Source organism: Schistocerca cancellata, chromosome 9 (assembly GCF_023864275.1).
Source record: "Schistocerca cancellata isolate TAMUIC-IGC-003103 chromosome 9, iqSchCanc2.1, whole genome shotgun sequence".
Classification (NCBI taxonomy): domain Eukaryota; kingdom Metazoa; phylum Arthropoda; class Insecta; order Orthoptera; family Acrididae; genus Schistocerca; species Schistocerca cancellata.
In genome coordinates this window covers 363276969-363540899 of record NC_064634.1, presented here as the reverse complement: position 1 = coordinate 363540899, position 263931 = coordinate 363276969, and the positions used below count along the sequence as shown (strand labels likewise).

At 43.9% G+C, this 263931-nt stretch overlaps 1 protein-coding gene and 5 non-coding genes across 6 annotated transcripts; 3 read left to right on the top strand and 3 right to left on the bottom strand.

The window, feature by feature from the left end:
- Positions 1-41367: 41367 nt before the first annotated feature.
- On the top strand, positions 41368-253543 carry LOC126101418 (chondroadherin-like protein; the record flags this gene model as incomplete). Its single annotated transcript, XM_049912079.1, has 8 exons — positions 41368-41492; positions 116708-116938; positions 163355-163493; positions 165910-166130; positions 170100-170238; positions 228226-228467; positions 241086-241246; positions 253447-253543. Coding segments are annotated over exons 1-8 (1263 nt in total), but the record flags the coding sequence as incomplete, so codon positions are not given.
- Trnak-cuu (transfer RNA lysine (anticodon CUU)) lies at positions 131447-131519 on the top strand. Its single transcript has one exon. It is a non-coding gene; the product is annotated as a tRNA-Lys (tRNA).
- Trnah-gug (transfer RNA histidin (anticodon GUG)) lies at positions 151948-152019 on the bottom strand. The gene has a single exon. It is a non-coding gene; the product is annotated as a tRNA-His (tRNA).
- On the bottom strand, positions 158782-158853 carry Trnah-gug (transfer RNA histidin (anticodon GUG)). The gene has a single exon. It is a non-coding gene; the product is annotated as a tRNA-His (tRNA).
- On the bottom strand, positions 204397-204469 carry Trnar-acg (transfer RNA arginine (anticodon ACG)). Its single transcript has one exon. It is a non-coding gene; the product is annotated as a tRNA-Arg (tRNA).
- Trnai-uau (transfer RNA isoleucine (anticodon UAU)) lies at positions 204879-204970 on the top strand. Its single transcript is given in 2 exon segments — positions 204879-204916; positions 204935-204970. It is a non-coding gene; the product is annotated as a tRNA-Ile (tRNA).
- Positions 253544-263931: the final 10388 nt, after the last annotated feature.

Here is a 263931-nt window from a genome sequence, read left to right as displayed (position 1 = left end):
TTGCAACAAAATAAAGAAAACACAGAGAAATCGATCCGCGAGCTAGGGGAACAAATGACGCAGAAATCAGAAAAATCGTTTGAACAAATGACGCAGAAATCAGAAAAATCGTTCCGAGAACAAAAAGAATCATCCGAAAAATCGATCCGCGAGCTAGGCGAACAAATGACGCAGAAATCAGAAAAATCATTCCGAGAACAAAAAGAATCATCCGAAAAATCGATCCGCGAGCTAGGCGAACAAATGACGCAGAAATCTGAAAAATCGATCCGAGAGCTAGGCGAACAAATAGACGAAAAACTAATCCAGCAGACAAATAAAGTCGACAAGTCGATGCAGAGAGTATCCGATGATATCTCACAAAGAATAAACAATCTGGCAAGTGAGATAAAAAGTGATATTATGAAAGAATTAGGCCGTACATTTGAACAAATCGATGATCGTCTGCAAGCCTGAGAACAGAGCAAGCGGAGGGGCGATGCCGAATCTAAAGAAAGCGAAGAACGGCTACTTAGGAATTTCCAAGAGCTGAGGGAAGAATGCCAAAGGGAGCACCAGCAGGTACTTTCGAGGGTCCAAGAGGCGGAAACGCATTGTCCCACGTCCGTTAGCAACACAATAGCGGACAACGGTTTAGCGATCCACGCGTTGGAACAGCAAGTAGAACAATTGAAGCAGACTGGGGTGGAGGACAAGAGACAAATTGATGATAAGATTGTGGCATTAGCGGACACTGTAGGCACGATGAAGCTGACGGAAAGCGAGAACAATACTACACCGGTAGCGGCCGCAGAGACCGAAGAAGTGCGTTCGCTTCTTAGATTTCAGAAGGGACAGTTTGAAGTGAACAGACAACACAAAGCTGTAACAGGCGAATTACAAGAACGCGTGGCGCATCTGGAAAACCGCATGGCGTGTGATTCCGAACTCGCCAATAGCACTAAAAATAGCCGTACGAACAGTGCAGAGAGGGACTCCGGCCACGAGGGAGATTTTGACGACAGGGAAGAATGTAATTTAAGGGGCAGACATGAGAGAAACAGAAACATTCAAGGGCCTCGCCAGGAGGAAATGCGGGGATTTGATTTCAAACATTTCCTTACGGTAAGAAAGTTTGAGATATTCCGAAATTCGCAAAAAGGAATACATCCACGTGCATGGCTCGAGCAATTTGAATTTTGTCTTCCCCCCGACTGGGCAAGTTCACATAAGATAGAATATATGTGTGGCTATTTGGAAGGCGAACCGGCGATTCGCATGAGGTCGGCAGCGCGTCACTGCAATTCCACTCGGGAGTTTCGACAAGCCTTTCTGTCCGCCTATTGGTCGGAAGCGGCACAAGATAGGGTCAAACATGGCATAATTATGCTGCCAAATTTGAACCAGTCTGGTTTCGGCAGCCCTGCACGCCTATTCGACCACATGCTGCAGGCAAATCAATTCCTATACGACCCATACGGGCCTGCGGAACTAATTAGGATATGCATCACCAAATTGCCGATGCACTTGCGGCACGTAATTCTTGCGGGACAATGCAAAGAGGACGTGGAAACGTTTAAGACGCTTCTCCAAGAGTTGGAATACAATACAGGAGAATGCCCGCCTAATCAGGCACAAAGTTATTACGGGGCACAGCAGCGCGACCGCAGTCGTGGCCGTATTACTAATCAACGGCGTGACTGGTCGTCGCGACGCGAACGGAACAATAATCGGGACCGGCCGTATAGAAACTGGGGTGACAGTCGCGAACACAGGTGGAACTACAGAAATGATCGAGGGCGTAGACAGGATCGTGAACGCTACAGGTACGGCAACCAGAATCGATACTACAATGAATACGGTGGGAATAGGACTGTAGGCGGAGCACCTCATGATGTCGAAATTCGGCCGGCCAACCCTAGAAATAATCCGGCAAATGGAAGTGAACAAAACCGGCAATGACAAAAGATCAGCGCAGAAGGCACCCAATCGCAACAAATCAGCGACATGGCAAATGACTAGAAAGGACAGTGAGAAGTAGAGAGGACGGTGAGGAGAAACAATTGATTAGTTTACATTTGTGATAAATGCATTTTGAATAATATGTTGATAAAAATTAATGATAAAGATGTTTCTATGTGATGGATTGAAGTGATGTTTTAATTTTTTTCTCTCCTTGTGCAATTAGGATTTAGTTTGATTCAAACGTGAAGATAAAAGGTTTCTTTGTGAACGAGTAAAATGCTGTTTATGTTTTTTTTGTGTGTAAATTGAAAAGAGTCGCTCCTGAGAGAAGCAATGTCGGTGCTGAATTAGTGCAAAAAAAAAAAAAACTCAGGGGAATATCCGATCTGTGGGTATTATGGGTCTGGCAAACCCAGGTCCCCAGCTGTTAGTAGCCTTGTTTCCGATTTTCTGCTTTCAGTGCTACTATCTATCTATTACTATTCTATATCTGTCAGTATAAATGAGGATCTCTTACTATAGTATGCGTGCTGTATGAACATTTTAAGATAGGAGAACTCTGAGAAAGGAATGAGTAAGTTTGGAATCTTGAAAACAGGATGCGATAATACGATTGTTGAACCATTGGCTTCCAATATGCGATGATATGTTAATATTGATGATATATGTCTTTTTTGTTCTTTATAGCTGAGTATGTAAAGTGCTGTCTGTGGATTTCGTAAGTATATTGATTCCCTTCAAGGTGAAAGAAGAATTGTGGTTTGTGTAATTTACGTGGCTCTGAAATATTATTGTGGTAGTCAAATACGAGCAGCTTTTCAGCAAATGGAGAATGGAACGGAAATATGGATCCTTTTTGTAGTCTTGATTGATGTTGAGCCAAAGCCTAAAAAATTATTCTGCGTTAATACTTGTCCTAGAAAAGCGACGTTTAAGTGTTTTGCTGATGCTGTGAGCATTACAGCTTACTGTTTTCGCTGGTGCAGGATGCACTGCAGCCTATATGATTTGTACTGAGGAAATTTCCCTCTTGAAGGTAGAGGATGATTAAATAATTTTGATTATGGGAACGAAGGAAAGCTTGGTTTAAGGTAATAAGGATAAAGCAAAACATTTGTCATTTAAACTACAGGAGGATTCGGATCTTTTGTGTCTGTTGTAAGTTCAATATGTTAAGATGATACTGTTTTACAGAATAGAGGTGACCACAATTTTGCCATTCATGAGAAATGAATCCAGAATAACCACCACAGGCGAAATAACTGATTTGGAAGCGAAAGGTAACGTAAAGAAGGAACGAAATCGCAGCAAAATGGGTAAGAAAATGTAATATAACCTGTATAATGCAAATATTTTTAACCTTCTCAGAGTCATCTGCGTGATTAATTGTTGTGATAACGTAATTTTAGGTGAAATTTTCTTACTGTTTTATGTGTGAATATATGAGTATGATAAATGTATAATTGCGAGTCTCTTTTCAGGTGTGCGAACTGGTATAAATGTTTTGGCGTGTAAATAACCATTGTTCTTTTTAATGTGTATGTTTAAGGAAAGTTCTCCATATTTATCATGTGACAAGACGTATGCCGCGAGCGTCAAGAAGAGGACGAATTAGAACAATGTTGTAGTGGTATATACACGGTGTTGAAATAGCATTGAAGTAGCTTATTGGCCTAACTAGTAGTGGATAGAAGTAGAATATTGAGTAATGCATGTTTATGGGTAGTTAGTTTGTAGAATAGACAACAGGTGTGCATGTATGTGTGTGTAAATAACATGTGAACCCTATGCTGTCCTGACCTATACTTGCACAAGGCATAATCCTATTCATTTTAGTGAATTAATAAATAGCATTTGATTTATTAAAACGTAAGTGAACCACATTAGTGATGTGGATTTAAATATTATATTGTCAGATCATTTAAATTTCTATTTTTTATATGTCAAGTCATTTCACTTTTATTTTTTTTACATTGTCAAGTCATTTAAATTTTATTTTATATTGTCGATTCATCTAATTTTTTTATTAAAAAAAATATTAAGTCTCACTTTGTTCTTAAAAATTGTGAAAGACAATACTAAGTGGTATTATGTATGACATTGTGTAATCACATAAGGATGATGAAAAATTTCTGTGAATGGAGTTGAGAACCTGAAAGCGAACCGGCAAAACTCTTAAGAGACAGCGGGAGCAGCCGGACTAGTTGTAAACTGGCGGGTTTCCCAGCAGGACACGCTGTCAGCCAGGCCACTTTGGGAGCGCGGCCGACAACAAAAGAAGGTACGCGGCAAACACTTTCCCTTGTACCTGGAGCTAATGGGAGGCCGCCCCGGGCGACCCTTCCTCGAGGCGATGACCTGAGATGGGCGAGCGGTCCACCGCGCGGAAATCCATCTGCTGGCAACACACCACACGCACGCGACCGTGACGAGACGGCCGCGGTGAAACAACACAAGGGGCGTGGAGCCTTTTGACAGGTACTGCCCAGAGAAACTTGCAGACGTCAACGACGCCTATCGACATTTCCTGATGGATGCCTACAGTCAAGCGACAGTAAATCATGGTTCGATGTTCTCTGGTCGCTAAGGGTGGCACAAAAGAAGAGCCATTAAGTGTCATCCTTGCCCAGGAATATCAAACCGGCGAGCCAATTGAGGATAACCCAAGAATGTAACAACACAAAGGGCGTGGAGCCTTTTGACACATACTGTCCAGAGTAACTGGCAGACTTCAATGACGCCTATCAACATCTCCTGACGGATGCCCACTGTCAAGCGACAGTAAATCATGGTTCGCTGTTCTCTGGTCGTTAAGGGTGGCACAAAAGAAGAGCCATTAAGTGTCATCCTTGCCCAGGATTATCAACCTGGTGTGTCAAACGAGGATACCGCACGAATTTGACAACACAAACATGGAACCAAATCGAGATGACGTGACACGGGAGAAACTTCATGAGAGGGCAGAGACGGCGGGATCGCACGCAACAGATGGACAAAAAAATCCCTACTGACAGCTGCGGCGACGAACCCCCCCTCTTTCCCCTATATTGTGCCTCGGAACAGTGGAAGTACTGAGTGTGTCAGTGAACAGTGATTATACGGTTCTTAGTCCAGTGCATATACGTGTGTTTCTGTCAGAGAAACTCTGACTCGTGTGTTTTGCAGGAGTTCGATTTATTGGTGTTTATTAGACTGACTCTTGTATTTTGCAGGTGTTCTATTTATCTTTTTTAGACTTTGACTCTTGTATTTTGCAGGTGTTTTATTTATAGGTGTTTTTTTTGTTTTTTTGTTTTAGATGTTGACTATTGTACTGTTTTATTTATCAATGTTTGTTTTTGTGTGATGTATTAGATTTGTGATATTTTGTTTCGTAAATTCATTGCTGTGGCATTGCTTCGTTTATCAGTCAGATAGCTTTTTATTCTCATTGAACTGTGATCGATTAGCCTTTGCATGGGGCATATTTACTGTGAGGAACCCCTTAAGGGTAACAATCACATAAGTATTGTAGTTTCAGTATAATGACACAGTGCTCATTGTTTGCTAGCTAATTGAAATATAGTAGAGTGATTAAATGAGTGCCACATAGTTATTTTAATTCTACAAATTATTAGTTTTATACGATATAGAATTTTTTTGCGATAACCACTTTGTAAAACATGTTTCTTCTCTTATCATTTTGTTGCTTTTGCAGACTGTGCATTATGTTCTGCTTTTTAATACCGATGTTATTTGATGTTCTTTTTTTAATTGCTGTGGCACCTTTGCTATTTTCATAAATTTTGCTTGTTAATAAACAGTCATAAATTTTCCTGTGATCAGTTGGCTCTTGCAATGAGCAAATACTGGTGAACTCCATAAGGGTGACAACCAGAAATTGTTTTCATATTAATGACACAGGAACCATTGTTTTTACTTGCTGACCGAATTAGGTCTACACTACCTTTTAAATAGGTGTCACAGATTGTGTTCTTTTTTTTCTGTTTGAAATTGGTAGATTCTAAAGATGTGTTGAAATTATTGTGTTTTAGCAAGTAGCTGGTGTCCTTTTGCCTTTTCTTTTACACTTTTGGTTTAAGTAGGGTGTGAGAAGCCTGCTTGGGAATGTCCTAGCATGGCCAGAAAATTCCCTGCACAGTCTTTTCCCGGAGCGTTGGGGTTATGAAAGGTCTCTGTTGGATTCCTTTCATGTTTAATTTCTTAAATCTGTTGCCATTTATGGAATAAATTCCTCTTCTAAATGTACTGTGGCGTTTCTGACTATCTGGGAGGAGACTGAGCAGTGGAACGTGTTACTTTTACACATAAACAAGAACGAGCTGTCACACTACTACACTTTAAAGCACAGTTTATATGTAATTCTTATATGTAATTCATGTCACACAGTCTCATACGGAACCTACATCCGCTTTCTTTTATATACTGTATATGATAAGATACTGTCATCCCCCTTCCCTTTTGTGTGAGAGGATGAATGAGCATATGTATTTCTAGTTGCATGCTTGAGGGTAGCAGACAAGGCTGTCTGCTAGAGAACAGTAGGACCAACGTCGGAACAGGTAGCTACGCTTCCTAAAAGCAAAGAGGTTTCTATCCGTAGTATGGTCCTGTCCGTCTGTTGTCATGTTGGTATAGGAAGCTGCCCCTCTGGCCACTTCCGTTGGTCTTTGTGAGCCACCCTCAGGAAGCACGCTCGGCAATAGGGAATTGCAGGGTGGCCGTGGCGAGCGTCTGAAGTGGTAAGATCTCCGGCTAAGCGCGTGTCTGTTAAGTCTGTAGGACAATGGATTTCTTAAGTTCAGCCAAACTGAAAATTTAATCACCTTTATTTTGGGTTTAGGTCTAAAATATCCGATGTTATCTTAAATTGCAGCGCAGAGTAATTATCGTGTGAAGTCCAGATTATTTTCCGGTAGTTGCTTTGTTACTACTTTGTGAGTAAAGTGGAACCACGTGTTGATCAGTAACTCTAACTAAGTTCATCAATCTTAAATCCGAATGTGCGTGAGATTATAACGTCTCGTCTTGAGAATATTTTTTTAATATAGCAACTTTTCTTTATGCTTTTCTTTATGTTCAACCCACGTGGGGTGTACTTTGCGAGACCACTACCACGTGCTTATATAACTGTTTGACCCATCAGGTTAATAGTAAGACGTTAGTAACCAGTTCAAGGTTTTTCTTTTGTCAATTGCTTTTCGATCTAATGTATTTTAATTATCAAAATTATTGTGGAGTTGTACGCTTTGTGTAAACCAAGTTGACCACGTGAAGCATGTGGTGTAATCATCAAAGTAGCCCTCAGCTATTCTTTTTGCGAAGACTTCACAAAGAGTTAATATGAATTTAGTATACCAGTGTGTGGTAATTACATGACGGACAGGATTGTGGTATGAACGTAATTTCTTTGGGTAAAAACTGAATCTGTTGGTTGTGGTTAATTTCTCCTCGCTTATGTTTCAATGTTCTTCGTGTGTGATTTTATGAATGCAGTGTTGTATACAGTCTCCCAATCTTGGCTCCATATTTTATGTGTTCCGTAAGATTACAATCTCACATTTTTTCAATCGTAAATAAGGCACCAGCTCAGTTATAACTCACGTATAATATGCTGAAATTTCAATGAACAATCTTAAAATAAATTTCCAAATATAAACTGATTTCTTTCTTTTTATTTAAATTCTCCTTTTTTATATATATATTACCGGTTTTGTATGACTATCAAAAGATTATCATTAATGTTAGTCTGCTTGGTAAACCTAGACTAAATATCTGATGAAACAGTTGCCCAGTAATCCACGGTTAACGTCCCCAGACACATCACGGCTTTTAACCCACTTTCATTGGCAATTAGCACCGATTTCAGCATACCAAAATAAGAGTTACAACATTACACATCAGCTAAGAAAATTAAAGTTGCAATATTACAATATGACACAATTTATTTGTCCTTGACCAACATCCTCTTCAGTATAATACTTATAGAGGGTAGTTAATTTATTTCAAGAGCCAGGATCTTTATGCCTTCTTGTGACAGCTGTTCATACAATTAGCCTAAATACTATTTATACCAGACAGACAAAATATTTGGATTTCATATCTACATCTACATTTATACTCCGCAAGCCACCCAACGGTGTGTGGCGGAGGGCACTTTACGTGCCACTGTCATTACCTCCCTTTTCTGTTCCAGTCGCGTATGGTTCGCGGGAAGAACGACTGTCTGAAAGCCTCCGTGCGCGCTCGAATCTCTCTAATTTTACATTCGTGATCTTCTCGGGAGGTATAAGTTGGGGGAAGCAATATATTCGATACCTCATCCAGAAACGCACCCTCTCGAAACCTGGACAGCAAGCTACACCGCGATGCAGAGCGCCTCTCTTGCAGAGTCTGCCACTTGAGTTTGCTAAACATCTCCGTAACGCTATCACGGTTACCAAATAACCCTGTGACGAAACGCGCCGCTCTTCTTTGGATCTTCTCTATCTCCTCCGTCAACCCGATCTGGTACGGATCCCACACTGATGAGCAATACTCAATTATAGGTCGAACGAGTGTTTTGTAAGCCACCTCCTTTGTTGATGGACTACATTTTCTAAGGACTCTCCCAACGAATCTCAACCTGGTACCCGCCTTACCAACAATTAATTTTATGTGGTCATTCCACTTCAAATCGTTCCGCACGCATACTCCCAGATATTTTACAGAAGTAACTGCTACCAGTGTTTGTTCCGCTATCATATAATCATACACTAAAGGATCCTTCTTTCTATATATTCGCAATATATTACATTTATCTATGTTAAGGGTCAGTTGCCACTCCCTGCACCAAATGCCTATCCGCTGCAGATCTTCCTGCATTTCGCTACAATTTTCTAATGCTGCAACTTCTCTGTATACTACAGCATCATCCGCGAAAAGCCGCATGGAACTTCCGACGCTATCTACTAGGTCATTTATATATATTGTGAAAAGCAATGGTCCCATAACACTCCCCTGTGGCACGCCAGAGGTTACCTTAACGTCTGTAGACGTCTCTCCATTGATAACATGCTGTGTTCTGTTTGCTAAAAACTCTTCAATCCAGCCACACAGCTGGTCTGATATTCCGTAGGCTCTTACTTTGTTTATCAGGCGACAGTGCGGAACTGTATCGAACGCCTTCCGGAAGTCAAGAAAAATAGCATCTACCTGGGAGCCTGTATCTAATATTTTCTGGGTCTCATGAACAAATAAAGCGAGTTGGGTCTCACACGATCGCTGTTTCCGGAATCCATGTTGATTCCTACATAGTAGATTCTGAGTTTCCAAAAACGACATGATACTCGAGCAAAAAACATGTTCTAAAATTCTACAACAGATCGACGTCAGAGATATAGGTCTATAGTTTTGCGCATCTGCTCGACGACCCTTCTTGAAGACTGGGACTACCTGTGCTCTTTTCCAATCATTTGGAACCTTCCGTTCCTCTAGAGACTTACGGTACACGGCTGTTAGAAGGGGGGCAAGTTCTTTCGCGTACTCTGTGTAGAATCGAATTGGTATCCCGTCAGGTCCAGTGGACTTTCCTTTGTTGAGTGATTCCAGTTGCTTTTCTATTCCTTGGACACTTATTTCGATGTCAGCCATTTTTTTGTTTGTGCGAGGATTTAGAGAAGGAACTGCAGTGCGGCCTTCCTCTGTGAAACAGCTTTGGAAAAAGGTGTTTAGTATTTCAGCTTTACGCGTGTAATTCTCTGTTTCAATGCCATCATCATCCCGGAGTGTCTGAATATGCTGTTTCGAGTCGCTTACTGATTTAACGCAAGACCAGTACTTCCTAGGATTTTCTGTCAAGTCGGTACATAGAATTTTACTTTCGAATTCACTGAACGCTTCACGCATAGCCCTCCTTACGCTAACTTTGGCATCGTTTAGCTTGTGTTTGTCTGAGAGGTTTTGGCTGCGTTTAAACTTGGAGTGAAGCTCTCTTTGCTTTCGCAGTAGTTTCCTAACTTTGTTGTTGAACCACGGTGGGTTTTTCCCGTCCTTCGCAGTTTTACTCGGCACGTACCTGTCTAAAACGCATTTTACGATTGCCTTGAACTTTTTCCATAAACACTCAACATTGTCAGTGCCGGAACAGAAATTTTCGTTTTGATCTGTTAGGTAGTCTGAAATCTGCCTTCTATTACTCTTGCTAAACAGATAAACCTTCCACCCTTTTTTTATATTCCTATTAACTTCCATATTCAGGGATGCTGCAACGGCCTTATGATCACTGATTCCCTGTTCTGCACTCACAGAGTCGAAAAGTTCGGGCCTGTTTTTTTATCAGCAGGTCCAAGATGTTATCTCCACGAGTCGGTTCTCTGTTTAATTGCTCGAGGTAATTTTCGGATGTGCACTCAGTATAATGTCACTAAATGCTCTGTCCCTACCACCCGTCCTAAACATCTGAGTGTCCCAGTCTATATCTGGTAAATTGAAATCTCCACCTAACACTGTAACATGCTGAGAAAATTTATGTGAAATGTATTCCAAATTTTCTCTCAGTTGTTCTGCCACTAATGCTGCTGAATCGGGAGGTCGGTAAAAGGAGCTAACTATTAACCTAGCTTGGTTGTTGAGTGTAACCTCCACCCATAATAATTCACAGGAACTATCCACTTCTGCTTCACTACAGGATAAACTACTACTAACAGCGACAAACACGCCACCACCGGTTGCACGAAATCTATCCCGTCTAAACACCGTCTGTGCCTTTGTAAAAATTTCGGCAGAATTTATCTCTGGCTTCAGCCAGCTTTCTGTACCTATAACGATTTCAGCTTCGGTGCTTTCTATCAGCGATTGAAGTTCCGGTACTTTACCAATGCAGCTTCGACATTTTACAATTACAATACCGATTGCTGTTTGGTCCCTGCATGTCCTGACTTTGCCCCGCACCCTTTGAGGCCCTTTCTGTACTTGCCTGAGGCCATCTAACCTAAAAAACCGCCCAGTCCACGCCACACAACCCCTGCTACCCGCGTAGCCGCTTGCTGCGTGTAGTGGACTCCTGACCTATCTAGCGGAACCCGAAACCCTACCACCCTATGGCGCAAGTCGAGGAATCTGCTGCCCACACGGTCGCAGAACCGTCTCAGCCTCTGATTCAGACCCTCCACTCGGCTCTGTACCAAAGGTCCGCAGTCAGTCCTGTTGACGACGCTGCAGATGGTGAGCTCTGCTTTCGTCCCACTAGCGAGACTGGCAGTCTTCACCAAATCAGATAGCCGCCTGAAGCCAGAGAGGATTTCCTCCGATCCATAGCGACACACATCATTGGTGTCGACATGAGCGACCACCTGCAGATGGGTGCACCCTGTACCCTTCATGGCATCTGGAAGGACCCTTTCCACATCTGGAATGACTCCCCCCAGTATGCACACGGAGTGCACATTGGTGTTCTTCCCCTCTCTTGCTGCCATATCCCTAAGGGGCCCCATTACGCGCCTGACGTTGGAGCTCCCAACTACCAGTAAGCCCACCCTCTGCGACTGCCCGGATCTTGCAGACTGAGGGGAAACCTCTACAACAGGACAAGCAGCCATGTCCGGCCGAAGATCAGTATCAGCCTGGGACAGAGCCTGAAACCGGTTCGTCAGCCCTCCAGAATGTCTTTCGCCCCCTGTCACACCTCGAGGCGACCTCCCACTCTACCACAGGTGAGGGATCAGCCTCAATGTGGGCAGTATCCCGGGCAGCCACAGTCGTAGTCCGATCGGGGGATGCGTGGGACGAGCTGGCCATCTCCGACAAACCCCCATCCGGACCCCCACAGTGATGCCCATCGGCAACAGCCTCAAGCTGTGTGACCGAAGCCAACACTGCCTGAAGCTGGGAGCGAAGGGATGCCAGCCTGCATCTGAACACAGCAGTTGCAGTTCCTATCCATGCTAAAAACTGTTGTGCAAAGAACGTCTGAACTAATCTACAGAGAGCACAAACAATTCGACACAAAATTTAAACGGTTATTAAAATACAAGATTGCCTAATAGATGCAGTAATGCTGCTACTTACGCACTGCTGACACACTGCTCGGCGGCGGAAGGAGGCTACGCGATTTTACACTATTCAGGTACTAAAACGCGATGCTACACTGTCAAATACTATAATACCCCCGAAATTTATGAATTAAACAATACAAGTACCAAAAACTCGCAAAGAAATTAAGAATTAAACTATGTAACAAATAAGTGAGCTAAGAGTACACGACTTGCTGCTGCAGCTGCTTATCCGACGGCGGCAGGGAGCACACTGGCTGTGACCAACCGACACTGGCCGTTCAAAACAAAAACAGAAGACAGACGACTACGCGGTTTTAGACTATTCAGGTACTAAAACGTGATGCTACACTCTCAAATACTATAATACACCCGAAATTTATGAATTAAACAACGCAAGTACCAAAAACTCTCAAAGAAATTAAGAATTAAACTATGTAACAAATAAGTGAGCTAAGAGTATACGACTTGCTGCTGCAGCTGCTTATCCAACGGCGGCAGGGAGCACACTGGCTGTGAAAACGCGATGCTACACTCTCAAATACTATAATACGCCCGAAATTTATGAATTAAACAATGCAAGTACCAAAGTTCCGCTAAAGTCTGTGACAAACTTTTGCTGTGAGGATGTCCAATGCCTGTTTATAATGTCAGGTGGAACTTTATGTCCAGAAAATTGTTTTTAAATATTAAATATTGTTCTTAAGTACGAAGTACTTCAAGTTGCCTTACTTATATACTGATGAGACAAAACATAATGACCACTGGCTACCGCGACGTTAAATGCCGCCTGGTGATCATGTGGGCACGTGAAGTAGCAAGGAAAGTGTGTGAGCGGAACAGAAACGAATGGGGAATCACCTGTCGGTGATACGGGCCGCAAGTGGAAGAGTCCACGGACATAAGCGACTTTGACAAAGGGCGGATTGTTATGGCCCACTGCCTCGGAATGAGCATCTCGGAAGTGGAGAAACAAGTCGGCTGTTTGAGTGCTAATGTCGTGAACATCTAAGTAAATTTGCTGAAGGAGAAGTAGGCGTTGGATGTTCACGCTTCATCACAGAACATGGAGGTCTGAGGCTTGCCCGGTCTAGGTGACGATGTGTCATATCTGACGACAGAGTGTAATGCTGGCGCAGGTCAAGTGGTCCGGAGCGCACCATTCAGAGCGCGCTGTTGGACCTGGGCGTCCTCGGCAGATAACCCCTACATGTCTTCACGTTGATTCGCGACATCGTCACTTACGGTTACTGTGTCCAGGTTATCACCGAGAGTGGAAACGAGTCGCCTGGTAACATGAATGACGTTTCTTGTTACACCAGGTCGATGGACGTGTCCAGCCAGATACGCAGTCATCCTGGCCGCTTGGTGCAATATTATGCTATGGGGCCATCCGCCTGGCCTCCCGTGAGACCTGAGCTGTAGCAATCGAAGGCATTTTGACAATTGTACACTACGTGAACCGTTACTGCGGGGAAAGTGTGTCCCTTCATGCATGATGTTTTCTTTGACGGCAGTGGCATCTTCCAGCAGGATAACAGTTCCTGTCACTACATCTACTTCTACGTGAATGCTCTACAAATCACATTTAAGTGCCTGGCAGGCGGTTCATCGAACCACCTTCACAATTCTCTATTACTCAATCTCGCATAGCACGCGGAAAGAACGAATATCTATATATTTCCGTACGAGCTCTGATTTCCCTTATTTTATCATGGTGATCGTGTCTCCCTATGTAGGTCGGCGCCAATAAAATATTTTCGCATTCGGAGGAGAAAGTTGGTGGTTGAAATTTAGTGACAAAATTCCTCCACTACGAAAAACGCCTTGTTTTAATGGTGTCCATCCCATTCCTGTATCGCGTCCAAGACACTCTCTATTTCGCGATAATACAAAACGTGCTGACCTTATTTGTACTTTTTCGATGGACTCCGTCAATCCTATCTGGTACGAATCCCACATCGCGCAGCAGTATTCTAAAAGAGGACGAACAATCGTAGAGTAGGCAGTCTCCTTAGTACGTCTGTTACATTTTCTAAGTGTCCTGCAATAAAACGCAGTCTTTGGTTAGCCTTCCCCACAACATTTTCTATGTATTCCTTCCAATTTAAGTTGTTCATAATTGTAATTCCTAGGCGTTGAATTTACGGCCTTTAGGTTTGAATGATTTATCGTGTAACCGAAGTCTAACGGATTCCTTTCAGCGCTCATGTGGATGATCTCACACGTTTCCTAATTTAATGTCAATTGCTAATTTTCGCACCATATAGGTACCTTATAAATCATTTTTCAATTTGTTTTGATCTTCTGATGACTTTATAAGTCGATAAACGACAGCGTCATCAGCAAACAACCTAAGACGGCTGCTCAGATTGTTTCCTAAATCGTTTATATAGATAAGGAACAACAAAGGGCCTTTAACACTACTTGGGGAACGCCAGAAATCACTTCTGTTTTACTCAAAATGGCTCTGAGCACTATGGGACTTAACTACTGAGGTCATCAGTCCCCTAGAACTTAGAAATACTTAAACCTAACTAACCTAAGGACATCACACACATCCATGCCCGAGGCAGGATTCGAACCTGCGACCGTAGCGGTCACGCGGTTCCAAACTGACGCGCTTAGAACCGCACGGCCACACCGGCCGGCATTCTGTTTTACTCGATGACTTTCCGTCGATTACTACGAACTGTGACCTCTCTGACAGGAAATCACGAATCCAGTCACATGTCTGAAATTCCTCGTCAATAGCATTCAACACTTCATGCGAGTAAAGAGCTAGTTGTGTACACAAGAACGATATGTTCTAAATCGATGTTGACTTGTGTGTCAACGGAACGTTTTCTTCGAGGTAATTCATAATGTTCGAACACAATATATGTACCAAGAATCCTGCTGCATATCGACGTTAATAATATGGGCCTGTAATTTAGTGGATTACCCCTACTACCTATCTTGAATATTGGTGTGACCTATGTAACTTTCCAGTCTTGGGTACGGATCTTTCGTCGAGCGAACGGTTGTATGTGATTGTTAAGTATGGAACTATTGCATCAGCATACTCTGAAACGAACCTAATTAGTATACAGTCTGGATCAAAAGACTTGCTTTTATTGATTTAAGTTGCTTCACTAGTACGAGGATATATACTTGTACGTCACTCATGTTGGCAGCTGTTCTTCATTCGAATTCTGGAATATTTACTTCGTCTTCTTTTGTAAAGACATTTTGGAAGGCTGTGTTTATTAACTCTGCTTTGGCAGCACTGTCTTCGATAGTATCTTCATTGGTATCGCGCAGAGAATGCACTGTTCTGTCTTGCTGCTCGCATACTTCATATACGACCAGAATCTCTCTGGATTTTCTGCCACGTTTCGAGACAATGTTTCGCTGTGGAAACTATTACAAGCTTCTCGCATTGAAGTCCGCGCTAAATTTCGAGCTTCTGTAGAAGATCGCCGATCTAGGAGATTTTGCGTCTGTTTAAATTTGACATGTTTGTTTCTGCAACTGCCGACACCATCAGAACCCTGCTTTGGAAGTTGGAAGAGCGTGATAGTGAACTCGCGTCGATGTATTGGCAACTAATTCGCCAGATCTGAACTAGGTGGAAAACATCTGGGACGCTATCGGGCGCCAGGTTTGCGTACGCAAGTCACTAGCTCGTAATTTACGGGAACTACGTGACCTGTGCGTAGACGTCTTGGGTCACATACTTCCTGGAACATACCAAAGGCCCTGTCGAACCCATGCCACGCCGAATCGCTTCCGTATTGCGTTCCAAAAGTAGACCAACGAGATCGTAAGCAAGTTGTCATGATGTTTAGGCTAAGCAGTGTGTAGCTGTTACTATCGATAGTCCTGTAGGATGTGTCTCATTCCAAGGCTTGCAAGTCGTAGTTGTAACAGTGTTCTGTGTAGTTGTGAGTGCGTTATGTCGCAGCTAAGTAACATCGAACGTGGGCAAATTATATGTGCTCCTATCGTGGGTGCTTTCCGTAACCAAGGTACCCGAAGTGTCTGATGTTTCAAGAGGCATCGTATCGAAAATTTATATCCACATACAGGGAAAGCGAAAAACATTATCCTCCACGTGACAAAACGGACGAAAATGTGTGCTGAATTATCTTACCACACGTTCACTAAAGAGGATTGTGACGAAAAATAAGAGGACGATAGCTGCGAACTCCCGAAACCTTTCACTACCAAAACAGCATGGAGGGAGCTCCATAAGCGGGGAAATGCAGCAACGCGAACTGTAATTCCAAAACCACTTATCAGTAATGCAAATCTTCTTAACAGAGAACCGTAGTTCCGGCTGTGAAGCAATGGAAGTACACTCCTGGAAATTGAAATAAGAACACCGTGAATTCATTGTCCCAGGAAGGGGAAACTTTATTGACACATTCCTGGGGTCAGATACATCACATGATCACACTGACAGAACCACAGGCACATAGACACAGGCAACAGAGCATACACAATGTCGGCACTAGTACAGTGTATATCCACCTTTCGCAGCAATGCAGGCTGCTATTCTCCCATGGAGACGATCGTAGAGATGCTGGATGTAGTCCTGTGGAACGGCTTGCCATGCCATTTCCACCTGGCGCCTCAGTTGGACCAGCGTTCGTGCTGGACGTGCAGACCGCGTGAGACGACGCTTCATCCAGTCCCAAACATGCTCAATGGGGGACAGATCCGGAGATCTTGCTGGCCAGGGTAGTTGACTTACACCTTCTAGAGCACGTTGGGTGGCACGGGATACATGCGGACGTGCATTGTCCTGTTGGAACAGCAAGTTCCCTTGCCGGTCTAGGAATGGTAGAACGATGGGTTCGATGACGGTTTGGATGTACCGCGCACTATTCAGTGTCCCCTCGACGATCACCAGTGGTGTACGGCCAGTGTAGGAGATCGCTCCCCACACCATGATGCCGGGTGTTGGCCCTGTGTGCCTCGGTCGTATGCAGTCCTGATTGTGGCGCTCACCTGCACGGCGCCAAACACGCATACGACCATCATTGGCACCAAGGCAGAAGCGACTCTCATCGCTGAAGACGACACGTCTCCATTCGTCCCTCCATTCACGCCTGTCGCGACACCACCGGAGGCGGGCTGCACGATGGTGGGGCGTGAGCGGAAGACGGCCTAACGGTGTGCGGGACCGTAGCCCAGCTTCATGGAGACGGTTGCGAATGGTCCTCGCCGATACCCCAGGAGCAACAGTGTCCCTAATTTGCTGGAAGTGGCGCTGCGGTCCCCTACGGCACTGCGCAGGATCCTACGGTCTTGGCGTACATCCGTGCGTCGCTGCGGTGCGGTCCCAGGTCGACGGGCACGTGCACCTTCCGCCGACCACTGGCGACAACATCGATGTACTGTGGAGACCTCACGCCCCACGTGTTGAGGAATTCGGCGGTACGTCCACCCGGCCTCCCGCATGCCCCCTATACGCCCTCGCTCAAAGTCCGTCAACTGCACATACGGTTCACGTCCACGCTGTCGCGGCATGCTACCAGTGTTAAAGACTGCGATGGAGCTCCGTATGCCACGGCAAACTGGCTGACACTGACGACGGCGGTGCACAAATGCTGCGCAGCCAGCGCCATTCGATGGCCAACACCGCGGTTCCTGGTGTGTCCGCTGTGCCGTGCGTGTGATCATTGCTTGTACAGCTCTCTCGCAGTATCCGGAGCAAGTATGGTGGGTCTGACACACCGGTGTCAATGTGTTCTTTTTTCCATTTCCAGGAGTGTATATCGTTTGGTCTGATGGGTCTTGTTTGACACTGTTTCCAACTTCTGGCCGAGTTTACCTCCCAAGAGTGAAACACGGCGGGGTTTTCGGTGGTGTTTTGGACAGCCACATCGTGGTATTACATGAGCTTCAAGGTTCCTCTGCATTGTTGCATTAGTGCGAAGGATTGTAGAATCAGTTTGGCTGACCAGGTCCATCCCAAGATACAACGTTTCTTCCCCAATCGTGATGCTTTGTTCCAAGACGACAGAGCCTCTGTTCAGACAGGTCGCATAGTTTGTCAGCACGAATATGAAGCGTCGTATCTACCCTGCCCGGCTCGGTTACCACATCTCAATATTAATATTATTATTGAGCCTCTGCAAGTATTTTTCAGGAAGAATGGTATAAGATTCCTCTGAAAACCATACACAGCCTGTATTGATCCTTCTGGAACTACTGGAAGCTGTTTTGAATGCCAACGGCTTTTCTGCACCGCATTATGCCTGGTAATAAGTTGTGCTTTTGCTGTTTCCGTATTTTTAGTCACCCCCTGTACAATGTCACAAAAATATTTATAGTTTAAATTCTTTGTTACATGCTCCTGTTATACTTCGTGTAAAGTGTATTGACTCTTACCCTTGTGAGGAGGCGATCTTACGTGTCTGCACTGACATAGGACCACGTGTTAAACTAACATAGATGCGCAGAAACAAATGAACACGTCAAAAAATTTTACAGGAAGAATTCAGTCGTAGTTGCAATAAAGAAGGATTTATTAGTTCTACATCTACAATCCATACTCCGCAAGCCACCTGACGGTGTATGGCGGAGGGTACCTTGAGTACCTCTATCGGTTATCCGCTCTATTCCAGTCTAGTACTGTTCGTGGAAAGCCTCTTTGTGGGCTCTAATCTCTCTAATTTAATCCCCATGGTCTCTTCGTGAGATATACGTAGGAGGGAGCAATATACTGCTTGATCCCTCGGTGAAGGTATGTTCTCGAAACTAACAAAAGCCCGTGGCGACCTACTGAGCGTCTCTCTTGCAGAGTCTTCCACTGGAGTCTATTTATCATCTCCGTAACGCATTCGCAATTACTAAATGACCCTGTAACGAAGCGCGCTGCTCGCCGTTGGATCTTCTACATCTCTTCTACCAACCCTATCTGGTACGGGTCCCACACTGCTGAGCAGTATTCAAGAAGTGGGCGAACAAGTGTACTGTAACCTAATTCCTTTGTTTTCGGACTGCATTTCCTTAGGATTCTTCCAATGAATCTCAGTCTGGCATCTGCTTTACCGACGATCAACTTTATATGGTCATTCCATTTTAAATCACTCCTAATGCCTACTCCCAGATAATTTATGGAATTAACTGCTTCCAGTTGCTGACCTGCTATATTGTAGCTAAATGATAAAGGATCTTTCTTCCTATGTATTCGCAGCACATTACACTTGTCTACATTGAGATTCAATTGCCATTCCCTGCACCATGCGTCGATTCGTTGCTGATCCTCCTTGTTACAATCTCTCAATATACAATAGCACCATCCGCAAAACGCTTCAGTGAACTTCCGGTGTTATCCGCAAGGTCATTTATATATATTCTGAATAGCAACAGTCCTACGACACTCCCCTGCGGCACACCTGAAATCACTCTTACTTCGGAAGACTTCTCTCCATTGAGAATGACATGCTGCGTTCTGTTATCTAGGAACTCTTCAATCCAGTCACACAATTAGTCTGATAGTCCATATGCTCCTACTTTGTTCGTTAAACGACTGTGGGGAACTGTATCAAACGCCTTGCGGAAGTCAAGAAACACAGCATCTACCTGGGGACCCGTGTCTATGGCCCTCTGAGATTCGTGGACGAATAGCGCGAGCTGGGTTTCACACGACCGTCTTTTTCGAAACCCATGCTGATTCCTACAGAGTAGACTTCTAGTCTCCAGAAAAGTCATTATACTCGAACATAATACGTGCTCCAAAATTCTACAACTGATCGACGATAGAGATTTAGGTCTACAGTTCTGCACATATGTTCGACGTCCCTTCTTTAAAGCGGGATGACCTGAGCCCTTATCCAATCTTTTGGAACGCTACGCTCTTCTAGAGACCTACGGTACACCGCTGCAAGAAGGGGGGACAAGTTCCTTCGCGTACTCTGTGTAAAATCGAACTGGTATCCTATCATGTCCAGCGGCCTTTCCTCTTTTGAGCGTTTTCAATTGTTTTTCTATCCCTCAGTCATCTATTTCGATATCTACCATTTTGTCATCTGTGCGACAATCTAGAGAAGGAACTACAGTGCAATCTTCCCTTGTGAAACAGCTTTGGGAAAAGACATTTAGTACTTCGGCCTTTAGTCTTTCTTCATTTGCGACCCGTTGCGCCTGTATTGGAAGGCGTCTTCAGAAAATCGAGGTATGGCTAAATAATCATCTCATGGAATGAAAAATCGAACGCAAAAAATTACAACCAGGAAAGAATGGTCCAAGTTCGTTGCTTACATGCACAAATCAAATGTCAAAACTGTCAAAGCATTAATAACAGTTGCATTTTCTAAATCGATGAGATTGGAGACATATATTGTGGACACGCTGCCAGTTTAGACATTTGGAAGATTTAGAGTTGAGTGGACTAAATTCGCAGTTGCTATGGTGCGCCTGCGATTACCGATGATTTTCTATGCTGCGTTTTTAAAAAAAGGTACTTTTGATCTTACCCTATGAGAGTGCTCCTTTATTACCATTACTGGGCTTGTCTTGTGTTACCACATTACCGTAAACTTTCACAAGGTACAATCTGCGACCATCGGCTTCTTTCCCTATTTCAACGTTACACATGCACTTGTCCCATTCTTTACTGGGTGTGATGATTATTTACCCATAGTTCATTGTCTGAAGATGCCTTTCAACACAGGCGAAACGCGTCGCTAATGAACTAATAAAGGCATCTTTATTGCAACCACGATGGAATTCTCTACAACATTACCACGGTTGCTGTACCAATGCCACAGAGTTTGAGAATGGAGTGGAATGACTTTCATCAACAAATTCGTTATTCAGGCTGCATTATAAAAACAAATAATCCGTTTCAAGACTATTACGCTAGACAAATGCAATGAGGTAAACGTATTACATACACAGAACTTCAGGATGTTGAACGGACAATTTGGCAAATGCCTTACTATTTTCAACTGATGCGAGTTTCGAACAGCCTCGGAATAAAGTCTTGAAAAAGCATTGCACCATTTAACACTTCAGATTACTGTGTCAATAGCATCTTCTCACAGAGATGTTTATAACTGAAAACGTATGAAACAGCGGTAGTGCGTCGACTGACCAATCCAGATTCTCTTGCTCGACGTTTGCACGGCAATTGGTGCTTCCAGTCTGTGCACGTTGGTAATCTCCTTTTTTCGATCACGCGTGGCTGTGTTTATCAGCCTGCATGAACCCAGGTAACAATCTAATTTCAATTACCGCTTTCACCAGATGACGGTATATTGGACGTGAATGGTGGTGAGTGGCTACAGGGCAATGTTCAACGTTACCATGTTATAAACAGCATATATTGCCTGAGGATGCACCGATAAGTGGTGCGAAACCGGTCGCAGTTTTAATAAAAATCATTGATACAGCCAGTGCAGAATTTTCTCTGGAAAAATGTCGAAGTTTGGCTGTGGTTTCCCGCCCTACAAAACAACAAGTAACAATCTAGTTCTGAAAATGCCCATCAGCTACATGCAGAGCCTGTGCATGGTGCAGAAACAGGAATGTGGTGTGCAGTTATTGCTGGATGAATAATTGTTGGACCGATATTTTCCCGTCAAACCACTACCTCTGTCCAAATGTGTGTGAATTCCTAACGGACCAAACTGCCGAGGTCGTCGGTCCCTAGATTTCCACAATACTTAAATTAACATAAACCAACCCATGCCCGAAGGAGGACTCTAATCTCCGGCACAAGGGACCGCGCAATCCTTGACACGGCGCCTCAAACCGCGCGGCCACTAATTCTTTTAGGCACATTGGCGTGAGAAACTTATGGACGAAAGTAACTTTTGTATGATGTGTCACTGCCAGGTAAAATAGCGAGACATTTTTTCCGCTAGTTCAACATCTTTGACTGGCGATCGAGTTAAATTCCAAACACGCTCTCGAGCGTAGTTCAGACATAGCTGTAGTGGTTTTGGTTCTACTCTCTAACTATTAGAAATTATAACAGGCATAACCGCCATTTTAAGATCCCCACTTCTGCGACAGATTTTGTTAAGCTCTGAATCGGCAGAAGTCTGTCGACTTCGGCCCGCTCTTGTTGTGTGTCCATCCGTTGCCAACCTCAGAGATCTAATCCAGAACTTTGCATCTGCGGCCACTGCAAATTGATTGTTGAGCCGTGTTGTGTTGTGTTGTGTCGCACATTAACGAATCTATCGATGAATTACAAAGCGGTTCCTGGCTCATCACAGCCAGCGCCACATACTCTTTCCACTCGTCGGAATAGGGCAAGGCGGTTATACTTGTAAAACATGTACCAGTCGAAAATTCACGAAAATAATAAAGATCGTACTCACTGCAAATAATAAACCTGTAAAATTACAGGTGATACTATTGGAACAGCTGCCAATTTCAGTTACAGAGAGATAAAAGCTCGAAAGGTAAATGTACAATAATTAAAATATTCTCAGCTTTGGGTACCGTAGCAATAAATTGCCTGGATTTGTGATAATTGCACTGAGTACAATCCAACACCTTCTTTTTAAGTTACTTTTCATTTATTGCAGAAGGTAAAGAAATACACTGCTATACACATTTCTGGCAACGACTAACACAGACTGTCTGCCTTTAATATGACTAAAACTGCACTTACTTGGCGGGTGCTTCAGTCGCGGTATAAATAACACGAAAACAAGCATATTTCACAGTAAGATTACATAACTGGTATTATAACTAAAAATTACAAATCTCTGACAGTTTGAACACGAGAGAAGTTACTAAAAAATGTGGGACATAAGCAGAATGTAGATAGTAAAACATTTTTGGATAGAAAATCAATGCAATACATTTTGTAAACAATTAGTACAGATAAAAGTTAATTTATATTTTAATTACTTAGTAATTTTTTCTACAACCATTATCCCTGACTTTCTGACACAATATTAACAAATTTATGAAGACAAAATTTGCCACAATATGTTCTGGACAGTAGTTTACATAGAATAAAGATAATTTGATGTTTAACGGCGTGGTATTCCGTATAAGTAGAATTTCAAGCAGATGACACATTGAAATTAGAGAATGAACACATTTTATAACAAGCCCAAAAGTTTACGTTATTCCGATCTATGTTCTATACTCAAGGTAGAGGTCAGGTGTCAATGGCCTTGCCGCAGTGGTAACACTGGCTCCCGTCAGATCACCGAAGCTGTCGGCCTGGGCTAGCACTTGGATGGGTGACCATCCTGTCTGCCGAGCGCTGTTGGCAAGCGGGGTGCACTCAGCCCTTGTGAGGCAAACTGAGGAGCTACTTGATTGAGAAGTAGCGGCTCCGGTCTCGGAAACTGACATACGGCCGGGAGAGCAGTGTGCTGACCACATGCCAGCCATATCCGCACCCAGCGACGCCTGTGGTCTGAGGATGACACGGCGGTCGGTCGGTACCGTTGGGCCTTCATGACCTGTGCGGGAGGAGTTTTTAGTCTTTTAGGAGGTCAGATTGTATCTGTCTCTGCACTATAGACCCGTTTCATTACATACTTTACGGAGTGGAGTAAGAAAAATAATATCAGCGAATGACGTGAGCAGGAGAGTATAAATAAAAGAGTTGCTCCACTCTCTCTCGTTCAGCCAATGAGACAAACAGTGACGTACACAGAAGCAAGCTCCAGCACAGTGAGAAGATTTCGGAAATTTTGCAAAGACAATCCTAGGAAATCACACAGGGTTGCCACAAGTTTCCCCCCAGCGAAATTCCCTGATTTCTAGACAAGTTTTAGCATTTTTCCCTGACAAATTTTGAGATCTCAAGGCTGAGTATAGACATAAGTTGACAAAAAATGTAAGGTCTTGCGTATTTCTCCCCCGTTCTGTTTTGTTTTGTTTTAGGGCACAAAAACAACTAGGAGCATACGCGTCCATGTCAAAATATCTTTCTGAATAATAAACGGATTTACCATTGCGAAGGACTGCTGTCTTCAGTATGTAAAACAACGAGGAACTGTGGCGCAACTGGGCGGGTCTTTGAGTCAAATGGTTCAAATGGCTCTGAGCACTATGGGACTTTTCTGTGGTCATCAGTCCCCTAGAACTTAGAACTACTTAAACCTAACTAACCTAAGGACATCACACACATCCATGCCCGAGGCAGGATTCGAACCTGCGACCGTAGCAGTCCCGCGGTTCCCGACTGCGCGCCTAGAATCGCTAGACCACCGCGGCCGGCTAGTCTTTGAGTCGTTAGCCTCATTCTGTTTATGTTTTGTAGACATTAATTATGAAGATGATTGGCTCATTGCGAGAAAATCCCCCATGATTGCCAGCATCTACGATGGCACACTCCTTCCAACTGGGGTCCCCCTTCACAAGGGGATCCACCCGCCTTGCGTAACTGTTCACACCTCAGGTCATGCCGCCGAAACACCTGACAGAGGGACCAATTGGCAATTGCGAAGGTAGCAGCTCAGGCAATCACCCCTCTCTGGACCTGGCCTGTACCAGGGGGTACGTGCGAACCCTACCTGTCGACCTGGGGCTGGGAATTACATGTTACACAGTCACCTGTTACGTGCCAGACGCATAGGGCTGCCTTCAGGAACGCACAGGAAGGAAGAAGAAAAAAGGGGAGCCTGAAACGCTGGAACGGAGGAAGGATTGGAGACGGTGAACGAAGAAAGGAAAAAAGAATGAAAAACAGTGATGAGACTGTTATGTCAGCTATGGACAACGCAGAACATTCCCAAAGGCACCTCAGACATGTTCCCGAAGGAAGGGGAAAAAGAACAGGATAGATATCCAGCACGGAAGGGAAAAGATGCTGCAAAGGCTGGGGCCCCGTGGTAGATTTCTCCTCCGTGTGAGCAAAAATCTTAGGAACTAACATCAACATCTTTTGTAATGAACTGGTTTTAGACGGAGAAAGCAAGGCAAATGGTACGTGTGTTCCATTAACGCCACTGTTGCAATTTTATTTCAATAAAATGAAACACATTTGTGACAAAAATACCCATTGCCTTGGAGGCTCAAGACCGATTTAAAATACCTTCACTGATTTCAGAAATAACCTCACAAAAATGTAGGCCTCTTGAAAGAAGTGTGTAAAGCAGGGAAGAGTTGTGTAAACTAACACTATGGGTCACCACCGATAAAATGTTGGCTGTCCTATGTTCATTATTGTTGGTTATTAGTCACTGTGTTATGTCTATTATTTTAGAGGTATTGTAGGATTTATCTTTCGAGAAATATATGAGTACATAGCGTAAAAATCGCCAGCGACTGCCACAATTTTCTTCTTATCATCCATACTTCCTAAATGTAAATTATTCTTAAAGTGCCAAAATGTACTTCAATAAATAAAATATCTATAAAACGCCGAACTGTACAATATACTCGCGGCGAGACAGTCGCAGTTTCGGAAATCCATAGCCAGCGGCCTCTGGCCTGCCGAGGAGCTCCGTAGTCCTGGGTCCTTGGATAAACAGCGAACACCTGCCGCATTACGCCACACAAACAGACCCAGACTGCAGGCAGATCCGTGAGACCAGATCTGATGGGCGGGGCTTACACGTTAGTGGGAAATGACGGCCTTCAGATCGGCAGGCCCGATCCGGTAGAGATACACACAGAAATGGCTTGCGGTTTTGGCCCATCCAATTGTGTGGGCAGATATTCACGTGTCGCAGCCACCATGTTGATGAAATGAGACCAATGAGATTTTTCCACTTTTTTTTCAAATTTCCCTGATATTTCCCTGACTCATTTGAAATTCCCTGATATTCCCAGATTTCCAGAACTAGTGGCAACCCTGTCACCGTAAATTCATGGAAAGAAAATTTCAATCAAATTATTCAGTTCTACAGTGCTTTGAAACCGCCGTCCCCTTTGTCTGAATTATTTGAAAGTGGTAGTTTTGTTTGTGTGTGTAAAATCTCCGTCATTGATAGCAGGAATGCCTGGTACTGTTTCCTTTATGAGGAGTTTGTTTTGAAAGCACATACACTCCTGGAAATGGAAAAAAGAACACATTGACACCGGTGTGTCAGACCCACCATACTTGCTCCGGACACTGCGAGAGGGCTGTACAAGCAATGATCACACGCACGGCACAGCGGACACACCAGGAACCGCGGTGTTGGCCGTCGAATGGCGCTAGCTGCGCAGCATTTGTGCACCGCCGCCGTCAGTGTCAGCCAGTTTGCCGTGGCATACGGAGCTCCATCGCAGTCTTTAACACTGGTAGCATGCCGCGACAGCGTGGACGTGAACCGTATGTGCAGTTGACGGACTTTGAGCGAGGGCGTATAGTGGGCATGCGGGAGGCCGGGTGGACGTACCGCCGAATTGCTCAACACGTGGGGCGTGAGGTCTCCACAGTACATCGATGTTGTCGCCAGTGGTCGGCGGAAGGTGCACGTGCCCGTCGACCTGGGACCGGACCGCAGCGACGCACGGATGCACGCCAAGACCGTAGGATCCTACGCAGTGCCGTAGGGGACCGCACCGCCACTTCCCAGCAAATTAGGGACACTGTTGCTCCTGGGGTATCGGCGAGGACCATTCGCAACCGTCTCCATGAAGCTGGGCTACGGTCCCGCACACCGTTAGGCCGTCTTCCGCTCACGCCCCAACATCGTGCAGCCCGCCTCCAGTGGTGTCGCGACAGGCGTGAATGGAGGGACGAATGGAGACGTGTCGTCTTCAGCGATGAGAGTCGCTTCTGCCTTCGTGCCAATGATGGTCGTATGCGTGTTTGGCGCCGTGCAGGTGAGCGCCACAATCAGGACTGCATACGACCGAGGCACACAGGACCAACACCCGGCATCATGGTGTGGGGAGCGATCTCCTACACTGGCCGTACACCACTGGTGATCGTCGAGGGGTCACTGAATAGTGGTCGGTACATCCAAACCGTCATCGAACCCATCGTTCTACCATTCCTAGACCGGCAAGGGAACTTGCTGTTCCAACAGGACAATGCACGTCCGCATGTATCCCGTGCCACCCAACGTGCTCTAGAAGGTGTAAGTCAACTACCCTGGCCAGCAAGATCTCCGGATCTGTCCCCCATTGAGCATGTTTGGGACTGGATGAAGCGTCGTCTCACGCGGTCTGCACGTCCAGCACGAACGCTGGTCCAACTGAGGCGCCAGGTGGAAATGGCATGGCAAGCCGTTCCACAGGACTACATCCAGCATCTCTACGATCGTCTCCATGGGAGAATAGCAGCCTGCATTGCTGCGAAAGGTGGATATACACTGTACTAGTGCCGACATTGTGCATGCTCTGTTGCCTGTGTCTATGTGCCTGTGGTTCTGTCAGTGTGATCATGTGATGTATCTGACCCCAGGAATGTGTCAATAAAGTTTCCCCTTCCTGGGACAATGAATTCACGGTGTTCTTATTTCAATTTTCAGGAGTGTATGTAGTTGTGTAGGTTAGGTCCCAGGTATTATTGCACCATGCAATCGTTTACCTTGGCGGGCAGTCGTTTACGAGTGATGAACAAAAAAACGAATTTCCTATGATACACTAAATGACTAAAGCCGCATTAACAATGGCTATTATTGCCACAGTGTAAGTATTACTACTGGATGTTTTTAATTTCGAAATGTCTATGAGAACTGATACAGGATTAGTAACACCAAGCACTGTTATTCAGTACCAAACTATCAGTTTCGATATCACGAATCCAGTACACAGTTGTTACACCCCTGTTTCAATTTTTACTTTCGTAGACATGCAACTGGTACGGTGGCCAATAGGTGGCACTGCCAACGCTTCTCGGGGGCACAAACCGACATGTGAGCTGCGGCGGGGCGACGTGCACATATTATTCCTTCACTGTACGAGAATGTTGGAAACTATTTCAACAATACTAACTGGGTAGACACCGTCGTCGTCTCTTCCGAAGAAATACTTCATCCTAGCACGTTTTAGTTTAATAGGACTTGCGGGCGTTAATTGTGCAGCTGTGGTAAATAAACCTGCCTATAATCTCAAGTTATGCTGTATTTTTCGGAGCTCAACATATACATACTTGTCGTCATCCTTTGCTACAACCAGCGATATTAAAAAATGGCTCTAAGCACTATGAGACTTAACATCTGAGGTCATCAGTCCCATAGACTTAGAACTACCTCGAGGCAGGATTCGAATCTACGACCGTACCAGCAGCGCGGTTCGGGACTGAAGCGCCTAGAACCGCTCGGACACAGCGGCCGGCCAAGCGATATTAGAGACATTCAATTAATCAGTCATGAGTGGAACTATGTAACGTATATCTCTGAGATAACGTTACGTCTGTGTCAAAAATTATGGCACCTTTTCACTTTTGAAAACTGTAGATCACTAGAACATGTAATAGCCCTTCAGAACTGACTATGGATGTTAGTACTCTCTCTAACACCCAGAGTCACTCCACCGACAACCAGTCTCTAAGATAGTCCACTTACCTTTCTCTCAACCTTATTCAATTCATGATTCAACTTCCGTTTAATAACATGAACTAAATTAAGATTCAAGACGGTAAGCATTTAGCATAAACACTGTTGCAACAAATAACTTTTCAACACAGGTTTTATATTTCCATTAATAATTACTTCCGTTCAGTTTTTATTCGTCCTTCATAACACATATGTATTGTCAAAGCAGTAACAGAAACTCTGGTCGCTCTCACATGTGAGTGCGACTGAATGCTGTGAAGACAACCAAGCAAAAAATGATTCATGAATTAAGATCATACAACGCTTTTTCATCTTTTTATTCTTTCTACAGTACAATACCCTATCTTCTTCAATAAGACCGCTGTTCCAAAGACGATGTCTTTCAGCTTGCCAACGCAGTCGGCTTCACGCGTGTGGTGACCAGCTTTCAATGACGCCGCACCTTGTTGTGGCAAGTCCGCCGCCGTTGCTCCAGCGTCCTCGAACCCATGTAACAGAAGGAAACAGCAACGCACAGTAAACACTGTTTCTGACATAAAAGTGTACACATCACAAATGTACTTGTTTTTGATAGTATGGCCCGATGCAGTTTAACTACGTTTCCTTTGATATGAATATTACATATTATGTATATATTCGTATTACGTATATACAGGGTGAAGCGAAATTCGCGCACTCGGGCTTCGCAGCTAGCGATAAAGTCTCTCGCAAAATTTCGTCCAGTGAGTACACTTGGCAGAAAAAGGATGTTAAAGAGTGCCGTAACTAGTTCTGTACCCAGCAATGTTCGTGCTGTATGGTTGGTGCAGTGGTTAGAGTTTTGGGTTAGCGTGCAGGATGTCGAGTGTTCGATGCTGGCTTCGGGAGCATTTTTCTTTTTTTTTTTTTTTTTTTTTGCTAATTTCATTCTGACATTTCATACTGTAATATATACCGTTTCTTAGGTCACATGTATCCTAAATTTACAATATTTTGTAACGCTGAACATAACAAATACGTGGTTAGACAAATAAGAACTAGACAGTTGGGGACCTGTCATAGGACGGAATAAGTAGGAAAACAATATTAATTTCGAAATGCTAAAAATGATAGCACAGTATAATAACACAACATCTACTTGTCATTTATACTACATATAATATTAGCGCTCAGATGTCACACATTAACAACAAGTGACAATAATAATGTCCACATTAATGACCCCGTAACCTTCACAACACAATACGTTGTCCTCAGAACAACAGATGCTCAAAGCGACCTCCCTGCACGTCCAAACATTGCGCAACCCGCCGGATCATACAGCTCTGGACCCTTCGCAGCAAAGCTTTGTCCACAGTAACATGATCAGCATGAACACGCGCTACCAATTCTTCCACATTCGTCGGCAGAGTAGAGTACACATGCAGGTGTCCCCACAGGAAGAAATCCAGCCGGCCGGTGTGGCCGTGCGGTTAAAGGCGGTTCAGTCTGGAACCGCGTGACCGCTACGGTCGCAGGTCCGAATCCTGCCTCGGGCATGGATGTGTGTGATGTCCTTAGGTTAGTTAGGTTTAATTAGTTCTAAGTTCTAGACGGCTCATGACCTCAGAAGTTAAGTCGCATAGCGCTCAGAACCATTTGAACCATTTTTTGAAGAAATCCAGGGGATTTAGGTGAGGTGAAAGCGGTGGCCATACAACTGGACATCTATAGTCCGTGAGACGAGTGATTGGTACTGACAGTTCCGGCGGGCAGACGGCGCTGTTGCCGAACGTGGCTCACAGCACGCGGCGCCCTGTCTGCTACGCGCATTCTCTAGCAGCAGAAATAAAAGCGAGACAAAATACAATTCGTATTGGTACGCGTGAATTTATTCAAAGTTGATGCTTGAAATATATTAACTCGAAAACTGATAAGAGCTATTTAGTACAAGTATCTAAGATGCTGAAACATAATAAAGTTATTTGTTAAACTTCACAACTGAAATGAAAACTATTTTCGCAAGTTGTTGAACATTAGCAGTTTTGGTTTCCATTGTTAAGTATTAGCATTATTAATTTGTTCTACTACAAGCTACAGAATAAGTGGTCAGTGTATTAAGAGTTATAATCTGAAGAAAGTACTCACAATATGATGATCTGGTTGTAGATCGATAGCAAACTCCCTCTTTACATTCCTGAATACGTTGTAGTTACTGTAATGGAAAAACACCACTCACATCACTGTCGGAATCTGATTTGACATTGTCTGCCTCAGCACTACTCGAACTATCACTGCTCTCTCCCAGATGTATAATTAAATTTTCGATGCATTCTTCCACAACCCCTTCGGATTTGGCCGCCTCTCTGATGGCACTTTCAGTGCTGTTTACAATTTTAGCCCACGTCTCGCTTGTCACTTTATTGATAGCTCCTGGAAGGAGAGTTTCCACTTCAGAGATCGTGAATATTTTATTGTTTGCAGCAATGTAATTTTTTATCTGCGCCCACACTCCTTCAATTGCATTGAAGTGACAGTGGTATGGAGGAAGCCGAACGATTTCATGCCCGTGCCTTTTAGCAATCTCGTCATTTACATATGTTGGAAATTGGGGTTTCTTTTGTGCCACAATTTCGAGCAGTTCCGTCTTCCTTAAATCTTCTCTGAAATCTACTTTTCGCCGTTTCAACCACTAAATGATATCGTCTTTTTTTGTTGCCAAGGTTGGTGCCTTATCGTGAACAACGGAATGATAAGGCGCATTGTCCATAACAATCACTGATGGACTTGTCAGATTCGTCATAAGCGATGTCTCGAACCATTCTTGAAATACTACACTGTTCATTTCTTCATGGTAATCTCCTGTCTTTTTTGACCGAAACATTTTCAAGCTGTTTGGCACAAAACCTTTCGATGTTCCTGCATGTAAGACAATAATACGCCCTCCTTTGCCAACAGGCACTGCCATTGTCCCCTCGGGCGTTCCAGCATTCCAGCCTCTACGTAAAGAATGGCTGGCATTGACCCAAGTTTCATCTAACCACACTATACTTTCGAATTCCACACCCATGGTCCTGCGCGGAAATCTGTACCGCCATGCAACTACATCTGTCCTTTCCATTAATATTTTGCGTCCGTTAAACAGTGAATAGCTGAAGCCTATGTCTTTCAACACTGTACGCAATGAAAATTTGCTCCCTTTAAAAAGATCGTCTTTCTGAAGCGACACCAGTAATTTAGATAGAGTGGGATGTTCCCTTCTCTTATAATAGCTGTATATATGACGACGAATAGCGTCTTTCTGAAAATCGTCCAAAGCTGTCACCTGCTTATTTCTCGGTCGCTTCTTTCCTGGTGTGTGCAGCTTTGTTATGCCACTCTCGTCACAATCTACACTATACTGTTCTTTCCCTAACTTTACAACAATGCTGCTGCAGTTCTCTTCGAAACCTGAACAACAGGAATTAAGGGACCACCTTTGTCCTTTTCTTTCTCAAAGTAATCCCTTACAGAGCACATGAATCACGGGCCTGGGTGTGTAGCACACTTTTCTTCCTCCGTTTCACTTCTTGTGTTGGGCTGGTACTACCCGCCGCACTAGACATTGTTTACAACGAAACATAAACAAAGAAACTCTAAAAACAACAAAAACGAAATAAACTGCGAATTCAACTTCAGACAAACGACGAACGACCGCACCGCCTGCACGCGAGACACTGGTAGGTTTCATAAGCGCGCGCGACCGGGTTTCAGAGCGGCAACGTGGCCCTTGCTACCCGCTCAAAGTCAGGCCGCCATTGGCTGCCTGCCTGCGGTCGCTAGGCAACGGAAAGACGCTAACGAGCTGTCAATACCAAAGACTCGTCTCCCAGACTATACGTCCGAGCCATTTACCTTGAAATGTTCTGTCCAAATATTGTCGCACATTAATACCAGATTGTGGAGGTGCACCATAATGTTGGAACCATAGCGAACTTGATATTCATGTTAACATCAGACCAATGTTGGGCATTGTGTAATGAAGACAGCCTCATGAGTGAATGCTGCTTCATCCGACCATATTATGATATTCACGAAGTCATCGTTGGCTTCCTGTTGCTGTTGGAACCATTCACAGAATTGCATCCGCTGATGGCGATCTGCAGGATGCAGGTGTTGCGAGAAAGCATAATGATAGGGGTGCAGCCCATACTTGTGCAGCACGTTAACGACCGTGTGTGGCAAGACATACAGCTGCCTTGCTACGCTACGTGTACGTCGCTGAGGTTCTTGGTCTATGACCTCCACAATAGCTTCCACAGTAGTTGGATTACGGCGAGTGGAAGGAGAGAACCGGACTCCCGAAGGTGCAGTTCCAGACGATGAAACCCATTTTTATCTGGATGGCGTCGACGAGGATGTCCAGCAGCATATTCACGGGTGGAACACCAGCCCGGTTGTCAGATGCACCACGGACCAGAAGCATATCCATATACTCATCGTTTGTATATGTCATATGTCTGCCACACTAGTTTAGAGGTTTACAATCAGAAATCGATACATGCACGCATGTACATTGGAGTCCGTCAAGGGTGCGTTACTCTGCTCGCAACTAGTCCCTGTCTGGTGGACAGCACATACAGTATAAACACGCCGTCAGTCCTGCGTGCTGTTCCACCTAATGCGCATTATCCCTCAGACAGATACTGTTCTGCATGATCCATCCCGACACCGGTAACTGTGAAACGTTCGGTTTCGAAATACACTGTTTCCCTATCCCATCGATAGAATAATAATAATAATAATAATAATAAGGCCCGGGAAAAGAATAGGCCTCCGGTATGTTCTGCCAGTCGTAAAAGGCGACGAAAAGAACAAACCACTAATAGGGCTAACCCCCCTTTTAGTGTGATTACTTGGTTCAGGACAGAACTAAAGAAGCCTCGGACAAGCGCCGTCATGGTCGGGGACGACGCTTGAACCCTATGCCCGCCCACAATGGTAACGACACTGCTAGCCAACTGGAAAATGATTTAAATCCAAATAGAGGTGTTTTGCAGGATATGCTTCCTGCAACCACCCTAGAAGGAAAACAAAGACAGAGGATGAGATGGTCAGATGAAGTTAATCGACACCTCATGTTCTGTTATTACCAAGCAACAAACCTAGGAACCAACACAACTGGATACAGATCACAAGTATACACAACATTTATTACCAGATACCCGGAATTAAAATTTTTAACAGAACAACGACTAGCTGATCAGATCCGTGTAAAAATAAAAAATAACAGGATACCCCAGTCAGAATTAGAAAACATCAAACAACAAGTACAACAAATACTGGAACAAAATAATGTGCAATCAGAAGAAGAAGAAAATACAGTAATGGACTCAAACATCCCAGAGCAAACAAACAAAGACCAACACGCATCAATTAAACAATCAGAGGAAAACGAAATCTTAAGACAGCCACCAGAACAAGCACAAATAGAACACGAAGTGACACACGTGTTAGATATAGAAGAGAAATTTCAGCTGACATATATAGAATACAAAGACACAAATACAGACATTAGACCATTCTTGCATAGACCGCCAAATAACCCACAAGTCGAAACAACAATAAAAACTATCAACACAATCATACACAACAAAATAAATGAAAACACAACTATGGAAGAGTTACAACTACTGGTTTATATAGGAGCACTCACTACACTAAATATACACACTAGGCAGAGATCAGAACAAACCAACACACAGAAGAAACCCACAAAACCAGCATGGCAACACAGGCTACAGATCAGAATAGAAAAACTGAGAAAAGACATCGGACAGCTAACACAATTTATAAGAAATGAAATATCAGACAAAAAACGAAAAAGGTTAGGTAAAATCTCACAACAAGAAGCAATAGAGCAATTAGATGAAAAAAGCAGAAATTGCAAGCATTGGCCAAACGACTTAGAAGATACAAAAAAAGTGAAAATAGAAGGAAACAAAACCAAACATTCAACACAAACCAAAAGAGATTTTACCAAACAATGGATAACACACACATTAAAGTAGACAATCCACCAAACATAACAGACATGGAACACTTCTGGAGCAACATATGGTCAAACCCGGTACAACATAACAGGCATGCACGGTGGATACAAGCAGAAGCAGACACATACAAGATGATACCACAAATGCCTGAAGTGATAATTTTGCAACATGAGGTCACCCAAGCAATTAATTCTACACACAATTGGAAAGCCCCTGGAAATGATAAAATAGCAAATTACTGGCTAAAGAAGTTCACCTCAACACATTCACATCTAACTAAATTATTTAACAGTTACATTGCAGACCCATACACATTCCCTGATACACTTGCACATGGAATAACCTATCTGAAACCTAAAGATCAAGCAGACACAGCAAACCCAGCTAAATATCGCCCCATAACATGCCTACCAACAATATACAAAATATTAACTTCAGTCATCACACAGAAATTAATGACACATACAACACAGAACGAAATTATAAATGAAGAACAAAAAGGCTGCTGCAAAGGAGCACGAGGATGTAAAGAGCAACTGATAATAGATACAGAGGTGACATATCAAGCTAAAACTAAACAAAGGTCCCTACACTACGCATACATTGGTTACCAAAAAGCCTTTGATAGTGTACCCCACTCATGGTTACTACAGATATTGGAAATATACAAAGTAGATCCTAAATTGATACAGTTTCTAAACATAGTAATGAAAAACTGGAAAACCACACTTAATATCCAAACAAATTCAGATAACATCACATCACAGCCAATACAGATTAAGCGTGGAATATACCAAGGAGACTCATTAAGTCCTTTCTGGTTCTGTCTTGCTCTGAACCCACTATCCAACATGCTAAATAATACAAATTATGGATACAATATTACTGGAACATACCCACACAAAATCACACATTTGCTATACATGGATGATCTAAAACTACTGGCAGCAACAAATCAACAACTCAACCAATTACTAAAGATAACAGAAGTATTCAGCAATGATATAAAAATGGCTTTTGGAGCAGACAAATGTAAGAAAAATAGCATAGTTAAGGGAAAACACACTAAACAAGAAGATTACATATTGGATAACCACAGCGACTGCATAGAAGCGATGGAAAAAACAGATGCCTATAAATATCTAGGATACAGACAAAAAATAGGAATAGATAATACAAATATTAAAGAAGAACTAAAAGAAAAATATAGACAAAGACTAACAAAAATACTGAAAACAGAATTGACAGCAAGAAACAAGGCAAAAGCTATAAATACTTATGCTATACCAGTATTGACCTACTCATTTGGAGTAGTGAAATGGAGTGACACAGACCTAGAAGCACTCAATACACTTACACGATCACAATGCCACAAATATAGAATACATCACATACATTCAGCAACAGAAACGATTCACATTAAGCAGAAAGGAAGGTGGAAGGGGATTTATAGATATAAAAAACCTACATTATGGACAGGTAGACAATTTAAGAAAATTCTTTCTAGAATGAGCAGAAACTAGCAAAATACACAAAGCAATCACTCACATAAATACATCAGCTACACCATTGCAATTTCATAACCACTTCTACAACCCTTTAGATCACATAACATCAACAGATACAAAGAAAGTAAATTGGAAAAAGAAAACACTACATGGCAAGCACCCATATCATCTAACACAGCCACACATAGATCAAGACGCATCCAACACATGGCTAAGAAAAGGCAATATATACAGTGAGACGGAAGGATTCATGATTGCAATACAGTATCAAACAATAAACACCAGATATTACAGCAAGCATATTATTAAAGATCCCAATACCACAACAGATAAATGCAGACTTTTCAAACAACAAATAGAAACAGTACATCACATCACAAGCGGATGTACAATACTAGCAAATACAGCATACCCCAGAAGACATGACAATGTAGCAAAAATAATACATCAACAACTTGCCATAAAACATAAACTAATAAAACAACACGTTCCCACATACAAGTGCACACCACAATATGTACTGGAGAATGATGAATACAAATTATACTGGAACAGAACCATTATAACAGATAAAACAACACCACATAACAAACCTGACATCATACTCACCAATAAAAAGAAGAAATTAACACAACTAATTGAAATATCCATACCCAACACAACAAATATACAGAAGAAAACAGGAGAAAAAATTGAAAAATACATCCAACTGGCTGAGGAAGTCAAGGACATGTGGCATCAGGATAAAGTCGACATTATAGAAATTATACTATCAACTACAGGAGTCATACCTCACAATATCCACCAGTACATCAATGCAATACAGCTCCATCCAAACATATATATACAACTACAAAAATCTGTAATTATTGATACATGTTCAATGACCCGAAAGTTCCTAAATGCAATATAACATATATCATACAGTTAAAAGGAAGTCACGTTTGATCGAGGTCCGCGTCACTGTCCATTTTTGACCAGACATAACGTCTGAGAATAGAAAGAATAGTAATAGTACAGAAGAAAACGGGAGAAACAATTGAAAAATACATCCAACTGGCTGAGGAAGTCAAGGACATGTGGCATCAGGATAAAGTTGACATTATACCAATTATACTATCAACTACAGGAGTCATACCACACAATATCCACCAGTACATCAACGCAATACAGCTACATCCAAACGTATATATACAACTACAAAAATCTGTAATTATTGATACATGCTCAATTACCCGAAACTTCCTAAATGCAATTTAACATATACTGTACAATTAAAAGGAAGTCATGCTTGATCAAGGTCTGCTCACTTTCCATTTTTGACCACACATAACGTCTGAGAAAAGAAAGAATACTAATAGTAATAATAATGCGTTGAGATATGTACTAAACTGCATGGAGTTAACGGACTCAATGTTGAAAGGCATAATTAGTGGGACCATGGTGATAACACATACAAATATAGTACTGGCCATTAAAATTGCTACACCACGAAGATGACGTGCTACAGACGAGAAATTTAACCAACAGAAAGAAGATGCTGTGATATGCAAATGATTAGATTTTCAGAGCATTCACGGAAAGTTGGCGCCAGTGGCGACACCTACAACGTGCTGAAATGAGGAAAGTTTCCAACCGATTTCTCATACACAAGCAGCAGTTGACCGGCGTTGCCTGGTGAAACGTTGTTGTGATGCCTCGTGTAAGGAGGAGAAATGCGTACCATCACGTTTCCGACTTTGATAAAGGACGGATTGTAGCCTATCGCGATTGCGGTTTATCGTATCGCGACATTGCTGCTCGTGTTGGTCGAGATCCAATGACTGTTAGCAGAATATGAAATCGTTGGGTTCAGAAGGGTAATACGGAACGTCGTGCTGGATCCCAACGGCCTCGTACCACTAGCAGTCGACATGACAGGCATCTTATCCGCATGGCTGTAACGGATCGTGCAGCCACGTTTCGATACCTGAGTCAACAGATGGGGACGTTTGCAAGACAACAACCATCTGCACGAAAAGTTGGACGACGTTTGCAGCAGCATGGACTATCAGCTCGGAGACCATGGATGCGGTTACCCTTGACGCTGCATCACAGACAGGAGCGCCTGCGATGGTGTACTCAACGACGAACCTGGGCGCACGAATGGGAAAATGTCATTTTTTCGGATGAATCCAGGTTCTGTTTACAGCATCATGATGGTCGCATCCGTGTTTGGCGACATCGCGGTTAACGCACATTGGAAGCGTGTGTTCGTCATCGCCATACTGGCGTATCCCCCGGCGTGATGGTATGGGGTGCCATTGGCTACACGGCTCCGTCACCTCTTGTTCTCCTTGACGGCACTTTGAACAGTGGACGTTACATTTTGGATGTGGTACGATCCCTGCGAAACCCTACATATCAGCAGGATAATGCACGACCGCATGTTGCAGGTCCTGTACGGGACTTTCTGGATACAGAAAATGTTCGACTGCTGCCCTGGCCAGCACATTCTACAGATCTCTCACCAATTGAAAACGTCTGGTCAATGGTGGCCGAGCAACTGGCTCGTCACAATACGCCAGTCACTACTCTTGATGAACATGTGGTATCGTCTTGAAGCTGCATGGGCAGCTGTACCTGTACACGCCATCCAAGCTCTGTTTGACTCAATGCCCAGGCGTGTCAAGGCCATTATTACGGCCAGAGGTGGTTATTCTGGGTACTGATTTCTCAGGATCTACGCACCGAAATTGGGTGAAAATGTAATCACATGTCTGTTCTAGTATAATATATCTGTCCAATTAATACCCGTTTATCACCTGCATTTCTTCTTGGTGTAGCAATTTTAATGGCCAGTAGTAAATCAGTTTGGACATTATTCGCTAAGCACGTTGCTTGTCCTACTGGTTAGATGAGGTCCTAACAAAATAAAATGGACCTTCACGTGGTTTCGCATCTAGTAGATGCCGTGCAGAGGGCTTCTTTCAAAGCTAACCAATCTTCCATTTCTACGATTGTAGTATGTAAATGCAAATGTTTTCTGGAGGACCCTCTGCAATTAGTGTTAACGATTAAGATGCGAGATACCGTACCACCTGGACTACAATTACCAAATAAAAAACACATTCCTCAACACAGGATCTAACTATCGACCTCCTGCATGCTAACCCACAACTATACCCACTGCACCAAGTGTACAGCATGGCTAATATGTGCTGACCGAGGTAGTTGCCATACATATGGTTACAGTGTTGCCAGACTGCCACTCTTTAACGTTCTTTCTTTGCTTGATGCACTCACCAGACGAAATTTTGTGAGACATTTTTTTATCGCTGGCATGTGTGGAGTCGCGCTGCGAAGCCCAAGTGCGTGAATTTCGCTTCACCCTGTATACATATTATGTATATCAATAGTTCTTACCACAAACGTTGCATCGAACAGCGTCACTGAAAGAAGGTAGTGCTGGCCAAGGATAAGATACACTACTGGCCATTAAAATTGCTACACCAAGAAGAAATGCAGATGATAAACGGATATTCATTGGATAAATATATTATACTAGAACTGGTATGTGATTAGAATTTTCACGCAGTTTGGGTGCATAGATCCTGAGAAATCAGTACCCAGAACAACTTCCTGTAGCCGTAATAATGGCCTTCATACGACTGGGCATTGAGTCAAACAGAGCTTGGATGGCGTGTACAGGTACAGCTGCCCATGCAGCTTCAACACGATGCCACAGTTCATCAAGAGTAGTGACTGGCGTATTGTGACGAGCCAGTTGGTCGGCCACCATTGACCAGACGTTTTCAATTGGTGAGAGATCTGGAGAATGTACTGGCCAGGGCAGCAGTCGAACATTTTCTGTATCCAGAAAGCCCAGTACCATACCTGCAAAATGCGGTCGTGCATTATCCTGCTGAAATGTAGCGTTTCGCGGGGATCGAATGAAGCGTAGAGCCACGGGTCGTAACACATCTGAAATGTAACGTCCACTGTTCAAAGTGTCGTCAGTGCGAACAAGATGTGACCGAGACGTGTAACCAACGGCACCCCATACCATCAAGCCCGTGATACGCCAGTATGGCGATGACGAATACACGCTTCCAATGTGCGTGCACCACGATGTCGCCAAACACGGATGCGAGCATCATGATGCTGTAAACAGAACCTGGATTCATCCGAAAAAATGACGTTTTGCCATTCGTGCACCCAGGTTCGTCGTTGAGTACATCATCGCAGGCGCTCCTGTCTGTGATGCAGTGTCAAGGGCAACTGCAGCCATGGTCTCAGACTTGATAGTCCATGTTGCTGCAAACGTCGTCGAACTGTTCGTGCAGATAGTTGTCTTGCAAACGTCCCCATCTGTTGACTCAGGGATTGAGACGTGACTGCACGATCCGTTACAGCCATGCGGATAAGATGTCTGTCATCTCGACTGCGAGTGATACGACGCCGTTGGGATCCAGCACGGCGTTCCGTATTACCCTCTTGAACCCACCGATTCCACATTCTGCTAACAGTCATTGTATCTTGACCAACGCGAGCAGCAATGTCGCGATAAGATAAACTGCAATAGCGATAGACTTCAATCCCACCTTTATCAAATTCGGAAACGTGATGGTACGGATTTCTCCTCCTTACACGAGGCATCACAACACCGTTTCACCAGGCAACGCCGGTCAACTGCTGTTTGTGTATGAGAAATCGGTTGCAAACTTTTCTCATGTCAGCATATTGTAGGTGTCGCCACCGGTGCCAACCTTGTGTGAATGCTCTGAAAGGCTAATCATTTGCATATCAAAGGATCTTCTTCCTGTCGGTTAAATTTCGCGACTGTAGCACGTCAGCTTCGTGGTGTAGCAATTTTAATGGCCAGTAGTGTATTTTCTCTCACGGATATCAGCAGTGCTTGACGTTAGCGGGAATTGTTCCTCCCTGCACTGCCCTTCGCGTTTCGGTGGGTTCAGATTGCTTCCCGCACCTCCCTCAGAAATCATTCTTATGAACAATGTGCGCCGAACACCTGCGGCTTAGCATTATACCTTGTCGACAGATCTGCCACATCGTCACCTACCCTACTTTGGTTTCACTGCCCTTCAACAAACTTTCCGTAGCACGCGAACGGTGCAATAGTCCAGCTTCTCCGTTCCCGAGATGTTCCCTCCCAGGAGGCGGACTACAACAAGGTCGCTTATGTCAGCGGACTTCCGCATTTTCGGCCCGTATCGTTTCTGCTCCGCTTACGTACTTTCCTTAGCGCATGAAGTGCCCAGAGCGATGGGCGGTGGTGACAATGTTTTGATCACCACTGTGTGATGGTTCCTTGTCAGTTCTTAAGCAGTTTAGGCCTAGGCAGCACGACCAGATGCGCCGCGGGGCACGTGCCAGAGCGTGTGTAGAGGCGGCGTTTATCAGCGGCCTAGGCGGCTGTGATTGGCGGCTGGCGGAGCCACCAGACCGCGGCTGATGGTCGCGGGCAGCTATCGGCTTCAGACGCCGGTTTATCTGCTGACTGGACGGGCCGCTGCTGGGCTGTGCGCTCGCCGCTGATAACTGCGCTGATAGCCGTTGCTGATAGCTGGCTCCCCCATGGACCGACCGCGCGCTACACTCCTGCTCCAGGTACGTGAGCCGCTGAAGACATGTCTGTCACCCACACCCAAACTGCGTCAGTACGCTGCCGGTCGCCGGGGTCTTCCGTCACGAGATAACCCCCAGGCGGGGCTGCAAAGCCGCAGCATTAGCAGCCAGTCGGTCGGCCGATAAACCTGGAATACATGAATTTCAGACGGAAGTAATGTCAACAGTTCAAAACAGTGTTAATTTATGGATTACATCCAACGCTTCTTTGCACTGGTTCCGATTTGCTGAGCATTCGTGATAGATAAAGCTGGATTCCAGCACGCTTGTTAGACAGTACTGAAAGGAGACGTGTGAGTAAAGAAGAGCCTAAATTACAGTCGTAACTAGACACTTTCATGTCCAGTTCCCGGTCTTTAGGGCTCTTGTTAAAGCTGAGATTGTAATCTAGGCATAAATATCAGCATTTCGTGCAAAGTCACGGTTCAAAACTGGATGAGTTTGATTTGTATGCGTCTTGCAAGCCACGTCTACCCAAGTGCTAGGCCTTTTTTTTACGAATTAAACTGGATTACAGGCTGAAATACAGGCATCTAAGGCACTTATGAACACAGATTCGTGGTTAAAAGGCATGCAGGATGTGGTGCTGTGTGAAATATGTCAAACATTTGCCCGGGACTCCTTGTTAGACCACCAGTACAGATGCTGGAAAGAAGCAGCAAGGAATATGGTCATTATGCTCGAAATAAACAGGAAGGAACATTAATGTTTAACACCCCATCGATTGAAATAAGTAGAGTATTGCTATTTTAAAACTGACTATATTTGTTTTGTGTGTGGAATTCTCCAGATTTTGAGGGCTAGCGATTACATGATAACACAACTGCATCTCAGATAGTGACGCAGATACCTCTGCGACGTGCTAAGGTTAATGCGGTAGTACCACAATAAATCTCGAGCTGTGTTATGTAATTTGTCAGCACAAATCGTTATAATGCACAGATTTCTGTTTCTCTGCCAGAAAGTGCATTTTATTTCTAGTAAAAGGGTGTCAATTTTTAGTTCACATTTCTGTTGCTCTGGCTTCTGTGATGCATAAAACTCGATCCTTGAGAGGGCTATATCAATGACGGTTTTTCTTTTCCTACATTAGACGTTCAGTAACATGATAACAGTCTCATGGGCAACTGGCTAATCCTCAGTGGTGACACACATAATTTAGGCAGAAACAAACCTACGTTCACACTGCGTTTTGATCTTTAAACATTTATCAGTAGAAACACAAACTATACGTGTCCTTAACTCTTTATATAACTTGTGAAACGGTTTCAGTTTCACAGGATCGTGAAAGAATACTGTTAGCAATCTGCATTGTCTTGCGATGCCATTGCAAGCTGAAAATTGCTTCGCGGTATAAATGCTATAGAACATTCGCAGACTGTGTTTTAACTGACAGATACGAAATTGTTCCAGCAAGTAGCTACGGGAGACTCCATCAACATGTTAACATGTTTTGTATCCCACCACAGACGTGAAATGCGGTAAGGACTGAGCAGAATGATGCCTGCTTTAAAAATAATGTGTGAAATATGACAGCATAAATGAATATGTGATATGGTACTATTATTGTTTATCTGTAGCATACGGCTGCTACGGCTCCGTGATGTGAGCTGTCGAAATATTTCAGAAATATCGTTTTGCATCCAATCTCCTCAAGTAACTGTATTGATAAACCTGCGTCCGCATGTTGATCACATATCAGCGCTTTCCATTTCCTTTATGTGGCAGTTTAGTTAAGCTGCTCTTGACGCAATTGGTAGCTGGTCACACAAGAATTTTTACATTTGACAGTTGTCGCCACATGAATAGTACGAAAACATGTACGGGAAAAGATATTATACTCACATGTAACATTTTATTGTTATAAAGGCTGTTTCAGAATTCCTATTACAGACTTCTAGGAGTGGCGCAGGGACCTGCTGCATGATGTTCTGGGAAGGAGCACATGTCGGGAGGGGTACCGTTTGGATATAAAATACATCTGCAGATGGGTTCACTTTCAGATCTCCCGTTTCACGGTATGCACTTAGAGGATAGCGCGGTCGTCGGTCCCCGTTATAATAAGGGCATGACGTATAATTTTCATTCGACTGCAACAACGGCTGCAAGAAGCCAGCGCGTTCGCAACTGGTGTGAGTTGGCTGCTTCTGTGTTGGCAGCGCTGTGTAGCGCTTTGCATTGGATCTCTGACTGCGCTTTCTTTGTAAGAAATTCTGTGGCTGGTTGGACTCGTTGTTGGAAGTTAATCGCCTGTAGTGTTGGGCAGTTGGAAGTTGGTCGCCAGCAGTGATGGAAGTACTGTTTGGCAGTTGGATGTGAACAGCCAGCAGTGATGGATGTCAGATGTGAGAAGTTAGCATTGATGGAGATCCGAAGCGTTAGCGTAGGCTAACGATCTGTACATGTTCGACTTGGAGACTGAATATTATTCATGATTGTATACGTTTGTACTAGATGCCAATGACGATTTATATTCGTGTCTGAACTGGATGTCTCATTATCAAGGTAAAAAAAAATATATATTATTTGGTTTGCAACAAAATCTTTTCTTTGCTAACCACATGCCTATTAGTAGTTAGTGGCTTTAGTAGTTAGAATCTTTTATTTAGCTGGCAGTATTGACGCTCGCTGTATTGCAGTAGTTCGCGTAATGAAGATTTTTGTGAGAGCCGGCCGGAGTGGCCAGGCGGTTCTAGGCGCTACAGTCTGGAGCCGAGCGACCGCTAGGGTCGCAGGTTCGAATCCTGCCTCAGGCATGGATGTGTGTGATGTCCTTGGGTTAGTTAAGTTTAATTAGTTCTAAGTTCTAGGCGACTGATGACCTCAGAAGTTGTCGCATAGTGCTCAGAGCCATTTGAACCATTTTGAACCATTTTCTGAGGTAAGTGCTCAATGAAATGTATAGGTTATTGTTAGGATTTCTTTTTAGTTAGGGCCATTGTTTTGAGTTGGTATTGGTAGCAGTCGGATTGAATTACCGTTGTATATTGAGAATAATTAATGAATACGAAAAGTTTGAGTTCTGTTTGCCAGGGCAAAGTCAGTAGGTCAGTGTTGTAAGGACAAAGACCAGAAAAGTGACCCATTCAATTTCATTCTGCAATTTAGGTGCAGACACACTCATTTAAACAAAGAAGTTTCACTGGGAACAATGATTGTGGTGCATTCTTGACTTTCAAAAGGACTTCCTTCGTCTCGCAGAAGAGAACCATACCACGAGTGTACTAGAAACACTGTCCATGCCATTGGCTCTTGTAGGCGCACAGCTCAGAGCACATTGTCTCCGCTGTACGCGGAGCGTGAGAAGGAAGAACTGAAAGTGAACCGATCTTCAGCCTTATTTTACGCCCAAACGAGACAATTCTGGCTATTGGCTCTTTATCAAAATTTTATCTATTAGGTATGTTCTACAGCCCCTAAAACCTGTAGTAGGACCTGTCGAACACATTGCGTAGTTAGAGATGTCGCTTTTAGGTACTGAATTCGCCATGCTGTTTGTAACAGGTAAAAATTGAGAGTGCCTGTGTTTTATTACAGTGATGTTATATGCATCGCATCAAATTGTTAGCAGATGGTTACATGACGCAAATCTCCAATCCCGATAACAGCGGCGAGCACCACTTCGTACGTAACACCACATTGAACTCCGTTGCAGATGGGCAAGAAATCATGCCGAATCGACGCCCCACGATTGACGTCGGCTGTTGTTTATGGACGGAACTCAGATCGGTTTGTACCCTGATAATCGCAGACAACGTGTTTAGGTGACAACCCGAAAGTATCGGAAGCACCAAACACTATGCTGCCCCATATGTGCAACACGATGGTGGTGGAGTGATGTTCTCGGGGTGCCACTGTACAGCTCTTAGTTTTTGAGGGCAATTTTAGTGCACTGCCGTACAGGAACAAGAGTCTGCAACCGGTAGTGGGACCATGTCATCAACATTTTCGTGACATAATTCTGGTGGATGATAACTCGCGTGGTTGGGATCGCCCTAATGGAGTGCACTGTCTGTCCCCCTATCGAATATGCTCGAGATCGATTGGAACTACCAGTTTGTGGACTTTCACAGCGACCACGTACTCTGCGCAACCTACGCAGAATCGCCTTTGAAGAGTGGGACAGTTTGGATCATGGGTGACGTGATGATCTCATCGATAGTGTGAGAAAAGGGATTCAAGTCTGCATCCGAACAAGGGTGCGTTCCGCCATATATGAAGGTCGCGCAACAATGCTGTGAAAAACCATTCAAGCGAAACAGAGACTTTATTGTAACGGAAATGTTTCTTTGAAATGGTGATCTGGACACACTGCGAATGAATATATAGGCATCCCTATGACCCAATTTTTGTTTTCTGTGCCACGAATTTAGAAAAAAAGGGGGGAGGGGGGGGGTGATGCACAATTCTTGTTGATGTTTATGTAGAGAAATGAGGTTTTTTTTTAAATGCTTTCGTGGAAAATGTTACGATTTTTACAAAATCATGTTATAATAAATGATGTTTCTAAAATAACGCTTCGCTGGACTTCATTTTGATTTTCAAACTTTATTAATGCTTCCATATTACTATTAAAATATAATCACTGATGATAATGTGAATGATTTCCGGTAGCAGTCGATTCTTACGGTATGTAGATGCAAGGGAAATGTAATTTGGATGTAGTGGGGTAGCAGGGTACTTGGAGTGGGATACTGGGTGCCTGGACTCGCTTTCGCGGCTGATGTATCAAATTCGAAGGTGCTCTAGGAAGAGGAGGTGGTGTGGTAAGTGGTTGAGATGGTATAGATGCGAGATGCGGAAGGTAGGAGGATATCAAAGGATATGTAGAATGTAGGGGTGGAGAATGTAGGAGATGTCGAAAGGCATCGTCGCATTCACTTGCAGAAGACTATTTTCCCATGCTTTTTCGGGGAAGCGGAGTTAGTAGGTACAAATCTTACGGCTGCTACAGGTAGACCGTCGTCATTGGACAAATTCTGAAAGCGGATAACAGGGTGGGGATGGGGGGGAGGAATCCAAATTATTATCAATGTTATGTCAGCTCAGTTGTTTCCTGGTAGCTGCTTATGTTCCTCACTTGTCGTGACTTGATATTTACTTAACTGACAGCGCGTAGCCAGGAAAAAGGAAGTCTGCTGTTGTTATCTGTATTGAAACTGTACTTATTCTTCGATATTTCGACAGCCTCTCTGACGTTCCTTCTGTAAATATTGCTTTCTCTACCTATACCGCGTTAGGTTCTTAAAATCCATAGCCTGGTCACATTCTATTTTTAGACAACATAGTTGTGTGGAGATAACAGCGATTCGTTTACTTATAATCAATTATTCAAAATGACAGTCACAATCGCATTATTTATTTTGCCGCCAACCGGTTTCAACTCGCGATGGGGTATCTTCAAGGCAATTTACACCAGGCAGTTGACTCCAGCGAGCGACAAAATGGTGTAAATTGCCCTGAAGATGACCCCATCGCAGGTTGAAACCGGTTGGCGGCAAAATAAATAATGCGATTGTGACTGTCATTTTGAATAATTGGTCACATTCTTCTTGGTGCTCCACTGCCGCTGATTTTACATTTTGTCTTAAACGTGTGTGGCCTTCGTGCTCTTTAACGCCGAGCAGTGAAATAGTTTGATAAGGAATATTGTGGAATCGTACTTTCGATACAACCACAGGAGGATATTTAACTCATCACCACCATCAACAGTTTATAGTGCATTGAGGGAAATACTAAGAGGAGAACAAGGAGAACGCAGAACCCCGATAATGATTGGTGACAGGAACGTAGAAATTTAATGACGAGAAGTAAACTTTGTACAAATCGGCTCAGGCATCAGATCCTGAACTACTATTCCAGAAGCTAAGGCTGCATAGTAAACAGTTCTTGTCCCACTAGAATGTTCACTGAAGATGGGCTGGTGTGGACTCGCTAGAAGCAGACGATCGGCGCGAAGTACCCAAGTAGAAGGTGGTCTTCTTGGTAGTCGAGCTGACTTGGAACTGTCCGCTCTGCTGTGACGCCGGGGCATTTCTCTGACGGCGCCACCGCTGCAACTTCTTGGTGTGGCAGTCGCTGGGCTATATGGAGTGGGTTGTCAACCTATCGATATCTGTGGTGCTGTCTGATGGTTTGCGTGCTGTGCTTGCGACACCACATCCAGGCCCCCAAATCTCTTGGTCGTGGTCGCACGTGGTTGCGGGGCGACCTGACGGCGAGGGGGACGTCTGGGTGCAGATGCAGCAGATTGGACGAGAACCGGGATTGAAGTCGGCGACCAGCTCCAGAGCCCCCATGGGAACATCTGGAAGACTGCAGGAAGGGTGCACGCCTACATCCAGGGTCGGAGTCTCGAGTGCTGGAGGATCCCTTCGGAGAGGAAGGTGGCAGGGCGCAGGCGCGTCGCCCACGGCTGCATGGGCTGCTGTGATGATGGCATCGGGCATGATGGCATGTCCACCTCCACTGGAAGCGCCTCGGGCTGAGATGTCATCCGGTCCGCGGCAGACACCTGCGACTCTGGCTGCTAGGAATGTGCTGATCTGTAATACGAAACGCAGCGGCAGGAGCACGGAGCCTCACAGGGTAAAGCTAGTTCCAGGGTCTACAGAGCAGCAACCCTGTACAAAAAGAAACCCAAACATGTTGTATCCAACGGCATGCGAAATGGTCCCCTGTTGCCATCGCTGTCTGGGCTGGAAGGTCCTGAAGAGAACTGTGTCCTGGATGTGAAAATGAGGCCAATAGGAGAGCCATCGGCCGCTGATACCATTGGTTTAGGCGGGTTAAATGTGTGAGGCACGTGTTACTAAGTAGCGCCCGTTTCAATTGAGCAAAAGCCCATTGACATTCCTTGATCCACGCAAACGCAACGTCCTTACGCCGTAATTTGTGAAGCGGAGCTTCTATCTGAGATGCGCGAGGAATGAATTTGTAGTTCAGTTTGACTAACGCTGCTTGCAGTTACTTTAGCTTTTTGGGAGCCGACTAATCTCTGAAGGCTCGCAAATGAGTCTGGGCGGGGATGAAACCATGCACATTGGTCCCATATACACTACTGGCCATTAAAATTGCTACACCACGAAGATGACGTGCTACAGACGCGAAATTTAACCGGCAGGAAGAAGATGCTGTGCTATGCAAATGATTAGCTTTTCAGAGCATTCACACAAGGTTGGGGCCGGTGGCGACACCTACAACGTGCTGACATGAGGAAAGTTTCCAACCGATTTCTCATACACAAACAGCAGTTGACCGCCGTTGCCTGGTGAAACGTTGTTGTGATGCCTCGTGTAAGGAAGAGAAATGCGCACCATCACGTTTCCGACTTTGATAAAGGTCGGATTGCGGTTTATCGTATTGCGACATTTCTGCTCGCATTGGTCGAGATCCAATGACTGTTAGCAGAAAATGGAATCGGTGGGTTCAGGAGGGTAATACGGAACGCCGTGCTGGATCCCAACGGCCTCATATCACTAGCAGTCGAGATGACAGGCCTCTTATCCGCATGGCCGTAACGCATCGTGCAGCCACGTCTCGATACCTGAGTCAACAGATGGGGACGTTTGCAAGACCACAACCATCTGCACGAACAGTTCGACGACGTTGGCAGCAGCATGGACTATCAGCTCGGAGACCACGGCTGCGGCTACCCTTGACGCTGCATCACAGACAGGAGCGCCTGCGATGGTATACTCAACGACGACACTGGGTGCACGAATGGCAAAACATCATTTATCCGGATGAATCCAGCTTCTGTTTACAGCATCAGGAGGGTCGCATCCGTGTTTGGCGACATCGCGGTGAACGCCCATTGGAAGCGTGTATTCGTCGTCGCCATACTGGCGTATCACCCGGCGTGATGGTATGGGGTGCCATTCGTTACACGTCTCGGTCACCTCTTGTTCGCATTGACGGAACTTTGAACAGTGGACGTTACATTTCAGATGTGTTACGACCCGTGGCTCTACCCTTCATTCGATCCCTGCGAAACCCTACATTTCAGCAGGATAATGCACGACCGCATATTGCAGGTCCTGTACGGGCCATTCTGCATACAGAAAATGTTCGACTGCTGCCCTGGCCAGCACATTTTCCAGATCTCTCACCAATTGAAAACGTTGGTCAATGGTGGCCGAACAACTGGCTCGTCACAATACGCCAGTCACTACTCTTGATGAACTGTGGTACCGTGTTGAAGCTGCATGGGCAACTGTAGCTGTACGTGCCATCCAAGCTCTGTTTGACTCCATGCCCAGGCGTATAGAGGCCGTTATAACGGCCAGAGGTGGTTGTTCTGGGTACTGATATCTCAGGATCTATGCACCCAAATTGCGTGAAAATGTAATCACATGTCAGTTCTAGTCAGTTCTAGTATTATACATTTGTCCAATGAATACCCGTTTATCATCTGCATTTCTTCTTGGTGTAGTAATTTTAATGGCCAGTAGTGTATTTTATTTCCGTCTGGAAAAAAGAGCCCTTGTGTTTGCGACACTTGAGACCTGCCGATAATGGTACTTGAGAAAAACACTCGATATTGGCTAAACGTTGTTCTGGAGAACGTCATGACTACTTAATCCAGGTAATTTGAGCAAGAAGGCTCCTTGGCAGTCACTTGTTATAAAAAGCGTTGAAAGATCAGCGGTGCTGGGGCGCTATCGAACGGCAGGCTTTGAAATTCAAATAACCCGAGATAAGTGTCAATAACCCAAAATTTCTTTAAATGATCATCCAGAGGCAATCGGATGTAACCATAGGCCAAGTCTGTCTTGGGAAAAATAACGAGCCTCGCCTAATCTGTCCATCAGTTCCTCTGGGCGGGAGAAAGGGTACTTGTCAATCACTGTCAGAGTTCGTAGTCGACTTAAAATCAACACACAGTCGAAGATGTTCTAAATATTTGCGAAGAATCACTGATGGGGAAGATGACTGACTTATAATGATTGGCGTGATCACACCAGCAGCTTGCCATTGCCGTAATTGTTCAGCGACCTGTTCCCTACTTGCCCATCTCGAGGGAACTTTGGTTGTGCATTGTCTTTGAGTGACACAAAGGCTACAAGATTGTTCGTACAACCGAAACCGTCGCTAAAAAGTTCACTAAATTTGTCACACATAGTTTGAAGCTTGTCTGTAGGTACATCAGTTGAAATTTGCAACATTGACCTGTCGATTGACAGTCCGAAAATGTCAGAAGAATCTAAGCCAAAAATATGCTGCGAAGATTTGGCAGAAAGCACTGGGAATACAACTGCCTTTGTTACACCCTGAAAAGTAGCTGGCATACTGAAAGTTTCTAAAACTGGAATTTCCTGTCCGTTACAAGCTAACAAAACATGCGTAGCTGGACTCAGTATTGGTGAACCTAATTTTTCATAATTAAGTTTGTTCAGAAGTGTAACTGAAGCATCAGTGTACAATTGCAATTTGACGTCTTTCTTAACTACTGTCAAGTACGAGGGTAATCCTGAAAGTATGGTCTCCTATTTCTTTATAAGTACACAGACCTGTTTATTTCTACAATGGGTTACGTCAGTTTACAGCTTGAACATTTAGCTATTTTTCGACATAATCACAATTTCTGTCGATGCATTTTTGTAGACGCCGTGGCAGTTTTCGTATGCCCATGTCATACCAGCTCGCCGCCATGCTGTTCAGAAAGTTATGAACTTCTTCTTTCATTTCGTCGTCGGAGCTGAATCGCTTTCCGGCCAAATGTTCTTTTAACCTAGGAAACAGGTGATAGTCACTGGGTGCCAAGTAAGGACTATAGGATGTGTGTGTGATTATGTTCCACTGAAACTGTTGCAGGAGAGCAACGGTTTGCCGCCGAACGATGTGTGGATGAGCGTTGTCATGGAGAATGTGTACCCCGTTGCTCAACATTCCTCTTCTCCGGTTCTGAATTGCCCGTTTCAGTTTTTTCAGAGTCACAGTACCTGTCAGCGTTAATTGTGGTCCCAGTGGGCATAAAGTCGACCAACATACCCCTTTCCGATCCCAAAAAACGGTGGTCATGACTTTACCGGCAGACTGTTTGAATTTCCGCGGCTTTGGCGAAGAAGGATGCCGCCACTGACATGATTGTTGCTTGGTCTCAGGTGTAAAGTGGTATGCCCAGGTTTCGTCATCCGTGACAACTGAGTCCAGAAAGTTGTCCTGTTCGGCAGCAAGGCGGTGAAGAAATGCGCGGGAAGCATCAACTCGTTGCCGCATGTGGTCCTCAGTCAGCATGCGTGGCACCCGTCTTGCGCACACCATCCGGTAGTTCAATGTTTCCGTTAAAATTCTGTGAGTGGTGCTTCGGGAAACCTCAGGAACCAACGTGCAGGGATCATCCAGGGTGATCCACCGATCTTCACGCATGCTTTGCTCAACCTTCAACACTGTCTCCTCAGAACTTGACGCTCTCCCGCTCCTTTGTTCGTCCTGAATTTCGATCCGACCAGCTGCAAACTCTCTACACCACTTACGAACATTTTTGACATCCATGCACGACTCACCATACACTTCCGTTAATTGGCGATGGGTTTCAATCAGCGCAGTGGCCTCTGCGTTCAAAAACAGAATAACTGGGCGCAATTCGCACTTGGCAGTAACATCCAACGGGAGGTCCGTTCTCAACGGCTGCCAAGCCAAGACTGAGCGCCTCAGCGCGGCTTGTGCATGTTTACACACAGCGCGTGAAGCACCCTTCATAACAGTGTGACCAACTGCCACACCAACAGAGTTCTGTATTTATAACAAAATAGGAGACCCTACTTCTGGGATTACCCTCGTTACAAACACCTTGTCCCGAATACGTTCCACATCTAAGAGAGAACTATCACTTCAAACCCGTTACTGTCAGCTACTACAATGCGTGACAGGCGAAGTGGGCAAAGATTTATTTATTTTTATTTAAATGTCAAGTTCCGTAGGACCAAATTGAGGAGCAAATCTCCAAGGTCATGGAACGTGTCAATACATGAACTTACAACATAAAAAGTAATAACAGATAAAAATAAATGTTCATGAACCTGAAAGAAAATCAGTCCGTAAGTTTAAGCAAACGCTATCAGCAACACAATGAGAATCATCCTAATTTTTCAAGGTACTCCACGACAGAATAGAAGGAGTGACCCATGAGGAAACTCTTCAGTTTCGATTTGAAAGCGCGTGGATTACTGCTAAGATTTTTGAATTCGAGTGGCAGCTTATTGAAAATGGATGCAGCAGTACACTGCACACCTTTTTGCACAAGAGTTAAGGAAGTCTGATCCAAATGGAGGTTTGATTTCTGCCGAGTATTAACCGAGTGAAAGCTGCTTATTCTTGGAAATAAACTAATATTTGTAACAAGAAACGACAATAAGGAACATACATATTGAGAGGCCAATGTCAAAATACCCAGACTCGTGAAAAGAGGTCGACAAGAGGTTCGTGAACTCACACCACTTATTGCCCGAACCGCCCGTTTCTGAGCCAAAACTATCCTTCTAGAGTGGGAAGAGTTACCCCAAAACATAATACCATACGACATAAGTGAATGAAAATAATCAAAGTAGACTAATTTACGTGTCGAAATATCACTCACTTTCGATACCGTTCGAATAGTGAAAATGGCACTATTAAGTCTTTGAACAAGATCCTGAACGTGGGCTTTCCACGACAGCTTACTATCTATCTGAACACCTAGGAATTTGAACTGTTCAGTTTCACTAATCATATGCCCGTTCTGTGAGATTAAAACGTCAGGTTTTGTTGAATTGTGTTTTAGGAACTGTAAAAACTGAGTCTTACTGTGATTTAACGTTAGTTTATTTTCTACACGCCATGAACTGAGGTCATGTACTGCTCTACTTGAAACTGAGTCAATGTTGCACACAACATCCTTTACTACCAAGCTAGTGTCATCAGCAAACAGAAATATTTTAGAGTTACACATAGTACTAGAGGGCATATCATTTATATAAATAAGGAACAGGAGCAGCCCCAACACTGATCCCTGGGGCACCCCCCACTTGACAGTGCCCCACTCAGATCCCACATCACAGCCATTATCAACATTGTGAATAATGACCTTTTGCTGCCTGTTGCTAAAGTAAGAGGTGAACCAATTGTGAGCTACTCCGTAATGGTCCAACTTCTGGAGCAATACTGTGTGATCAACAGAGTCAAATGCCTTTGTTAAATCAAAAAATACGCCAAGCGTTCGAAACTTTTTGTTTAGCCCATCCAGTACCTCACAGAGAAAAGAGAATATAGCATTTTCAGTTGTCAACCGACTTCTAAAGCCGAACTGTACATTTGATAGCAAATCGTGTGATATAAAATGATCAATTAACCTTACATACACAGCCTTTTCGATAACTTTTGCAAACACTGATGGCATAGAAATAGGTCTAAAATTATCTACCTTATCCCTTTCTCCCTTTTTATAAAGCAGCTTTACTACTGAGTACTTTAATCGCTCAGGAAACTGACCATTCCTAAAGGAAAAATTACAAATATGGCTAAATACAGGGCTAACATGTGCAGCACAGTACTTTAATATTCTACTAGACACTGCATCATAACCATGAGAGTCCTTAGTCTTCAGTGATTTGATTATTGTCTCACTATCCCTCTTGTCTGTATCACAGAGGAGTATTTCAGACGTCAATCTCGAAAAGGCATTTGCTAAGAAATTTATATGATTTCCTGTAGATACTAAATTTGTATTCAATTCATCAGCAATGCTCAGAAAATGGTTGTTAAATACTGTACATATATCTGATTTATCAGCAACAGAAATATTATTACTGCAAACTGACTTCATATCGTCAAGCTTGTGCTGCTGACCTGACACTTCCTTCACAACTGACCATATGGCTTTAATTTTATCCTGTGAATTAGCTATTCTATTTGCATACCACATACTTTTTGCCTTGCTAATAACATTTTTAAGCACCTTACAATACTGTTCGTAATGGGCTACTATAGCTTGATTGTAACTACTTCTAACATTTTGATATAATTCCCGCTTTGTTCTACATGATATCCTTATCCCACTAGTCAGCCAACCGGGCTGTCCATTACTGCTAGTACCCCGTATAGAATGTTCTAATGGAAAGCAACTCTCAAAGAGCATGAGAAATGTGTTATGGAAAGCATTGTATTTATCATCTATATTATCGGCACTATAAACATCTTGCCACTATTGTTCCTTTACAAGTTTTGAAAAACTCTCTATTGCTGTTGAATTAACTTTCCTACGTAGTTTGTAATTAAATACGACATTGGTTAGAGTACAAAAACCTTTTAGTGTTAAAAGATTTGGTGGTGGACCTCTGTTTGCACCGGCGTGACTTGGTCGGCACATGAAAATGACCCGACTGGTGGTTACTGTTCGGCAGCAAGGCGGTGACCTTTCACAAAATTTACTGCAGCCACTGGGTGGTACTGTTGCGCGGCTGCCTGTGTCATGACGAGATTAATGATCTGAATTGGTTTAGTGGCATGTCGCTTGGGAACTTGGTGTCCATGCAGCTTTTTCATGCACACTGACTGAACATGACCTTTTGTGTTGCAGAAACAACAAATATCGTCGCGACTTCGGCACTGAGCACGCGTATTACGACTAAATCACTTTGGGCAAGGCTCTGCTATGTTTTCCTGTCTACGGGCGTTCTGCCGGCGTGGCATGGTACTTACTGTTTGTCTCTGTATGTGACGTCACATGCTGCTTGTCAAGAGCTGCGCGGAGACGGGACTGTTTGCGTTCTACAGCACTACTAACACCGTCACTAAGCAATTCGTTGATATTTGACACTTGCATCTCATACTTCGCTGAATAATATGTGTCCTGAGCCTCAATTAATTCTAACACTGGGTATCTAAAGACGGATAACGTTAAATGAAACAACAAGTTTACTGTTATCAATCGCTGTTTCTTTATCTCCACGACGCGTTTCAAAGGTTTAAACCTCCATAATCAGGCAGAGTTACATTTGTTAGTATGATATTTGTGTGTGTGTGTGTTCCGATTTTTTGGAGGAACTTGTGGCACGGTCTATTGGAGAGGCAAGTGTACAAAGTTCCTCCAAAAAACCCTAACACACACACACACACACACACACACACACACACACACACACACACACACAAATGTTATACTAATAAATGTAAATCCACCTGATGATGAAGGTTTAAACCTTTGAAACGCGTCGTGGAGATAAATAAACAGTGACTGGTAACCGTAAACTTGTTTCATTTAATGTCAATAACAGTCACGGTAAAGCCTAACCTAAAATGGCAGCACGAATTCTATCGTCACAAATATTTTGAGTTACAATGTCATGCAGAATGACATCACTATATGTCATGGCAGAGGACTCTGAAGAGCAGTTGAGCGGAAAGGGCAGCATCTTTAAAGGTGTGTACAACATGAATATCAATCAGGCCTGCGCGCAGGGGCCGGGGTGGGAAGGGGGGGGGATGCAAGGGGCCCGTGCGTCCGCTCCCTCCCCCCACCCATCCCGAAATGTTTGGGACTTATACTAAACACAATGGAAATTTTCTAGCACCAAAATTCTGACTTAATGTTATTCATTCTTGATTACGACTGAAAGTCAAATGAAAGGATTTTCAGGTGTAAAGAGGTCGATGAAAAACGGCAAAAGATGATTAACAAAACGGTATGGGGGTTTCAGTTCTTGTAAGGCAGATATCACCAGGTATGTATTCAGGTGAAGGTTTCTGTGTAGTTGAAAATAGATCGCCCAGAGTCAGTTGAAGATACACTCCTGGAAATTGAAATAAGAACACCGTGAATTCATTGTCCCAGGAAGGGGAAACTTTATTGACACATTCCTGGGGTCAGATACATCACATGATCACACTGACAGAACCACAGGCACATAGACACAGGCAACAGAGCATGCACAATGTCGGCACTAGTACAGCGTATATCCACCTTTCGCAGCAATGCAGGCTGCTATTCTCCCATGGAGACGATCGTAGAGATGCTGGATGTAGTCCTGTGGAACGGCTTGCCATGCCATTTCCACGTGGCGCCTCAGTTGGACCAGCGTTCGTGCTGGACGTGCAGACCGCGTGAGACGACGCTTCATCCAGTCCCAAACATGCTCAATGGGGGACAGATACGGAGATCTTGCTGGCCAGGGTAGTTGACTTACACCTTCTAGAGCACGTTGGGTGGCACGGGATACATGCGGACGTGCATTGTCCTGTTGGAACAGCAAGTTCCCTTGCCGGTCTAGGAATGGTAGAACGATGGGTTCGATGACGGTTTGGATGTACCGTGCACTATTCAGTGTCCCCTCGACGATCACCAGTGGTGTACCGCCAGTGTAGGAGATCGCTCCCCACACCATGATGCCGGGTGTTGGCCCTGTGTGCCTCGGTCGTATGCATTCCTGATTGTGGCGCTCACCTGCACGGCGCCAAACACGCATACGACCATCATTGGCACCAAGGCAGAAGCGACTCTCATCGCTGAAGACGACACGTCTCCATTCGTCTCTCCATTCACGCCTGTCGCGACACCACTGGAGGCGGGCTGCACGATGTTGGGGCGTGAGCGGAAGACGGCCTAACGGTGTGCGGGACCGTAGCCCAGCTTCATGGAGACGGTTGCGAATGGTCCTCGCCGATACCCCAGGAGCAACAGTGTCCCTAATTTGCTGGGAAGTGGCGGTGCGGTCCCCTACGGCACTGCGTAGGATCCTACGGTCTTGGCGTGCATCCGTGCGTCGCTGCGGTCCGGTCCCAGGTCGACGGGCACGTGCACCTTCCGCCGACCACTGGCGACAACCTCGATGTACTGTGGAGACCTCACGCCCCACGTGTTGAGCAATTCGGCGGTACGTCCACCCGGCCTCCCGCATGCCCACTATACGCCCTCGCTCAAAGTCCGTCAACTGCACATACGGTTCACGTCCACGCTGTCGCGGCATGCTACCAGTGTTAAAGACTGCGATGGAGCTCCGTATGCCACGGCAAACTGGCTGACACTGACGGCGGCGGTGCACAAATGCTGCGCAGCTAGCGCCATTCGACGGCCAACACCGCGGTTCCTGGTGTGTCCGCTGTGCCGTGCGTGTGATCATTGCTTGTACAGCCCTCTCGCAGTGTCCGGAGCAAGTATGGTGGGTCTGACACACCGGTGTCAATGTGTTCTTTTTTCCATTTCCAGGAGTGTAGTTTCCTTTGTCTCCAGTCTCGTTGTCACAAGCAGCAACAGAAGTAAAAGTTTAGGTGCAACATGGTTGCGCGGGCCTTTTTCGGAACGGAGCAGAATAGACTCAAGTTTAGTATTTCCGTTCGGAAACTTGTGTGAAGTAAATACATGATTTTCAGATAGAAGTAAAATAGCGAATGAATCTGATTTTTCTTTGTAACCTTCTGTTCGTTTCTTTGGATTTTTCTAGGAATTTGCGTTGGGTACTACACTAAAGCGCCAAAGAAACTGGTATAGGCATGCGTATACAAATACAGAGATGTGTGAACAGGCAGGATACGGCGCTGCGGTCGGCAACGTCTATATAAGACAACAAGTGTCTCGCGCAGTTGTTAGATCGGTTATGTTGCTACAGTGGCAGGTTATCAAGATTTAAATGCGTTTGAACGTGGTGTTATAGTCGGGTACCGTGAATATCAGGAATCAAATCTCCGAAATTGCTGCGGCCGGAAAAAGACACTGCAAGAACGGGACCAACGAAAATTGAAGAGAATCTTTCAATGTGACAGAAGTGCAACCCTTCCGCAAACTGTTGCAGATTTTAATGCTGGGCCATCAAGAAGTGTCAGCGTGCGAACCATTCAACGAAACGTCATCGATAAGGGCTTTCGGAGCCGAAGGCCCACTCGTGTACCCTTGATGACTGCACGACACAAAGCTTTACGTCTCGCCTGCGCACCTCAACACCGACATTGGACTGTTGATGACTGGAAACATGTTGCCTGGTCGGACGAGTCTCGTTTAAAATTGTATCGAGCGGATGGACGTGTACGGGTATGGAGACAACCTAATCAGTCCATGGACCCTGCATGTCATCAGGGGACTGTTCAAGCTGGTGTGGGGCGTGTGCAGCTGGAGTGATGTGGGGCCCCTGATACATCTAGAGACGACTCTAACAGGTGACACGTAAGTAAGCATCATGTCTGATCACCTTCATCCGTTCATGTCCATTGTGCATTCCGTTCAGACTTAGGCAGTTCCAACAACACAATGTAACATCCCACACGTCCCGAATTGCTACAGTGCGGCTCCAGGAAAACCCTTCTGAGCTTAGACACCTCCGCTGGCCAACAAACTCCCCAGACACAAACATTATTGAGCGTATCTGGGATGCCTTGCAACGTGCTGTTCAGAAGAGATCTCCACCCCGTCATACTTTTACGGATTTATGGGCAGCCCTGCAGGATTCATGGTGTCAGTTCCCTCCTGTACTACTTCAGACAGTCCATACCAAGTCGTGTTGCGGCATTTCTGCGTACTCGCGGGAGGCCTACTCGATATTAGGCTGGTGTACCAGTTTCTTTGGCTCTTCAGTATATGCGAGACTGATACTTCAGTAGCACTTCTGTACATTAAATACATATTTATTTAGTAGTCTTGCGGAAATCTGAGCTGTTAACACATTTCTTGGTCATTTTAGGCGATTTATGAAAAATAATCTGTCGGTGGGCTTGATATCAACCGAAGTACAATTTTTTTTTTTTTCCCATCAGCCTTCTAACTGCGGCCCGCCACGAATTCCTCTCCTGTGCCAACCTCTTCACCTTAGAGTAGCAACCTACGCTCTAAATTATTTGCCGGATGTATTCCAATCTGTCTTCCTCTACAGTTATTGCCCTTTAAGGCTCCCTCTAGTACCATGGAAGTCATGTCTAAACAGATGTCCTATCATCCTGTCCCTTCTCCTTATCAGTGTTTTCCACATATTCCTTTCCTCTCCGATTCTGCATAGAACCTCCTCATTCCTTATTTATCAGTCCACCTAATTTTCAACATTCGTCTGTAGCACCACATCTCAAATGCTTCGATTCTCTTCTGTCCCGGTTTTCCCACAGTCCATGTTTCACTATTGTACAATGCTGTACTCCAGACGTACATTCTCAGAATTTTCTTCCTCAAATTAAGGTCGATATTTGATATTAGTAGACTTCTCTTGACCAGGAATGCCTTTTCTGCCATAGCTAGTCTGCTTTTGATGTCGTCCTTGATCCGACCGTCATTGGTTATTTTACTGCCTAGCTAGCAGAATTCCTTAACTTCATCTACTTCGTGACCGTCAATCCAGATGTTAAATTTCTCGCTGTTCTCATTTCTACTACTTCTCATTACCTTCACGTTTCTTCGATTTACTCTCAATCCATACTGTGTACTCGTTAGATTGTTCATTCCGTTCAGCAGATCACGTAATTGTTTACTTTCGCTCATGATAGTAATGTCATCAGCGTTACGTATCATTGATGTCCTTTCACCTTGAATTTTAATTCCACTGCTAAACTTTTCTTTCATTTCCATCATTGCTTCCTCAATGTACAGATTGAACAGTAGTGGCAAAAGGCTACATCCTTGTGTTGCACCCTTTTTAATACGAGAACTCCGTTCTTGGTCGTCCACTTGGCTGTATTGTGTATGACCCGTCTCTCTTATAACTTAGCCCTAATTTTTTCAGAATTTCGAATATCTTGCACCATTTTACATTGCCGCACGCTTTTTTCAGCTCGACAAATCCCATGAACGTGCCTTGATTTTTCTTTAGTCTTGCTTCAATTATTAAGTGCAACTTCAGAATTGCCTCTCTCGAGCCCTCACTTTTCCTACAGCCAAACTGATCGTCATTAGCGCACCCTCAATTTTCTTTTGCGTTCTTCTGTGTATTACTCTTGTAAGCAACTTAGATGCATGAGCTGTTAACCTGATTGTGCGATAATGTTCGCACCTGTCAGCTCTTGCCGTCTTCGGAATTGTGTGGATGATGCTTTTCCGAAAGTGAGATGGTATGTCGCCAGACTCATACATTTTGCACACTAACGTGATTAGTCGTTTTGTTGCCACTTCCCCAAAGATTTCAGAAATTCTGATGGAATGTTATCTATCCCTTCTGCCTTATCTGACCTTAAGTCCTCCAAAGCTCTTTTAAGTTCTAATTCTAACGCTGGATCCCCTCTCTCTTCTAAATCGACTCCTGTTTCTTCTTCTATCACATCAGACAAATCTTCCCCCTCATAGAGGCTTTCAGTGTGTTCTTTCCACCTATCCGCTCTCTTCTCTACATTTAACAGTGGAATACCCATTGCACTCTTAATGTTACCACACTTGCTTTTAATGTCACCGAACGTTGTTTTGACTTTCCTGTATGCTGAGTCTGTCCTTCCGACTATCATTTCTTTGTCGATGTCTTCCTTTTTTCCTGCAGCCATTTCGTCTTAGCTTCCATACATTTCCTATTTATTTCACTCCTCAGCGACTTTTATTTCTCTATTCCTGAGTTTCCCGGGACGTTTTTGTACTTCCTCCTTTCATCAATCAACTGAAATATTTCTTCTGATACCCATGGTTTCTTCGCAGTTACCTTATTTGTACCTATGTTTTGCTTCCCAACTTCTGTGATGGACGTCTTTAGAGATGTCCATTCCTCTTCAAATTGTACTGCCTACTGAGCTATTCCTTTTTGCTTTGTTTATAGCCTTAGAGGACTTCAAGCGTATCTCGTCATTCCTTAGTACTTCCGTAACCCACTTCTTCGCATATTGATTCTCCCTGGCTAATGTCTTTAACTTCAGCCTACTCTTCAACACTACTATATTGTGGTCTGAGTCTATATCTGTTCCTGGATACGCCTTACAATCCACTATCTGATTTCGGAATCTCTGTCTGACCATGATGTAATCTAACTGAAATCTTCCCGTATCACCCGGCCTTTTCCAAGTATACCTCCTCCTCTTGTGATTCTTGAACAGGGTATTCGCTATTACTAGCTGAAACTTGTTACAGAACTCAATTAGTCTTTCTCCTCTTTCATTCCTTGTCCCAAGCCCATATTCTCCTGTAACCCTTTCTTCTACCCCTTCCCCTACAACTGCATTCCAGTCCTCCCCCGCAGTGGTTAGACACTGGACTCGCATTCGGGAGGACGACGGTTCAATCTCGCGTCCGGCCATCCTGATTTAGGTTTTCCGTGATTTCCCTAAATCACTCCAGGAAAATGCCGGGATGGTTCCTCTGAAAGGGCACGGCCGACTTCCTTCCCAATCCTTCCCTAATCCGATGAGACCGATGACCACGCTGTCTGGTCTCCTTCCCCAAACCAACCAACCAACCAACCACCCAGTCCTCCCCCGTGACTATTAGATTTTCACCCCTCTTTACGTACTATATTATCCTTTCAATATCCTCACACACTTACTCTATCTTTTCATCTTCAGCTTGCGACGTTGGCATGTATACATGAACTATCGTTGTTGGTGTTGGTTTGCTGTCGATTCTGATAAGAACGACCCTGTCACTGAACTTTTCACAGAAACACACTCTCTGCCCTACCTTCGATTCATAACTAATCCTACTCCCGTTACAACATTTTCTGTCTTGTCTTCTTTCCACTTCACTTCACTTCACTGACCCCTACTGTATCTAGATAGAGCCTTTGCATTTCCCTTTTGAGATTTTCTAGTTTCCGAACCACGTTCAAGCTTCTGACATTAAACGCCCCGACTCGTAGAACGTTATCCTTCCCTTGATTATTCAATTTTTTTCTCATGCTAACCTCCCCCTTGGCAGTCCCCTCCCGGAGATCCGAACTGGGAGCTATTCTGGAATCTTTTGCCAATGGAGAGATCATCATGACACTTCTTCAATTACAGGCCACATGTTCTGTGGATAAATGTTATTTGTCTTTAATGCAGTGGTTTCCATTGCCTTCTGCATTCTCATATGTTGGTCCTTGCTGATTCCTCCTCCTCTGGGGCAGTTTCCCCATCCCTAGGACAAGAGAATGCCCTGAACCTCTGTCCGCACCTCCACCCTCTTTGACAAGGCCGTTGGCAGAATGAGGGTGACGTCTTATGCCGGAAGTCTTCGGACGCCAATGCTGATTATGAATCAAAATTTCAGCAGCTGTGGAATTCGAACCCGGGACCGAAGACGTTAAAGACGCTACTCCTAGAACACGGGTGCATTTCTGTAGAACGTGTATTTGTTAACATCCAATATCTGTTTAATTGTTACGAAGTTTTTCTTACGGTACTTGTGTGAAGTTCAGCCTTGTACGGAAGTTAAATCTGGACGATAAATAGTTCAGACAAGAAGAGACTAGAAGCCTTTGAAATGTGGTACAGAGATAACATTGAAGATTGGATGGCTGTATCGAGTAACTAATGGCACGACTTGATTAAATAAGATATCAATTGCCAGAACACATCCTGCGGAATCAAGGAATTGTCAGTTTGGTGATGGAGTAAAGAGTGTTTGAGGGAGGAGGGGAGCAAAATTTGTAAGAAAAGGTCATGGGATAAACATAATAAGCAGTTTGAAACTGATATACATTAGCCAAGTTAATCGGACATGAAGAGGCTTACACAGGAGACAGTGGTGTGGAGAACAGAATGAAACCACTCTTTGGACTGAGGACCATGCCAACAAACAACTGTTATGAAAACTATCTTTGTTGATGTCTATATTCACAGGTGTTGGACATCAACTAGAAACAATATTCTGGCTCCTTATACGCTTTTTTCCGTTACTGCTACACTTCAGGTAGTACAGTTTTTTTTACAGCTTCAACTAATCTGTAGGTAATTAAACCATCTCCATTTATCTTGGCTTATATTACTTCACTACTTCCTCCTGCTTCCATGAGGACTTTATTGTTACAGCGTGGAAGTGCTGTAACAAGCATATGAGAAGGCCACACGCACAGTCACAGTTTTTTGAGCCAGGAACATGAGGTAGAAAGTTTTTTGGTTTAGCCCAGACTAGCGACCATTTTTAGAGCCATTACTGCAGTCATGTTACAGTATATTAAGCAAGGTTTGAACGATGGACCAGAGTTGGCGCCCAGGCAAATTGTGCGAATCAGTTAATTCCTTTTGCATAAGAATGTAATTGGGCTGAAATTAACGTTCAGCAATGGCACCATTTTTATGTACACCATTCGGATTTTACTTGCAAATACAGTCGCCTTCGTTCGGGTTTCACGTGCAGAAACCGCCACCCTTTGTATGCAGTCCACCTGCAAGCCTCTGGTCCTGTGCTGCTACATTTAAGTCTGCAGTGCGTAGTATGTCAGGACTCTGCTTATTTCCACTCCCCAGTAAAAATATTCCGTTCTAGGTTGCAAGTGAACAAAGTGATATTCAGTAATACATCGCAAGCTGCCCGCGAGCCTCTTGGGCGGTCGCGAAATACATCTGCTCGCTGCAGTATCTCCACGCTATCTGAGGCGTCAGCTCTCAGCGGATTCTCGGCATTAACCTGCCCAAACAACGGACCTGGAAAGTCCAAGCTAACCTGTCCAGTTTGCAAAATGTCACTAGATGGCACTTAGAGTGGTACGTGAGGTACAGAACTCAGCACCCTTAAATAACTCCGGACTGGAGCGAGACTGATGGTTCAAATTTGGTACACCAGTGTATCGGACCTGGGTGTAAGAAAAGTTTTAATCGTCAGAAAAAAATCTTACTTCGTTTGTATTTTACGAGCAAAAAAAAAAAAAAACACATTTTTCTGGGAGTTTTTCTATTTGTGCCAGTACTGTGTATCAAACTTGTTCGAATCGGACCAAGTTTTGTACGAAAGCACACAAATACATGTAATTAATGATTGTCCTGTTATTTCGTAAAAACTTTACCTTTCGTCACGATATAAGCACCATGGATCCAAAGATAATAAAAAAGTCTTTACCTGATAAGTCGTCACCTGAGTCAACAAATATCTACATCGGGTACCAGGCTATCGCCGTCTAATGTCAAAATTGTGGTAGAGTAAATGTCGCGAAACGGAATAAAAAATGTTCCTATCATAGCGCAAAAAAAAGGCGAGTAAGTCCTAGGCACAGTAAGGGATGTAACAGAAGGGGAGAAACTTTCCGACTTACCTGGCAGCTTTAAAGAGATTTAAATTGAAACACCATGTCATATTAGAGCTTTTTATGCGATAACCCCACTACCCTAGTGCAATGAGCTCTCTTAGCTGTAAGGTGTTGACACACCTGCATCTTGTAGTTTATACGCTAACGTCCTTGATCCTGTGCCTAAAATCCAGAAGATTCACCAGGCATAGTAAACAATATATGTAATATGGTGCGTCTGAAGAGCATACATGTAAGTTTTTCCTAGGATGATAAAATTTCTGGGGGTGGATATGTTACTAGGAGGACGCCAAAACAACTTTTGATTTCTGGACGAGGTTGATTCTTTCCCCACAGTTACCATTTCTCCCCAAAACCCACCCCCTGTTACATATACGGTGAGAGGTATAGTAAATAGACACAAATTAAGTGCTTCTAGAGAATGAGACGCACCTATAACAAAATGTATCCGAGAGTGGGGATGCATCTATGGTAAGAAGTATCCCAGAGTGGGTATGCATGGATCCTAAACTTTAATGACACGCATGGTACTGCAAAACACGACAAAGGCCATGTTCGATGAGTTGACACGATGCGTTATATTACATGACAAGGTTACTAATACTAAAAAGTAAAAATGAGCGAACATGTCAAGATGTTTTAATTTAAATGTCTTTGAAGCTGCTGGATAAGTCGAAAAGCTGCTTCCCTTCTTATACATTCCTAACTCTGCCCAGGACATATTCGCCTTTTTTGTGTTATGAGAGCACTCCGTCTTCAGGCCGCAAGTGACCCATCGGGGCCATCCGACCGCCGTGCCATCCTCAGTAAGGATGCAGATAGGAGGGTGTGTGGTCAGCACACCACTCTCACGGTCGTTACGATGGTTTTCTTCGACCGGAGCCGCTACTATTCGGTCGAGTAGCTCTTCAATTGGCATCACAAGGCTGAGTGCACCCCGAAAAATGGCAACAGCGCATGGTGGCCTGGATGGTCACCCATCCAAGTGCCGGCCACGCCCGACAGCGCTTAACTTTGGTGGTGTGACGGGAACCGGTGTATCCACTGCGGAAAGGCCGTTGCCTTTCTTGTGCTATGATATGATCATTTCTTCATTTCGAGTATAAATTCTTGAAATTAGAACGCAACTGATGCTCACGCACAAGTAATAAAACTCCCTGAACGTGTTGTAAGATGTATGTTAAACACATTCTCTCTTCGCGGTTTTCCTTCTGTGCCATTTCTGTTCATTGGTATCGCACGACAAGCTAACATTTCCCCATGTGTGCGATTTTTGGTGTTAAAGCAAGATAGATACTTTCGACACATTCCTTAATTTCTCGCGGACCACCTGCTTTTATTTTATTTCACTGCACTGCCGATCCAAGTCAATTTGTGTTACTCGTATTCATTCTTCATTTATTTGAGCATGCCATCTACAGTTTCACTGAGTTAAAGTAACTGAATAACAAGATTTTATATACTGCAACATTTCTCAAAGGCATCTGACTGTGCAAATCGTAACATTCTTCTGGAGAGGCTTTACTTTTATGGCTTACTTTTATGGCTTACAATGAGTGTAAGTGGTTGACTTCATACTGAACTGAAAGGAAGCGAAGGGGATATTACACGGTTCATGTAACAGTCGAGAAGAATCTTCTTCTGACTGAATATAAACTGCTACTAGTGTTCAGTAGGGCTTACTCCTGAGACCACTCCTGTTCTGGCTACAGCTTAGTGACTTGTTTTGCACCGATAAAGCAGAAATATCGCCCAATAATGCGGCAACAACAGGTGGAGCAATACATGATATGTTTACATCATCATCAATAACACCACAGCACAGCGGAAAGGAAATATGTAAAATGCATAGTTCAAAATTCCTGGGTGTCCATATTGATCAGAACTTGAACTTGAAATTACATATTACAGAGCTTCTGAAACGCTTCATTCAGCTCAACATTTGCTGTACTTGTTATTGCTGACGTACGTTATTAATACATTAGTTTACTTTGATGTCACATGAAATAACTTTGAAGCAATTGCACACATAGGTACAAAGTATTCATTGCACTGAAACATGAAATAAGAGTAACGTCTCGTGTCCATCCTCAAACTTCATGAAGGCAGCAACTCAGATGCTGACTGACATACTAACAACATCCCCACAAAACATTTACTTTCTTCTAAACTTTGCTGTGGAGAATCAGACCTTATTTACAAATAAGAGTAACATTAATGAATAGACCACTTAATCTTACACTTGCACAGAAACGGTAAACTATGCAGCGATAAAAATATTTAACCACCTCCTTTACGAATTAAAGGTGTGGGTAGACGACAAAAGCTTTAAAAACAAATTGAAACCTTAGTTACTTGACAACTTCTTCTATTCGCTGGATGAATTTCTAACTGGAGAGTATCTGTATGTGGTTGGATAACATTTATCAAATTTTATTATAGAAATTACCAGCAAGTGGTCATGTTTTCACAGATCATATGTAACTTATTTGTAAACCTCCTGAGACGTCCCATGTCATGGCGAATCTAGTCATCGAAATATCAAAAAGATTAAATATTCTTTATTTTCTGTGGACCGAATTTCTCAGTCATGGACAGGACCGAATTTCTCAGTCATGGACAGCAAAACAGATGGCATTCTTTCCTTTGGTAATTTAGCTGAATTACATTTGTCTGTAAATTTTCTTGAAGGGGAAAAAGACAACCTCGTTTCTTGTTAAATTTATGCCTATAAACGTAGCTCCTGACGCTTTATTCTGGCTGTGGCAACGTTCCGGTCCTAATGTGCTAATACATTTGCAAGAGGTAACTGCTTTATAAAAAGAAAGAGTATGTTAGAGAGGAGGAAGATTAAGGTTTATGTCTCGTCGACGACAAGGTCATGGCCGAACGGGGGTTTAAAACCAGTTCTTTCCGAACGTGAGTCCAGTGTTACAATGATGGTTAATGTTACAACAGTGTAACGATCCAACGACAACGAGAACTCCGCTATCTTTTAGTCAAATAAGTGAGAAAGGATAACTAAGCAAAAAAGGACTTCTTTTTCTCTTTTTTCTGTTGCTCAGCTGTCGGCATATTACTATTGCAAATATTGTTTCTGTTGCACTAACGAAACAACTGTGGGTCTGTTTCTATAGCATTGCACTGTTCTTGATTGTTTGAAATTAGCCGTTCTTGTTAATAAAAGAGGAATATAGCTGTTAGACTGAAAACACCACAGGTTCTGCGAAAGTGACTCACCACTGAATTGCGCCAACAGCTGTAGTTCGACATCCCGGTCGAATATCTGTGTAGCGCGCTTTCTAGATAACCTCTGCGATCTGTTTGCTTAGTGAGCACCGATAAAGGATCAGTTGCTATCAAACGCGCAAATAGTTTGGAACATAAAACGTGACAAATTTCTATTCGCGCACAATTAGATCCTGTTCGTAGATAAATATTGGATGCATTGGTATGTGTGATTTATATACGTGACATCTTAACAAAAATCTATTGTACTTACGACAAACATTTTCACAACCCAGAACTGTTCTCCTAAGAACTATTTACATTACCAAAAAGCTATCGCGGAACCCGGTACCAGCTGCAGCGTAGAGCCAACAAAAATCTGATTTTCAGTATTTCCTGTAATTATTGACCGAACTTAAAAACTCAAAATGCCATCGTAATATACCCATTAAGAGATAAAAACTCATTTTAAAAGTTTGACACAATAAAACACGTATTAGAGTTAGGAACTTTGTCTTGAGGCAGACCGGCCGCTGTGGACGAGCGGTTCTAGGCGCTTCAGTCTGGAACCGCGCGACTGCTACGGTCGCAGGTTCGAATCCTGCCTCGGGCATGGATGTGTGTGATGTCCTTAGGTTAGTCAGGTTTAAGTAGTTCTAAGTTCTAGGGGACTGATGACCTCAGATTGTAAGTCCCATAGTGCTCAGGGCCATTTGAACCATTTTTTCTTTAGGCATCGTAAGTGACGGCGAGAAAATACACGGACTACATTCATCCAGTATTTGTCAATAAGAGCACGCAGTGACTTCCAACAAAGTTTACATATGACCCTTACGAAACTTTTTCTCGCTGATAACCCCCACTAAATGGTGAAAAGAAAATAGTACATCGCGTACTAAATTTTTCACAGTTCATGCAGTCAAACTTTATTATCAGGCAAGACGTTTTAATTTATTACCTCTTTACTAGCAACTCTAGTCCCAACACACTTTTCAGACAGGAGCTACACGTATCACTGAAGGTCCCTGCAAAATTGTATCACTGTGCGACACGTAAGTCAGAAGATATGACGGCATAAACAGTCAGATACGTGAAATCCTAGCTTTTGCTTAAAATGGCTCGCAAGTTATCCAATTTACATTCATCCACTTAGCGACTTCCAACAAACTAAGCATAATTTCAAACCGTTTCTAAACTGGTGTATCGTGCCTACTCGTCAAATATGGGGTGCCTAGGATATCTGCTTTCTAGGATCGCTAGACAACGATTCAAGCAAATCGTATTAAAGAGTTATTACGAAATGAATCAATGCCAAAATTTTGACAATAACATAGAAGTGTCACAAGGAAACGGCGACATGCAAATAAGAAATCCAGTACTTTTTTTCTAAGAAAAGTTTGAGGGTACTCCGACATGGGATATAATGCAGCGAAAATTAGTTATAACTGAAGCATGGGATACCACCTGTCTGCTTTTAGCCATGACGTCATCAACATGTTGAACTAAAAAAAAGGTATCGCACTCATCAGTTGACTGCTCAATTGAAGCAGGCGATACCGACACACACACCAGCATACAAGAGAATGTGGTATCGAACACTTCAGTTCATATCACCTCAAATGAAGCATGCGATTTGAGCGTATGCATATCCGTTTAGTACTACCATCGACCACTAGCGAGGGCACTACATGCTTGTTGAGCTGGCTGCCAGCGATTCAGTTGTCGAGAACGCTTGCCGCAGCTTCGAAGTGCTTGAAACAGTCAATGACATCGATTTTCCCACCAAAAACTGCACTGGTATCGTTCGTATTGCAATTACCAATATGAAAAAATGAAATAAAAAATGTACGTCCATGAAATAAATCTTTGGCACTCTTCCACGTTCTCAACATCGTAAAAAATTACTTTGTCGACGAAAAAGTTTAGGGGTACGCATCCCCCAGCGTTCCCCCAGAAAAAACAGCACTGAAGAAACCTCTTCAGCATATACAATTCCTATAGAAGTGAAGTAATACAGTGGATGCTTCTATCCAGTTCGCTGGTCTTTGTGTTTCTGTAGAAATCGTACAACTCGCTGCGGCCAGTTGCATGCAGCATATCTACTCTCTTCGCGTAGAGGGCGCTGCTGTAGCGTTGTCGTCCTAGAGAGTGGTCGGTCCGCGTGCCATAGGCTGACGTCTTTTTCACGGCTAGCTCTGCTGTGACGTTCCCAAGCGGCGTGCTGGCGCTTGACTTTACGCCGGACAATAAACCTTTGTCGCTTACATGCTTAAAGGCAAATAATGAACATGCTAATTCATTTGTAAAGTAATCAGACGTTTGAAGCCGTTTTATATATAGGAGTACCATTATTTAAAGTATCGGGGTTTTACTGGTATGGTACTGTTCTTCAGAGGCTAAGAAGCCATCTCGCTGCTAATATCACGAAGTTTTTTTCTTGTCACTCCTTAACGTCACAATGAAACTGAACAACATTTCGCAACCAGTAGGATGACGCTGTGTCTGCTTTACCATGAAAGAATTATCAGACATCTATTTGTAGCAGAATTCTACTGGTACGGAGTCACTTAACAGCTGTTTTGTTTAACCTTTAAATCTAAAGGAGGTGGGAGGCTGACCCAATAAACTGAACAAAATGGCTCTGAGCACTATGGGACAACTTCTGAGATCATCGTTCCCCTAGAACTTAGAACTACTTAAACCTAACTAACCTAAGGACATCACACACATCCATCTCCGAGGCAGGATTCGAACCTACGACCGCAGCGGTCGCGCGGTTCCAGACTGAAGCGCCTAGAACCGCTCGCCCAACCCGGCCGGCAACAAAGTGAACATTTCAATTCCAATGGGTTTATTAATTAATCAAAGCAATCTCACTTAAAATCTGACAAGTGCCACTCAGGCAAGATTATTTAAGAGACATTCATTACACAAATCATGAGCAAGTTAATAAATAACTTTAACAAACTATTCTAGTTAAGACATTATTTAGGACCCTTTCAATTAACATTACACGTAGCCCACGATTTCCCACCAAAACAGACAGAAGCCACTGAGGCTGAATTTAACCATAACTTTAACAAACAGTTCTAGTAAAGACACTTTATTTAAGACCCTTTTCATTAAAACCTTACATTACATGCAAAATAACATTTGACACACAGCTTCAACTTTAACACGAAAACTTAAAACATATTTATAGCTTGGTCAATCTTACAGAGCGACCCCGAAATTATTCAAATGCCCATTGACTTGTAGGATGGACTTTTAGGGCATAGAAAGTTACAACTTTGTACAATGATAAATGTGTAACAACGGAAGCAAGGTCCAAGCTTGGAAGGACGAAGTTTAACCACGAACGGTGGAACCGACTGAGAGAAGTAATACTTAACTTCGAACCAGGACGTGGTTCCGTTTGCAACCCCACGTCGAGTAGGCCACCAAAATGTGAAGCAAGCAAACGCTACTGAAGAGGAACACACGAGCTCAGGAGAAGTCAACCGCCCGTAAGCCAAACTTCTACACCTACATCTACATACATACTCCGCAATCCACCATACGGTGCGTGGCGGAGGGTACCTCGTACCACAACTAGCATCTTCTCTCCTTGGTCCACTCCCAAACAGAACAAGGGAAAAATGACTGCCTATATGACTCTGTACGAGCCCTAATCTCTCTTATCTTTTGTGGTCTTTCCGCGAAATGTAAGTTGGCGACAGTAAAATTGTACTGCAGTCAGCCTCAAATGCTGGTTCTCCAAACTTCCTCAGCAGCGATTCACGAAAAGAACGCCTCCTTTCCTCTAGAGACTCCCGTCCGAGTTCCTGAAGCATTTCCGTAACACTCGCGTGTTACGGAACCACCTCTGAATTGCTTCTATGTCCTCCCTCAATCCGACCTGATAGGGATCCCAAACGCTCGAGCAGTACTCAAGAATAGGTCGCATTAGTGTTTTATAAGCGGTCTCCTTTACAGATGAACCATATCTTCCCACAATTCTACCAATGAACCGAAGACGACTATCCGCCTTCCACAAACTGCCATTACATGCTTGTCCCACTTCATATCGCTCTGCAATGTTACGCTGAAATATTTAATCGACGTGACTGTGTCAAGCGCTACACTACTAATGGAGTACTCAAACATTACAGGATTCTTTTTCCTATTCATCTGCATTAATTTACATTTATCTATATTTAGAGTTAGCTGCCATTCTTTACACCAATCACAAATCCTGTCCAAGTCATCTTGTATCCTCCTACAGTCACTCAACGACGACACCTTCCTGTACACCACAGCATCATCAGCAAACAGCCGCACATAGCTATCCACCCCATCCAAAAGATCATGTATGTAGATGGAAAACAACAGCGGACCTACCACACTTCCCTGGGGCGCTCTAGATGATACCCTCACTTCCAATGAACACTCACCATCGAGGACAACGTAATCTGAAGGAAGCCCTGCGCTTCGGTTGCCCTCTGCCTCAGCTCACTGAAACACAGACCACACCCGACAACAAAAGGCAGAGAAACCTTTCTTAACCTTAACATTTAAGATTGACCAGTAAATGAACTCTGTAAAATCAAGGATAACAACAACTAATTTCACCAGGAAGTGCTTCCTTTAGCTGAAACAGTACTTGATGAACAAACTGTAGGAGTGGAAAATGAAATAACTCAGGAGAACCGGCGCTCACTAGAACTTACTGACACACATCTGCAAATACATCAGTATTATGCGGAAGCAGAGCACACGCTTAGTAGGAGGCCTCAAATGAAAACGAACAAGCATAACGTCACACGTCGTGCAACGTCTTACTGTACCAGGAGCGATCACAATCAGAGTTAACTAAGCGCTCTTAGTAATTAGCGTACTTAACTGGGTCTCTTGATGTTGGAGCAATTTTGCGAAGATGCCAGACCATCACTTCGCAACACCTTAACAGCGTGTACCTCGAAGGAAGCGGGCACATGCACAGCTCACGAGGTTGCCGGAGAATGCACAGCGCCGGCCAACTCCCGCCGCCTCCAGTACAACCACGTGATAACCACCGCCCGGCCTCGGGCACGCCGTCTTCGCTTGAGTCCGCCCGCCAATCGCCGACTCGCGCACCGCCGCGTTCCGTTCTCACAGCGTTGTGTCCTCTCTCCCCTACTCGCGGTCGGCACTTCATTATACGAGGGAGGTTCAGAAAGTAACCTCCGATCGGTCACAGTGCGGGTTGTGGGGGGAGTAGCGACGCCATCTGTGCGTTCACGCACTCAACAGGTCAGTCGGCATCAAGCCGTGGTCGAGTGAACGTCGTACCTGCGCTAGTTTAGTTTTTGTGGCAGTTTGAAATGTGTGCTGCAATAGAAAACCCCGCCAAATGTGAAGTGCGTGCTGTCATAAGGTTTTTAAAAGCCAAAGGATATTCTGCAGCAGCTATTCATCGTGAGCTTTGTTCCGTGTACGGACCAAGAGTTATGAGTGAAGGAGTTGTCCGTGAATGGGTACGTTTATTTAAAAGTGGACGAGAAAACGTTCATGATGAAGAGAGGAGTGGTAGACCATCATTGGTGACTGACGAACTCGTTCAGACAGTTGATGCAAAAGTTCGTGAAAATCGACGTTTCTCAATGTCGGAGTTGTCTACTGGTTTTCCACAGATTTCTAAGACTCTCTTGTACGAGATAGTGACAGCAAGATTGGGTTACCGTAAGTTCTGTGCACGATGGGTGCCCAAAATTCTTACCGACCACCACAAAACTCAAAGAATGGCCTCTGCATTAGACTTTCTGTCACGTTATGAGCACGAAGGAGAACCATTGTTAAACAGAATCGTGACCGGTGACGAAACCTGGATTAAGTACGTGAACCCTGAGACAAAAGAACAATCAAAGATGTGGGCACATTCAAATTCGCCTACCAAACCAAGAAAAGCCTCGCAAGATTTTTCTGCCAGAAAACTGATGGCAACGGTGTTTTGGGATGCCAAAGGGGTGTTGTTGGTTGAATTCATGGAACGTGGTACGACCATTAATCAAGACGTGTTCTGTGAAACAATAAAAAAGTTACGACGGGCTATACAGAACAAACGCCGTGGTATGCTGACTTCCGGTATCGTTTTTTTGCACGATAACGCCCGTCCTCACTCTGCTCGCAGAACAACGGCCCTTCTTGAGTCCTTGAAGTGGGACGTTATCAACCATCCACCTTACAGCCCAGACCTGGCGCCAAGTGATTATCACCTCTTCATGCATTTGAAGAAATGGCTCGGGTCACAGCGGTTTGATGACGACGAAGAGCTCAAAGATGCGGTCACAGGCTGGCTCCAGGCACAAGCGGGTGATTTTTATGCAGAAGGAATTTCAAAGCTTGTGAAGAGATACGATAAGTGCCTCAATCGCTATGGAGACTATGTAGAAAAATAGTGCAAAGATGTAGTTCTAAAATGTATATATTAAAATATTTTTATTTAACTTGGTGTATTTTTTTAAATCAACCGGAGGTTACTTTCTGAACGGCCCTCGTATTTCAAGCCGGCCCAAGCCCAAAGACCATGCACTAGGAAATCGATCGTACTCATAAATACTACTCGCGCCAGTCACGCCACGGCTCACCCACGAGTTGCTCGTAGAAGCCAAGTGTCGGGAAATATCGTGGTCATGTGCCTAGTATGAACCATGGACCTTGCCGTTGGTGGGGAGGCTTGCGTGCTTCAACGACACAGATAGCCGTACCGTAGGTGCAACTACAACGCAGGGGTATCTCTTGAGAGGCCAGACAAACGTGTGGTTCCTGAAGAGGGTTCAAAAAATGGTTCAAATGGCTCTGAGCACTATGGGACTCAACTGCTGAGGTCATTAGTCCCCTAGAACTTAGAACTAGGTAAACCTAACTAATCTAAGAACATCACAAACATCCATGTCCGAGGCAGGATTCGAACCTGCGACCGTAGCGGTCTTGCGGTTCCAGACTGCAGCGCCTTTAACCGCACGGCCACTTCGGCCCGCCCTGAAGAGGGGCAGCAGCCTTTTCAGTAGTTGCAGGGGCAACAGTCTGGATGATTGACTGATCTGGCCCTGTAACACTAACCAAAACGGCCTTGCTGTTATGGTACTGCGAACGGCTGAAAGCAAGGGGAAACTACAGCCGTAATTTTTTCCCGAGGGCATGCAGCTTTACTGTATGATTAAATGATGATGGCGTCCTCTTGGGTAAAATATTCCGGAGGTAAAATAGTCCCCCATTCGGATCTCCGGGCGGGGACTACTCAAGTGGACGTCGTTATCAGGAGAAAGAAAACTGGCGTTCTACGGATCGGAGCGTGGAATGTCAGATCACTTAATCGGGCAGGTAGGTTAGAAAATGTAAAAAGGGAAATGGATAGGTTAAAGTTAGATATAGTGGGAATTAGTGAAGTTCGGTGGCAGGTGAATACAGGGTTATAAATACAAAATCAAATAGGGGTAATGCAGCAGTAGGTTTAATAATGAATAAAAAAAATAGGAGTGCGGGTAAGCTACTACAAACAGCATAGTGAACGCATTATTGTGGCCAAGAAAGACATGAAGCCCACGCCTACTACAGTAGTACAAGTTTATATGCCAACTAGCTCAGCAGACGATGAAGAAATTGATGAAATGTATGATGAGATAAAAGAAATTATCCAGGTAGTCAAGGGAGACGAAAATTTAATAGTCATGGGTGACTGGAGTTCGACAGTAGGAAAAGGAAGAGAAGGAAACACAGTAGGTGAATATGGATTGGGGGAGAGAAATGAAAGAGGAAGCCGCCTGGTAGAATTTTGCACAGAGCACAACTTAATCATAGCTAACACTTGGTTCAAGAATCATGAAAGAAGGTTGTATACATGGAAGAAGGAGATACTAGAAGGTATCAGATTAGATAATAGTAAGACAGAGATTTAGGAACCAGGTTTTAAATTGTAAGACATTTCCAGGCGCAGATGTGGACTCTGACCACAATCTATTGGTTATTAACTGTAGATTAAAACTGGAGAAACTGCAAAAAGGTGGGAATTTAAGGAGATGGGACCTGGATAAACTGAAAGAACCAGAAGTTGTACAGAGTTTCAGGGAGAGCATAAGGGAACAATCGACAGGAATGGGGGAAAGAAATACAGTAGAAGAAGAATGGGTAGCTTTGAGGAATGAAATAGTGAAGGCAGCAGAGGATCAAGTAGGTAAAAAAACGAGGGCTACTAGAAATCCTTGGGTAACAGAAGAGATACTGAATTTAATCGGTGAAAGGAGAAAATACAAAAATGCAGTAAGTGAAGCAGGCAAAAAGGAATACAAACGACCTAAAAATGAGATCGACAGTAAGTGCAAAATGGCTAAGAAGGGATGGTTAGAGGGCAAATGTAAGGATGTAGAGGCTTATCTCACTAGGGGTAAGATAGATACTGCCTACAGGAAAATTAAAGAGACCCTTGGAGAAAAGAGAACCACTTGCATGAATATCAAGCGCTCAGATGGAAACCCAGTTCTAAGTAAAGAAGGGGAAGCAAAAAGGAGGAAGGAGTATATAGAGGGTCTATACAGGGGCGATGTTCTTGAGGACAATATTATGGAAATGGAAGAGGATGTAGATGAAAATGAAATGGGAGATACGATACTGCGTGAAGAGTCTGACAGAGCACTGAAAGACCTGAGTCGAAACAAGGCCCCGGGAGTAGACAACATTCCATTGGAACTACTGACGGCCTTGGAAGAGACAGAGACGTATGAGACAGGGGAAATTCCCTCAGACTTCAAGAGGAATATAATAATTCCAATCTCAAAGAAAGCAGGTGTTGACAGATGTGAAAATTACCGAACTATCAGTTTAATAAGTCACGGTTACAAAATATTAACGCGATTTATTTACAGAAGAATGGAAAAACTGGTAGCAGCCGACCTCGGGGAAGATCAGTTTCGATTCCGTAGAAATGTTGGAACACGTGAGGCAATACTGGCCCTACGACTTATCTAAGAAGAAAGATTAAGGAAAGGCAAACCTACGTTTCTAGCATTTGTAGACTTAGAGAAATGCTTTTGACAATGTTGACTGGAATACTCTCTTTCAAATTCTGAAGGTGGCAGGGGTAAAATACAGGGAGCGAAAGGCTATTTACAATTTGTACAGAAAGCAGATGGCAGTTATAAGAGTCGAAGGACATGAAAGGGAAGCAGTGGTTAGGAAGGGAGACAGGGTTGTAGCTTCTCCCCGATGCAATTCAAACTCTATACTGAGCAAGCAGTAAAGGAAACAAAAGAAAAGTTCGGAGTAGGTACTAAAATCCACGGAGAAGAAATAAAAACTTTGAGGTTCGCCGATGACATTGTAATTCTGTCAGAGACAGCAAAGGACTTGGAAGAGCTATTGAACGGAATGGATAATGTCTTGAAGGGAGGATACAAGATGAACATCAACAAAAGCAAAACGAGGATAATGGAATGTAGTCGAATTACGTCGGGTGATGCTGAGGGATTTAGATTAGGAAACGAGACACTTAAAGTGGTAAATGAATTTTGCTATTTGGGGAGCAAAATAACTGATGATGGTCGAAGTAGAGAGGATATAAAATGTAGACTGGCGATGGGAAGGAAAGCGTTTGTGAAGAAGAGAAATTTGTTAACATCGAGTATTGATTTAAGTGTCAGGAAGTCGTTTCTGAAAGTATTTGTATGGGGTGTAGCCATGTATGGAAGTGAAACATGGACGATAAATAGTTTAGACAAGAAGAGAATAGAAGCTTTTGAAATGTGGTGCTACAGAAGAATGCTGAAGATTAGATGGGTAGATCACATAACTAATGAGGAGGTATTGAATAGAATTGGGGAGAAGAGGAGTTTGTGGCACAACTTGACTAGAAGAAGGGATCGGTTGCTAGGACATGTTCTGAGGCATCAAGGGATCACCAATTTAGTACTGGAGGGCAGCGTGGAGGGTAAAAATCGTAGAGGGAGACCAAGAGATGAATACACTAAGCAGATTCAGAAGGATGTAGGCTGCTGTAGGTACTGGGAGATGAAGAAGCTTGCACAAGATAAAGTAGCATGGAGAGCTGCATCAAACCAGTCTCAGGACTGAAGACCACAACAATAACAACATGCCTAGTAAGTGGATAAAGGATGGAAAAGACCCGCTATGGTTTAATAATGAAATTCGGACACTGAGGAGGCAATGGCTGTTGCATTCTTGGTTCAAAAGGGAACTCTGAAATGACCAGCCTAGGTTAGTAGAGATTCGGGCGTCTGTGAAAATGTCTATGCGCGAAACACACAACTACCACAGCTGCACCTTAGCAAAAGATCTGGCAGAGATCCTGAGGGAATTCTGGTCTTACGTAAAATAGCTACGCGGGTCTAAGGCTTCCATTCAGTTCCTTGTTGACCGATCTGGTGTAGCAGTTGAAGACAGCAAAACGAAAACCGAAGTTTTAGATTTCATGTTCAAGAAATCGTTCACACAGGAGAATCGACAAACATACCGCCATTTGACCATCGTACAGAATCCCACATGGACGACATAGTAATAAGCATCCTTGGCGTAGAGAAAGAACTGAAAGATTTGAAAGTAAATAAATCACCAGATCCGGATGGAATCCCAGTTCTGTTTTACAAAGACTACTCTACGGCAGTGACTCCTTACCTAGCTCGCATTTATCGAGTATCTCTCGCCCCGCACAATGTCCCAAGCGACTAGAAAAAGGCGCAGGTGACTCCAGTATATAATAAGGACAAAAGAATGGATTCGCAACATTACAGACCAATATCTCTAACTTCTATTTGCTGCACAAACCCTGAACATATTATCAGTTCAAATATACTAAAACTTTGTTGAGACTGAGAACCTTGTGTCCACGAATCGGCATCGTTTTAGAAACCATCGCTTGTGCAAAACTCAGCTTGCCCTTTTATCACTTGATATACTGCGAAATATGGATGAAGGGCAACAGGCAGGTTCCATATTTCTTGATTTCCGCAAATCATGTGACACCTTGCCCCATTGCAGACTGTTAAAACTACGAGTATATGAAATAAATTCACAAATATGTGAGTGGCTCGAAGACTTCTTAAGCAATAGAAACCAGTGTGTTGTCCTCGACGGCGACTATTCATCAGAGCCAAGGATATCGTCAGGAGTGCGCCAAGGAAGTGTGATAGGAACACTGTTGTTCTCTGTGTACACAAATGATTTGGCGGACGGGGTTGTTTGCTAATGATGCCGTGCTGTATGGTAAGGTGTCGAAGTTGAGTGATTGTAGGAACTTATAAGACGACTTAGACAAAATTGCTAGTTGGTCTGATGAATGGCATCTAGCTGTTAATGTGGAAAAATGTAAGTTAATGCTGGTGAGTAGGAAGAACAAAATTGTGTTGTTGAGGTAAGTATTACTAGTGTACTGTTTGATACAATCAAGTCGTTTAAATATCAGGGCGTAACGTTGCAAAGCGATATGAGATGGAACGAGTATGTGAGAACTGTGGTAGGAAAGGTGAATTGTCGACTTCGGTTTATTGGGAGAATTTTGGGAAAGTGTGGTTCACCTGTACAGGAGACAGCATATAGGACGCTGGTGCGACCTATTCTTTAGTACTGCTCGAGTGTTTGGGACCCGTACCAGCTCGGATTGAAGGAAGAAATCGAACCAGTTCAGAGGCGGCCTGCTAGATTTGTTACTGGTAGGTTCGAGATACACGTTAACTATTGCGGAATTGCTTCGGAAACTTTAAATAGGAATCTCTGGAGGGAAGGCGACGTTTTTTTCTAGGAACAACACGGAGAAAATTTAGAGAACTGCCATTTGAAGCTGAGTGCAGAACGATCCTACTTCCCCCAACATACGTTTCGCGTAATGACCACGAAGGTAAGGTACGAGATATTAGTGCTCATACGGAGTCATGTAGACAGTGGCTTTTTCCTCGCTCTGTCTGCGAGTAGAACAAGAAAAGGAAACGACTAGTAATGGTAGAAGGTACCCTCCGCCACGCACCGTACGATGGCCTGCTGAGTATGTATGTATATAGATGTAAATGTAGGTGTAGGTGTAAAATACAGGATAGAAGGATGTCAGTGATAAGGTACGATGAGTACATTTCGATCGTGAGTTAAGTCTGGGAGAAGTACAGAACCTGTTGAACGGAAGATGGAGTATACTTAGCACAGACTATGAATTGAAGGTAAGCCAACGAAAGCGGAAAGTATTGAGCAGTAGCAGAAGTGAGATTAGCGATAAACGTATGGAAACTGCGGGCTAGGTAATAGGTGAAGGAATCTGTTACCTAGGCGAGAAAATAACCCACGACGGAGGAATTGAGGAGCACACAACAATGAAACTAGTACAGTCAAAGAAAGTGTTCCTTGCTAAAAGAATTGTTCTAGTGCCAAGGATACGTCCTAACTTGAAAGAGAAAGTTTTGAGAAAGTTATTTCAATTCATAATAAGCTGCTTTTCACAGAAACCATTTTTCATGACTGTGATGACATTGGCGATTTTACGATTTCCATGTGGATCTAGTCCAGCAGAAACGTCATTTAAATAGTTTATTCACCATCAGTTCTGACCAACCGCCATACCAGCAGGTGATATGAAACACACATGATGACTTTACGTAAAATCCGATGAAGCATTAACCAGGCGTTAGACGTTACTTGTAATAATAACTCTGCAATTGAGACTGTTTCTTTATTCAGAAATTTTTTGAGACTGTGCGTCTGCAACACAGTACTGTATGAGTTATGGACATTGAGAAAACTGGAAAGCAAAAGAATCGCGGGTTTTGCTTTGTAGTGTTACTATCAACTTGTGAAGCTGTGTCTTCTGAATAGATCATCCAGTTGTTCTGAAATTTTACTCGTTTGTTTCTCTGTACATGTACATCATATCTACCGATATCCGTCCCATTCGGATAATTACTTCTTGGTGGGTCGTTTTTATGTCGTAGAAGGTATCTCAAAAACTGCGCATCGGTTTAAAAACGGAAAAATACGTGCTCAGTGTTTTTGTAAATGCTATATCGCGATCCGATGTTGACGCCCGCCGGCCCGTCGACCCACCGCCATGGTGTGGCGCGGTGAACAACTCTGACTTCTTACTTACCAACATCCAATTTTTACTGTAAAATCTGATTCTGTGCGGCAGAATACGTAACTTTTGTATTGGGCATTTTTGTCGTTGCGGGACAGATGGCGCAGAAATTAACAAATATCACCATTTATTTCCAAAGCCGTGTCATCTCGAGAAAAATGCTTTAGATCAATAAAACAAAAACGATCTTGTGTGGCAAATGACTCAGTGTTTTGCAGATTCTTCCGTGTAGCTGTTTTGAAACATTCATTCATGTATTCGTTCGTTCATTATTTGACTTGATTTCATCGCATGCAAAAGTCGTCTCTCATTTCTTAAATGCGTTCCTTCATAACCTGATCGCGTTATTAATTAGACTGCAGGCTATTTACGATAGAAGGGAAAATTAAAATGGTTTGTGAGAAAGTGGCAGGAACGCCGATAATGCCGTAACCCTTTATGGTTAACATTTTTCAAACAGGGTGCGATCACAGGCTTCTTTTTGTTGTGTTCTTCGACAGTTCTCCTCCACAGGAACTGTACAGCCAAGGAAAAGGAAGCATCGAAGAAAAATTACTGGAGAGAATTATGAAACTGCGAATTGGCTACAGTGAATCATAGCCCTCACATTGGAACTCGGCAGTAAATCGTGAATCGGAAATAGAGCATGATACTACTGTGTAGCGAATTTTGAAACGTGGAAAACAACATCCGTTTCGTACATCCCTCCGTCAGGAACTTCATAGCAATGATTTACGGAACCGAGTAACAGTTTGCCAGTGGTAGTGCGAGGTGCCGGGGCAAGCAGTGTATTTAACACTAAATTCTTCTAGAATCTACATATGTAAATGCTGCTCTAAGCCCCCCCCCCCCCTATTCTAACTCCGACTTTTGCTGTTGCACAAGGATTAAAAAAAATACGCGAACTGACTCTAATCAGCCCTGCCAGTGGAGTAGAAGAGAGTTTGGCACCTGCAATAATTTAATTTGATAAATAAGTTAAATAAACGAAGGTTTCATTAACATAGTGAGGAATGATAGGGTTGCTCTACCGATTAACAGAATGAAAGTTCTGTCCAAAATAACAATATGATTTATTAAGACTAAACACAAAATAATAAACAAAAACACATGAAACATTTACAATACATCAAATTGACTCAAATTGGATACTCAAACAAACGCTGTGAATGTGAAGTTGTCCCTAAACTAGATTGTGAGGATTATGACGAAGTGGTATGTGCAGCCAATTCCTTGCAACTCAAATCTTAGAGAAAACACATAGCCAACCCAACATAAATTGTTACTACCCAAGACAGAACAAAGTTAGAAAAAGACGAACAGGCGCGCTCTGCTGAGCTCTGATTATCACCTAGGAAAATCCCTGTCTGCCGGTGCTGCGGACATACCTTACCAAACTGTCTTCTTAACTGCCAGAACACGATCTGGCGTACCGGAGGCGGGAATTTCCCGCCACAGCTGCCTGGGTACACAAGTCATTCCCACGCCTCGCTGGTAGCCCGCCAGAAAGTGTTTTCGCTAAGTTTCTGCGAAGTAACGGAACCTCTAGCCCAGCCGCTACTTCAGGCCCTGCGGGCGTGCCTCTTGACAATGTCGGCGTCTGGAAAGCATTCACTCGACTCCCTCACACCTGTCGGCTTACCCTTTCAAAGTCAACAGAGCCCGCCTGTTACTGGACCACCCGGGTGACGAGAGACGCTGCGTGGGAAGTCCGCATGTGAAGGAATAGCAACTTTCCACCGCATGCAATTAGAGAGGAGATCGTAAGATAGAAATATGAGAGGGGGCTCATGCCACCTCTCAGTAGCTTTAGCAAATACAGAGACACCCCAATTTCTTTGCCCGACTATTGTTCTCTAGCGAGTCGACCTTCTCAAACCACGGTACGATTGACACAAAATGCATCATTGGAATATGGAAACACACATTGGTTGCGCCAAGATTAACATCTTCCGCTGAATGTGAATGTTTGGGATGGAATAATTGGTGAGAAACTCATTGGTTCATTCTTTATCGATGGCCCCTTTAATGATGATAAATATTTAACATACTTGGAAGATGATCTCCTAGTATTGCTCGAAGACCTTCCTTCGGAACTGTGACAAACAACGTGGTTTCAACATGAAGATGTCCAGCTCATTAGTCTGTAGCAAAACGGTACTAAGTTCCGTGTGCCATCAGCGGTGGATCGGAAGAAGCGGTCCAGTGCTCTGGCTTGCAAGATCGCCAGATTTTACTTCGACTGACTTTTGTTCATGAGTTTACCAGGAGGGTGAAAATTATAATGGAGTGCCAACAACGCGCAGTAACTTGATTCAGGGTGTCACCTGGCACCGGAGGCACTTCTCAGATGTCTCGAATTACTTCCTGCACGGATAAATAAGTGCATCGAAATTGGCCGCGATATTTTTGGTGCACTTACTGTGAAATAGGCACCGCGTTGGTGAGAGCACACATCTCAAACCAGCACCCCGTTGGTGAGAGATGAAGACGCACTTCTAACAAGCTATTTTCATAATTGCTGAACACGTGTGGCTTTCCGTTTTTTGGTCCAGTGTTATTTGCTGGAGATAATAACGTTTTGGAACTCACTTTGTGGTTTGTCGAATACAGCACCATCTATCGCCCAACGATAAAACTGTTAAATACAAAGGTTAGAATTTTTTTTTGCGCAGAACCTGAATCTACAATAAAAATAGAATGTTCTTATTTAAGATTTCACAGTTGATTTTCCGCTGCATCCTTGGGGGGTGAGGCACGGTGATATCACCGGATAGCATTTTTAAAAACATAGAACACGTATTTTTCAATTTTGTAATCCGACGCCCCCCCCCCCCCCGCCCCATGAACCATGGACCTTGCCGTTGGTGGGGAGGCTTGCGTGCCTCAGCGATACAGATGGCCGTACCGTAGGTGCAACCACAACGGAGGGGTATCTGTTGAGAGGCCAGACAAACATGTGGTTCCTGAAGAGGGGCAGCAGCCTTTTCAGTAGTTGCAGGGGCAACAGTCTGGATGATTGACTGATCTGGCCTTGTAACATTAACCAAAACGGCCTTGCTGTGCTGGTACTGCGAACGGCTGAAAGCAAGGGGAAACTACAGCCGTAATTTTTCCCGAGGACATGCAGCTCTACTGTGTGATTAAATGATGATGGCGTCCTCTTGGGTAAAATATTCCGGAGGTAAAATAGTCCCCCATTCGGATCTCCGGGCGGGGACTACTTAGGAGGACGTCGTTATCAGGAGAAAGGAAACTGGCGTTCTACGGATCGGAGCGTGGAATGTCAGATACCTTAATCGGGCAGGTAGGATAGAAAATTTAAAAAGGGAAATGGGTAGGTTAAAGTTAGATATAGTGGGAACTAGTTAAGTTCGGTGGCAGGAGGAACAAGACTTTTGGTCAGGTGATTACAGGGTTATAAATACAAAATCAAATAGGGGTAATGCAGGAGTAGGTTTAATAATGAATAAAAAAATAGGAGTGCGGGTTAGCTACTACAAACAGCATAGTCAACGCATTATTGTGGCCAAGATAGACACAAAGCCCATGCCTACTACAGTAGTACAAGTTTATATGCCAACTACCTCTGCAGATGATGAAGAAATAGATGAAATGTATGACGAGATAAAAGAAATTATTCAGGTAGTGAAGGGAGACGAAAATTTAATAGTCATGGGTGACTGGAATTCGTCAGTAGGAAAAGGGAGAGAAGGAAACATAGTAGGTGAATATGGATTGGGGGGAAGGAATGAAAGAGGAAGCCGCCTTGTAGAATTTTGCACAGAGCATAACTTAATCATAGCCAACACTTGGTTCAAGAATCATAAAAGAAGGTTGTATACCTGGAAGAATCCTGGAGATACTAAAAGGTATCAGATAGATTATATAATGGTAAGACAGAGATTTAGGAACCAGGTTTTAAATTGTAAGACATTTCCAGGGGCAGATGTGGATTCTGACCACAATCTATTGGTTATGAACTGCAGATTGAAACTGAAGAAACTGCAAAAAGGTGGGAATTTAAGGAGATGGGACCTGGATAAGCTGAAAGAACCAGAGGTTGTAGAGAGTTTCAGGGAGAGCATAAGGGAACAATTGACAGGAATGGGGGAAATAAATACAGTAGAAGAAGAATGGGTAGCTCTGAGGGATGAAGTAGTGAAGGCAGCAGAGGATCAAGTAGGTAAAAAGACGAGGGCTAATAGAAATCCTTGGGTAACAGAAGAAATATTGAATTTAATTGATGAAAGGAGAAAATATAAAAATGCAGTAAATGAAGCAGGCAAAAAGGAATACAAACGTCTCAAAAATGATATCGACAGGAAGTGCAAAATGGCTAAGCAGGGATGGCTAGAGGACAAATGCAAGGATGTAGAGGCTTGTCTCACTAGGGGTAAGATAGATACTGCCTACAGGAAAATTAAAGAGACCTTTGGAGAGAAGAGAACCACTTGTATGAATATCAAGAGCTCAGATGGCAACCCAGTTCTAAGCAAAGAAGGGAAGGCAGAAAGGTGGAAGGAGTATATAGAGGGTTTATACAAGGGCGATGTACTTGAGGACAATATTATGGAAATGGAAGAGGATGTAGATGAAGACGAAATGGGAGATAAGATACTGCGTGAAGAGTTTGACAGAGCACTGAAAGACCTGAGTCGAAACAAGGCCCTGGGAGTAGACAACATTCCATTTGAACTACTGATGGCCTCGGGAGAGCCAGTCATGACAAAACTCTACCATCTGGTGAGCACGATGTATGAGGCAGGCGAAATACCCTCAGACTTCAAGAAGAATATAATAATTCCAATCCCAAAGAAAGCAGGTGTTGACAGATGTGAAAATTACCGTACTACCAGTTTAATAAGTCACAGCTGCAAAATACTAACGCGAATTCTTTACAGACGAATGGAAAAACTGGTAGAAGCCGACCTCGGGGAAGATCAGTTTGGATTCCGTAGAAATGTTGGAACACGTGAGGCAATACTGACCTTACGACTTATCTTAGAAGAAAGATTAAGAAAAGGCAAACCTACGTTTCTTGCATTTGTAGACTTAGAGAAAGCTTTTGACAACGTTAACTGGAATACTCTCTTTCAAATTCTGAAGGTGGCAGGGGTAAAATACAGGGAGCGAAAGGCTATTTACAATTTGTACAGAAACCAGATGGCAGTTATAAGAGTCGAGGGGCATGAAAGGGAAGCAGTGGTTGGGAAAGGAGTAAGACAGGGTTGTAGCCTCTCCCCGATGTTATTCAATCTGTGTATTGAGCAAGCAGTAAAGGAAACAAAAGAAAAATTCGGAGTAGGTATTAATATTCATGGAGAAGAAGTGAAAACGTTGAGGTTCGCCGATGACATTGTAATTCTGTCAGAGACAGCAAAGGACTTGGAAGAGCAGTTGAATGGAATGGACAGTGTCTTGAAAGGAGGATATAAGATGAACATCAACAAAAGCAAAACGAGGATAATGGAATGTAGTCAAATTAAGTCGGGTGATGCTGAGGGAATTAGATTAGGAAATGAGACACTTAAAGTAGTAAAGGAGTTTTGCTATTTAGGGAGTAAAATAACCGATGATGGTCGAAGTAAGGATATAAAATGTAGACTGGCAATGGCAAGGAAAGCGCTTCTCAAGAAGAGGAATTTGTTAACATCGAGTATAGATTTAAGTGTCAGGAAGTCGTTTCTGAAAGTATTTGTATGGAGTGTAGCCATGTATGGAAGTGAAACATGGACGATAACTAGTTTGGACAAGAAGAGAATAGAAGCTTTCGAAATGTGGTGCTACAGAAGAATGCTGAAGATAAAGTGGGTAGATCACGTAACTAATGAGGAGGTATTGAATGGGATTGGGGAGAAGAGAAGTTTGTGGCACAACTTGACTAGAAGAAGAGATCGGTTGGTAGGACATGTTTTGAGGCATCAAGGGATCACAAATCTAGCATTGGAGGGCAGTGTGGAGGGTAAAAATCGTAGAGGGAGACCAAGAGATGAATACACTAAGCAGATTCAGAAGGATGTAGGTTGCAGTAGATACCGGGAGATGAAGAAGCTTGCACAGGATAGAGTAGCATGGAGAGCTGCATCAAACCAGTCTCAGGACTGAAGACCACAACAACAACAACAACAATCCGACGCGTAGTTTGAGATATTTCGTTGCCCCAAGATAAAAAACTCATCCTGTATGTAACATGTAATTGTGAATTTTTGGCGTAGTTGCTTCATTGAGATGACACACACACACACACACACACACACACACGCACACACACACACACACACACACACACACACACAGAGAGAGAGAGAGAGAGAGAGAGAGAGAGAGGGAGGGCGGGAGGCAGGGAGGGAGGGAGGGAGGGAGGGAGAAGAGATCGTGGCGGGCTCTGTCAAATCAGTCACGCAACTAAAGACATTTACCCAAAAAAATTCTAAGGATTTCTACTACCGAAGGCAAGAAGTTATTCACTGCCGAAAATCGACGTCGATCTGTGAATATCCTATCGGATAGCTAGCGCAGTTCTTACTCGTAGCTCTCGGTCGCTCGAAAGCTCTGGCTCCTTTCTTACAGGAAGTCTCGAAAACATCCTAAATACTAAGACAACTTGTTAAAGGCCACTCCGGAATTCCAGAAGCGGTTTATCAACAAAGACGCGCTAAAATTCCAATTCAGTTTCAGCAAAACCTCTCTGAACCGCCTTTAACTCTTCCAATTCTTAGTACTGTATCGGGAACTATATACGTTGTTTAGTTGGTGGTAATGTCTTGGTGTCTCAGTGAGTGTCGTACCACCGATCCAAAACTCGGTACTAGGACTTCTCTTGCGTCTTTCACGCTGGCAGTAATTAGTTAATGTGAAAAATGCCAGGGTCAACGTGGTTTGGAAACGACATTAAACTATAACTCTTCTCGTAATCCACTCGGAAAATCGGATGAATGCAATGGCATACCACTCCCAATAGCAAGCAGACCCACGGTGGTGATATAACGCAATAAGTGGACCAGAGAGATTTAATAGACGGTTGGTGTTTTGGCTGCTGGTTTCCTCACTAATTACACTGTTTAAAGTGGTTAATCAATACAGTGCCGCCAATCAGCTTCTCGAAAACAGAACGAATAAAATCAAGCCGTCTCCATAGTTAAGTCGATAAATGACAGCTACCGTTTTCCGGGACGAAGAGGACGTCCTTTTGGTTGATTTCAAGGAACATGGGGTCAACAATTAGTGCCAACGTGTACTGCGAAACGCTCATCAAATTCGCAGTGATACGCATCATCTAAACTCTACGGTGTGGGAAACTTGTCCAGGATAGTGCATTTCCTCAGCAATGTGCATCCCCCACACTGCTGCCAGGGCCAAGGAGACGATTCAGCTTTGAGAAATTTCGACTGTTGGCTCACTCTTCGAATCCCGACCTCTCACCCAGCGACTGAGAAGTGAACTAGAATTATACGCAAGCTTCATAGAAAACAAAACTGCCAGCAAAAGTTGTAACAAATATAACTTTTATTGACATAACGGTACCGGCCGCGGTGGCCTAGCGGTTCTAGGCACTTCAGTCCGGAACCACACCGCTGCTATGGTCGCAGGTTCGAATCCTGCTTCGGGCATGGATGTGTGTGATGTCCTCAGGTTAGTTAGGTTTAAGTAGTTCTAAGTTCTAGTGGACTGATGACCTCAGATGCTAAGTCACATGGTGCTCAGAGCCATTTGAACCATTATTTTGACATAGTGGTCAGTACTCTTCGAATACACTCGAACAATACTTGCCCATTCGCCCCCAAAGATATTTACATATATTGACAAACGTCACTTATATATTGACGGCTTACTGACTTATTCATCGTTAAGACAGACTATAGGGAGTCAGCTAGCGCACTCCAAGACATGAAACCAGAGACGCAGACCACTGTAACTGTGATGCTGTCAGTTGACGGTTGGAGAGACATCACAGTTACACGTAATCTGCATAAACCAGTTTCGTTGGCCACTGATGCATCGCATATATGGATCGTGATAACCCCTTCAGCTCTATCTAATGCCTGAAGATAATGCACTGAAGCGCCGAAACTGGTAGCTACACAATAAATGACATCTTACGGACGACGGTACGTGTTTCATTTTCTTGCAATGGTGAACGGCCGTACTCCCGCAGACCTCCAGTCACAATAATGGACATACAGAAAGCTATTCTAAGCTGTCATTGACGGCAGTCGCAAACATGCACGTCTTAGATATGCATCAAGCTTCATCCTTGCTCCTAAGAACTGCAATTTCAGTGTGTTCACACATGTTACAGTGAGAGGGAAATGGGTAAAAACGTTGAAATAAGTGTTCCCATTCGCGAGAAAAAAGTCTACGGCCCTAGGGCGGAGCAAAGTGACTTAAAACACTGTTCTTGCTAGCCATATTAGGAAGGTCATTGACATTTACGTTGCTGCCAAACAAGGAACTTGTTAGTGTAAAAGTCAAGAACACCCAAACATACAGAGCTTGAAAAGGAGAACAACCTTAACGTGTCTGGTTGGAGGCGCTACGAAGGTGCAAAGCCTATTGTCAGGTTGGGATATGTCTCAATCGCCGGTGACTGGCGGGCCTACTGTAGACAGGGAGAAAAAGTGCTCCACCACAATCCTTTAAAAGGCCCCTCATTTTCGGATTCAGACGCTTTCTCATTGTCAGTCAGGCCGTTGGGACACTAGCCCTGGGTAGGCTCGGATTTAAATCTGTTTTTCATTTGCTGCTCTCAAATGCTTGTATTTCGCTAATACTTGCTACTTCTGTTAGCTCTCACATCTCAGACTCAGACACTGATTTCTATTGTGCCAACAGTCGAATCTTTTGCTATTTCTGATACTTAGAAATAGCCTTCAGTGCAGCTGTTTAGGGTGAATGCAATAAACAAGTGTTATTCAATCCGTTGAGTTCTTCGAATCTTCTACAAGCATCCTTATCGAGTCCCTAAATCCGCACTTCTATAGATGCCCTAAGACAGTGCTTGGCGCTGATACAAGCTACCATCTACCACCACTGGAAGTTGATATTTCTGTATTTGCTCCTAAGCGCCCGGATATTTCAGACTGACCTGAACCTCGTTCAAGCTCTTATATGTTTCCTCTATCCCAAGCCAGGACGCGACACACTTTACCTTTACAGAAAATTTGTGGAATTCCGTTTTGCACAAAAATTTCTTTGATGCTGTTATGGAACAAATAATGTGTGATAAATACAGACCATGCCTTCATAAGCATCTGCACTCCGCAATCCACCTTACAGACTGTGTGGAAAGAAAAGAAACCCGGTAGCACCAAAATTTCCCCCTTCCCCGTTCCTTTCGCGAAGGATGAGCTTCATTTACCTCCGTGCGAGGTCTAATTTCTCTTGCTCTCTCTATCGTGGTCAGTTTGCTAGGTGTACGAGGGTAAGTCAATTATTATCCGCAAAGTAATTATAAAATTTTATTGCAATCAAATAGGAAACTTACAAGAACATCACTTTTCGACAGAGTCTCCTGGCGTTTCAATGCATTTGGTCCATCGCTGTACAAGCTTCCTGATGCCCTCGTAAATGAAGTTTCTCGGGTGAGCTGCGAGCCAGGAATGCACCGCTTCTGTCACTGCTTCGTCCGAGGCAAATCGACGGCCCCTTAATGCCTATTTGAGTGGACCAAAGAAGTGAGACAGAAGGGGCAAGATCGGGACTATATGGAGGATTATTCAGTACTTCAAATTTGAGTTTCTGGAGCGCTTCAGCAATGTGGGTACCAGTATGCGGACGGGCATTGTCGTACAACACAACACCTTTTGATAGCAATCTTTGGCGTTTGCTTCGAATTGCAGGCTTCAGCCTGGCAGTAAGCGGCTCACTGTAATGTACACCGTTTATTGTTGTGCCCCTTTCCCCATAATGTTCCAGTACTGGACCTTGTGCGTCCAAAAAAAAAAAAAAAACCGAATCAGTTTTTCTGCGGACGGTTGTGTCTTCAACTTTTTCTTGCACGGCGAATTTGGATGTTTCCATTGCATACTCTGCCGTTTACTCTCTGGCTCGTAAAGATGGCTCTGAGCACTATGGGACTCAACTTCTGATGTCATCAGTCCCCTAGAACTTAGAACTACTTAAACCTAACTAAGGACATCACACACATCCATGCCCGAAGCAGGATTCGAACCTGCGACTGTAGTGCCTAGAACCGCTCGGCCACTCCGGCCGGCTCGTAATGATGGATCCATGTTTCGTCACCAGTAATGATCCTGTCTAAGAAGTTGTCCCCTTCGTTACCATAGCGATTCGAATGTTTTTTTTGCAGATGTCCAAGCACGTTTGTTTATGCAAGTGTGTGAGTTGTTTTGGGACCCTTGTTGCACAAACTTTATGAAACCCAAGTCTGTTGTGAATCATTTCGTAGGCAGAACCGTGACTAATTTGCAGACGATGTCCCACTTCGTCAATAGTTAATCGTCTAAGAGAATAATTTCATGTGAACACGCAATGGTTTGGTCATTTGTGGCGGTAAACGGTCGTCCGGATCCTTCATCATGCGTAACACTTGTGCGACTATTTCGGAATTTTCCAATCCATTCGTAGACACCCCGTTGTGGCAAAACACTGTTCCCGTACTTTACCGAAAGTCGTGATTGAATTTCGGCCCCTGATACGCCTTCCGACCACAAAAAACGGATCACTGAACGTTGCTCTTCTTTGATGCTAACAGACAGCTGAGCAGCCATGATTAACAGCACGACAGCGATAACGAAGCGAACCCAGCAGCTTGAAAATTGTAAAGATATAACAACAAACAAAAAAGAATGCGTCATCAACGTAAAACGACAGTACTACCAAAATAAACAAAAAATAACTAAATTGCAGATAATAATTGACTTACTGTCGAAACTGAGATGAAACAGTGTTTCGCTGCTCTTTTTGGTATGTTCGCTCTCGAAATTTCAAAAGTCACTGTCTCTTTGAGTTACAAAACCTTTCCTGTACCGTTTGTCGCTGGCATTTCTTAAGTATCTCAGTAACTTCTTGCCACTTACTGAACGATTCTGTGACGAAACGCGCCTATCTTCGTTGCATCTACTCCATCTTTTCTATTAACTCAACTTGCTAAGAGTCCCAGAGTGACGAGCAATATTCAAGAACAGGTGTTACGAGTGTTTTGTAGGCCACTTGATATGGAAATGAACTACATTTCTTTACGATTCTTTCAACGAATCTCAGCCTGGTGCCGGCTTTTGCTATAATTAGAATTATGTGGTCATTCCAACAGAGGTTGTTCCGACGATTAATCCTAGGTATTTTAGGGTTGGTACTGTTCCCAGTGTTTTATCACCGATAGCATAATCTAACAGTAATGGGTCTCTTAATCTATTTACGCGCAATACGCTTCACTTTTTTTTTTTTGTTTGGAGTCAGTTTTCAGTCTTGGTACCAGTCATCGATCCTCTGCATGCCCTCCGCACTTCGCTGTTGTCTTCTGGTATCGCAATCGTCCTGCAGACAACAGAATCGTCAGCGGATAGCCTCCTGGGGTTTCCGACGTTATCACCAACCTCATTCATGTTGTTGTTGTTGTTGTCTTCACTCCTGAGACTGGTTTGATGCAGCTCTCCATGCTACTCTATCCTGTGCAAGCCTCTTCATCTCCCAGTACCTGCTGCAACCTACATCCTTCTGAATCTGCTTAGTGTATTCATCTCTTGGTCTCCCCCTACGATTTTTACCCTCCACGCTGCTCTCCAATACTAAATTGGTGATCCCTTGATGTCTCAGAACATGTCCTACCAGCCGATCCCTTCTTCTGGTCAAGTTGTGCCACAAACTTCTCTTCTCCCCAATCCTATTCAATACTTCCTCATTAATTATGTGATCTACCCATCTAATCTTCAGCATTCTTCTGTAGCACCACATTTCGAAAGCTTCTATTCTCTTCTTGTCCAAACTATTTACCGTCCATGTTTCACTTCCATACATGGCTACACTCCATACAAATACTTTCAGAAACGACTTCCTGACACTTAAATCTATACTCGATGTTAACAAATTTCTCTTCTTCAGAAACGCTTTCCTTCCCATTGCCAGTCTACATTTTATATCCTCTCTACTTCGACCATCATCAGTTATTTTGCTCCCCAAATAGCAAAACTCCTTTACTACTTTAAGTGTCTCATTTCCTAATCTAATACCCCCAACATCACCCGACTTAATTCGACTACATTCCATTATCCTCGTTTTGCTTTTGTTGATGTTCATCTTGTATCCTCCCTTCAAGACACCATCCATTCCGTTCAACTGCTCTTCCAAGTCCTTTGCTGTCTCTGACAGAATTTAAATGTCATCGGCGAACCTCAAAGTTTTTATTTCTTCTCCATGGATTTTGATACCTATTCCGAATTTTTCTTTTGTAACCTTTACTGCTTGCTCAATATAAAGATTGAATAACATCGGGGAGAGGCTACAACCCTGCCTTACTCCCTTCCCAACCACTGCTTCCCTTTCATGTCCCTCGACTCTTATAACTGCCATCTGGTTTCTATACAAATTGTAAATAGCCTTTCGCTCCCTGTATTTTACCCCTGCCACCTTTAGAATTTGAAAGAGAGTATTCCAGTCAACATTGTCAAAAGCTTTATCTAAGTCTACAAATGCTAGGAATGTAGGTTTGCCTTTCCTTAATCTTTCTTCTAAGATAAGTCGTAAGGTCAGTATTGCCTCATGTGTTCCAGTATTTCTACGGAATCCAAACTGATCTTCACCGAGGTCGGCTTCTACTAGTTTTTCCATTCGTCTGTAAAGAATACGTGTTAGTATTTTGCAGCTGTGGCTTATTAAACTGATTGTTCGGTAATTTTCACATCTGTCAACACCTGCTTTCTTTTGGATTGGGATTATTATATTCTTCTTGAAGTCTGAGGGTATTTCGCCTGTTTCATACATCTTGCTCACCAGATGGTAGAGTTTTGTCAGGACTGGCTCTCCCAAGGCCGTTAGTAGTTCCAGTGGAATGTTGTCTACTCCGGGGGCCTTGTTTCGGCTCAGGTCTTTCAGTGCTCTGTCAAACTCTTCACGCAGTATCGTATCTCCCATTTCATCTTCATCTACATTCTCTACCATTTCGATAATATTGTCCTCAAATACATCGCCCTTGTATAGACCCTCTATATACTCCTTCCACCTTTCTGCTTTCCCTTCTTTGCTTAGAACTGGGTTTCCATCTGAGCTATTGATGTTCATACAAGTGGTTCTCTTATCTCCAAAGGTATCTTTAATTTTTCTGTAGGCAGTATCTATCTTACCCCTAGTGAGACAAGCCTCTACATCCTTACATTTGTCCTCTAGCCATCCCTGCTTAGCCATTTTGCACTTCCTGTCGATCTCATTTTTGAGACGTTTGTATTCCTTTTTGCCTGCTTCATTTACTGCATTTTTATATTTTCTCCTTTCATCAATTAAATTCAATATTTCTTCTGTTACCCAAGGATTTCTACTAGCCGTCTTCTTTTTACCTACTTGATCCTCTGCTGCCTTCACTACTTCATCCCTCAAAACTACCCATTCTTCTTCTACTGTATTTATTTCCCCCATTCCTGTCAATTGTTCCCTTATGCTCTCCCTGAAACTCTGTACAACCTCTGGTTCTTTCAGTTGATCCAGGTCCCATCTCCTTAAATTCCCACTTTTTTGCAGTTTCTTCATTTTTAATCTTCAGGTCATAACCAATAGATTGTGGTCAGAGTCCACATCTGCCCCTGGAAATGTCTTACAATTTAAAACCTGGTTCCTAAATCTCTGTCTTACCATTATATAATCTATCTGATACCTTTTAGTATCTCCAGGGTTCTTCCATGTATACAACCTTCTATCATGATTCTTAAACCAAGTGTTAGCTATGAATAAGTTGTGCTCTGTGCAAAATTCTACCAGGCGGCTTCCTCTTTCATTTCTTAGCCCCAATCCATATTCACCTACTACGTTTCCTTCTCTCCCTTTTCCTACACTCGAATTCCAGTCACCCATGACTATTAAATTTTCGTCTCCCTTCACTGTCTGAATAATTTCTTTCATTTCATGATACATTTCTTCAATTTCTTCGTCATCTGCAGAGCTAGTTGGCATATAAACTTGTACTACTGTAGTAGGTGTGGGCTTCGTATCTATCTTGGCCACAATAATACGTTCACTATGCTGTTTGTAGTAGCTTACCCGCGTTCCTATTTTCCTGTTCATTATTAAACCTACTCCTGCATTACCCCTATTTGACTTTGTGTTTATAACCCTGTAGTCACCTGACCAGAAGTCTTGTTCCTCCTGCCACCGAACTTCACTAATTCCCACTATATCCAACTTTAACCTATCCATTTCCCTTTTTAAATTTTCTAACCTACCTGCCCGATTAAGGGATCTGACATTCCACGCTCCGATCCGTAGAACGCCAGTTTTCTTTCTCCTGATAACGACATCCCCTTGAGTAGTCCCCGCCCGGAGATCCGAATGGGGGACTAATTTACCTCCGGAATATTTTACCCAAGAGGACGCCATCATCATTTAATCATACAGTAAAGCTGCATGCTCTCGGGAAAAATTACGGCCGTAGTTTCCCCTTGCTTTCAGCCGTTCGCAGTACCAGCACAGCAAGGCCGTTTTGGTTATTGTTACAAGGCTAGATCAGTCAATCATCCAGACTGTTGCCCTTGCAACTACTGAAAAGGCTGCTGCCCCTCTTCAGGAACCACACGTTTGTCTGGCCTCTCAACAGATACCCCTCCGTTGTGGTTGTACCTACGGTACGGCTATCTGTATCACTGAGGCACGCAAGCCTCCCCACCAACGTTAAGGTCCATGGTTCATGGGGGGGACCTCATTCATATACAGGGCGAATCACCTAAAACTTGCACCACAAATATTGCAGAAATGGAAAGTGCTATTGATTTGGTTTTCACAGAACGTATTGATAGTCAGGCACACGTACTGTTAGGCAATAAACAGACTGTAATAATACTTAGTGTATTTTTTTTTGCAAACATACTCTTTTTAAATGGAAAAACGCCTACCGACACTAACAAACTAAAAGTAGGGTAAATTAGAATCTCAATGGTGTTTTTTGCAGAATTCTAGTGCGAGTCGTTGGAGATATCGTATTTTGAAAAGTTTACACACCTACACTTGTTTGTGCCATAAAACCTGCGTAGCTGCTAGGTACGACGCTGTTATGTTTCCCTACAGTAGGCCTACGCGTGTGTGTTCCTTGAGTGCATTGCGACTTGCTAGCCAGTCAGTGTGTGACAGTCCAAGTGGTAGGTCGAGAGTTGATGATGGGATTTACCGATGCAAAAAAGCCAACATGCTCGTTTGTATGAAGAGTATAGGAAGAATTCAGTTCCAATAGACGTCAACCATCTCGCCAATTATTTATCAGACTCTTCGACCAGTTACGTTCAAAATGGTTCAAATGGCTGTGAGCACTATGGGACTTAACTTCTAAGGTCATCAGGTCATCAGTCCCCTAGAACTACTTAAGCCTAACTAACCTGAGGACATCATACACATCCATGCCCGAGGCAGGATTCGCACCTGCGACCGTAGCGGTCGCGCGGTTCCAGACTGTAGCGCCTAGAACCGCTCGGCCACCCCGGCCTGCACCAGTTACGTGAAAGTGCTGGTAGTATAAGACCTAGACAACGTAACAGGAGGCAACAAGTGATGACAGAAAATAGGTAAATTAATGTTGTTGCTGCTTTTGCAGTTGATCCGCAATTTAACTAAAGCGCAATCGCACGAGAAAGCGGCGTGAGTCAGGCAAATGTCCTATGCATTCTCCATCGACATAGGTTCCATTCCTATCACATCTCTCCCCATCAAGAGCTGCATGGATACGATTATGAGAATCGTGTTAACTTCTGTGCATTGGCATTAACACAGGCTACTCCAGATGTATCATGTACCTTGTTAATGCCGGCCGGCGTAGCCGAGCGGTTCTAGGCGCTACAGTCTAGAACCGCGCGACCGCTACGGTCGCAGGTTCGAATCCTGCCTCGGGCATGGATGTGTGTGATGTCCTTAGGTTAGTTAGGTTTAAGTTGTTCTAAGTTCTAGGGGACTGATGACCTCAGAAGTTAAGTCCCATAGTGCTCAGAGCCATTTCATACTGAAAGTAGCTGCCTGTAGCGATTCTGCCAGTAGGAAAGATGGCTGCCTAGATTTTAATCGGTTCATTCGGAGTGCAGGAACTTCAGAGTGCACTGGAAGCTCGAGGATTTCAAGTAATTTTTGGTATTTCTTGAGGACGGCAGTCTGTCTTCGGATGTCTGGTGGCGCCCTGTTGCTTAGAGGTGGTAACCAGTATAGAGGAGTAGATTTGATGCAGCCTGTTATTGTCCTCACTGCTGCATTTAGCTCCATGTCAATTTCTCACACGTGTCCTATTGGGCCACACTGGGGCACAGTATTCGGCAACCGAGTTGACCAGCCCTAAGGCAGCACATCGCAGTGTCGTAGCTCTTGCGCCCCATGAGTTACCACTCAGCTTGTGTATAATGTTATTGCGTGATCTCAGCTTTGCTGTGGTGTTTTCTATGTGTTTCCTGTAAGAGAGGGCTCATAGATATTTTGGAGCGTCTTCGTGGTGAAGGACCTGACTATTAAAAGTGACATCCAACTTCGCATTGACCATTCTTCAGTCTGACTTCAGTCTTCGTTGGATTTGGTATCAGTCTCCACTTTTTGAAGTATTCATCTATTGTGGTTAGATCTGCGCATAGGAACTCCTCACCAGCTCCAAGAGTTCTCTGCATATATGAACTTCCTTGACTCTGTTTCAGGGAGGTCAGATGTACAAAAGTTGAACTGGATTGGCGCCAAAACTGAGCCTTGAGGAAGACCATTTTTAAGTTTCTTCTGTCTGCTTTGTTGGTTGCTAAGGACTAATTGGTAGTATCTCTCAGACAGCATGTTGTTTATGAGCCTGATTGTGGTTTGGCAGTGTATTACACTGGCGAATTTGTAGAAGAGTCCTAATCAAGCGAATTAACAAAGATGACGAACAAACCTTTCTTATTTGGAGGAAGAATTGCCGGACATCGTCCCATACAAGAGCTCCCCACAAACTATTCTTTCTGTATGCGTGTTTGAAGCATACTAGCTACGCAGTCATTTACAGGCCAACAGATTTGAAGTAATCTCGTTGTTAGCTGAGAGCCAGATTCAAACAAAATAAATTACATTTATCAGGGGAAGCCCTTGCGGAATCTTAGTCCTTTTGGTACGGAGTCACTATTTTAATAATTCGACTACACTGAGTTTAAATGAGTAAAGTCAAAAAATACAAATAACTACTTCTTATTTAAAATTTAAAACCATTTCTACAATTAATATTTTCCTGTGATGTACACACATGAAGTTATCAATGATTCACTAGTTCAATAATTGAATATTAATTAAAACATACCAGTTTAATAGCATCCACCTGCCTTCAAAGAGATCGTATGACATCCTGCATCATCATCAATAGCACAGTTACTCTGGTATGTGATACAATAAACTGATGCAGCAGGACATATGCATATCACCACAGATCAGGTGTGTTGGCGCAAGTTAATGAATCAGTTTCCCACATAACAGTAATACGTTAGCATAAAATTAGCTTATACAAAAAACACACAACTATAAGAACACAGGGCAATTTTCAACGTAAACGAAAGAATCACGCCGGCCGCGGTGGTCTCGCGGTTCTAGGCGCGCAGTCCGGAACCGCGCGACTGCTACGGTCGCAGGTTCGAATCCTGCCTCGGGCATGGATGTGTGATGTCCTTAGGTTGTTAGGTTTAAGTAGTTCTAAGTTCTAGGGCACTGATGACCACAGCTGTTAAGTCCCATAGTGCTCAGAACCATTTGAACCATTTTTGAAAGAATCACGACGTACAGGCGATGTTCAATTTCCAAACAAACCAATATATTTCGGAGCTGATCCTACTTTTCTGTAGCTAACAAACAAATCAGAAGAACATAAAATTAATTCATACGAAACTGATTGCATTGTCACGATTTCATGGTGATGCTTTATCTAAACGCTGCAGGCTGGTCACGAACAGCATGGAAAATTTCATTAGTGAACCAAGCGGAAAAGCTTCGTAATCTTGGAAACACCCGTGGTTCCTCCAGGCTTGTTCTGCACAACTACTTGGCGAGTGACTTCGAAGGATGTGGCTTACATTTACTTGTACGAGATCTATTCAAAAAATTCCGGAACTTTGTTCATGAAATTTTTTTACGCTTATCTTTTACTTCGGTCTCGTAAACTGACATATGGCCGGGAGAGCGGTGTGCTGACGATATGCCTCTCCATATTCGCATTCAGTGACGCCTGTGGGCTGAGGATGACACGGCGGTCTGTCGGTATCGTTGGGCCTTCATGCTCTGTTCGGACGGAGTTAAGGGGACCACACCGTGGTTCAGGTCGAAAAAAATCGATTTTCGCTTTTCATCATTTTTCGATAGATTAAGGTTTTATTTAAGTACTCTGAAAAGGATTTGCTGAAAAAACTTTTTTCGAGCATTTAAACAGCATTTTCTTACCACGTGTGTTTATTTTCCACGCCCATTTTTCTGTCACTCACTTTTCTGCATATATTTTAGATCTGTATATCCCCTACATTCCAAGTTATGGATTTTTTTTTTACTCCCGAGTGTGTTGGCTATCCTTGGAATGCAACGGTCGGTATTCTTTTGTTTCTGCTGTTTGTAAACAACATGCTTTCAAACACGTGCCTAGTTTTGTTCAAGTGTGATTGCGAATAGTTGTTACAGAAAATTTGCAGGTATACTATGGGTAGGAAATTAGGAGAAATAAAGAAAATCTGGAGGCAATGAAGATAGGTGTTTGGGCCATATTCTTCCACAAGTCGTCTACTGATGATAAGCCATGTCATGGATTGTGTCCATCAGGAGAAAATTCGTGGTGCAAATACAATAGAGCTCAGGCAAGTGGAGAATCTTATTCTCACCAGCATTATCTTCCTGCTGCTGTTATTACAGCAATTAAACCTATTTTCAGAGACTTGGCTCATCCTGACCTTCTAAGGAAATGTCTGCATGGGCAGACACAGAACCCAAATGAATATTTCAACAGCATAATTTGGAATCGCCTTCCTAAAACTGTAAGCATGAATACAATGAAACTAGGAGTTCATGATGCTGTTATTACATTCAATTGAGGTAATATTGAGAAGTGTTTGGTACTGAAAAAGCTGGGAATTTATCCTGGTGAAAATATGATCACTGGGCCGCAAAATTGCGATAAAATGAGGACAGCCGATGCAGACAGGTGTGCATCTAATATGGCCAAGAAAGGAAGACAAACATCCAGGAAGGTGAAAATAAAGGCTAGAGGCCAAAGAAGGGCCATCATATGCAACAGGACAGTTTTAATTAACTGTAAGTAACAAATTTCAAAAGTTTTTTTTCTTTAAAGTCAGTTTCCCGCAAACTAAAATTTTCAGTACATACGCCCCATTATATCAGAAACTATAATAGATAAATGAATAAAATTTTGAGAGACTCTGCATAACATTAAAAGCCACCTCTGGTACTACATTCATTAATATTCCCCAATTAGGAAGTTCACAAAAAATATTTTCTGTAGAAAAAAATTAATATATTTTGTTAATAAATTAAAAAAGTATTTCTTAAAAACTATAAAATGGATAAAGTAGATTTTAGTACAGTTGACTATCAGCATCATGTAACATACACTAAAAATATTAAGGTTCTACATCTAATAGTTTTTTTCAGAAATGGGTCAAATACATGCCTAAATTAACATAGGTTATATAGGCAGCGTGTGGTCCCCTTAAGTTACCTTTTAGTTACTGTGCATGGTCTGCCTCCTGCTAGATCGTGCGAAGCGCGGTCTGCGAATTTTCTATTATTTCGTCTATCATTGCAAGTCTTCGTCGTTTCAACGGGGGTTTTAAATTTGGGTACAAAAAAAGTCCGCAGGAGCCTGGCATGGAGAGTACGGAGGATGAGGCAGCACAGTGATTCTGTTTTTTGTGCAATAGTCACGAACCAACAGGGATGAATGTGTGGGTGCGTTATCCTGATGCTAGAACCATGAATTGTCTCGCTACAGTTCAGGGCGTTTCCTTCTCACATTCTCTTGCAGGCATCTCAACACGTTCCTATAGTACCGTCGATAACAGTTTGTCCCTGTGACACGAATTCATAATGAACTAATTCTTCAAAGTCAAAGAAAACTATCAGCATGGCTTTGACATTTGACCGAATCTGACTTTCTTTTTGTCCTTGAGAACCTTTCATGATTCACTGTGAAGATTGAACGTTGGCCTCAACATCATAAACGTAGACCCAAGTCTCACAACCAGTCATGATTCTCGTAAGGAATATCTCCTTCTCATTTATGCTATCCAAAAACTCTTCACGAAGTGCGAGGCGAAGGTCTTTCTGGTCTTCACTCATGAGCCGTTGGACGAACTTAGCGGCAACACGATGCGTTCCAAGATACTGTGTCAGGATTTCGTGACATGATTCAACTCGAATGTTACATTCTTCTGCAATCTCTCGGACCGTCAGTCTTCGACTGACAAGCATAATTTCATTGACGTTCCTGACATGTGCGTCGGTAGATGACGTCGAAGGGCGTCCTGAACGAGGGTCATCTTTAACTTCCGTCCGCCCATTATTAAACTATGTCAACCATTCGTAACACCGAGTACGGCTTAAGCAGTCATCGCCGTAGGCGTCCTGCATTATGTGGTGTGTGTCTATAAAGATTTTCTAGAGTTTCATGCACGCGTTGCTCCTCTGACACCTCGAAATTCGCAAACTGTCCGACACAACGTTCTACTCAATACAGCACTGAACCATAACAGGCATACAACAATGAAACATCCGGCAGTTACATATCAAACACACGCATGTGCAACGATGTCAACCGCATTTCGCTCCAACACACCATTGGCGCGAAATTACGAGTGTTTCGGAATTTTTTTAACAGACCTCGCACACAGCCGCTGCATATCGTCAACACGAAGTCGGAAGTATTCTACGCGGCTGCCTGTTCCGGCATCTGTGCACGATGTCAGTTACTGACTAAATTACTGTGGGGAAAAAATGGAAGAGGAATTATCTATATTTTCTACAAGTGACCGTTAAGTACAGATCGAAAAGTTACTTTGTAAATTAGATTCACTTACAAATATCCACATGTATAAAAGTACAGCGTACCATTTCGAACAGTTCAGGAAATTATAAGGACAACTGTCCTGCTGCCAAAACTGAATGTTCCACATAATCGAAATTTATGCTATGTATAACGTAAATGTAGGATATGAGCAAAAAAAAAAAAAAATCCAGGCTGCAGAAGATGGTCACTTATCGATCATATACATTCTGATTGTACTTTGTGTGTGAATCTCAGCAGATAATGGAATTATATCACAACATTTATCGGCAGTCGACTGAGTAAATTACAGATTGTCTACTTTTAGATTAAGCCGTATACGGGGCAGGCTGTGGAAACTAACAAGCGGTGATATTGACATACAAATTTCTATTCACACCTTCCACAATGTACACTCCTGGAAATTGAAATAAGAACACCGTGAATTCATTGTCCCAGGAAGGGGAAACTTTATTGACACATTCCTGGGGTCAGATACATCACATGATCACAATGACAGAACCACAGGCACATAGACACAGGCAACAGAGCATGTACAATGTCGGCACTAGTACAGTGTATATCCACCTTTCGCAGCAATGCAGGCTGCTATTCTCCCATGGAGACGATCGTAGAGATGCTGGATGTAGTCCTGTGGAACGGCTTGCCATGCCATTTCCACCTGGCGCCTCAGTTGGACCAGCGTTCGTGCTGGACGTGCAGACCGCGTGAGACGACGCTTCATCCAGTCCCAAACATGCTCAATGCGGGACAGATCCGGAGATCTTGCTGGCCAGGGTAGTTGACTTACACCTTCTAGAGCACGTTGGGTGGCACGGGATACATGCGGACGTGCATTGTCCTGTTGGAACAGCAAGTTCCCTTGCCGGTCTAGGAATGGTAGAACGATGGGTTCGATGACGGTTTGGATGTACCGTGCACTATTCAGTGTCCCCTCGACGATCACCAGTGGTGTACGGCCAGTGTAGGAGATCGCTCCCCACACCATGATGCCGGGTGTTGGCCCTGTGTGCCTCGGTCGTATGCAGTCCTGATTGTGGCGCTCACCTGCACGGCGCCAAACACGCATACGACCATCATTGGCACCAAGGCAGAAGCGACTCTCATCGCTGAAGACGACACGTCTCCATTCGTCCCTCCATTCACGCCTGTCGCGACACCACTGGAGGCGGGCTGCACGATGTTGGGGCGTGAGCGGAAGACGGCCTAACGGTGTGCGGGACCGTAGCCCAGCTTCATGGAGACGGTTGCGAATGGTCCTCGCCGATACCACAGGAGCAACAGTGTCCCTAATTTGCTGGGAAGTGGCGGTGCGGTCCCCTACGGCACTGCGTAGGATCCTTCGGTCTTGGCGTGCATCCGTGCGTCGCTGCGGTCCGGTCCCAGGTCGACGGGCACGTGCACCTTCCGCCGACCACTGGCGACAACATCGATGTACTGTGGAGACCTCACGCCCCACGTGTTGAGCAATTCGGCGGTACGTCCTCCCGGCCTCCCGCATGCCCACTATACGCCCTCGCTCAAAGTCCGTCAACTGCACATACGGTTCACGTCCACGCTGTCGCGGCATGCTACCAGTGTTAAAGACTGCGATGGAGCTCCGTATGCCACGGCAAACTGGCTGACACTGACGGCGGCGGTGCACAAATGCTGCGCAGCTAGCACCATTCGACGGCCAACACCGCGGTTCCTGGTGTGTCCGCTGTGCCGTGCGTGTGATCATTGCTTGTACAGCCCTCTCGCAGTGTCCGGAGCAAGTATGGTGGGTCTGACACACCGGTGTCAATGTGTTCTTTTTTCCATTTCCAGGAGTGTATTTATCAGTCATTAGATTAAGACACCTGCCATTCTAATCTATAGCCTTACACCACTTTCTATCTTATTCAGAATAATGTGTTTCAAACAGTTCGAATCGTTCATTGTACTTCAATGCTCGGAGCTTTCACTGCTGGTCTTTATTTAGAACATTTATGGACTGTCTCATTACTGTCTCGTTACCCTGTATGCCAATTAACGAAAATGCTCTAAATCCAGTCAACGCTATGGTTAACATCATAAATTAACAGGCAGGAACGGCAGAACCCTAAACCGTACCGGCCGATACTCGCACATCCTTGACGACTACTGCTGAGTGCTCCCGTTGTGGATCAGGTGTAACGGTCGGAATGGTAAGTCTGACTGGTCGTCTTGTTTATCAGCGATAAGAAGGAATGCTCCAAGCTGCTAACAGTGATGCACGCAACACCGTTTTTGTTACAGAGTTAACGTACAAACTGTAGCTGTTCAAAATGTTTCAAATGGCTCTGAGCACTATGGGACTTAACATCTGAGGTCATCAGTCCCCTAAACTTAGAACTACTTAAACCTAGCTAACCTAAGGACAGCACACATATCCATGCCCGAGGCAGGATTCGAACCTGCGACCGTAGCAGAGGCGCGGTTCAGGACGGAAGCGCCTAGAACCGCTCGCCCACAAAGGTCGGCAACTATAGCAGTATAAACACAGTAACGGAGAACATGCCGACGCATTTAAATAAACGAACCTACACAATTCCATAACATGCGTGAATTAAATAGGGTGCAGTAAGTGCTCTACTAGACATTTTGAGGTACAGAACATTGGGCTTGCTAAGATCACGAAAATTCTAGCGTGAAAATTCTCTGCCTTCTTCTGAGGTTCTACGTTGTGTTAGTTTGTTTATTTTCACTCTGTTTCCTTATTTATTACTTATCGCATATTACGCACTGTGTACGCATTTCACGCTTCTATGTGACATTATTTATCGCACAAGATTTAACATCTGTTACTTTTACTATCCGTTTGGCATGTAGCACCTCTTGAGCATTCGTGGAGTTCGTCAATTAAGGAAGACCTGTGGAGACGGGGGTGGGGGGTGGTGAATACTGATTCACATAACAGCAGCTCAGCAACAGAAACGTCCATTCACATGCAGCTGTGAAAAATTACAATATAAACTACGAATTTCTTTTTTCTTTACAAGAGCTTAACTTTACGGAATAAACTAACTTAACGGATTGGTAGAGCTACGTTGAAATTGAGCAAGTCGCTGTCAAGAAATGATAACAATGCTTTGTCTCGCTATCGCAGATTATATCAGGTGAACAGTTCGGCAGATAGTTTGATATCTTTCTTCTTCAGCGCCCAGTCACTTCTTTTTCCGCTACGCTAAAATCAGCTTATTTGTCACTGTGTCTGGTTTTATCCTGGGACAATGTCAACAGAAATACCCTGTCATTTCAAATGCTCTATAGGTGTGAAAGTACTGATTCAGAAGGCTTCTACACACAGCAAACAAACGCCGTGACAAACCGTCTAGGAACAAATGGTTCAAATGGCTCTGAGCACTATGGGACTGTGGTCATCAGTCCCCTAGAACTTAGTGCTACTTAAATCTAACTAACCTAAGGACATCACACACATCCATGCCCGAGGCAGGATTCGAACGTGCGACCGTAGCGGTCACGCGGTTCCAGACTGAAGCGCCTAGAACCGCACGGCCACACCGGCCGGTCGTCTAGGAACAACTCTGTAAACAAAGATGTAAAATATCGGCCACATTGCGAAACAACTCAGTCACAACACGCAAGAACTGTTACTTATTCGTTTCCGGTTTTAACTTAGCTTCTGCAGGTATTTTAGATCTCTCTCTCTCTCTCTGCTGCAATTTTTCTTTACTTTTCTATGTGCTACGCTAATTATTAAAATTGCAGTAATGCGAAGACGGCATGCAACGAACTTCACCTTGGCATGAAGCGTACTACACACTAGGATATGCAAATGACAAACATTTTTGCGCAACCACACGAAGTAGGAAGGAGTAACGCCATTTAACGTCTGTATACTGGGCAATTCAAGACTAATATCGCGGTTTTAAGGCTTTATTGCATTTATTATATTCAAATTACAATTATAAATAATGCATCAAATGAAAGAGCAACGCAAATAGTTTTTCTTATAGTGTTCAATGTGAGCACCATTCGTCACACGGCACATATCGAGACGATAGGCGAGTTCTTCCCAAACCTCGATCACTGTGCCTGGAGCAATTGTTGCAACAACTGCCTCAATCCTGTTTCTTACGTCGGATAAATCCGCTGGTAGCGAAGCCACATACACATGATCCTCTATGTACCCCCAAAGGTTATAAATTGCACGGCGTCAGATCGGGTGAACGTGGAGGCCATGCGAGAACACGCTCCGTAATCCAGCCCCTGATGGACAATCCAGTGGTCGGCTACAACGACATTCTAACCAGTCGTGTACTGAGTTATGCCAGGGAGGCGGCGCACCATCTTGCTGCCAAATAAAGTTCTGTGGTTTTGCTTCTTTCAGTTCAGAAAAGAGCCACAGTTCTAGCACATCGACATAAGAAACACCAGTTACAGTAAGGCACATAAACTTTCCACCGAGATACGTCAGAAAAAACATTCAGTTTAGTGGAATCTCATTGCAACTGTGCAATTTACTTCGGAGCACGATACAAAAAATCTTCGTCGTCATACAACTGCATTTCGTTTGCAAAGTTAGTGCATAGGTTTCAGAGATTGTAACAACTGCAAACGATAAGAACGTCGTCCTGTCTCCTTAAAAGTGTCTACACAGTCATCACTGGAACTGCTCATTCGCGAAAGTCTTCCGAAATGATTTCTTCGGGCAGTGTGTGAAAAACTCTCTCACTCATTCAACGCGTTTCTGAGTCACTCCTGGTCGTGCCGTACTCTTTCCTTCGCAAACACAACCGGTGTCTTCAAACTGATGATACCATGTGTGGAAGTTACTATCATTTGGAGGATTACAATGGAACTTTATACAAAACACCTGTTCCGCTGTAACAACAGATTCAATCCGTGCAAACTGTAAAACACAAACAGCTTTCTGTTCACTAGTCGCCATCTTTTCTACTATCGCTTTCTAACGGAAGACACAGCGAACAGTGCATGCACATAAGCACAGGTATACAAACAAACCTCAATTGTTCTTTCATTTGATGTATTATTTATATTTGTAAGTTGAAGAACTTCAAAGCTTTTGAACCCTGATATTGGTTTTGACACACCTGGTACGAGAAAAGAGTATGCAGCGGGTTTCTCACTCGGAAGTCATATTTAACTGATAGTTGTTTTCAAGAAAATCATATTATGCGGTGTGGGAGACGCAGAAACATCTACCACCACACGTTGGCAGTCGACTTGGTAGGATGGAGTGTTATCGAGATTGCTGTTTATCGTTCCCAGTACTGCTCCACGTGTTGAATGAGATCACATACTTCTCATGCGAATATAGGAGCAAGTACCCAACGCCAAAAAGAACCTCAGTAGCCCCGCACGTCTAGCGCCTGAGGGGACAGACATTGTTCATGCAGGATCGAATAGTCATGTCACGTACCTCCAACCTGGAAACGGGCTTATTTGCAGCACAACAAGTTTATTGGCTTCTGTCTCGGGTTCTTCGGCCGACGTTCATCTAATGATTTTTCTGACGTTTCGCCAGCACGAGTGGCTGGCATTGTCAAAGCTTCACCCTCCATTGCCGGTGGTGAACTGGAGCCGAGCTCGGGGCCGCAGACTATATGTACCTGGCGCGCCAACGTCCGAGGGCTTCTCCGCGGTCATTTCCGGTGCGGTTCTCCTCTTGCTACCTGCGACGTTCGTTCGCTGCAGTACGGGAAGCCAGGATCCGTTTACCTTAAGGCTTTCCTCTTTCTTGTTGAAACTGTTCGCGTGTTTTTGTATTTCTACAGCTTCTCTGAACAAGCACGTGTGATAGTGCTTCTCTACAGCCAGAACTTTCGTGTCGGCGAATTTTATTACGTGGTCGGTCTCATTCAGTGCGTGCTCTGCCACGGCCGATTTCTCCACCTGCCCCAACCTGCAATGTCGCTTATGCTCTTTGATCCTGGTGTTAATTGATCGTCCAGTCATTCCGACATAAACTTTTCCGCATGTGCATGGTATACGGTATATTCCCGACATTGCAAGTGGGTCTCTTTCCTCCTTCGCCGATCTAAAACACTCTTTGATCTTCCTCGTCGGTTTGAAAATCGTCTTTACGCCATGTTTGCGCAATATACGGCCGATTCTGTCCGTCACTCTGGGAATGTATGGCAGAAAGGCCGTACCCGACATTTCTTTTTCTGGTTCCTTACTTCGCCGAGTGTTTGGCTCTGTTACACTTCTAATGTAATTTGTGGAGTACCCATTGCTCCTCAGAACAGTTCCCAGGTGTTGCATTTCTCGTTTGAGGTGTTGCGGCTCACATATTCGTCCTGCTCTCGTTACGAGCGTACTAATCATGCCTCTTTTCTGGCTCGGGTGGTGGTTTGACAGTTTGTGCAGGTATCGGTCCGTGTGTGTCGGTTTTCGATACACGCTGTGTCCCAGGTTTTCGCCTTCCCTTGTGACCAGCACATCTAGAAATGGCAGTTTCTTGTCCTTTTCTACTTCCATGGTAAATGTTATGTTGGCATGGAGGCTGTTCCAGTATCTTAGGAAGTCACCGAGCTGTTCTTCACCATGGCTCCACACCACGAAAGTATCATCGACGTACCTGTACCACACCTTAGGTTTGCAAGTCGCCGAGTCCAGTGCCTGTGCTTCGAATTGTTCCATGAATAAGTTTGCCACCACTGGACTGTGAAGACTACCCATGGCGACGCCTTCCAGCTGTTCGTAGAAATCGCCATTCCACGTGAAATAGCTCGTGGTGAGACATGCATGGAAGAGCTTTTTGATGTCTTGCGGGAACATGGAACCGATGTGCTCCAGAGCGTCACTGAGTGGCACTTTCGTAAATAACGAAACAACATCAAAGCTGACCAGGATGTCGTTTGGTGCAAGTTTCAGTTTCTTCAGCTTCTCAATGAAATGTCCTGAGTCCTTAATATATGTGTCGGTCTTCCCCACGAGTGGCTTGAGCAGAGCGGCCAAGTGTTTTGCCAGTTTATACGCCACTCATGCTGGCGAAACGTCAGAAAAATCATTAGATGAACGTCAGCCGAAGAACCCGAGACAGAAGCCAATAGGCAGTTTGCCAACAAGTGGCCACGAAAGCCTTAACAATTTTGTAGCACAAGAAGTGTCCAAATGGATTCTGTGACGACATCTGGAGCACCATGAACTATCAGCACATCAATTGTTGCGTAGGCTTACTTTGATGCGGCAATAGAGAAAGGCGCACCTACAATGGTGCGCCCGAGACCAACACTGGAGACAGGATACACACAACATCGTGATGACTTATACACTGATCAGCCAGAACATTATGACCACCGAACTACCATCGATGTAAACCCGTCCAAGGCGATAGCAACGTCACCTACCGAGGTATGGCTGCTAGTCAGACATAAGCACGGTTCATAAACTAGCAGTGTGTAGAATGGAAAAGACGCGCGATCTATGCAAGTGTGACTGAGGGTAGATTATGATGGCAAGAGCATTACGGAGACTGCTCAGCTCGTCGGGTGTTCGAGGACTGCTGTGATGAGTGTTTTCAACACACAGCGAAACCAAGGTGAAACCGCGTCCAGACGTCGTGGGATTGGGCGGCCACCGCTAATTACATATGTTACATGTCAGTCTGGCCAGACTGGTAAAAAAGGGTAGGCGTTGCACTGTGGCGGAACTAACTTCAGCCTTTAATGCTGGGCAGAGTACAAGTGTATCTGAACACTTAACATTCCACCTGTACACATGCCAATGTTAACAGCATAACATCAACAATACGACTGAAATGGGCACGTGACCATCGGCACTAGACGTTGGCGCAGTGGCAGACCATTGCATGGTCTGATGAATCCCGATGCCTTCTTCATCACGTCGATAGGAGGGCGCGAATCTATTGTCTTCCAAGGGAACAGCTCCTTGATAGCAAAAAGGTGGGTTGGGGACAAGATGGCGGCAGCTCCATTATGCTCTGGGGAACAATCACGTGGGTGCCCATGCGTCCAGTGAAGATCGTGCAAGGCACCACGATGGCCAAGGAGTATCGCACACTGGCTGCCAACCACGTACATCCCTTCATGACAATCATGTTTCCCGAAGGCAGTGTCATTTTTCGGCAAGATGCGCTATGTTACAAGGCCAGGAGTATGCTGGAGTGGTTTAAGGAACACAGTTGAGGTGCTGGCCCCCCAGCTCGCCAAATCTGAATCCGAACGAACACATCTGGGATGTGATGGCGACCGAACTCATCGCCCACTCCACGCAATTTACGGGAAGTGAGAGACCTGTGTGTGCAGATGTGGTGCTAATTCTCTCCAGCGACCTACCGAGGCCTCAGTGCTTCCATGCGATAACGCGTCTCTCCTGTTATCCGTGCCAAAGGTGGACATATCGTCTATTAGGTGTCCGCCGCTCGTGGTCTGGCGGTGGCGTTCTCGCTTCCCGAGCACGGGGTCCCGGGTTCGATTCCCGGCGGGGTCAGGGATTTTCACCTGCCTCGAGATGACTGGGTGTTTGTGTTGTCCTCATCATTTCATCATCATCCAGGAAAGTGGCGAAATTGGACTGAGCAAAGATTGGGAAATTGTACGGGCGCTGATAACCACGCAGTTGAGCGCCCCACAAACCAAACATCATCATCATCATCATCATCGTCTATTAGGTAGGTGGGCAAAATGATGTGGCTGAAAAGTGTATGCGTATGGAAGCTCAGATGAGAACAAAAGTTGATAGACATCATTCATCATGTCACATGGGCCCAGCACCTTGTGTGATGGTATGGGCATCACTGGGTACGTAACATAATCGCCTCTGGCTCGCGTAACTGCTAACTTGGACACCAGGCTTTACGTTTGTGAGGTGTTAAGGCCAGTGGCTGTGCCACGTCTTTTAGGTCTCCATGACACACACTCTCAATAACGTAACTCGAGACCACATATTGACCTGCTTTCCTGACCTACCTCACTACGACCGGTGTTTGATTGTCCTGAGCCATGCGTTCTACAGATGTCGTACCCACTGTTCATCGTTTACCTCAGAGGTTAGAACGTCACATCTCATCAGTCTCTGTGATTAATGGACTGGCATAAGGTGAAGCGCCATTGAATTACGTTATTGAGATAACTTACAGAATCAGCAGGTTTGTCAATTTGTACCAAACAGCCTCGCGTTTCACATAATGGTGTCAAGTGTCATTTTGGTTCGACGTGACTACCATTTCTGATGTGACAAACATCCAACCGGTAATTAGTTTCTTCCCACATTCGTTGCAGCAAATCTGGCGTAACTCGTGCAACAGCAGCGTAGATTCGATTTTTCAGTTCGGCTAAATTGCTTGGTAGGAATGGGACATAAACTCGGCCTTTAACGAAATCCCAGAGAAAGAAATCCCCTGATGTCTGGGGAGCGAGGTCATCTTGCGACTGGCCATTCACGGCCATTCCAATGATCCGGGAAGCTATTATCGAGGAAATTCCGAACTTCCGTGAAGATATGAAATGGCGAACCGCCTTGCTGGTAGCAAGCCATCCCATCTGTCGTCCCCGTCGATCTATGGAATTAACTTTCAGTTTGCTAAGGGCGTAAAACACACCGAGCGAGGTGGCGCAGTGGTTAACACGCAGGACTCTCATTCGGGAGGACGACAGTTCAAACCGAGCGAGGTGGCGCAGTGGTTCGGCACTGGACTCGCATTCGGGAGGACGACGGTTCAATCCCGCGTCCGGCCATCCTGATTTAGGTTTTCCGTGATTTCCCTAAATCCCTCCAGGCAAATTCCGGGATGGTTCCTTTCAAAGGGCACGGCCGACTTCCCTACCTGTCCTTCCCTAATCCGATGAGACCGATGACCTCGCTGTCTGGTCTTCCCCAAAACAACCAACCAACGACAGTTCAAAACTGCGTCTGGCGATCCCGATTTAGGTTCACTGTGGTTGCTCTTAATCGCTTCAGGCAAATGCTGGGATACTTCCTTTGAATGGGCACGACCACTTCCTTCCCTGATACGATGGGAGCGGTGGCCTCGCTGTTTGGTCCCTTTCCCTTCAAATCAACCAACCAACCATAAATCACATTAACTTAGGGATTGTTACAAACATTTTGCACGGCTGTACGTGGATTTTCGTTGTCCCATATTCTACAGTTGTGGGTGTTCGCTATGCCACTGATATGAAATGTTGACTCCGGGCAAAACTATCCGTAGCCTGTTCGGCATAATCATCTACATCTGAGCGATGTGGTGATTTATCATGTCACAGTAAACAACAAAGTTCTTGGGGCAAGAGAAAATCGTAGGCCTGTTTGAAGGTTCTTCAGCATATACGGGGCGAAATTTACGCCGAACAGTTGTTGCAGAGTTTGTTTCATGAAACCAAAACTCACAGAGAGCACACTCCGCGCAAATGAAATTAGCCATTCTGTGCGGCTGGTCCCGGCGGAGGTTCGAGTCCTCCCTCGGGCATGGGTGTGTGTATTTGTCCTTAGGATAATTTAGGTTAATTAGCGTGTAAGGTTAGGGACTGATGACCTTAGTAGTTAAGTCCCATAAGATTTCACACACATTTGAACATTTGAAATTAGCCATTAGCCATTACATTAGGTCGTGGCGGCGGGATAAGTTACTGACGCACTACGTGAAACAAACTTGAGGTTGTTTGCTATAAAATGACATTTACACCTATTGTATAAATAATCTAAAGTTTCTATATCATTCCAAAGTTGTTAAGTTCTTTTTGACTCACCCTTTACGTAAGCTCGGTTCGATTCTATGCCCAGCTAGTTTAGAGTCATTGTTGCTAACCAGAGGCTGCACACCTATCTACTAAATTTCGCACCCTGTGTACCCCAAAATAACCTACAGATTTAATCATGTATTATTCCCGTTGTACTCTATATGTACAATAAGTAAAATTGTACTTAATATTCCCGCAAATGGCTGAGATCGATAGCAGCTCAGAGGTGCTACAGGTGCCTCCAGGGGCGTGAGTGTCATGTATACGATCTGGGCCGCTTGCAGTAGCAGGACAAAGCAGGCAGCCGTGATTCAGTCTAGTACAGTCCATTACATTACATGAGCTACTATCCATCACGCCGTTCTGCTAAATGGATTTCGACCTCGCATTGTACCTGAACTTTGTTCTCGTTACTGCCTTTCATTCAGTGTTCTGTTCTATGGGTTAAATGATAGTGTCGACAACAGACAGAAAACCAGCAATGACGTCTTACCCTAAGACACTCACACACACACAGTTCCAGTGTTATGGATTCCAAGTTTCTGGAAATAACTACAGCAACGGTTTCCAGCTCAAGAGTAACAGCGACAGCAACAGTAGCAGCTGCGACCGCAACAACAGAATACCAAGAACTCTTCTGCTGTAGCTCTTGTCTCAACAGCACTAGCGCCAGTCGGTGGCCCTGTTTACCTCCACAGCCGTTCGCGTCCTTTGATGAGAGAGGTGTTGAACTGCTTTACTTATAGTTTTTGTAAGCACCAAAGGGCTTTGCTCTTATCTTCCAGCAGTCGTCTGTACACAGTGGTTCAAAAGATGGGACTACTCCCGAACCCTAATGATTTATCTCACAATGAACTATGTGAACCAAATACTATGGTTAACAGACGCACCTTGTTGCACATAGGTTCCATTCGAATCAGTGTCACAAACAACATGGTCAGTCTTATGCAGCGTGGGCTCTAGAATCGCATAATTTTGCACGCTTCTGCAATTTCACTTGTCAGAGCCGTCAAGTTTGCCACGCAAAATCAACGATTCATGATGTGGTTGTGCATCTATTCTCCGACAGGGAAGTTACAAATGAAGCATACGCCACGTCCAATTCTAGTCTTAGTGAAGTTCTTAAAATAGTTAAGTCTTTTGAGATTGCTTCTGATGCTGTGCATTCCTTCACTAATGAAATTCAAGTGTCGAAAATAGTTACTAGCTGCCGTAAGCAACAGCAGGCTGAAGATTCTGATTCATCGTCATCTTTTTACATCCACAAGTGTCACCTTAGTCGCTCAGATCGCCGGCGTTCGACGACGTCAGAGCGGAAGCCGACGCTGTACTGTCCAGAGTTCAGCGGCATGTACAGGGTGTACATAAAGTCCGGGAACACTTTCAATTATTTTTTGCACAAGAACTAAATATTGCATAGATGTCATACATACTGCATTTTGAAGAAAACCTCTTTTTTACGAACATTTGATATTGGAACCATGAGTGGCCCGGCAGACGTCAATACGGTAATCGAATTCTTGTCATACCCGTCCCAATCCCAGCATGGCATCGTCGACTGTGGCAGTCGCTTTCCACATTCTCTCCCGGAGCTTTGCTACATCACGTGGTAGAGATCTTTAATGTGTCCGCACAGAAAAAAGGCCACACTGAGTGAGATCTGGTGATTGAGGAGGCTATTTCACGAAACAGCTGTCCCCTTCTGCAGCACTCCATTTTGAATGGTTTCGGGGACAGCTTCTGCCGCAGAACTTTCCACACTATCACTGCAGCCACTTCCAGTTCACGGGATGCACGACACACAGATTTCTTTGGACTCCTTACGAATGTCTCTCGTACGCGCTCCACATCCACTTCACTCACACTGGGATGTCCGCCTCTTTGCCAGGCACAAGCAACCTGTCGTAACGAATTTGTTGTGGCAGTGGTAAATGGCCTTCTTGATTGGTAGCTTCTTACCTTACTTGGTTCTAAACATCCGTTGAACAGCTGTAGCACACTTGTTTTTGTCGAACAACATACAGAAAGCTCGCTCTGCACCTGCAGTCGCCATGTTTGCGACTAGCGCTAACTATCGGCAAATTACCAAACTACACTGTGGCGGTACACATGACAAACAACTTTCTGGGTTTATCTTCGAAATGACATTTTTGTATTTATGCGACACCTTTTACAAACAATATAATTACGTTGCCAGAAGATTTTTGGATGAAATGCATAGAGTTGCAGTCTGACATCCAACTGAAATAAAAATTAGATCATGTATCTTTGTTGGATTTTTACAAAATTTATCTGCCCAGAGGCAAATATTCCTTGCTGCACAATCATGCGTTGTATATGTCATCTTTGTTTGGAAGCAGGTAAGTTTGTGAACAGTTATTTTCAAGTGTAAAGTTCACAAAGAGTAAACATAGAATGAAAACCTCAAATGAACGCCTTGAGAACATCCTGTGAATTGCAACCACTTCGATCGTACCTGATGCTTGTACATTAGTTTCACAAATTGAAAGTCAAGCATTATATTAATTCTTTGACTTGTAATTATTTGTATATCCGACATCCGACCAGTTTTTTTTTTCCTTAGCGGTTGTTGATAGTGTTAAGTATATAATGTGCGGCTCAAAAAACTGGAAAAATATACGTCTTTTCCCCAATGTGGCTCATTTAAGCAAAAAGGTTGGCCACCCCTGGCTTAGATGATGATCCACGTATTGGTTGCCCAAGATGTGTCACTGCCACAGAAACTGTAAAGTGTATACAATAGTCATGGAGGATCGCCGACTGAAAGTACAAGAAACTGCTGAAGTTGTGCAGGTGTCATCCGAACAGGCATGTCACATTTTAAGAGTTGAACTGAAAATGAAAAAAATATCTGCTTGATGGGTTCAAAAATGGCTCTGAGCACTATGCGACTTAGCTTCTGAGGTCATCAGTCCCCTAGAACTTAGAACTACTTAAACCTAACTAACCTAAGGACATCACACACATCCATGCCCGAGGCAGGATTCGAACCTGCGACCGTAGTGGTCGCGCAGTTCCAGACTGTAGCGCCTAGAACCGTTCGGCCACCCCGGCCGGCGCTTGGTGGGTGCTGCGACTGTCAACTCTGATCAGAATGCAAGTGATTTTTTGTGCCGGTTTGTGACCAAAGATGAAACTTTGGTCCACTACTATAAACCAAAGACAAAAACAGTGAAAGCAATGTAAACACGTTGATTCAGCAGCAGCAAACACAGCGAAGGCAATACGGTAGGCCGGAAATGTCACTGCGTCAAATTTCTGGGATGCGATTGGAATTCTGCAGATAAATTGTCTATCACCTTCCCATACAATTCTTGGACGGTCCTAAGCTAACGTTCTGGGCCAACTAGAGCAAAGGATAGGCGAAAAAAAGCCGGTTTCATCAACACAATGCACGCCCGCACAGAAGTGTCATTGCCACGGCAAAAATACCTGAAATAAGATACGAACTATTGCTACACTCGGCTTATTTGGCTGCTTTGGCTCCATCGGACATCCATTTCCTCCCGAAGCTCAAAATTTTCCCTGATGGACGGAGATTCTCCTCAAACGAAGCACTGACAGCCAAAGATGTAACCCTGGAGGAATCTAGTTTTCAGGATGGGATCAGGACATTCGAATATTGCTGGACCTAGTACATTAGTATACAGGGAGACAACACTCAAAAATAAAGTTTCACTGAGGTACGTCTTTTTTTCTATTGCGTTCCGAGAGCTTTCCAAACTAACCCCTCGATGCGAGAACTCGGCGCACATGCGCAAATCTTCCACCGCAGCCGCCATAGTTAAAAACAGTGCTTGTTTATAAAAAACAACGCCTCGTATCTAACTGCTAGTTGCTGTTGCATGTACTGTATTGTGGTGACGGGCGGCTATGTTTTGCAGGGTGCGGTGCTGCTGTGCCTGGTGACGCACGCCGTGCTGCAAGATGGCGACCAACAGGGAGGCGGGGACGTTAGCTCGTCGGTCTGCGGTGGCTGTTCGTGCGGGGGCGGCCTGCTGGACTGCTCAGGGCTGCCGCTGGAGGGCGGCGGGGGCGGTTCCTGGTTCTGGCCGCGCTGCGAGTGCGCCGCCGCCTCCAACCTCACGGCCGTCTTCCGCGCCTGCGGCATCAAGGTCAGTGCCCACCAGCTCCATAAAAATAACTCTGCTCTGCATAAACTTACATATGTTGCAAGAATGCAATCTCTGAGAAATACAAGTGAAGCACCCCGAAGCCGTAGTCTGCTGTCAATGTAACTAAGTACACTTACACTCTATCGGCGAGTATGTAATTGATTAACGGCCACCATAGTGCATTAATGTTGTTACCAGGCCTGGTAGGCTATACACTTTCCCAGACTTGCGACAAACTTCAAGGGCTTATAGAGGGTGTCTTCAGGAACAAATCGAGGTCACGAACCCGTGTCCGGAAACGTCATCCAACGATGCCACAGGGCATCAAACTTAGAGGCACCAGCGCCTGACACTAGGCCACCCTTTCGGCAGCAAACGTGACTTTGTGCGTTGACGCCTCGCAGTGTTGTTTCTTATTCAGTGACCGTGACTGATTGCCACGATCTTCAGTGGAAAAGCTGGAGGTAACTGTTGCGTACAAAGGTTTGTTTCTATGAATACAGTGCTCTATTGCCTCAGTGGATGACTGTTTTGGACACTTTTCCATCCACAGTTCGTTTTTCTTCTAGAGCCGTCTAAAATCTCCAATGCTTTTCGGTATACAGGAACAAAATAAACTCCAAACGGGAACTCGTGTTCAAAATCGTTGTCAAAAAGGCAACGGAGCATCGCATTCACAGAAGACGCTGTATACGCAGCAGCTACGTCCATCTTCTCCACTAATGATCGTTGCCATCAGTCGTGATCACTGAATAAGAAAGAACATAGCGAAACGTTCCGCCTACGGTCCGCCAGCGTACAAAGTCACGTTTGCTGCCGAAAGGGTGGCCTAACGGCAGGTGCTGGCACCCATAAGTTGATCCTCTGTAGCGTCGTTGGATGAAGTTTTCGGACACGGGTTCCTACGCCTCTAAATTTGTCACAACAGTTCTCGGACACCCAGTGTAAGAGGCGTAAACAGCGTCTGATGTTGAGTGATTACTGTGAAAGATGCCGAGTAATAGTGTGGGACAGCGTTAGAATGAGTTCTGATCGTGGATCTCCATTCGCCAGCTGGTCGAATCGTTCAAATCCAGGTCTGTGGGGCATTTAGATCTGATAGTAGCATGGTGTCGGACTGTGTCCGATACACTCATCATTAAGGATCCCGTCGACCAAGTGTGCCCACCACACGAGAGGATCGTCGTCCCGTGCACCAAGCACACCTTCACATCTGCAATTGTCAGCCATGAACTAATAATGGACTCCGTACGTCATTGCTTGGAGGTCAGCAGCAGGAGGAATAGGTAACGACACACACACACTTTCTCTTTCTCTCTCATTAAGATGGAGGGAAAGGGGAAAGGAGGAACTTGACAGAGAAAGGAAAGAGGAGGAGATGGAAAGAGAAGGGGGAGGGGGGGGGAAGAAGAGAATGGACGGAGAGAGGGGAAATGAAAACTGATATATATATATATATTCCATTTTCCTCCACCCCCTCTCTCTGCCCATCTCCTTTCTTTTCTCTGTCCATCTCCTCCTCTCCCACCCATCTATCCATTTCCCCCTCTCCCTCTCTCTGTCCATGTCCATGTCCACGTCGATTTCCACTCCATTTGTTTCCATCTTCCTCTCCCCTCCTTCCACACTACCATCCCCCACTCCCACCCCTCAATGGGAGGCTGGTGGTTCTTAACGCCACAGTATCTCTTTCCAGATTGTAACTAACACGTACAGTAAATTTGGTTGAAATTGTTCTAGGGGCTTGGGATGAGATCTTTACCCGTGGCTTTGCCCACATACGCACATTTGCAGTGTATTTCACATATATTTAACATGCTGCACATGTCTATGTAAACACCTCTACAGAATTTCACGCTGGAGTTCCATTTTCACGCAGCTCAGTGCTTATTGCGTCGTATTTCCTGGACTATATGTCCTAAAATGATATAATTTTGCAGGTAATCCAGTGGCGAAATGTGTTGTAAATAGCGTTAGTAGTGAAGAAGTAACAAATTTAAACGTCATGCATGATGCGGTAGTTTTTCATCCAACTCACTGTTTGTGATGTAATACCTCCTGAACTAAGTGTCTTACAATGATATAATCTTGCTGGTACATTCAGTGATATATACGAGGGTTGGAACTTTAATATGGCAACTATTTATTTACAGCTCGTACAAAATAGATACGTGTTTCGAAGTTTTACTGACCTTCAGAGTGGTCACCAGCATTGTGTATAAGCTGTTGCCAGCGATGTGGAAGTCGTGAAATACACTTAGCAGTGCCAGTTGTGTTGACAGTTCGAGCGGCGCGGTCTATTGCCCGACGAATATGTAGCAGTTCTGAAGCGAATTCCGGAAGTGTTTCCTTCAGTTTAGAAATTGAGTTGAACTTACGAGGGCTTAAGTCAGGGGAGCACTTAGCAGCCCCATCAGTCAAACAAATCAGTAACTGGAATGAGATTTTCACTCTGCAGCGGAGTGTGCGCTGATATGAAACTTCCTGGCAGATTAAAACTGTGTGCCCGACCGAGACTCGAACTCGGGACCTTTGCCTTTCGCGGGCAAGTACTCTACCAACTGAGCTACCCAAGGACGACTCACGCTCGGTACTCAGAGCTTTACTTCTGCCAGTACCTCGTCTCCTACCTTCCAAACTTTACAGAAGCTCTCCTGCGAACCTTGCAGAACTAGCACTCCTGAAAGAAAGGATATTGCGGAGACATGGCTTAGCCACAGCCTGGGGGATGTTTCCAGAATGAGATTTTCACTCTGCAGCGGAGTGTGCGCTGATATGAAACTTCCTGGCAGATTAAAACTGAAAGGGAAATCAGTAACTGCTTGCACTGTACGTGCTTGAGGATTGTCCTGCAAAACGATGGTCAGGTCCTGCAGAAAGTATCATCACTTCTGTCTCTATGCTGTATATTTTTGGAACATAACCTACGACCAGCTTACAGACAGAAGTGAAGACACTTTCTTCAGGACCTGACCATGATTTTGCAGGACAATCCTCAAGCACGTACAGTGCTAGCTGTTACTGATTTGTTTGACTGAGGGGGCTGCTAAGTGCTATCCCACCTACTGCACTCCCCTGACTTAAGCCCTCGTGAGTTTAACTCGTTTTCTAAACTGAAGGAAACACTTCACGGCATTCGATTCAGAACTGCTACAAATTCGTCGGGCAATAGACCGCGCCGCTCGAACTGGCACTGCTAAGAGTATCCTATGACTTGCACATCGCTGCCAAAGGGTTATACACAATGCTGGTGACTACTTTGAAGGTCAGTAAACTTTGAAACGCGTATCTATTTTGTACACGCTGTAAATAAATAGTTGCCACTATTAAAGTTCCAACTCCCGTATGAGTACTGTCTCCAAAATGTGTCGCGAATACAGTTAGTAGTAAAGAAAACGTCATAACTTATGCGGCAGTCTTACTGTCTAAACAGCGAAAATGTTGTAAGCGATACAGTAATTTTCTTTCATCATTTTTTGGGGGTGGTCAGCGAGGAAGAGTTTCGTAAAGGTTTGAACTTACGTGTGAAGTGCGTTGCAAATCACTAAGTGCTCTCATTCTCAAATACTGGATGAATCAAGTGTGAATATTCATGGGTCATGGGCTACCTGCCTTTTCACCCTCGCCCCCATCCCTGTGATAGACAGGTGGTTCTTACAATCACAGCGATTCTTTCCAGACAGTAAGTGGTATGTGTACGAGTTTGGTTGAAATCGGTACAACGGTTTAGAAAGGGATGTGGAACATACATGCATACATACATAAATAAATGCAATGTACATCCATTTTTATAATGTTCTGATATCAATAAGGTGTCGACGTCCAAAGGTCCTCCCTTTCATTGCGGATGCAGACCATGACCGGTCTTACGGGAATCGGGAACTGCAAGTAAGGGCTTTATGGGTAGGTGACGCTATGTCAGTACCGTGTGATAGGCTGAAAATCTGGGTCAGATGGGAAGCGTGCTCGTATGGCCAAGGTGGTTAAGGCTACCGCTCGTTACAAGGGGGAAATCCGGGTTCGAGTATTGGTCCAGCACAAATTTTTACCTGTTACCAGATTCATTTCAATGTTGAAATGTGGCTAACGTCACTGGAACCTTTGGACTAAGTAACTACTGCCCCATGCGTGGGCTGCCGTTAAGACAACACAAACTACACTCCTGGAAATTGAAATAAGAACACCGTGAATTCATTGTCCCAGGAAAGAGAAACTTTATTGACACATTCCTGGGGTCAGATACATCACATGATCACACTGACAGAACCACAGGCACATAGACACAGGCAACAGAGCATGCACAATGTCGGCACTAGTACAGTGTATATCCACCTTTCGCAGCAATGCAGGCTGCTGTTCTCCCATGGAGACGATCGTAGAGATGCTGGATGTAGTCCTGTGGAACGGCTTGGCATGCCATTTCCACCTGGCGCCTCAGTTGGACCAGCGTTCGTGCTGGACGTGCAGACCGCGTGAGACGACGCTTCATCCAGTCCCAAACATGCTCAATGGGGGACAGATCCGGAGATCTTGCTGGCTAGGGTAGTTGACTTACACCTTCTAGAGCACGTTGGGTGGCACGGGATACTTGCGGACGTGCATTGTCCTGTTGGAACAGCAAGTTCCCTTGCCGGTCTAGGAATGGTAGAACGATGGGTTCGATGACGGTTTGGATGTACCGTGCACTATTCAGTGTCCCCTCGACGATCACCAGTGGTGTACAGCCAGTGTAGGAGATCGCTCCCCACACCATGATGCCGGGTGTTGGCCCTGTGTGCCTCGGTCGTATGCAGTCCTGATTGTGGCGCTCACCTGCACGGCGCCAAACACGCATACGACCATCATTGGCACCAAGGTAGAAGCGACTCTGATCGCTGAAGACGACACGTCTCCATTCGTCCCTCCATTCACGCCTGTCGCGACACCACTGGAGGCGGGCTGCACGATGTTGGGGCGTGAGCGGAAGACGGCCTAACGGTGTGCGGGACCGTAGCCCAGCTTCATGGAGACGGTTGCGAATGGTCCTCGCCGATACCCCAGGAGCAACAGTGTCCCTAATTTGCTGGGAAGTGGCGGTGTGGTCCCCTACGGCACTGCGTAGGATCCTACGGTCTTGGCGTGCATCTGTGCGTCGCTGCGATCCGGTCCCAGGTCGACGGGCACGTGCACCTTCCGCAGACCACTGGCGACAACATCGATGTACTGTGGAGACCTCACGCCCCACGTGTTGAGCAATTCGGCGGTACGTCCACCCGGCCTCCCGCATGCCCACTATACACCCTCGCTCAAAGTCCGTCAATTGCACATACGGTTCACGTCCACGCTGTCGCGGCATGCTACCAGTGTTAAAGACTGCGATGGAGCTCCGTATGCCACGGCAAACTGGCTGACACTGACGGCGGCGGTGCACAAATGCTGCGCAGCTAGCGCCATTCGACGGCCAACACCGCGGTTCCTGGTGTGTCCGCTGTGCCGTGCGTGTGATCATTGCTTGTACAGCCCTCTCGCAGTGTCCGGAGCAAGTATGGTGGGTCTGACACACCGGTGTCAATGTGTTCTTTTTTCCATTTCCAGGAGTGTACTTAGTTTTGACTGGTGCCGTAACAGAGTAGCGTGGATGGCCGATGAATGGCGTCGCATTGTGTTCAGCGATGAGTCGCGTTCTGCGCTAGCTCAGATGTCCGTCGTCGGAAGAGCAGATTGGTAAAGATACGAAATAAGGTTCTGCGTCGAACTGGCAAGGAAAGGAATATGTGGAAGACGACTAGAAAAAGACAGGGCGGTATGTTATTCGCTAAGACATCGTGGAATAACTTCCTCGGCTCTAGAGAGCCGTAGAGGGAGAAAAAAAATGGTTCAAATGGCTCTGAGCACTACGGGACTCAACTGCTGATGTCATTAGTCCCCTAGAACTTAGAACTAGTTAAACCTAACTAACCTAAGGACACCACAAACATCCATGCCCGAGGCAGGATTCGAACCTGCGACCGTAGCGGTCTTGCGGTTCCAGACTGCAGCGCCTTTAACCGCACGGCCACTTCGGCCGGCCGTAGAGGGAGAGAATTCCAGAGGAAGATAGACTGGAATACACAGGATGGTCAGAAACAGTCTGAAAGGCTCTTGTGCTGAGAACAATTCTCATAAAAAAATTCGATACTTTGCGCCGTTTGTGAGCTAATAAGCATTGAAGTTGGCGAATTAGGCCATTGCGCGCGCAAATTCAAGCGGCCCGCCAGATACAATTAGTGTCTGTCTTTCTCATGGAGTAGATTATAGCGCACGAGACTGCGCAACCTTTGGCTCGGGTTAGATCCCATGCCGAACTTCTGTATCGTTATTTTGTGCGGTTATACGAAATCAAACGAAGAACACGTGTGGCGATACCATTTCTGACAGGCCACTTGAATTTGAACGCGCAATGGCCTGATTGGCTAACTCCAGTGCTAATCAACTCACAAGCGGCCCAAAGTATCCAATTTTTTCTTAACAATTATCTCTCAGCCCAGCTTACCCTGCAACACCCTTATAAGCATTTCAGACTGCTTCTGTTCCCCCTCTAAACTACAAATAATTTACGATGTTGGGTATTAAGTGTGTAACGTCCCCTTAGAAAACTTGTACATGACTGTGCTTAAACTGACACACAATATTTTTAGCACAACGGAATCTGACTTTCAATAATCCCTACAAAAGAATGGCCCTGACTAACATTAACCTATACCTTTCACAAATCACTTACCTCACAAAAATCTTCGTCACTCAAGCTACTGCAATACAGCGAGCGCCATTACTGCCAGGTAAATAAAAGATTCAAACTACTGAAGGCATTAACTACTGATAAGCATAGTTAGCAAAAAAAAAGATTTTGATAGAGAACAAACAATGTATTTACCTTAATAGTGTTCAAAAGTCATAATATATATAATCAGTTCATGACATCCAGTCTTACAAATTTACTGTCTCTGTCCAAAACTCCGCCATCTCACTCCCCACATCCAACACTGCTGGCGGCTCACCTCCAACTGCGCAACGCTACGTGCTGTTAGCCAACTGCCCAACACTACTATAACCAACAACAATGCCAACCAGCCACAGACTGCACACAGCACAACTAGTGATTTTCATACAGAGCGCTACGTGACGTTACCAATATAAAAACCTAAACAGCCTACTTACAAGTGTAGAGAGGAAATCGCATCACGCGAATCAGGAGACCGATGAGTTGAAAAGAAAAAAGAAAAAACGAAAAACGAAAAAGGAAAAAAGGAAAAAGGAAAAAAGGAAAAAGGAAAAAAGGAAAAGGAGGGAAAAAGAAAAAAGGGAAAAAGAAAAAAGGGAAAAAGAAAAAAAGGGAAAAAGAAAAAAGAAAAGAAAGGAAAGCTGACTGGGGGACTGCATCTAAATTTCATTTGCAATATGCAGTCAGAGTTGCTAGTAAGTGTTCCTCTGCACACGTCGATTCTGGTTAGTCTCAGGTACAAAGGGCCAATAGTAAACCTCTGGCATGTGTGTGTACGACGCTTAGGTGTAACTTATCATCTGTACAAATTGTAGTATGGCCCTATCGCTCAACGGATCTCAAGCGAATTGACTTTATTAACAAAACAAACTGGTACCCAAAAGACTCCGTGATCACATTACCTATATGAATTAATTCACCTAGACCAATTACAGTTTTTTTAATTATATTACTTTGCACCGCACTTCGACTCTGTCTTCGGATACAAACTTAGGCCTTTCGAAATAAAGTTCAGAGTCGGTATATGATAAATCATACGGCGAAACAAGGAGTCAACTGTTTCCAGCAACAACATACGAAGTATGGGTAACTTGTAGACACTGTTTTGCAGCCAGCATATGTTTATAGAAATTCACTGTGATGTGATCAAGACTATAGCAAGCTTCTTTAGAAAATAGTGTAAATATTCTGCGAGACAGGGTGAGACCGTACACGTGACTAGAGTTGTGCGCTGGAAATACTAGCTGGACTAAAGATGCCCGGTAGCACTACGTTGAAACGGACGCAATACTCTTTTACCCATAGTTTGAAACGGTGAACGTGAAAGAGGTGCTTAGACAAGAGTTTTGGGCAACCATTTCTACAGACTCAAATTCCTCTTTTCATCCACGGAACAGTTTTCAGAAAGTTTACCAGAAACCATGCACATTTTCATCAAATTTTTGCCTTAGTTGCTGACGTCATCGATTTGTTTCTTCCCTCCCAGATTAACTGCAGCTACTTTAAGAGATGTCCGACCAATATGTCCTTGCTTTAAGCGACTATTTCGTTCATTTTATCTCTAAGTTTATCTCCTAGCTTGGTATTCCATCAATCTGAGTACGAATGCTGTTGACCTGTACATCTCAATCATGTTACACCCCACACGCTCGCTGTGTTCTGAGAGCAATGAGAGGTACGTAGCTTTTGTCGTGGGTCAGGTCTTGCTCAGAAGTGGCGTCCCTTGTGTCTCGCACTGATGAAACTACTCCAGATAAGATAGATTAGCTCGTATCTGGTACAAGCTCCGCTTACCTTCCACGGAACCACTTGTCGTGGAGACGAAATATTTTTCGTGTTTTTCCATGAACTAAATCCCTACGTAAGTGGAAAATTTCGTATTTATTACGTTGTCGTGTCACGCATGAGATTCGGTATAGTGTCTGGTCTAAATCAGTTTAAGCGCTGCGCTTCCTAAAGGACCTGTATACAGAGAGCGATAATACCGATTTTTCAGGAAAGGACTGAGCTGTGTGAGCAAAATGACCCAGAAGAAGAAAGTTGTGACCAAGAGCGTATCCTGGTTGTATATTTGTTTTGCTTTTAGGGCGCAAAAGCAACTAAGGTGATACACGCCCATGTCAGAGCTGTAGAACACGACGACAAAGAGAGAAGTTAAAAACGACGACACGATAATGCCAATCGACGGAAGAGAAGAGAGCTAAATACGGGAACGTGGAGAAAGGTCTATAAAATACGCCAAAGGGAAACGGAGGTCCTGAACTAAAAATTAAATATATAAGAAACTATAAGCCTCTACTGCGGTAATGAAACCAACCTTTACCTAGGTTTCAGCCCAAATAATTGAGCCTTCTTCAGAGTATATACCTGATTCTATAATTTGTCTAAGAGGGCGTGGTCTAGAAATAAAACCAAAACAGCCTGAATAGGCGTAGTCACATTTTAAAAATCCGGTACATAGGTACTAAGTCAACACCAAGACTTAACTTATACTCTGGCGTGCGCGTCGTCTTCATGGACGCCGTGCGGGGGGCCTCGGGAGCTCACGTACCGAGTTTTTAATATGTGACTACGCCTATTGAGGCTATTTTAGTTATATTTCTAGACCATGACCTCTTAGAAAAATTATATGAATCAGGTATATCTTCTGAAGAAGGCTCAATTATTTGGGCTGAAACCTAGGTAAAGGTTGGTTTCATTACCGCAATCGAGGCTGATAGTTTCTTATATATTTGATTAACACGATTGCTGACTGTGCTGCAATGTTGAAAGTATAAGAATTAAATGGTCTTCGCCATATTGCTACGACGCACAAAAAGAAAAACGCGGTCGACAGCCCACTCGTCGTTCGCTGAAAGGCCGATAACTCTGACGGCTATCACAAACGAGAATATCAGTGGTTAAAAAAAGGAGCATTCCGTCAGGAAATGGCGAACCGTGAAAGGTCGAGCGCAATGAGTACAAGGTGGTGAAGGAGCACCACTTAAGAAGTGACGATGGCTAAAAAGACAGTGTCCGATACGCAACCTAGCTCTCCTCACGGCGAGAGGGCAGAGACGAGGTCGTCCAAACCGCTGCGAGAGGCTTAATAACCCTGAGCTTGTTCCCATGAAGGGAGGACCAGAGGTGATGGCAAAATCACACCACTTGCTGATAGAGGGCAACACAGAGACCCTCGGAGGGGATATAGGAACTAGCGGGCTGAGGTACGAGGACTGCAGCCTTGCCAGCAGTGTCAGCGGCCTCCGATTCTGTCAGACCGACGTGACCACGAACCCACATAAACATTACAGTGGCTCCAACAAGAATGAGCATGCGACAGCTTTCCTGGCCCTGTTGCACTAAGGGACGGATGGTATACAGCGCACAGAGGTTTTGAAGGGCACTGAGACATTCGGAGCAGATGACGCAACTGAAAAGGCTATACATATATAATAGGGAGCTGGGAGGGGGGAGGGGGGTGGAGGGGTGAGGGAGGACGGTGTTGACGAGGATTAAGATGAGTGCCCGTTATAAGCAGGCTATCCGGATTCGAATCCCTGTCTGACAAATTTCTAGGATCAGAGCTAGGCAGGATGGAGGGTGAGGGGTCTCGTACAGATTTCGTGAATTACAAAATTAAACTAAAAATCAGCAATCCTGATGCCACTTTGTTCTAGATACCTTCTACCTACAGTGTCTTAAAGGGTATAGTTTGTATCCGGTGTATTCACATTCTTTTGCAGTCAAGCAAGCAAGCACTGCTGAAAGCTCTTAGAACCCTGAGCCATGTGGTATTTTCAGTTGCAAGGAGAACAGCGGCGGATGCGGAAATCAAAGCATTGGTGCAATAACCATGTAATTCACATTTACATACTTTGAAGCAAAACACAGGAAACTGCAATGGAATTCTAAAACTTATAGGTCATCTCTTTTCCCTATATTTATTTAGGCCATCAACACATCGTACCAGCTTATCACATAACCAAACGATACTTGTTGTGGTCTTCAGTCCAGAGACAGGTTTGATGCAGCTCTCCATACTACTCTATCCTGTGCAAGGTTCTTCATCCCCAGTACCTACTGCAAACTACATCCTTCTGAATCTGTTTAGTGTATTCATATCTTGGTCTCTCTACGATTTTTACCCTCCACGCTGCCCTCCAATACTAAATTGGTGATCCCTTGATGCCTCAGAAAATGCCCTACCAACCGATCCCTTCTTCTAGTCAAGTTGTGCCGCAAATTTCTCTTCTCTCCAATTCTATTCAGTACCTCCTCATTAGTTATGTGATCTACCCGTCTAATCTTCAGCATTCTTCTGTAGCACCACATTTCGAAAGCTTCTATTCTCTTCTTGTCCAAACTATTTATATTGAGTATAAAAAAATGGACCTGATTCACTCTTGCACCAAAGAACTTTATTTTTTAAATAGGTCAAAATATAAACTAGTAACTTAATAAACAACAACTACTACCACTTTCCAGGTTACTGGATATTTAATATGATGACTCTTTTGAGTTGGGTTCCACCTCCGCTCACTAAAATATTCCAAATAAAACTTGAGCAGAATCAACACTGTAAACGCCCCAGATTAGTTTTTGGGAGCATCGTAACAGATGATATGGGCCACTTTTAGGAAATGTGAATTGCATCATCGTGATTTAGTAACTGCTCGATGCTTTATGATTGATTAAAAACAATATCTGACTACTACTTCAAATGACACCACGCTCTTGTCGTACGTTAAGTAAAAATCAAAAAATTGCAGATAAGTAACAAAATCACGCCAACGGCATATCCATGCTACATCGAAGTGTTGTTTTCCCCGCGAGAAAATCTGAAAAATAAAACTTGGGGTGAACATGCGATCTGGTATAGACAATAATGATGCAACGTGTTCGTAGATCAAAATCAGTTCCCTTTATTAGGAATGACTTAATAGCTACGCGCCACGACTTACATTCTGACGGTGGGAACAAGACAGACAAATGCGAACAGCCAGGCTGCTTCTGATGTTCTCTAAGAAGGCCGCGTCTTCTTTTATTGCACAAGCATCTCTGACATTTAAATCAACAGATTAAATCTCTACATCAATACAAAAATATCTTTTTAGACAAGCGTATTACAAGTCTGAGAATTATACACACGCACATAAAATGCGGATACCCTAATAAAAGTCGTATGTGCGGAAGGCTAATAAGAAGTTCATTGCGCTTCTCCTATTGATGAACTGTGTTTAGCATCCGTAATAATTTCGCCACAGCCACTTCATTATAAAATACCATGTCTGAGGCTGGCACAACTTCTTTGCAAGTTTCGTGGTATCTTCATACAGCTTTAACAAACTGGAGCACTTTGTAAAGCCTTATATCAGGAAACGTCAGTGTAATTGAGGGTTTTTGAATGACGAAATCATCACAGATAAGTTGTGGTAATGGCGCTCTACAGCAAACTACATGTTTGTGTGCCCTAGTGTACTCAAGGAACTTTTAAACAGTAAGCGTCTATCAGCACTCTTAATAGTAGACCGAAACAGCTTTTTCGGGTAGAACAAGGATTCTAAAAATGGATCTTGTGTAGCATTAAGCACAGTGAACTTATTAGGTGTATTTCACATGCCAAAGTCTGACTATTGTTTGAAGCAATGAGAAAGCAAGCCCTGGACCTGTCTGGTTCTTGCCTCAAACGCATGACGTCAACAGGCCCACTCCCTACGTTATTCTGAATTAATCCCATGGACAGGTCTCATTCTTGCGCCACACCATAGAGCAATTTTCAAACTACGCAGTTCTAGTGAAATCTCATTTTCGGTCAAAACTGGAGGTACCGGGTAATTGTGCCAATGCCTTGAAATACGTCTGATATTTCGCAACGTGTGGCTCTGGCAATACATACTGTGGCTTTTTAAAACTGATAAACCTTTGTTTGTAGTTGTGGGGCAGGATGCGAGTCTGATTTGCGAAGATGATACTTTTTTATTGTTTTGGTGGGGGTTGGGGGTGGGAGGCGCAGTTGCTTTTCCCCTACTCTTCCCTTGGCAGTCACCTGCAACTTACATTGATCTTACACTTGCTCAGGATTACATCGACCAACCTCCTGACAGTTGTCATTACGGCAAACTCTTGCTTGAGCAATGTTCGTTGAAGTGCTCACTCTGACGCACAGCCGGCCGGAGCGGTCGAGCGGTTCTAGGCGCTACATTCTGGAACCGCGCGACCGCTACGGTCGCAGGTTCGAATCCTGCCTCGGGCATGGATGTGAGTGATGTCTTTAGGTTAGTTAGTTTTAAATAGTTCTAAGTTCTAGGGTATTGATGACCTCAGAAGTTAAGTCCCATAGTGCTCAGAGCCATTTGAAATCTGACGCACAGGCGTTTCCCAATGCTGTCTGATATTCCAACACATTTAAATTCTGACTAATCTTTTAATTCTAATTGTGTGCACGCAATTACTAACAAATTTGCTTTTGACTATATCCAAAGACATGTCCCTACGCAGGTAAATTTATGAGTGAATGTTTGTGCCTGCAATGAATGCTGATTTTATTCTTCGCTATCTCTCGATAGTTTCGTGACTCAGACGGTCGGCATTTTGTAGCAGGAGGTATCAGCTACCTTGCTTTATTCTTTTTACGAATAATACGGTCTACATCTCGTTGTTTATGCAACATTATTACTTTTCTTCTATTTTATTAGCGATAACTATTGGTGAAAGCCTACTGTAGCAAAAACAACGCTTTGTATGTTTGTATGCACTGTGGCATATAAGACACCATGTTTCCTACGTGTGACCTGCTGTATTATTCTGATGCCTTTGCTGTAGTACAAGAACACACTATTTGTAATTACCGATCTATCTTTCTCCACCACCGGCGATTTGAAAAAAAAAAATAATTTACTTACCCTGTATGGATTTCTTGATGTCCTCTTATGGTGTATAATATGTATGAGTTTCTGCGTACGAGGGCGACAAGTAATCTGTTAGTAAAATTCACCATTAGATTATCTACAATACACAGAAACATACATCAGGCATCAGTAATTAGAAAACCAAGCGTATTTATAGCACAACAAGGACACTAAAATAAGGAAGCAGCTCAGGAATTGGAAACTCGCTTCTAAAGTGTCATGACGCTCGAGAAACGCAATTGACAACGGGATTTACGTCCAGAAAAATAAAGGAAAATCGTAACGGGAAACAACATATGTTATTTTATAACGAACAAGACCATTGTAATTACCGATTTCGATCGAGTTGCAACGACGTCCACGAACTGTCGCCGATGGCGGCAACCATACTGTATTTTTGTTCTAGATCTGAAGAGGGCGTAATTCGACCGAATCTTGTAGTTAGTTTCATGCTTTTGTAGAAGCAAATTCAGTTGTTTTTTACATGCTAGTATATACTTAAGATTTGTGTAAATGTATGCATACAACGGGATAGAAATCAACAGATTATAAAATATTTAGAAATATTTTACTGAAAAAATAGCCATGATATGTGTACACAATTTCTAGGAGTGAAAGATAAATAAAAAAGTCACCTCTGAAAAAGTTAATTAAAAAGTGGAACTCCGACCAGCAACTTTACATTTTAATCTTATTTTTTCCTTAGTTTTGTCTCATTGGCGTTCATATTTGAGTTAATGGTAACTGGTTTCCAAAATATTTGGACTTAACTAAGACGTAAACTAAAAGAAATAATGTGATTAAATTCTTACTATAATCATATTTCTACGCAAACTGGAGAGTACTAGTAAACTATACCGAAATCCATACTCCCACATCGCCCGGCTAGCTCAGTCGGTAGAGCATGAGACTCTTAATCTCAGGGTCGTGGGTTCGAGCCCCACGTTGGGCGTGAATTTTAACTTTATAGTACAACATTCTTATCCAGCAAGTACGCTCTAATCGAAGTTAAAAACCCGCTGAGAGCATCATTATGGTATTTTGAACATTTGCCTGACGAGGCATGCCATCAAAATCACAGCGGCTCAATGCTGTCGGCCGTGCACGGTATGATTTATAGGGACAACTATACGCCAGCTGCGAATTGCTACGCATTACCTTGAAAACAGACTGAAATTTGGACATTTTTCCAACGTACAAAGAAATACATTGGTATCCAAAATTAAAACAACAGTCAGCTACTTCCCCGTCCTGTGTCTAATTCACGATACAATCACACAAACTGTCAACACTTGTTCATACATACACTTGTTCGTACAATCGTGTTCTCCACGGAAGATGGCATTCCGGTGAACGGGCAACCACGCCAACGATGACGTCAGGGTTTAACCTTTTTAAATGTTCGGATAGTAAGTTGCCGTCTCTTTATCTAAGAATAGATGATGAATGCAGCTAGCAGCTATCTCTGTGTAATGTCTTGTCTGTATAGACGTGTATCTGTTGCCTTTAAGATCTCTTCACCTTCACACATAAATCTATACATCTATAAATCTATACATCTGTACATCTATAAATCTATAAATCTATCCTCCCCGTTCTTGGCTGATCCGTGATAAGACAGGCGAAAAATTAGACTAATGGAGGATTATTAGTATTATCTCTATTTTCATTCGCTCTCTCTTTTTCTCTCTTTCTTTCTCTCTCTCTCTCTCTCTCTCTGTAGATTTCATCCTGGGAGGCTCTTTCTCTCATTTATCTATGTACAGTTTTTAATATAATATTTCATTACGTGAAATCAGCCAAATAGGATCTTTGGTGGAGTCCTTCGTCTTGGTAATCAGCGGCTGGTTTGCTGTAAGAGATCTATACACTTATTATTACTGTTAAACACTGCAGTCAGTCGGGAGAATCAATCGTTTGGACAATTTGTTCCTTTTACGAAAGATTGCGAATTCCTGATGTGTACGGAGCCTTTTTGGACGATTTAACACAGACTCAGTGATTGCAGGCTCTCTTCGACACAGCTGAAACTTCCCCACTAATTACAGGGCCAACGTGATCATCAAATGATTCAGAAAAAACTCATTCGTTCATTCACTCCAGAAGAAAAAGTCACAAACCTTATTTATGGAGGAAATTCGGTATTAAATCCATCTTCATTACATGTCCAGATCTCCGGTGATTCAACGCCTTAATTATTTTCCTTTTACAGTCTCTTTCTCTTCAAACAAACCGCTAGCGACACAAATGTTAATTGGCTCGCTTTAGCGAGAAGAAAAGCAGAATATGTATCTCTCAGAAACACGTCAATCCCTCAACAGATACTCCAGAAGCTGTTCTAGTTACCACTCTAACAACCATGGAGAATGCATATATGCATCTCTGTTATTTCAAAGAATAAACGCACTAGAAAATACTTTGGCGTCGTCGAGCTGTCGCCGCATATATTACGAGAAAATCAGATCAGATAACTTTTCCAAAGTGAATGAATGTGAATGGTTTGATTGAAAATGATTAATTGGTGCGTGGTAGAGGGTATTTTCTGTGGGGACATTACAATGGCATTTATCAAATGAGGTAGTATTTGCCGGGCAGTCCCACATCCACAATCGCTGTGTACACAGCCACAGACGGTGCAGTATGACGCAGAGAAGACATCTGCCACACTCTGCGACGGAGGGCCATAGCAAGAATGGAAGCAGAACAGTCGCGAAGTTGTTGGTTCTAAGATGGGGCGACATTTGACAGAGACCGAAACTGAATCCTGAACGCAGGGCAGGGCCGAACATATGTGACATCAGAAAGAGAAGACAATTGTTTGGCTGTAAGGGCACGACAGTACCGCCGTAGTACAGCACGGCAACTACCATCCGACCTCAAATAACCACTGGACATATTGTATAGAGGTAAACAGTGTACAGAAGGCTTCAGCAGAATGGCCTTTATTGTTGTAAACCTGTTGTTGTGTGTAACTCTGACGTGTCTTCACAGAAGGGAACGTCTAGAGTGATATCATGCTACCTGGACGGTCGAACAGTGGAGCAATGTTCTTTTCAGAGATGAGTTCCCGTTTGGTCTGGAGAGAGAGTCTCGGCGCATTCGCTTCTGGAGGGAACGTGGGAAACAATTTCTGGACTCAAAAATTGTGGAAAGAGACCGATATGGAGGAGGATTCCTCGTGGTGTGAGCAGGGATTGTGTCGACCACTCTAAACACTTCTTCATTGAATTGTATGAGTGAATCGGCAAGGTTTACCTGCTGTCAGGTATCGTGATGAGATCTTGGGACCTCATGTGCGGTTGCTGCGAGGTGCTGTGACCAAGACTCCATATTGATGGACGATATGCTCGACTTCATAGAGCAGGGGTAGTTTATAAAGTTAGCGTAATGCAACGACTGACTGAAACAGAGGAAGGAATCCGCTAGAATACGAATGGATATCTTTGAGAGAAGAAGTGGTGAATGCAGCAGAGTATGAGAACGGGAAGAAGGTACAGTAGAAATCGTTAGATAAAACGTGAAATATTAAATCTGACAAGAGGGAAAAATATAAAAATGCAGCAAATAAAGTAGGCCATTGGAAATAGAAATGTCTATACATGACTGACAGAAAGTCCAAAATTGCAACGTGATTTTGCACTTGGAAAACATAAGGGAATGAAAATGAGAAAGAACAAAGAAAACTTTGCTCAAAGGAGAAGCAACTGTCAAGAACTCATTTGGAAAGCCAGAACTAAGCAAATAAGAGAAGGCTACATAGTGGAAGGAATATGTAGACAGGAGAGGGGGAGGGGTTGTACAAACTAACATAAGTACAATGTTAGATTCCTGTGAGATGTCTGAACACGCAAGGCAATTCTGATCCTACCACTTAACTAAGTAGACACACTGAAGAACAGCGAAACTGTGTTTATAGCATTTGCATGTTTAGAGAAAGGTTTTGACAATCTTAATTAAAACATTCTTTGAAGCTCTGGAGATGTCATCGATAAAACACAGGGACACAAGATTATCTACAACTTGTAAGGAAACCAAACTGCATTTCTAAGACTTCAATGACTTGAAAGGGAAGCAGTAATTGAGAAGGCAGAAGTAGAGAGGATATAAAATGAAGACTGTGAATAACAAGAAAAGCGTTCTGAAAAAGAAAATTTGTTCAAATGGAATATAAATTGTAATGATTGGGTGCTATTTTACGAAGGTATTTGTGTGGAGTACAGCCTTGTAAGTGAAACGTGGGCGATGAACAGTTCTGTCGAGAAGACAATGGACGCTTTCAAAACGTGGTGATCAATAAGAATGCTGAAGATTAGATATGAGGATCGTGTAACTAAAGAAGTATGGAATTAAATAGAGTAGGAAGAGGAAATTACGGCACAACTTTGACTACAAGAGGGGTAAGTTGACAGGTCATATTATGAGGCGTCAAAGAGTGAGGACAAAGGGGTTGGGTGATAGTATTCTGATAATAATCATTTGTTCAAACGCTATTCTACTATTTTATCTGTTAATGTAAGCAGTGAATTTAGTCTTCCATGCACTCCTCCACAAAACATTTAAACCAAAACTGAAATCAGCTGAACACCAAACCTTTCAACCACTGTCTGACAACTACTGCATTCACTTTCAACTTTCTATAACTATCACTGGCTAGCCCCACACATATACAGATATAAGGAGAACAGAAATAAACAAACAATTTCAGCATATAATTCCTTAGGTTGGCAACATGTACATAAACAAACCAAACAGGAAGGGGCATGAGGTGAACACACTGTAGTTACGACTTCAAATCAGTGTTTTCGGTAAAATGTCTACAGCTAGTGACAGAAGAAAAAAGAGCGAACATGAAAATGTGCTTATGTTCCATAATCTAAGTTTTAGTTCAACCTCCAGCATGTGACCAGGTGAGGGGAAACGTATATGTCCGCCAAAAACTCGATTCACTGTAAGTAATCAGTTATGCATTTAAAACAAAACTGAATCATTCTAGATTCCACCGAAAATGCCTTAAAGTAAAAGGCGAAATGCGTCTTGAACCAATAAAGTACACTCGATAAAGAAGAAAAACGTTTGTTACTTATCAAAGGAAGTAATCAATAGCTGTAGATACTTAGCAAATTACATCTTATGACATACCAGCAAATTAGTTTCTGTTTAACTTCTCATTCCACACGCTATTAAATGCTGTTTAAAATAAATCATCTATCCCTTCTGAAAAACTGTAGTTTCTTTCATATCTCGGTAGATAAACAGATTTTGGATATTTATCATGCGACGAAATACATGACTTTTTACAAGTTATCGTTTGCAAAAAAACGCTTTTAGATTTCTTGAACCGTTTACGAAATTTGCAGTTGATACAACCACATGGTTTACAACGAGCAGGACGAAGTATCGGTCGCGTCGCGAGCGACCCGCGCGCGGTCACCGCACAGCCCGTCTGCCGACATATCACTCAATATCTCGAGAACGGTGATAGCTATCGATCTGCTCTCAGCTTTAAAAACAATTTCGATATGTTGACTAAATTTCATACGCAATAATGTATAACCTAAAATGAACTGTACGCAAAGTCCACGCAATGCGTTTTTACCTCTGCACACTCATTAAAATTTCGTGTAAAGGTTTACGTAAATGCGATACAGCAAGTAACCACGACGAATATCGAAAAGAAATTCGGCCCTTTATCGAGAGAATATATCAGGCTGTAACATGCCCAAGAATCAAATTTTTCTACCGAATAGTTTCCTTGGAATCGGATGATAAGTATTTCATAGCTGCCGCCGCGTCCGCGCCAGCGGTTCGGCGAAAGTTCTTGTGGCCCGGGGTTGCGTACCTGACGTCACGCTCAGCGCGTTCTGTGATTGGCGGCGCGCACCTGGGGCGCGTCACGCGGCAGCGGAAGCGGTTCGACATGGTCAAACCGCGACGCAGAGCCCGCCGCGGCGTGCCGCTGACGCCGTTTCCATGGCAACCACGCCGATGACGCCCGGTTTTGACGCGCGGCAGCCCTAGTGGGAACCGGCCTTTAGTGACGTCACAGTAAGCGGCCCATAGCCGACGCAGCAGTCCACGGACACCTCCGTACAGAGACGCGCCTGATGCTAACGATCTTCTGTCCGTCATACAGAAAGGAGCGAACTATAATTCGAACCAAAGACCAAATTATAGATATTCTTGTAAACAGCATAAAGGTTCATAACGAAATACCGATTACATATACGGGCAGGAATAAGTTTAATCGATTGAGGAACTTTGCCACTATTTTATAATTGTCAGAACACTATTTAGCTTTAAAACTCGCATACAGGTGGTGACAAATGCCAACTGACAGCAGGACTTAAGATTTTCAAGCTATTACACTGAAAGTAAATTATCTTAAACACTGTCATACATAGCAAAACCCTCACAACTTTCGTTTACAATAAGGTAACAAGAGTTCGCTTTATCTCATAAAACACATGACTATTGTGAATTTACTCATATGTTCATGGTGACAGCTCTTTTCAAGAATTTTTACAAGTGTATCCCCAGTAATAAAGAATGGAAACAAAAGATAGATATCAAATATTCTCCTTTTAACATAGACATCACTGAACACAAGATTCTGTCTTGCACTGTGATACTAAGGGACTGCTCTTTCCTTTAAGAAAAGCCTGACAATTTGAAGTTCACTCTGCTATTGAAGATACACTTCTTGAAACAATATTAAAAATGTTATGAAAGGTAAGGAAATGAAAAACAACCAAGTGCATTACATGTAAGAATAAGAGCAAAAGGCTGAGGCTCTCTTTACTTACCATTTTCAATCTCTCTACAGCTTATTTCCTTTTCCACGTAGAAATCACCAACTGCAAGTCTCATTATTGCTGTCTGTTACTAACAAAGTGCTTTTCTATTTAAAAAACCTGACAATTTTATGTTCATTCTGGTACTGAAGATAAACACTTTTGAGAGGAGTTCTAGAACCTATTCCTGCCCGTATATGTAATCGGTATTTCGTTATGAACCTTTATGCTGTTTACAAGAATATATATAATTTGGTCTTTGGTTCGAATTATAGTTCGCTCCTTTCTGTATGACGGACAGAAGATCGTTGGCATCAGGCGCGTCTGTACGGAGGTGTCCGTGGACTGCTGCGTAGGCTATGGGCCGCTTAGTGTGACGTCACTAACACTGCTGGGCGGCCTTGTTATCCCGGGGGTGTCGGGCCTGCTCGCTCTCCTAGTTTGAATCCACAGAGTATGTCTGGGATTCACTGGGCAGACAAGTTGCATCACGTTAGCATCGACCAACCACTCTCCAAGACTTGCGCGTAGCTCTGCGGGAAAAAAAATGAGCATTATTACCTCTACATGCGATCATTCACAAAATTGTATTGCTACCAAAGGTAGTAACACCCCATACCGAGCACATTAACCAATCGTCGGAATGTGTGTGCTAATCAGTTGGAAAAAACGAAGAATATTTTTGCCTATCGTTATGCATGCTGCAGTTGTTTACGTTCTGTATTCTTGACATTGTTTCTACTTTACCATCACTCGCTATGCTGTTTTGTGAAAAAATAAACACAACCTTGCAAAATTTCTGTTTGTTGCTTTAATTCCGGACACCAGTGTAGTATTAATAGTATCTGACTTTGCTTCACCACAGCATAATTTTCAAATCCACTTGAAAATTTAATAACAATATAAAGTCGAAAACAGTCGTGGGATAAAATACTTTTAGCATTTGCACCGGCTATTCATTAATTTTGTACATGGATGTGGAGCAGTGGCGCTCTCCAAACGTGGAGAAACCAATAAGACGTGATAGTATCAGAAATCGCAAACTACGACAGTGGGTAGACTTTGAAGGCTCTGTTTCTCCAATTACTTTGACTGACGCAAAGAAGAAAACCATTTCATCGCTGGTGGCTCTATTCTTAGTGAGATAAGTCCACTGTTTCGTGTCTGTTAGTTTAGGCCTTGTGGGCATTTTCAGATGATGCATTTAACACTTGCATCTTTCATTTTTGTAACAACAAAACAATCTCTCGCAAGTATGTGACAAATACCCGACTGGAAATGGCTCTGAGCACTACGGGACTTAACTTCTGTGGTCATCAGTCCCCTAGAACTTAGAACTACTTAAACGTAACTAACCTAAGGACATCACAAACATCCATGCCCGAGGCAGGATTCGAACCTGCGACCGTAGCGGTCGTGCGGTTCCAGACTGTACCGCCTAGAACCGCTCGGCCATTCCGGCCGGCACCCAACTGGAATAAACGAACGAGTGTATTATAAAGGCGACCATAACCAGGACGAGTAATGTGCGCAAAAATGTTACAGGCATGAAATAAATGTCAGGAAGTCTAATTGCCCAGCACGTAACTGATTCAGGTAATATTTAAGTCTGTGTACTTGCAATTTCGTAACGTCGAATACACTCTTGTTAGAAGTGATAGAAATTGCAGTCCTTTCAACAGCATATTAACGCAGGTCGCTAATAAATGAAGCGTTACAAAAGATAGGAAACGCGCAGTTCATTGTTTTCATGGGAGGTCGTAGAATGGACTCTCACAACTATAGAACTATATCGGTATCGTCCGTTTGCTCTAAAATGATCGAACACGCTTTATGTTCGCGTTTTATGGCCTTTTCGGGGACTAAAAAATCTCTGTAGGAATCAACATGGAAGTCGCAAACAACGATCGCGTAAAACTCAGAACCCCAGCTGGATCTGTTTATTCACAAGACACAGAAGGAGTTGATACCAGATTTTACTTCCAGAAGGCGCTCGATACAGTTCCGACAGTTAGGTCCGTCTTCTGAGGGTAGAGTCAGTCTGTTGCGCTCATCCCGTTTACATGGGGCTCCCAAAACCGGATTTCGTAAACCGATTTCGTAATACCGCTTCTGGGCGGTCATGTAAACACTTCAAAATCTATTCTGGAAGTCCGCCTCTGGTTGCCGGTTTTACAATCGATTTTTGCCCCCATGTAAACGCAACCAGTTTTGGAACGCCCTTTGACTGTCAGGTTTTTTTTATATACAATTCATCTTGTTTTTACAAATTTTCGGCCAATATGGACGGAGTGGTTTTTTGTAAAAGTAAGCACAGGACAGTCAGCCTCATTTCACAGGCAGCGAAAGTGATGTTAAGAGTAATCAATAAGAGACTTGAAAAAGTAATGGAGGAGAATCTTGGCGAGGGGCAGTTTGGCTTTAGACGGAGTACGGGCACCAGAGATGCAATAGGGCTCCTACGAATCTTAGGAGAAAGGTTTATTGAAAAAGGAAAAGACCTATATATGCGCTTCATCGATCTAGAAATGGCATTTGACAATGTGGTTTGGGACAAGCTGGTGATTATAATGAGGGAAAAGAGGGTGGACTGGAAAACCAGAAGACTTGTAAACACAACATATCATCACCAAACAGCCTCAATTAAAGTGAGAGGAGAAAGTACAAATGGGACTGGACTAGGAAAAGGAGTAAGACAAGGACGCTATCACCTACCCTTTTCAACCTCTACCTGGAAAATATGATTGACCAATGCTCATTAGATGACAAAGGAGTAGAAACTGGAGGAAGAAAAGTAGGTTGCTGATGACATGGTCCTTCTAGCCACAGGGGAAAAAGAATTACAGGATTTGGTGGACACCATTGAAGCTAACGGGTAAAAATTATGGAATGAAAATTATCACAAAAATAGAAGGAAATAAAGACATAAAAATTATGCTGAATGGAGAAATATTAGAACAGATGCAAAATTTTTACGTATCTTGGAAGCATGATAGACACCAACTGGAAGTGCACCACAGAAATTAAAACAAGGATAGCAATGGCAAAAGAGGCATTTTATAATAAAAGGAGAATTTTCTGCAGCGGTCTGGACAGAGAACTCAGGAAGAGACTCATAAAATGTCTTGCATGGAGTGTTCTTTTGTAAGGCGCTGAAACATGAACTTTGAGGAAAAAAGACAGAGAAAGGCTGGAGGCTTTTGAGATGTGGACATGGCGGAGGATGGAAAGAATAAGTTGGATGGACAGAATAAAAAATGAAGAAGCACTGAGAAGAGTGGGACAGAAAAGACAGTTACTAGATGTAATAAAAAGAAGAAAAGGAAATTGGATTGGGCATATATTAAGAGAGAGTGACGGACTGATAAAACAGTTTTAGAATCTTTTACGTAGAAGGGAAAAGGAAGCGAGGAAGGAAGAGATTTCAGATAGTGGATGATGTGATGGACGGCACAACATACAGCAGCCTTAAGAAGGAAGTTATGGATCGCAGAAAATGGAGAGGCAGAGGACCTGATAATATAGCAGAAAACTAATGATGATGATGTATAAATATTACACTTACTGTTTACACCTTGTCTAACCGTAGAGAAATGGCGTTTGTGCCGATTAAGTCATAAAATGAACAGCTGTTTTCCAGGCGCCATATTTAGCTGGGCTGGCAAATTCGCTTCAGTCCTTAACATGTAAACGCGACAGCGAGAAACGCTTTCCGAAATTCGGTTTTCGTCTTCCGAAAGAAATGTCGCAAATATAGTGACTGATAGTTTCTTTTAAAAATTATTTTCATTTGTTTTGAATTCGCTGGCTTGGTTGGTTGGTTGATGGTAACTTTGCTGTTGTTTAGCATTGGGTGACTGTGCATTTCCAAATATATCTGCTTGGAAGAATACAACATGAATTTAGCCCTGTGTTATAATCTTTCTAAAAATGTGCAAACTCATTAAATCCTGAACTTTACTATTAATCTCTCTAATTAAATAAAAGTGGTCCCTGTGCGTTAATGATCTGCCTAGTAATGCTATTCATGAAACGGTCCCTGCGCATTGATAATTTTCGTAGCGAACTGATCTCGAAATCAAAGTATCTTACGTCGTGATGAACTGCTTAGAAACGCGGTGTTTTGCTGTTCTCTGTGGGGCAGCTGCAAATTTCTAACTGCAGTTGCTGAGAGCTTAGTGCAATGCTCCCCACAGCAAGTAAACTGTTTTACACACATCATGGAGTGAGACACCTTTAAACAAAAATGATTGGATCGAAGATGGGGACAACGCCCTTAGGCGAAATATTTCTTTAACAGACAGTTTATAAATTATCAGTTATTATTACTTGCATGAAGATCATGTTACAACGCTCATTAACATTAATACAGGGCAACATTTATATCAGACTCTTACTCTCACAAATGTTGGACAAATAATTAATTAATAAACACGAAAAGTACCTTACAGTGAAAATTACTCAGTCCTCAATGAAAAATCTGAAGTTCCCTGATATGGATGTTTCATTCAACAATGACTCCAAACTAGGCGCTACTTCAATGCAGCTAAATAAAAAATATTACCTTAACTCCTCTTCATATTCTTTTCTAGTGTCATTACATACCACTTCATTCTAAATCACTAATGGAATCTTTCTCCTCTGTTTCCCAGCATTCAAACAACTCATTTACTGGAACACAGATGCCCGTAACATTGCCACGAGCCCTCGTCGGCGTCTGTCTCATTACTCCCGTAACAATAGAAATCCCTCGCTCCTCATTGCCAATCAGCGTTGACAAAACAAGCGTATCTTCCAGTGACACAGCTACTCTGACCAAAGATTACGCGCAAATAATTCGTAATTCAAAACTGTCGCCTAGCGTTTGAGACATCCAAAGTACGTACAAATTCCAGAAATGTAAATGACAAACTCCCAACAGATCTGTTTCAGCACGAACAGAATATGAGACAAGCTCTGTAACTGAATTGGAGCGTTCCTTTCAAATCGAAAACAGAGTGAGAGTATTAACGGAGTGAAATCTTAGGACTAACAGTAGCTTCAGGCGAACAATAACGAAATATATATATTGTATTGTTCTGAGCAACTTCCTTCACCTATTTGGCCTCTTCTGATATCGACTATTATTGCAATTCTTTTCCAACCTCCGCTGCTCATTCCTTCCACTTTTCTCTAATTCTTGGTTCGAAACATTTCTACACAGTATACGGCCCAGCTAAGATTTTTTAATATTTCCGAGCACTTAAAGACTTCTCTTCCTTCCCCCATTTCCTTCACTGCCCTTTCATTCTTAAGTCTGGCAGTCCACTTCACCTTAACTATATTTCTTAATATCTTCCTTCTTTCATTGTAACTGCCTATGATTCACTTCTGTATAACAGAACACTCCAGCCTTAAAATTTAGCAGACATTTTCCTCAGCTCCGTAGGAATTCTTCCAGATGTTAATAACTGCATCTTTTTCAAATGCTTTTCTTCCCACACATATTCTCCTCCTCCTGTAAAGCTTCCGTTCCATGTCATTAAATTTCCCAAGTACAGAATGGACTTCACTTGTTTTATCTTTTTCCCCATGCTAGAATATGTTAACTGAAGCTTCCTTCCTACTTATTCTCATGACTTTTGCCTTTCCCATACTCCTCACGCCTCACTGGAACACTCTTTAACATCTGCTGTAGTTTCTCTTCTGATTCCGCTAGCACCGCTTGATAATGCGCGTGTTTTATAGCCTTTAGCTTTTCCTCTTGAGTCTTCTATCCATATGTGTTGAACAGCTTCGGTGACAGTGAGCATCCTTGGCTTACAAATCTTCAAATACACTCCTCTTACAATTCCTCATTCCCTACTGCTATTTTTTGCTCCACATCGGCTTTATCAAGGAAGTGTTACAGGATTAGTGGTTCCGTGTCATCTGTCCAAAAGGGCAAAAGCAGACTACTAATATTACTACCACGTTTGGATACCACTGAAGCATATGATGTACAACAGAAGGCCTTTTCTGGGTTTTGTTTCAGCTTCCCTTTCTGACAAGATGAACTTGATTATTTCAGAATGGGATCTTTTCTGCTCACCACAACAGGTTGTTGCTCTGCTCACTGTGGGTTTATTTGTCTAGCAAACTGTCCAGTCGTCAATTATCTAACCAAAGCTTCCTTTGTCTGCAGGGTGTATACGCGGACAAGGAAAAAAAATTCCCGGATTTGCCAGTTAAAAACACACTTTCTCCCAGATGACAACATACTTTTTCCCTATTAACTGATAGTATATTTTCTCTCTGAACTGTATAACTTATCAGTCCTCCTTTGAATGGTTATGGTTTTATACAGGGGCGTAGAATTTCCCGGCGCTTTAGAAGACGAAACACAGGGGAAAAAAAACACGTTTTGGAAAGATCTTTGATGAGCAGCAACAGGTAAGCTGCATATTTTTGTATTACGAAAGTATAAATTCGAATTCCACCAAACACTGCATGTTACTTTCCAAAGTATTGAAATCAAGATTGCGATGCGCTTTTGTAACCAGGCACAGCTCATGTCACGTGATCTCGCCAGCCGATGACAGCGGGTATTCTGAGCTCAGGACACATGATGCAGTCAGCTAATAGCAACATTACTGTTAACCCTCTAACGGTAAGGTGAAGTTTCCTGACATAAACGGTAATGTGGGGTTGGATCAGACCCCACACTCCAAATATAGATTTTTTGGGGTAAAATAAAAAATGAATAATGGGAGAAAGTTTTATTATCAATTAAACACATAATATTTGTTATAACAACAAGTTTTTTATTTTTATAGTCAATAAGTAAGAATATAAAGTATTTTGGAAAAAAAATAGGAACTTGATTACAAAAAATAGCTTAATAGAAATTCTCTATAAAATTATTGAAAACGTAGTAAAAATCAATAGATTCAGTCATCAACTAGAAACTTTAGAAATTCTAAACATAGGACCTAAATGAGAAACATCTCTTACTAATTGCAGAAAATAATTAGAGTGTCAGCAGTTTCGAAATATGAAGTTCTCAATAATAAATGTCTTTGTACACATAATGTAGTAGGAACAAATAATAAATGAATAATGTTATCCTGGAAACGATCACATACCCCCCTGAAAATACATATTTGGCACAATTTATCACATCTCAGTTTCTTTACAGCCAGGGCATATAATAACTTTATGCTCCCCACATATAGAACGATTACAATTACTACAAAAAGCATTCCCCTACCTATCTTTTGATCTGTCACAAAAATCACATCTTTTCTTTAGTGGCAGTGCTTGGGTAGGCTTGTCTAATTCGATTGGTTCTTTTTCTAAAAGTTTTCCAATAGACGAACGGAGCTCACAGGGAAGATGTGTGTTCAAAAAATGGCTCTGAGCACTATGGGACTTAACATCGATGGTCATCAGTCCCCTAGAACTTAGAACTACTTAAACCTAAGTAACCTAAGGACATCACACAACACCCAGTCATCACGAGGCAGAGAAAATCCCTGACCCCACCGGGAATCGAACCCGGGCGCGGGAAGCGAGACGCTACCGCACGACCACGAGCTGCGGACAGAAGATGTGTGTTATTCAACCTCTTTTCCATAAGAGGTTTTGTCAAAGAGAGCGCAAGATTTTTGAGAAATGATATTCTCGCGTCATTTGAAAAACTGTCCATTTTGCTATTGCTTTTGTAAATGATAAAACTGTTTATAGCAGCGATGTCTAAAATAGCATAAAAGTACCCGCATGGACCATCTTCTCGATTTTCTTTTTGTGTCCTTCTGTGGCAAAGCATATCTAATACATCGACCCCTACTTTAGTCAGATTGTAGAACTCCACAATTTCAGACTTATTTGATTTTTCATTTATCTCTCCAGATAAGTGCATAGACGAAAGCAGTAAAACTTTTTTTATTTTACTTTGGGGTAAATGACACCAAAGTTTTGCCGTCCTGATGCATAAATGTTGAAGAGCCTACCGGAGCGGAAAGCAGCATTGGTGGTGGTATTTGCGGTTTGTTCCTCCTCGATGTACCTACAAGTGTGAGTTTCTTCTGTAGGAGGGCGTCAGTCACCTCCAGTGAGGAGAACCAATTGTCCGCTGTAATGTTTCTATTCGAACCCCTGATAGATTTCGTCAGGCGCAAAACATACTGGGCAGGTAAAGGCAAATCTCCAGGTCTCCTCTTTATTCTGTTGTCCTTGCCAGTGTATGGAATGCCATGCAAAAAAACAGAATGTCCTTAGTGACATATTTGTAATGGGTTTCGATGAGATATACGTTTTGAATGGAAAGGCGCCCCGAAAAGTCAGTAGAGTCTCATCTACTGTGACATAATCAGATGGACTGTAATTTTTTTCACTGTTAGATTCAAACATGTCCCACACTTCTCTGAAAGCCGCAAATTTGTCGTTGATTTTTCTTGCCTCTCTGGCGGCTTTATCATCGAAGCGGAGGTTTTCTAGAAGAAATGCAAACATTTTCTTGCACATAGTGCAACGGAAGCCCGGAGTTCCATAGGTTGCTGTGAACATCTCATCTACACTGAGCATAGAATTTTTTAGGCCACCACTCATGAAGAAAAGGCCCATCAACCCTTTTATTTCAACGCTCTGTTGGTGAATGAAACCACTGGACCGTATTGTACTTTTGCCTAGATTTCTCGATTTCAAGATTTGTATACAAAACAATTTTTTCTATAATTTTCGAATCTATAAATAATAAAAATATTACCAATTCACTAGTGACCCCCTTGCTTCCTCACGTGAGCCAGGGAGATGAGTAAAAATATTTGACGCTGATGTCCTAGAAAATTTTGAATGGATGGGTTTGTTGGTCCATAACGTCTCGTAAGTCTTTACCTAGCTCAAAATTTCTCTCATCATCTACATCTGACTGACAAGGGAACCTCCCCATCGCACTCCCCTCAGATTTAGTTGTAAGTTGGCACAGTGGATAGGCCTTGAAAAACTGAACACAGATCAATCGAGAAAACAGGAAGAAGTTGTGTGGAATTATGAAAAAAATAAGCAAAATATACAAACTTAGTAGTCCATGTGCAAGATAGGCAACATTAAGGATAATGTGAGCTGAGGAGTGCTGTGGTCCCGTGATTAGCGTGAGCAGCTGCGGATCGAAAGGTCCTTGGTTCAAGTCTTCTCTCGAGTGAAAAGTTTAATGTCTTTATTTTCGCAAAGTTATGGTCTGTCCGTTCGTTCATTGACGTCTCTGTTCACTGTAATAAGTTTAGTGTCTGTGTTTTGCGACCGCACCGCAAAACCGTGCGATTAGTAGACGAAAGGACGTGCCTCTCCAATGGGAACCGAAAACATTTGATCGAAAGGTCATAGGTCAACCGATTCCCCCACAGGAAAACACGTCTGATATATTCTATACGACACTGGTGACGGCATGTGCTTCACATGACAGGAATATGTTGTCGACCCACCTAACTTGTACACTTGGCGAATGGGTAAAAAGATTCTTCTACCTTGTCCGATTTAGGTTTTCTTATGGATGTGATAATCACTCCCAAAAAAGTGACGAAAGCATAAGAGTTTGTCACATAAACTGCAACAAATGAATGCAACAGTTTCACAGTCTCACAGTTTTCCCTGTGCTATGTCAAAACATATGTTTTTAACGTTTTCAAATTTTTCCGTGTGTAGACCGTCAATCCTGCATATGTCCAAGCAAATCTGAACATGTCCTGGAATTTTGGAGAGCGAAGTTGATTATGTGTGGGTGCCTGAACTTTGATAATTGTCTGAAAACAAAAAATTAAACTTTTAACTCGGGGGTAGACTTGAACCAAGGACCTCTCGTTCCGGAGGTGCTCACGCTAACCACGGGACCACGGCGCTCCTCAGCTGACAATATCCGTGATGTTCCCTATCCTGCGCATGGACTACTCAGTTTGTATATTTTGCTTATTTTTTTTCATACTTCCACACAACTTCTTCCTCTTTTCTCGATTGATCTGTGTTCAGTTTTTCAAGGCCTATCCACTGTGCCAACTTATAACTAAATCTGAGGGGGGTGCGATGGAAAGGTTCCCTTGTGAGAATTATCAAACTCGACTGCTCCTGCCACACAATGAAATACATCATCCTCGTCATCAGTATTAGATAATACATCATCCTCGGTTTCTGAACAGTTTTCTGCATCGATATAGTCGCCACCCTCTGACTCAGCCTCCTGTCGGAGAAACTCGTTGTATATATCCTCAGGAGTTCTAAGGAGTTGATGCGCCATTTTAGTAAGATACTAGAAGAGAAAACAAAACTTAGATGTAATATAAACATCAATATGAGGTTGAATCCTCCCCACAAAAGAAACTAATAAGTGTGACGTAAACAGTAAGGTGGGGTCGGATCCAACCCGAGCGCGGGTAATGTAGGTTTCGGATAGAGAGGGTAGCTGCAGGTCACTCGACACTGACATGGCCTCCTCAGCGTTCTCGGGACGACTGGCTGATTGGGCAGCTGGAACCACAGCGCTCTCAGAAAAGGGAGTGGGGAGTTATAAACAAAACAGACTCGCTGGGGTCGGATCCAACCCAAACCTTACCGTTAGAGGGTTAAGAAGCGCTAACACAGAAAAAGCGAATGGTTTAAATTAATATACATAGTGTTGCTACACGAAAAGCGAAGCTTGGAATATAACATTCGTCTATAAGATTAATACGTTGCAAGAGAAGCTAAGCTTTCACATATAATGTTGGTCTTTTATGCGCGTGTTACAATGTAAGATGTATCACACAAATGTGCCAGTAAAATTTTTAATAACGACATAAATGTCTGATCTTCTGGGCTCGAAATTCATATAACGGCTCGTCATCAAAGAGTTGAATTTTAAATGAGAGTCAAACGCTCTGTGATTTAAGAAATTCATTGTACATTTTCGCACATAGTTCATCTTGCGTAAAAGGAAATTTACTCTGATAGCAAAGCTTTTCAAACCTCCATTCGGAATATTTTCCGCGACCTGTTAGAAATAGGTTCGTTTCTGCAGTTGCCAGAGAGCGCCAGATGACAGGCGTCACCGCGCTTGCGTAGCTACCATGACGTAGGGAGCCCGTATGTTCGTAAGTGTAAAACATTCAAAGATCTTACATTATGTCATAAAAGAAACAAGACATCAGAGGATACTCCAAGAGCATCGGAATTTCGTGTCCCATACTAAAATTTGTACATTTAAAGTGCATATTCGTATGTCCAGATTCCCAATGAAGTAGGCCACGACCTCATGTTAAGCTTTTCAATGTTTTCTGGATGTAAATTTTCTTGGAGTACCAGTACTACGTTATCTCATGTATGGTTCTTTATTATGGCATAATACCATACGTGCTAAAAGTTGAAAACGTGCACTTGAAAATGCAGCGAACAGTGTGTGGAATTAAACACTTTGTTTCAAATATACTGTCTGCATCAGCGGAAAAGATTAATAAAAGAAAATTTCTTTAGCAAACCGACAAAAATATCTTCATTGTTGCCGGTCGTGTAACCGAGCGGTTCTAGGCGCTTCAGTTCGGAACCGCGCTGCTGCTACGGTCGCAGGTTCGAATCCTGCCTCGGGCATGAATGTGTGTGATGTCCTTAGGTTAGTTAGGTTTAAGTAGTTCTAAGTCTAGAGGACTGATGACCTCAGATGTTAAGTCCTATAGTTCTTAGAGCCATTTGAACCTTTTCTTCTTCATTGTTCTGCAAGGCAATTAATGTTTGACTGTCAGAAAGGTGGAAATAAAATAAAATCTGCAACTAACAACACATTTTAGCCTTCCGTAATTATGTGAATGTATTTTAATTGACTTGAAAGCCCCCGGCCACAGAAATCTGTTTTGTTTTCATTTGACGTGAGAGCAGTAAAAGAAGAGGAAACAGCAAAATAACTAAATGTAAACACGCGTCACGTGGAGACTACCTACTTCCCCACTATAACTCAGACTGCCCTGCGCATCAGCCCCGGATCTATGATATTTCCGAACCGGGGCAATACCCCGCCACTCCCCCGAGCGTTTGAGATAGAACGTGAAAAATTAGAAAAAATCGAATTTTCAGAAATATATTCATTTTGTAGCGCAAATCTTTCTGAAGCGTCCAATGCATAAAACATGTGTGTTCGAGGAAATATAAAGACATGTTATTTGGTCGTAAGTGTGCCAAAGTGCAGTGCCACACCTCTTCACACAGCATTCTCCTATCGCACGTCACTATATTTCGCTGTGTGGAATTGAAATGTGTATATTTTGTAATGGATACCATCAAACTATATACAGGACAGTGGAAATTAAAACGTCCTGTGGTGCCTCTCATGCTTACAGTAGGCCGGATTGACATCCTGTCCCTAAAAGAAATCTTCAGAAAATTTGCACTCTTTATTCCCTATCAGCTAACAGCTTGCTACTTTCCAGAATGAGATTTTCACTCTGCAGCGGAGTGTGCGCTGATATAAAATTTCCTGGCACATTAAAACTGTGTGCCGGACCGTGACTCGAACGCGGGACCTTTGCCGTTTGCGGGCAAGTGCTCTACCAACTGAGCTATCCAAGCACGACTCACGCCCCGTCCTCACAGCCTTACTTCTGCCAGTACCTCGTCTCCTACCTTCCAAACTTAACAGAAGCTCTCGCAGGTTCGAATCTTGTCTCGGGCAGGGGTGTGTGTGATGTTCTAAGGTAGGTTAGGTTTGAGTAGTTCTAAGATATAGGGGACTTGATGACCTCAGATGTTAAGTCCCATAGTGCTCAGAGCCATTTTAACACGTAATCTTTCTTACCTGTTATTCGTTTATTTCCACTCCAGTAGTCTGAATTTATGGATTTCGCTAGTAATTATAACAACGCTCATCTTTCTCTAACCCAATCAACCATACAATCAGAGAGCGGTTGGCATTCATCCGTTCGGCCTTACTCCGCTCAGTTCGTAGAGCCCCTTTTGTCTGTAGGAAAGTTTGTTTCTCCATGCGACGAGGATTCCCCTGACAGAGACATCATGTACACTATGCACGCATTCACAAATAAACTCACGATTCATTCAGAAATCAACTTAGAATGTGTTCGAAAATGTTCAAAAACCGACAGGGATGCGTTTCAAAATCATATGAGTAATCGATAGACTAACGTATGCTGGATGCTTGGCGCTTTGTGAAACATGGTTTTTTTTCTTCAAAGGAAGACGGTGATGTACAATATGTACATGAACCAAGAGGGAACAATTAGATTGGAAGATCATGAGCGAAGTTCTCGGATTGAAAACGGATGCAGTATTTTGTCTTTATTATTCAGTCTATACACCAAAGCGCCAATGACGGAAATAAAAAGCGAGGTTAAAGAGTGGGATTAAAATTCAGAGTGAAAGGATATCAATGACAAGATTCGCTGACGATATAGCTAGTCTTAGCGAAGGTGAAGAAAAATTGCAAGATCTGTTGGAGGGAATGAACTGCCTAATGAGTGCAGAATATAGATTGGATGTAAACCGGAGAAAGACAAGAGCGGTGAGAAGCAGCAGAATTGAAAACACCAAAATTGGTGGTCACGAAGAAGAAAAAGATAAGGAATTCTGTTGCCTTGGAAGTAAAATAGCCAACGACGGACGAGGCAAGGACGACCAAGAAAGCTTTCCTGGCCAAGATTAGTCTACTAGCATGAAAAGTAGGCCTTAAGTTGAGGAAAAAATTCTCAGAATATATGCTTGGAGCACAGCGTTGTATGGTAGTGAATCATGGGAATCATGGACAGTGGGGAAAATCGTAACAGAAGAGAATCAAAGCAGTTATGGTGCTACAGAAGAATGTTTAAAATCAGGTGGAGTGATAAAGAGTAAGGGGGTTCTCTGCAAAATCGGAGAGGAAAGGCTATATATGCATGAGAAGACAGAGATTGGAATTCATCCAGCAAGTAATGAGGACGTAGCGTGCAAGTGCTGCACTGGATGGGAGGGGCGGGGAGGGGAGGGGAGGGGAAGGGAAGGGGAGGAAGCATTTCGCTTTCCGATTTTTTCATTGTCGCTCGTTCTCTCTCTCTCTCTCTCTCTCTCTCTCTCTCTCTCTCTAAATGTAGAATCTTAAGCCCCATAAAACCACACAGCATTGATAACTGTGTTGTAGTGTCTCAGTTCGTGTTTTCAGATGCATTTTATTGTTGTATCTATTTTTTCTTAATCTGAAATAGGTTTCCATTTACTGACGAATCAACGAATCTCCTAATTAATCTTTTCCAGCAAATATTCGTGAACTGTTTCGTCTAAATATATGAACTGATAAAATCTCTCGATTATCCCTTACGTAAGTTTTAAAATTTTGGGTGCCAGGTTGTTGCCCAACATGTATTTTTTCCCCAAATGAAATTTTGAGCTCTTCCTTGTGATTCATTGAGAATTTCTGTTTGCTTTTGTGCTGCTGTAATGTTTTGACAGACTAATTTATATGCTCATACACTTGCAAAGTGACAGTTTATTTAGATAACTGGGAGTCTTTCTACCATTATCATGTCAGTAAACTATCACACCGGCCAGTCATGTTAGTTTTAATTATAGAAATCTGTTGTCATCAAAAGCACTTGCATAGATATGCGATAAAAATGAGAGCGCTAGTTTTGCCGTGACCAGGATTCGAACCTGGGTTATTGCGGCCACAACGCAATGTCCTAACCACTAGACGATCACGGCTGCTGCTGCTCCTCCTCGACACTCCCCTCATCTTCTGGTCTCCAAGCGTACCCAACAGGAAGGGGCAAAAAATCGCCCGCTGCGCTCCCCTTAACACATCGACGCAGTGGGTCAATTCGCAGAGCTACTGCGGGAAGAAGCGCACCGCCGCAACCACTATATGACTCCACAACTACATCTAGATCCTGTCATCCAACTGCTGCTCCCGTACTTCTCGTTGTCACTGTAGCGCCACATACATATGCGATGCAGCTTGCAGAAAACGAAGTTCCAAACAGATTTTCGCTGTCATCTTTACGCGAATAGATTTTGATAATCGTTTCAATTAACTGTATATATGGATAACTTTTCGACTCATCAGTGTGATCAGCGGTATCTTCGTCGTAATAACTCAAAGACAGCTTTCGATTTCCGTACACATGTCGAAGGATACAGAAGGAGGAGATTGTTGAAGAAGATATGTTTAAAAATGTTATCTGCGCCAGTTTATGCTTATGAGACAGTTTTATTACACCTGTCTAGAACATCTTGATTGTCAGTAGTTCGAAGTATAACTGATGGAAAATTATTGTATACCAACATTTGAAAGATTCTCAATGGCTAGAAAATTTACGAATAATTAAAGGCGCATTCCTATTCCTATATAGCGATTTTCGATAGTTCTGTCGCTAGCCACCGATTGCGTGTGAGAATCCAACCACTAAAAGAAAGAATGAAATTAGCCAGCAGTATAGTTAATTCTTTACAGACGAATGGAAAAACTGGTAGAAGCCAACCTCAGGGAAGATCAGTTTGGATTCCGTAGAAATGTTGGAACACGTGAAGCAATACTCACATTACGACTTATCTTAGAAGAAAGATTAAGGAAAGGCAAACCTACGTTTCTAGCACTTGTAGACTTAGAGAAAGCCTTTGACAATGTTGACTGGAATACTCTCTTTCAAATTCTAAAAGTGGCAGGGGTAAAATACAGGGAGCGAAAGGCTATTTACAATTTGTACAGAAATCAGATGGCAATTATAAGAGTCGAGGGACATGAAAGGGAAGCAGTGGTTGGGAAGGGAGTGAGACAGGGTTGTAGCCTCTCCCCGATGTTATTCAATCTGTGTATTGAGCAAGCAGTAAAGGAAACAAAATAAAAATTCGGAGTAGGTATTAAAATCCATGGAGAAGAAATAAAAACTTTGAGGTTCGCCGATGACATTGTAATCCTGTCAGAGACAGCAAAGGACTTGGAAGAGCAGTTGAATGGAATGGACAGTGTCTTGAAAGGAAGGTATAAGATGAACATCAACAAAAGCAAAACTAGGATTATGGAATGTAGTCGAATTAAGACGGGTGATGCTGAGGAAATTAGATTAGGAAATGAGACACTTAACCCTTTGTTGCCTGACGGTACTTAAAAGTACCAGTAAGTTTTGACTCTCATTATTTTCTCGTGGCGCAGTTTCGTGATCTGAGAGCCTGTCGGTACGTAACAGTAACTCTGCTCTACTGTTTCATAGATGTTACTGTGCAATACATAGACCTCTCTGGTGGTCAGAGCATGAAATTGTTTTTCGCGCGCTGCTGTGAAAACAGAAGATTGTATGTGCTTGTTTCCATGGTGTTGCCTGAATTTGCGCGCAATTTATTTATTGAAACTTCCGTTGAGTTTCCCATTGCACGTACTTATCTTCTTTGTTTTTTATAATAGTTTGAAGCATTACGTTACATGTGAATGAGATAAAGTGGAAAATATAAGGCGGACTTATTAGTACCGTCAGGTTGTGTGAACACTTTTTGTAGCAACAATGCGTTACCTCTCACTAGTTGTTCTGTCCACTTTTTCTCACATAGAAATCGGTAAATACATTTCCCTGTGGAGCAATTAGAACAAACAGGAAAGGTTTGCCAGGCAATTTACCTAAAGAAAAATGTCTAAATCAAATCACAGAGAGTCATCTTTAGACCTAACAGTATTTCAATGGAAGGAAAATAATGTAGTGTATTTTGCGTCAAACTTCCATGGCACTGAACAGAGCGTAGTGACAAGAAAACAGAAAGATGGAACTAGTATGACTATACCATGTCCATTTATTGTATGTGATTACAATAAAAACATGGGTGGTGTGGATCATGCAGACAGATTACGTTCAACTTATGGTCTTGACAAGCGATCAAAGAAATGGTGGCACCGTCTCTTCTGGGGAGCAATAGAAATTGCTTTTGTCGATGCTTACGTCATTTTCAGTGATCTACATGGGGCACTGCCACTGCTGGAATTCAGGCGTGCTGTGGCACTAGGGCTAATGAATGAACAGCAAGTGCCAAATCTCAAAAAGAGAAACTCTGGTAAAGATGAAATAACTCTCCCAAATAGAAGGAAGGATAACTTTTCTATTCCGAAGGATGTACGTCTTGGCAACAGAGGAAACCATTTTGTAGTGTTCAGTTGTAAAAGAGGACGATGCGAAATGTGTGCGAAAAATAAAATTCAGCCGAGAACACATTCACAGTGTAGTACATGTAAAGTGTATTTGTGCTGCAATGAGAAAAAGAACTTTTTCCTACAATTTCATGAGGTATCACACTAAATATGTGATATGTATATACTGTCAAAAATGTATAGCTAAGTTACTATGTATTGTGAAGTTGCTCTAGAATAAATCTACGTGAAATTTTAAAAAAATTCAGAAATATCATATTTCTGTTAATTAATTTTCTAATGTAAAAATATTTAATATTTATGTGGAATAAAGTACAACTTATAAAAATTGGAGCATTTTTCTGCGCATGTTGTGATTCTGTCCATGGAGTCTGACGGTACTTCTGAGTACCAGGAGAGAAAAAAGTTGTGAAAAATAAAATAAAATTTTACAAAAAATCCTGCCGTCATTTGAGGCCACAATAGCATAAATTCTGCAAAGAAAATGTTAAAAAGTAAATTTTTTCTTATGTCAGGAAACAAAGGGTTAAAGTAGTAAAGAAGTTTGGCTATTTGGGGAGCAAAATAACTGATGATGGTCGAAGTAGAGAGGATATAAAATGTAGACTGGCAATGGCAAGGAAAAGGGTTTCTGAAGAAGAGAAATTTGTTAACATCGAGTATAGATTTAAGTGTCAGGAAGTCGTTTCTGAAAGTATTTGTATGGACTGTAGCCATGTATGGAAGTGAAACATGGACGATAAATAGTTTGGACAAGAAGAGAACAGAAGCTTTCGAAATGTGGTGCTACAGAAGAATGCTGAAGATTCGATGGGTAGATCACATAAGTAATGTGGAGGTACTCAATAGAATTGGGGAAAGAGGAGTTTGTGGCACAACTTGACAAGAAGAAGGGACCGGTTGGTAGGACATATTCTGAGGCATCAAGGAATAACAAATCTAGCATTGGAGGGCAGCGTGGAGGGTAAAAATCGTAGAGGGAGACCAAGAGATGAATACACTAAGCAGATTCAGAAGGATGTAGGTTGCAGTAGGTACAGGGAGATGAAGAAGCTTGCACAGGATAGGGTAGCATGGAGAGCTGCATCAAACCAGTCTCAGGACTGAAGACTACAACAACAAACAACATAGTTAATGATCAAACAAATAGGTTTTGCCGATTCTAGGAACATTGTCGAACATGGTCGTTTAGGTGGTGCAGGTGTTATGGTGCGGGGAGCCACAACATTGCATGGACGTACTGACCTTGAAACCGCTGAGTGCGGTAAACTCAGAGGTCAATGTTATTGTGACACTATACTTGGGCGTCTTTTCAGGGGTGCTTTCGGCCCTGATTTCATTTTCAAGGGTGATAATGTGCGACCGCATCGAACAGAGCAGACGGAGCAGCTCTGAAACGAGACGATATTTGGCGAATGGATTGGCCTGCCCGTACCCCCGGCTTAAGTGTCATCGAGTACGTGTGACACGCGTTGGGAAGTCGTACTCAAGGATGTCCACATGGACGAAACTACAATTCAGTACTTGGTAACCGCCCTGGGGGAGGAATTTAATGTCCTACCGCAATAACTCCTTGCCAACCTTACAAAGCATGCACTGTCCGCCGTGGTGAGTACACGCCTTATTAAGAATAATTTATCGCCGTGTGTAACGTCCAGGGGACCACCATAAATCGCGGCGACTTCAGTGCAATTATTGTCTTTCAATAAAAATGTCATTCCTGTTCGTCTCGCTGTGCATTTCTTTCAGTTACCTTCTCTACTAGACTAGTGTTTCTTTCTATGTATGGTACACGTTTCATTGAGCTATGTTATTTGGCAATGACATACATACCACGGGAAAGTTACTTTCGTTCTTAAGCTTTGCAAACCAGCATAAGATCTCGAGGTGTGCAAACGTCTCGACTATGAACATGAGAACGTTCGTCGCAGTTCGCGTCCACACTATACATACTTCCCTCGTTAGTTCCCGTAAGTAAATGCAATATCACCTTCATTCCTCAAAGTTACGTTTCAAGAAAGAAAATGTTTTAACTGAGAACAAGTAAACTGACTTGCATGTGTAAAAACTGTAACCAATCACCTTCAGTAAAATTCCTTATGGTACTTCGTTTCGAGTGGAAAAGCAAAATGAATATGTATTTACAATGTACATATATACAATATATATTAAATTTACATTTTGTAAGAAGTCGCAAGAAAATTGTGTTTTCGCACAATTCACGGTTCAAGAGCTGCATTAAACGTTAAGAACGGTTTCGCTGGGTAAATTGCTGTTCTTACTCAACCATTATATTTCTACAGTAGGGAAGTCGCTTAAAACATCTATTACTGATAAAACTAGACCTTTTCTGAACTGCTCAATCATTTACTTTTGCGATTGGAAACGACTGCTTTACATTAGCAATTACGATACATTGAGCGCGAAACTGAGTCCACTTCAACGGTTTTTTCATTGCTTGCAACGTTTTTTTCCTTTTATCCTTTGCTGCTGGAACATCATTATAGGAAGTTTACGTAACTGTAAATGTGTCTAGCTCGCGCGAATTTTATTCTGCAGTTCTAAAATTAGTGACTGAATTGTATTAGAAAAGTTGCTGTTTGCACTAATATCAGAATTGCTTCTGTGTTATTTTCTCCTAAGAATCTTAATTACTTTGGCGTTATCAGTTCAGTGTTGTTTATCGCGTCCCACGATGTATCATTACCAAGCATTGCCAGAGCATGTCAGTTGTGAGACTAACACTTCCACAGGTACATCTATGGATAGATACACTGCCGACAAGTAGTGTGTCCATCATACCGGTTCTAAATAATTTTTCATGTATCAGTCTTTTGCATCTTAATGCTAAATCTAAAGCAGGTTACATATTTCGATACTTCGCCTTACTGTGTTCCACTTAAGGCTTTGGGTTAGTGTTATAGGAGTATATTGTTCTTTTTTAGGGTCGGAAGAAATTAAGACATATCTCTTTCTTATACATTTACTGGCAATTATTTGCCATGCATTTTTGTCATTTGATGACATGGTTGAAGACCGTGGCTGTTATCTGAAAACCAGTGTTGATCGTGTTGAGACGGCAACCAGCCATAAATCTATTTTTAAGTTCCTTTATTCAAAAGGTACCCTTACCGGTTTCGAATCATACAATTCCTCGTCAGACTGCTTTCATTAGAACATGTGGTGCGTTTTTTTTTTTTTTTTTGCTGATTAGTTGTCCTAAAATATAAAAATTGTTCAAATGGATCTGAGCACTATGGGAGGTCATCAGTCCCCTAGAACTACTCAAACCTAACTGTCGCGCGGTTCCGGACAGAAGCGCCTAGAACCGCTCGGCCATCGCGGCCGGTCGCAAAATATAAATAATACGTAATTATAAGCACGCCACACATATGGCACAGATTTGCACTGGAATGTGACTTACGTGAAATGTCGGCCTGTGGTATTTGCTTTCATAGTTTTCGTTCAAGAAATGATGTTCGTAGTTTTCACCACATTCTTATCGTTGTACACATAAATTTGTATCAATGAGCACTTTAGATTTGTCACAGAATACATTTCTACGATGCATTACATGTTTTGGTAGATACAAACTGTTTACAAGTACATGAGTGTCGAAAGATGCTATGATATATCGTAACATTATGAAGATGTCCCACGCCTGGAAAAGAATCATATATTCACTTATGCAACTGAAACACATTTTACACTAGTACAGAGAGACATTGATTTTGTGAATTTTAGAGACAAAACTGTTACATTATAAAGATATTCCACGTCAAAGATTTTTTAAATATGTATGGATATGACAGTACATTACTTATTTACATGTACCATCATGAAAATCGTTAACATATAAATTTGCTACTTGATGTGCCGATAGGTGTAGGAATATTATTGCTTTGGAGGGTGGAAATTAATTTTTGGAAACTTTTCCACCATGAATACACCGTGAATTCACTGGACTACATTCCATTTCCATTGTTTTACTTTTGTTGATGTTCATGTAACAGCCTCTTTTGGAGACGTTATACAATCTGTTGAAATGCTCTCCTACGTCTTTCGTCGTCTTATAGAATTACAGTGTCATCAGCAAACCTCTTAGATTTTATTTTTCTCTCTGAACTCTGATTCCCTTTCCAAATTTATTCTTGGTTGCCTTTCATGCTCTTCGATCTGCAGTTTACTGTTTCCACAAGTTTAGATGACATTTTGTTCCTTGTATTTTAGACCCACTATCTTCAGAATATAAAACACAGTATTCCACTCAACATTGTTGAAAGTCTTTAAAAATCATACCACGAGGATGCAGTAAAAATGAGAGCACTTCGGTTTGCCGTGACCAGGATTCGAACCTGGGTTATTGCGGCCACAACGCAATGTCCTAACCACTAGACGATCACGGCTACGAGCTCCCTGTGAGCGTGTGCTCTTACACAGAAGAAACAGGTCGCCTTTCCGCTCCGCGTAACACAATGGTTCGATTCACAGCGAGGTGGCGCGCGAGGCACGGGGGAGAAACGGGGGAGCGACGCTGCCGCTACGTCATCAAACAGAAGGCGGCGCTGTCACGCTTGGCGGTAACGCCGCTCCTGAATGAGGGATACTGTTTTCTGAAACCCCAGTTCAGGAGAAAACCACCGACTAGATTACAGTTTTCACGTGACGTGCCAGTCTGTAATTCGACCCACAAAGCGCCGCCAGATTTCCTCAACATGTCGTTGGACAAAAATATGTAAACACGGGGAAAACTGCACGCTTGTTGGTGCTCCTATAGTGGGTGCTTCCCTAACCAAGATCGCCGAGGTGTTTTCAAGAGCACCGTTTTGAAGATTTATACTGCATAAAGAGAAAGAGGAAAAACGCCATCCGCTAAGTCACAACGTGGACGAAAGCGTGTGACAGACTGTCACTGAAGAGGACTGTGACGAAAAATAAGAGGACGACAGCCGCAAAAGTCACTGCAGATCTCAATGCCGCACATGCGAACCCTCCTATCATCACAACACAACGAGGGCTCCAGAGACAGGAAACTACAGGGTCTTTTATAAGATCTCATAAAATGAAATCCGTAGCTGTCAGGTCCGCGGATCTAGGTGGCCATCAGCAAAACGCCGCATCATCATGTCCATCCAAAGGTTTGCTTGATGCTATTTAAACATATGCGAACCTCCATACCCCAATGTGAGCGTGCTCCATCTTGCTGAAGTCTCCTCTGCGGTGTGGCGACAATTGTTAGACACACGCAGAATGTCTTCTGTACAGGAACCGCCATTTTGGAGCACGACCTGGAACTTTCCACTTTAGCATCACCGCGCATGCGCCTGTTTCCGGTTCACTACGCTTGCGCAACAATCGAGAGTTTGAACTTCCTTTTGCATTCTCATTAGTGTATTGCTACGCATTAAATATTTATAGCCGTTTGTCATCGTCATATTCATTTTGAATTGGCCTGTGTTAACTTTGCCGCATATCGACGCTGCTTTCCGCTTACTCTTCTGGATTTAACAGGCACCAGGGGAAGATGGTATGGGCTACCACGTCACCTAGTATTTGAAACTAGCCAAACGAGAAACAGTTCGAAGGGCGGATAAATATCGTTCTCGTTCGCGTACTACAAGAAAATTAATTTATTAAATCTTTCCTAAAAGTTAAATTATAATGAAGTTCTTTACTCTCTTCATATTTACTGTTTACATTTGCTATTCTATTCACTCAAACGTTCTCTCACTAGCAGCCAGTGCAAGCTTACTCGCGACCTGCCGTCCAAAGAAGCACAGCTTAAACCAGTCAGCGAACAGTTTTAAAGCTCATACAAGGTTTACCAGTTCAGAATGTTCGTTTGGTGCTATACGATTCACCTTTACTTAGTAATCTAAAGCATCTGAAACACGACTACCTAGTATTCAACGCGAAAGTATTTTAGCACACAGGAAGAAAGTAAAAATTTTCTCTAAAATTAAAAAACTTCCAGAAACGTCGTGTGTAATTAGCTTCCGAATTTCTCACCAACAAGAAATTTTACATTATTGCAAAATTACTAGAACACAATGTCTAACAAATTGTTTGTTGATGTTGACAACATTAGAGATCCAGCACGCTTGCTTTCGTTCCCGTAGAAAATCCACCTTCCAGTAAAAAATAATGTGCTGTATTAGTTAAGTATTCTTCTTGCGTATGCCGGCCGGGGTGGCCGAGCGGTTCTAGGCGCTACAGTCTGGAACCGCGCGACCGCTACGTTCGCAGGTTCGAATCCTGCCTCGGGCATGGTTAGATTTAAGTAGTTGTAAGTTCTAGGGGACTAATGACCTCAGAAGTTATGCCCCATAGTGCTCAGAGCCATTTTAGCCTCTTGCGTATCACATATTTACGAAAAAACTACGCATGTTCGTAACTTTGATTACTAGCTACAGTTAAAATCACGAACGATGGCGGTCGCGTTTAGGCATATTCTGCGCACCTACGTCACGCTTTCCTCGACAGCCAATGAGCGTTCAGTAATGTTATGAGCGCTCGGCTGTGAATGTTCTACGCAGTTCGAGTATGAAACGTGAGTGTAGCGAGTTATTTAGTGAATTTTTATTCCATTTGTTGTGAGTTGTCATGACTGATGTTGGTGGCGAATGACAAATTCTACACAAGCAAGCGAGAGACATAATTTGTAGGACCCACGCTTCCATGAAGTGCAAAGCACGCGCACTCTGCTACAGCAACTGTCGCTTGCAACTGGCAACAATGCAATCCCCGTCCTTGTCTCGACCTGCGCGAACCTCAATCGTTCGTGGATCTGACTATAGTAGAGGATGTGGTACAATGCCAATCGCCTTGTGGTAACTACGAAGACGGAATGTACCTGTTCACCCGCCTCTACTGTTTGCAAGATATCGTGTATGAATGATGCACGCAGTGTTCCACATGATGGTTTCTCCCGAATCCGTGCTAATTCTTTGAGATAAGACTCAGTGTGTTTTGATGCGTTCCATACACTAAGTGGGGGGCCCCTGTGAGATGTGCTGCCCAAACACTATATAAACGCTGCAAAGTTGCCTGAAGTGCCATACGCACGAATTAAAGTGCTCGGATGGACTCACTGAACCACATAACACGATCTCATCAAATTTATACGGACACCTGTTAGTGGACACTAGAATGGGGTATATCCAACCTTCTCCTTTATGACAACTTGAACACTGCTGGGGACACATTCAATGACGTGCCTAAATGACAGTCCATTCATCCTCAAGAGTTGAAATCCAAGGTGGTGACGTCAGATGCTAGAGTCTGGAGCAGCGTCATCGTTTTAAATCATCCCAAAGACCTCCAATGGATTCAGGTCGGGGCTCTAGGCAGACCAGTCCATTTCAGTAATGTCGTTCACGTACCATCTTCTCAAATGCTGCATTATGCCAAGGTAAAATGTGATGCTAATACAAAGTCATCATCTCCGAACTGTTCCTCTACTGTATCCAGCACACAATGCTGTAAAATTTATTCGTATCACTCCACATTCAGCGTTTTCTTATTTACAAGAAGGGGTTCACACCACGACCAGGAAAATATCTCTGTACCTTAACTGAACCACTATGTACTTCACCTTCGGCACTGCACATGATGGTAGGTAACGTTCTACAGGCCTTCGCCATACCTTTATTCTTCAATCGGATTGCCAGGGGTACAGCGTGCTTCGTAACTTCAATTTATTCGTTTCCAGTTGCGTCTCTCTTTACCAAGGGTGCTGACTACAGAAATGTGTTACTTATGAGGAGCTGCTCGACAATTGTACCATAATCACTGTGCTAGCTGGATTGGTGGTAGCACTTTGGAACTCATGAGTGTTTCCTTCCGCTGATTTCATGCTATTTTTTACAATCACGCTCTGCAATAATCAGCGGTTTCTGTCCGCCAGTACATCAGCTCTACCTGGTCTTGCTGCAGCTGTGGTTGTTCCTTCGCATTTCGACGCCAGTCAGGTCACCAACACTTGACTTGTGCAGCTTTAGATTGACTGAAATGTCCCTGACGGATTTGTTACTGAGACATCCAATGCCCAGTCCACGTTAGAAGTCACTAAGCTCTCCTGGCTGATCCATTTTGCTCTTACTATTGCGCTACTGACGAGACAATACCCTCCCTCCTCCTCCTATAATGGCGGATCCCCCTCTCGTGACATCTACTCGTCAGTTCCGCGTTACATACAAATTTGCAGAAACTTTTGACCGTGTACTTGATTGCGGCTGACACGTGAATGAACCGAAGTGGTATTAAGGAACTGTCCTCACAATTTCAAAAGATGCTGTTACTGTGTCAGCTATTGCATGTAATGGTCAATTCAATGCATTTGCTGCGTCTTGCCTTTTACACGGTATGGACTCTTTACCCAGAGTTTCTCAGTCTCCCGTTTCCTCCTCCGGTAGACTTCCCGTCTTTGTTACTGTCATCGTTTCTCCTTTCTCACACCGTGTGAGGTAGTGCAATCGACTAGCATTTGGAGGGAAGGTATTTCGAATCCCCACCTGACCATCCAGATTAACGTTGTACTTAGTTTTCTTCCGCTGGCCGGCCGCTGTGGGCGAGCGGTTCTAGGCGCTTCCGTCTGGAACCGCGCGACCGCTACGATCGCAGGTTCGAATCCTGCCTCGGGCATGGATGTACGTGATGTCCTTAGGTTAGTTAGGTTTAAGTAGTTCTAAGTTCTAGGGGACTGATGATCTCAGAAGTTAAGTCCCATAGTGCTCAGAGCCATTTGAACCATTTTTTCTCCCATCGTTCACGGGAAATGCCGGGATAGTTCGTTGGAGAGGTCACGATCGTTTTCCTTCTCCATCTTTTCCCAGTCTGAGCTTGTGTCTAACCTACAACGGCCCCTACGTATGCGGAACATTGGACCATGGTCTGGTTTTCCTGCAGGTGCTGTTCCCACTTCCAGAGCAGAGAGGGGTCTCCAGTCTGTCACTGCGTCACAACCGTATGGCCGACATACACGACGGAGCCTTCGCCAAACTGCCAGGACTCGTCGAACTGGACCTCAGCCACAATCTGCTGCAAGGTACCGCACTCGCATGGTTTCTCGTTTCATCTGTACACATAAATACAAGTCCGCCTACTTAGTTGAGCGGCCAGCACGGCCGAACCCCATGAGGAGAACCCGGGTGCGATTCCCGGAGTCGCCAGGGCCTGTGGACGCAGTTAACATTACGGAAAAATGCCCTATTAACTTCTTCGCCTCGAAATAGGAGGTCATGTAGTGAGTAGGCTATAAATCCTGTGGCAAGATTCAAGAGTCATTCTAATATTCTGAGCGTTGAGGACATAGTGAAAATCTCACATTGCTATCTTCTCAAGGTAGCTAAATTCAAAGTGTACTCTACTATGACACGAATATAGGCTACTCTAAAAAAGTACCTCAAATTGCATGGAACACTACGAATAGGCATTTCCTTGAAAGTGACATATTCTAATATTTAATAATATTTGATCAGTATAAGGAATCGACGTTAAGACGACCTCTCAGTTTATATCTGGCTAGTTTGTTAAAAACAATTGGAGTGGCGGTGACCTAACTTTTAACTTCTCCAGTCAAGATAAGGGAATAAAATTTGGTTCACGGGAGCCGAACGTTCAATGAAGACATTTCATGTGTACTAGCTTATCGTCAAAGGTTCATGAAGGGTGAGGACAGACACTGGAAAGTATTTTTAACATGGAAACTACTTAAGGAAACGCAACTCTCTGAAGATTATAATCATAGCCATCCGAATGCTGCCTATGGCATGACAACTTTAGAGGGCCATATTAGATCGACGCCGGCCGGTGTGGCCGTGCGGTTCTAGGCGCTTCTGTATGGAACCGCGTGACCGCTACGGTCGCAAGTTCGAATCCTGCCTCGGGCATGGATGTGTGTGATGTCCTTAGGTTAGTTAGGTTTAAGTAGTTCTAAGTTCTAGGCGACTGATGACCTCAGAAGTTAAGTCGCATAGTGCTCAGAGCCACTTCACCATTTATTAGAACGTAATGAACACGTGGTTAATATGCTGCTCTTAGTGTAGCAATCGGAAAACATTACAGCAACGTAAAACGTGAATCCACGTCACGGTCATTCAACCCACAGACCAAGCGAGATTCAGGACTGACTGGAAATGTCAGAACGTCAGTCTTACAACATACGCCAGGACATAAATGAAATAGTTTTTACCTACATCAACTTGACCTGTGATACAAAATGGTTTGACGGATTTCCAACCAGGGTAAGAGCCATTCTCACAAGCGAGCTCATATACACAGGGTTAAAAAAAAGGAAACACACCAAAAACATACCACAGTACCTGCCCAATACGGCGTAGAAATATTGTTGGTGTTCAAAACAGCTTCGAGCTGTCTTGGAACAAATAAATAGGGATCTCTTATTGTTTTCAACAGAGAATCATACCAGTCTCCAAAAATGTGTGAAATCTTGTGGGACTTAACTGCTAAGGTCATCAGTCCCTAAGCTTACGCACTACTTAACCTAAATTATCATAAGGACAAACAAACACACCCATGCCCGAGGAAGGACTCGAACCTCCACCGGGCCCAGCCGCACAGTCCAAGACTGCACCGCCATAGACCGCTCGGCTAATCCCGCGCGGCTACCATTCTTCCTGCCCTATTTACTCTGAACAGTTCCTCTATTCTATGCTGGTCCATATGCAAACAGATCGGCATCATCTGCAAATCTAAGACTGGCCAAGTAAGATGTCAACGCGTATTCTTTTTCCATCGCAATTAGATGAATATAAGGCCTGTTCCAAGGATGTGGGAAATAGTTTTGGTGAAACGGATTCTTCTTAATATAAATCCTCTCTCATTTCAAATTCCTGATGTAGTCTAAGGTGGGATGTAACTTTGTTGTATAAACTGAAGAATATCTTGTAGTTGGATTTTGTTCCTTGACTGCCAATGAGAAATATTCGTATGCTTTGGTGCAGCCGTCTTGTCTTGTGTCATGAAGCGGCGAAATACAGCAGAAACGTGCTCCAGCTGGAAACAGCAGTCAGTCGATTGCCAGCATTGAACTCGCCTTGACATGTGGGGAACTCTCACGTGCAAGTTGATCATAACATGTCAGCCGACTGTGTTGACACAGCAAATACAGTTGTAATTACATAGTGACTATAAAAGACAACCTAGATGATATATCTCAATGATCATCCACTTTCTGCTCACCAAAGCTACTTACAAATGCGATAGGTCGCAATAAAAACAGCAGCCCACCTGTAACGCATGGTTCGGACTCAAGAGCTGATCAACGTGACATATCTCGGCTCAAGACTCTGCTATGGCCAGCAGTGTAGGCTAGCGATGTTGCAAACTCCTCGCACGACAACTGCTCACTAAACTGCTCGGCTAACACTTTTACCAGTGTTACAGATTTGGTTCCTGTTTGCGATCGGCTTGACTCCAGCTAGAGTGTCAACTTTCCACAGTGGAGGACGTGCGGCCGACAGTGCTGCGCGGAGCTTACAGTCCCGCCCGCTACGAGCCGATGGCGCTGCAGCTGCTGGACCTGTCGTACAACCAGCTGCACTCGCTGGACCCACAAGCCTTCGAGCACTGCCCCAGCCTCACGGTGCTCCGCCTGGACTACAACCCGCTCAAGGTCATCGACGGCCCAACGCTCAGGGCGGTGGGCACGCCTCACCTCCAGGTTCGTTACTAGCGCTTCGCCACAGATTAACATTCATCAGTCTAGCTTCCCCCCTTTCGACTAGCGTGCTGCGGTATTTCCACTGTACAGCTGTTCCTCAGTATCTGTTCACATAGCTCGCATCGTTTAGGACTGGTTACGTGGGATGAATTGTTGAATCTCATCTGGCCACCACAGTCGCTTGGATAGGTATCAAATGTTAATACGTCTTTTAGATTCATCAATGTTCTGACTGGTTTGATGCGGTCCCTCACGAATTCCTTTCTAACCACACTCTTCACCTTCAATAACTTGTATGTTTTCCAGTCTCTGTCTCCCCCTATTGTTACCTTCTACAGCTCCTATATTACTAGGTGGTTATAAATACTAGAAAGCAGCTACTGACAGTGACCCAGTGTGGACTGTATCTATCGTATGGCAGCGAAACTGGGTAGATATGTTAATGCATTAATGTAGAAGTGTTTTACGCTCGGAAAAAAATTAGTGCCAATTTTGGCTACCAGGTGCCAAACTGGCGCTGTACAGCGTCTCGTCGACATCTTCAATGCTCATATTGATGAAATTGTGTAAGTAGTGACTAATAATAAAATCATCAACATGCCTTCCTCACTTGTTTCGCCTTTTCTGCCCAGTCCTGTACCTAATCGATTACATATGGAAACATTCCTATGAATCTTTCTTGCATTCAAATGGTTCAAATGGCACTAAGCGCTATGGGACTTAACATCTGTCATGTCCCCTAGACTTGGAACTACTTAAACCTAACCAACCTAAGGACATCACACACATCCATGCCTGAGGCAGGATTCGAACCTGCGACCTAGCAGCAGCGCGGCTCCGAACTGAAGCGCATAGAACCGCTCGGATTTCTCATCCGTTTCCACACAATTCACTCCCAAGACAAAAAATATAAAGTAAAAAAAAATCGGTAATACATCTGTCTAGGAAAAATATTTAAGTGCTTGACGTTGCAAGTTCACAGGTTAACGTAAACGCTATAAAAGCCTAGGCAAATGTGAAATTCTGTTACATTAATAACCGTTATAACAACCAGCATGTTTAATGCAAGCAGGTATACGTGCAAGCGCTTTGTTGTGCAGGTGCTAGGTGTCAGTTTGTGGGATGGAGTTCCATGCCTGCTGCACCTGGTCAGTCAATACAGGAACGGTTATTGCTGATAGTGGACGAGGCAAGAGTTTTTGTTCGATGATGTCCCATAGATGCTAAACTGGAGACAGATCTGATGATCGACTAGGCCAAGGCAACAGGTCGACACACTACAGATCATGTTGGGTTACAACTGATGTACATGGACGAGCATTACGCCATTGGAAAACAATCCCTGTAATGCTGTTCATGAATAGCAGCACACCAGGTCGGATCAGCAGACCAACATACAATTTTGGGCACACATGCAGTCGTACGAAATCGTATCCCGGACCATAACTCCAGGCGTACGTCCGGTGTGTGTAGCACGTAGACAGGTTGGTTGCAGGGCCCCAACTGGCCTTCTAACCACATTCACTGACACGGAGGCACACGCCGCTTTCATCAGAAAACACGACACATCTTTACCCTGCCCTCCAATGAGGTCTCAGTAGAAACCAATGCAGTCGCAAACGGCAGTGGTTTGGAGTCCGTGGAATGGATTCTACAGGGCGCCTGACTCGGAGCTGTCCTTGAAGCAACCGTTATGTAACACTTTGTTGTGTCACTGTGGTATCAACTGCTACTCTAACTGCTGCTGTGGACGCAGAACAATGCGACACTGCAGTACGTCGAACACTGCGGTTCTCACTCTCTGTAGTGCCACGTGGCCGTCAGAGCCTGGTCTTTTTGTGACCGTTCCTTCCCGTGACCATCTCTGGCAGCAATCACGTACAGTGGCTACATCCCTGCCCTGTCTATCTACAATATTGCAAAAGGAACATCCAGTTTCTCGTAGCCCTACTTACACGACCTCGTTGAAACTCTGAGCTGTTGATAATGGCGTCTGCGTCGTCTTCAAAGGATTCTGTACTATCAACAACTCACTACGTGCAATCTCTAAAGTACACTACTGGCCATTAAAATTGCTACACCACGAAGATTACGTGCTAACAGACGCGAAATTTAACCGACAGGAAGAAGATGCTGTGATATGCAAATGATTAGCTTTTCAGAGCATTCACACAAGGTTGGCGCCGGTGGCGATACCTACAGCGTGCTGACATGAGGAAAGTTTCCAACCGATTTGTCATACACAAACAGCAGTTGACCGGCGTTGCCTGGTGAAACGTTGTTGTGATGCCTCGTGTAAGGAGGAGAAATAGGTACCATCCCGTTTCCAAATTTGATAAAGGTCGGATTGTAGCCTATCGCGATTGCGGTTTATCGTATCGCGACATTACTGCTTGCGTTGGTCGAGATCCAATGACTGTTAGCATAACATGGAATCGTTGGGTAATACGGAACGCCGTGCTGGATCCCAACGGCCTCGTATCACTAGCAGTCGAGATGACAGGCATCTTATCGGCATGGCTGTAGCGGATCGTGCAGCCACGTCTCGATCCCTGAGTCAACAGATGGGGACGTTTGCAAGACAACAACCATCTGCAGGAACAGTTCGACGACATTTGCAGCAGCATGGACTATCAGCTCGGAGACCATGGCTGCGGTTGCATCACAGACAGGAGCGCCTGCGATGGTGTACTAAACGACGAACCTGAGTGCACGAATGGCAAAACGTCATTTTTTCGGATGAATCAAAGTTCTGTTTACAGCATCCGTGTTTGGCGACATCGCGGTGAACGCACATTGGAAGCGTGTATTCGTCATCCCGATACTGGCGTATCCGGCCTGTGTAGTCAAGCGGTTCTTGGCGCTTCAGTATGGAACCGCGCGACCGCTACGGTCGAAGGTTCGAATCCTGCCTCGGGCATGGATGTGTGTGATGCCCTTAGGTTAGTTAGGTTTAAGTAGTTCTAAGTTCTAGGGGACTGATGACCTCAGATGTTAAGTCCCATTGTGCTCAGAGCCATTTGAACTGGCGTATCACCCGGCGTGATGGTATGGGGTGCCATTGGTTACACGTCTCGGTCACCTCTTGTTCGCATTGGCGGCACTTTGAACTGTGGACGTTACATTTCTGATGTGTTACGACCAGTGGTTCTACCCTTCATTCGACCCTTGCGAAACCCTACATTTCAGCAGGATAATGCCCGACAGCATGTTGCAGGTCCTGTACGGGCCTTTCTGGACACAGAAAATGTTCGACTGCTGCCCTGGTCAGCAAATTCTCCAGATCTCTCACCAACTGAAAACGTCTGGTCAATGGTTGCCGAGCAACTGGCTCGTCACAATACGCCAGTCACTACTCTTGATGAACTGCGGTACCGTGTTGAAGCTGCATGGGCAGCTGTACCTGTACACGCCATCCAAGCTCTGTTTGAGTCAATGCCCAGGCGTATCAAGGCCGTTATCACGGCCAGAGGTGGTTGTTCTGGGTACTAATTTCTCAGGATCTATGCACCCAAATTGCGTGAAAATGTAATCAAATGTCAGTTCTAGTATAATATATTTGTCCAATGAATACCCGTTTATCATCTGCATTTCTTCTTGGTGTAGCAATTTTAATGGCCAGTAGTGTAACGAACGCTAACGATCGTTACAGCGCATATTCAAAGGACACCTACTAGAGCCAGTCTTATGCGACTGGCGTTAAATTTAAAAGGACGTCTTTCAGATGTAAAAACCCGCCTACCAACTCTCGCACAACTCCCTCTTGGTGCTGGGATAATTTGGTCTTCAGTTTATGTCTTGTTACTTAACGTAGCTCGTCTTAAGCTTTTGCGAAGTAGCGTTATATGGAGCCATATTACGCATCCAAATCTTTTCCTCGCAGCATTAGGAATCAAAATAGGAATGGCGTAGGTACAGCGTGTAAGCTCGATCTCTCATCTTACGGAGACACGGTGGCACTGTTGGCAGGAGCTGGGCCTGGCGGGCGCGCAGCTGTCTGCGGTGCCGCGGCGGCTGCTGGAGCAGCTGGCGTCGCGACGCTCGCTCAGGGCGCTCCGCCTCAGCGACAACAACCTCACCGCCGTGCCGGACGGCCTGCAGCTGCTCGGTGAGTGCAGACGCAGACGCATATGACTGAGGGCTGAACTCTCTGCTGGGGACGAAGTTCTAGCGCTACTAGGGCGCTTCGCCTTCTTATATGGTGTGGTGAGGATGTGGCTTGACATGATGCTTGTGGTTGTTTCTTGGCTTTTGTGCCGGTTTTTTTTTTTTTTTAAATTAATGAAAGAAGAAGGGACAGTAGAAGAGTGGGGGAAAACGAATGGCCCATTGACTAGCCGGGAATTACGATTAAATTACAGAATAAAGGAGAGGAGGAGGAATAGTGAGAGTTCGTGAAAGCGGAAGGCCATTATCCTGGCCTCCTCTTCTTCATAGCGGCGTCTTGATGGTGGTGGCAGTCAATCTTGAAGTGGTGGGTTAGGGGGGGGGGAAGAGAAAGAGGGTGACAGATGAAGAAGTGGGAAAGGAGAGCCCGGTTCTGGACGGTTTGGAGTCGGCGGAGGTGGGTGGGGGCAGCATTGCCCCACACCACCACCGCGTATTCAAGGATGGGCCAACAAGGGAGGTGTACAGTCTAACAGCAAGGTGTGTGGGGAGTGAAGAGGTTGGATTGATGAGAGGGTAGAGCAGGCATAGCCGCCCCATTGCCTTACGACGCACGTCATCGATGTGGGGGCGCCAGGTGAGGCGTTAGTCCAGGGTAACACCCAAGTACTTTGCAGTACGATTCCAGGGGACCGGGGTACCAAGGACCATCACCTGAGGGAGCCGAATGGGAATATGGCGTCGGCAGATGATAAGGGCTTGGGTTTTGGAGGGATTAACTGCCAGACGCCAGGTCCTAGCCCAATCGGTTAGGGAATCTGTAGCCCCCTGGAGCCGCTGTTGAAGACCTGCCGCACTCCGAGAACGAGAGAAGAGTACAGTGTCATCTGCGTAGAGAGCTAAATGTACCCTCGGCGCAGAGGGCAGATCGGCTGTAAAGAGGGAGTAGAGTAGCGGTCTAAGTACGCTGCCTTGTGGTACTCCTGCCCTGATGCGTCGTCTAGTAGATTTCCCATCCGGGATCCTAACATGGAAGGTGCGACCTTCCAGGTATGTGGCTATTAGCCGTACGTAGGACACTGGAAAGCCAAGGGAAAATAATTTGTAGAGCAGCCCTTCGTGCCAGGCCGAGTCAAACGCTCTGGACACGTCGAGGAGTATGGCCCCGAAGTACTCCCTACGTTCTATGGCGTCCAGTGCCTCTTCTACAACGCGCAGGAGTTGGTGAGTGGTTGCGTGTCCCTGCCTGAAGCCAAACTGCTCATCAGGGAGGACTCGTTCTCGGGCAATATGGATGAGCAGTCGTTTAAGGTACAGCCTCTCGAACACCTTGGAGATGGCGGGCAAGAGGCTGATGGGGCGGTAGCTGGCAGCGGAACGAAGATCCTTCCCAGCCTTGGGTATGGCGACCACTTCAGCATGTTTCCAGGCAGTGGGATATTGCCTGGTTGTGAGGATGTTGTTGAAGGTGGCCGTCAGGATGGGAATAGTAGCTGGGGGTAGCTGCTTGAGGAGGGGATTCGTCAGCTTCTCGGGGCCACCAGCTTTCTTGGATTTGAGATACCGCAATTGCAGTTCAACCTCCTCTTCATTGATGGGGGTGATTTCATCCTCAGGGTCCTGGACGGGCTCGGTGAGTGCGCTTGCCTCCATTATTATACGTGCAAACAAAGTTGACGCTTGGCGCGGTGGCTGATGGGAGCATTTCCCATTTTCAGTCGCTCCCATCAGCCACCGAGCCGAGCGTCAACTTCGTTTGCGCCAGTGTTACTTCAGTCCGTTCACACAGACTCAGACGCGATACACACGGGACGGGGAAGTGTTAACGGACGAGAAGCTGCTAGAATTTTGTAACGTCACAGCACGGAACTTCACGTTCCACGGCATCATGTAGCGCCAAAGACCGAATAACGCAAGTCAGACTTCTGCTTCTTGGAGAGGAACGCGTTCAGTGAGATGCAAGGCCATAAATCACAAGCAGTACTTGGGACACGCCATATTTGATATCGCCAGTTCAACTGAAGCACATATTTGGTGCATTTTATAACTTAAATCTTACAAATATTTTCTGTTTCGAAGCAGCAGCGCATCTCTTGACAATATATCGTTATTGATGTAATTTCTTGCAATAAAATAGCGGGAAAGGTCATACTAGTGGTTACAGAAATTTCTTATCCGATTGTTTTCGTGTCTTAGCTTGTGTCTTGGAAGTATGCCAATTCAAGGCAATGACGTATAAAAAATTTATCAAAAATCAAGCTGTATAAGTTAATACCACTTTTTGCAAATGTAATAACAGCCATATTACAACCATACATATTTCATTTTATTTTAAAGGGGGTGTACGCAAAATTGAGTACTTTGATTAAACTTTATAAAGTTTTCAACACAATTTAACTACATCAGACACAGTTGTTAAGAAATGTTACACACGAGTTTTCATGTTTATTGACATTATACGTTTCTAATGATAAACAATTGTAATTTTTTTCGACAAGGTATGAATGTTCTCTTTTTGAAAACTCCATCCGAACGAAATTAATGCACTGTTGTACAAAATTTGATATACCTTTATTATAAACACTGTGGAACAGAATTTAGGTATCTTCTTTAGCTGTATATTTACAGCTCTCCAAATACAGGGTTATTACAAATGATTGAAGCGATTTCACAGCTCTACAATAACTTTATTATTTGAGATATTTTCACAATCCTGTGCACACACATACAAAAACTCAAAAAGTTTTTTTAGGCATTCACAAATGTTCGATATGTGCCCCTTTAGTGATTCGGCAGACATCAAGCCGACAATCAAGTTCCTCCCACACTCGGCGCAGCATGTCCCCATCAATGAGTTCGAAAGCATCGTTGATGCGAGCTCGCAGTTCTGGCACGTTTCTTGGTAGAGGAGGTTTAAACATTGAATCTTTCACATAACCCCACAGAAAGAAATCGCATGGGGTTAAGTCGGGAGAGCGTGGAGGCCATGACATGAATTGCTGATCATGATCTCCACCACGACCGATCCATCGGTTTTCCAATCTCCTGTTTAAGAAATGCCGAACATCATGATGGAAGTGCGGTGGAGCACCATCCTGTTGAAAGATGAAGTCGGCGCTGTCGGTCTCCAGTTGTGGCATGAGCCAATTTTCCGCGGGCTACGCGTGAAACTTGCCCGCACGCGTTCAACCGTTTCTTCGCTCACTGCAGGCCGACCCGTTGATTTCCCCTTACAGAGGCATCCAGAAGCTTTAAACTGCGCATACCATCGCCGAATGGAGTTAGCAGTTGTTGGATCTTTGTTGAACTTCGTCCTGAAGTGTCGTTGCACTGTTATGACTGACTGATGTGAGTGCATTTCAAGCACGACATACGCTTTCTCGGCTCCTGTCGCCATTTTGTCTCACTGCGCTCTCTAGCGCTCTGACGGCAGAAACCCGAAGTGCGGCTTCAGCCGAACAAAACTTTATGGGTTTTTCTACGTATCTGTAGTGTGTCGTGACCATACGTCAATGAATGGAGCTACAGTGAATTTATGAAATCGCTTCAATCATTTGTAATAGCCCTGTACATGTGAAAAAAATGCACGTAATTTCACAGCTTTTCTGTAACATAAATGCCTTACTATTGTATTAAATGAATATTCCTTCCACAGAATATTTCACTATAGTATTCACTAGTTGGATGTCACATTTAAATACTCCTACGTCAGTTGTCTGTGAGGAAAAGTTACATCAAGTTTTTAAGATGTAGTTATGGTAAACCTGAATCAAAGATATAACAGTGTTCATATAAAGGCCTTATCTTCTCTGGGAAAACTGGTGCAAACCACAAGCATATTCCTCTTCATTCTCAAGCAATCTTTTTCTTTGCTTGTTGTCTTCGATTAATCTGATTTTCGAACTCAGTAGCAACAATGTCAGCTGCAGCAACCCTCCTGTTATCAATTCCCTTCAATATCGACAGTGTGAAAGCGCCTTGGCTCAAATCTTAGCCTGTGTAGAGACACGGCCGCCTGTATTAGAGGCCGGAGTCATCAAGCTGACAACGTCGTAGCCTGCGACGTCAGTAGGCCGGCTAGCGTGACCCGCTAGGCCGAGACTGAAGTTTAGATTTCGTGGAATGCAGACGACGTCTCAGATATAAATATGCAATCACTTTCTTGTTTTGTAGATTTGGTCCCTATAAATAACACAGTAACCTAGAAAAGCTAATTTCTCGCAGTATTACGCCGACTTTATGTCGGAATTACGCATTTTATTCTCGTTTCCTTGCAACGATGAACTTTTCAATAACTCACGTGTGCTTCATAGCAGTATATTATGAAGTTTCTTACCTGAGATTTGGAGATACAAGTTCAGCAAACAATTTTGTGAGGTGCTTACTAACATTATTTGCAGACTTGCAATTATTTCAGTCTGTTATTTGAAATGTATTATCATGTTCCTTCCACTATAAATGACAAACTAATATAAAAGTTTCTGACAGCTGCAACATATCTCTCACACCTTTATATATGAGGGTGGCATAATAACAATAATTTTAACGAACGTTTTTTGTGTATTATTCATTAGTATGTTAGATCCTTTTTTAAATCACAGGTCATACACAGTCTACACATCTTTCTGAGTCAGAATGAACTGGGGACCTTGCTGTAGGATTTGCATAAGAAGCATGACTGAAATTTATCAGTGCATTAAAGTTTATTTCATAGTGGCCACCTCTTCCTTGCCAGTACTAATCAGAGCATTTAAGGACTGAGGTTATAGGTAAGAAAGAAGTTTCATAATTTTGTGTCAAAAGTTATGTAATGTCTTTAATTTTCTGTTAACTCTCTCCTTCTTGGAACATATAAAATGATCATTTTGGAGTTTGGTATAATTATTTAACAATATGTTACACATAATGGAAACCAGCTTTTTGTAGATATCAGTAAATGGCCTTCCACAGAGACATGAATCTGTTAGGGAATCAGTAGGGAATCTGAACACTGAGATGTAACCCTCTTCCTTGCTGGATTTGTAGTTGCTGTTGCAACCGGGAACACATTTTTCTGGCATCTGCAAATAGAATGATGCATTAATTGTTAACATCTTAAACCAAAATACTATTATATAAAAATAGCAAATGAGAATTTGAGCGGACTGGTTTTTTCTACTGCTTGGACATCACGAAACACAAGTCTACAAATAGAATCAAATGTGTAGAAATATTCATAATGTTAACACAAAATCACTTAGGAGACGATTCTGATACTAAACTTATGAATTCAAAACTTTATTTTCAAATTATATCTAGAATAGAGTAGAACTTTTGTTGCAATTGTGTAGACGAAAGTCGATCACGTAGCACACTTGCACATATACATGTAAAAACACTACAAACTTCACAGAATTGTATACTTACATTGTGTTATATCTTCGACTGTAGTCACGACTACTTGCTATAATTTTTGCAGAGTCCAGTATAGCATAATTACACTGTAATGTCGGATTAAACAGACACCGCGAAAGTACGTAAACAACTGCTTCCGTTCGCTACCTTATAGCCACAGCCATGAGGTAGGCCTTAACGAAACGTTGCCACATTTCAGTCCTCCGGCCTCTAATACAGGCGGCCGTGGTAGAGATCATAGTCTGCCAAGATTATTATAGTGCATTAAGTACACTACAATGCAACGAGTTATCCTGCAGACTTCCATAAACTTTACACTTTGGTAAACTTTACTCTTTTGAACACTTTGAAACAAACACCACTAACCAAAGAATACAAAATAAGTGGCAGCGATGCTATTCCACAGCCGTCTTGATCCATTACAGAAATATTCCCTGCCTAGTGATTGCGTGAAACTGGAAGAAAACATAGGATTAAATGAGGAAATACAGAATAAGAAAGGAGCACCAGCCCATGCAACCTTTTGCCAATTATTATTTCTACCACCCTTAGGAGTGGAATTGGAACACAATATTTAGGAATTTAAATTTCAGTACCATGTAATAATGAAGACTTAATAATAATTTTTTCACAATTTTGGTCACTTTCATGTATGTCCTTTGTAACTGAATCTTTAGTGGCCATTGTAACACTAGCGCTTTTATTACAGTTCTATAAAGAACAACAGTTCACATTGTAAAACTTACTACCATGAACAATATTGAATTATTATCATTACTTACATTTTTAAAATTCTTCTAGTCATATGCTTTAGGTCTTAGTACATGTAACTTTCACTGTCACAAAATACACACATCGAATAATATTTTGCATCACCTCGGTTCCAGAACTTGTACAGAAAATTTGAATAGTGATCAACATAAACATCATTTCCGCCCTTTTTATTCCTCATGGAAACCACACATTGCATGTTGTAGCACCACACGGCGAGATCTTCAGAGGTGGTGGTCCAGATTGCTGTACACACCAGTACCTCTAATACCCAATAGCACGTCCTCTTGGATTGATGCATGCCTGTATTCGTCGTGGCATACTATCCACAAGTTCATCAAGGCACTGTTGGTCCAGATTGCCCCACTCCTCAACGGCGATTCGGCGTAGATCTCAGTGGTTGGTGGGTCACGTCTTCCATAAACAGCCCTTTTCAATCTATCCCAGGCATATTCGATAGGGTTCATGTCTGTAGAACATGCTGTCCGCTCTTGTCGAGCGATGTCGTTATCCTGAAGAAAGTCATTCACAAGATGTGCACGATGGGGTCACGAAATGTCGCCCAAGAAAATCAATGCCTCGCGAGTATTTTGCCGATATGGTTGCACAATTGGTCGGAGGATGGCATTCACGTATTGTAGAGCCATCTTCCATGACCACCAGGGGCGTACGTCGGCCCCACATAATGCCACCCCAAAATGGCAGGGAACCTCCACCTTGCTGCACTTGCTGAACAGTGTGTCCAAGGCGTTCAGCCTGATTGAGTTCCCTTCAAAGACGTCTCCGACGATTGTCTGGTTGAAGGCATATGCGACACTCATTGGTGAAGAGAATGTGATGCCAATCCTGAGCGGTCCATTTGGCATGTTTCTAGACCCATCTGTACTGCGCTGCATTTTGTCGTGGTTGCAAAGATGGACCTCGCCATGGACGTCAAGAGTGAAGCTGCGCATCATGCAGCCTGATGCGCACATTTTGCGTCTTAACACGACGTCCTGTGGCTGCACGAAAAGCATTATTCAACATGGTGGCGTTGCTGTCAGGGTCCCTCTGAGCCATAATCCGCAGGTAGCTGCCATCCACTGCAGTAGTAGGCGTTGAGCGGCATGAGCGAGGCATGTCATCGACAGTTCCTGTATCTACTGCAAGTCCGAACAATATCGCTTTGGTTCACTCAAAGACGCCTGGACACTTTCGTTGTTGAGAGCCCTTCCTGGCGTAAAGTAACAATGCGGATGCGATCGAACCGCGGTATTAACCGTCTAGGCATGGTTGAACTATAGACAACACGAGCCGTGTACCTCCTTCCTGGTGGAATGACTGGAACTGATCGGCTGTCGGCCCCCTCCGTCTAATAGGCGCTGCTCATGCATGTTTGTTTACAACTTTGGGCTGGTTTACTGAAATCTCTGAACAGTCAAAGAGACTGTCTCTGTGATCAAGTATCCACATTCAACGTCTATCTTCAGGAGTTGTGGGAACCGGGATGATGCAAAACTTCTTTTGATGTGTGTATATTAACGTTATTATGATGTTTAAGTTCGCTGCCATGTCACCATTTCCTGTACTCTGTATTGATATTGTGGGATTCGAAGGTATTTCCTATTGTTTTGGAATAGAATGGTACTGCTGTCGTTGATAAGCCTGCCCTGGCTCTCTTGTTTTCCATTCCAGATGGTGATAATATGATGGTGATGATGAACGTTCCTCATACACTCCTGGAAATTGAAATAAGAACACCGTGAATTCATTGTCCCAGGAAGGGGAAACGTTATTGACACATTCCTGGGGTCAAATACATCACATGATCACACTGACAGAACCACAGGGACATAGACACAGGCAACAGAGCATGCACAATGTCGGCACTAGTACAGTGTATATCCACCTTTCGCAGCAATGCAGGCTGCTATTCTCCCATGGAGACGATCGTAGAGATGCTGGATGTAGTCCTGTGGAACGGCTTACCATGCCATTTCCACCTGGCGCCTCAGTTGGACCAGCGTTCGTGCTGGACGTGCAGACCGCGTGAGACGACGCTTCATCCAGTCCCAAACATGCTCAATGGGGGACAGATCCGGAGATCTTGCTGGCCAGGGTAGTTGACTTACACCTTCTAGAGCACGTTGGATGGCACGGGATACATGCGGACGTGCATTGTCCTGTTGGAACAGCAAGTTCCCTTGCCGGTCTAGGAATGGTAGAACGATGGGTTCGATGACGGTTTGGATGTACCGTGCACTATTCAGTGTCCCCTCGACGATCACCAGTGGTGTACGGCCAGTGTAGGAGATCGCTCCCTACACCATGATGCCGGGTGTTGGCCCTGTGTGCCTCGGTCGTATGCAGTCCTGATTGTGGCGCTCACCTGCACGGCGCCAAACACGCATATGACCATCATTGGCACCAAGGCAGAAGCGACTCTCATCGCTGAAGACGACACGTCTCCATTCGTCCCTCCATTCACGCCTGTCGCGACACCACTGGAGGCGGGCTGCACGATGTTGGGGCGTGAGCGGAAGACGGCCTCACGGTGTGCGGGACCGTAGCCCAGCTTCATGGAGACGGTTGCGAATGGTCCTCGCCGATACCCCAGGAGCAACAGTGTCCCTAATTTGCTGGGAAGTGGCGGTGCGGTCCCCTACGGTACTGCGTAGGATCCTACGGTCTTGGCGTGCATCCGTGCGTCGCTGCGGTCCGGTCCCAGGTCGACGGGCACGTGCACCTTACGCCGACCACTGGCGACAACATCGATGTACTGTGGAGAACTCACGCCCCACATGTTGAGCAATTCGGCGGTACGTCCACCCGGCCTCCCGCATGCCCACTATACGCCCTCGCTCAAAGTCCGTCAACTGCACATACGGTTCACGTCCACGCTGTCGCGGCATGCTACCAGTGTTAAAGACTGCGATGGAGCTCCGTATGCCACGGCAAACTGGCTGACACTGACGGCGGCGGTGCACAAATGCTGCGCAGCTAGCGCCATTCGACGGCCAACACCGCGGTTCCTGGTGTGTCCGCTGTGCCGTGCGTGTGATCATTGCTTGTACAGCCCTCTCGCAGTGTCCGGAGCAAGTATGGTGGGTCTGACACACCGGTGTCAATGTGTTCTTTTTTCCATTTCCAGGAGTGTATTTCGACTGCTAATCCATGTCCATTGACCATTAATTTTGCTTTCCCCATTTCGACGCCTGTCCTGAGCATAACTGCTGTCCCTCATCGTGTTTCAGCATCTACACTGGTGAAGGCGAATCCTGGTACCCATTCTACTTGTGACGTGTCTACTACTTTTAGTAGAGCTATGCTGGCTGTGCTACAAGGTGTGTGAAAGAGCGTGTAATTTAACTGTGAAGCTCGTAGTGTTGACGTTACATCGGTGATCGCATATTCCGTATTTCTGTGTACTTCCAAGGCGTTAGGCGTCTTGTGGGGTGAGTCTGGTATTTGATATGGCCTTAGAATGACGTACTCAGGTTTGTCGTTCGTTATTTTTGTTATGTATCCGACGCCTCCGCATCCGATGTACCCATCTGTACTGCTTTGTTTTCTTGGCTCAGCCTTGGTCGCGTGAAGTGATCGCGTGGAGGCTCAAAATTGCGCCTTTCCCAGTTAACTTTGTTTTGCTTGCGTTCGTCAAGGAATTCCTTTAGGATCTGCGCTGTTTTAGATACCTATGTCTTCAGGTTGCGTTCGCGCATCTCGCTGAGCGAGGTGGGCGTTGGGCCCGGCAATCTGACTGCCTCCAGCGGTTTCCTGGACGGCTAAGCTGGGCTCCGTAATTGTGTGCCGACGAGCGGCTGGTGTGGGGGGGCCGGTTCGCTCTCCATTGTGTTATCGCCCTGGGAGTCGGAGCAGACGTTTCCCCCAGCGCTACCTGCGCCAGGGGCTGGGCGGCTTCACACCTCAGCGCTCCAGTGTAGCTGGCTGTGTCAGCCTGTTCCGGTGTATTCTCGTTTTCTCAGCTTAGCATTTGTGCTGGCCGTTTGCTAATTGGGCATGTTTTTCGTGTATGTTCTGTGGAGCTGCAGATGCAGCACGTCTGAGGCTGGTCATTTTACTGAACGACACCTCTGTGCCTACCTATTGTCAAAGGCGGCATCTGTTTCTGTAGCGCGATGCTGACCAGTCGGACGCCTGAGTATCTTTTAGATACCCTCTGCATCTCGGAAGTATCTGGTCACGGACAAAAACTCCATACAATCTCAGACAATGCCCTACCTCTTCATTATTACCTGAAATGGCAGGTTTTGCACGCCACGACAGGCACGCGGAATTTTTATTTCGCCAACTGCATCATCCCTTTGCTTGAACTTCCTCCGTTGGGGTTCTAAAGCTCCAAATCGGATTTCCAATCTGAGATTTAAGGAGCTACACATTGAAGTCCATCTGTGGCCGATCTATTTCGTTGTCAGTTTTTAGTTTGTGATGCATCCACACCTGGATTTCATAAGACTATGGCATTTCGTATTCTGGGTTGAAAGCAGACAGGAACGTGGTGTTCGTTCTGCTGAACGCTGTCATGTTGCTGGTGTCAATCGCCAAATAGTTGAAAACGGAGAGATAATGGCCGATGGCGAAACAGCTGCGGGGAGGTGCAGCGTGGTCACCGGCTGGTTTCGAAAGCGCGCGCCGTGCGGCATTCTACGGTCGCACAGCAGGGGGGGGGGGGGGGGGGGGCTAGTTGTTCCCAGACGGGCAGCCAGCCAAACACACTTCAACCAACCACCTTCTGCTTACAAGTCTAGTACGCTAACAATTACGCTATGAAGGTCAGACGTTTTTCCACTGCTGCTATTCTTTAAAACCTGACGCCTTTATGCATGTCACGGGTTATACGAGGTGTGTGAGAAAGGTATGAGTGATTTTTTTATCTACAAAAGTTTTCATTTTTTGTTTCAAACAACAATATTGCCCCCTTGGAAGCAGTTGCAACTATACACCTGCTCAGTAGCTGTCCCTAAGGTTGGTAGCAGTGCTGAAAGGTTTCAACTAATAGGGCCTTCAACATCTGTCACATTCTTCTCAGTTTTGGCCTGAGTCCCAAAATGACATTCTTTTAAGATAATTTTTCAATTTCGGGAAAAGAAAAAAGTTACAAGGTCTCTGATCAGATGAAAAGGGAGCTGTGGAACAGCAGGAATGCCTTTTGAGGTAAAAAAAATTCTGTGATTGCTGTGGCCATCTGCCATGGGGCGTTGTCACAGTGCAGCGTACACCTGTCTGTAGTGTCCGAGGTCGCAATCGATTCACTGTTCTGTTGAGCCTTCAAGGACATCTCTTTAAAACACGTAGTTGACAGTGTGTCTAGAAGGAACAATTTCACAAAAGCACATACAAGTTAGACGTTTTCGTTGGTTTCTTAATCTGAAGGTCTCTCTGAGCGAGGTTCAGCTTCAGTGTGTTCTTGGCCTCCCAAATATGATCTGTGCTAGGGAAAAACTAGTGCTCTTGGTAAAGGTTGTCCCCAATAAGCCTGTTTCAAATATAAAAGGTCATCCTCGCGGATTCCCGTAGCCTAACATAGAACTTTATGGTATAACGTTGCTCTAAATTCCACTAATCCATTTTCGTAACACACAACAAAAACATCTTCACTGGTGGCGTTCTCAAGAATCACGCGAAGGCTGTACAGTGCTGAAACTCTGACAGAGCATCGGGAAGGGATGAACACACCATTCTACACAAACACATAGAACACAGCATTACAAGATCACTCATTGTGTCGCCTTTCTCATTACTTTTCTCGCGCACCTCGTATTTCACACAGGCTGGTTTCTTAACTGACCTGCTCTGTGTGGTGTTGTCCGTGTCCCATCACGTGGAAGTGGACCATTGAGACCTTGTTTTAGTCATTGTTTGCTGCTTCGTTAATTTTTTTTAAACAAATACAAACAGGTATTGACTTACAAAAATTATCACCATGATGCAATAGTTTAAAATAAGATCAAAACTGTAAAAAGAAATTTTATTCCATTGTCTGGAAGTTTAAGTGGTTTCATTCGCTGTTATTTCATTCACAATGCTTGTATATAAATCTGAGTTTATAATTATTTAAACAGTTGACAACATTGGTAGATAGTTTTTGGGTGCATAGTACAAAGGTGTCTTGGAACCCCATAATCATTTGTAATCCCATACGATTGTCTAGTCGAAGTACACTAGTTCAGTTTTTACACTTAACACTCAGATTCTTGATGCTCTGCAATATTAAACTTGACGTTCTGAACTTCTATTCTGATTCCTGCTAACTGTTCTGTTAAGACTAGCTTAAAGTCCTGTACGATTTATGTTAGGTTTTGGGTTTTTATCATAGTTACTTTTAACATAAGAATGTGAATTATATTCCCAGATAAATATGTAACTCTAACCTTATGTAACAAAATCTGGGCATTCAACCACCTTGCCACCTGAATTAGTAGAATATTAAAACGTAAAACTTTAAAACATGTAAATGATTAAACGCGAAAAATATCTATTGTAAAATTTTATACCTACTTGTGTACAAGTCTCAGACTCAATTTTAAAACATTAATACATTAAAAAGCTGAAGTATTCTACCTAATTTAAAACACTTAAAATATTTAGAAGACTGCATGTTATTTATCAGCCTGTTAATTCTTAAAACCTTAACACACACGTCACACTGGTCGTAACAGTACTGTATATGGTGACAATTTATATTATTTCTTCATTGTTTACATAGGTGTTACTGCTGTCTTGCCATTCTGTACTACTGTTACTGCTGCTGCTGCCAGTGCTATCTACGTGCTCTGGCCTAAGCATCACTGTTGTCTGTGGCCTTTTTTGAGGGCCCTTGAGATCTTGCCTGCAACTTCAATTAATTATTTCCGTATCTCTGGATCCCACATCGATTGATTTAAGCCATTTTGTGACAGCTGGATTTGCCCTCTAGGTTCCTGTCTGTTACACGTCGAAACCATGTGGGCTACCCAGACGTCCATATCTGCAATTACCTCCGCAGCCTTGGTTCATGCGGTTCGTATATGTTGTGTATGGATCATGTTCCATACGAAATCCTTCCTCGATGTTAGGGAAAAATGAGTACAGTCTTCTTCCCTTAGTGCTAGCACCGCACTGTTATTGTCAGGCAGCCACCCTGCATCATTTAAGGTAGTTTTTTGTGGGTATGCCTTCCTAATTTCAGCCAATATGCTCAACTCTACATTCATCGGTAAGGTCAATTGAATGGGTGCCAAGCACCACACACCGGGCTTCAACGGACGTTGTTCCAAAGGCTCCTGATAGCTGTAGGCGAGCAGCTGTTCGATAGTTGAGGTATGTATTAATATGCTTTTTTACGATGTTTTTTCCAAGACGTGCAATAGGGTTTTGCCACAAGTTACCTTTTATTAGCATATATATATATTCTTGTTCAGGCCTATGGCAAGCTTACTCTTCCAGCACCACTAGTTCATTTCAAGGAGTGTTGATAGCGTTGCGTTCAATGTGTGCTCTTGAATTGGCTTAGACTATCACCAACACATCGTTGGCATATCCCACTAACCCGATGGTGTTTGCGTCCTACTCCACAAGGTTAACGAGTGGAACTATTGTGTACCAAAATACGTGCCCTAGGTAGATCAAACTGTGAACACCCCTCATTTATTTTCTTTAATAGTTGGCAGTTTCCTGCTCTTCATTGTACCATTCTATCTCGGTGGTAATCCCTTAAACTATGATACAGGTATGCTGGTATTTGCAACTTCTTAAGCGCGTAAATAATTCGGGCCATCACATATTGTCTAATGCACTTTATTTACCAGTATTACGACCACAGATTTCCGGACTGTTTAGTGGGTTAGACGTAATGCATGGTTAATGTGATTCACGGCGTCTACTGACTTGTTCCTTTGGAACCCGAATTGGTTATCACTAAAGCACATAAGTTCTCTGTGTGCTTTTAAGAGGTTACACGGCAGCCGTTCTTGCGCTTTGCTTAAGGTCGCTTGTTTTTTTTTCTTTCTTTCTATGAACTTGTTGATAAGAACAGTATTGGCTGTTTTTAAAGTCACTGGTACTTATCGTAATATCAGAGCTTCATTTAGTATGTCTTTCAGAAATGGTGTTATTTGTAGAGCGACCTCTTTTAGTGTCTCCAAGTGAATCCATCAGCTCCAGGTGGTTTTTCCTTCATTTGCAGGACTACTGTTAGTACTTCCCTTTCTGCAAAAGGAAAAGTTGCTGTCTCAGTCTCAGCGTCTAGATTTCTCCTCAACTTTGTATGCTGTGGGCCATCTGACATCCAATTATGTCTAGGAGAGGCTTGTAGGCAGTGCTCCTCCATCCTTTGGCAATGGTGCCGTTCTCTAAGTTCAGTGTTGCTAGTGCCATCAGGGATTTAACTTTCTCTGTTAAAAGCTCATGCGGTGCATCTCACGTACTCTTTGCCAATTGTGACTTTACATAGTTGTCCCAGTGCTGCTGTCTTATGACGATTAGTTTCTCTCTGTATTTAGCTTTTGCCTCTCTCTAGTCTCTCAGTACCATGTTTTCCTGCACAGTTAATACCCTGTGGTAAAATCTACGTTTTTCCTAGAGTTCCGACGCAGTAGTGTAAGCTCGTGTGTCCAAGTTTTCTTGCATTTGATCTATTCTTAAACTTCGGAATTGCTTGGTCCTGCGCTCTTACTGGCAATTGCGTGACGACATGTACTGCGTGGTCGACACTGCTTTGTCCCATGTCCATGTTAGCTGTTTCCATTATTGCCTTACTTTTGCCCAATTTGCTTTTTGCAAGTTTAATTGCTTGTCATTGTAATTCTCTCTCTAGTAAGTTGCCTGCAGCTCTATTACTATTCCGTCGTGATTGCTGTGTGTCAGATATTGATGTACATCCCACGTATGACAGCAAGGGAGTGCTGTGATTGGCTACTGCGATATCTATGTTGCTTTTTACCCTGTTATCAATGGCTGGCGGTTGTCCTGTATTGACGACATACTGGTTGAACTCAGCAAAGGCCTCGTTGATGATGGTTTCCCCCCTCGTTACTGCGTCACAAGTGCTACCATGCCAGAGTGCTGACCGAACATTTATATCAGCTAGTCAACAGCTTTCTCCCCCTTGCATACTTTGCGAGGTGCCGGGGCTAGCAGTGTATTTAACACTTAATTCTTCTAGAATCTACATATGTAAATGATGCTCTAAGCCCCCCCCCCCCCCATTCTAACTCCGACTTTTGCTGTTGCACATGGATTAAAAAGATACGCTAACTGACTGTAATCAACTCTGCAAGTGGAGTAGAAAAGAGTTTGGCACCTGCAATAATTTAATTTGATAAATAAGTTAAATAAAGGAAAGTTTCATTAACGTAGTGACAAATGATAGGGTTGCTCTACCGATTAACAGAATGAAAGTTCTGTCCTAAATAACAATATGATTTATTAAGACTAAACACAAAATAATAAACACATGAAACATTTACAATACATCAAATTGGCTCAAATTGGATACTCAAATGCTGTGAAGGTGAAGTTGTCCCTAAACCAGATTGTGACGTTTATGACGAAGTGGTATGTGGAGCCAATTCCTTGCAACTAAAATCTTAAGCGAGACACACAGCTAACCCAACATTAATTGCTGCTACATTAGTGAGAACTCAGACAATGAACACCCAAGACAGAACAAAGTTAGAAAAGACAAACTGGCGCGCCCAGCTGACCTCTGATTATCACCTAGCAAAATTGCCTGCTTTGCCGGTGCTGCGGACGTACATTACCAAGCTGTCTTCTTAACTGCACGGACATGATCTGGCATACTGGAGGCGATGGCTGGTTGCTTCGACGTCCCGTCGCGGTGATGATAATGTCGCGAGTATAATCCGAAACAAATTATCCTGGTCTGGTTGTTCCAGACTATTTTTTTTTTGTGGTTTTAGGGCGCACAACTTCAATGGTCATTAGCGCCCTGACTACTCTAAGAATGCACCGTGAGGCACAAGTTGACAACAACAACTAAAAGGGAAAACACGATAAAAGACAGACTGACAGGCATAGGATTAAAAAACAGCATCATCAAATGTCCTTAGCGAGGTTTGTCAAATTGATAAAACGAAGAACACAAGCAGCTGCTCGTGGGTCATCCGCTAAAATGGCATCGAAAGTATTTGGCAGGTTAAGATCGAGGCGCAGTGTGTTAAGATCTGGACAGGACATTAAAATGTGTCTAACCGTCAGCAAGTGCCCACATGGGCAGAACGGCGCCGGCGCAGCCGTCAGCAGATGGCGATGGCTGAACCGGCAGTGTCCAATTCTTAACCGGGCTAAAACGACCTCCTCCCGCCGAGAAGGGCGTGAGGAGGACGTCCAAGCCACGGGAAGAGGTTTTAAGGCCCGAAGCTTGTTGTCGGTAAGTGCAGCCCAATCGGCATGCCACAAAGCTGTCCGAGGCTGGAGGACCGCAGCCTTGGCCGCGGCATCTGCAGCTTCGTTCCCAGGGATACCGACATGGCCAGGAACCCACATAAAGCTAACCGGAGAACCGACGTCCACCAGCTGCTGAAGAGAGCGTTGGATCCGGTGTACAAAAGGGTGAACCGGGTACGGATCACTGAGGCTCTGGATGGCGCTCAGGGAATCTGAGCAGATGACATAAGCAGAATGTCGGTGGCGGCAGATGTAAAGAACAGCCTGGTAGAGGGCAAAGAGCTCAGCTGTGAAGACCGAACAATGGCCATGGAGCCGGTATTGGAAACTGTGTGCCCCGACAATAAAGGAACACCCGACCCCGTCATTGGTCTTAGAGCCATATGTATAAATGAAAGTCATATTGATGAACTTCGAACGAAGTTCCAAAAAACGGGAGTGGTAGACCGAACCGGGGGTGACCTCTTTTGGGAGCGAGCTGAGGTCAAGGTGAATGCGGACCTGAGCCTGGAGCCAAGGTGGCGTGCGGCTCTCGCCCACTCGAAAGGTTGCAGGGAGTGAAAAATTAAGGTGTTGAAGGAGGCGACGAAAGCGAACTCCAGGGGGTAGCAGGGCAGAGACATACAACCCGTATTGACGGTCGAGAGAGTCGTCAAAAAAGGAACGATAAGACGGATGGTCGGGCATTGACAGTAGCCGACAGGCATACCGACAAAGCAGTATATCGCGCCGGTAGGTGAGTGGCAATTCGCCAGCGTCAGCATGAAGACTCTCTACGGGACTGGTATAAAATGCTCCGATCGCAAGTCGTAAACCCCGATGTTGTATGGAGTTGAGGCGGCGTAAGATGGATGGCCGTGCAGAGGAGTATACGAAGCTCCCATAATCCAGCTTGGAGCGGACGATCGACCGATATAGACGAAGTAGGACGGTTCGATCCGCTCCCCACGACATACCACTGAGAACACGGAGGACATTTAAAGAACGGGTACAACGGGCGGCCAAATATGACACATGTGGAGACCAGCTAAGTTTCCTGTCAAAGGTAAGGCCTAAAAATTTGGTTGTCTCCACGATTGGGAGAGCAACGGGACCGAGTCGTAAGGACGGTGGGAGAAACTCTTTGTAGCGCCAGAAGTTAATACAGACCGTCTTCTCGGCAGAAAAACGGAAGCCATTGGCGACACTCCAGGAGTAAAGACGGTCAAGAGAACGCTGAAGACAGCGCTCCAGGACACGTGTACACTGCGCGCTGCAATAGATGGTAAAATCGTCCACAAAAAGGGAGCCTGATACATCAGCTGGGAGGCAATCCATTATTGGATTGATCGCGATGGCGAAGAGAGCGACGCTCAAAACTGAGCCCTGTGGCACCCCATTCTCCTGGCGAAAGGTGTCGGACAGGACAGAACCCACACGTACCCTGAACTGTCGATCAATTAAAAAGGAACGAATAAAAAGAGGGAGGCGACCGCGAAGGCCCCATGTATGCATGGTGCGGAGAATGCCCGCCCTCCAACAGGTGTCGTAAGCCTTCTCCAAATCAAAGAACACAGCCGCGGTCGGGCGCTTCCGCAAGAAGTTATTCATAATGAAAGTAGACAAGGTAACCAGATGGTCAACAGCAGAGCGGCGCCTACGAAAGCCACATTGTACATTGGTAAGTAGGCGTCGAGACTCGAGCAGCCAAACCAATCGAGAGTTAACCATTCGCTCCATCACTTTACAGACACAGCTGGTAAGCGAGATGGGTCGATAATTGGAAGGCAAGTGCTTGTCCTTCCCCGGCTTAGGAATCGGGACAACAATAGACTCGCGCCAGCATGCGGGAACATGTCCCTCAATCCAGATGCGATTGTATGTACGAAGAAGAAAACCTTTACCCGCAGGAGAAAGGTTCTTCAGCATCTGAATATGAATAGAATCAGGCCCTGGAGCGGAGGACCGTGATCGGCCAAGTGCGGTTTCGAGGTCCCGCATAGTGAATGGGGCATTATAACTTTCACAATTCGAGGAGCGGAAGTCAGGTGGCCTAGCCTCCTCTGCCTGTTTGCGGGGGAGGAAGGCAGGGTGGTAATGAGCGGAGCTCGAAACCTCTGCGAAAAAGCGGCCGAAGGCATTGGAGACAGCCTCAGGGGCCACAAGGACTTCATTCGCGACCTTCAAGCCAGAAACTGGGGAGTGGACCTTAGTGCCAGATAGCCAGCGCAGGCTACCCCAGACAACAGAAGAAGGAGTAAAACTGTTGGAAGGTGCTTGTGAAAGCAGCCCAGCTGGCTTTCTTGCTTTCTTTAATAATACGACGACACTGAGCACGTAATCGTTTATAATTAATACAATTCGCCACTGTAGGGTGGCGTTTAAAGGTGCGTAAAGCACGTCGACGAGCACGTAAAGCGTCTCTACATGCTGCGGTCCACCAGGGGACCGGTACGCGACGTGGAGAAGAAGTAGGGTGAGGGATGGAATTTTCAGCAGCAGCGAGAATGACTTCCGTGAGGTGTGCGACCTGACGATCGCAGCTTGTGAAGGTTTGATCCTGAAAGGTCGCCCTGGAAGAGAAGAGCCCCCCGTCTGCCTTGGAGATGGTCCAACTAGAGGAGCACGGAGAGGGAGTATGCTGCAGTAGATGGATAACACACGGGAAGTGGTCGCTCGAATATGTATCAGCAAGTGCATACCACTCAAACCGGCGTGCAAGTTGGGGAGTACATATAGAGAGGTCTAAATGGGAATAGGTGTGAGATGTGTCCGAAAGAAAAGTAGGGGCGCCAGTATTGAGGCAGACAAGATTGAGCTGGTTGAAAAGGTCTGCTAACAAGGAGCCCCTCGGGCAGGATGCTGGAGAGCCCCAAAGGGGATGGTGGGCATTGAAGTCTCCAGTTAACAAAAATGGTGCAGGTAGCTGAGCAATAAGTTGCATCATGTCTGCCCTGGTAACGACAGATGACGATGGAGTGTAAACGGTACAAAAGGAAAACGTAAAAGTGGGGAGAGTAATGCGAATGGCAACTGCCTGCAGGCCGGTGTGCAACGTGATGGGATCGTAGTAAATATCATCCCGGACCAGCAACATAACCCCTCCATGAGCTGGGATACCTACCACAGGGGGTAGGTCAAAACGCACAGAGGTGTAGTGTGCCAAGGCAATTTGATCGCATGGGCGTAGCTTCGTTTCCTGGAGGGCTACGACGAGCGGACGGTGCAAGCGGAGCAGCAACTTCAAGTCCTCTCGGTTGGAGCGAATGCTGCGAATATTCCAGTGAATAAGTGCCATCGTAAGAAAAGGAAGATGAGAGAAGGGGTCACCTCGAAGGCCCCTTAGGGCCTGGCTTCGAGTGAGCACTGCCGCCGCTATCAGTAGGCGGACAGTCATCGTCCATCAGGTCTATAGGGTCATCGGCCATCTCGGGAGGATGGCCGGGAGGGGGAGCTTCCTCCGCCGGTGAACGGCCAGATGTACGGCTACCAGCGGTGCGGCCAGGCGAAACGGATGACGGCCTGGGGCGGCAACCGCTGGGTGGCGCAGGAGAAGAAATGCGCCGTGGCGGAGAAGGAGAACTGTGCTTCCTATGCGCCTTTTTGGAAGGACGTTTGGTGGAAGTACCGGTCGAAGGCTGGGAGGTCGAGGTACGGAGGAAGTCTGCACGGGATGGTTCCTTCTTGAAGACCCGTGCATCTGACTTCGGGGTCTTCGTCTTAGCAGAAGCTGAGGAAGGGGCTGGTGTCTGTGGGGTGATGGGAGGAAGAGGAGACGTCGACCGCGCGATCTTAGCACTGGCCGAACGGACGACCGTGGTGCTGAAGGTCAGATCGCATGTCTGGGTTGCTACCTCCCGGGTAGTCCGAGGAGAGGCGAGGACAGTACTGTATTTCCCCGCTGGGAGCAGCGTGGGCTTCCTACTAGCCAATAGCTTGCGAGCAGCCGAGGTGGACACTTTCTCTTTGACCCGAATTTCTTGGATACAGCGTTCTTCCTTATAGACAGGACAGTCGCGGGAGGATGCGGCATGGTCACCCTGACAGTTCACACAACGAGGAGACGGAGGTGGACAGTCACCCTCATGGGCATCCCTGCCACAAGTGACACATTTAGCCGCATTGGAACAAGACTGTCGAGTGTGATTGAAACGCTGACACTGGTAGCAGCGCGTAGGTGTCGGGACATAGGGGCGAACAGAAATAACCTCGTAGCCCGCCTTGATGCGCGATGGCAGCTTAACACTATCGAAGGTCAAGAAAAGTGTCCGGGTCGGTACAAGGTCATTGTTGACCTTTTTCATGACCCTATGGACAGCCGTCACGCCCTGCTCAGCGAGGAAAGATTGAAGCTCCTCGTCAGTCAATCCGTCGAGGGAGCTAGTATAGACTACACCACGAGACGAATTCAAAGTTCGGTGGGCCTCCACCCGGACAGGGAACGTGTACAGGAGGGTGGCCCGAAGCAGTTTTTGTGCCTGAAAGGCACTCTCAGTTTCTAGTAATAAGGTGCCGTTACGCAACCTGGTACAAGATTTGACAGATCCGGCTATGGCATCTACGCCCTTCTGAATAACGAAAGGGTTGACAGAGGAAAAATCCTTTCCGTCCTCAGATCGAGAAACTACGAGGAACTGTGGGGCAGGCGGTAGTACTTTTGTCACTGTTGGCTGGTCACGTATCCGTTTTTGGGTCGAAGTCGAGAGAGATGGAGTAGAATCCATTGCGGAGGAATCCCCCATGATTGCCAGCGTCTCCGATGGCACGCTCCTTCCTTGTGGGGACCCTCTCAGAGGACACTCCCGCCTTAGGTGAATGTTTACACCTCAGGTCACACCTCCCGAGAAACAGACGGAGGGACCAATCGGCATGGTCAGAAGGTATCAGCTCAGGCCATCACCCCTCCCCGGGCCTGGCCTTTACCAGGGGGTACGCGCGTGCCTTACATGTCCACCCAGGGCGGGGACTTACGCGTTACCCCGTCACCGGCTACGCGTGCGAACGCGTGGGTCGGCCTTCAGGCACGCACAGGGAGGAAGGAAGAAGAGGAAAAAGAAGAGAGAGAGGGAGAAAGAGGACAGACTGTCTCAAACACCAAGGCGGAGACCAGAGAAGGCAAGGAGAAGAAGGCAATGAGAAAGCAAGGAGAAGAAGGCAATGAGAAGGCAAGGAGAAGAAGGCAATGAGAAGGCAAGGAGAAAAAGGCAATGAGAAGGCAAGGAGAAAAAGGCAATGAGAAGGCAAGGAGAAAAAGGCAATGAGAAGGCAAGGAGAAGTCAAGGGAAAGAGTAAGGAAGACAGTGAGGTGGAGAAGAGCAAAGAAATGAACCAACAAAAGGAAGGAAGAAACGAAAAGTGAAAAACCAAAAAGACCACAATCATAGGTCGTGGAACCGTCCGTCTCCGGACGCAGGCGCTAACTACCCCCGTGAGGGGGATGGACTCCTTTTAGTCGCCTCTTACGACAGGCAGGAATACCTCGGGCCTATTCTAATCCCCGGACCCGCAGGGGGAGTTCCAGACTAAAGACTTCCTAGCAATACAAATGCGCCTCTGAGGGAGACGAAGAAGGCTCGCCACACAATCACTGACGGTACAGTGATTGATTTTAACAAGCTAAGTCTCACAGTTTTTCCGATACAGTCAACTTTAGCCAAAACTGCTCAAGATAGACAACATAGGCCGCTTGTACGCAGAACACTCAATTGCCAACTGTACTCGGAAAGTTACGTTGAAGTCGAAACTTCCGCAACTTCGTTAAACAGTTACAATCAAATAAAAGTATATTAGACAGCCAACGGAAGGCAGGCTGTCCAGAGTAGCGAGAGCTCAGTCTTGTAACCTACTCCGACCGAAAGCCGAGAGCCGACCACCACAAGAGCACCCGTACAAACCGAACACAGAACATTCGCGCCCCCACGACAGTGGCCGTGGTTAACCGTTCCAATCAGCAACTCGAAAACCGGCGGAAAATTCCACTCTATTGCCGGAGCACTACCATTCCACCAATGGAGATTCTTGGCGCCAATTTCTGCGCTGATTTTGCTACGTCATGGAGCTATGCCCTGAGCAAGCCAATCACAGTTACGATTTTGCAGAAAGCGCGGGAATTTGCCCGCCACAACGGCCTGGGTACACAAGTCATTCCCACGCCTCGCTGGTAGCCCGCTACTTCAGGCCCCTACGAGCGTGTCTCCGCCGCTATTCTACAATGTCGGCGTCTGGAAAGCATTCACTCGACTCCCTCACACCCGTCGGCTTACCCTTTCAAGATCAGGAGAGCCCGCCTGTCACCGGACCACCCGCGTGGCGAGAGATGCTGCGTGGGAAGTCCGCGTGGGAAGGAATAGCAACTTTTCACCACATGCAATTAGAGAGGAAAATCGTAAGATAGAAATATGAGAGGGGGCTCATGCCACCTCTCAACTTTGCCGCTGTCCATCCATTGCACAAATGGTTGGATCGCGTTGAAGTATTGGGCATGCACTGAAGCTACAATGTAAGCGTCATGAGAGCTCATTACTCACTAACGTGCTCTCCATTATATTAAGTTGAAGTAGTATCAGTTGTTTCCTGTTTTCACGATAACTCAGACAGCATTTTTCCGATCAGTCGGTCGTGTAGTTGTCTGTTGGTGGGGCACTTTGGTCCTTCGCTTTTTTGTAAGTTTGTTTAAATGGGATGCAGTCCACAGGAGATTCCCTAATATGCAATTTGCTTTTAAATGTCCTGTTTCTCCACACTTGGCGCCAGTTATCTGTGTCTCTCGGCGTATTTAGTCAGAAGTCCCAGAACACAGCACTTTGTTACTACGCCATAATCCTCTACGTTCGGTGCCATGAAGTTGATAAAAACACTTTCTTTATTCAGTATAATTGTATAAACTTTTGGTGTGACTATATTTGTTGTGTTTCGTCCCTTGGGGACTGCTTTGAACTTCAAATTCTTCTCTGGTTTTCAGCTAGGTTTAGTTTGTGGAGCTACATGAATCGTCCTCAACTACTGTCCTTGGAACCTTATACATAGCTACCAACTGTTTGTGCTTTTTTCTCTCTTCACACTTAGTATACATTGTCCTTGTCTTTGCTAGTAGCTTCTTTCAGTCTACATATATAGAAATCTCTGGCATTACTACAGTTGGTGTGATTCTAATCGCTTGGATTTTTAATTTTCACTGTTCTGGGTCTATTTCTGTAGTCATAGTTTCTCTGACTTCGTCCACGTCTTGATTATTAGTAGGTCTTACGAATATTATCGTGGCCTGTTTTTCTTTGGCCTCTTCTTTCTGCGGTGGTTTTGCTCTATTTTTGGCTTCCAGCTGCTGCAACAAATACAGAGGACTAGGCGAAAATTTTGTTTTCAGTACTTCGAGCTCGATTTTCATTTAGTGCCTTTCGCAGTTCGTCTTTGAAGTGCTGTATTTTTTCTTTGGCATTGGGTACATAGTCGCAAAACAACTCAACTGCTTGTCTTAACCTCCGATTTTCTTCTAAGCATGTCATCTGTCCCTCTAGTCTTGAACGGCGGAAGGCTTCAAGGACAGTGATCCCTGCACCAATATGCGCTCTGAGGTCAGCACTTCTACTTTTTGCATCAGTTTAGTGTTCTCCGTGCTAAGTACCTCTACTAACCCTTCTAATTTTGCCTGTTGTAGCACTGATTTCCGTATTTTGTTCTTCACTAGAGGAGAAGTATTTGAGAAGGCCTTTTTGCTTCAGAGTTCGGCCGAGACGTCTCCTGTACACCACAATGGCTATATTTTCGGTATTTGATGTGCTTTGTACGGCACCATAGGTCGTCATGTTACGCCCTGTTGTTTCGTCATCCTATACGACTTGTGTTGGCCGTACTACTGAGGTCTGGATCACAGAGTTTAGTGTAACTGCTAGTGCACATTCATGAACCTGTGCTTTTCTTTTTCACTGAAAGGCCTTCTTGCCATATTAGTTATATGGTACTGCTTATAGGTGAATCACCTATTTAAATTCTAAACGAGTTCATCCTATGGCTATCAACGGGCGGAAACAAAATCTCTGTGCCAAATGGATGTTATAAAATGGTCGTAGTAACATCCTTACACTGTAAAACTGCTGGAGTACCAACTCGCCTGAGGAACAGTTTATTTTCAGCGACATAAAATTTTGTAGAGTAATGCATACCCATTTATTTAACACTGGAATTAACACAGTGTCGTCAATTACATGTTATATGTATTACCACCAATCAAACACCACCAACAACAACAAAATCAAACGCTAAGAGTTGTAACACAGTTGTCCATAACGTATGTGTTTAGTTTTTAAAAGTAACACTAGTAACAGTGTAAGCAATATCGCGATTTACAAAATAGACAACAATTTTTCAGCTATTCCTCAGAGCTGAAAAACCATTGCTTACGTGGGAGACAAAATTATTTTTAAATCTAAAGGGAAAAGGGCACTCTCAGAGCCAATGTCGGTGATGTATAGACATATGCTGACGAAAGTTTGACTTAAAGGAACTTGTCACAGAGTTCATATTTTCACAATTAGTGTGTTCAAGAGTATAGATTCACGTTAAAAAAAAAAAAAAAAATCTGACAACACAGTGATCCAAATTATCTGTTCTAAAACATAATGCGTGTAAGGATTCGATTATTATCTGTTTATGCAACAGAAGAGTTACTCCTGATGACTTAATGATTTCATCAGGCTTGACTTCCAATCTCAGCAGAGCAAAGTTAGTGTTAGTTTATTATGAAACCATTTTCCGTAATTTCATAATGAAATCATTTCAAAATATAATTCTCTCTGCATAGGAAACATTTTGCACATACTCTTTTATGTTGAACTTAAAAGTATGTGCATTCTTGAAAATATGTGGCACAAAGTGAAAGGTTTGTTGGTGGTGAATATAAAGAATTTGTCTTTACAACATGTAGCCACTATCTAATTTTGCTTTTCTTCTATTGAAACTGATGTCATATAGAATATAATGTTACTGTGAATCTCTTGTGCTGTTTTGCTAACTGTTTTCCCACAACTGTATTCATAAAACCTTAAAGATATGAACTGTATACATGGTAGTTTTTCCCACCGTATAAAAATAAGGAATTGATCGATGAGAGGCTACAGAACAAAAAAGGTCTAATGAACCTATGACCTGAAATGCATTGTTTCCATGCTAAAGAACATTTATTCAAACATATGTTGTTACAGAGATGAAAATGGTATCCATGTGCCTCAATGCATACATGTTCTGTCTCACGTTTACATAGGCCAAGCTGCATCCGAACAGTGTCAAAGGCAGGATGAATACACTGCTCCAATGTCTCCACATCTCAAATAGGCTCTGCATACGCGATACTCCTGAGATGTTCCAAAAACCAGAAGTCGTGTGGGTTGAGATTTGGTGAACGAGCATCCATGCAACTGGACCCCCTTATCTGATCCATCGACCAGGGTAGACACGCTGCACATACACCTGTACGTTAACTGCGAAGTGGGTTGGAGCACCCTTATGTTGCAGTAACATAACCCTTCGAATCATTAACAGCACTGCTTCCAGCAGAGGTGGCAAAAGAAACGTCGATAGGTCTGGTCTATTAAGCGACGTGGAAGGCAGACTGGTCCCAAAATATGGTCGCCAATTATCCTGGCCCACACATTCTGGCTGCACCGATGCTGATGAGTCACTGTCACCATACCATGAGGGTTCTGTATACTATCTCACAGATGACTATTGTGAAAGTTGAAAATACCTCTCCGCATAAAGGTGGCCAAACTGCCTGGTACTGACACGCCAGTCGCCTTCCACAGTGTTAATTACATTTTCCTCCAAATCTGGTGTCCGAACATCTCGGGTACGTCCTTCACGATTTCATGCTTTCTGAAACAACCTTGTCTCAGACAAATGGCGAAAAACTGGTGCAAGCATTGAATGTGGTCGGCGCGGATAGGTCTCCTAACACAACCTTGCTGCCTGCCGGCTATTGCCATTTGTCTTTCCATAAGTAAACACCATGTCGGCAAGCTCTCGATTCGAATACGTAACCATAGTGTACATCACGTCAACTACAAGGTCAGTCAGCAAGAGAAGTGAATCGGACGTAACATTATCAATTACTATGGCAGGAGAGCGCGCTCGGGCATGACATATGAGGTACAGTACCACCATTAGGAGAAAACCAAGCATAGTGTAATAGTGTATAGCACGTATTAGGTTGCAGTCTCTGTAACTATGTATGATCGAATATATGTTTTCTAGCATGGAAACCATGCATTTCCGGTCGTAAATTCATTAGACTCTCTAATAACAATCCGTAGACTTTGTACACAGTAGAAAAAAATGCCCCTCCTCTCCCCCCCCCCCCCCTCAAACACAATTTAACTATCCATCTTAGAACTATTTCTCAAATTCAATGATTTGTCGTTTGTTGTTTTATCTCCCTTCCTATTACTCTTTCAGTATTTCACTACATCTTTTCCTTCTTCAGTCACTTATTTTTGTTCTCTATCTGTGGTGTGTGTGTGTGTGTGTGTGTGTGTGTGTGTGTGTGTGTGTGTGTGTGTGTGCGCGCGCACATTTTATCCTATGCTTAATATTTTCATTCTGCTTCTCATTCCATGTTAAGCTTTCTGTCTTTAGCTTCTTAACTCCAGCTTCTTGTTCGATACTTTTAATACGAGGGTCAGTCAAAAAGTAATGCCTCCTATTTTTTTTTCTACGTTTAATTGTCAGGAAATTTAAATGCAATTACATAGGTTGAAAACCACAACATTGAGGATCATTTTGTCATTTTTCAATGTAATCTCCGCCCATCTCTACAGTTTTGGTCCATCTTTGAACAAGGGCATGTATCCCAGCACGGTAAAAATCACAGCTCTGCTTCCTAAGCCATTGACGCACGGATGTTTTGACGGCCTCCTCATCTTCAAAATGAATCCCACGATGAGCTTCTTTTAGTGGCCCGAACAGATGGAAGTCTGATGGTGCCAGGTCAGGGCTGTATGGGGGATGAGGCAAAACTTCCCATCCAATTTTGACAATCTCGTCAGAGGTGTGACGACTGGTGTGTGGTCTTGCATTGTCATGCAAAAGAAGAACATCTGCCATTGATTTTGTTGGGCGAACTCGCTGAAGACGTGCTTTAAGTTTGTTGAGGGTTGTGACGTATTGAACAGAATTTATTGTGCATCTGCTCCAAAAAATCAACCAGAATCACACCCTCTGTATCCCAGAAAACTGTTGCCATAACTTTCCCTGCCGATCGCACAGTTTTGAATTTTTTCTTCCTCGGCGAGCTTGTGTGACGCCACTCCATTGACTGCCTCTTTGATTCGGGTTCAAAAAAATGCACCCATGTTTCGTCCCCGGTCACAATTTTTTTCAGAAACTCATCTCCCTCCAAACGGAAGCGCTGCAAGTGTTGGGAGGCTATTGTTTTCCTTGCCTCTTTATTCTGATCGGTTAACATTCTTGGAACCCACCGTGCACAAACTTTTGAGTACCCCAATTGTTTAATAATCGTGATCACACTGCCTTTACTAAGAGAAATAATGCGACACACTTCATCTCCAGTCACCCGACGGTCACCACGAATGATGTCATCAACTTGCTGAATGTTGTGTGGAGTCACTGCACTCACCGGCCTGCCGCTCCGCTTTTCGTCAGTCAACGGTGTTTGCCCTTCAGCTTCCTTACAACGACGAACCCATCGTCTAACAGTGCTGACATCCACTGTCACAACACCATACACCTTCTTCAGTCTTTCATGAATGCGTATGGGCGTTTCACCTTCTGCATTCAAGAATTCAATCACACAACGCTGTCTCAAACGAACATCGATGTCGGCCATCTTACAAACTTCTGCTGTGCTGCCACCTGTTGACACAGAAAGTTACTACTGCAGTGGATTGCAGAAGAAGGTTTGAGGAATGGCGCCAAATTCAAATTTTTCACTTAACTTAATTTCTTTAAGTAGAAAAAAAATGGGAGGCATTACTTTTTGACCGACCCTCGTATATGAGCATAAATATATTTTGTTAATCTATATGATCCGTTCTGTATATATACAGACCACTGTTTTCTTTAGTAATTTTTTATTTTTCTTCTTCACCCCTTCATATTATTTGGCCTTTTATGTCACTTAAGAACATAAAAATTTCCTCACAAAGATTAACTTGAGCATTTATAAATCGACTCACAATACAGCTAAAACCATTAGTTTTGATTAAAGCAGTCCTACTTTATTGAAGTACTGTAATTGCTGTTCATACGTTCTTGAAAAAAGTTTACTTGAAATGTAATTGGTTAATCAATATGCACTTTGTTTTGTGAATAATTCCTCCTGTGGAAGATTTATTAACTTCTGACTTCCATTATACATTCAAGCAACATGATTCCATTTGATGGCCACTTCTAAATTTAGCAAACTGAAATCCAAGTGGTTCACCTCATTTCTAGACAGGATATTTGGTGTCATAAAAAATGTTACCCTGCTCAAGAATGTAGTATAGACTTGTTACACATGACCTGTGAGTTTTTACTAGCATAAAACCGAATCCAAAGAAATTAATTAAGAAGATACACACGGTTTTATAAATACATTTGATTGCTACCGAACACACATTCCAAATGCGAAAGATATTTCTTTGTGGATTTCCTTGAGTGCTTGTCTTCATCTTCAGTAAGCTGCTAAATAAACATTCTACTGTGATTAAAGTTGCTGTTAAGTCTCTTACATCAGTCTGATAACAACTCCCCATGTAAGTTTGTGCACTAAAATATTTACTTCTGATATGTCACAGTAAATCACTTATAAACAGTATGATATAAAAGCCATCGTTTCTCTTTTTTTCATGAGCACTATCAGTTAACATTTATCATATTTCTGCTACGAGTTTCTAGTTTCAAGTTCAGAATTAGACAGTACATAACAACCCTGCACACAACAACAAAAATACGTAAGCTAAATAATAATTTGTTGTTGTGTCCAATGTCGATTTGTCTGACTGTGGAATATAGTATTCAAAAATTGCCAAAAGGCATATTTTAACAACTCTGCATTGAAACAGTTCTACTAGACAGAATTCGTAATGTAACTAAACCTTACTTGTTGGCGTTTTTAATGATTAACAGTATTTTATGTATGTGCAAAAAAAATATTTTAAAAGAGTATAGCTGAGATAAATGAATAGGATGGTATATGCACAAAGCATAGAAGGGAAGAGGCGCTTTTCCCATGGCGAAGGACTGGAGGGCACGTGCTGGGACCTCCACCCCCCTCCCCCTTTGGGTAACTACTGCAACTACCACAGCACCAGCCTCATTGCTCTTTCATCTGTCTCACTGTTTATTCACTGGCTCATCTCGCTCATCTCGCCTGGTTTTTTTTAACAATCGTACTGACCAACTAGGATCACGTTAACAACTTCAGTTCCTCTTCTTCCTTTGTTGTTGTTTCCTATTTCTTCTGTATTCGCTCGTCTTCTCCCTATGAAGTCTCTTTTCTTCTGTCCATGTTGTTCCCGATTTTTTATTTCTTCTGCTTTGAAAGCCTTCCAAATTTAGTATTTTGTTTTTATAATGGCTTCTTTCTGCTATTTCTGATTCTTTGATATTTCTTTCACGATCTTTTCTTACTTCTGTAATCCATGCTATTGTCGATTTCTTCTTCCAGAAATATAGGAGCATTTGTTTTGTTAGCCTATTTCCATCCATTCGGTAGAGATGTCCAAAAAGGTTAATCTTCGTTTGGCCATTACTTCAGATATTTTCTCTATATTTTTGTAGACCTTCTCATTACTTCTTGTTTTCCAACCATCTGTAGTTCTCATTGCACCCATTATTTTTCTAATAATCCTCCTTTCCAGTACCTCTAGTTTGTCTATCTTATAGTTCATCGTTAGACATTCAGATCCACAAACATTCTTTGCTTTACATTTATTAGTTTTGAAGTTAATTATATAAACGAGTGCATCAACTCAATACTATAGCAACGTTGTAACAACTGTACAAAAAACACTGATACTTATCTTTATTAAAGAGATGAACATGTAAAAACAGATTACAGAATAATATCTTTGATAAAGCATTTATTATGTAACATTTTAAAGTTATTGCATTTAGAACACTTGTTATAGACCTTTGAAAGGAACTTTTTTTTCATTTTCTGCCTGATTTTTTGTTCTTCGATTTTCTGATTTTGGTCATGGATATATATTTTAATACTGAAATAAATTTTCCTGACACTTTCCTTCAATCAAGTTCTGTGATTATCTTCTACAGCACTTCAGAAATGGGGGTGATTTTACACAGCAGCTCATGTTTAGTGCATAAATATGTCGATAGAGCAATTGCTAAGGTTACTCTTCAGTCTGCGTTTTAAAGAGGTCTTCTTAACAATCTATTTACAAATCTTACAAATGTGGTTAACCTTCGAAGATGGTTGCAACAACCCCCCCCCTCCCCCCTGGTTTTTAATTGACACCAAACTGTTAGATTATTTTAAAGGGCTGTTCTCACTCTCCATGGTGATAGCCCTCAAATATGCCTCACATTTTATTTTCCAATCTAGGAATCGTGCAACGTAACCTGCAATGTATTCCACATCATCAAACACAAAAGTTAAAAACAAAAAAACAAAAAACCTGGTTCCACTATTGCAAGGAAGTAGTCTTCGTTGCTTTCTGTTGTAGCTTCAGAATCTAACGGAACTGAGTGTTGTACATATAAAATAAATTTATCTTCACTGCTTAATTTACTGTGTGTGCCTAGTCCAAGAAGATCGATTTTGTCAAGTGGTGTTGCTTTTTAACTATTAGCATCGCTGTCATGTAGCTGTTTATGTGTGATTATTTTCATGGCAAGTGGCAGAACTCACAGGCACTTTTTATCGTCGTTGACTCCTCCTGATTTAACGGAACAGTCGTTCCAAATAACTGTCTTCTTTTACACATGGGTATGTACTTCAGTAATTTGTTATGTTGTTACGTCACTCACATATTGCGTATGCTACTCATACCAACAAGAATACCCATTAAACCATTTATCCGGGAATCTACCAGTTCTCTTTCAGACATTGGATGTAATTTTCTGCCTTCTCTAACGTGAGAAAAACCTCAGCTTTACTTCTATCGTTGATGGCCTGTTTCAAATATCTTTCTCTAATGCTTCTTGAGTTCAGAATGTCAAATAAGTTATTAAAAACCGTAGTGGATTCGACTGCACGTCATCGTCATCAAACGCGTTTATGTTCTTTACAATACTTCAAAGCATCCACAACACTTCTACATAACAGTTGAGCTGCCGACTTAAGTTTCGTTTTTGATTCTTGAATCATACATGTTCTTTTTTAATTCAATTTTTCGATTTCTTACAGCTGCAATAATATTTGAAAAAAAAAATCCAGTCGATCACTCTGCCATTCGAGTCCAGTCTTCGTTGTCATGCAAACAATTTTGCACGAACTTTAGTACGTGAAGAGAAAGTTTAACAGCTGTTATCCGGATCTGGTACAAAGCGCCCCCTTTAAAAATGACATGGTGGGATTAAGTTGTTGAATGTGTCAACAGTTGTTTCGGGTCTTTAAAATCACAATCAAGCCTTCCAAAAGAAGAAAAATTCGATGATGTACTATTGCAAGTGATAGGGGCGACTTTGATGTTCATATTTTATGGATGCTGCAAGCACTGAAATGTCAGCGAATAAATCCAATCACCGGTGCTTAGCCTATAGGTATTTTCCACAACGAATTGACATATTTGACCACTGCTTCCCTTTCATGCCCCTCGACTATTATAACTGACATCTTATTTCTATACAAATTGTAAATAGCCTTTCGCTCCCTGTATTTTACCCCTGCCACTTTCAGAATTTGAAAGAGAGTATTCCAGTCAACATTGTCAACAGCTTTCTCTAAGTCTATAAACGCTAGAAACGTAGGTTTGCCTTTCCTTAATCTATTTTCTAAGATAAGTCGTAGGGTCGTTAATGCCTCACGTGTTAAAACATTTCTACGGAATCCAAACTGATTTTCCCCGAGGTCGGTTTCTACCAGTTTTTACATTCGTCTGGAAAGAATTCATCGTAGTATTTTGCAGCTGAAGCTCATTAAACTGATAGTTCGGTAATTTTCACATCTGTCAACACCTGGTCTCTTTGGGATTGGAATTATTACATTCTTCTTGAAGTCTACGGTATTTCGCCTGTCTCATACATCTTGCTCACTATATGGTAGAGTTTTGTTAGGCCTGGCTCTCCCAAGGCTGTCAGTAGTTCTAATGGAATGTTGTCTACTCCCAGGCCTTGTTTCGACTTACGTCTTTCAGTGCTCTGTCAAACTCTTCGCGCAGTATCATATCTCCCATTCCATCTTCATCTATATCCTCTTCCATTTCCATAATATTGTCCCCAAGAACATCGCCCTTGTATAGACCCTCTATATACTCCTTCTACCTTTCTGCTTTCCCTTCTTTGCTTAGAACTGGGTTTCCACCTGAGCTGTTGATATTCATGCAAATGGTTCTCTTTTCTCCAAAGGACTCTAATTTTCCTGTAGGCAGTATCTATCTTACCCCTAGTGATATACGGCTCTACATCCTTACATTTGTCCTCGAGCCATCCCTGTTTGGCCATTTTGCACTTCCTGTCGACTCATTTTTGTCTGCTTCATTTACTGCATTTTTGTATTTTCTCCTTTCATCAATTAAATTCAGTATCTCTTCTGTTATCCAAGGGTTTCTAGTAGCCCTCGTCTTTTTACCTATTTGATCCTCTGCTGCCTTCACTACTTCACCCCTCAAAGCTACCCATTCTTCTTCCACTTATTCTCCCTCCCCCCTCGTCAATCGTTCCCTAATGCTCTCCCTGAAACTCCCTACAACCTCTGGTTCTGTCAGTTTATCCAGGTCCCATCTCCTTAAATTCCCACCTTTTTGCAGTTTCTTTAGTTTTAGTCTACAGTTCATAACCAATAGATTGTGGTCAGAGTCCACATCTGCCCCTGGAAATGTCTTAGAATTTAAAACCTGGTTCCTAAATCTGTCTTACCATTCTATAATCTATCTGAAACCTGTCATTATCTCCAGGCTTCTTCCATGTATATAGCATTCTTTTATGATTCTTGAACCAAGTGTTAGCTATGATTAAGTTATGCTCTGTGCACACTTTAAAGCTGGATAATGTCGATACAAAGTGACTGAAGCATACAAAGCACAACTACCGTCTCAAACAGTCCCAAAAGCCACTGTTTACTTCTATGCTCTGTGGATGCAAGTGCCAAATTTATCAAATGAACTACCCACTACAGAGCAGACTCTTGTGATTGTTAATAAAAATCTCAACTTCAGGGCCAAGGTTCCTCGCACAGTATTTCCTATGTAGATGTGTCACTAAGCTATCACTCATGTGACTGCAGCTTTCTGTCTTAATACAAATTTACATTCTTTAGAAGTTCAAAAACCAATGCATGAAGTTCCACTTTTTATTCAAAGTACACCTACACCTTCCGACCAGTGCACAAGACGTAAAAGTTGAAATTAGAAAAAAGTCTTCATTAAATTCATGAAATATGTATCTAGAGATTAAAATTTATCGCTATCCTAAATAGAACTACAAATTTCTTATACTTCCGTGCAATAAAAATAATCGACCCTGCCAGGATTCGAACCTGGAATCTTCTGATCCGTAGTCAGACGCGTTATCCATTGCGCCACAGGGCCACACGATTTTACTGGCTCACCTACCGCTATTAGTGAATCCATAAATATTAGCATACTTGTATTTATGCATAGCATGTTTGTATTTCTGCTATTCGCTGGTTTCATTATTCACTCAACATGAAATGCATAGGTTGGGTCTGACTTCACGCACGAACAGCGATGCTCGCACACAAGATGGCGGCTTCACTTTCTGCGAAACACTTTCTCTTTCAGGCAACTAACGATCGTAACATTATATCAGAGCAGCGATGGTGGGGATACAACATTTTGTAGACTGTAATTAAACAGTTCCCTTGTAAGAACGAAGGAAAAACGACCGTTAATATAATAATAATTCAATAAACAACTGATGTCGGTCACACTCGTCGCGATTTGACTTTTACCAGTCTGAGGAAACGCTGAGGCCGTAGCTCCAGTGGCGCAATCGGTTAGCGCACGGTACTTATAAGACAGTGGTCGTGAGCAATGCCGGGGTTGTGAGTTCGAGCCTCACCTGGAGCATACTTTTATTTCGGCTGACATAGCTCACTATTTATGAACCAACAGTTCCATTAATTTGATACATTATGCAGATCCTAACTGTTGAAAAGTGCGTTCACTTCTTTCTAGGGCAAATTGTCATTTTTATGCTAACAGAATGCTTGTACCTGTATCGCATTTCTTCATAACTGAAACTGCAGTTGCTTCTCTGGAATAAGGTATGTTTATGGTATCCGAAAGGAGGAGAAAAATGTGGATTTGTTAGTTTATTGTATTCTTAAAAAATTTTAGAAGTTAAAATACATAATAATTTCCTTGTTGTGGCCATTTTCGCAGTTCTTTTATACAGACTGTAGTTTACAAGAAAAACGCCTTCGGTATGCTATATATAACTTATTTTAGTTTATTTATTAGCACGCGAAAGATGTTTTTCACGTAAAATTACTGCAAATTGGAAGAATATACTAACACTGAACTGTTCACAACTGGGTGCATAAACTACTACTTCTGGCACTAAATGAGCTTCGGAATTAAACTCTGCACACATGCGGCTAAATAACTACCACTCAAACAAAGGCGGAAATGGTTATGAAACAAAGATTCTCAACTTTCTCGGCAAAGTGATTGAAATATCCTATACAAATATAATGAGTTACTAACTCGAACGTAGGTCTACATGTCGGTATTAACAGCATAATTTGTTTTTCTTGTTTTTTCATGTGTGTTGATACGAAAACCACATAACGCTACTACACTACGATTAAAATAACTTTCTAATCGACGTATTTGCGAGTCGAGTTGTGGAAGCGAAGCACACATCTTACCAGTTCTCCAACCGCTAACTTGTTGCCTTTTTGTCAGTAGAGTACCGGTACTTGCGAAACTTTACCGGGAAACGCAGATCCCATAGCGTGCCCAATACACAAATATTTTAAACGAGCTATGTAACCCTTTCTGGATAATGGATTGTCTGCATTATCCGTTGGTTTTGGATCAGACCACTTGGCCGTAACTATAATCCACTTTCTAAAGACGACTGAGAGAGGAGGGATAAAAACATCTTGAGAATTAATTCAGTTATTAAAGTTACGTATAAGAGTATGACTAAGAAAGGACTATAAACTTTGGGAAACACCGGGAAGCGTGAAAATGAAATTCTCATACAAAATACTATACTGTGTTTTGCAGAGGATAAGAAGAAATATGTTAAGGAATAGTTGAGTGCAGTTTGTGGAAAATGGGGGGAAAAAAAACTCTGAGGCGAGTATTTCGGCGAACCCAGTGCGTTTCACAAAAACACTAAAATGATCAAAGGTACGGAATGTTCATTCTGAGATGTGGAGATGTGTCGTTCATATACAGTAATGTACTCCGGTGGAACAGCTGGAGAGTATAAATAGATGGGGGAGGGGGGGGGGGGGAGGATATGCGACTGTTCAGAACAGGAAAACCAGTTTATTGAAATCAGAAATACAATCTGAACCACAATTTTTATTAACACAACTCCAATATATGAGGTAGAACTAAATATAGGTCATCAAGCAGTCGTCGGTGTTGCGTACTGCAGAAAAGTTAGTCGGAAGATACTTCTCAAAAATATTACTAGATTCTGATGACAATACATTGCAAAACTTTTCACTGACATGGCACAATTTAAGATAATCGAATAAAACAAAACATGAGAAAGCATGAGAAAGTGTGCCACGATGTTTCACACAATGAAGTATATCATTGTTTCACTTTTCTAATGCAAGTGTTTTTTTTTTTCTTTTTAAGAAAAGCAACACAAAAATTTTTAGGCACATATATAGGCCTTGGAAAAAACAGAAGAAAATTTTGTCTGAAATAGGGGCAGTAATCTGCAGATTGTTGAAGCTTCCGTTGTCACTTGTTGACGTATTGCGTATTTATTTTACATATAAAGGTGTTCGGCTGGCATTATGTTTAATGATTTTTTTCCTGACATTTCTCCTGCACGAGTGGCTGGCATTGTCAGTGTCACCTTCTTTTACAGGCGGCAGAGTGGTGTCGAGCCTGTGGTCCGAGATTACAATTATACTTGCTGCGCCAACTTCAGGGGGACTTTCAAGGTGATTACAAGTGTGGTTCTCCCCCTGTTGCCAGCAAAATTTGTTCTCTGTAGCACGGGAATTCAGGATCTATTTCTCTTGAGGGTTTCTTCATCAAGCTATTGTCACGTTTATGAATTTAAATGGTTTGCCTGGCACCGACTGTCCGGCCATTCGAACACACACTGTATTAAGCATATCCATTACGGGTATTTTAGAACCCGCAACTGTTAATTGAATGTCAATAAGTGATATAAAACTGCAAATAGTCACTTTTTTGAATAATTATGTTTCATTCCATAACCGGTTTTCGAACCTTTTCAGGTTCATCTTCAGATGATGTACCTCCAGAAACTATCGGCAGATGAACCTGAAAAGGTTCGAAAACCGATTCATGGAATCAAACAATCATTCAAAAAACTGACTGGTTGCAGTGTTATGTAACTTATTTAAAAACGGTATTGGAGGCTGGTTGAGATGGAGAAATAGGTTGTGGCGAAGCACGTGCTTTGTGAGACCAAACAGGACATAAAATCGACCCACGAGCGCATGTTCTTGCTGTGGAGAAGAGCTTCCTTTGTTCGGGAATGCCATTCACAGGCATGACGCGAGTCTTATCAAGAAAGAAGAAAGCCTAAAAATAAACGGATCCTGCATAACGGTGCTGCAGTGAACGACCGCTGCATTAAAATGGGGACAACCACAAAGGTAATGACTGGGGATGTGTAAGTCCATTAACGAACTAGATCAAATGAACTGCTTCGGGAAAGGAACTGTTCGGAGCGATCTTCCCTTCTCGCTTCCCCTTCCCACAGGAAGTCAGGATGCGCGTGAAAGAAGCTCTCCTTCCTCGGGCATGGATGTGTGTGATGTCCTTACGTTAGTTAGGTTTAACTAGTTCTAAGTTCTAGAGGACTGATGATAGAAGTTAAGTCCCATAGTGCTCAGAGCCATTTGAACCATTTTGAACTATGGGGCTCGAAGGTCATGGAAACATGAAAAACCAGTAGGTATCTCTATTTTTACATTTAGAAAAAATTATAGTAAGTATGTCATTGTTTCCTGCATTTTGCTCCTGGTTAACCGTAGCTCAAGAATACTTTCCTGCACAGCAAACGCTTCTCAACGGTTTATCAAATTCGTGGAATTCACTGCAACTAACATGTCTAAAATTATATTCTAGGCTCTACACTCACGTTCAAATTCATCCCTGTTACGTGTAAAAAGGGAATACTTTTCTTGTAATTCTTTAGTGAACTTGCACTTTCTTTTAGACGTGTTAGCAATTAGTGACTTGTGAAACACCAATAACTCACTGAAAACGACGTTAAGGTTTAGCTCCGCAGGGTGATGGGCAGTGCGGGGAAAGGACGTCTTGCTCAGCGCTCACAACGCAGTGCTTTCACTTCGTACCCTTTACCTACCACGTCAAAAATTACACATGATAATAACAAGGATTAGTGAAAGCGCAGTATAAAAACACGCACACTGTGTTCCTAAGAATCATTAAATTTTTTGTAGACTAATTTTGCTTTCTGACTTAACAGTTTAAGGGTTTTCTACGTGCTCTTATTTATTCGTCCTTCGACATTAATAATGAACCATGGGGTTCACTTGAAGTAGTTTATCTAACTAGTACAATAAGCACTACTTCGATGTTACCATTACAGCAACGGGCTCGACTACAGTGCTACGCCAACAATGGTCGGCGAATCTTCCAACCGAGTAAACGTTAGAAAACCACTAAAAAAACCTTGGCCAAAGATCCGTAGAAGAAAGCAAATAGACAATCTGTGCTGCCAATATAACCGATTTTCCGTTAGACCTAACGCTTCAAGATCATGATGAAAGGGGAAATTTTCTTTAACGGCTGACGAACTTAACGGAAACTACGTTCTTTCTTACTGAAAATTCTGCCTTCAGCTGCACTTTCAACGTATAATACTGTTGAATAATAAGGTTTCTCATGATAGCGCAATGTTCAGTTTTGTAGTAAATACAAGAACGCAGTTAATTTGTCCATTTGCAACACTGCTGAGTGCAAATAGCCTGTCGCCAATTTCACGATCGATTAGACTTGTTCGACAGTACTCTAAACGAGCAACAATCGTACAAGCGTTCAGTGGTCGCGTCTTTAAACAGAACATAGTGAAGTCACAGCTTACAGTTCTTTGTGTCTTAGCTGCGTTATCTGTTAAAAACGCGTAATGTATGATATGAGGGCACGTTTCGCAATGAGAGGCTCTAAGATGAACTACTTAGGGATTGGATTCTTAAAACATAAGATAGGTTTGGTGAATAATTTCCACAGTACAAATTTTGGCACTGTATAGTGAGTAACAATAACAAATATTTAGATCTGAAAGCTTATGTAATTTCACCAAAGCATGTTAAGAGCTGCAAATTGTAAAAACCAATGTGCCAAAAAGTTACTGATTATTGGCATTTTAGTAATAAATTACACATTTTTAAAGTTCCCAACATTAACCGAATGTACTGCAGACGATATTGTTTACGCACTTAAGGTCACCTTGGAGGAATTTGATTTGGACTAAAAAATTATTATAGGCTTCGGAACATTCAAGAGTGTTTTATGACCGAAGTAACTAATGATGTACATGGAAGACTAAAAAGACATCGCAGGACTGGTCCTTGTTCGATGCTTGTGCCACTCCATTCATGTTGCTGTCTCCCACGCCTTAATGGGACCTTACGGAATTTTGAATTTGTTTTCCGAGACAGTTTCGCTGCGTCATAGGTTCGGCAGATTGACTATGAAGAACTCAGAACGATTAATGAAGGTCACGCCCTGTTAAAAAATCGTTAGACCCTATGAAACACGTGGCTGGCCGTATGTTTGACTGTAGAATGATTTTAAAATCAGTGGAATGAACTAAAGACATTTATAAATACCTAACTTGAAACTATATTGCTAAATTATTGTATAATTTGTACAAAGGTGGGAGCAATATGGCTTTATTTTCATTTTGTGCCCTATACTAGAAGAGCTCCAAAGATTCAACAAAAAGTTTGAAGCCAAAAATACTGATCCATGTAAACCAGATTTATCAACACTAATCGGGATTTTGGTCTCTAAAGTGGTCATACGTCGTCCAAACATTGACCCCTAACAGTTAAGTGTTGCAAATTATTTGGACGCAGAATACTACCTTTGGTTCGGATTGTATCAATTATAAAATGGTGAAGTTAGTTTTCTTTGAGCTTTTCATGTGTTCGTTCGATTATCTGCTAAAATGACTTGCATCAATTTGATGACTTATAAAAATTTACCGAAGGTTCACGAAGAATCTGTAACTCCTCTGGTGTTCCATTTGAAATATTCAAGTAACGAATAGGATTGCAATTTAACACGAACTTTACAGTGTGGGGAGAGGTAGAGTATGAAAACGCAACTCGCAAAAATCCCTTCAAGGAATTGTGTGGTTCTGGTTTTGCTTTTTCCACTTTTTACCTTATTCGAATGCTTAAGTCTAAAGGATTTTTACTGTAATGTATGCAATAAAAATCTTAACTTAGAAATACAGTGAAGATAAATATGGTAATGTAATTTTAAATATACTGTTGGTGCCAAAACGAAGAGGCTAAACTTGTTATTCATACGAATTACCTCAAAGTAATACATATGGTTGCAACAGTGTAAAGTTATAAGCTTCCGACATCTACAGCTACCACTGACAACCAAGATTCCAGTACTGAAAGAGACGATTTAGATTTAGCTGTATAACGTTTGAGTGTTATATGTGAGATGAATAAATAAAATCAGTAAAAATTTATATCTGCTGCCTTTTTATCCTGACGGATTTTATTCGCGGAAAAAATATTTTAACGGATTTTTGACGGTAACTGCAGCATTGTTAACGGAATGTTAAAATTGCAGGCAATATGTGAAAGTGTTTTTTCTCTATGGTACATGGGCAGTAACGTGCCGGTTTCTCGTACAGTTTTAGGGAACAAATGAGAGACAAGAAAAGAGGCCATGTATACCCAGGACTGTAAATAAAATAATCCGGTAGTCATCTATGATTAATTGTAGTTAAGGTTGTTCATGAGAAGGTGCCGTAAATCACAGCCGACGTTTATAGGGAAGCCCGGAGTAGTTAGGTTGGAACCGACTGACTGTGAGCATTTATCAATCCATGTAATGGGATGTTTTACTCAATGAGCGTCCACGACCACCGCGATGTCATTTTTGAGCTTTTTTGCCCAACGAGCTGCCAGCAAATGTCAAAGTACTAATAACGTTAATACAGAAAGTATTCAGATCTATTTAAAACTTACCTACGTGCCAGCAAAATGACAGCGTAGCATTAGTAATTTGGTGATTAATAAACATTGGTTTTTAAGTGGTTCTGAGTTATTTTATGAGGACTTGTCCCTAGTCTCCTCCTCAACCCTGCATAAAACATGATTTGGTTCTCCGTCTCCCTCAGCTCCGAACCTGGGTGCCGCAAAAGGTTTCTATTGTTATTTCAAACGTCTTGTGAGCTTTTGGTGGTACGACAGTTGCGCTTTCGAATACATTTCATATATCGCGGTTACAGTAAAATTGTCATTCGACAAAATTCACGTCAATGTATGCGTAATTACGCAGCCATAGGAATAATTTTCAGTAATTTAAAATGTTATTTCTGTGGCTGACGACAGCAGTCTTAGATATTCTCATCTGAATTACCACAATCAGTCGCAGCAACCTGTTGATCTTTTACTGCGCAACAAACAGCTGACACTACATTCGTTATCTTCACAATCACTCAAGAACGCACTTCTCCAGTTACAGGTTGCCAGGCCCTTGAAAATTTGTCCCGTAGATACAGTGAAGACGAAATAAAAAAAAAATAATAAATAAAAAAACCAGATGGTTAATATTCCTGTAACTCTGCGTTCGAGAATTTAGCAAGCAGGAACAAACGTATGATACAATTAAAATTCTATGTTTTACGTACTGAGGAGTACGGAGGTAGCCGTAGACCACAGTATGTACTCACATCCGAGGGGTGAGGATGGGGAGGGGTAATCTGCAGTAATGAACCTCTCTCTTGATGAGAGGTTGTTTAGAATCATGTGAATGATTTAAGTAACTGGTGACATTTGAGTGAAATTAAGCTTAGACAAAAGCTGTTCTTTTAAGAACAATGTTCCACTTTACAGCAAGTCCTTTCTAATTAACACGCACACTTATGTGTACATAGTGAATTCAATAATAACTTTCTGAGAAAATTATAAGCATCACTTTTCCGTCTTTGACTCTACCTCATTCCTGGCATCTATCTCAGTTCAGACGGTCGAACATCGTCTAAAGACAGTTCGCATCCATATATACATAAGTAAGTTCCCACGGCTTATTTAGAATCGCTGCACTGTGCTTCTGACATTGTTCTGCCACCTGGATAACGCTGGAGCTCTGAGGAACATTCCAGCAACGCTATGAAAACGCGACGGCGCAGGCAGTACTGAGTAAAAAACACCGACTGCAATCACGAACGTCACAGTTTCTTAAAAATATTTTTGGAAATGCGGAAGCGTCCGATCCCGCCCGTCTGCTTTGACCCATGACGTCACAAATATGGCGGAAGCGACCATAAACCACGATTCCAATATGGCGCATATAAAGTCGTTACGTACACATTATGAGGACGAAATTACATCGAAAACACACGCACACGCACACGCGCGTTCCACAAAATGCCTAATGACACTAACAGGACAAGCGCGGTAAATAGGGGGTTTTTGGGTGGGAAAAAACTAAATATAAACACAAGCAAAACGACGAAAAAAAAACAGGCATCACAAAACTTACCAATACCACTAAACACAATATCATCTGGAATCGGACCCTTCCCTTGACCTATATAGCTCAACAGCAGCTCCCGATCGCATAAATTGGGATCGAACACTTCCCTTGACCTGTTATCCTTACGATATCTCCACATACAGCCGTCCCTGGCCCGAGACGCCGGAACTTTAAGTAAGCCCCATTTCTTCATGACATACTGAACACTTCACGACTTCATCCAAAAAACCGAATAGTTGAAGAAATTTCATTAGAGACAACGTACTGTCCCCCATCATAGCCGACAACCGAAAACTGTTGACCCCCGTCAAGCATATCCATACCTACCCAAAGACATAAAAAAAAGCAATTTACCAAAATTCACACATGACGCCACACTCGCAAACTAACCCAAAAACGTCACCTAACACACCACCAGAGAGCACCACTGATCGCATCGAAACGACACCTACAAACACACCACTCTCACAAACTAAATTCCGCGCCGTCGTGACGTCACACACCACAACAGCGTTACGTCACGGGTCAAAGCCGACACATGGGATCGGACGCTTCGGTCAACCCACATTTTTCAAGCAAGTATTTTAAAACAACAGTACCGGAGGACTACCATCGACTTTTACTTATTATGGGCTAGAAAATTAAAAGATGGAAAAATTGAACAAATAACACAAAACTGCACATCGTCTATCAAAAATATCACAGGGTTTTGAGGGCAGAATGAAAAGGGAGTACAACTTAACTGTTAACAAGCAAATATAAAAGTGTTCCATGTGAAAACTGGCTTCACTAATAATTATTTAGTCATTTTCCCTTGACATTCACATTACTCTTACAATGTGAACAATTATTACAAGGCCATCCAAGTTTTACGCTTACAAATTAACAATGGCAAACTTATGTAATTAAAGTTTTCGTTCTCGTCATATGACGAGATGAAACCTTTACTTACTTGTTTCAGATTTGCGTAAAAATCCAAGTGCCTAGTTCACTGAATGAGCTACACTTGGACTTATCGCTAAGCAAGTCACTGCTTCCGTAAACAGTTGCAGGAAAGAGAAAATTTAGTGTGCATACTATAACCCTTTCACGTCTAGCATGCAATGACAGCCAGCACTAATAAGATGGCCACAGAAGGTACGAGCCAAAGCCTCTTTCGAATTATTGTCTGCATTGAATTTTACAAATTCAAATTCACAAATCAATATGGTTAAATGAAATGCGGGTAGTTGTGGAGTGTTGGCTCCAGAACGTTAGAAGAAAAAGATGTTGAATTCCTTTCTTTCGTTTCCCTCCGTCTTATAACTACAGGTATATCTAAAACCAAGCAACCTTGCCATGCAGTAACCAGGATGCATTTTCCGCCGTGACACTCACAGCTGCACTGCATCTCAACAAATTGGGCAGTTTGAATGTAGTTTCCGATCGATGAACAACATCCAACACTGAATGCACTAAGTTTATCACTCCAGAAGTAAACTACTAGCTCCATAGCGCACTACAGCTGCACCTGTCGCGCATTGATACACTGCCTCATTTTACTACGCGAGTCAGATGTCGCTTTTGAACACTGCCGCTCGCTTATTCTTGACTCAACAAAGACCCGCACGCCTCTGAACTTAGCTGGTGGTGCTTGCTCAGCCAAAGAAGATGTAAAGAAGAAAGCAAAGTAATACCTACACAATTGGACATGCTGCCTCATGCGAACAGAGTAATTGTCTTGTAAACGTAAATGTTTTATTATATTTATCGGCCTCATGGACGGAACATGTTCCATAACCGGTTTCTACTTCTTAACAAGTCATCGACAGACAATTCGTTTAAAGAAGAAATAAAAATGGGGGCAGTGAAATGCGAAGTAACTAAATAATAAAATCAGACTAACCTCTATTCACTGTTCGACGCAACTTAATGCTTTTCGTAGTAACTCGTCTAGTATAGCTGAACATGTCGGGTGGGGACCACAAGGTAAACATATGACAACTGCTCTCTGATTGTTTGAAGTAATGGCTACAGTTAATTACGGAATAGCATAAATAGCTTTTAAATCACAAATATAGAATTCAAAAATTAAAATATAAGATTGATTTTTAGATATGGCCTTCCCAAAGTGAAAATTCGTAGTAAACAAATAACAAAACAATTAAGTCAGGTAAAAGAAATGGCTCTAAGCACTATGGGACTTAACATCTATGGTCATCAGTCCCCTAGAACTTAGAACCACTTAAACCTAACTAAGCTAAGGACATCACACAACACCCAGTCATCACGAGGCAGAGAAAATCCCTGACCCCGCCGGGAATCGAACCCGGGAACCCGGGCGCGGGAAGCGAGAACGCTACCGCACGACCACGAGCTGCGGACAATTAGTCAGGTAAGGTAGCGGCCACAGACGTGGTCCGTGAGTGACGAAGTGCTCACCGATGACCACAAGTGTACACAAAGCAGTCAGTAGTATGGAATGACTTTTAAATTCATATAGTATTAAACCAAAAAGAGAGATGGCAACAAAAGAACCACAACAAAGTAAAAAATAAGACACAGGACTTCAAATATTTCAAGTAGGGCTTAGTCACGGAAATTGCTTTGTTCATTAAACAGCTGATCTGGGTAAATTGAAAAACTCACTACAAATTTGAAGCTGTTCCAGACAGCTTTCTTTAGTAATTTAATGGCATATCTAGATGTTGATCATGCGTCCTACTTTATGCCCGCATTTTCTAAAAAGAGAACCATGAAGTGTCTTATTACTGCTTGTGTTACAATGTTCTATCAAACAGGCATCGAAAGATCTACCTGTTTAGCGTACGTATAATTTAGAACAAGAGCCACATTTTATCTTATCGGCCGACTTCGTGTATTTGTTATGAACACTCTTTCGTTACGCCGTATTTTCTCTCAAAGTTGATTACCAATAAAGAAAGTTATTCTAGTTTTATTCTTGGGGAAAGATCGAACAATTTGTTCAGATGCTTTTCCTCTATTACGTTAACACAATCATTTATTTTATTATTGATCTAATCACGGCCACAAATTTTTCTTAATCAGATAATTAATTTCGGTCAACGATCACTATCTTCAAAACTGAGAAAGTCCGGTTTACATCTTGTCTTTAAATCGTCAACATATAGGGCCTAATGATGTCCATGGTGCAGAATTTTTTTGGGTGAGTGTGACTGGGTGGCAATTAATTAATGAACCGCATCTACATCTACATGATTACTCTGCAATTCACATTTAAGTGCTTGGCAGAGGGTTCATCGAACCACAGTCATACTATCTCCCTACCATTCCACTCCCGAACAGCGCGCGGGAAAAACGAACACCTAAACCTTTCTGTTAGAGCTCTGATTTCTCTTATTTTATTTTGATGATCGTTCCTATCTATGTACGTTGGGCTCAACAAAATATTTTCGCATTCGGAAGAGAAAGTTGGTGACTGAAATTTCGTAAATAGATCTCGCCGCGACGAAAAACGTCTTTGCTTTAATGACTTCCAACTCGCATATCATATCTGCCACACTCTCTTCCCTATTACGTGATAATACAAAACGAGCTGCCCTTTTTTGCACCCTTTCGATGTCTTCCGTCAATCCCACCTGGTAAGGATCCCACACCGCGCAGCAATATTCTAACAGAGGACGAACGAGTGTAGTGTAAACTGTCTCTTTAGTGGACTTGTTGCATCTTCTAAGTGTCCTGCCAATGAAACGCAATCTTTGGCTCGCCTTCCCCACAATATTATCTATGTGGTCTTTCCAACTGAAGTTGTTCGTAATTTTAACACCCAGGTACTTAGTTGAATTGACAGCCTTGAGAATTGTACTATTTATCGAGTAATCGAAATCCAACGGATTTCTTTTGGAACTCATGTGGATCACCTCACACTTTTCGTTATTTATCGTCAACTGCCACCTGCCACACCATACATCAACCTTTTCTAAATCGCTTTGCAACTGATACTGGTATTTGGATGACCTCACTAGACGGTAAATTACAGCATCATCGAACTATGTGAAAAAAAGTTAAATTAGTTACAAGCACTTTAGTCAATATGTAAAAGTCACTACAGATATTCGGATTTAGGTTATGACATATTCGATATGCCTTGCCACGCAGCGCAGACGAATAGCGAAATTCTTCATGACCCTCTGAAGTGTCAGATCATGGATGGTGTCGATGACCTCCTGAATAACTGTTTTCAGCTCAGCAATGGTTATGGGGCTATTGCTGTACACCTTGTCTTTAGTATAGCCTCATAAAAGGGAGTCGCACGTGTTCAGATCCGGAGAATAGGACGACCAATCTAGGGCCATCCCAGTGGCCTTTGGGTGCGCCAAAGAATGCGGTCCTCAAAGTGCTCCTGCAGGACATCAAACACTCTTCTGCTTCGATGGGGTCGAGCTCCGTCTTGCATGAACCACATCTTGTCGAAATCAGGGTTCAAATGGCTCTGAGCACTATGGGACTTAATTTCTGAGGTCATCAGTCCCCTAGAACTTAGAACTAGTTAAACCTAACTAACTTAAGGACATCACACACATCCATGCCCGAGGCAGGATTCGAACCTGCGACTGTAGCGGTCCGCGGTTCCAGACTGTAGCGCCTAGAACCGCTCGGCCACCATCCATAGACTGGCCGGCTCACCGGACCTCGACACAAGTCCGCCGGGCGGATTCGTGCCGGGGACCAGGCGCTCCTTCCCGCTCCGGATCGAAATCAGGGTCACTTTGGATATTGAGGATGAAATAATCTTTCAAAACCTTCACGTCCATCAAGGAATATGGCACCGATTATTCTGTGACTGGACATTGCACACCACAGTCACCCGTTGAGGGTGAAGAGACTTCTCGATCGCGAAATTCGGATTCTCAGTCCCCCAGATGTGGCGATTTTGCTTATTGACGAACCCATCCAAATGAAAGCAGGCTTCGTCACTAAACTGAACCGTGCATGCGCATACTAATTCCCATCATGCACCGCGGCCAATCGTGCAGTTTAAACGTCCTAGTGCTAACCGTTCAGAAATTATGACAATTTTATTTCATATCGTTCAATAATTGTAACGCTGTATATGTGCAGTGACTCAGGTCTGAAGACGGTCGTCGGTGACCGAAATTAATTACCAGATTACTAAAGTTTTGTGGTCCGTGACAGGATTTATAGTAACATAAATATTTCCTTGATCGCTGTGGAACGTTATTGCAAATATGTTGCAACTCGATAATACAAGGCATTTATTTATCTGAGAGTCTCGTTTAACAGATATATGCTTGTTCGGTTAATTAACTTGTTATATATTCTTGTGTTCACTATGTTATTGCTACCTGTTTTAATATCACATTTTACGAACTACAAGACGCTACGGACTTTATGACACATCTTAATTTTCAAGTAAATTTTAAAAAAAGTACACTTTTACCATTTTTACTATTCGACTGCAAAGCCATGCTAAAAAAAATTCTTAGGTTATAAAACTGGCCGAGGTAAGGTTCGGCAAGCACGGAGACAAGCAATAGAAACTTCGTCGAGTGCGGAAGGGGGTTATCTTGCTGAAATGTAAGCCCAGGGTGGCTGTAGAGTATCGTCGACGTACCGCTGTGCTGTAAGGGTGACGCAGATGAGAACCAAGGCGGTCCTGCTATGAACTGGAGCCCCAGAGCATCAGTGGTGGTTGCCGGGCACCAGGGCGCGCGGCTGTCAGGGTGGTCTCCTACCGCAGACACGTCTTCGCCGCTCACTGGGACTTAGTTCAAAGCTTGTAAGGTGGCTATATTTCTGCACCTTACAAGCACCCATCCACATACTTTTCCATGATCCACAAACACAATTAAGTATCATACGATGGGTTGTAAATCGTATATATGAATATACAGGGTGGTCCATTGATCGTGACCGGCCCAAAAATTTCACGAAATAAGTGTCAAACGAAAAAACTACAAAGAACGAAACTCGTCTAGCTTGAAGGGGGAAACCAGATGGCGCTATGGTTGGCCCGCTAGATGGCGCTGCCATAAGTCAAACGGATATCAACTGCGTTTTTTTTAAATAGCAACCTCCATTTTTATTACATATACGTGTAGTACGTAAAGAAATATTAATGTTTTAGTTGGACCACTTTTTTCGCTTTGTGATAGATGCCGCTGTAATAGTCACAAACATACGGCTCACAATTCTAGACGAACAGCTGGTAACAGGTAGGTTTTTTCAATTAAAATACAGAACGTAGGTACGTTTGAACATTTTATTTCGGTTGTTCCAATGTGATACATGTACCTTTGTGAACTTATCATTTCTGAGAACGCATGCTGTTACAGCGTGATTACCTGTAAATACCACATTAATGCAATAAATGCTCAGAATGATGTCCGTCAACCTCAATGCATTTGGCAATACGTGTAACGACATTCCTCTCAACAGCGAGTAGTTCGCCTTCCGTAATGTTCGCACATGCATTGACAATGCGCTGACGCATGTTGTCAAGCGTTGTCGGTGGATCACGATAGCAAATATCCTTCAACTTTCCCCACAGAAAGAAATCCGGGGACGTCAGATCCGGTGAACGTGCGGGCCATGGTATGGTGTTTTGACGACCAATCCACCTGTCATGAAATATGCTATTCAATACCGCTTCAACCGCACGCTAGCTATGTGCCGAACATCCGTCATGTTGGAAGTACGTCGCCATTCTGTCATCCAGTGAAACATCTTGTAGTAACATCGGTACAACATTACGTAGGAAATGAGCATACATTGCACCATTTAGAAGCCATTGATAAAATGGGGGCAGTTATCCTTCCTCTCATAATGCCGCACCATACATTAACCCGCCAAGGTCGCTGATGTCCCACTTGTCGCAGCCATCGTGGATTTTCCGTTGCCCAATAGTGCACATTATGCCGGTTTACGTTACCGCTGTTGGTGAATGACGCTTCGTCGCTAAATGGAGCGCGTGCAAAAAAATCTGTCATCGTCCTGTAATTTCTCTTGTGTCCAGTGGCGGAACTGTACACGACGTTCAAAGTCGTCGCCATGCAATTCCTGGTGCATAGAAATATCAACACCGACGTTTATGAGATTCCCGATTCTCGCGCAGTTTGTCTGCTACTGATGTGCTGATCAGCCGCGACAGTAGCCAAAACACCTACTTGGGCATCATGATTTGTTGCAGGTTGTGGTTGACGTTTCACATGTGGCTGAACACTTCCTGTTTCCTTAAATAACGCAATTATCCGGCGAACGGTCCGGACATTTGGATGATGTCGTCCAGGATACCGAGCAGCATACATAGCACACGCCCGTTGGGCATTTTGATCACAATAGCCACACATCAACACGATATCGACCTTTCCCGAAATTGGTAAACGGTCCATTTTAACACGGGTAATGTATCACGAAGCAAATACCGTCCGCACTGATGGAATGTTACGTGATACCACGTACTTATACGTTTGTGACAAAGCGAAAAAAGTGGTCCAACTAAAACATTCATATTTCTTTACGTACTACACGAATATGTAATAAAAATGGGGGTTCCTATTTAAAAAAAACGCAGTTGATAACCGTTTGACCTATGGCAGCGTCATTTGGTTTCCCCCTTCAAGCTAGACGAGTTTCGTTCTTTGTAGATTCTTCGTTTGATGCTTATTTCGTGAGATATTTGGCCAGGTCACTATCAATGGACCACCCTATATAAAGGAGACTGAGATTGTCATGTACGCCTTGTAGATAATTGTTAACACTTATAGCATGAAAGGTGACGGAGTGTCTTTTATTGTCATGCTAGTAGAGGTTGGAGTGAAAGTGGAAATGAGACGGCAGGCGCAACGCAAGCCCTGGGTGGAACGCCCACACGGATGTGGTGGTCCTGCTTAAACACAGGAAATAGCAAGACGGACGTTGGGACACCTGAATGCTGGGGCACAATAGAGTCGCGACTGGATGATGCTGTAGTAGCTCGGGAAGGATTATACTTCGGAAACTACGAAAATCTTGGATGCAGCTGAGAGGAACGAGAAAGCGTCACCTCAGAAACCACGCAGGCTGGGTTATTTCCAAGGATTTTTACTCCTAAGCGTACCGTTGTACGAGTATATGTTTTTCCTCGCAAACTTTCCGAACTAGATGAGAAAAGACTAAAATGTGTTTTGTCGGCGTTCGGAAGAATCTGTAGGGAGGGAGAATATTCCGTGGCTTCGAGAATATATTCGTTTTTGGAATTACGAGGGCGGGGAGCCGAGCCTTGCTGGGAAGCCAGCGCTGGAGAGACGAGGTCTTCCGTTGTGAGCGCCCGTGTGTTGCGGTCGCTCGGTATCAGCTTTGCTGGTACAGACGGAATTGCTGTCTTTGCTGTCAGTGGAGTTTATATTGAGAACAGTCAGGCACTCTACTGTTGCGAACCTATACGATTCTGGACTTCACCTCCAGGTTGAAAGTCGTTATTGAGTATGCAGCATTCAGTAATTGAGAGCACTTCCTCTGCCTATACTTAGGTTGAGACGTTATCTGAACTCCGTCCTTGTGGCTGGGTGTCCGCGTTTTTGTCTGCAGAACACAGGGAGGAGAAGACAGTATTAGGGTATATTAGTCAGAGGACCACATTCTGCCGGCCTAGTGTTTGAAAGAGTTTATTTGTGGCTGAAGTTCTTCCATCACTTCGACGCACCGGACGCAACACATACGGTGATATCGCAAATTGCTTCGGCTTATTAGGGCTATAAAAAAAAATGGTTCAAATGGCTCTGAGCACTATGGGACTTAACTTCTAAGGTCATCAGTCCCCTAGAACTTAGAACTACTTAAACCTAACTAACCTAAGGACATCACACACATCCATGCCCGAGGCAGGAATCGAACCTGCGACCGTAGCGCCTTTAACCGCTTGGCCACACCGGCCGGCAGGGCTATAAAAGCTAAACAGCTGTGATCACGTGAGTTTATTTCCACTGAGGTTCAACACCACCGTAGATCATCTTTGAAAGTAGTGTCTTCTAGTGTTCGGTACGTGGATGATGCCAGTCGTTTCGCGTTACTAATATTAAGTCGCGCAGTCATAATAAGGGACAGAGTTGGGCAATTGATTAGTAATTTTACTCAGGAAATGTAAACTTTGTAAAATAAAGGTTTTTTTTTAATCTACAATAAATATACAGGGTGTTTCAAAAAGGTACGGCCAAAGTTTCAGGAAGCATTCCTCACACACAAAGAAAGAAAATATGTTATGTGGATATGTGTTCGGAAACGCTTACTTTCCATGTTAGAGCTCATTTTATTACTTCTCTTCAAATCACATTAATCATGGAATGGAAACACACAGCAACAGAACGTACCAGCGTGACTTCAAACACTTTGCTACAGGAAATGTTCAAAATGTCCTCCGTTAGCGAGGATACATGCATCCACCCTCCGTCGCATGGAATCAGTGATGTGCTGATGCAGCCCTGGAGAATGGAGTATTGTATCACAGCCGTCCACAATACGAGCACGAAGAGTCTCTACATTTGGTACCGGGGTTGCGTACACAAGAGCTTTCAAATGCCCCCATAAATGAAAGTCAAGAGGGTTGAGGTCAGGAGAGCGTGGAGGCCATGGAATTGGATTGGAATCTACCAATCCATCGGTCACCGAATCTGTTGTTGAGAAGCGTACGAACACTTCGACTGAAATGTGCAGGAGCTCCATCGTGCATGAACCACATGTTGTGTCGTACTTGTAAAGGCACATGTTCTAGCAGCACAGGTAGAGTATCCCGTATGAAATCATGGCGGTGAATCGAGGAAGTACAGTACATACTGACGAAACTAAAATGAGCACTAACATGGAAATTAAGCGTTTCCGGACACATGTCCACATAACATCTTTTCTTTATTTGTGTGTGAGGAATGTTTCCTGAAAGTTCGGCCGTACCTTTTTGTAACATCCTGTATAAGCAGGAACAACGTTTCTGATTTAGTAGTGTTAGTTGCCTTAATCATTCATTTATGTTTAGGTTGTAATTTATATGTTAAAGTCCATTAAGAGATCCTAATGTCTGCTTTAGGGAGTAATCAGACTGGGTCAAATCTTCAGTTCAGCCTTTATTATTTTTCGTTGCGTCGCGGGCACGTATGTAAGCGGAGCAGACACGCAGGGGGAATCACCATAGCGAAAGTACGGGCTGCAAATTCGGAAATCCATTCAGATAAGTGACTTTGACAAAGGGCAAATTATCATTATTACGCAGAGCATGTGAACGAGTATCTCGAAAACGGTGAAGCTGGTTGAATGTTCACGTGCTGCTGTGGTGAGCATCTACGGAAAGAGGTAGAGCAGTGACACTAACACTAGGAGCTAAATGTAAAGTGGGACAGATGGTGATCTGTGGCGTATCTGCCGAAAGAGCACAATGTTGCTGCACGCACAGGTGTTTCGGAGCACACCTTTCTCCATACATTGTTGAATATGGAGCCCCTCAGCTTACGTCTTCACGTTCACCTGTTGACCCAACCACGAGGTGCATTCAAGTTCTAAGGCCTCCGATTTTTTTTTCTAATTAACTACTCACCCGAAATCGATGAAACTGGCGTTACGTCTCGACGTAATCGCCCTGCAGACGTACACATTTTTCACAACGCTGACGCCATGATTCCATGGAAGCGGCGAAGGCTTCTTTAGGGGTCTGTTTTGGCCACTAGAAAATCGCCGAGGCAATAGCAGCACGGCTGGTGAATGTGCGGCCACGGAGAGTGTCTTTCATTGTTGGAAAAAGCCAAAAGTCACTAGGAGCCAGGTCAGGTGAGTAGGGAGCATGAGGAATCACTTCAAAGTTTTTATCACGAAGAAACTGTTGCGTAACGTTAGCTCGATGTGCGGGTGCGTTGTTTTGATGAAACAGCACACGCGCAGCCCTTCCCGGACGTTTTTGTTGCAGTGCAGGAAGGAATTTGTTCTTCAAAACATTTTCGTAGGATGCACCTGTTACCGTAGTGCCCTTTGGAACGCAATGGGTAAGGATTACGCCCTCGCTGTTCCAGAACATGGACACCATCATTTTTTCAGCACTGGCGGTTACCCGAAATTTTTTTGGTGGCGGTGAATCTGTGTGCTTCCATTGAGCCGACTGGCGCTTTGTTTCTGGATTGAAAAATGGCATCCACATCTCATCCATTGTCACAACCGACGAAAAGAAAGTCCCATTCGTGCTGTCGTTGCGCATCAACATTGCTTGGCAACATGCCACACGGGCAGCCATGTGGTCGTCCGTCAGCATTCGTGTCACCCATCTGGATGACACTTTTCACATTTTCAGGTCGTCATGCAGGATTGTGTGCACAGAACCCACAGAAATGCCAACTCTGGAGGCGATCTGTTCAACAGTCATTCGGCGATCCCCCAAAACAATTCTCTCCACTTTCTCGATCATGTCGTCAGACCGGCTTGTGCGAGGTTGTTTCGGTTTGTTGTCACACGATGTTCTGCCTTCATTAAACTGTCGCACCCACGAACGCACTTTCGACACATCCATAACTCCATCACCACATGTCTCCTTCAACTGTCGATGAATTTCAATTGGTATCACACCACGCAAATTCAGAAAACGAATGATTGCACGCTGTTCAAGTAAGGAAAACGTCACCGTTTTAAGTATTTAAAACAGTTCTAATTCTCGCCGCTGGCGGTAAACTTCCATCTGCCATACGGTGCTACCATCTCTGGGACGTATTGACAACGCGGCCTCATTTTAAAACAATGTGCATGTTTCTATCTCTTTCCAGTCTGGAGAAAAAAATCGGAGACCTTAGAACTTGAATGCACCTCGTACATCGTCAATTTCGACTGCAGTGGGCACGGGACCATCGGGATTTGACCGTCGATCAATGGAAACGTGTTGGCTCTTCGGATGAATCACATTTTTGCTACTGTAGGTCGCTGGTCCTCTCCACAAACACCGTCATCGTGGTGTGCGGCGACTCGGAACGTGCAGCGCGCCAGGGACGCAGCCTGGTGGGTGCAGTATCATGCTATAGGAGGCATTCTCCTGTACTTGCACGGTATCTGTGGTAATAATACACGCTGACAGCTACGAACCACTAGCATCCCTGCATGCTTGATTCTTCTCCGACGGCGAAATCGTTTTTCAGCAGTATAAATGTCCGTCTCTCGGGGCCAGAACAGTGTTGCAGTGGTTTGAGGAGCGTTATAGAGAACTCACGTGGACGTTTAAAATTCATGGTGTTAGCTTCAGCTGTCATTTATTTGCACAGTTCGCTGGCAGAAACGGCAGGAGAGCTATACCACAATTTGAACAAACGTAATTTGCTATTTTAAGCCGACCATAGCACATAAAAATTTGTCTATAATAACTATATACGACAATTTTCGTCAAGCAGCAAGTCCACATCGACAGGTCACTCTCTCAATGTGGACTAGCTTGTTGACGAAAATTTCGTACTCAGTTATTATTGTGAGAATTTTTTATCTACTATGGTGGACTTAAAAGAGAAAATATACTTTTGTTCAAATTATGGTATTACTTTCCTACCGTTTTTGTCAGCTAAGCTTGATAATGGTCGTTGAGCGAAACTATTAGCGGATTGTGCAAAATAAATTACAGCTGAAGATTTCACCATGAATTTTAACAATTATCTGACGGCGGAATGTCCGCACCTGCAAACATACGTTCAACCGCCTGGAGTAGCATCTTGGAGGTATCCCACCTCTATCCAGAGCGTCTCCAAACACGTCTTCACTGGTCATCGGGGCTCAATTCGAAACGGGACTCATCACTGAAGGTAGTTCTACTCCAACGAGTATCCAGCCCGAAGACGCACTCTCCTGTATCACTGTTTAAGCAATTTAAGGAAATTGTTGTTACTGAACGCTCCGAGTGAGCGTTATGTTATTTGATCTACACATAACAATTAATTTAATGCACTCTATGTAGGTTGGATATAGGTGTGGTAGTCGAAACATGTCACGCACAATGGGGTAATGAACGAGAATAACGCAGCCGAAAATGAATTATTTACTTGTTGGGTTGTTTGGGGAGGAGACCAGACAGCGAGATCATCGGTCTCATCGGATTAGGGAAGGAAGTCGGCCGTGCCCGGAGTGATTTAGGGAAATCACGCGGGATTGAACCGCCGTCCTCCCGAATGCGAGTCCAGTGTCCAACCAAATTATTTACTTGCTACATGTACCAACAATACGGCTATGGCGGCACAGAGTGGTTGCCGTATTTTTGATACACGTATTAGTCCAGTGAACGAAGGAAAATTAAGGGAAAAGTAGTGTAGTCGCAAAGTTTTATGCAGACGTAGGGCGATTTTTGTGCAGTCGTAGGAGGGAGTGCCATGAGTAACATACTAAAAATTTGACCTGTAGTGTGTGAGCATTGGGTGAGGAGGGGATTTAAAGGTCACTTTTTTCTGTTTTTCTTTAATTAGTCGAAAACCGCGGGTTCTAGAGGAAATATTTCCTAGTACAAAAATAAACTATATTAAAATGCCTAGAAAAAGGTCCTATTCATTTTTTTTCTCTACGGGTAACAGTTTCCGTCTTGCTGGGGCTGGAAAATTAGCAGATTGTTAAAAATAATAATGTTTTAATGGTATAAAATTAGTGTTTACTGTTAAATAAATGGGATAAAAACACACACTGAATGTGAGCACCACATCTACACTCTTTCTCGTAAATTAAGGATAATACTGATACATTGTAAGCTCTGGTGGGCGGTTTGCGGGTTTAAATCACCTCGGGGTCTGACCATGCGGTGCATTTGACCTGCGGTCGTCGCATAGTGGCGCTGCAGCAGTCCACATACGCATGTCAGAGCACGCTGTAGCGAGTAAGTGTGCAGAAGTTTTCAGACGTTATAATGGTGGCTGTGTGTTGAAAATGGCTCAAAGAACACCTATTTATAACGTTATCAGGGGTAGAATACCAGGGCGACTGGAGGCTGGTCAAACACAGCAGGTCACAGCACGGGCCCTCCGTGTGCCACAATGTGTGATCTCAAGATTATGGCAACGATTCCAGTAGACAGGAAACGTGTCCAGGCGCTACAGAATGGAACGTCCACAGTGTACAACACCACAAGAAGACCGATATCTCACCATCAGTGTCCGCAGACGGCCACGGAGTACTGCACGTAGCCTTGCTCGAGACCTTACCGCAGCCACTGGAACAGTTGTCTCCAGACACACAGTCTACAGACGACTGAACAGACGTGGTTTATTCGCCTGGAGATCTGCAAGGTGCGTTCGACAGACCCCTTGTCACAGGAGAGCCCGTAAAGCCTGGTGTCAAGAACACAGTACATGGTCACCGGAACAGTGGTTCCAGGTTATGTTCATGGACGAGTCCAGGTATAGTCTGTGATTCTCGCCAGGTTTTCATCTGGCGTGAACCAGGAATCGGATACCAACCCCTTAACGTCCTTGAAAGGGACCTGTATGAAGGTCGTGGTTTGAAGGTGTGATGTGGGCTTATGATTGGTGCATGCACACCTCTGGATGTCTTTGACAGAAGAACTGTAACAGGTCAGGTGTATCGGGACGTCATTTTGCACCAGTATGTCCGCCTTTTCAGGGGTGCAGTGGGTCCCACCTTCCTCCTGATGGATGATAACGCACAGCCCCACTGAGCTGACATCGTGGAGGAGTACCTTGAAACAGAAGATATCAGGCGAATGGAGTGGCCGGACTGTTCTCCAGACCTAAACCCCACCGAGCACGTCTGGGATACTCTCGGTCGACGTATCGCTGCACGTCTTCAAACCCCTAGGACACCTCAGCAACTGTGACAGGCACTGGTGCAAGAATGGGAGGCTCTACCCCAGCAGCTGCTCGACCACCGGATCCAGAGTATGCCAACCCGTTATGCGGGCTGTGTAAGTGTGCATGTTGATCATATCCCATATTGACGTCGGGGTACATGAGCAGGAAACAGTGGCGTTTTGTAGCACATGTATTTCGGGACGGTTTTCTCAACTTATCACCAATACCGTGGACTTGCAGATCTGTGTCGTGTGTGTTCCCAACGTGCCTATGCTATTAGCTCAAGTTTTGTATAGTGCCACGTTGTGTGGCAGCACATTCTGCAATTATACGTAATTTATGAGCATGAGTGTAGGTGCAGTAGAACCGTATTGAATGACAAATGGTTTTCTGGGGCTGCAACAGGGCGTAGGGTCCAGGAGGGAGGGTAGAAGCAATAGGGAAGGTAGGCTGTTGGATTGTGGTGACGGAATTTCCTCCTCTACAGTTCTCCAGACTGAAGAGCGAGCAGGTGATTCCCCACGCTACGTCACAAGAAGCAACTACAGGGTGTTTCACAATGTTATACCGATCCTCAGTTTTGCACTTTTCAGTCGGCTACTCGTGCAGGCACCCCCTAACCGCTGCGTGTTTTCGCAGACGCGACGCTGGAGGAGCTGAACCTGTCGGCGACGCAGCTGGAGCAGCTGGACGACGACAGCCTGCTGGGGGAGTGGCCGCGCCTGCGCAGTCTGGCGCTGAGCGCCATGCCGCGCCTGCGCAGGCTGGGCCCGCGCGCGCTCTCCTCCCTGACGCAGCTCGAGCAGTTCCTCTGCGCCTTCAACGGCCGGCTGCGCGAAGTGCACCCCCTCGCCACCGCCGGGCTCGAGAACCTGCGCTGGGTGAGGCCCACTTCCGTCCCTTAATTTACCATTATGTGCCTAGCCTCGTCATAACTGAATGGCGGCTCTATATCCTGTGACAAATGTGTCGTCTCTCACTGTGAGACCCGTCTATTACCCGGCCGATGTGACCGAGTGGTTCTAGGCGCCTCATTCTGGAACCGCGCTGCTGCTACGGTCGCATATTCAAATCCTGCCTCGGGCATGGATGTGTGTGTGTGTCCTTAGTTAGGTTTAAGTAGTTCTAAGTCTACGGGACTGATGACCTCAGATGTTAATCCCATGTGCTTAGAGCCATGTGAACCTGTCTATTTTGTGGTATGGGGTAATGCGCTATGAATTGCGGCTCCAGGGTTCGGTTCTAGGGAAGGTGTTGGAGTGTGTTCCTGTGCTTCTCCCCCCGTCCCCCGACCCCTCGAACATGACTTTCCGTCACCACACGTTCAATGATAAAAACAGTGATATACGAAGGGGTAACCAAAACAAACGAAACTTATTTTTTTTAACTTATTTACATTTTAAACACAAACCTTGAATCCCCTTCAAAGTACTCTCTACTTGCACACATTGTTGTTGTGGTCTTCAGTCCTGAGACCGGTTCGATGCAGCTCTCCATGCTGCTCTATCCTGTGCAAGCTTCTTCGTCTCCCAGTACCTACTGCAACCTACATCCTTCTGAATATGCTTAGTGTATTCATCTATTGGTCTCCCTCAATTTTTTTTATCCTCCACGCTGCCCTCCAATACTAAATTGGTGATCCCTTGATGCTTCAGAACATGTCCTACCAACCGATACCTTCTTCTAGTCGTGCCATAAAATCCTCCCCAATCCTATTCAATACCTCTTCATTAGTTATGTGATCTACCCATGTAATCTTCAGCATTCTTCTGCAGCACCACATTTCGAAATCTTCTATTCTGTTCTTGTCCAAACTATTTATCGTCCAAGTTTCACTTGACTTCTTGTTTTGACTTCTTAAGTAACAGAACCCAGTACGTTGTCCTCGATGGTGAATGTCCATCGGAGGTGAGGGTATCATCTGGAGTGCCCCAGGGAAGTGTGGTTTGTCAGTTTGTTTTGAATCGTTCTGCGTAGCTTTCTCAGGGTTTGACACTATACTTCTGCATTGATAGTGGTTCCTCGTTGCATGAAGCCGACTAACAAAACACCGTGCCTATCCCTAACACCGACGTCATGATTTTGCGCTGGGACAGAGTCTGTTTGGCCTTCACCTTTACAAGCGGGTGTGTGTGTGTCTCCATTCCATCTTCTGTTGCTTCGATTTGGGCGTGATATGCGAAACCCATATTTCGTCTCCAGTTACGATCTGACTCAAGAAGCCATCACCTTCTTCGTGATAATGAGTCAAGAACTTCATCGCACACTCAGATCTTTGGTTTTTGTGGTCCTCTGTAAAGAGTTTCGGGACCCAACAGGAGCACAGTTTCCTAAACTTAAGGTATTCAGAAACAATGTTCAAAAGCACTGATCTCGACACGTCAGGAGCTTTGTTTGAGAGACCTGTTATTGTGAAGCGCCTGTTCTCACGAATCCTCGCCTCAACTGAATCTACCAAATCGTCTGTCATCAAAGAAGGGCGACCGGAGCGGTCCTCATCATGGACGTTGTCACGGCCATCTTTGAATTCTCGTACCGACTTACGTACTTTTATTTCACTCATAACAGTATCACCGTACACTTCGCAAATCTTTCGATGAATTTCTGCAGCAGGCAGGTTCCTTGCTGACAAACCGTAACACTGAGCGAACCTCACAAGCGGCGGGCGAGTTGATAGTGTTAAACATTTTGAAATCACATAACAGAACCGTACAGGTTAGCTACAGAGCTGAAACTGAGCACAGTTGTTTCCGAGGCATGCTGGTACGCGACGCACGCACTTGTTGCTGTACGTTGTCTACAGCAAAAAGGACCTTACTTAAAAAACACGCCTTGTACATTCTATTTTCTCGAGAATGCAGACAGATCCCTCCAAGTTTATATAATAATTCAGTATCTTTCTACATTTCATATGAGGCAACATATGACCTAACTCGCACGAAATGCAAATTCATAGCGACCCTTATTTTTCGCTGCAAACTTTTAAGAATTTCTTGCAAAAATGGTTCAAATGGTTCAAAAAAATGTCTCTGAGCACTATGGGACTTAACTTCTGAGGTCATCAGTCCCCTAGAACTTAGTACTACTAAACCTAACTAACCTAAGGACATCACACACATCCATGCCCGAGGCAGGATTCGAACCTGCGACCGTAGCAGCCGCATGGTTCCGGATTGAAGCGCCCAGAACCGCTCGGCCACAACGGACGGCGAATTTCTTGCAGTAATATAGAAATATCACAAAAACTATGAGCATTAACGAAATGATGTGCAGTTCATCATGAAGCTGACGAATTAATCTATAAAATATGCGGGAATCAGATGTTTTTAGCTGATAGTTTCTTTACAGTCGTCTGATAAAGATCGCAGATCGGCCAGCTTGCGCGGTTTGCTGTTTACGCAGGAAGTTGCTGGCGCGCCCAGCTCACGCTGGCAACTATGCTTTCCTCCTCTCGTTGCGCGCTGAACTGTCAAAAGCCGCAACTAATTTTAAACGCACTATAAGGTGGGTACTTCAAGAGAACATGCCGTCGTTAATTGCTGTATTGTGGTTATAAACACAAATATTTTTGTCTGTCAGCTGTTCTCAGCTCATTCCAGTGACGCCAAGCTAAAGCCACGAAAGTATAAACAGCCTCCTGCCAACTGTTTCAGTTTGTCTGTAGTAGCAACACTCTCTCACAACTTCGACACTGCCTCGTGATGACTGGGTGTTGTGTGATGTCCTTAGGTTAGTTAGGTTTAAGTAGTTCTAATTTCTAGGGGACTGATGACCATAGATGTTAAGTCCCATAGTGCTCAGAGCCATTTGAACCATTTTGAACAACTTCGACAACGTCATAATTTACACGATTTAAAATCGAAGTGCGCACTTACCATGATGCGTATTTCGCTTAGCACTATTATTTTGAACATAAGACTGCAGCCTATGGCCGTGCGAACGTTTAAGTGGAGGAAATGCAGTTTCCTCCATGCTTTTACGTCTACCTCCGCGAAATCAGTCTTCTTCTTCTTTTTTTTCTTTTTTTTTTCGAAATGTATCGGTCAGGCGGAAAGTCCGTCCACGCGGGCAAGCCATAATGCGAGCGGTTGAATAGTATTCTGTGTTAAACATAGCTTCTAATTTTCTAGAATCTTGTCGATTTAGAGACTTAGTTTGCATACTATTTTATTCTTCGATAGTTAGCAGAGGGAAAATGATATGAAGTCTAAAAGATTTTAATAAAAACGAGTGATCCAGACTACACGCAGACCTAAAATTTCAACTGCTCTTGAAGTGGTCAACTGCTCACGCGGTCACCTTTCGAACTGTGCGTGGTGGTCAATTTCTGAGTCAACTGCACGCGCAGGAAAACACAACTCAAGTAGTGACTACAACATTTTCCTTCCCATTTTCAGAGACTTGGAACCCTCTATGACTTCTAAGCTATGTAATAGGACGGCTAAAAATGCTTGACGAAATACTAACACCCATAATGAAGCACTTGTCAAGGTAGTTAAAAAGACATGCAAACTATTTTCACTCCTTATGATACTTCAAAAAACACTTTTTAAAAAACTAAAATGTGTCGTAGTTCCATTTCTGTACTTTGAAACCAGTTCCTGCACATACTGCACATGTTTTCCACTTTTATTGTTAGATCGGTGAGGTCTGTTTGTATTTTTTTGTAAGTCGTTCATCTACATGTACATCCACATACATACGCCGAAAGCCACCGTACGGTGCGTGCTGGAGGGTATATTTTACCACGACTTGTCGTATCCTTTCCTGTTCCAATCGCAAACAGAGCGTGTCCGGCTTTGAACGGTAACATCAGCAACCTGATATTCATCTGCACGTACGGCTGTTTAAGAATTGAGAATTCAGCAGGCCTGGATGACATCCGATCAGCGCAAATAAATAATTTTGGGTTCCAAAGCTCTTCAGTAACTGCGTGAACAGATGTCAAGTCCCTAAGCTTTGACGGAAGGCCACAGTGTTTAAAACCTGGAAAAGAATCAGATGACTTCAAATATTTTAGCCCAGTATATCTTTTGTGTCACCTTTGTAGAGTGTTTCAAAGTCTGATTCTGAATCGAAATCTACCTGTTAACGACCCATTACTTATGCCTCTGCATGCTACTTTCCACCCTGGTCAAAGCTGCACTGTGTAACTTTTGAAAAGAACGCGGGTTACAGAGGATGATTTCGAAGCTAAAAGGTCAGGGTGTGGCTACTGGGGATCTGTCGGCAGCTTATGTCACTGTCAACCACCAACAACTTTCAGAAATGGGCTCAAAACTGTTCTTCTTCAGAATTTTAGATTTTCCGTTGACTTCAATTGTAATGTGGCCAGAGGAGGATGCAGAAAAAGGCTCTACTCCAAGAAAACGTATTTGCTCCATTTTAAGATCAACACAAGTGACCATCCAGTAGTGTCGTACACCAGAAGCATGCCAACGACCGTCCCTGGCTACACAGATTACAGAATTTGAAAAAGATGCATAGGCATTTGTCTGCTGTTCATGAACGCCTGTTAAGATATTGTATTATAAACCAGCTAACGCCGAATTCAGAAAAGACTAAAGTATTCTCCTTTCACCCGAGAAACGCGGCACATCAATCTAAGCAGAGCTCCGAGGTATATGCGAGTAGGCTTGACAGGGCTCTCTTTTATTAAGAAACGCTGCATGAACTGCTAATTGAAAGTCTGTGCACGAAACAACTTTCTGTGGAGACGGGCTGGATCATTTGCGATCGACTATGGTGGACGTCCTGTGCATCAGTAACAGTCCTCTTCAAATCGTATAATACGTAAGTCCTGGTTAGTGCCTATCACCGTCCACAGCTCGTGGTCGTGCGGTAGCGTTCTCGCTTCCCACGCCCGGGTTCCCGGGTTCGATTCCCGGCGGGGTCAGGGATTTTCTCTGCCTCGTGATGACTGGGTGTTGTGTGATGTCCTTAGGTTAGTTAGATTTAAGTAGTTCTAAGTTCTAGGGGACTGATGACCATAGATGTTAAGTCCCATAGTGCTCAGAGTCATTTGAACCATTTAGTGCCTATCACCAAATGGTTCAAATGGCTCTGAGCACTATGGGACTCAACATATGAGGTCATCAGTCCCCTAGAACTTAGAACTATTTAAACCTAACTAACCTAAGGACATCGCACACATCCATGCCCGAGGCAGGATTCGAACCTGCGACCGTAGCGGTCGCGCGGTTCCAGACTGTAGCGCCTAGAACCGCTCGGCCACACCGGCCGGCGCCTATCACCACATCGCAGACAGGTGGTCTACTGACAGTCTGGTTTAAAGGCGGCTCCACTTGACACTCTCCATCAGGTTACAGGAACAGCTCAACCTAGCAAGGGCTCCCATACCTGGTGCTAAGGGGGGCTGTGGCCCCTAGCTGTCAGGGAAAGGGCATAATATAGCATAGTTACATATTTTTCTTTAAAGAAAATGATTTAAAAGGCGGTATTACTCAGGTTTTTAACAGGGTCAGAACTGGAACTTTTTTATGGCTGCTTACAAATCGCCACTCGTCATCCAAAATATTAAAAACACGCCAAATGCCCAGGTTTAGAACCTTCCTAGCTCCGAAAAACTATCCTATGGACGTCCTTACTACCTAGTGTACTTATTCTATGATTGAGAACAACTGTGTAAGTTGAATTGACATGCTTAATGCTGCAATCTTTTGGCACAAAATTACACGCTTTTACACAGTTTTCAATTTGACAACATAGTAACAGTTGTCAGAATAATGCATCTCGCCAACATCAAAAGTGAAGAATATTCTCAGAAAGAATATTAATCCTAAACACAACAATATTAAAGTTTAATTAGAAGTTTCTTTACAAAAGTGTTCCTATACGTACATTATGATGATGGTCAGTACTACGTAAATCGTCCGATTCCGGTTCAAAGTTCGGTACTATTTAGGATGACAATCAAGTCTACAGTGGATGGTTAGTTATGTGACAAATTGAGTGAAAGATTACCCAAGGCCACTCGAGTTAACAGTGGACGAAAGCTGGTGAACCAATAAAGTTTGCGCCCCTGCACGCGATATTTACCTTGAGCTGCGACGAACTGCCATCTGCTAGGCTGTTCTCTTCCGCTGAAATTCCTATAAAGCTAATTAGACGTTTGCTGAACTTCCCAGCAGAAACTTTCCCTATGTTTCTCGTTGTGTGAGAAAACATGTACTCAGCCCTAGTCTTAGTATGTGGCGATATACAAGGGCATAGTTGGAGCAGTGTGCATATTATAGTTCCCTCTCAGTTCTCACAAGAACAATTAACTAACTGACTGGTTAGTTTCTCCACAGTTGGAGCTAAACGTTGCTACACTTAATTTCAAGCTGGATTTCAGCTGCTGTGAACGCAGTGTTCACATAAATTTCTTCTCTGCATCATACAGAGCATTAAGTGCTCCATTCTGCCCTTGACGCCAGTTCATAGAAGAGTCCCCTGAAACTTTCTCTCTTGTCTTACTCATGACCAAACTGCCTCCCCCACCTGGGTTCATTCGTTCTTCACGTCACAGCCTTTTTCGACCAATAGGAGTGTTCCTCTTATTTTGTGGAAACTCTCTCTACCAATCACAATGTCCCTTCTAATAAACTGCGTCGAAACTTCAGTATTTTTCTTCTTCCTAGTGCGTTTCCGCCAATCGGACATTTTCTGCCCATTCTCGACGTCTAAAGTATATTGACTTTCACGTGTGTCGAACCCGCTGGACACGGGATTGAAATGCGTCACTGGTTTTGTTCGTATCCCTTTGGAATTCCGAAACACAACTTTCTAAAGCTTTTTCTCTGTCCCTCTGTAGATGTGCCACTACACATGTTTCTCCCACCTGAGTCACCTGGTTGGGTCACTGACTTTCTGCCTGACACCCCTTTAAGTGGTTTCTGTGGTAACCCCTGTGGCGCACCTTCGCTCCTGCCCTTGTCTCTCTGGCTTTCAAACTAAATCGCCTTGCACTGCATGTTCCACCTTCATCTCAAAGACAGGCATTATATAGGAATGGTGTGTTAATTAAAATGGTTCAAATGGCTCTGAGTACTATGGGACTTATCATCTGAGGCCATCAGTCCCCTAGAACTACTTAAACCTAACTAACCTAAGGACATCACACACACCTATGCCCGAGGCAGGATTTGAACTTGCGACCATAGCGGTCACACGGTTCCAGACTGAAGTGCCTAGAACTGCTCGCCCACACCGGCCGGCTGTGTTAATTACCGTCGATTGAGTGTCATTACATACTGGTAGGCAAATTTGCTCATAACCGCCGAATTATATTTGGTGTCATATTCACCTTCTCGTTGCGATGTATAAAGCTCTCATGTAAGGTGCGAATCTGACCTTCATTTATTCTGCCACCTTACACTAGTACCAAGAAAGAAATGGACGAGAACAGAATGTGAAGAAGCCCATTCACTATACATACATTCATCTCCAGTTCAGAAAGTAAAGTCTAGGAAAAGCTTATTGTAAAGATTAGCATGATCTCAGCTGCCAATGGTACAGTTGCAGAAAGCCAAGGTCACCAACATCCCAGGATAGATGGCAGTTTTGAAACACTTGCCACCTGAACCCAAAGAAGCCTTCGTGTGGAAATCTCTGGGAACAGGAGTGTGCGGGGACAAAGACAATGTAAGATGTGGAGCAACACCGATCACAACAACGTCAATGCGGCGAAAAATAAACCATGTTCATACACGACTGTTTCAGAAGTTTAGCAACTGATCAGCAGCTTCAGAGAACTAATGTTCTTAAGAAATTTGCTGTAAATAGTCCATTACAGTTGAAAAGGCATAATCATATCCATAATTACAATGATCTAAGAAAAAATGATTCTTACTGAGGGCGGAGAAGAAGCATCTCTGCTATATCTCTATATATCGTCGTAGCTTGCTGCTGATAAACATATCTAGGTGTCGAAAGTTGAGAAGACAGGCAGTAACGGTCAACATTGGATATCTTCAGATTTTCACAGCTGCGCTGAAGTTGGTTGACGCTTATAAGAGCTTCTGCAAGTCTTTCAATCGCACGCCACTTCGGCGAACAGAGCGTCCCTAAGGTACCTAAGAAATCCTACTGAGCAAAGAGGACTTACTGTTTGGCGTGGTATCAGAACCAAATAGCGTTCCTGGCGTCCATTCACGCACTGAGAGGAAAAGGCTAGGTTAAAGGCAAACTGGTATATTATGTGATTCGTCCGCAACTGGGTCCCGCGAAATTTCGGTTTCCGGACCACCAGCTCCGACTGCATTAAAGATAATAATAGCATATTTGATGAAGGAAGTTTACGGTCTAATGTTCCGTCAGCGCCGTCTTTATTAGAGACAGACCAAAAGTTAAGTTTGGACAAGCAAAGAACAGGAACACAACCACAGTTTTTGAGGAAACGAACCCAGTTTTCGCCAGGATTTATTGTGAGGAAACCTCAGGGAACATAAATCAGGATGATCGGGATGGTATTAGAGCCCTGCTCATCCTGAAAATCAGCTCTTCCTGAAATCACACTCCGTCAGGATCTCATGTAGCACGACGACGTTCACAGGCCGGGATTACTGTTATAGAAATCCATCATAGCAGCAATCACAGCAATTTCGGGGGAAGCAAGTAGTACCAGAAGATACGGTAAAGAATCTTGAATTAACATTCGACTCCACCTTGACCTGCAGACAAGGTGATATTAAATGATATCGAAGGCAAGGAAACGATTAGTAATAAATGAAAAGCACCAGTTTGCTTTTGTTCTACAATATTGTAGAACAAAAGCAAACTGGTGCTTTTCATTTATTATTATAATGTTGTTCTACCAAGAACCGACGGAATATTCTGTTAATATGAAACGATTAGTATTTCTCAAATTAATGAAAGAGAAATTCAATGGAACGACGACGCCGGTATTAATGTACACAGATCGTAGCTTCATACGACCAACTTTGGAGTACGCGGCACTGGTATGGCAAACATCAAAAGCACACACACCAAAAAATTGTAGTACAGGACGGAGAATACCACGGATAGGCGTAAGAACTTGTCCTAGAACCAGCAGTGGAGATCTATACCAGCTAACCAATATTCAGCCCTTAGAACAAAGACTGTTACAATTAACAGCTAACTATGGGCTACCAAGAATTTCTATGGAAACTAAAACAAAAGAACTCCTCAGACAGCAATGAATACATTTAAATTTTCCGAGATACAAGTACCTGCACCCTACAAGCGCTATCGTTAGAGCGATACAAACAATATATCGGGGATTGCACGATTTAGAAGGAATTCAACAATAGGAAAATATACTGCAGCATGTACAAGATCAAACTGAATGGCAGACTCTCTATCCATCGTCACCTTAGTTGGCGTGAATAATGAGTGAATGGGCAAATATCTATTAGGAACATTACGCATGTAGATTGTGGACAGTTGAGAATGTGGGTCTCATGGGAAGCGTGCAAGGGGTAAGTCCCTGCAGTCACGTTATTAATCTGTGTCCTCGGTGGCTCAGTTGGATAGAGCGTCTGCCATGTAAGCAGGAAATCCCGGGTTCGAATTCCGGTCGGGGCACACATTTTCAGCTGTCCCCATCGACGTATATCAACAACACCTGTCGGCAGCTGAGGATTTCAATTAATTATCATTTGTTCTAGAGAAGCTCCACAGTTATCAATGGTATCTGTTCGTTCGAGGTTGCTATCTTCATATAAGATCAAAATGAGTATGACGAATAATAAAGAATGTAAAGCATACGAATTAACACTACGGAGGTTTTTAGGGAGATTTTTTCCTCAGTAAGAAACAAAATTCGGGGTCTTAATTATTTCACCTCCCAGCCAAAGTAGCATGCTAACTTAAAATAAGCAAAATCGCACAACTGCGAAATTAAACAAATAAATAGTGCTATCTCTGCGTAAACAATTACCTTTGGCTCAAACGAACTCTATGTTAGAAAACGAACCCTCCATTTACATCAGGAATGGAATGAAAATTAATGAAAAAAAAAGAACCGTTACCTTAGACAACGCACCTTGTGTCTGTGTACCCCCAAAATGTTACCACACTTCACAAGATCTCGAATGTAATGCACTCCACATGCTCTCCGGTATCCGTCTTTCCGTTCCTAAGCACTTCTTTTACCAACTAATTAAATTTCCACCTCTCTTCACGACCCTCAGATATCATGGCCAATCCAATACATCCTCTACTCGAAGAAGAAAATTCTGTTGTCTGTCCTGCACTCCCCACCTGCAAGCTGTTATACCAACATGATCCCCCCTCCGCCCCCACCTGAAGGGAACTTCAGCAGGCTCTATCTTCCTAACCCACCACACTGCGCTGACATTTACCCGTTCTATAACCTGCACGTTTATCTCTCATGACCCCTCCTTAGATCAAGCTTCCAGCATTCCTCTCTGGCCTGCGTAGTGCTACCCTCGCTCTTCCCAATTCCAGTCCCTCCTACTAATCAGATACTTTCGATTCCGACATTGTCCCCGCCTGCTTCCAGACACAGCGACCCATGGTGACACGAAGGGCTTACACCACTATCATTGCCAAATCCGAAAATTAACATGCCGGCCCCATAAAAATACGACAAATGGTAAGGAAAAGAAAGACTTGAATTTCCTTTCTCGTGTATTAGTGTGGCCTGTGCCACTTTCCAGAGCATAGGTACGGATATTTCGTCGAGCGAGCGATTGTATACGGTTGCTAAGTATGGAGCTCTTTCATCAGTACAGTTCGAAAGGAACCTTTCTGGTATACAGTCTGGACCGGAAGACTTGACATTGTTATATGATTTAAGTGGCTTCACTACACTACAGTTATCTACACGCTCTGCAAAATTGAAAGACGACCTAGGTATAGTAACATAACGTATTAACTACTCGGTGGAAATAAATGAAAGTGCGGGAGCATGTTGCCACAGGTCTCCCAGTCGTGCACAGAAAGATGGACGTCTCGTAGTGTGAGGTCAGAGTGACTATAGCGCAAATGCAGCACGAGGCAGTTGAAGGAACAGGAAAAGACAGTATGTATCAGTTCCATGATTTTTACGTGCCAACATGGCAAACAACTTTGTCATACGCGCCGTATGTGGCGCTGCTGCGTTGAACTGTTCAGTGAGTTTAGGTAGTTGACATTTTTGGAAAAATATAAATCGGGTGATGCTGAGGGTATTGGATTAGGAAATGAGACGCTTAAAGTAGTAGATGAGTTTTGCTATTTGGGGAGCAAAATAAATGATGAGAGGATATAAAATGTAGACTGGCAATGGCAAGGAAAGCGTTTCTGAAGAAGAGAAATTTGTTAACATCGAGTATAGATTTAAGTGTCAGGAAGTCGTTTCTGAAAGTATTTGTATGGAGTGGGGCGTGGTATGGAAGTGAAACGTGGACGATAAGTAGTTTAGAAAAGAAGAGAATAGAAGCTTTCGAAATGTGGTGCTACAGAAGAATGCTGAAGATTAGATGGGTAGATCACATAACTAATGAGGAGGTATTGAATAGAACTGGGGAGAAGAGAATTTTGTGGCACAGCTTGACTAGAAGAAGGGATCGGTTGGTAGGGCATATTCTGAGGCATCAAGGGATCACCAATTTAGTATTGGAGGGCAGCGCGGAGGGTAAAAATCGTAGAGGGAGACCAACAGATGGATACACTAAGCAGATTCAGAAGGATGTAGGTTGCAGTAGGCACTTGGCGATGAAGAAACTCGCACAGGATAGAATAGCATGGACAGCTGCATCAAATCAGTTGGTTGGTTGGTTGGTTGGTTTGGGGAAGGAGACCAGACAGCGTGGTCATCGGTCTCATCGGATTAGGGAAGGATGGGGAAGGAAGTCGGCCGTGCCCTTTCATAGGAACCATCCCGGCATTTGCCTGGAGTGATTTAGGGAAATCACGGAAAACCTAAATCAGGATGGCCGGACGCGGGATTGAACCGTCGTCCTTCCGAATGCGAGTCCAGTGTCATCAAATCAGTCTCAGGACTGAAGACCACAACAAGATAATTTTAGTGTTGGCTTGTACGGTTACTGTATTAATTCTTGTATTTTTCTACATCTTGATAAGGTTCCTAATGTTTCCTTTCGGCAGCAGAGGGAGTAAACTGCCAGTTATCTATATGCGCTGTAACTGTTCGTTTGTACATTTTTGACATAGCTTTTGCATTTTCGGAAATACCATTTTTGACTTCGTTGCGTAGGTCTTGTAACGGTATGTGCCTAAAAAATTTGGCAATGCCTGTATCGTACAAGACTGTACATTCGGTTTTCTGCCCTGTACGACGATTTGAAAATGGCTCCCGGCCCGAAACTAGTCATCGAGTGAATAAAACAAAAAGTGAAATTCGCAAATTTGGCCGATTTTTCGTTGTGCTGATTGCTGCCCCACAGCTATTCCAGCATGCTGGGAGTTGGTAGACTTTCGCCTTTTGTAATGTCGCGACGGCTAGCAAAGCTGCAGGTGCTGAGACTGGTCTGGACGGTGCGCGGCAGGTGCGGCTGGACAACAACGCGCTGGAGCGGCTGGGCGCGGACAGCCTGCCCTGGGCGTCGCTGGCCGAGCTCCGGCTGGAGGGCAACCCGTGGCGCTGCGACTGCGGCGCGCTCTCGTGGCTCTCCCAGCAGGCGGCCGACGCCATCACGGACCAGCCCCGGTGAGTGGCCAGCCGGCCGCGGCGCCGCCCTAGTTTGCAGCACTAATTAGTAGGTTCAGGCTAATAACCAGGTACGTCACTCACTGCATTAATTGACGCTTTGTCGATGCTATACTAGTTTTTCCTTTGCTGATCGAGACATTGAAAGCAATGGAAGCTTAAATAGTAAACTTTGCTCACCGTCTTACAACAGTTTACTTTATTAATCTATGCATAACTTAATTCCCATAGCTTCAGCTGAGTAAGGAACGTGCGATACCAGAGCAGTGGAAAAAGGTGTCTGTGGTGAAATGTGAAATTAAATTAAAGAGAAATGCAGCAATGGTGTCAGAATATGCAGTATGATTTTGTTCAGTCGGGATAAACTGTAGAAAAGGGTGGATAAGGAGCAAAAAAGATCGTATGGACATGTGGTTGTCAATGTGTCCCATGGGAGGGACGTGATGGCGGAAATCACTTTGGTAGTATAAGTTTCAATGAATGAAACCACGCACGAGGACATACTAGACAAGTGGAAATATGCCATCTGTACTAGTGTCTTACTTAGCTCCACACTGCCGGCCGCTGTGGCCGAGCGGTTCTAGGCGCCTCAGTCCGGAACTACGCTGCTGCTACGGTCGCAGGTTCGAATCCTGCCTCGGGCATGGATGTGTGTGATGTCCTTAGGTTAGTTACGTTTAAGTAGTTGTAAGTCTAGGGGACTGATGACCTCTGATGTTAAGTACCATAGTGCTTAGAGCCATTTGAACCATTTAGCTTGGACTAAGAGTCTGTAGCAAGCTGAACATAGCAAGCATTTCACTCTGAATGGGCGAGGCGTAACCACAGTTCCTGTCGGTGCCCCTGCCTCTTCTGCTGCTATTGGTGGTATGAAGAGGGATGTGGCTACCACATGATGGTCGTCCAGCTCACTTCCATGTGGAGACATCTCGACAACACCTTTCTCGGCCGATGGAATGGAAGGGCTGGTCCAGTGCTATAGTCTATCCCATCACCGGAGTTTACGCCTCTTACACATAAAAACAAGCAAGAAATTTAAGAATTAATCTATGAAAAACCAAAGAAAAGGTGTCTTTCAGGTGACCCCAAAAGAAGAAATCTAAAGGTAACTTAAGTGTAGATTCAAGCAGTCCGGCCGGCCGCGGTGATCTCGCGGTTCTAGGCGCGCAGTCCGGAACCGCGCGACTGCTACGGTCGCAGGTTCGAATCCTGCCTCGGGCATGGATGTGTGTGATGTCCTTAGGTTAGTTAGGTTTAAGTAGTTCTAAGTTCTAGGGGACTGATGACCACAGCTGTTAAGTCCCATAGTGCTCAGAGCCATTTGAACCAAGCAGTCCGTAGCACTTCTTTTGAACGGCCAGCTATACAATTCAATAAGGCGTCAGGCTCCATTGGGGACATATCAGAGGCTAGCAGATTTCATATTTAGTTTTCTTTGTATGCTTTTACAAACAGCGCTAGTATGTGAACACAGGAGGAGCTGATCATAGTTTCTGAAAAGCTAAAGTCGCTTTTGGGAACAGTGAACCGCCTTCTCGCTGCTGTCTGAGGCTGTAGCACTGACAGAATCTGCCACGTTGAGTGAGACACCTTATGTGTCGCTTATTTCGCCGCTAGGGTCTGTTACCGAGGCACAGTGCATTGTCACCTTCGCGGTGGATCTGCCCCCACTGCAGGGGTGAGCGGCAGATGGTAACACATTGGCGTCGTTCTAGGCAGAGAGTCAATGTGGAGGTTGGCTGTTTGGCCCATTCACCCTGTGAGTGGACAAGTGGCCGCTCTTTCAACAGGGTCCGAGCAGCACATGTGGGGAGGGGTTTGCTAGTTATCGGGAGCTGCAGTGTTGGACACGTTATCGAACCACTTATGGAAATACCATAAAGGGCCGGCTTCTTTCTATGTGCACTCAGTATGTCTGCCCTGCCGGGGGGGGGGGGGGGGGAGGGGGGGTCTCATCAGAGATACGGAAGAGGCTCTGCCTGTAGCTGTTGAGCATGCAGGGTGCAGTCGTCTGCAAGTTGTGGCTCACGTCGCCACCAATCACTTCTGTCACTTGGTTCTGAGACTATCCACAGTTCATATTGGTGGCTGCCAGAAGTGGTGAAGGCTACAAGCAGAGTTCAAAATCTGCAACAGCGTTCCAAGATTTTATTGGGGACCTTTGGTTTGGATCTAAGTGGAGGGCCTCAGACAAAGGCTCCTTCGATTCTGTGACGGTACTGGCTGCAGATTTCTGGACCTGCATTGTGGGATGGAGGGTTACAGGACTGCCCTTGACAGGTCAGGGGTTCACTTCACAAAGGAAGCAGCTACTCAGATAGAAAATACTTGTAGAATGCACATTATTTGTTTTTACGCTAGATGTTAGTTTGAGGTCCTCTGATAAATACTCACCAGTCAGTACGCAGTGAAATCAGCCTGTGTTCAAAGTAAAGACACTTTGAGAGCCAAAAATTTTAACAGTAAATTGTCGAAGTATTTGTAATGAAGTTCCTGAATTTGCTGCTCCGATTATTCTTGGAACCGAGAGCTGGATGAAACCGGAAGCAGAAAGCTATGAATATTTACGAGACATGGGACGTACATCGAAAATACGGGCTACGCCATAAGAGCAAAAGCAAAGGTGAAGTTTTGAATTTTACGTTTCAGAAAGCTTTCATGCAGGAGGATCATACAAAAATACCATGGTTTGACAGTCGCACAGATTCCCGAATGGAAGGCTTAGTAAATGGCATCGCTGTCATTGAGAAGTAACTGAGTTGAAAACAAATAAGTCGCGAGATCCGGATGGAATTCCATTTCGGTTTTATAGAGGTAGCCTTGGGAGAGCCAGCCCTGACAGAACTCTACCATCTGGTGAGCAAGATGTATGAGACAGGCGAAATACCCTCAGACTTCAAGAATGTAATAATTCCAATCCCAAAGAAAGTAGGGGTTGACACATGTGAAAATTACCGAACTATCAGTTCAATAAGTCACAGCTGCAAAATACTAACATGAATTCTTTACAGACGAATGGAAAAACTGGTAGAAGCTGACCTCGGGGAAGATCAGTTTGGATTCCGTAGAAATGTTGGAACACGTGGGGCAATACTGAAGCTACGACTTATCTTAGAAAATACACTCCTGGAAATTGAAAAAAGAACACCGTGAATTCATTGTCCCAGGAAGGGGAAACTTTATTGACACATTCCTGGGGTCAGATACATCACATGATCACACTGACAGAACCACAGGCACATAGACACAGGCAACAGAGCATGCACAATGTCGGCACTAGTACAGTGTATATCCACCTTTCGCAGCAATGCAGGTTGCTATTCTCCCATGGAGACGATCGTAGAGATGCTGGATGTAGTCCTCTGGAACGGCTTGCCATGCCATTTCCACCTGGCGCCTCAGTTGGACCAGCGTTCGTGCTGGACGTGCAGACCGCGTGAGACGACGCTTCATCCAGTCCCAAACATGCTCAATGGGGGACAGATCCGGAGATCTCGCTGGCCAGGGTAGTTGACTTACACCTTCTAGAGCACGTTGGGTGGCACGGGATACATGCGGACGTGCATTGTCCTGTTGGAACAGCAAGTTCCCTTGCCGGTCTAGGAATGGTAGAACGATGGGTTCGATGACGGTTTGGATGTACCGTGCACTATTCAGTGTCCCCTCGACGATCACCAGTGGTGTACGGCCAGTGTAGGAGATCGCTCCCCACACCATGATGCCGGGTGTTGGCCCTGTGTGCCTCGGTCGTATGCAGTCCTGAGTGTGGCGCTCACCTGCACGGCGCCAAACACGCATACGACCATCATTGGCACCAAGGCAGAAGCGACTCTCATCGCTGAAGACGACACGTCTCCATTCGTCCCTCCATTCACGCCTTTCGCGACACCACTGGAGGCGGGCTGCACGATGTTGGGGCGTGAGCGGAAGACGGCCTAACGGTGTGCGGTACCGTAGCCCAGCTTCATGGAGACGGTTGCGAATGGTCCTCGCCGATACCCCAGGAGCAACAGTGTCCCTAATTTTCTGGGAAGTGGCGGTGCGGTCCCCTACGGCACTGCGTAGGATCCTACGGTCTTGGCGTGCATCCGTGCGTCGCTGCGGTCCGGTCCCAGGTCGACGGGCACGTGCACCTTCCGCCGACCACTGGCGACAACATCGATGTACTGTGGAGACCTCACGCCCCACGTGTTGAGCAATTCGGCGGTACGTCCACCCGGCCTCCCGCATGCCCACTATACGCCCTCGCTCAAAGTCCGTCAACTGCACATACGGTTCACGTCCACGCTGTCGCGGCATGCTACCAGTGTTAAAGACTGCGATGGAGCTCCGTATGCCACGGCAAACTGGCTGACACTGACGACGGCGGTGCACAAATGCTGCGCAGCTAGCGCCATTCGACGGCCAACACCGCGGTTCCTGGTGTGTCCGCTGTGCCGTGCGTGTGATCATTGCTTGTACAGCCCTCTCGCAGTGTCCGGAGCAAGTATGGTAGGTCTGACACACCGGTGTCAATGTGTTCTTTTTTCCATTTCCAGGAGTGTAGATTAAGGAAAGGCAAACCCACGTTTCTAGCATTTGTAGACTTAGAGAAAGCTTTTGACAATGTTGACTGGAATACTCTCTTTCAAATTCTGAAGGTGGCAGGTGTCAAGTACGGGGAGCGAAAGGCTATTTACAATTTGTACAGAAACCAGATGGCAGTTATAAAGGTCGAGGGGCATGAAAGGGAAGCAGTGGTTGGGAAGGGAGTGAGACAAGGTTATAGCCTATCCCCGATATTATTCAATCTGTATATTGAGCAAGCAGTAAAGAAAACAAAAAAAGATTTGGAGTAGGAATTAAAATCCGTGAGGAATAAATGAAAACTTTGAGGTTCGTCGATGACATTGTAATTATGTCAGAGACAGCAAAGGACCTGGAAGAGCAGCTGAACGGAATGGACATTGTCTTGAAAGGAGGATATAAGATGAACATCAACAAAAGCAAAACGAGGATAATGGAATGTAGTCGAATTAAATCGGGTGAGGCTGAGGGAATTAGATTAGGAAATGAGACGCTTAAAGTAGTAAATGAGTTTTGCTATTTGGGGAGCAAAATAACTGATGATGGTCGAAGTAGAGAGGATATAAAATGTATACTGGCAATGGCAAGGAAGGCGTTTCTGAAGAAGAGAAATTTGTTAACATCGAGTATAGATTTAGGTGTCAGGAAGTCTTTTCTGAATGTATTTGTATGGAGTGTAGCCATGTATGGAAGTGAAACGTGGACAATAAATAGTTAACTCAAAAAGAGAATAGAAGCTTTCGAAATGTGGTGCTACAGAAGGATGCTGAAGATTAGATGGGTAGATCACATAACCAATGAGGAGGTATTGAACAGAATTGGGGAGAAGAGAAATTTGTGGCACAACTTGACTAGAAGAAGGGATCGGTTGGTAGGACATATTCTGAGGCATCAAGGGGTCGCCAATTTAGTATTGGAGGGCAGTGCGGAGGGTAAAAATCGTAGAGGGAGACCAAGAGATGAATACGCTAAAGAGATTCAAAAGGATGTAGGTTGCAGTAGGTTGCAAAAATCTTGAACATATTCTCAAGTCGAACACAGTAAATCCTCTTGACACGGAAAAGCTTCTGTTCACAAATCAGCACGGATTTAGAGACCATCGCTGGTCCGAAATTCAGCTAACCCTTTTCTCAAACGATGTACTGCGAACCATGGATGAAGGGCAACAGACTGTTTCCGTATTGCTAGATTTTCTGAAGGCGTTTAGCGCGGTGCTTCACTGCAGACTGTTAACGAAGGGATGAGCGTGCGGAACAGGTTCACAGACATGTGAGTGGCTCGATCATTGCTTAAGTAATAGAACTGTGTTGTCCTTGACGCACTCATCAGAGACAAGGGTAATGTCGGGACTGCACCAGTGAATTGTGGTAGGACCGCTCTTATTCTCTGTATACATAAGCGATCTGACGCAGAGGACGAGCAGCGGCCTACGGGCTTGCTGAAGATGCTGTGGTGTAGGGGAAGGTGACGTCGTTCAGTTGGCTTAGACAAAATTTCTTTTTGACATGATGATGGCAGATTGCTGTAAATGTAGAAAAATAAATTAATGCAGACGAGTAGGAAAAACAAATATTCGAATACAGCATTAGCTGTGTTCTGCTTGACACAGTGTAGTCGATTAAATACGAGGGTGAGTCAAATGAAAACCTTAAATTCGTAATAAGAAATCGAAATTTCGCGGCGTTATTCTCTAAGTTGGTAAGCGTGCTACAAACAGAGTGCAGAATGGCTGGTAGGTGGCAGCCTTGTGCAGATGCACATACACCGTCGCAGTATCAGTACAAAGATGGCCACGCCACTTGTGACTTGCACCAGGGAAAAACAGCGTTCTAGTATTCGGTTGTTGCGTAGTGAAGGTGTGAAACCTATTGAAATTAATCGACGAATGAGGGTTCAGTACGGTGCTGCATGTTTTTCACAGCAGCAAGTCTACGAATTGTGTAGGAAGTTCGCAAATGGTGTGACTTCAGTGGAAGATGCACCCAGTTCAGGTACAACGAGTTGTTACTCCACAGAACATTGCAGCAGTTGAAGCCATAGTGAAGGGAAAACGCCGAGTGACACTGAATGACATTGCAGCATGTTTACAGATTAGTCATGGGTCAGCACACCACATAGTGCATGATGTGCTCCAGTTTCACAAAGTGTCTGCAAGATGGGTGCCACGGCAGCTGACTCCTGAAATGAGAGAACGACGTGTTGATGCTTGTGAAGGACTTCTTCGGTGCTTTGAACGAGAAGGTGATGGCTTCCTTGCAAGAATCGTTACTGGGGATGAAGCCTGGGTTCACTTCCACCAACCGGAAACGAAGAGAGCGAGCAAGGAATGGCGCCATTCCTCATCACCAAAACCAAAGAAGTTTCGAACAGATCCATCAGCAGGGAAGGCAATGCTGACTCTCTCTTGGGACGAAAAAGGCGTCATTTTGGAGCATTACATGCCTAGAGGGACCACTGACAATGCAAGGCCCCACACTGCCCGTACAACAGTTGCAACAATCACAGACCTGCATTTTGAGTGTCTTACTCATCCACCATACTCACCAAACATTGCCCCAAGTGATTTCCATATGTTTGCACCACTCAAAGATGCAATGGGAGGAAAGAAGTTCCGTTCTGATGAAGAGTTACGCCACGCAGTGCAGCAGTGGTTGTGCAGACTACCAAAAGATTTTTTTTTCTAAATGAGTTTATGAACTTTGTAAACGCTGGAGGACTTGCATTGGGTGTGGGGGAGATTATGTTGAAAAGTGATACAACTCTGAACCACTTCTGTATAAAAATATTTAAGGTTTTCATTTGACTCACCCTCGTATCTGGGTGTAACATTGCAAAGCGATATGAGGTGGAACGAGCACTTGAGAAAGGTAGCAGGGAAGGCGAATGGTCGACCTCAGTATACTGAACAAATTTTAGGAAAGTGTGTTTCATCTGTGAGCAAGACCTCATATGGAGCACTGAGCGACCGATTCTTGAGTACTGCTCGAGCGTTTGGGATCCCCACGAGGTCGGCTTGAGAGGAGGACGTATAAGAAATTCACAAGCACGCTACTAGATTTATTGCTGGTAGACTCGTTTGTCACGTGAGAGTTACAGTGATGCGTCGTAAGTCAAATAGGAATCCCTGCAGGGAAGATGACGTTCTTTTCGAGCAATGCCGTTGGTAAAATTTAGAGAAGCAGCATTTGAAGCTGACTGCCGATCGATTCTACTTATACCAAGAGGCATTTCGCGTAAGGACCACGAAGATAAGAGTATTTAGGGCTGTTACAGAGGCACAGAGTCGTTTTTCTCTTTCTCTCTGTTTGGGAGTAGAACAGGAAAGGAAAACAATCCGTAGCTTTAAAAGCTATCTTCTGTCATGCGTCGTACGGTGGCATGCCGAGGCTTCTGAGAAAGACAGGCTGCGGCGCGTACGTCACGAAGGTAGGCTTGACTCGCTCAGCTCAGCAGACAAACTACGCTTCTCCACCTGTTAACTCGCAACTGCGTCTTTACGAACAAATGAGAACTGCATCTTCCACTGGAATCCGTCATTATGAAGTCTTATTGTTCATTAGTCCTTCAATGATCGAAAGCCCATATGCCTACTAATAATTTGTTACAGCTGTACTGGGTACACTAAAATTTTATCGGTTGAATGAGGCACTACATCTTTTATGAAATGAGTACTGTTAAGCAGTACAGACTAAACGCTATAAACGAGCTGTTACACCATTTATGCAGAGCATAGATCTTAAATTACAGCTCCTGCACAGTTGTGTATTTTGTTGTAGTACTACACTACTGGCCATTAAAATTACTACACCAAGAAGATTTGTCATACATAGACGGAAGTTGACCGGCGTTGCTTAGTGAAACGTTGTTGTGATGCCTCGTGTAAGGAGGAGAAATGCGTACCATCACGTTTCCGGCTTTGATAAAGGTCGGATTGTAGCCTATCGCGATTGCGGTTGCGGTTTATCGTATCGCGACATTGCTGCTCGCGTTGGTCGAGATCCAATGACTGTTAGCAGAATACGGAATCGGTGGGTTCAGGAGGGTAATACGGAACGGCCTCGTATCACTAGCAGTCGAGATGACAGGCATCTTATCCACATGGCTGTAACGGATCGTGCAGCCACGTTTCGATCCCTGAGTCAACAGATGGGGACGTTTGCAAGACAACAACCATGTGCACGAACAGTTCGACGACGTTTGCAGCAGCGTGGACTAACAGCGCGGAGACCATGGCTGCGGTTACCCTCGACGCTGCATCAAAGAGAGGACCGCCTGCGATGGTGTACTGAACGACGAACGTGGGTGCACGAATGGCTAAACGTCATTTTTTCGGATGAATCCAGGTTCTGTTTACAGCATCACGATGGTCGCATCCGTGTTTGGCGACATCGCGGTGAACGTACATTCGAAGCGTGTATTCGTCATCACCATACTGGCGTATCAAATGGTTCAAATGGCTCTGAGCAGTATGGGACTTAACATCTGAGGTCATCAGTCTCCTAGAACATAGAACTACTTAAACCTAACTAACCTAAGGACATGACAACATCCGTACCCAAGGCAGGATTCGAACCTGCGACAGTAGCAGCAGCGCGGTTCCAGACTATAGCTCCTAGCATCGCTCAGCCACCCCGGCCGGCTACTGGCGTATCACCCGGCGTGATGGTATGGGGTACCAATGGTTACACGTCTCGGTCACCTCTTGTTCCCATTGACGGCACTTTGAACAGTGGATGTTAGATTTCATCCATGAAGAATAAATGAAAACTTTGAGGTTCGCGGATGACATTGTAATTCTGTCAGAGACAGCAAAGGACTTGGAAGAGCTGTTGAATTGAATGGACAGTGTTTTGAGCCGGCCGAAGTGGCCGTGCGGTTAAAGGCGCTGCAGTCTGAAACCGCAAGACCGCTACGGTCGCAGGTTCGAATCCTGCCTCGGGCATGGATGTTTGTGATGTCCTTAGGTTAGTTAGGTTTAACTAGTGCTAAGTTCTAGGGGACTAATGACCTCAGCAGTTGAGTCCCATAGTGCTCAGAGCCATTTGAACCATTTTTGACAGTGTCTTGAAAGGAGGATATAAGATGAACATCAATAAAAGCAAAACGAGGATAATAGAATGTAGTCTAATTAAGTCGGGTGAAGGGAAGTAGATTACGAAATGAGACACTTAACGTAGAAAAGGAGTTTTGCTATTTGGGGAGCAAAATGACTGATGGTGGTCGAAGTAGAGAGGATATAAAATGTAGACTGGCAATGGCAAGGAAAGCGTTTCTGAAGAAGAGAAATTTGTTAACATCAGGATAAGGTTTAAATGTCAGGAAGTCGTTTCTGAAAGTATTTGTATGGAGTATAGCCATGTAGGGAAGTGAAACATGGACGATAAAAAGTTTAGAGAAGAAGAGAATAGAATTTTCGAAATGTGGTGGTACAGAAGAATGCTGAAGATTAGATGGGTAGATCACATAAGTAATGAGGGGGTATTAAATAGAATTGGGGAGAGGAAGAGTTTAGCGTTGGAGGGCAGCGTAGAGGGTAAAAATCGTAGAGACCAAGAGATGAATACACTAAGCAGATTGAGAAGGATGTAGGTTGCAGTAAGTACTGGGAAATGAAGAAGCTTGCACAGGATAGAGTAGCATGGAGAGCTGCATCAAACCAGTCTCCGGACTGAAGACCACAACAACAACGATCCGTAGCTCTACCCTTCACTCGATGCCTGCGAAACCCTACATTTCAGCAGGATAATGCACGTCCGCATGTTGCAGGTCCTGTACGGGCCTTTCGGGATACAGATAATGTTCGACAGCTGCCCTGGCCAGCACATTCTCCAGATCTCTCACCAACTGAAAACGTCTGGTCAATGGTGGCCGAGCAACTGGCTCGTCACAATGCGCCAGTCACTACTCTCGATGAACTGTGGTATTGTATTGAAGCTGCATGGGCAGGTGTACCTGTACACGCCATCGAAGCTCTGTTTGGCTCAATGCCCAGGCGTATCGAGGCCGTTATTACGGCCAGAGGTGGTTGTTCCGGGTACTGATTTCTCAGGATCTATGCACCCAAGTCGCGTGAAAATGTAATCACATGTCAGTTCTAGTATAACATATTTGTGCAATGAATACCCGTTTATCATCTGCATTTCTTCTTGGTGTAGCAATTTTAATGGCCGCTAGTGTAGTTTTGGAGATTAACGTGTTCAAAGACATGTACGAGGGCAGGTCAATAAGTAATGCAACACATTTTTTTTCTGAAACAAGGGTTGTTTTATTCAGCATTGAAATACACCAGGTTATTCCCCAATCTTTTAGCTACACAACACTATTTATCAACGTAATCTCCATTCAATGCTACGGCCTTATGCCACCTTGAAATGAGGGCCTGTATGCCTGCACGGTACCATTCCACTGGTCGATGTCGGAGCCAACGTCGTACTGCATCAATAACTTCTTCATCATCCGCGTAGTGCCTCCCACGGATTGCGTCCTTCATTGGGCGAAACATATGGAAATCCGACGGTGCGAGATCGGGGCTGTATTGTGCATGAGGAAGAACAGTCCACTGAAGTTTTGTGAACTCCTCTCGTGTGCGAAGACTTGTGTGAGGTCTTGCGTTGTCATGAAGGAGAAGCTCGTTCAGATTTTTGTGCCTACGAACACGCTGAAGTCGTTTCTTCAATTTCTGAAGAGTAGCACAATACACTTCAGAGTTGATCGTTTGACCATGGGGAAGGACATCGAACAGAATAACCCGTTCAGCATCCCAGAAGACTGTAACCATGACTTTACCGGCTGAGGGTATGGCTTTAAACATTTTCTTGGTAGGGGAGTGGGTGTGGCGCCACTCCATTGATTGCCGTTTTGTTTCAGGTTCGAAGTGATGAACCCATGTTTCATCGCCTGTAACAATCTTTGACAAGAAATTGTCACCCTCAGCCACATGACGAGCAAGCAGTTCCGCACAGATGGTTCTCCTGTGCCCTTTACAGTGTTCGGTTAGACAACGAGAGACCCAGCGGGAACAAACCTGTGAATATCCCAACTGGTGAACAATTGTGACAGCACTACCAACAGAGATGTCAAGTTGAGCGCTGAGTTGTTTGATGGTGATCCGTCGATCATCTCGAACGAGTGTGTTCGCACGCTCCGCCATTGCAGGAGTCACAGCTGTGCACGGCCGGCCCGCACGCGGGAGATCAGACAGTCTTGCTTGACCTTGCGGCGATGATGACACACGCTTTGGCCAACGAATCACCGTGCTTTTGTCCACTGCCAGATCACCGTAGACATTCTGCAAGCGCCTATGAATATCTGAGATGCCCTGGTTTCCCGCCAAAACAAACTCGATCACTGCCCGTTGTTTGCAACGCACATCCGTTACAGACGCCATTTTTACAGCTCCGTACAGCGCTGCCACCTGTCGGAAGTCAATGAAACTATACGAGACGAAGCGGGAATGTTTGAAAATATTCCACAAGAAATTTCCGGTTTTTTCAACCAAAATTGGCCGAGAAAAAAATGTGTTGCATTACTTATTGAACTGCCCTCGTGGAAACGCTGGGTTTACGGTTTTGTTGTTACGTATACGTTGAGATAAGAGGTTGTCAGGTGGTGCAGCGAGGTGGTGGCTGCGGCAGGTGCGTGGCGCCCGAGTCGCTGCGCGACGCGGGGCTGGCGTCGCTGAACGCGAGCGCGCAGTGCGCGGCGGAGTGGCGGCGCGGCGCTGCGGGGGCGGCGAGGGGGCGCAAGGCGCGCGCCAGGGCCGGCATGAGCGTGGCGCAGGCGGCCGGGCTCGCCGCCGTCGTGGCGCTGGGCAGCGCGCTCGGCGTCGCCCTCATCCTGCGCTCCAGACGGCGCCGCGGCGACGAGCGTCGGCAGTCCGTCTACTGCGTCAACGTGAGTAGCCGCGGCCCTCTGCGCAGACTCCGCGCGTCTGCAGCTACATCACACTGCGCAAGCCACCTAACGGTGTGTGGTGGTACTACTATCTAATCTCTTCAACCCAATGAGTAGTCCGTAGAAAGAATGATTGTCGGTATGCCTCTGTGTTGTTGTCGTGGTCTTCAGTTTGATGCAGCTCTCCGTGCTACTCTATCCTGTGCAACCTTTTTCATCTCTGAGTATCTACATTTACACCTACATCGATACTCCGCAAGCCACCCGTCGCTGTGTGGCGGAGGGTACTTTGAGTACCTCTATCGGTTCTCCCGTCTATTCCAGTCTCGTATTGTTCTTGGAAAGAGATTGTCGGTATGCCTCCGAGTGGGCTCTAATCTCTCTGATTTTATCCTCATGGTCTGTTCGCGAGATATACGTAGGAGGGAGCTATATACTGCTTGACTCTTCGGTGAAGGTATGTTCTCGAAACTTTGACAAAAGCCCGTACCGAGATACTGAGCGTCTCTCCTGCAGAGTCTTCCACTGGAGTTTATCTATCATCTCCGTAATGCTTTCGCGATTACTAAATGATCCTGTAACTAAGAGCGCTGCTCTCTGTTGGATCTTCTCTATCTCTTCTATCAACCCTATCTGGTACGGATCCCACACTGCTGAGCAGTATTCAAGCAGTGGGCGAACAAGCGTACTGTAACCTACTTCCTTTGTTTTCGGATTGCATTTCCTTACGATTCTTCCAATGAATCTCAGTCTGGCATCTCGACGATCAACTTTATATGATCATTCCATTTTAAATCACTCCTAATGCGTACCCCCAGATAATTTATGGAATTAACTGCTTCCAGTTGCTGACCTGCTATATTGTAGCTAAATGATAAGGGATCTATCTTTCTATGTATTTGCAACACATTACACTTGTCTACAATGACATTCAATTGCCATTCCCTGCACCATGCGTCAATTCGTTGCAGATCCTCCTGCATTTCAGTACAATTTTCCATTTTTACAACCTCTCGATATACTACAGCATCATCCGCAAAAAGCCTCAGTGAACTTCCGATGTCATCCACAAGGTCATTTATGTATATTCTGAATAACAACGGTCCTACGACACTCCCCTGCGGAACACCTGAAATCACTCTTACTTCGGAAGACTTCTGTCTATTGAGAATAACATGCTGCGTTCTGTTATCTCGGAACTCTTCAATCCAATCACACTATTGGTCTCACAGTCCATATGCTCTTACTTTGTTCATTAAACGACTGTGGGGAACTGTATCGAACGATTTGCGGAAGTCAAGAAACACAGCATCTTCCTGGGAACCCGTGTCTGTGGCCCTCTGAGTCTCGTGGACGAATACCGTGAGCTGGGTTTCACACGATCGTCTTTTTCGAAAACCATGCTGATTCCTACAGACTAAATTTCTAGTCTCCAGAAAAGTCATTATACTCGAACATAATACGTGTCCCAAAATTCTACAACTGATCGACGTTAGAGATATAGGTCTATAGATCTGAACATCTGTTCGACGCCCCTTCTTGAAAACGGCGATGACCTGTGCCCTTTTCCAATGGGAATGGTTATTGTCTTGAAGGGAGGATGTAAGATGAACATCAACAAAAGCAAAACTAGACTATGGAATGTAGTCGAATTAAGTTGGGTGATGTTGAGGATGTTAGATTAGGAAATGAGACACTTAAAGTAGTAGAGGAGTTTTGCTATTTGGGGAGCAAAGTAACTGATGATGGTCGAAGTAGGGAGGATATAAAATGTATACTGGCAATGGCAAGGAAAGCGTTTCTGAAGAAGAGAAATTTGTTAACATTGAGTATAGATTTAAGTGTCAGGAAGTCGTTTCTGAAAGTATTTATATGGAGTGTAGCCATGTATGGAAGTGAGATGTGGACGATAAATAGTTTGGACAAGAAGACAATAGAAAATTTTGAAATGTGGTGCTACAGAAGAATGCTGAAGATTATATGGGTAGATCACATAACTAATGAGGAGGTATTGAATACGATTGGGGAGGAGTTTGTGGCACAACTTGACAAGAAGAAGGGATCGGTTGGTAGGACATGTTCTGAGGCATCAACGGATCACAAATTTAGCATTGGAGGGCAGCATGGAGGGTAAAAATCGTAGAGGGAGACCAAGAGATGAATACATTAAGCTGATTCAGAAAGATGTAGGTTGCAGTATGTACTGGGAGATGAAGAAGCTTGCACAGGATAGAGTAGCATGGAGAGCTGCATCAAACCGGTCTCGGGACTGAAGACCACAACAACAGCAACCAGTTTCAGCGGTACATTACGCCATCTTCAGCCCCCTGACTGACGAGTAGGAAGATTTCCACCTTTTGTACAGCCGAAATAGGATCCAGCATACAGTCACTGCTTTTGTAGACTTCTTTTTTAACAAAGCGACCCCCCTGACTATCATTTGATCACTGATGAGTGATGATCGACGTGATCATTTTGTTAAAAAGAAGTCTGTCGATGTCAGTGTCTGTATGCTGGGCCTATTTTGACTGTACACGAGGTGGAATTCATCGTACACGTCGGTCATGGGGGCTGAAAATGACGTAATGTAGCGCTGAAACTGGTAGCACAAATAAAATAAAATTGGAAATTTAGATGGCTGAAGCTGTTTCAATTCGACAGCTGATCAGAAGGTACTACTACAGTAGTACAAGGTTTATATGTCAACTAGCTCTGCAGATGATGAAGAAATTGAAGAAATGTATGATGAAATAAAAGAAATTATTCAGATAGTGAAGGGAGACGAAAATTTAATAGTCATGGGTGACTGGAATTCGAGTGTACGAAAAGGGAGAGAAGAAAACGTAGTAGGTGAATATGGATTGGGGCTAAGAAATGAAAGAGGAAGCCGCCTGGTAGAATTTTGCACAGAGCACAACTTAATCATAGTTAACACTTGGTTTAAGAATCATGATAGAAGGTTGTATACATGAAAGATCCCTGGAGATACTAAAAGGTATCAGATAGATTATATAATGCTAAGACAGAGATTTAGGAACCAGGTTTTAAATTGTAACACATTTCCAGGGGCTGATGTGGACTGACCACAATCTATTGGTTATGACCTGTAGATTAAAACTGAAGAAACTGCAAAACGGTGGGAATTTAAGGAGATGGGACTTGGATAAACTGAAATAACCAGAGGTTGTACAGAGTTTCAGGGAGAGCACAAGGGAACAATTGACAGGAATGGGGGAAAGAAATACAGTACAAGAAGAATGGGTAGCTTTGAGGGATGAAGTAGTGAAGGCAGCAGAGGATCAAGTAGGTAAAAAGACGAGGGCTAGTAGAAATCCTTGGGTAACAGAAGAAATATTGAATTAAATTGATGAAAGGAGAAAATATAAAAATACAGTAAATGAAGCAGGCAAAAAGGAATACAAACGTCTCAAAAATGAGATCGACAGGAAGTGCAAAATGGCTAAGCAGGGAAGGCTAGAGGACAAATGTAAGGATGTAGAGGCTTATCTCACTAGGGGGTAAGATAGATACTGCCTACAGAAAAATTAAAGAGACCTTTGGAGATAAGAGAACCACTTGTATGAACATCAAGGGCTCAGATGGAAACCCAGTTCTAAGCAAAGAAGGGAAAGCAGAAAGGTGGAAGGAGTATATAGAGGGTCTATACAAGGGCGATGTACTTGAGGACAATATTATGGAAATGGAAGAGGGTGTAGATGAAGATGAAATGGGAGATACGGTACTGCGTGAAGAGTTTGACAGAGCACTGAAAGACCTGAGTCGAAACAAGGCCCCAGGAGTAGACAACATTCCATTGGAACTACTGACGGCCTTGGGAGAGCCAATCCTGACAAAACTCTACCATGTGGTGAGCACGATGTATGAAACAGGCGAAATACCCTCACACTTCAAGAAGAATATAATAATACCAATCCCAAAGAAAGCAGGTGTTGACAGATGTGAAAATTACCGAACAATCAGTTTAATAAGCCTCAGCTGCAAAATACTAACACGAATTCTTTACAGACGAATGGAAAAACTAGTAGAAGCCGACCTCGGGGAAGATCAGTTTGGATTCCGTAGAAATACTGGAACACGTGAGGCAATACTGACCTTCGACTTATCTTAGAAGAAAGATTAAGGCAAACCTACGTTTCTAGTATTTGTATACTTAGAGAAAGCTTTTGACAATGTTGACTGCAATACGCTCTTTCAAATTCTAAAGGTGGCAGGGGTAAAATACAGGGAGCGAAAGGCTATTTACAATTTGTACAGAAACCAGATGGCAGTTATAAGAGGCGAGGGACATGAAAGGGAAGCAGTGGTTGGGAAGGGCGTAAGACAGGGTTGTAGCCTCTCCCCGATGTTATTCAATCTGTATATTGGGCAAGCAGTAAAGGAAACAAGAGAAAAATTCGGAGTAGGTATTAAAATCCACGGAGAAGAAATAAAAACTTTGAGGTTCGCCGATGACATTGTAATTCTGTCATAGACAGCAAAGGAATTGGAAGAGCAGTTGAACGGAATGGATGGTGTCTTGAAGGGAGGATATAAGATGAACATCAACAAAAGCAAAACGAGGATAATGGAATGTAGTCGAATTAAGTCGGGTGATGTTGAGGGTATTAGATTCGGAAATGAGACACTTAGAGTAGTAAAGGAGTTTTGCTATTTGGAGAGCAAAATAACTGATGATGGTCGAAGTAGAGAGGATATAAAATGTAGACTGGCAATGGCAAGGAAAGCGTTTCTGAAGAAGAGAAATTTGTTAACATCGAGTATAGATTTAAGTGTCAGAAAGTCATTTCTGAAAGCATTTGTATGGAGTGTAGCCATGTGTGGAAGTGAAACATGGACGGTAAAGAGTTTGGACAAGAAGAGAACAGAAGCTTTCGAATTGTGGTGCTACAGAAGAATGCTGAAGATTGTATGGGTAGATCACATAACTAATAAGGAAGTATTGAATAGGGTTGGGAAGAAGAGAAGTTTGTAGCACGACCAGAAGAAGAGATCGGTTGGTAGGACATGTTCTGAGGTTAGTATTGGTGGGCAGCGTGGAGGGTAAAAATCGTAGAGGGAGACCAAGAGATGAATACACTAAGCAGATTCAGAAGGATGTAGGATGCAGCAGGTACTGGGAGATGAAGAAGGTTGCACAGGATAGAGTAGCATGGAGAGCTGCATCAAACCAGTGTCAGGACTGAAGACCACAACAACAACAACGAAGCTGTTTCAATTTGACAGGTGAGCAGAAGGTTGGTGACTTTGTTAGATCCAGTCATCTTCGAGGGTTTTAGATGACTTATAGCTTCTTCAACTTCGTCTGGTGTTACTAGCTGGAAACGCCGCAGGAGATTTTCGTAGTCTTTCCCCATTCGTCTCTGCACCGCTTATTACTCTTTCCTTACGGCGCCCTACCGCGCCAAGTGCTCTATAACGCCACAAGGGAGAATTCAGTGTCACGATGGGCAGTGGTCATGACGTTTGACTCATCACTGTACACTACTGGCCATTAAAATTGCTACACCAAGAAGAAATGCAGATGATAAACGGGTATTCATTCCAAAAATATATTATACTGGAACTGACATGTGATTAAATTTTCACGCAATTTGGGTGCATAGATCCTGAGAAATCAGTACCAAGAACAACCACCTCTGGCTGCAATAACGGCCTTGATACGCCTGGGCATTGAGTCAAACACAGCGTGAATGGCGTGTACAGGTACAGCTGCCCATGCAGCTTCAACACGATACCACAGTTCATCAAGAGTAGTGACTGGCGTATTGTGACGAGCCAGTTGCTCGGCCACCATTGACTAGATGTCTTCAATTGGTGAGACATCTGCAGAATGTGCTGGCCAGGGCAGCATCCGAACATTTTCTGTATCCAGAAAGGACCTGCAACATGCGGTCGTGCATTATCCTGCTGAAATGTAGGGTTTCGCAACGATCGAATGAAGGGTAGAGCCACAGGTCGTAACACATCTGAAATGTGACGTTCACTCTTCAAAGTGCCGTCAATGCGAACAAGAGGTGACCGAGACGCGTAACCAATGGCACCTCATACCATCACGCCGGGTGACACGCCAGTATGGCGATGACGAATACACGCTTCCAATGTGCATTCACCGCGATGTCGCCATACATGGATGCGACAATCATGATGCTGTAAACAGAACCTGGATTCATCCGAAAAAATGACGTTTCGCCATTCGTGCACCCAGGTTCGTCGTTGAGTACACCATCGCAGGCGCTCCTGTCTGTGATGCAGCGTCAAGGATAACCGCAGCCATGGTCTCCGAACTGATAGTCCATGTTGCTGCTGCAAACGTCGTGCATATGGTTGTTGTCTTGCAAACGTCCCCATCTGTTGACTCAGGGATGGAGACGTGGCTGCACGATCCGTTATAGCCATGCGTATAAGATGCCTGTCACCTCGACTGCTAGTGATACGAGGCCGTTGGGATCCAGCACGGCGTTCCGTATTACCCTCCTGAACCCACCGATTCCATATTCTGCTAACAGTCATTGGATCTCGAGCAACGCGAGCAGCAATGTCGCGATACGATAAACCGCAATCGCGACAGGCTGCAATCCGACCTTTATTAAAGTCGGAAACGTGATGGTACGCATTTCTCCTCCTTACACGAGGCATCACAACAACGTTTCACCAGGCAACGCCGGTCAAGTGCTGTTTGTGTATGAGAAATCGGTTGTAAACTTTCCTCATGTCAGCACGTTGTATGTGTCGCCACCGGCGCCAACCTTGTGTGAATGCTCTGGAAAGCTAATCATTTGCTTATTACAGCATTTTCTTCTTGTCGGTGAAATTTCGCGTCTGTAGCACGTCATCTTCGTGGTGTAGCAATTTTAATGGCCAGTAGTGTATAACTGTTTTGTAAGGCTAACACATTGTGGTGTAAAAATACTTCTTATATGGGGATTTTGTGCTGAACGTTACTTGAATTTTTTAATTTTTCCACAGGTGCGGTACTCTCAGCTAGCGGGCGGTATGAGCAGCGTGACTGGCGGTCCGATTGCCCCCTGACGTCACCACCTTCCGCGTGAGCCGCCCTTCGCTTTTCGCCGCATCACTTGTTGTGAACTCTGCGTTGTAATTCCAACTCTATCAGCGTGTTCAGCGTTTTTTTTGTTTATCTGAAATGCTTAAAATACTCCCCACCGCATGGAGGAAGAGGGATAATCGTGTTCCATATTCTGACTGGCTGTGCTACCGATCGTCCTGAAACAGTTTCCAGAACATGGTTCTCAATCATAGCATATAACGAGGACGTGCTTCATGTGAAACCTCTGATGCCCCTTGGCCAACACTTATTGGAACTGGTGTCCTACACTGACAGATTTTACTCTTGAAGCCTGACTGTTCATTAATTTTCGGAAGAAATAATGGAAAACAAAAGTGTGGAAAAAATGAATGAACTGGAGTCAGTAGTAAATAAGTATACAGTGGTCTTTTTTTCTTTTTTTTAAGCTTAGTACACACCTAGCGACAAAGTCGCACGACATTGTATACGAACAGTCCCACTGCATTATACCGTGACAGTCCCCATACAAAGCAGCGCGTTCGCATCTTTGGAGTAGTTACGCATTAAGTCATGGGCAAATGTTGAAAGAAATAGTTTACAACTGTGATCAAGCAACAAAGATCAGATAAACATCAACAATGACAGTAGAAAATGAGATATTATAACTTGAGGTATCAATATGCAGATGAGAAAGTATTAATTTAGTGAATGTGTATACATTCATCTTTTAGTCTAAGTTAGAAATACTACTTATGTATGTATGCATGTACAAGTAATATTTCTCAATATACTACAGGTACCGTGCTGTATAAATTGTGGAATAAAATGAAATGTTCTTAATATTTAAGGAATGTTCCACCAGTAGGTGGAGGAACATAGACATATTAAAACCTTAAAACACATAGTATTGATGTTCCACAATAATATTTATTTTACTGTTCATTACGAATCGTCTTTGATGTGTTGGCAAATGTGCCAACACCTTGTAGATAGAGGAGGCCGAATTGCACGCTATAATCTAACGCAGACGGGCGTGAGGTCTGGAACAGGATACTTAATGAATGCTATAAAGAAATGTACGTAGCTGCTGAAATACTTAACTTTACTCCATCATTTGTATACAGCATTATTGATGATACAAGTGAGACTCTCTCTAGAAATGGTTAATGGTGCCTTGCTAGGTCGTAGCCATGGACTTAGCTGAAGGCTATTCTAACTGTCTCTCGGCAAATGAGAGAAAGGCTCCGTCAGTGTAGTCGCTAGCAAAGTCGTCGTACAACTGGGGCGAGTGCTAGTACGTCTCTCTAGACCTGCCGTGTGGTGGCGCTCGGTCTGCAGTTACTGACAGTGGCGACACGCGGGTCCGACATGTACTAATGGACCGCGGCCGATTTAAAGCTACCACCTAGCAAGTGTGGTGTCTGGCGGTGACACCACATTCCTCCCCCGCAAATCGGCGAACGGTCGTGTTATAAGGTTTCCGCCCGCCGTGGGGAGGGCCCCATGTTGACGTATGCGATGAGGTGGGGAGCCTAACAACAGGCGAGGCTGTGCCACCCGCACCCGGCCATTCGGTCCGAGGGGAGCTAGGAAACGCCTGAAAACCTAGTCCAGGGTGCACGTCAACATGTGGCGTATGCGCCCGTAAAGAGACAGGAGGGGCCGAAGGGTCGACCTCCATTGCGTCGGGGTATCCGACGCGCGATGACGCCATGTGGTTCGGAGCGGGCAAGAGTTCCATGGCGGAGGACAGCTGGTCACGGGAAGCGATCGGCGGCGCGTGACCCAGGGAGGCGCTTGGCGGCTGCAGCGAAGCGTCCACTGCGGGCGGCGCCGGCGGGAGAACAGGCGGCGGCGGAGGCAGCGGCTGCGGCGCGTCGCCATGGGGCAAAATGGAAGGCATCGTCGGTAACACCTGGGGATGAGGCGAGCCAGTAGATGGGTCCCCAGGGCGCTGACCGGACGGCACCGTCGCTGAAAGCAGACGGGGAGCGGCAGAACCCTTGCGACGACAGAGGCGCAGCTGGTTGAGATGCCGACGCACCTCACCAGAGGCCCCCAAAACCAAATACATCGCGCGGCCGAGGCAGCGAAGAATGCGCCCTGCGAGCCAACGCCGTGAACCGCGATAGTTGCGATAGAATACCACGTCGCCTGGAGCAAAAGCAGGAGTCTGCCGCTGCACAGGAACCTGATGCGGCGGATGCAGCAATGACATCAAGGGTCGATGAGGACGACCCTGGAGCAACTCAGCCGGCGAGCGACCATCCCGGGGCTGAGAGCGATAAGAGGACAAAAAGAGCAACAACGCGTCCTCCCGAGAATGCGACTCTTCCAATTTCAACATCTGTGACTTGAAAGTCCGGACCAATCGTTCAGCGGCACCGTTTGACTGAGGCGAAAACGGCGCGGACGTCAGATGTTGAATACCATTGGCCGTGCAGAATGACTGAAATTCTGCGGACATGAATTGTGGGCCATTGTCGGAAACAATAGTCTGTGGTAGACCTTCAACGCAAAAGATAGCAGACAACGCTTGGATGGTGGCAGGTGACGTCGTGGAAGACATCCGGACAACAAATGGAAAATTACTGAAGGAATCGACAACAACCAACCATCGAGCATTCCAGAATGGACCAGCAAAATCGATGTGTAAGCGTTGCCAAGGAAAAGTGGCTTTTGGCCAAGCAAAGAATTTCCGCGGCGGTGCGGATTGTTGTTCGGCACACGCCATGCAAGAAGAGCACATATTCGTAATCGCAGCATCGATTCCGAACCAAGTACAGTGCTGACGAGCAAGTTGTTTCGTTCTCACTACACCCCAATGTCCTTGGTGGAGAAGCCGTAATACAGAGGACTGTAACGAACGTGGGACCACGACCCTGGACTGATCTTTATCAGAACGCAACAGCAAAACACCACGTCGTACAAAAAGTCTCTCCTTGTGAGCAAAAAATCGGCGAACCAACGGATCCTCGATCCGTGACTTTGACAAGTGCCATTACGTAGCAACAAAACGCAGAACGGTAGCAAGGACAGGGTCGGTAGCTGTGGCTGTAGCTACATGACGAAAATCAATCGGAAACGATTCGACCACGTCATCGGTTTCCGAATCAATGAACATGCAAGCAAGTTCGGAGGAATCGAATGCTCTATCCTCAGCAACAGGCAAACGGGA